This window comes from Homo sapiens, chromosome 13 (assembly GCF_000001405.40).
Source record: "Homo sapiens chromosome 13, GRCh38.p14 Primary Assembly".
NCBI classification, from domain to species: domain Eukaryota; kingdom Metazoa; phylum Chordata; class Mammalia; order Primates; family Hominidae; genus Homo; species Homo sapiens.
In genome coordinates this window covers 27,714,257-27,999,114 of record NC_000013.11, presented here as the reverse complement: position 1 = coordinate 27,999,114, position 284,858 = coordinate 27,714,257, and the positions used below count along the sequence as shown (strand labels likewise).

The 284,858-nt window shown below is 45.1% G+C and overlaps 4 protein-coding genes, 6 long non-coding RNA genes and 3 pseudogenes across 17 annotated transcripts, besides 17 other annotated features; 4 read left to right on the top strand and 9 right to left on the bottom strand.

Moving 5' to 3' along the window:
• Positions 1-9,329: 9,329 nt before the first annotated feature.
• Positions 9,330-18,960, bottom strand: LOC105370132 (uncharacterized). Of its 2 annotated transcripts, none has more exons than XR_941790.2 (4): positions 18,861-18,960; positions 17,932-18,053; positions 10,432-10,677; positions 9,330-9,704 (listed from the first exon to the last, which is right to left on the bottom strand). It is a non-coding gene; the product is annotated as an uncharacterized LOC105370132 (long non-coding RNA). The 2 variants fall into 2 exon arrangements; XR_941791.1 differs by lacking the exon at positions 9,330-9,704 and adding an exon at positions 14,715-14,763 and having other exon boundaries at positions 10,620-10,677.
• On the top strand, positions 9,531-9,819 carry RN7SL272P (RNA, 7SL, cytoplasmic 272, pseudogene; annotated as a pseudogene).
• URAD (ureidoimidazoline (2-oxo-4-hydroxy-4-carboxy-5-) decarboxylase) lies at positions 10,422-21,398 on the top strand. Of its 2 annotated transcripts, none has more exons than NM_001105577.2 (2): positions 10,422-10,652; positions 20,663-21,398. In NM_001105577.2, the coding sequence occupies exons 1-2, from the start codon at positions 10,478-10,480 to the stop codon at positions 21,007-21,009; spliced, it is 522 nt and encodes a 173-aa protein (NP_001099047.1). In that variant the 5' UTR covers positions 10,422-10,477; the 3' UTR covers positions 21,010-21,398. The 2 variants fall into 2 exon arrangements, 1 of the variants encoding a protein (NP_001099047.1); NR_197241.1 differs by lacking the exon at positions 10,422-10,652 and adding an exon at positions 20,451-20,510.
• Positions 19,953-20,486: an enhancer, noted in NCBI's record as "OCT4-NANOG-H3K4me1 hESC enhancer chr13:28552766-28553299 (GRCh37/hg19 assembly coordinates)". NCBI's record gives its function as "activates a minimal SCP1, AML or CMV promoter by ChIP-STARR-seq in primed H9 embryonic stem cells {active_cell/tissue: H9 hESC(primed)}" and the evidence as "EXISTENCE:reporter gene assay evidence [ECO:0000049][PMID:30033119]".
• Positions 26,503-27,149: an enhancer, noted in NCBI's record as "H3K4me1 hESC enhancer chr13:28546103-28546749 (GRCh37/hg19 assembly coordinates)". NCBI's record gives its function as "activates a minimal SCP1, AML or CMV promoter by ChIP-STARR-seq in naive and primed H9 embryonic stem cells {active_cell/tissue: H9 hESC(naive and primed)}" and the evidence as "EXISTENCE:reporter gene assay evidence [ECO:0000049][PMID:30033119]".
• Positions 27,150-27,797: an enhancer, noted in NCBI's record as "OCT4-NANOG-H3K4me1 hESC enhancer chr13:28545455-28546102 (GRCh37/hg19 assembly coordinates)". NCBI's record gives its function as "activates a minimal SCP1, AML or CMV promoter by ChIP-STARR-seq in primed H9 embryonic stem cells {active_cell/tissue: H9 hESC(primed)}" and the evidence as "EXISTENCE:reporter gene assay evidence [ECO:0000049][PMID:30033119]".
• Positions 29,800-38,197, top strand: CDX2 (caudal type homeobox 2). Of its 6 annotated transcripts, none has more exons than NM_001354700.2 (3): positions 29,800-30,649; positions 34,100-34,241; positions 35,746-38,197. In NM_001354700.2, exons 1-3 carry the CDS (start codon positions 30,109-30,111, stop codon positions 35,882-35,884), a joined length of 822 nt encoding a protein of 273 aa, NP_001341629.1. In that variant the 5' UTR covers positions 29,800-30,108; the 3' UTR covers positions 35,885-38,197. The 6 variants fall into 6 exon arrangements, with proteins under 6 accessions (NP_001341629.1, NP_001256.4, XP_011533178.1 ...); NM_001265.6 differs by having other exon boundaries at positions 34,100-34,245; XM_011534876.3 differs by having other exon boundaries at positions 34,076-34,241.
• Positions 29,874-30,565: an enhancer, noted in NCBI's record as "OCT4-NANOG-H3K27ac-H3K4me1 hESC enhancer chr13:28542687-28543378 (GRCh37/hg19 assembly coordinates)". NCBI's record gives its function as "activates a minimal SCP1, AML or CMV promoter by ChIP-STARR-seq in naive H9 embryonic stem cells {active_cell/tissue: H9 hESC(naive)}" and the evidence as "EXISTENCE:reporter gene assay evidence [ECO:0000049][PMID:30033119]".
• Positions 31,950-32,641: an enhancer, noted in NCBI's record as "NANOG-H3K4me1 hESC enhancer chr13:28540611-28541302 (GRCh37/hg19 assembly coordinates)". NCBI's record gives its function as "activates a minimal SCP1, AML or CMV promoter by ChIP-STARR-seq in naive H9 embryonic stem cells {active_cell/tissue: H9 hESC(naive)}" and the evidence as "EXISTENCE:reporter gene assay evidence [ECO:0000049][PMID:30033119]".
• Positions 32,642-33,333: an enhancer, noted in NCBI's record as "OCT4-NANOG-H3K4me1 hESC enhancer chr13:28539919-28540610 (GRCh37/hg19 assembly coordinates)". NCBI's record gives its function as "activates a minimal SCP1, AML or CMV promoter by ChIP-STARR-seq in naive and primed H9 embryonic stem cells {active_cell/tissue: H9 hESC(naive and primed)}" and the evidence as "EXISTENCE:reporter gene assay evidence [ECO:0000049][PMID:30033119]".
• Positions 38,198-43,751: 5,554 nt separating the features above from the next.
• Positions 43,752-45,589, bottom strand: LINC00543 (long intergenic non-protein coding RNA 543). Its single transcript, NR_135254.1, has one exon. It is a non-coding gene; the product is annotated as a long intergenic non-protein coding RNA 543 (long non-coding RNA).
• Positions 45,010-45,399: a silencer, noted in NCBI's record as "silent region_5205". NCBI's record gives its function as "represses an Ori minimal core promoter by ATAC-STARR-seq in GM12878 lymphoblastoid cells {active_cell/tissue: GM12878}" and the evidence as "EXISTENCE:reporter gene assay evidence [ECO:0000049][PMID:35858748]".
• ATP5F1EP2 (ATP synthase F1 subunit epsilon pseudogene 2) lies at positions 53,542-53,909 on the bottom strand (annotated as a pseudogene).
• On the bottom strand, positions 72,802-79,115 carry PDX1 (pancreatic and duodenal homeobox 1). The gene is made up of 2 exons (NM_000209.4): positions 78,571-79,115; positions 72,802-74,859 (listed from the first exon to the last, which is right to left on the bottom strand). Exons 1-2 carry the CDS (start codon positions 78,974-78,976, stop codon positions 74,414-74,416), a joined length of 852 nt encoding a protein of 283 aa, NP_000200.1. The 5' UTR covers positions 78,977-79,115; the 3' UTR covers positions 72,802-74,413.
• Positions 73,979-74,645: an enhancer, noted in NCBI's record as "H3K4me1 hESC enhancer chr13:28498607-28499273 (GRCh37/hg19 assembly coordinates)". NCBI's record gives its function as "activates a minimal SCP1, AML or CMV promoter by ChIP-STARR-seq in primed H9 embryonic stem cells {active_cell/tissue: H9 hESC(primed)}" and the evidence as "EXISTENCE:reporter gene assay evidence [ECO:0000049][PMID:30033119]".
• Positions 74,646-75,313: an enhancer, noted in NCBI's record as "H3K4me1 hESC enhancer chr13:28497939-28498606 (GRCh37/hg19 assembly coordinates)". NCBI's record gives its function as "activates a minimal SCP1, AML or CMV promoter by ChIP-STARR-seq in primed H9 embryonic stem cells {active_cell/tissue: H9 hESC(primed)}" and the evidence as "EXISTENCE:reporter gene assay evidence [ECO:0000049][PMID:30033119]".
• Positions 81,824-180,023, top strand: PLUT (PDX1 associated lncRNA, upregulator of transcription). Its single transcript, NR_047484.2, has 5 exons — positions 81,824-81,965; positions 150,579-151,107; positions 164,965-165,094; positions 176,284-176,360; positions 178,648-180,023. It is a non-coding gene; the product is annotated as a PDX1 associated lncRNA, upregulator of transcription (long non-coding RNA).
• On the bottom strand, positions 95,518-97,241 carry LOC105370130 (uncharacterized). The gene is made up of 3 exons (XR_941788.2): positions 97,189-97,241; positions 96,342-96,447; positions 95,518-95,600 (listed from the first exon to the last, which is right to left on the bottom strand). It is a non-coding gene; the product is annotated as an uncharacterized LOC105370130 (long non-coding RNA).
• On the bottom strand, positions 163,386-168,905 carry LOC124903139 (uncharacterized). Its single transcript, XR_007063734.1, has 2 exons — positions 168,713-168,905; positions 163,386-165,833 (listed from the first exon to the last, which is right to left on the bottom strand). It is a non-coding gene; the product is annotated as an uncharacterized LOC124903139 (long non-coding RNA).
• Positions 170,246-170,352, bottom strand: RNU6-73P (RNA, U6 small nuclear 73, pseudogene; annotated as a pseudogene).
• Positions 171,752-172,251: an enhancer, noted in NCBI's record as "H3K4me1 hESC enhancer chr13:28401001-28401500 (GRCh37/hg19 assembly coordinates)". NCBI's record gives its function as "activates a minimal SCP1, AML or CMV promoter by ChIP-STARR-seq in naive H9 embryonic stem cells {active_cell/tissue: H9 hESC(naive)}" and the evidence as "EXISTENCE:reporter gene assay evidence [ECO:0000049][PMID:30033119]".
• Positions 175,716-177,291: an enhancer, noted in NCBI's record as "VISTA enhancer hs532". NCBI's record gives its function as "enhancer in: hindbrain (rhombencephalon)[3/7] | midbrain (mesencephalon)[7/7] | forebrain[6/7]" and the evidence as "EXISTENCE:transgenic organism evidence [ECO:0001131][PMID:17130149]".
• Positions 201,409-202,091: an enhancer, noted in NCBI's record as "H3K4me1 hESC enhancer chr13:28371161-28371843 (GRCh37/hg19 assembly coordinates)". NCBI's record gives its function as "activates a minimal SCP1, AML or CMV promoter by ChIP-STARR-seq in primed H9 embryonic stem cells {active_cell/tissue: H9 hESC(primed)}" and the evidence as "EXISTENCE:reporter gene assay evidence [ECO:0000049][PMID:30033119]".
• Positions 203,491-204,293: an enhancer, noted in NCBI's record as "H3K4me1 hESC enhancer chr13:28368959-28369761 (GRCh37/hg19 assembly coordinates)". NCBI's record gives its function as "activates a minimal SCP1, AML or CMV promoter by ChIP-STARR-seq in naive H9 embryonic stem cells {active_cell/tissue: H9 hESC(naive)}" and the evidence as "EXISTENCE:reporter gene assay evidence [ECO:0000049][PMID:30033119]".
• Positions 204,347-206,632, bottom strand: GSX1 (GS homeobox 1). The gene is made up of 2 exons (NM_145657.3): positions 206,013-206,632; positions 204,347-205,549 (listed from the first exon to the last, which is right to left on the bottom strand). Exons 1-2 carry the CDS (start codon positions 206,422-206,424, stop codon positions 205,167-205,169), a joined length of 795 nt encoding a protein of 264 aa, NP_663632.1. The 5' UTR covers positions 206,425-206,632; the 3' UTR covers positions 204,347-205,166.
• Positions 205,902-206,705: an enhancer, noted in NCBI's record as "H3K27ac-H3K4me1 hESC enhancer chr13:28366547-28367350 (GRCh37/hg19 assembly coordinates)". NCBI's record gives its function as "activates a minimal SCP1, AML or CMV promoter by ChIP-STARR-seq in naive H9 embryonic stem cells {active_cell/tissue: H9 hESC(naive)}" and the evidence as "EXISTENCE:reporter gene assay evidence [ECO:0000049][PMID:30033119]".
• Positions 224,564-224,613: an enhancer, noted in NCBI's record as "active region_7509". NCBI's record gives its function as "activates an Ori minimal core promoter by ATAC-STARR-seq in GM12878 lymphoblastoid cells {active_cell/tissue: GM12878}" and the evidence as "EXISTENCE:reporter gene assay evidence [ECO:0000049][PMID:35858748]".
• Positions 253,118-254,673: an enhancer, noted in NCBI's record as "VISTA enhancer hs1568". NCBI's record gives its function as "enhancer in: hindbrain (rhombencephalon)[4/5] | forebrain[3/5]" and the evidence as "EXISTENCE:transgenic organism evidence [ECO:0001131][PMID:17130149]".
• On the bottom strand, positions 258,980-260,411 carry LOC105370129 (uncharacterized). The gene is made up of 2 exons (XR_941786.2): positions 260,348-260,411; positions 258,980-259,198 (listed from the first exon to the last, which is right to left on the bottom strand). It is a non-coding gene; the product is annotated as an uncharacterized LOC105370129 (long non-coding RNA).
• Positions 269,340-270,539: an enhancer, noted in NCBI's record as "MED14-independent group 3 enhancer chr13:28302713-28303912 (GRCh37/hg19 assembly coordinates)". NCBI's record gives its function as "activates an origin of replication core promoter dependent on BRD2, BRD4, P300/CBP and CDK7 cofactors, and independent of MED14, by STARR-seq in HCT116 cells {active_cell/tissue: HCT116}" and the evidence as "EXISTENCE:reporter gene assay evidence [ECO:0000049][PMID:35650434]".

Here is a 284,858-nt window from a genome sequence, read left to right as displayed (position 1 = left end):
TTATATATATTTATATGTATATACATATATATTTATATGTATATACATATATATTTATATGTATATACATATATATATGTATATACATATATTTATATGTATATAAATATATATTTATATGTATATAAATATATATTTATATGTATATACATATATTTATATGTATATAAATATATATTTATATGTATATAAATATATATTTATATGTATATAAATATATATAACATATATTTATATATAAATATATATATATTTTTATATATGTATATAAATATATATATTTATATGTATATAAATATATATAAATATATATAACATATATTTATGTATATATAACATATATTTATATATAAATATATATATTTATATATATATAACTGCACACACATAGTTACATATACACACACACACACATCTTTTTTATGTAAATGAAATCATACTGGCTATATTGTCAGACATGCCTTTTATTCTTTACAATGTGTCAATATTTGCCCAATATGTGTATCTGTGAAGGGCTTGTTATGTGCAGGGAACTAGATGTGTGTTATCTCATTTAATCTTCCTAACTACCTTATGAATTAGGTTCTAAACTTATACCAATTTTTTCTGAGGAAATTGAAACTTGAGCTAATAACTTGCTGTCTCCAGTCCCCTGTTAACACTTACCTTGAGATGACTGTTGGGTTCTACTATTATGTGATTTTCTGTATTTCCTTACTTTTCTTTCTTAGCTTTTTGTAATTCTCATTTTGTCTCTTTTTATCATATCTGTCTATTTTTTATTGTGGTAAAAAAACCCACATAAAATGTACAACCTCTTAAGGAGAAATGAAAATCAACTCTTATTAAACCAAATTCTTACCACAGATTCTATTTCAGTTTGGGTCAAGTTTTGTACCTGACATAACTACCTATTTTTAACACCGAGGAGGAATGCAACTTGCTGTTCCTACATAGGCTGTTGCTGCACAAGGGCAGCCCTTTCCACTAGGCCTTTGTAGTAATCTTGCCAGCAGCTGGCGCCCTAGCACTTCTTTAAAAAATTGATCTCAGGCCCTAGGCCTGACTTCGCGACTACGCCCTGCCTGCCCCTGGAAAGGCAGATTTTAAGTAGCAGAATGAAAGAAAAAGCCAATCCGCTGATTCGAAGGAAAACAACCCTCTATGCAGATAGCTTCAATTCATTTCTTCAGTATTCAGTTGGGTTTTAAAAGTTTTATTTTAAACTGACAAATAATAATTGTATCTACTTATGGGGTACAATGTGATGTTTCAATACATGTAAACATTGTGGGATGATGAAGTCAGGGTAATTAGTATATCCATCGCCTCAAATATTTATTTATTTATGATTATTATCATTTTTTGAGATGGAGTCTTGCTCTTTCGCCCAGGCTGGAGTGCAGTGGTGTGATCTCTGTTCACTGCAACCTCCGCCTCCTGGATTCAAGTGATTCTCATGGCCTCAGTCTCCCGAGTAGCTGGGATTACAGGTGTGTGCCACCACGCCCAGCTAATTTTTGTATTTTTAGTAGAGACGAGGTTTCACCATGCTGGCCAGGCTGCTCTCGAACTCCTGACCTCAGGTGATCTAATTGCCTCAGCCTTCCAAAGGGCTAGGATTACAGGTGTGAGCCACCACGCCCGGCCTCAAATATTTATTATTTATTTGTGGTGAGAACATTTAAAACCCTGTGTTTTCGCCATTTTGGAGTATACAATACATTCCTATTAACTACAGTCATTGTGTTGTACAATAGAACACCAGAGCTTATGCCTGCTGTCTAACGGAAACTTTGGACCCTTTGACAAACTTCTCCCCTCACCTCTCCCCCACATCTTGCCCGCCCCAGCCTCTGGTAACCAACATTTGACTCTACTTACATGCTTCAACTTTTTTAGATTCCACACCTAAGTGAGATCATACAATATTTGCCTGTCTCTGTCTGCCTTATTCCAATTAACACAATGTCCTCTAGATTCATCCATGTTATCATAAAGGACAGAATTTCCTGTTTTTTAAAGGCTGAGTAGACCGAGGCTGGTGGCTCATGCCTGTAATCCCAGCACTTTGGGAGGCCAAGGTGGGTGGATCACCTAAGGTCAGGAGTTTGAGACTAGCCAGGCCAACATGGCGAAATCCCATCTCTACTAAAAATACAAGAATTAGCTGGGTACAGTGGTGGGTGCCAGTAATCTCAGCTACTCTGGAGGCTGAGGCAGGAGGATTACTTGAACCTGGGAGGTGGAGGTTGCAATGAGAGGAGATCGTGCCATTGCACTCTAGCCTGGGCAACAAGAGCGAGACTCTGTCTCAGAAAAAAAATAAATAAATAAGGCTAAGTAGTTTCTATTGTGTATACATACTATATTTTAAAAATCCATTCATCTGTTGCTGGACACTGAGATTGTTTTTATATCTTGGCTATTGTGAATAGTGCTGCAATGAGCATGGTTGTGCAGACATCTCTTTCACATACTGATTCCAATTCTTTTGGACATATACCCAGTGGATTACTGGATCATATGGTGAGTCTATTCTTAGTTTTTTGAGGATCCTCCATACTGTCTTCCAAAATGGCTGTATTAATTTACATTCTCATCAACAGTGCATAACGGTTTCTGTCATCTTTTTATAATAGCCGATCTAACAGGTGTAAGGTGGTATTTCATTATGGTTTTAATTTGCATCTCTCTCTTTCTCTCTCTCTTCTTTCTTTTTTTTTTTTTAAGTGAAATTTTGTTCTTGTTGCCCAAGCTGGAGTGCAATGGTGCGATCTTGGCTCACTGCAACCTCTGCCTCCCGGGTTCAACCGATTCTCCTGCCTCAGCCCCCCAAGTAGCTGGGATTACAGGCGAGCACCACCAGCCTGGCTAATTTTTTGTGTTTTTAGTAGAAACAGGGTTTCACCATGTTAGCCAGGCTGGTCTCAAACTCCTGACCTCAGGGATCCACCTACCTCGGCCTCCCAAAGTGCTGGGATTACAGGCATGAGCCACCACACCCGGTCATCATCTCTCTTTTTTTTAATTTTTATTTTTTGAGACAGGGTCTCACTCTGTTGCCCAGGCTGGAGCACAGTGGTGAGATCTCAGCTTACTGCAGCCTCAACCTCCTGGGCTCAGGTAATTCTCCCACCTCAGCCTCCCAAGTACCTGGAACTACAGGCATGTGTCACCATGCCTGGCTAATTTTTTGTGTGTGTATTTTTATTAGAGATGGGGTTTCACATGTTCCCCAGGCTGGTCTTGAACTCCTGAACTCAAGCAATTTGCCTGCCTTGGCCTCCCAAAGTGCTGGGATTACAGGTGTGAGCCACCATGCCCAGCCTGCATTTATCCCTCTCTCTCTCTCTCTTTTTTTTTTTTAATACATTGTTGCTGGCTTGAACTGCATTTCTCTTATAATTAGTGATGTTGAACATTTTTTCATATATCTGTTGGTCATCTGTATGTTTTCTTTTGAGAGATGTCTATTCAAGCCCTTAGCACCCTCCCCCTTTTTTTTGAGACAGTCTTGCTCTGTCTCCCAGGCTGAAGTGTAGTGGCACCATCTCAGCTCACCACAACCTCTGCCTCCTAGGTTCAAGCGATTCTCCTGCCTCAGCCTCCTGAGTAGCTGGGATTACAGGCACGTGCCACCATGCACAGCTAATTTTTGTATTTTTAGTAAAGGCGGGGTTTTGCCATGTTGGCCAGGCTGGTCTTGAACTCCCGACCTCAAATGATCCACCCACCTCGGCTTCCCAAGGTGCTAGGATTACAGGCATGAGCCACTTGTGCCTGGCCCTTCATTTTCTCTTCTTTCATTCTCTTCAGCTTCTCATGAAAGACTTCCACAGTAACAGACTTAGCTGAACTCCTCTGCCACTCCCTTTATATTTTTTTGTCAAAAAGAAATGATCAACTGGGTGCGGTGGCTCACTCCTGTAATCCCAGCACATTGGGAAGTGGAGGCAGGCGGATCACTTGAGGTCAGAAGTTTGGTCTGGTCAACATGGCGAAACCCTGTCTCTATTAAAAATACACAATTTAGCCAGGTGTGGTGGTGCATGCCTGTAATCCTAGCTACTTGGGAGGCTAAGGCACAAGAATCGCTTGAACCTGGGAGGTGGAGGTTGCAGTGAGCCAAGATCACACCATTGCACTCCAGCCTGGGTGACAAGAGCAAGACTCCGTCTCCAAAAAAAAAAAAAAAAAAAAAATCTATCATTGTTTACATTTGATTCTGTCGATGCTGCGGTCACCATCAGCAACAGAAATAAAAAGTGGGAGGAGTTACCACCTAAAAAATACACATCTGTTTTTTAGCTCCTAGGGGGTCCAACATGTATTAAATTCCAAATTATCTTAATGAGAGACAAAAAGGCTTTGGTGAATTTTTTGTGGCAAAATAAACATAACATAAAATTCACCATCTTAACCACTTTTCAGTGCACAGTTTGGTGGTATTAAGGACATTCATGTTGTTGTGCAACCATCATTGCTATCCCGCTCCAGAACTTTTTCATCTTGGAAAACTAAAACCATGTGCCCATTAAACCCCTTCCCACTTCTCCCTTCCTCCAGCCCCTCACCACCGCCACCCACTGTCTCTCTGAATCTGACTACTCTAGGCACCTCTTGTAAGTGGAATCATGCAGTGTTTGTCTTTTTGTGACTGGCTTATTGCACCTGGCATAATGTCCTCCAGGTTTGCTTTGATGAACTCTTTTATTGGTAACATACTCTGTGCTAAAGGCCTCATACAGATTGTCCCATTTAACAAATCATGAGGTAGGAACTTGCTCTGTAGGAGTTTAACAGATGGTGAAACCAAGGCTTAAGGCGGTTAAATCACTTGTACATGGAGCCAGTACCTGCCGGGCATGACCTGGAACCCATGCCTGCCCAGCTCCTGGTGGTCACACGATGTGGCATCCCTTCGGGGCCCCTCCCACCTGTACTTCATCTTGCTTGGCTCAGTCACCCGGCCAGTGAAGGGGTCTGGTAATAGCAGAACAAATGAGTTCCAATTTCTAATTTGCCTCAAACTGAAGATGTATATACCTGGAAGTGATTTGTCTTTCTTGTATCTTATCCAAAAACTATTTCTACATAAGCTCCAATCATGAAAAGTGAATGGCTATAGTTGAGGAGAACAGATACAGATGTATGAAATGTTCTGTTTTGTTTTTTTGAGATGGGATGGGGGTTTCAATCTGTTGCCTGGTGTCGGGTGGTGCGATCATGATGCACTGCAGCGCTGACCTCCTGGGCTCAGGCAATCTTCCTGCCTCAGCCACCACATCTGGCTAATTTTTAAATTATTATTATTTTTTAATAGAGATGGAGTCTCTCCATGTTGCCCAGGCTGGTCTCAAACTCCTAGGCTCAAGCAATCCTCCCACTTCAAAGTGCTGGGATTACAGGCATGAACCACCACACCTGGCCACATGTTGTTTGTTTGTGTATATGTGGTGTTTTTGTGTTTGTTTGGTTGGTTTTTTTTTTTTTTTAGATGGAGTTTCACTCTGTTGCCCAGGCTGGAATGCAGTGGCGCGATCTCGGCTCACTGCAACCTCTGCCTCCCGGGTTTAAGTGATTCTCGTGCCTCAGCCTCCCAAGTAGCTGAGACGACAGGTGCCCACCACCACGCCTGGCTAATTTTTGTATTTTTAGCAGAGATGGGGTTTCACTATGTTGGCCAGGCTGGTCTCAAATTGCTGACCTCAGATGATCTACCCTCCTTGGTCTCCCAAAGTGCTGGGATTACAGGCATGAGCCACGGTGCCCAGCATTTTTTTTTTTTTTTTTGAAGCAGGGTCTTGTTCTTGTTCTGTTACCCACTTACCCACGCTGGAGTGCAGTGGTACGATCGTAACTCACCGTAAGCTTGAATTCCTGGGCCCAAGCCATCCTCTCACCTCAGCCTATAAAAATGCTGATATTACAGATGTAACCACTATGTCCAGCCTGAAATGTTTCAACTAAAAAATGAAATAAAAATTTGATTTTACCTATTTAAGAACTTTCTCTATGTGCTGCTAAAACAGTCTCTTAACAAAATTATAATAAGGTCAAATATATTCAGCAACCATAACATAAGACTCATATATTGTGTGGTTAAACAAAAATTATGAGGCCACATCAGTATATAATTTAGCTTAAAAAACAGTTTTATTGATATATAATTTACATAGCATACAATTGTACACTAAATTATAATGTACAATTTAATAAATTAGCTTTTTGGTTGGATGAAAATTGCTTTACTTCCTGACCACCTTACATTTCTTTGGTCGATTTGGCTGATGAGAACCAAACAGGAAAAGTTAAGCCCAGAGTACATTTGTGACATGGACTGTCAAATTCCACATTAATAATGCATTTGTTTGGTTTTTGTCAATGTTGCTTCTAAACCCATGACTATTTAATTTTGTAACCTTTTGTGTCTTAAAAGTTTCTATGTTAGTGAATCATTTGGAATTCCATTGTTTTGTGATAGATATAACAAAGTAAGAGGAGGTTAGGTGTCCAGTCTGGTGGAGTAGCATCAGGGGTGTAGCCATTCCCACTGCTTGTGCCAGCGTGTCCCTGAGCCAAAGGCGTTTCATCTCACAAATTCAGATGTCTCTCTCCTGCTGCAGACGAACTGAGCCCCCCAGCCCCAAGGTGCAGGCAGGAGCTCTCACAGCCCCAGAGACCCTCAGTGTGTGGAGGAAGTGGGAGGGTGGTTCATGCACAGGGGGTGAGCCTTCAGAAGTCAAAGAGTAGCGGCCCAGGGTCTCTTCATCCTCAGCACTGCTCTGCCTTCCCCTCCCACTCACCACGACCCCTGGGACGAGGGACACCTATGTGGCTGGAGGCCTGGGCAGAGCAGTGGTACGGGCCCCGACACAGATTCTACCTTCCCTGGTCCCACAGGCCAGCCCGCAAATTAACTGAGGCTGGAGGTGGCAGCAGAGGGAAAAAGAAAACAAACAGATACTGGGCTGTTGGACTATATCTGTGGCAAAGCATGCCTAGACAAGGAAAAGAGGATGTGACTCTGCTGGCAGAAGGGAAAAAAAGAAAATCCTGTGGCAGTCCAGCGGAGAGACTGCACACAGAAGATGTGTTAGCCAACACCTATGAAGCGCTCTGAGACAGGAACCGTCTGAGCACTTTGGTATATTAATTTGTTTAATCTTTGCAAAACTCCCTGAGGCAAATAGTATTTTTTCTTTTTCTTTTTCTTTTTTCTTTCTTTTCTTTTCTTTCTTTTTTTTTTTTGAGACAGAATCTTGTTCTATTGTCCAGGCTGGAGTGCAGTGGTGCAATCTCAGCTCACTGCAACCTCCGCCTTTTGGGTTCAAGTGATTCTCCTGCCTCAGCCTCCTGAGTAGCTGGGATTACAGGCACGCACCACCACTCCCGGCTAATTTTTGTATTTTTAGTAGAGACGGGGTTTCACCATGTTGGCCAGGCTGTTCTCGAACTCCTGACTTCAGGTGATCCACCCGCCTTGGCCTCCCAAAGTGCTGGGATTACAGGCGTGAGCCACTGCGCTTGGCCATAAATACTATTATTATCCTCATTTTACAGATGAGGAAACTTATATATAGAAAAGTTCGAGAACTTGTCACATGTCACACAATAGGTGGTGGAGCTGGGATCACAACCCAGGTGGTGGCTCCCGAGTCCAAGCTCACTATGCTGTGCTGCACGGCCAGAAACAGCATACACGCTGCGTGATTCCATATACATATACCTATACCTACACCTATACCTACACCTATACCTATACCTATACCTATACCTATACCTACACCTATACATATACATATACCTATACCTATACCTATATATATACATATACCTACACCTATACATATACATATACCTACACCTATACCTATACATATACATATACCTATACCTATACATATACATATACATATACCTATACATATACCTACACCTACACCTATACATATACATATACATATACCTATACCTATACCTATACCTATACATATACCTACACCTATACATATACATATACCTACACCTATACCTATACATATACCTATACCTATACATATACATATACATATACCTATACATATACCTACACCTACACCTATACATATACATATACCTATACCTATACCTATACCTATACATATACATATACATATACCTATACCTATACATATACCTACACCTATACCTATACCTATACATATACCTATACATATACCTATACCTATACATATACCTATACCTATACCTATACCTATACCTATACCTATACCTACACCTACACCTATACATATACCTATACCTATACCTATACCTACACCTACACCTACACCTACACCTACACCTATACCTATACCTATACCTATACCTATACCTATACATATACCTATACATATACGCACACAGAGGTATACACTGTAGAAGTGTTAACCCTTCTTTCCTTATATTTCAATAGAAGGCCAGTCATGCTGGAACTTCTGGCACCAGATTTATCCCCTTTGAAAAGCAAGTTTTAGCAGCTACTTTTTAAGAGATGAGGGCTCGGTTGGTTAGTCCTGACCCGATGGGCCAGGTAGTCAAGGAGAGGTGCCAGCTGGGGAAGAGTCTGTAGACTTAGGACGAAAATAATGGCTGCTGGTAGATCACATGGGTACGGTTGTTGTTTGCCTTTCACAGACCATAGGAGCACATGAGACTGGTTTATGAATCCTAATATGGTTGTTCTCTCATTGAATTTTTGTTTTTTGAGAGAAGGTCTCATTATGCTGCCCAGGCTGGCCTGGACCTTCTGGGCTCAAGCAATTCTCCTGCCTCGGCCTCCTGAGTAGCTGGGGCTACAGGCACATGCCACCTTACCTGGTTCATTGATTTTTTATTCAAATGAAAGCAAATGTGTAACTGGTATGGCTTTGGGAAATGTTTGCATTTGTAGTTCTAAAGGGAGATAGCAGTAATGTGTTTATTTGTCAATTCTGACCCCTTCTTTTCTTTGACTTTACCTGGCACATTATTTTGTTTTGTGTATACCTGGAAGACATTAGTACGTGAAATCTAATCTATGTGGTTAGCTAACTGGCCAACCAATTCATCCCATAGTGCTTCTTTCATGCCTACCGTAGGCACAGCTCTTGTCAGCCAGGATACAGAGGCAACAAGACACACTGGTCTCCAGGCTTCTGGAATATGTCCCGGCTGAGAACCGACATACAAGTAAATACATACAAGAAGCAACATAGACACAGATATTTTCAAGAAGAAAATAACTCCTAATGGGGTTTGAGAGACTATTGAGAATGGGGCAGAATTATTCCTTAGACATTTTGTCCTGCTTAATGAGCATTTATTAAGTACTTGTTGTGTTAAGCATCTGGCATACACAGACTGAGAAAAACATAGTACCTGTCCTTAACAGCAGCAATAACAATAGTTAGGAAATCAAGTTCCAAGTGGGTTGACCCGTGGACCTGGCTAAATTATCAGGGAAAATGTCCTGCGGTGATGATGACATTAAAGTGTTAATAACAGCCAGACGCGGCTGTAGTCCCAGCTACTCGGGAGGCTAAGGCAGGTGGATCACTGGAGTCCAGGAGTTCCGGGCTGTAGTGCGCTCTGCCGATCAGGTGACTGCACCAAGTTCGGCATCAATCTGATGTCCTCCAGGAAGACCGGAGCCACCAGATTGCCCAGGGAGCGGTGAACTGGCCCAGGTTGGAAAGAGAACAGGTCAAAACTCCACTGCTGATCAGTAGTGGGATTGTGCCTATGAATAGCCACTGCACTCCAGCTTGGACAACCTAGGCAGAACCTATCTCAAATAATAACAATATAATAATTACCTGTAATTCCAGCACTTTGCGAGGCCGAGGCAGGTGGATTACTTGAGGTCAGGAGTTCGAGACCAGCCTGGCCAACATGGTGAAACCCTGTTTCTACTAAAACAAACAAACAAACAAACAAACAAAACCAAAAACATAAACTTAGCTGGATGTGGTGGCAAATGCCTGTAATCCCAGCTACTCAGGAGGCTGAGATAGGCAAATCGCTGGAACCCAGGGGGTGGAGGTTGTAGTGAGCTGAGATTGCACCACTGTGCTCCAGCCTGGGTGACAGAGCTAGACACCAAAAAAAAAAAAAAAAAAAAAAAAGCCTAACAACATGAAAAACAAATCTGGCTCTAATGCTTAGAGTGAAATATGGCCCCTGCTGCCTTTGATTATGGGAATGGTTTGGTTGGAAACATTGACCATGCAGAGATCTCTGCTCCCTGGATTAGAACCTTAAGCCTGTGCTTGTTCATTACACAAGTATTCTGGATCTGCTTCTCCCAAAGGCATTTAAAACACGCGAAGGTGGTGTTGCGTAAACAGCAAGCTCTTGTGTTCAGCAGATATAACCGAGTGAGCCGAGACAGCGTCACTCACTCACCGAGAGGGGAGCTGGACGTCCCGCTGTCTCCAGTGGAATACAAGGAATGGACATTGAGAAGGTCAACTCCATGGACCTTGGAGAATTCGTGGATGTGTTTGGGAATGCCACTGAGAGATGTCCTCTGATTGCAGCTGCTGTTTGGTCCCAGCGGCCATTCTCTGATTTGGAAGATTTAGAGAAGCACTTTTTTGCCTTTATTGATGCCCTTGCACAGTCAGGTAAGGCTTCCGTATCAGACATTCTCTGCAAAGGGATTTCAAATATGCTTGTTAAAATATTTTTAGATACTGGCCAGGAATGGTGGCTCACACCTGTAATCCCAGCACTTTGGGAGGCTGAGATGGGAGGATCACTTGAGCCCAGGAATTTGAGACCAGTCTAGGCAACATGATGAGATCTGTTGCTACAAAAATTGCTTTTAGGCCGGGCGTGTTGGTGGCTCACGCCTGTAATCCCAGCACTTTGGGAGGCCGAGGTGGGTGGATCACAAGGTCAGGAGATCGAGACCATCCTGGCCAACATGGTGAAACCCCATCTCTACTAAAATACAAAAAATTAGCCAGGCGTGGTGGCACGTGCCTGTAGTTCCAGCTATTCGGGAGGCTGAGGCAGGAGAATCGCTTGAGCCTGGGAAGCGGAGATTGCAGTGAGCCAAAATTTCACCACTGCACTCCAGCCTGGTGGCAGAGCAAGACTATGTCTCAAAAAACAAAACAAAAAACAACAAAAAAAGTTGTTTTTAAAAATCTATCTATCTATCTATCTATCTATCTATCTATCTATCTATCATCTATCTATTTTAGTCTAATTCCTTATACTTGATGTGTTTATTGAGTTCTTTCCTTTGGAAGGTTCAGTAAGTTTCCTCAGGTCTAGTCCGTAAGAGTCAAGCACTTGTGTGGTTTAGGTCAGACATGGACTGGAAGAATGCGGTGGCTAAGGAAAGTGGCTGTTAAATATTAGAGCTTTGAGGTCACAAGGAGGAACCTAGCAAAAGACATCAGAGTGATTCGGAGGCTAAAGGCTAGGCTGAGGGCCCACCCTGTCTTAGCCACCCCATCTGGCTTGGGAATGTCCTGTATGTGACAGAGAGGACAGCTGGATACCAGACTATCTCCAGAGCCCAGGGGAAAGGGCAATCGGCTGACTTTTGTACCACAAAGGGCCAGTTTGGACTGGATGGCCGAGGAGAGTGAATTCATTCAGATCAGCAACTCCCTGAGGGATGGAGGGGAAGGAGGAGAATCTGAAGGCATCCCTCTGGAGGAAGGGAAAGAAGTTACTGATTTCTTCTGTGGAGAGAGAGAGAAAATGAGGCACTTCTTGGTGTGGGGTGAGGAGAAGAGGGGGTGACTCCGAATGACACACACAGCTTCACAGAGACCAGGCTGCCTCAGGGGCTGTCCTGGATGCTCTGTGGAGAAACCTGAAATGTACTGAAGGGGTGGCGAGGGGCAGAGAGGCCTCTGTGGACATCTGGGTGGGGAAGGAGAGCCCCTGCTCTCTTCACCAAAAAGGAGCCAACAGACGATGCCGCCTATCAGGATGGCCTTTGACAGCCAGATGGCTTCTGACCGTCATACAGACGTCTCCAAAATAAGGAGCTCCTTTTCATTCATTTGAGGCTTATCTAGGAAGAGCAGAGGATGTCATAAAATCAAATGGACAGGAATGTTGGGGCCATGTGGACACTCACCCACTTCTGGGGGCCTCTCCATAGCTGAGGACTTCAGCTCCTCCACTGGGCTTGGGGGTCATCACTGGAGCTTTCTGACCCTTGACTCACAGGGACAGCCCAGTCCCAGCCTGATGAGTGAAGGGACCACAGCCTCTCAGCTGAACTCCTGCAGGGCAGGCCGGAAGGAGCAGGAGGCCCCGGAGCCCACCCTCTCAATGTCTGACAGGAAAATAGAATAGAGGAGGCAAAATGACAGCCTCACTGGAAAGTAATTTCTTTACAGGAAAAAAAAAGAGAGGCATATCCTTTGATTGTCTTAATACCCAAAGGAGTGGTGAGGCTGAGGAGGGAGCGTGTTGAGAGAGAAAGCTAGGATCGCGTGAATAATTTAGATCTATTGTTCTTGGGTTTGGCCAGTTACTTAACACACGTTTTGGGGGCTTTCTTACTCTGTGTCTGGAACTTTGATAAAAACATAACAATTTCTCCATTTTCATCTTATTGCTCACCAACACTCCCCACAATCCAGCTGGCCAGAGGTTCTAGTTCCGGGTCAGTCCAGTCAGGGCCCTGAGCATAGTGGAGTGTGGGCAGCACTGGACGTGGGCAACCCCCGCTCCCGAGGCTTGTTTTGATGCCCCCGTGACTTGATGAAACCTCTGTCTCCTGGCTAGTGTCAGAATCCCAGATCACAGAGTGAACAGGATGTTGGGACTTAATCAAAGTTTGCTGAATGAATGCATGAAATCGTTTCCAAGGTGATACTGAAAAGTGGGAATTCTGGCATTACCCCCTTCCCCACACATTTTAACTGGGTGACTCAGTGGTAGGTCAGTGGACAAAATGGCTGGAGGGAGTTTGGGCCCCCTGGACGGTTGTTGGTGTCTGCAGTAGACACGGTTCTGGGGAGGAGCTCCCTGTGGTGGAGGCTGCTTCTCGGTTCTGCACTTGTCTGGGAGCAGCTGGGAGCCTCATTGCTGTCTGGCGGCAGCTCCTCATCTTAACATCTCAGTAACAGTAGACAAGTGATGTTATCAATGGTGACAATAACAACAACAAATAGCTAAAATGTATTGAACTTTTACTACTGGTGTGTTTCAGGCACTTTTCCAAAAACTTTGCACTTGCTAACTCATTCAATCCTCTAATATCCCTATAAAATGAGGAATAGTATTATTATTGCTCCCATTCTTACCGATGGGAAAACTGAGGCACACAGAGATTAAGTAACTTGAGCAAGGACACACTACTAGAAAGTGGCAGGACTGGAATTCTAATAACCCTGAGAGTCAACCCAACAGGTTTTGAAGGCTTTTTCCAGACAATGAGAAACAAAGTCTAGAAACAGTTTTTAGGGTTTTCATTCATTTATCCACTAATGTATTTGATTAAGATAAATGCTTGATGTCCTAGACCCCATGTTTTATTGTTTAAATAATCAAATAAAATGATCTACTTCGCAGCTTGGTGACTATAGTCAATAATAATCTATTGTATATTTGGAAATTGCCAAGAAAGTAGGCTTTTTTATTTTTTATTTTAATTGAGGTAGAGGCTCACTCTGTCACCCAAGCTAGAGTGCAGTGGCACCATCTTGGCTCACTGCATCCTCACCCTCCCGGGTTCAAGCGATTCTCCTGCCTTAGCCTCCCTCGTAGCTGGGATTACAGGCACCTGCCACCATGCCCAGCTAATTTTTCTATTTTTAGTAGAGATGGGGTTTCATCATGTTGGCCATGCTTGTCTCAAATTCCTGACCTCAAGTGATCCGCCCACCTTGGCCTCCCAAAGTGCTGGGGTTACAGACATGAGCCACCTTGCCCCACCTTCAAGAGAGTAGATTTTAAATGTTCTTACTACCAAAAAATGATAAATATGTGAGGTGATAGATATATTAAAAAGCTTGACTTCATCATTTCACAATGTATACATATATGGAAAGCATCAAGGTGCACACCATAAACATGTATAATTTTTATTTGTCAAAAAATCCAATAAAATTGCTTTTGTTTGTTTGTTTTTTTGAGATGGAGTCTTGCTCTGTCATCCAGGCTGGAGTGCAGTGGCACAATCTCAGCTCACTGCAACCTCCGCCTCCCGGGTTCAAGCGATTCTCCTGCCTCAGCCTCCGGAGTAGCCGGGATTACAGGCACACACCACCATGCCCGGCTAATTTTTGTATTTTTTAACTAGAGACGGGGTTTCACCGTGTTAGCCAGGATGGTCTCAATCTCCTGACCTTGTGATCCGCCCACCTCGGCCTCCCAAACTGCTGGGATTACTGGTGTGAGCCACCGCGCCCAGCCTTAAAATGGGATTTATTACAGTCTAGCTTTACCCTTTGAATAGTAAGAAGCAAACTGGGTGAAATAGATTATTTGAATCTAAAAAGAAGGTACCTTAGAGAGACGTTCAAGTTACAGTGGTCTACCTAGTCATGTATTTGTTTTGGTGACTGAAGAAAAACCTCCACCATTAACAGAAAACAAAACTGGGTTTCTAGACTAAGGGCGAGTCCATTTAGGTTCTGCTATGATGATTATTGGCCAGTAGGTGGCAGTCCAGGATTAATATTGAGCTCTAGTGCTATTGGGCAAAGTACCTTCTCCAGCCAATCAGTTCCCACAGATTAAAGATGAGGCAAAGGTTTTCTAGGAAAGAGAACGGACAATTAGTAAAGGGAAGAAAGTTGAAACTCACATGCACTAACTGAAGAAATTCAGGACGGATTTGTGTTATGAAATTAAAGAGCAATACAACTTTCATAAGAGTTAATTAACTGTGCATTTCCGCTGGCTATGGTGAATCACACCTGTAATCCCAGCACTTTGGGAGTCTGAGGTGGGAGGATCGCTTGAGCCCAGAAGGTTGAGGCTGCAGTGAGCCATGATTGCACCACTGCACACCAGCCTGGATGACAGAGCGAGAACCCTGTCACAAAAAAAACAAAGTGCATCTCTGTGTCTTTCAGAATTATAGTAATGCCACAATTTATTACTTTATGCTTACTAAACAACATTTTTGTTGAATGAATGGAGTTGGATACTAATAAGTTCCTTATAATACAGGCTATGAGGGTTTTGGATCAAGCTATTAAAATGTGTTTGTTTATTCAGAAAACAAAACAAAACAAAACAAAATGAAACACTCCTTACCAAAAGTGCTGTGTTGGTCAAAAAATATTCACTGAGTGCCCACTGTGCCCCAGGGATTGTTGTGGGCACTGGGAACGGGGTAGTGACCAAGACAAGTCCTTGCCTTAAATGAGCTTACATTCTAGTGAAGAGAGACAGGATTAACATTAAAAATACCATTATTTCAGGTTCTAGAAATTCCCAGAAAAAATATATGTAATATGGCAGAAAATATGTAATAAAGGTGGTCTTTCTTAGGAGGTTAATTTAAGTTTAAGACCAAAGGATGAGAAATAAGTAGCTGAAATCTAGGATGAGGCCACTCATAGAAAAGGAACCTGGCTGGGCGTGGTGGCTCATGCCTGTAATCCTAGCACTTTGGGAGGATGAGGCAGATGGATCACTTGAGGTCAGGAGTTCGAGACCAGCCTGGCCAACACGGTGAAACCCGGTCTCTACTAAAAATAGAAAATTAGCTGGGCATGGTAGCACGCACCAGTAATCCTAGCTACTCGGGAGGCTGAGGCAGGAGAATCACTTGAACCCGGAAGACGGAGGTTGCAGTGAGCCGAGATCGCACCACTGCACTCCAGCCTGGGTGACAGGATGGGACTCTGTCTCAAAAACAAAAACAAAAAAAAAGCAAAGGAACCTGAGACCAGGATGAACTCGACATTTTTGGGGCACAGAAAGATCAAGGTAGTTGGAAAATAGTAAGGAGTAGAGGGATGTGAGGAAGAGGCAGCAAGGGCCTGATCATGTAAAGCTGCTTAGGTCTAATAAGGAACTTGCTTCTCCATGTGCAATGGGTCACTGGGGTTTATGCTTTAGGATGGTGATGTGGGGGCTATGTCAGATGCAGGGGGCCAGGTCGAGGGGCCACTGCAGTAGTAAGAGTAAGAGTTGAGGTTGCTTGGACTGTGGTTGGCGCAGTAGAGATGGAGAGATGCGAATGGATTCTCAGAATAGGGCTTACAGTTAGAGTCAACAGGATTTTTTTAAATGGATTTGATGACAGAAGGCAGATCAGAAACAGAGCTGAATGGTCACTCCTAAGTTTTCAGTCTGAGCCACTGGGTGGGTGGTGGTACCATTTTCCGAGTTGAGGAAGACTTAGAGTTGAGAAGACAGGATGGAGGAAGGAGCTTGCTGAGTCTAAGATACCCAAAAATCATCCAGATGAAAATGCTGACTGCTCAGTTGCATCAAAACAGAGGAGCTTGGTGAAACACTGAGGGCTAAAGTATATCTTGCTGTCATCAAAGAATGGATGGCATTTCAAACCCTACGACTGGCTGAGGGCACTTAGTAAGTACATTGGTGTAAACAACAAAGGGATGAGATGTGGGTACTGAGTCCTGTGGTACTAGTGCTAGTGACCTATCTGGCAGAGCAAGATGAAAGTAGGCAAAGGATGTCTCTGAAGGTAAGTGGTAGTCATTTTTTTTGAGACAGAGTCTTGCTCTGTCACCCAAGTTGGAGTGCAGTGGCGCAATCTCAGCTCACTGTAACCTCCGCCTCCCGGGTTCAAGTAATTCTCCTGCCTTGAGTAGCTGGGATTATAGGCGCGTGCCACTATGCCCAGCTAATTTTTGTATTTTTAGTAGAGACGAGGTTTCACCACGTTGGTCAGGCTGGTCTCGAACTCCTGACCTGGTGATCCACCCGCCTCGGCCTCCCAAAGTGCTGGGATTACAGGCATGAGTCACTGTGCCCGGCCGTTTATAGTCATTTTTTAAGGAGAGAGGGCCAACCAGGTGACATGGTCTGGAGAGGTTGAGAAAGAAGAGGTCAGGCATTGGTCTTTGGGCTCAGGCAAGATGCCCTTAATGAGTGCAGATCAGTTGGTACAGTGGCTCGAAACGTGACAGAGTGAGCCTGGAAAGGGAGGTCAGGAAGTGGAGAGGCCAGGAGACAACTCTAAGGTCTTTTCTGTAAGGAGGAGCAGAGAAATAGGGAGAAACAAGAGAGCAACAGGGAATCAAGGGAGAACGTTAATATTGTTTATGGGATGAGGGATTCTAAGGCATGTTTGCACATTGATAAGGGTAAGTGGTGTGGGGATGGAGAAATAGATATTTGAAATTGCAGAAGCAAAGTCTTTGACAGGAAAGGAGAGCTAGCTTCAAGAACACAAATGGAGGGGTTGGCCTTCCATAGGAAGATTGTCCATCGTACCAGGGGTAAGAACATACCCAGATACCACTGGGTATGGACCAGGAGGCAGTTGGACTGTTACGGGATTCTGAGCTTCCATGGCCACAATTGCCTGCCCTGTTCCTCTCCCATAGAACAATGAGTGTCTGCTCTGTGCCAGGAATTCTTCTAGGTGTAAAGATTCAGGTCCTGTGGTCCCGGCAAATAACACACATCCACACCTACATCTCTAGACGTGACACACCAATGCTTAGGAGGTAAGTCCAGATTTTCAAGAAAGACTGAAGAACGGGCAGTACCTAGATTCCCTGAGAACCACGGGCTGTCTGACTGGCCTGCCTAGCGCCTGGGCTTCCAGGTGGGGAACACTGAGGACTGGAGGCAAGGAGATGGCACCTACTTGCCCAGTATCCAGCCTCCCACTGGGGCTTATGGGCACAGCTTAGGGATAGCATACTGGCGCTGGCAGGGAACTGGGTCCTTGCTGCAGGCCAGTGGACACATAGACACCATTCCCGATGTACTTACTCAAGGGTCCAGTGGTTTGGGGCAATGAAGATTGGATATCTGGCCAGGTGAGGTCAGGCTCTGTTTCTTCCGAGCTACCATCCTCTACCTGATTCCTCACACCTTTTTCTTGTTAGGCGCAGCTAAGAGACAGAGAGAGAGAGAGAGAGAGAGAGGAGAGAGAGAGAGAGAGAGAAGCGACTGAAACAGAGAGTAAATTCTAGTTTCTCCTTTTTAGTCTCTTTTCTTCTGCCCTTTGCTCTGCTAGTTTATCTGCGTCTTTTCTCTTCTCGCGCTGCAAGAGTGGAAAACTCGTGCTCAGTTCTAGGCAAACATTAACCCCGGGCGACGTTTCCAAGCGGGAGACAAACTCTAGAGAGTGAGAAGCGAGATGCGAGGGCACCAAGGGCAAGAAGGGGGCTCGGGGTACGCCACGTTGGCGGGACGCCGCCGCCGCCTCCCTCTGCTGCGCGGCCTGCGCGGGGAGCCTGGTGGGGGCGGCAAGACGACAGACCCCGCGCCCGGACCTCCCACCAGTGACCACCTCCCTCGCAGCTTGGGCTGATCCTCCAGACAGCATGCAACGGTGGGGAGGGAAGTCCCCTGACTGGGCGGGGGACCTAGCGGCTGCTCTGAAACTCCGAACACCTGAAGAGGAGGCGCGGAAGGTCCAGCCGCCCAAGACTCGCACTTTCCCCTCCTCCGCAGCCCGGGCAGGTTACCGTCCTGGGCCTGGGTGAGCGCGGAGGGGATCCGGGCGGGAGCTGAGCTCGGTTCCCCAGGCCTGACAAGTGGCCGCGTGGCACGACCAACCCCGGGCACAGGGCTGGGGCTGCTCCCCCAGGTGGGGAATTTAATTCTCACATTTTCGCACTACCCTGACGGAGCTGGACGCGGGAAGCGGGAAAGACCCGTTCCTGTTTGCAGTGCCCGAGGGGCAGGACACCTACCAGAAGGGCTCTATCACAGTGGTGTTAGGCCGGCTCGGTGGCTCACACCTGTAATCCCAGCACTTTAGGAGGCCGAGGCGGGAGGATCGCTTGAACCCAGGAGGCAGAGGTTGCAGTGAGCCAAGATCGCCCCACTGCACTCCATCCCGGGCGACAGAGCTGTCTTGAAAAAACACACAAAAAACAAAAAACAGTGGTGTTAGAGGGATGGGATTATAGGTGACATGACTTTCGTTTTGAACTTTCCTTAACCTTGCAGGGGCAGCCGTGCCCTGAAAACGCCTGTGATTTGGAGTAGAGGGTCCAGGCGCAGTGTGGTGAGTGACCCTAGGCAGGTCACTAGTTCTTTTTCAGCCTTCACTGAATCCTCTCTTACACGGGGATGTTACCCCCAGTTCTCCGTGTCTTTCAGGGAGAAATTAGTTCATGAGTTAGATGGTGCACTATCAATCATCCTTTTATTAGACAGAAACAATAAGTTTGAGGAAGAGGACGTCTACCTTACAGGGGGTTTAATTTTCAGCTTCTTTGAGATAAAATTCATTGAACGGTGTTTTACGTGCGCGCCTTTTCCAACAGACCCCACGCCTATTCCCAGCGCCAGAGGCGGACAACCGCTTTACTGAGATACAGAGACAGGTACTTCCTGAGGCACTTCAGTCCAGTTCCACTGGGTTTACTACAACTAATAATGACTGTTTCTGTTTACTAGGTATTAGGCGATGTGTTTTAAGTAAATGAATTGTCTCTAATCCTCACAACTCTAAAGCAAGTTAGGCGTCACCCGCATTTTACAAATCATAGCGCCCTGCTCACCATATCTGGAATCTTGCCTCGCCCCGAGGGTTCTAATTTTCACTTTAGAGAGCTGAGCAAGATGATTGCCCAGCGCTAACTCCGTGAAATCCCTGGGACTGAAAATCACAGGTAACTCGCCAGAGTTTTTCAATTTTAGGCCTAGGAGATTATGCAAAGATTTCCTTCAAGTAAACGCTGTTCTCTGGGGCCTCTGGGATCTACAGTCGGAGAAGGGGAATAAGTCCCGGGCCGGTGGGGGATGGGTGGGTGCAGTTTCCTAAATAGAGGAAAGCCACTTTCATTCAAAGGGCTGTGGAACTCTGGCTAGAGGTGGGTTTCTTTGCAGTTAATCATCTGCAAGGCTCTTTGGATGCCTGATTCCAGAAACCCAGAACTCACACTTAGGGTCACAAAATCCAGGGCATTTATTTGCCGAGCCCCATGGATGTTATCCCTATGGATGCACCCCGCCCCTGTCCGTTCTCCTTTGGAGCAGAACGAAACCCATTCCAGAGCTTTTGCAGGAAGTCTTCAGGCCCTTGCGTCCGGCCCCTTTAGACATCAAAGCCCCCCCTGAGAGCAAAGGACTTTGAAAGATAGGAAAAGCTCAGGATCCTTATCGCGTCTCTGCTCCCTCCCGACCTAGTCGTAAATTCCGAGCCTCAGCGGCCGCCCTCTCTCTCCTCCGCTCTTCTTGACCCAAGGTCTCAAAAGACAAACGTGTCACTTCCCGCCCCGCCCCTGGATCCTGGTCCCGACCGAATGTAGTGGGGACCGAGAAGCGCAAGGTCCAGGACTTGTTAGAGGGGCGCGCCAAGGGCGCCCCTGTTCCGCCAGGACATCACCGCCTGGGTACTCTACTTCACCCTCCCGCAGCCTTCTTTGGGGCCGGGCGGGGCGGGGCGGGGCAGGGGGGCCGGGCGCGGCCTACGCGCCCCCTCGAGTGCGCGGTGCGGGACGGGCGCGGTTGACGCGCTCCCGCCGGTGTCTGTGCTTCTCCGCAGGCCAGGAGGGCATCCTGCGCTGCCACCCGGACCTGGCGGGCAGCGAGCTGCAGCGGGGCACGCTCACGGCCGAGTCGCAGCGGGAACAGAGCGGCGCAGGCCTGAGGAGCCTGGGCGCGGACGAGCGGCTGCGGCTGGCCGAGCTCAACGCGCAGTACCGCGCGCGCTTCGGTTTCCCCTTCGTGCTCGCCGCGCGCTTCAGCGACCGGACGGCGGTGCCGCGCGAGCTGGCGCGCCGGCTGCTCTGCCCGTCCGCGCAGGAGCTGCGCACTGCTCTGGGCGAGGTGAAGAAGATCGGCAGCCTGCGCCTGGCCGACCTCCTCCGCGCAGACCCCGCCAAGCTGTAGCTGCCGCGCGGGCCAGGGACCCGGGACGCACAACCGGACGCGCGGGGGCCACGGCCCGGAGCTGTGCGTCCTGGGCGGGAGGCGGACTCGGGCCTGGAACAGCGTCCACACACGTGCACAAAGGAAGTGGAGAATTGAGGCAATCATACGAGTAATGAGTCCTTTTGTCCGCCCACCCACACGCGCACGCGTTGCCAAAATATCCATATTGTTTAGTGCTTTGCCCCGGATTTATCCAGCTCACTGCTTCAATTCTTCACTCCCTTTGCGGCCCCCGACACCACCGGCCTTTGTGGATTCCAAAGCGTTTATCCAGTTCTCCCCAACCCTCTCCTGCTAAGCCCGAACTGCAAAGCAAAACGGACGGAAAAGGAATCTTTTATGCCACAGCGGTTTGTCTGTTTTTCTCTTTTCCCACTTCATTTGCTGCGCCCGACCTTTACATGTGAGCGGAAGCGGTGTTCTCGCTCTTGGGCACTAGGGGAGCAGACTGGGAGCCAGGAAAGTCAAACGCTGGCCTCGGTCCGGCCTGGGGAGCCGGGGAAGCCGCAGGAAGGAGGCGGTGGGCCGGGAAGAGCCCTGCGAAGGGAAGAGCCAACCGAAGGGTTGGGAAGGCGCCCCGTGGGGACGGACGGAATAGTTGCAGCCATCGCTCCTAAAAGGCGGGAGGCGTCCAGCTAAAGATCTCTCCCGGAGGTCGGCTTTGGGGGGGTGGCTCGACTGCCCCGGGAAACCCATCAGTTATTAAAATAGTAACATTGAGCAGCGCTGGGTATTTGGACCCCAGAATGAAGCGAGATTGCAGTGTCGATTAAATGGAGGGAAGTGCCCATAGAAATCTTTGCTTGTCAGCCCTGGAGTTTCAGACCCCTATTAGGCTGGGCAGCTTCCTGTACCAGCAGCCAGACTGTCCACTGGGGGAAAGTACATTAGCATCCTGCGGAGGAGCCCACCACATTCTACCACCCGTCGACACCCCCCCGCCCCCCCCAACACAGGGAAGGTGTAAAGAGCCCCAACAAATACTACTTAGGCTTCTATTGGCAGAGGAGAAATGAAACACCCATGGTCTCCCCAACAAAGACAAGGTAATAGGCGAAGGCCAGAGGTGGCCCTTTTGAAGACAAGAGCTTCTATTAGTCACCAACTGTGTCCAGGGTTAGCAGCAGCAGCAGCAACAGCAGCAAGGAAACCTTTCCATAAAGAGCTGCGTGGCTGCACCCTTGGTTCTGGGGCTGATGTTCCATAGAAATAAATCATTCCTGAAGCACTAGGAATTTTAGGCAAGGAAGCCCTTTTCCCGTTCCCATCTCACAGTGTTTCCTGCTGTGGTAAGGCTGAAGGAAATAGAAGCTGGTAGTGGGGCAGGTGTTAGGAAAGCGGGCTGTGCTACCAGCGTCCCTAGGCTTGTGGCCAGACACCTTCTCTGGGTGTAGGAGCGCCGAGTGCACACCATGAAGAAAGTTCCGTGGCTCGCTCCTGTTCTTTGGGACCCTGCAACAATGGTGGGGTGCTGGGCCTGGGCCAGACACCTGCCTCTCTCTAGCCAGGGTAACCTGGGGGATTTCCTGACACACACAATAACTTGCTGCTTGGTAAAGAGGATTTTCTGACCCAGGACCCAAATACCAAGGCTGGGCCTAAGACTCAGAATAATCCACTGTGTTCGGGGCACCCAGTCCCAAGCCTGGGGGTAAACCCCACGCTTAGATAAACCAGGCCCCAAATGCAGCGTCTGTGCTCTTTATGTAAAAAAGCTCATGTGAGATGCACAGATCCCACCAGGGCTGGGTTCCCCGCAGTTTAGCAAGAGTGTAGATGAGCTCAGAATCTCCCAGACACGACCCCGGTGTCTCCAATTACATAGTTACATTTCAACAGTTCCAAGCTTGTCCGGAAAATGATTTTATTCCTGCGGGAAGGGGTGCAGATGGGGGCAGACGCTGAGTCTGTCCCTTTAGAAGGAGCTGGAGCTGAAGGGACAGAGAGCTGGCTGCGCGGCGCCTCTTCCGAAACACCTGAGCATAAGCAGCCGCAAGGGCGAGCGCAGGACGCGGGGCGTGGACGCCGGGCTGGGAAGAGCCCCGACCAAACCCGCGGGTGGCTCTGACTCTCCCCTTCGGGAGGAGCTCTGCGCAGAGGCCGTGGCTCGCGCGGGCAAGTCACCTGTGGCAGCCTGGCAGGGCAGTTCTCTCCGGCAAATAGCGACATGCTCTCGGTTTCTGTCGGCCTTGGCCTGGCAGAGCCGCTTTCCGCTTTCTGGCCTCTGGTGCGCCCGAGGCGGGAGAGGAGCCCCGGCCGCGTGGACCCTAGCTTGCGCGGCAATCATCGCGCCTTGACTCTAGGCCCGGCTGCTCAGGGAAGGACAGCCCAGGGCGCGCCCAGCGAGCTTCAGGGGGTACGGAAGTGGTTAGGGCAGATTTCAGGGTGAACAACTAATATTTTACTTACCAATTCGTTAAAAACAAAGAAAACAAAACCAATCGCGGTGGCAAGGCCAAGAAGAGTTGGAAGGCAAAGAGCTGATTTCAATTTCTGTAACCCGACGACCCTCCAGGCACAGGCCCTTACGAAGTGGGGGCAGCTTTGTGGATTTTCACTTCCCTTGGAAATGTCCAAGCCCCGGCAGGAGAACGCTCCCAGTAAAGAGACGGGAGAGCGCAGCTCCGGATGAGAACTCAGGAGCCGACCCGGGCTTGTCACTCACCTGTGTAACTTAACTGGGATACGGAATGGGGCCTCCTCTTTATTAACCCAGAAAGGTAGGCATTTTGGTCTGTGTGCCCAAAAGATGTCTACAGACACTAAAATTGGAAGGAAAGAAAGGGAAAAGGGCAACATAAATTCTATACATGATCTTTACCCATTTTAAATATGACACATTTCTAGAGATTAGCCACAGGATATCAGTTCTGACTGATTTTTTTTTTTTTTTGAAACGGAGTGTCACCCTGTCGCCCAGGCTAGAGTGCAATGGCGTGATCTCGGCTCACTGCAAACTCCGCCTCCCGGGTTCAAGCGATTCTCCTGCCTCAGCCTCCCAAGTAGCTGGGATTACAGGCGCGCGCTTCCACTCCCAGCTAATTTTGTATTTTTGGTAGAGACGGGGTTTCACCATGTTGGCCAGGCTGGTCTCGAACTCCTGACCTCGTGATCCACCCGCCTCAGCCTCCCAAAGTGCTGGGACTACAGGCGTGGGCCACGGCGCCCGGCCCAAGAGGAGTTATTCTAAGAAAGTATTTACTGTGAGACAAAAGTAGATGGATACCATCTTTGTCAACTGGAGAAAAATCTGGGATGGAATTTATGGAAAATTCATGCAATAAATGAATAAACCACAGTTATGGGGTGCCTGTGAAAGACATAGGACCTGGAGCATGGTCAGAATTGTAGCAATAGCAGAACCTGATTGTTCTGGTGCTATTTGGTGCAGGGGGTGGGAGTGGGAAAATGGGATTCTCTAATCGTGCTAGTTGGTTTTGTGTTTGGGGTGCCATGTTGCCAGGGTGGCACCAGCAGCTGTAGTAATAATAAACATCTATACAGATCGCTATGGGTTGCAAAGAATGCACATACTGTAGCTCATTTACTTTAAGGGACTTGAACAGCTAGCTGTGCAACTTGGGGAAAATCACCTAACCTCTCTGAGCCTTGGGTTCACCTTTGTAAAATGGAAAGGTTACACAGACTTTAAGACCCCTGACTCCCCTCCAGGGAATGTAGCTAGCCAATGGGACAGTAACTCAAGAGGAGCAGAACCTTTATTTAAGCTCCTTCCCTTAGCCACATGAAACTTACCCTGTAGGACTTCCTAGGAACATATTTTCATGTGGCAAACAAAGGTCATTCCAGGCACGAGACAATGGTGAGGGAACAAATGTTCATTGAAAGTTCTCCACGCCAAAGCCACGTGGTAACAGTTGGCTGGTGCTGCCCGGGGAGCCTGGGCTCCTAGCATCAAGAGGTTTCCTTTGGGGTGGAAGTTCTGGTTCCCAGTAGGGACACCAATCTTTGAGACCTCCAAGTCACTCCCTCTTGTGGATTTAAATCATCCTCTGTCCTCACCCACCACAAAGAATGTGTTATACAATGCCCAGTGTCCACAGGCCCTAGTTTCAGAAGAAAGGAAGAAAATGGGCAACGACTATTTATTTGCCTAACTTTTACCCAATGTACCAAACCAGATTTCTGTACCCAAATATTACCCTTTCTCCTGAGGCTCTTAATTTTCCTTGATCTCTTGGATGTGAGAATATATTTTGGATAGAGAAGCATAAAAAAAAAAAAAAAGTTGTTCCCTGCCTTGGATCAGAAATCTTGGTGGTCTCTTCACAACAAGAGTAAAACAGCTGGCTTTTCTTATCCCATTATCCTGCAGCCTGGTCCCTGAGTGGTAACATGTTAGCCCACAATGACCTCCCAATTAATTCAGAAACCTTTCCTCAGGTAGAGAGGGTCAGACACCCAGTTTGCTTGGGAAGAAAATATGCTTCACTCCACTGGGCAAGGAGACATCTGCTTCTGTGAATGAAGCCTGGGCGGCTGTAGGCAGCTGCGGCCCCTCCCTGCTGTTCAGGATGGACATGTTGGGATCCACTGTGGCCTGATGGGGCTGGACAGGTGGCGGACTCTCCGGAGGCCCTACAGAAAGGACGATGTCATTGATTTCCTTCCCAGAGATGTTAGCTGAGTGGGCTGTGGCAGGGCAAGGCAGGGTTGTTGGGGTCAAACCAACCATTATTGAGCCTTTCTTTGTGTGAGTAGATGGCTGATTGAGTGCAATGGCTGAAAGACTCCCTAAACTCCAAATTAAGTAGAGATTGAGCTGTTTTTCCACATCAGTATAGATGGCCAAGCTGAATAATTTTGAAAGCTGACATTCTCTTCCTTTTCACTCCTCCTTAATTATCCCTGGAATTCAGGTCAATGCAAGGTAAGAGTTTCCTGTGCAAGGTATAGAAGGACTATATTATTTGGATAGTTTTATTTTCCTTTTTTCAAATTAAAAAAATTTTTAGAGACAGGGTCTCCCTCTGTCACCCAGGCTACAGTGCAGTGGCACAACCATAACTCACTGTAACCTCGAACTCCTGGGTTCAAGCCATCCTCCAACCTCAGCCTCCCAAGAAGCTGAGGCTATAGGTGCATATCACCACACCCAGCTAATTTTTCAATTTTTTTTGTAGAGATAGGGTCTTGCTATCCTGGGCTCAGGTGATCCTCCTGCCTCAGCCTCCTAAAGTGCTGGGATTACAGGTGTGAGCCCCTGTGCCTGGCTGGACAATTTTCTTGATCTAAAAAAGATTCAGAAAGTCAACCTACATACTAAGGTGGATAGAGATGGCCTGCCCTAACTGGGTTATGTTAGCCAATGGGCTCCCCAGTTTCCAGGAGCCACAAATATCGGGCAGAGCATGGTCCCCTTAGTCAGAGCAAATATTAGGACCTTTGAACAGGGAGGGAGCTGTGTCAGTGATGTCTGGATTTCAGGAGTTTTTCATCTGCTTGGAGGGGCAGCCCGCCCTTCCAACAGCCTCCTGCTTCCCACCCCCTTTGTGGCCCCTGCCCTTGCCACCAGCCAGGATCCTGCATGCCTGGACCCTCTCTGAAGAATGTGGAATGGCCTCTACTCTGTCAGTAACAGAGGCATCCTTTTGATAACCTGATCGTGGCCACTCCTGCAGTTTTACTGTTGCTTCATTTACCAGGGTCTCTTTTTTTCCCCACCCTTTGCTGCCCTTAGATGTCAGCTCTAGCTCTGGCTCTGTGGGGTTGCAGTTTCAGCCCTAGGCCAACCGCAGGCCCAAGCTTCCCAAACAAGTTTGCCTCTCCCAGAGTGAGTTGCTACAGGCTTCTCTGGCCCAGCAGCAGGACTTACAGGGTAGAAGGGCCCTTCTGGCATCGAGGGTTAGGGATGACCATCCCTGTCCCTTCCTGGGGGCTTCTCAGTGCAGGCCAAAAGGCTCCTAAGAAAGACGCCAAGCACCTGGGGCCTAGGACTAAGAAAGCCCTGCATGGGGCCTTGATGTGGGTGGCTTCTGCCTCCTCCCAGGGACACAGGCCTGCACTTAGAAGCTGGAGAGGCTGCCCCTGAGCAGAGCGAATCTCCAGAGGCCAGTCATGGGGCACCAACCTGCTAGGGGCCAGGGCTGTCTAAATGCCAAGACAACCAGGCTCCTAGAGTTCTGTCAGCCACCTTCTACCCCTCTCTGACTGCTCCCACAACCCTGCCTTTTCAGGGACCCAGCTGGGCCCTCTCCTGGCTGAGAGCAACCAGGATGTATGGGGACGCTTACATTCTAAGAAGCTTGTCCGAGGACATCATTTACCAGCTCCTTTCCCCTCACCGAACAGGTCTAGACCCTGGGACCACAGCTGTGCCATGCCATTGCTAAGGAGACCCATTTTTTGCAATGAGGGAAACATTCGTGTTCACAATGATTTCCTTTCCATGGCTGGAGCACTCCAAGTGAGCCTCGGGCTTCCCTGTGGCTTGGCCTGCTCTGAGGCCTGGCTTGACCTGAGGGGCCAGAGCAGCCCTGGCCACTCCCAAAGCAGTTGGATGAGCAGGCCAGAGCCACGTCTTCAGGGCACAGCACAGAGACACAGCTGGAAAACAGGGACAATTAGCCAGCGGCCGGCAGCCTGGGCCATAAAAAAGCAGGAAGCGGCCACCGCAGGGCGGAGGGAATGGCTGTCCCTAATAAAGCGATTGTTCCAAAGAATGCCCGCATTCCGAAGACATAGGCTGGAGCCTCAGCCTCGGCTTCCAGAGCTCAGGCCTGGGAGCGGGGATGGTATGGGGGATGGAAAGGGGAATTGTGTCTCCAGGAAGAGGAGGAAGATGTTTGCTAGATCAAAAGTTCGAAGTGCCCACCACTTAACCTCCCACATTCCCACCCCATCAGGTCTGCGGACCTCCCCTACTGCCCTTCTCTCAATGATTCGGATTTTGTAACGGGGTTTGCAATTTGCTTCCGGTTGTATTTCTCAGGAAGTCCGATGACACTCGGCTGTCCAGGCCAGGCGCTGGAAGTCCCCCAGGAGGACCAGCTCGGTCTCCCACCTCTTGAGTGCACAGCTCCTTGGCCCCTGAGTACCCCACCACCCCCATTTCCAGCCTTCTTCCTTACAAACACGAAGGGTGGGAGGAACCAGAAAACAGGGGATCCCGCAGCCCTAGGCTAGTTCTGATCGCTTTCAGGTGTCTGCAGAGGCAAGTTGCTGGTTGTCACCTGTAAAATGGGGAGGATAAAAACACCTCCCAGATTTTGTTCTAGATCCTAGGGGGATGTGAGGCTCAAGGGAGATAAAGGACACTGGAGAGCACCCTAGAAATGACAGGATGAAGGCGATGGTGACAAATATCCGAGCGAAACGCTTGACAATGAGAACAGACAAGTGCAGGTCTCCAGGAGTGCCGCGAGCGCCCGCGGGTTCTGAGAGCGCTCAAAGCCGCCGAGTCAGGCTGCCCAGCCCGCCGGGCCTCGCCGCAGTGATCCTCATTCCCGAATCTGGCAGCGCTGTCAAAGGCTTGTATTAGGAGGTGAACGGCGGCCGCAGGCCCACTCCACGCGGTTGCTGAAACCGAGCTGGGCGCGCGCGGGGGCCGAATCTCGCCGCCTCCGCGCTCCTGTCGGGGCAGCTCCCGATCCCGGGCTGCGCGGCTTCGGTCCCCAAGACGGCCACTTCCAGCCCTAGGCCCCTTGGCCGCAGCGCTTCCCAAACCAAGAGAGATCCTTTCTCAACTCAGAGCTTTTCATTAGCAGTCGTTAATAATGGCCCTGAGTTGCCTTATCATCTCCTGGAAATGAGAAATAAATTTCTTCGGAGAACGTTTCCCTTTGTAAAGGACAGAGAGTTTTAAAGATACAGGTATGATGTAAGACACATAAATACCTAGGTAAGCATTAGCAGAAATTCTCTTTTCCTTATATTTAAGTATAATAAACATACAAGTGTAGCTCAATGAATTTTCACAAACTGACATTCTGTGTAACCAGCAGCCTAAGAAACTGCTTTACCAACGATCCCCTAGCTCGCCTCCAGTTATGCACGCCAATAACCACTAGCCTAACTTCTACCACATGCCCATTACTTCTGTAGTTTAAAACTTCTGATTCTTGAATGTAAACGTTTAACAATAAATCGCTTGAATTTAACTCAAATTTCAAATGTAAGATGAAGTCAGAGATGCAGCCTGAATCTAGGATCATAATTTGTCTTGTGCGGAGGGCGAGTAATTTCCTTGGGCAAGAAAATAACTGGAGGTGACAGTTGTTTGGGGCTGCAGTCGTCCGGGCCAGGAGCACAGGGCGGGAAGGAATGGCCCATCTCTTAGGGCTCTCTGCTTGTCACCTACCAGGTTGGTCAGAAACGTTCTCATCAAAGCAATGGTTCTCTTTTCTTTTCTCTTTGGGACAGAAGGAGTTTCTTGACCGCCCTCTTCCCTGCAAATGCATAAACAACCACTGCTCCTGTCTCCAAGCTCAGATTCCTACCAAGATAGCCTTTTCTCTTCCCCTCTCTTTTGTAAGTCTCTTGATTTCATTCTTTGAACCTGTGATTGGAGGTTAAAGTGCACCAGGTTGGAAGGAGGAAGCTCTTAACAATAAAGGTTTGAATATTTAGCTGTGTCAGGTCGCTGCCCTCTCACGAGCCTCCCTCCCCTTTATCTTTTAAAATGCAAATTATGTTTCGAGGGGTTGTGCGTAGAGTGCGCGCTGCGCCTCGACGTCTCCAACCATTGGTGTCTGTGTCATTACTAATAGAGTCTTGTAAACACTCGTTAATCACGGAAGGCCGCCGGCCTGGGGCTCCGCACGCCAGCCTGTGGCGGGTCTTCCCCGCCTCTGCAGCCTAGTGGGAAGGAGGTGGGAGGAAAGAAGGAAGAAAGGGAGGGAGGGAGGAGGCAGGCCAGAGGGAGGGACCGCCTCGGAGGCAGAAGAGCCGCGAGGAGCCAGCGGAGCACCGCGGGCTGGGGCGCAGCCACCCGCCGCTCCTCGAGTCCCCTCGCCCCTTTCCCTTCGTGCCCCCCGGCAGCCTCCAGCGTCGGTCCCCAGGCAGCATGGTGAGGTCTGCTCCCGGACCCTCGCCACCATGTACGTGAGCTACCTCCTGGACAAGGACGTGAGCATGTACCCTAGCTCCGTGCGCCACTCTGGCGGCCTCAACCTGGCGCCGCAGAACTTCGTCAGCCCCCCGCAGTACCCGGACTACGGCGGTTACCACGTGGCGGCCGCAGCTGCAGCGGCAGCGAACTTGGACAGCGCGCAGTCCCCGGGGCCATCCTGGCCGGCAGCGTATGGCGCCCCACTCCGGGAGGACTGGAATGGCTACGCGCCCGGAGGCGCCGCGGCCGCCGCCAACGCCGTGGCTCACGGCCTCAACGGTGGCTCCCCGGCCGCAGCCATGGGCTACAGCAGCCCCGCAGACTACCATCCGCACCACCACCCGCATCACCACCCGCACCACCCGGCCGCCGCGCCTTCCTGCGCTTCTGGGCTGCTGCAAACGCTCAACCCCGGCCCTCCTGGGCCCGCCGCCACCGCTGCCGCCGAGCAGCTGTCTCCCGGCGGCCAGCGGCGGAACCTGTGCGAGTGGATGCGGAAGCCGGCGCAGCAGTCCCTCGGCAGCCAAGGTAAGCAGAGGCTGCGCCCCTTCGGAGGGTGCTTGGGAAGGCGCGGGTCGAGCCAGTGGCTGCTGCGCGTCGCGCGTCCAGTGCGCACAGGGGCGTCCCGGGCTGTCTGGGAGCTCGGCGCCAGGAGGGGCACGGCCCGGAGACAAATTCGGGGGCCTCTGGCCCGTCGGGGCTTCTCTGACCTACTGAGCCTGGGAGTGAATATTCTGAGTCTCAACACCGTGTTCAGGCGTCCTCTTTCCAAGAGCTCCTCATTCGCAACCCCGGGACACCTTCGGGAAGCTCCGGGGAATGTCGGCGTGAGCACTGCTGGACGCCGGCAGAATCGCGTCCTCCGGCACTTGCTGCGGCATGCATTCCTTGCGTGGCTCCTGGCCGCCGAGGAGAGAGGGAGGCTCGAACCTTCTTGGGCTAGGTCTAGGCCATTTATCTCCGCTCTCTCTTTCCCCATCTGAGCCATCTAAGAAGAGAAGTGACCTGGGGGGGTCGGAGGATGGCTAGGCTGTGTGTGGGACCGGGTTTGGCCACTCGGGCCAATTCAAGGTACAGCGAGCAGGCAGACCAGGGAGAGCTGCTGTCGCTGGGAAGAAGGTGCTAGCCCCAGCTGCTAAGGCGACGGGGGCGCGCCCCGTCTCTGAACCTCTGACCTGTGAAGGGGTCATTTCAAGCAAAAGCTGGAAGGCTAGGGGCAAGAAGCCTAGGGGCAGGCGTCTGCGGAGAGAGCAGGGAGACGGGGAGGAAACCCTGGTGGGAATTAAGCCGCCGCTCCAGGTAGGGGTCATTTCTCCCAAAGCTTCCTTTCAAGGGTGTCAGGGATGTCTGTGAGTGTGTGTGTGCAACTGAAAAAGATCCTAGGTTTGCCGGACTGTGGGGCTCATTGACTCTGGGTCTGCCCCTTCTGGTGTTCGAGTGTGCCTAGAGGTGGCAAGGAAGTGCGGTGGGGAGAGTCCTAGTTGAGTGCCCCTTTTAAAGTCTTTCCCCAGCCCTCAGCGCTTCCGCTTTTCTTGCTTCGCTCCTTGATGCCCCAATTGGGCAGGCACGCTGGTTATGGGCACTTTGCAGAAGTTTATAGCCAATTACAACTGTATAAATCAAAGCGCCCTTTGGGGGCTGTCTCTGGGCATCGGTTTCTGCGTCACTGTGCACATGCTAGGGAGAGTCCTGGTGGGAATGCCGCCGACCGGGGAGAAGGCCACAGATCAGCCTCGGGTGAGCCTCAGAGCTTTGGCTTGGTCCCTTCTCCTAGAGGAGGCGCCTTTCTCCTAGCAGGGGCTCCCAGATCCTGGCTCCCAAAGACCCACTTTCTACAGCCCCTGTCTGGGGCGCGGTTGGCGGGGGTGGCGCACGCCCTAAGGAAGACCTTTGCGTGTCCCGGGAGAGCGGCCGCGGGGTGAGGGCCGGGAAGGGGGCGGGAGGGAAGCCGCCAGAGCCCAGGCCGCGGGGTCAGCAGATGAGAGGCCGCTGTGAAGTCCTGCGCCGAGGTGGCAAGGCCGCAGTCGGCGCCGGGTGCCCTTGTGATGTTAATGTGGGGTGGCCGCAGCCCGCGGGCCGGAGCCGGGCTCCTCTGCGGAGCGTCATCTGTCAAGGTGTGGGGGTGGAGGGGGGGACGCGGCCTGGCTTGCTTTGATATACACCTTCCCAGCCCTGCCATTGTCTCTTTTAGGGCCCGGAAAGAGGGTGGTGACTTTCGCAGTCAATAATGAATTCTGACAAGTCCCTCTCATCCCTCCCCTCCATAGCCCCGCTCCTAGGTTCCCAGGGGGTGTGGGGCGCCTCCAAGGCCCTTGGGGCATGGGTCGAAGAGCGCTCAGGGTCTGGTCATCGCGTTGCCCGGCACGTCCGGGACACTGAAGGGGCAGCACCCGAGCAAGGGTCGCTCCGAGACACTTCCAGGCGAGTCTCCCTCCCGGGGTGTTCGGCTGAGGGAACTGCCCTGCGCCTCAGCTCCGGAGGTGTCCTCTGTGGCTCCAGCCAGGCTCCGGTGCCAACCCCGCCTGATACTATCTGCGTGACCCGGTCTGATTCTCCATTTCCTCATCTGTAAAAAGGGGCGAGTACCAATGGCAGCCTGGAGTGGGTTTGAGGCGGTCACGCGTGTCCGAGCGTCCACCGCGGAGAAAGTCGCGTTAGTTCCCTTTACTTTCATAGCAGGCGCGGGGTCGGGGCCGCAGCCCCATTCAAATGCGCCTGCAGGGTCGTGTTTATGTTAATGCGCCTGGCGGGGAGGGGGATGAAAGCCGGGGCCGCCATTTGCTCAGTAGTGGTAATTCAAACAGAATGTGGTTGTTATTAAGGCATTGAAAGGGCTTTTCTTTGATAAGATCGCCTTGTCCTGCATTGTTTGCGGCTGTGTTGGCCTTTCAGCGGCTCGGGGGAGCTCCCTCTGATCAGGCCTGTATCTTCCCAGGACGCTTTTGTTGTGGTTTGCAAAGGGTTTTACCTGAACAAAGTCAGCCTGCGGGGCATTAAACACCTCCAGGCAACTCCCAGGCCCTTCAGATCTTTCTGTGGGATTGGGCACTGGGCGATTGAACCTGTTCAGCTGCAAGAAGACCCAAAAGTGGGACGGAGCCAGAGAGAACAGCTTCTGGCCAGGGCTCTGCCAAGGGCTGAGCCAAGACAGACCTGGTGGAGACGCCAGGCTCGGGCCTGCTCCAACATTGTGGACACTATTTGTCAAGGCCCTTCAGTAAAACAATCAATCTGGGATTTAATATGTTGACTCAATCCAATGAGCATAGATCACTGGTCAGGATAACTCTGGCCGGATTTGCAGCAGGAATAAATGGAGGATCAAAAAAGAAAAAGTACCAAACGCCAAACCTGGTCTGGGCAGGTATAAAGTGTCCCCAGCAGGAGGGGTTTTCTGCCTGTTCCCTCGGCCAGAGCCCAGCTCAGAATTCCACCTGATGGGCCTGGTGTGTCTGGGGGATGATTCTGGCGACTTGTCAGCTCCTGAGCCCCGCTTTCCACTTGTAGTAAAGCAAAGTAGTAACCCCCACACCCCCTCTACAACATGTGCCCACAATGACAGCTGTTTTCGGGGTGGGCTTCCATCTCTGGTAGGCCTGGAAATCTGGATGCTTCCAGGATCCCGGCCACTTCACCCTGCCCCCTTTCCCTTGGTGTCAAATATATGCCAGTACTGTATTTGGTTTACCGAAAGGGTGGTTACATTCTGCTGTCTTCTGTGTGAATGAGGTTTTCACTTTCCTTAATTTTTAAAAACCACTTAATACCAAGGTTAGTTTAGTTGCCTCCACTAGCCTCATACCCTCCCCCCACAGGACCCTCTGGGGGGTCTTGTCAGACTTGGCAGGAACCAGCCAAACCCGGGCCCCCCAGGGTGGTGGAGGAAGAGAAATGTCCCTGGGTTAGGGAGGTTTGTCATTACCCATGACTGATGGGCTGCCTTGCAGTTCTCAGCCCTCACTTCTCCTTCCTCCACAGTGAAAACCAGGACGAAAGACAAATATCGAGTGGTGTACACGGACCACCAGCGGCTGGAGCTGGAGAAGGAGTTTCACTACAGTCGCTACATCACCATCCGGAGGAAAGCCGAGCTAGCCGCCACGCTGGGGCTCTCTGAGAGGCAGGTGGGGACCGCCTAGCTCCCTCCGGGCGGGCCACTGCCTGGCAGAGGACCATGAGAGTTAGAAAATCTGGCTGCAGGGGCCATCTAAATCTGTGGAGAGACTGAAGCAGGAGGATGCAAGCATTCGTCTTTGGAGTCCTTTTTTTTTTTTTTTTTTTTTTTAAACAGAGATGGGGTCTTGCTTTGTGGCCCAGGCTGGAGTGTAGTGGCACAATCATAGCTCACTGCAGCCCTGACTTCCTGAGCTGAAGGGATCCTCCTGCCTCAGTCACCTGAGTAGCTTGGACTACAGGCTCGAGCCACCATGACTGGCTAATGTTTAAATTTTTTGCAGAGATGGTCTCACTGTCTTACCCAGGTTGGTCTCAAACTCCAAATGCTCCTCCTGTCTTGGACTCCTAAAGTGCTGAGATTACCGGTGTGAACCACCATGCCTGGCCTGGAGTACATGCCCCCCCACCCGCCACCGTCGAAACGCAGTTTCACTCTTGTTGTGCAGGCTGAAGTGCAATGGCGCGGTCTCAGCTCACTGCAACCTCTGCCTCCCGGGTTCAAGCGATTCTCCTGCTTCAGCCTCCCAAATAGCTGGGACTACAGGCATGTGCCACCACGCCCGGCTAATTTTGTATTTTTAGTAGAAATGCGGTTTCTCCATGTTAGTCAGGCTAGTCTCGAACTCCTGGCCTCAGGTGATCCACCCGCCTCGGCCTCCCAAAGTGCTGAGATTACAGGTGTGAGCCACTGTGCCTGGCCCTGGAGTACTTTTTTAAAAAGCCTCCTTCTACCTTTAGTCCTCTTTTTTTGATGTTGTTGATTTTTTCTGTCTCTCTCTTTTGAGGGATATAAGAAGTGTGAAAAACAGCCAAGGGTATTAGTTTAATCCAGAATTCCATTTGGGTCTATAAAGACATATTAAAGACCTATTCTCTTTGTTTCCAGCACTGTACCTAAGAAAATAAACTGAATAAAGTACTCAGTCTCTCACAAAAACTAGAGGGACAAGACTTGGTTCATGAACATTTTATATATATAGTCTAGAAAAACAGGCCAACTTCACAGCCAGGAAGCCACAAAATTAAATCTCATTTTCAGCTCTAAGGTGAGGAAAATTACGTTTTAGTTTAGCCTTGAGGGGCCAAAGGTTGCCATTTGAAGTATACCACCCAGCACTGGCCTCCCTTTGCTGTGTAGAAAGGGCCTTGCAGTTTCAGTTTTCCTTGGTTCTGAGACTTTAAACTTTTGCAGTAAATACGTAGATAAAAGTTGCTTTGAAAAGAAACTCAGGGAGCAAGGAAGGAGGAAGACTCTTCCCCATGAGGCTGAATTGGGCCTAAGAATGGATCCAGGGTTGGGCTGTTATGGGGATGCCCGAGGAAAGCTTCTAGAAGGACTTGGAGTTCTGTAGCTGGAGCAGAAGATGTTGATGATACTGCTGGGTACTGTTCCTCTTTTCCCTCACATCTTCACCACAATGTGCTTTTCTCCACCTTTCCATTTCTAGGTTAAAATCTGGTTTCAGAACCGCAGAGCAAAGGAGAGGAAAATCAACAAGAAGAAGTTGCAGCAGCAACAGCAGCAGCAGCCACCACAGCCGCCTCCGCCGCCACCACAGCCTCCCCAGCCTCAGCCAGGTCCTCTGAGAAGTGTCCCAGAGCCCTTGAGTCCGGTGTCTTCCCTGCAAGCCTCAGTGCCTGGCTCTGTCCCTGGGGTTCTGGGGCCAACTGGGGGGGTGCTAAACCCCACCGTCACCCAGTGACCCACCGGGTTCTGCAGCGGCAGAGCAATTCCAGGCTGAGCCATGAGGAGCGTGGACTCTGCTAGACTCCTCAGGAGAGACCCCTCCCCTCCCACCCACAGCCATAGACCTACAGACCTGGCTCTCAGAGGAAAAATGGGAGCCAGGAGTAAGACAAGTGGGATTTGGGGCCTCAAGAAATATACTCTCCCAGATTTTTACTTTTTCCCATCTGGCTTTTTCTGCCACTGAGGAGACAGAAAGCCTCCGCTGGGCTTCATTCCGGACTGGCAGAAGCATTGCCTGGACTGACCACACCAACCAGGCCTTCATCCTCCTCCCCAGCTCTTCTCTTCCTAGATCTGCAGGCTGCACCTCTGGCTAGAGCCGAGGGGAGAGAGGGACTCAAGGGAAAGGCAAGCTTGAGGCCAAGATGGCTGCTGCCTGCTCATGGCCCTCGGAGGTCCAGCTGGGCCTCCTGCCTCCGGGCAGGCAAGGTTTACACTGCGGAAGCCAAAGGCAGCTAAGATAGAAAGCTGGACTGACCAAAGACTGCAGAACCCCCAGGTGGCCTGCGTCTTTTTTCTCTTCCCTTCCCAGACCAGGAAAGGCTTGGCTGGTGTATGCACAGGGTGTGGTATGAGGGGGTGGTTATTGGACTCCAGGCCTGACCAGGGGGCCCGAACAGGGACTTGTTTAGAGAGCCTGTCACCAGAGCTTCTCTGGGCTGAATGTATGTCAGTGCTATAAATGCCAGAGCCAACCTGGACTTCCTGTCATTTTCACAATCTTGGGGCTGATGAAGAAGGGGGTGGGGGGAGTTTGTGTTGTTGTTGCTGCTGTTTGGGTTGTTGGTCTGTGTAACATCCAAGCCAGAGTTTTTAAAGCCTTCTGGATCCATGGGGGGAGAAGTGATATGGTGAAGGGAAGTGGGGAGTATTTGAACACAGTTGAATTTTTTCTAAAAAGAAAAAGAGATAAATGAGCTTTCCAGATTTCAGATTCTGTATTTATCTTCAGATTTTGTCTGCAACTATTTTTTATTTTTTAAAGAAATGAAATATCTTCTCTGCTTGCAAGCTGATTTGGAAAATTCAGAGAGGGAGTGGAGATTATCTGGACAGCCTCATTTTACCCCAGAGCATCAGAAGCCTGAAAGAGCAGGTTCTGAGACCTTCCCTGCCCCCAAGCCTGAGCCCAGCCTTGGAATGCGTGGCTCTCCTGGGGGTGCCTTTGGGCAAAATGCACATCTGAATGGCCAGGTGCTTCCCAGCAGTCAGAAATTATGGGGGGTGGGGGTGAGAGGGCCCCCTCATAGCATCTCACCAAATCCACATGGAGGCTTTTTGCAAACAGCAGGCAGTTCCCTTCTGCAGTGACTCCCTCCTAAGGACGCCCCACAACCCAGCTAGTTAAACGTGAGCATTAAATTTTTTTTAAAAAAAATCCCCCTAGTTTCCCAAGACAGCATTTCCATGAATTTAGTCTTCTGTAAATCACTGGGCATTTCCGTGAGCCCTTTCTGCCTCCACTCTCTTCTCTGTCTTTGCAGTTTCCTTATCCCCGACCGCGCCCCCCCTTCCAACCCAATCACCCCACAAACAAGATTTCTAGACCCAGTATAAAATGATCCTTTTAGTGACAGTTTCTTGTTATCTGGCCGATCCACTGGGGACCGGGCTGCAGCCTTTAAAATTTTTGATCCTGGAGGCCGCCGAGCTGAACTTTCCGGCAGGACCCGGGCGAGGGGGGCTTAGCCCTTCGTTTCGATCTTCCCACCAACATCCGAGAGCCTAATCAGCGCGCCCACGGAGGCGCCTTAAGGGCAGTTGGGGAAGATGAGCAGAGCCGGGAAACAGCAAGAGGTATAGACCCTCTGCAGCACCTCTCCAATTCCGCGGCCCTTCCGGGTGGCGTATACAGCTCCAGGATTGGGAAAGGGGCTCCGGTGGCCCGGCCCGCGGGCGCCTGGCCTCGAAGCCAGAGGGAGGAGTGCGGGGCGTGGGGTCGGGGGGTGCCGGGCAGAGGAGGAAGCCGTGTCCGGGTCCGCTGGGCGAGGGGTCCTGGGTCAGGGGTCCTGGGTCAGGGCCGGTCTGAGCCCCGGTGCCCCGCAGGTCTCCCCGCGCCCCGGCCGCGCCCACAGGCCCGCCCCCTAGCCGCCGGGGTTGCTATGCGTTGCCGTGAAACGCCTGTCAATAAACCCTGTTTGGACAGTGGAGCAAGAGCACATGGGTTGTTTGCTTAGTGGTTAGAGGTTCAAAAGTCGACATTGTCCCGCTGCAAGCGATTACAAGTTCTTCCCCTTCCCGGGGCTCGGTCCCCTTGCACGCGGGTACGGGGCCAGGGAAGGGAGCTCGGCTGCTCTCTGAGATGCAAGCACCCGGCTCGCTGCTGCGAGCGCCTGGCAAGCCTCCCGGGCCACGGAAAAAGGCGCAAAACCAAGACCCTCTCCGGCAAGTGAGGCCACCGCGCTTCTAACGCCAACTGTGTCACCCCCGAAGCAATACCTACGGAACAAGGGATGTGGCACGAGTAGGGAGCGCAGCTTGAGGAGTGTAGGGAGGCCTGCACAGGGGCGCCTGAGGTTGAGACCGGATGACCTCGCGGCTCCTGACGCCTCCAGCGCAGAGCTTGGGGTCCCGGCCTCCGAATCCCACGCCTCCACCGCGTCCAGTCGCCGGTTCAGGCGCCAGAGGGCGCGCGCGCTCTGGGAAGAGATGGGGCTTGGGCTCGTGAACCCGGAAAGGTTCCAGTTTTCACCCAGTTGGGAGGTGCAAGCGCCTCTGCCGACTCCGGCTGAGCCCAAACCCGGGCGCTGCAAGATTTTTCTACGTTGGTCGTGGGCCTGTTGAAACTAAGTTAAAACTAAGTCAGGCAGGAGAGATTCTTGGGTTTGTTGAATGTTTAAGAAAAACAAAATTGGGGGAGAGGGACTATACCATTCTAAAAGGGTCATTTTGCACACGATGTTTTCTTTCTAAAAATTACAGTAATGTGGGCACAGTATTAATATATGGTAATACTAGAAATTTAGGATAAATATGAGAATAAAACCTGTCAATATTGTGGAACAGAGGTTTAAAAAAGTGTCTATGGGCCGGGCCGGGCGCAGTGGCTCACGCCTGTAATCTCAGCACTTTGAGAGGCAGAGGCGGGCGAATCACTTGAGGTCAGGAGTTCGAAACCAGCCTAGCCAACATGGCGAAACCCCGTCTCCGCTAAAAATACAAAAATTAGCCGGGCGTCGTGGTGCGCTCCTGTAATCCCAGCTATCGGGAGGCTGAGGCAGGAGAATCACTTGAACCCGGGAGGCGGAGGTTGCAGTGAGCCGAGATCGAGCCACTACACTGCAGCCTGGGCGACAGAGAGAGACTCCGCCTCAAAAACAAACAAACAAAAAAGTATTTATGGAGAATGAACAGCCTGAGTCTTCTCCCCCACGCCCCGCCGTGAACAATTCGTGGCTTTATCATATTCATCCAATAAAGTTAACACGATGGACTGCCAATGAAAGCAACGAATATTTCATTGCAATGTGTTTCATTTCTTTCTAATAATATCCAGAAAGATGCCTACGTCAGTGAAGAAAATATTAAATAACAATCTAAAAACACACATAGCAATATTCTTGCTGTTGTTGTTCACAACCACTCGGAAAAAAAAAGAGGCAACAAGCAGAAATGAAAGAAGTCTCAGCTACAGAATGGCAAGAAAAGTTATTTTATTTATTTATTTTTTTCTGAGATGGAGTTTCACTCAGTCGCCCAAGCTGGAGTGCAGTGGCATGATCTCAGCTCACTGTGACCTCGCCTCCTGGGTTCAAGAGAGTCTCCTGTCTCAGCAGCAGGTGCACGCCACCATGCCCGGCTAATTTTGGGTCGAAAAGTTATAGATATATTTTAGGGCCACTCTTTGCACCTCGTTTTAGACAGGTTGCTATTTACTAGCCTACTGACCTTGGGAAGGCCCCAACCTCTGAGCTACCACTTCCTTATTTGTAACATGGGGATCCAATGGGGAGCCAATGTAGCATTGTATGCTTATGACCAGACCCCAGTCATGATATGAGCAGCTTCTTGTACTGTATTCTGCAAAGTGCTGGAGAGTCCTTACAAAGAGCTTTTGAGCAAGAAAATTTCTCAAATTATGATAGAATAACCCTTTCCCAGAATTTTTTTTCTAATGCATTCAGCTTTGCTTACTTTGTCAAAATTGCCTGAAGTCTGTGTTCCTTGATTACCACTTCCTAAGCATCTGCATAAAATCTTGAGTGGCAAGGCACTAAGTAGCATTTCAGATGTGGCGACAAGTTGCTGATCTGTATAGCTCACTTGCCCTTTCATTTACTAGAAGACATGTTCCCAACTAGAACATCTAGTTTCTAGCTGTACTTAGGAGAATAAAGATTAGTTGAGGATATAGTTGAGAACCTTCTAATAATCCATCAGCACACTCTTTTTTTTTTTTTAAGACGAATTTTTGCTCTTGTTGCCCAGGCTGGAGTGCAATGGCTTGATCTCGGCTCACTGCAACCTCCACCTCCCAGGTTCAAGCAATTCTCCTGCCTCAGCCTTCTGAGTAGCTGGGATTACAGGCGACCGCCACAATGCCCGGCTAATTTTTTTTTGTATATTTAGTAGAGACGGGGTTTCACCATGTTAACCAGGCTGGTCTTGAACTTCTGACCTCAGGTGATCTGCCCACCTCAGCCTCCCAAAGTGCTGGGATTACAGGTGTGAGCCACTGTGCCTGGCCATCAGCACACTCTTAACCCAAAAGGAGCAGACAGGCAGATACTCTAACTAGATGGCATTAAAAGTTTCTTTATTTTGAGATAATTTCTACCTCAACACCTCAATATTAATTCTGTACTCTTCAGGAGCCACCCCAAGAGTACAGATTTAATATGAGGTACAGGTTTAACATATTAAACCTGTACCTCAGGCTGCTGAGGATTAAATTCTCTAAGGCTGATTCATCCTTAGATGTTGTTTTAAGAAAAATGTTTTACTCTCATCTCCAGAATTCTCCCTTACAGTAAAATTATGGCAGCAGATCTTGCATTAAATTGGTTTTGTTCAGAGTATAACAAAAACATTCATATCTGAGTAATGTAGATTAATTTGTAAATATTTAACTTATCCTCTTAATCACACTTAGACTGCACAAATTTTCAACCCCACAACTCCTACATTCAGTCAGTTTTCCTTTGCCTTTTTCCTTTTGCCTCCTGCTCTTCTTGGAGTGGGTGCACTATGATTTTAACAAACCAAGCAGGTTTTAGAGATGTCTGTGGGGCTAGCTGTGTGACACTGGGCCAAAAGAATCACCTGCTGTCTTTTTTTTTTTTTTTTTTTGAGACAGAGTCTCGCTGTCACCCAGGCTGGAGCACAGTGGCGATCCCGGCTGACTGCAAGCTCCGCCTCCCGGGTTCAGGCCATTCTCCTGCCTCAGCCTCCTGAGTAGCTGGGACTGCAGGCACCCGCCACCATGCCCAGCTAATTTTTTGTATTTTTTAGTGGAGACGAGGTTCACGGTGTTAGCCAGGCTGGTCTCGATCTCCTGACCTCGTGATCCACCTGCCTCGGCCTCCCAAAGTGCTGGGATTACAGGCGTGAGCCACCGCGCCCGGCCTCATCTGCTGTCTTCTTTCTTTAGTTACAAATCAGAGGAATACATATATATAAATAAAGATAGAGATATTTTATATTTAGCTACAAATCAGAGGAATACTATATATAAATAAAGATAGACATATTTTATACATATTTACACATATATAGACATATATGTATAAAATATCATGACTTTCTAGAAGGTTATGACATTAGATTTAGAAAAAAAACCTCTCAAATTCCAGATAAAGAAGGTAGACTCTGTGAGTTCCGGAGATTATACCAACGTTTACCTTGACATTCTTCCTGGAGGAATCAGTCCAGAGAAGGTGGGGGCAGCACTTAGGTGACCTTTTGGCTCCTGCATCTTTAGTGCCCAAACATTACATTTGTTTTAACAACAGCTTTTCCCAATTGGAATTTGTCATTAACCACAGCAGATATAGATAATATCAACAAGGTTGCCAGAGCCCCAAAGTTAAATAACCAGTAAAGCAGGATCCTGGTGATTCTGTGCTAGAGATGTAATCCATAAACCACAACACAACCAGTTTTGATCCACGAAAAAGACTTCCCTGAGATGAAATGATTTTCAAACCATCCCCTCACACGCACATTTACTTAAAAATAATATTTATATCACGTACTGGGTTTATGTGTCCAGTATTTTATTGGTAAGTAAAAACCCTGGGCAGTTCATGCACTTTCATATTTGAGTTTTAAGTTCAAAACTAAAAAGGAATTTTTTCCTAATTGCTCATGTGTTATCTCAGAACTTTCAGGATTAACAGTCTGCTATCTCAAACTTAGTATCTGTAGTATGATGATAATAGGTTTTATGGAAGTGGTAGTTGATAAGTTCCTCTCCAACCTCAGGGAAGCAAACAAGGAAAAACAATGCAGAGCTAAAGTCATTGTAATACAAACTTATGATGGCTTGTTATGTGGCACTTAAATAATTTTAATTTATTGATAATTAGTAGAATCAAGAACAAGGATTATATACCTAAACCACAGATTAGGAGTTGTTAAAAATGACCAGGGCAGGCTCTGTTTCCTACTCACGAAATACACTTCGGGTATTGTTCTTTCACTCTGTATAGCTAATATTTAAAAAACAACAGCTACAGCAAAACTTAACAGAACTAGATTCTGTTTTCAGTCTTCACTCGGCCCTCTCTTTTCTTTTCTTTCATTTTTCTTTTCTTTTCTTTTTCTTTCATTTTTCTTTTCTTTTCTTTTTCTTTTTTCTTTTTTTTTTTTTAGATGGAGTCTCGCTCTGTCTCCAGGCTGGAGCGCAGTGATGCGATCTTGGCTCACTGCAATCTCCGCCTCCTAGGTTCAAGCGATTCTCCTGGCTCAGCCTCCTCAGTAGCTGGGATTACAGGCGCGCACCACCACACACAGCTAATTTTTGTATTTTTAGTAGAGACAGGGTTTCACCATGTCGGCCAGGCTGGTCTTGAACTCCTGACCTCATGATCCGCCTGCCTCGGCCTCCCAAAGTGCTGAGATTACAGTCGTGAGCCAACGTGCCCTGCCAGCCCTCTATTTTCTAGACAGAAGCAGCTCATGTCATGACTGGGGTCTAGTCATAAGCGTACAATGCTACATTGTCTTACATGACTTCACTGGATCCTCAGGTTACAGATGAGGAAGTGGTAGCTCAGAGGTTGGGGTCTTCCCAAGGTCAGTAAGCTGATAAGTAGTAACCTGTCTGTAAAACGAGGTGCAAAGAGTGGCCCTAAAAAACATATAACGTTTCTTGCCATTCTGTGGCTGAGGCTTCTTTTATTCCTACTTGTTGCTGCTTTTTTTTCTCAGTGGTTATGAACAACAACAGCAAGAATATTGCTATGTGTATTTCTTATTATGTGCATTGCCAGAAACAAATAGAAAAAAATACATAAATAAGTCAGAACCAGACATCACTGTCTAGTAACAACATAGAAATGTAGGAGAGTGCAGGAAGAACAAAAAGAAAGAATGCTTGTCTGGAATCCGCACATAAAAACTTAAAACATTATTTTTCCCTTGGACCACTTTGTTAAAAATAATGCGTATTTTAGAAATCCAGATTCTTGTATTTATTTTCATTCATTCCTATTATTTTCATCAAATCTATGAATTTTACGTAAACATCTTTACGCTTTTAGATCGCTGTTAGTGATATATTGTTATATACGTGGCACATTAGACAATGATTCAGATTCTGGTAACTGGAAAATGACAGTTCCTGGGCGTGATCACAAGTCTACAGAAAACCAACAATCGACATTTATTTCTCATTTCTACAGAGAAGTGAGAGTCTTGACATGCGTTAATACATCCAGTGTTATGATTGGTTCTCTTGGGTGGATATTTGTCCGGAATGGGAAACTAAAAAGCGATTCATCAAATGATCATGCCATGTGAAGCTGGTGGGTAAGTTTCTAGGAGGGCCTGGTATTACTGAGTAAAGCAGGGTGCTCCTTTTGTAAATCTATAGTCAGACAAAATAGACAAGAAACAAGCTCATTACCCCAACTTTTAGTTTATTCCCACCCACCCCCCACCCCCAACACTTCTACCTCAGAGAAACTATTGTCTAGATTTGAGTCTTTGAATGTTTTAGACAGAAAAATGGATGAAATTTGTTCTTTGCACATGCTCAAATGGGCCCGTTGTCTACAACACGCCTTGGGGAAGCGTTCGGCCTGGTATTCAAGTATCTCCGCGGATCTACCCCAGCCATTAGAGCAGATAGAGCTCAGGCAGCGCCGACCCGCCCCTTCCCCTGCGGCCGGCGCGGACCAGTCGCGTCCACTCCCGGCCGCCGCGGGGCCCGGGCTCCTTGACCGTCCTCCAAGGCCACTCGGAGCGCAGCTTCCCTGAGCCCAGAGCCTCCCCGCGCTCCCAGCGGGCGCCCGGGGGCTCGTGTCCCGCTGCTCTCGCCCAAGACGGCCGGTCTCGGCCTGCTGCCGGTCCTTGCTGGGTCTGCGCCGCTGCCCGGGATTCCCTGGAGAGATTCGCGGCGTCTCCCGAGAGGTGGCGCGCGGTGAGGGCAGGCGAGGTCCCGGCGCCGCGGCCTCCTGCCGGGTAGGAAGCCCGGGGAGCGCCTCTCCGCCGCCGCCCGTCGCCCCGGAAGTCGCGCCCTGAGATTCCGGGCACTTTCTTTTTCTTCTTTGGAATGGTGTGATGTCCGCGGTTGTTTTTGTCCTTATACCTGAAGACGCCAAGCTTTTCAAAAGGTGCGCGCAACTACGGCGCGGAGGTGCGGGGAACCTGGGCCGCAAGCGCCGAAGCCACTCGGTGAAGAAGGCCTGGAGCACTGGCCTTCGACCCGTCGTCGAAGACCTGGGCTGAGCGATGGTGGCACCAGGCCCAAGGGATTTGATTTTCAAAAGGCGGAACGGGAGCGCTGGTGTGTTCGGCCCGTCAAAGCTGCAGCCGCCCGCGGCCTCCGGCGTCTGGCCTGTCTCGCCTGCGCGAGGCCCCCGGCAGGCGGCGCTGCTGCTCCGGCTGAGCGGGCGGAACGGCCTGGACCCCGCGGCCTCTGTTCCCAGCTCTGCGGCCGATCTGAGAGCTGGGACTCCGGGCGGGGAGCGGGAGGCTGAGCAGGGGCAGCCGGAGCCGCCGCAGGAGGGGCTGAGGGGTGCCCCGCGGCCCCTTTCGGCCGCCTCGGTGGCTTTCCGGGCCTCCTGGCCAAGGGCGCTGGGCTGCGGGTGGGTCTCGGGGGGAGTCGCCTCGCATAGCAGGCGCGAGCTAATCTACTCCTTTCCACTCTCTCGGTGGCGCTGTGGCTCTTAAAACCCCCGCTCCTTCTCTTCACAGCCATCAGAAGGCGCGGCCTGCCACCTGGACAAACGCGGTCTCCCCCAGAGCCCGGTTGCGCCCCGAAGCCGGGTTCCGTCCCATCTCCGACAAAGACACTTCCTGATTTGCCCCTCGCCAGACTCCAGCAATTTTCTGGGTCCCCGGGAAGCTGATTTCGCCTCTGGGCTTCCATGATTAGTGGCAGCTGGAGCGCTGCTCCCCAACCTGGGCCCACTTTAGGGTGTGTGGGGCAGGGAGGAGGGTGGGGTCACTCTTAATCTCGTGTCACAGCTAAATAATTTACTCAAGGTCTTCTCTTCCTGCCAGTTCCCTTCCCTGTTCCACTGCCCTTGACTTCCTGCTTTGTGAAGCCCCGGGGAAAGGCCAACTCTTAATAAAAGTTAATATTAATAGAGGCCCCGTGCGCCGGGCTTCTCCAACACCTCATCTTCCCCTCTCACCTCCACCCACTCCACTCAAGCCCCTTTCCTCGGGGAATTCTTTCAAAACTGGAGATGGGACTTGTACTTTGGGGTATATTCAGGAAACAAGGACGCTTGGGCCACATTGTGTCTAAACCACATCCTCCTCCAGTTTCCATCAGCGCGGAGGGTGGCAAAGGTCGAGCGTGCACTCAGTAGCTGCCACACAGAAGCCGCGCTGGTTCCAAAGCAGTCCAGAGATAAGGGCGGGGGCCAGCCAGCAGGTTCTGCAGGAGAAATACCTGCTGGAAAGAACAGGTCGAGCGATTACCAGAGAGGCGGGGAACAAAATTTACCAGTGTTCAACAGATACTTTAAAAAAGGCAACAAACCAATATTGTACAAAGAATACGTAACAGTATCAAGGTCACTGTTCCCTGATGTGTGTGCGAATTCGAGCCTACTCATTTTCCCATAGCAAAGTCTAGTTTGGTTTGAGCTAAGGGCTTGGACAAACAATTCCTTCCAAGAAGGTTAAACAACGCAGAAATGTGAAAAGAAAAAAGTAACTTCTCCATCCTTTCAATTCCATCCCTCTATTAACAATGTTAACACTGTTGGATGTCATTTCGAGAATTTTTCTGTGCTTACACAAATACGTATTACATTTAAAATCTTGTTCTTTCTTTTCTGTCCTTTAAAAAAAACAAAAATGAAGTCACACTTTACTTTGTGACTTGCTTTTATCATTTAATAATATATCATGGATATTTCACCAGGTCATTACACATAAATCACATCAATTTTTAAAATGTCTATTGCATTATGTAAACAAAGATATAATTTTATCTATTTATTCAATCATTTCTTTTGAATATTTACTATGTTCTAAGTGCTGGGAAAACAGCAGTAATCATCACCATTAAAAATCCCTATTCTTGGGAAACTTAATTCTAGTGGGAAAAAATTTTAAATCAATTTATTTAACGATTTCCTTACAGATGAACATTTAAGTTGTTGTCATTGTTTTGCTATTACAAACCATACGAAGGTAAGCTTTTTACATATACCCTTTTGTAGTTTTGTATATTTAAAGGATAGATTTCTTAAATTTGAAATGGTAGGTCAAAAAAATGTACATTTTAAAACTCTAGTAAAGATAGCCATTGCTTTCCAAAAAACTTTAGCAAGTCACACAATTCACAGTCCCGTTGAGTGAGTTTCCCTTTCTTCATATCCTCTTTTACCCTAGACATTATCTCTTAAATTTTTGCCAATATGATGGACAGAAAATGGTAACCAATTTAATTTTTTATTCTGAAATTATTAAGCAGGTTGAGCATACTTCATGTTTATTGGGCATTCGCATTTTGTCTTCGATGATTTTTCTTTTCTAGTAAACAGAACCAAAAGAAATGGAGTGAGTATCCCAGCCTTCATGCTTGATTTTTAAACTTAAATTATTTTATTTAAGCTTTAAAACAACCAGCATTCATTTCTATGAGACAGATTCTAATCTAGGCCTTTCTGACATCAAACACTGTGTTATTTCAAACATTATTGAGTCTGCTCTCTGAATAGTGTAGACTTTGGGCCAGGCGCGGCCGCTCACGCCTGTAATCCCCGCACTTTGGGAGGCTGAGGCAGGAGAATCACTTGAACTCGGGAGGCAGAGGTTGCAGTGAGCTGAGATCACACCACTGTACTCTAGCCTGGGTGACACAGCAAAACTCCATCCAAAAAAAAAAAAAAAGTGCAGACTTTATAAGTATAAAGGAAGAGTGAGAAGTGACAAAGAAAACAGTAGATAGCAATTAAGGACATCCTATCTGAAATTTAAAAACAAATAACAGAACGATGAAAAGTATTTGCTACAAAAATGCCAGAAAATTGCTAACCTATAAAGAATCCAATACAAAATGAGAAGAAAACATAGACTTTTTTTTTTTTGAGACGGAGTCTCGCTCTGTCGCCCAGGCTGGAGTTCAGTGGCACGATCTCAGCTCACTGCAAGCTCTGCCTCCCGGGTTCATGCCATTCTCCTGCCTCAGCCTCCCGAGTAGCTGGGACTACAGGCGTCTGCCCACCATGCCCGCCTAATTTTTTGTATTTTTAGTAGGGGCGGGGTTTCACTGTGTTAGCCAGGATGGTCTCGATCTCCTGACCTCGTGATCCACCCATCTCAGCCTCCCAAAGTGCTGGGATTACAGGTGTGAGCCACCACGCCCGGCCGAAAACATAGACTTCTAAAGAAATATTGGCAAGGCCGGGTGCGGTGGCTTATGCCTGTAATCCCAGCACTTTGGGAGGCCAAGGCAGGTGGATCACAAGGTCAGGAGTTCGAGACCAGTCTGGCCAACATAGTGAAACACAAAAAAGTAGCCGGATGTGGTGGTGTACGCCTGTAATCCCAGCTACTCGGGAGGCTGAGGCAGGAGAATCACATGAACCTGGGAGGTGGAGGTTGTGGTGAGCTGAGATCACGCCATTGCATTCCAACCTGGGCAACAGTGCGAGACTCCGTCTCAAAAAAAAGGGCAAATAATAACCAAAACTAAAAAATCCAGTACTCAGTGCTGGTGAGGATATGATGAAACAGGCACCCCACAGGAATAATAAAATAATACATTAATATGTATTTCTAAATGGCAATCTGGCAATATAGTCACAAGTCATAAACTGCTCACACTCACTAAGTTCCATATGTAGAATCTAGTCTCAGGAAATACTAAAAAAATAGGGAGTTGGAAATAAGTATCCAACATTAAGGTTTTGGATCACAGTGAGGTATCATCTCACACTAATCAGAATGGCTATTATTAAAAAGTCAAAAAATAAGAGGTAGCGAGGTTGTGGAGTAAAGAGAATGTTTATACACTGCTGGTGGGAATGTTTAGTTCAGTCATTATGGAAAGCAGTTTGGAGATTTTCAAATAACTTAGAACTACCACCTGAATCAGCAATCCCATTACTGGGTATATACCCAGAGGAATATATCATTCCCCCCAAAACACAAATACACACGTATGTTTACTGCAGCACTATTCACAATGGCAAAGACATGGAATCAACCTAGATGTCCATCAATGGTAGACCGGATAAAAGAAATATGGTACATATACACCATGGAATACTACACAGCCATAAAAAGGAATGAAATCATGTACTTTGCAACAACACAGATACAGCCAGAGACCAGGAAAAGAAAACTAAATACTGCATGTTTTCACTTATAAGTGAAGCTAAACATTGAGTACACATGGCTGCAAAGAGTGGAACAATACACATCAGGGCTTACTTGAGGGTGGAGTGTGGGAGAAGGGCGAGGATCAAAAACTACCCACTGGGGCTAGGCTTGGTGGCTCATGCCTATAATCCCAGCACTTTGGGAGGCCGAGGTGGGTGGATCACTTGAGGTCAGGAGTTTGAGACCAGCCTGGCCAACATGGTGAAACCCCATCTCTACTAAAAATACAAAAATTAGTCAGGTATGGTGGTGCATACTTGTAATCCCAGCTACCCAGGAGGCTGAGGTATGAGAATCACTTGAACGGAGGTTGCGGTGAGCCAAGATCATCACTTTAGCCTGGGCGACAGAGCGAGATCCTGTCTCCAAAACAAAACAGAACCTATCCATTGGGTACTATGCTCACTGCTGCCTGGGTGATGAAATCATTTATACACCAAACCCCAGCAACATGTAATTTACCCATGTAGCAAACCTGAACATGTATCCCTTGAACCTAAAATAAAAGTTAAAAGAAGAAAAAAAAATTAAGGTTTTGGATAACTAACTTATGTTACATTCACTCAATAGAATATTACATAACCATTAAAGTTTCTGTTTTCAGAGTATGTAATGGCATGGGAATGCTTATTTTGGCTCATACATTTAAAAAGGCAAGATACAAAAGAATATATACAGTGTAGTATTTTGCAACTATGCAGTGATAGCAGGCTGAAAAAGGGCACCCCAAAAGATATCCATGTCCTAATTCCTAGAACTTATGAACATTACTTTGTATGAGAAACAAAATAAACAAGCAAGCAAACAAACAAAAAATCAAAATCCAACTCCAAAGAGTCTTTGCAGGTATGATCAAGGATTTTGAGGCCAGGTGTGGTGGCTCACACCTGTTATCTCAGCACTTTGGGAGGCCGAGGAGGGTGGATCGCTTGAACTCAAGAGTTTGAGACCAGCCTGGGCAACACGGTGAAACCCTGTCTCCATAAAAAATACAAAAAATTGCCAGGGATGGTGGTGGGCGCATGTAGTCCCAGCTACTTGGGAGGCTGCAGTGAAAGGATCATTTGAGCCTTGGACGCAGATGTTGTAGTGAGCCGAGATTATGCCATTGCACTCCAGCCTGGGTGACAGAGCAAGACTCTGTCTAGGAAAAAAAAAAAAAGGATATGGAGATGGAGAGGTTATCCTGGACTGTTCATGTGGGCCCTAAATGCCATTGCAAATGTCATAATAAGAGAGAAACAGAAGGCCGCTCATGCCTGTAATCCCAGCACTTTGGGAGGCTGAGGTGGGTGGATCGTCTGAGGTCAGGAGTTCCAGACCAGCCTGGCCAACATGGTGAAACCCCATTTCTACTAAAAATACAAAAATTAGCTGGGCATGATGGCTGCATCTATAGTCCCAGCTGCTTGGGAGGCTGAGATAGGAGAATCCCTGGAACCCAGGAGGTGGAGGTTTCAGTGAGCCGAGATCATGCCATTGCACTCCTAGTTGGGCAACAAGAGTGAAACTCCGTCTCAAAAAACAAACAAACAAACTATATATATATATATATATATATATATATATATATATATATATATAGGGAGAGAGAGAGAGAGAGAGAGAGAGAGAGAGAGAGAGAGAGAGAGAAACAGAAGAGATTCCCTGCAGCCTGTCTCATCTTATGCACACACACACACACACACACACACACACACAGAGACAGACATGCACACACACACTACATGAGAAAGCAATGTGAAGAAGGAACAGAGAGAAATTTGTAGATATTGGCTTCGACACAAGTCAATGTCAGCAACCACTAGAAGCTGGAAGAAGCAAGGAAGGGGTATTCCCTAACAGTCTCAAGGGGGGTGTGGCCCGGCTAACACCTTGATTTTGGCCCAGTGATAACAATTTTGGACTTCTGGCCTCCAGAACTGTAAGAGAATAAACTTCTGTTGTGTTAAACCACCAAGTTTGTGATAATTTGTTACAGCAGCCACAGGAAACTAATATAGCAGTATTCCTGTTATTACTGTCAAACAACAAACAACTTCAAACTTAATGTCACACAACAACCATCTCATTATGTTCATGGATTCTGTGCGACAAGAATTCAGATAGGGTATGTAAGAATGACTTGTCTCCATGCTACAGCGTCTGGAGCCTCAGTTAGGAAGAATTGAATGGCTGGGGCTGAAATCACCTAGAGGGTTCTTTACTGGTATCTGGGCTAAAACAAAGTTGAAATTTGAGCTTACTTTGGGTTGTTAACCAGAGTTCCTCCTCATTTGGCTTGGGCTTCCATAGGGTTGTGGCTTCTAACATTAGTGGTTCAGCGCTCCGAGAGTCAGTGTTCCCTGTAGGCAGGATGGAAGCTATATGTACTATTCTGACCTAGCTTCAGAAATCACATGGTGTCACTTCCACCACCACTTTCGGTTGGTTGAAGAAGTGACAGGCCCTCCCAGGTTTGAGAGGGGGAGACATAAAGCCACCACTCCATGGGAGGAATATAAAAAAATTTGCAGCTGTGTTTCAAACTTCCAGTTTGCCGCATGTGCACAAATTATTTACGTTCTTCCACATCCAAGCTCTTTCCTCCCAAAGTTTCATCTCATTAAAGCACCGGGCTTATGCTCAAGGTACAGGGTCTCATGATATAAATCAGGTCCAGGTGCAGATTAGGCTCCTTCAGTTAAGTTGCTTGAATATGGTCCTCTTGATCTGAAAACGTATGAAATAAGGTTTTCTGCCACTCTTCCCCCAAATAAGCCCAACACAAAGTGATATAGGTATAGGATAATGTGTATAAATACCCTTGTTCTAAAGTGTGGAAAATGGAAACAAGTAACAATCATTGGTTTATGTTAATTCTGAAACCTATCTGAGCATATGTTGCCCATGTATTGGTTAGGGCCCAGTCCTGCTTGTTGCAAAGTACTCTCCGGAAATTTTTCCTCTGCTTTGTAGGTCTTTATTCCCATTTTCTGAGTTATCCTTTCTTCTCCATAAAAAGTAGCCTGTGTCTGGCTGGGCACGGTGGCTTCCACCTGTAATCCCAGAACTTTGGGAGGCCGAGGCAGGTGGATCATGAGGTCAGGATTTCAAGGCCAGCCTGGCCAAGATGGTGAAACCCCATCTCTACTAAAAATACAAAAATTAGCCGGGCATGGTGGCGGGTGCCTGTAATCCCAGCTACTCAGGAGGCTGAGGCAGAGAATTGCTTGAACCTGGGAGACGGACATTGCAGTGAGCCGAGATTGTGCCACTGCACTCCAGCCTGGGTGACACAGCAAGACTCCATCTCAAAACAAACAAACAAACAAACAAACAAACAAACAAACAAAAAGTAGCCTGCGCAGTTTCAGCCTGCTTTCTGACTAGAAGTCTGGGGAGCCTTATTTTATTTTGTACTATCTGTTCCTTTTGAACAAAGCTAATATAATTCCTTTAACATCTTTGTGGGTTTCTTATGTATCAGTTTATAAACTCCATGCCATTAGATAAGGCTACACCCACAAATCTCTTTGTGATAAGCTCTTCTCTACCTTGAGCTCCCCATGAAGCTGTAGTGCAACAATGCCTGCAAGATTTTCAGAAGCCCTACTGTTAGACAGAGGCTGTTTGAAAGGCTTCCGTAGAATCCTTAGGAGGCCTTTTGTCTACTTGAAAGAGTCTACAAAGGACCACCTTATACCTTTCTTAGATCTCAACAAGGAGCTTTAAAGTCATATGTTTGTCTTCATTTTTATTATGAGAACACATTTTCTTGACTGTATCCTAGATTTGATCTTCCCTAGAGGTCTTTTCTTGCCTTGAGAATCTCCTGCTGGATAAATTCAGCTGAAAGCCCTCTATGTGTCCTCTTAATTTGACGTGAAAGCTGATCATCATATTTTTTTATTTCATCTTCATCATTTCAGATTTTACACAGGCAGCTATAAGAAGCTGGTGGCACCTTTAGTATCCTGCCCAGAAATCTCCTTGGCTGGACTACTTGAGCTTATTAAGTACGCTTCCGGTTTTCCGTATTATCTCAGATGACAGTGTTGCCAAATTTTCTGCCAATATATAATAAACATTTTATTTTCTCCAGCTTCAAATACTATTTTTTCTCACTTTATTCAAATACTCACCATCAGCTTACCCCAATGCCTATCTGGCTTCTTCCTGCCACTCAGTCCTCAAACTACATGTTTTAGTATTGGCTAATTAAATATGGTAGTCATGTTTTAGGTGTTTAAGGTGTTTAAGCAGTACCTTATTTCCAGGCACCAAACTCTGTTCCTACTATCCATTATTATTTAACAAACCACCTCAAATCACAACTATTTTAATACCTTCATGGCTTAAAATGACAAGGTTTATTCTCTTACAGTTCTGGAGGCCAGGAGTCTAAAATCAAGGTGTTGGCAGGGCTGGTTCCTTCTGGAGGTTTCTGGGAGAGAATCCATTTCCTTGCCTTGCACTTTCCAACCTTTTTTTTTTTTTTTTTTAACAGTGAACCATATTTCAATTTATTGACATTGTCAATTTATGAACAAGACAGGATTTTTTTTTCCCATGAAATGAGATCCTTTTCAATCTGCCATAACATGTGCCCATACATCTTCACCTTGGAAATGCAGCATTTCAAGCTTTAGTCAGGGTAGATTATTCCTTCTTTACTTTCACAATTTTTACGCTGTTGCCAGAAGTCTTTTTGGCATTTGCTTTGAATTCTGTCTTCAGTGCATCTCTCACTACTTTTGCACAGATCTGGGAGTATCGGATGTAGCTGAGTCCAGCCTGTCTCCAGTAGGCCACCATGCTGTAGCGAAAGCGGAGCGCGTCGGGCCAAATCGCCAAGACTCTGGCAATGTCCTTTTTTTTCTTTTTTTTTAGACGGAGTTTTACTCTTGTTGCCCAGGCTGAAGTGCAGTGATGTGATCTTGGCTCACTGCACCCTCCACCTCCCGGGTTCAAGCAATTCTCTTGCCTCAGTCTCCCAAGTAGCTGGGATTACAGACATGTGCCACCACACCCAGATAATTTTTTTTGTATTTTTAGAAGAGACAGGGTTTCACCATGTTGGCCTGGCTAGTCTTGAACTTCTGACCTCAGGTGATCCACCCACCTCGGCCTCCCAAAGTGCTGGGATTATAGGGGTGAGCCACCACGCCCGGCCACCCTTTCCAACTTCTAAAGGCTGCCTGCACACCCTGGCTCATGGCCTTCCCTCCCATCCATCACCGCAGTCTCTTGCTCCCATCGTCATCACATAGCCACATTCTGGGGTCAAATCTCCCTGTGTCATTTTAAGCCACGGCATTTGTGGTAATTTGACAGCAGCAATTCAAAAGGAACACAGGGATTAGGTGTGGGTGCCTTCTCTGTGCTCTTTCTTGCTTCTGCATCTCTGCCCCAGGTGTTCTCTGGGCCTGGAACTCCCTCTCCCAGCCACCTTCCTCCAGGCTGCCTACTGTACGAGAAACTCTGCTAAGACTCACTGAATCCTTCAGGCTTGATTTTTCTTTCCTCTGCGTTCCTTGAGAGGAATAAACCTGTGTTATATCACTTGTCTTGCTGTGTTATAATTTATCTTTTCTACCTGTCTAATTTTTACTTTTGATGAGAGACTTCTTGGGGGCTGGGATCCTATATTTTGCCTCTTTCTATCCCCCACCAAGCATGAGCACAGTGCTTGGTAAATAATAAGCAGCTCACACAAGTTAATGGAGTGAAAGCAAACAGAAAACCACAATAAGCAGTCACACCATATAAAGAATCCCTTAACAACGGTCACTTGCTCTGCAGTACCTGGTATTCCTCAGCCTGGTTCTGATGGTGTCCACACTCCACGCCCCAGGAAAACTCCCACTCCTTTCCCAGTCAGTCTGACCTTGAACGGTGAGGTCTGAGGGCCTGAAGGATCTGAAGTCAGACAGCCTTCCCAAGCCCTGTGCAGTTTGACCTCATGCCTTTATTTCTGGTTGCTGAGTCTCTATAGGTCAGCCAATGATTAATGAGGTGAAGAAGGGTTCACAGACTTCTAAGAGCCAGACCTACGTGTCACTTGATACACTTGTTGCACTTTCTGCAGAAAAAGTGTCAACAATGTAGTCGATGTTCTTTTAAATAATGGTTATTTTTCTCAATATAAATATTCAAATAATAAAAAAAATCATCTGTAATCCCTCTACTCAAAGTTAATCATTGGTAATATTTACAAAGTTTGCTTTTTATTTATTTATTTATTTTTGAGACGGAGTCTCACTCTGTCGCCCAGGCTGGAGTGCAGTAGCGCGATCTTTGCTCACTGCAAGCTCCGCCTCCCAGGTTCACGCCATTCTCCTGTCTCAGCCTCCCGAGTAGCTGGGACTATAGGTGCCCACCACCGTGCACGGCTAATTTTTTGTATTTTTTAGTAGAGACGGGGTTTCACCGTGTTTGCCTGGATGGTCTCGATCTCCTGACCTCGTGATCCACCCGCCTCGGCCTCCCAAAGTGCTGGGATTACAGGCGTGAGCCACCACGCCAGGCCACAAAGTTTATTTTTAATTTTAAAATCAATACATTCCCATTGTGAAAAATACAAACAATGCAGCACATAAAGTAAAATAAAAGGAACAGCCAGTCGGACTCCCCAGAGTTCACTACTACTATTAATGCTTGGTTGTAGCTTTGTCTAGTCTTTTTTTTTTTTTAAACTATAAGCAACTGTTTGAAAAAGCACCAAATCTCAACAATAGGAATGGAAACAAATAAAAAACATTCCACTAACCCTAGCAAGATCAACTAATTTCTTTTTTAAAAAAATCCTAGTGTTTGGTTTATGAGTGGCTAAATGGATTGTGTGGGAGATATGCTTAGCAAGGGGAACACACCCTATAATTACACAAATCCTGTCATAGATTTAGTACAGAGCAGACAGGGATAACTGTAGTGATGAGGACTCAGCACTTTATCAGCATTGTTTGGTTATTTACATAATGCCTGTATTTTGTAAATGGCAAAACTAATACAGCTGAAAATGAGATTGTGACAGCCTTTACAAGTTAATTGCTGGCCTAAGTAAAGAACACTGGACTCTCGAGTTCCTATTTCTGGTCTCTATTCCACTTTTTCTCATCACTGAGGATTGAGAGCTATGTGGTGCTTTAAGTAATAGCTGGGAAAATAAATAGTATGTGTGAATAGCAAGGGGAAGCCATAGAATTTACCTGTCAAGATGGCCTTAGTTGTGTCTATTCTCAAGCGTGTAGACTGTGTCTGAGTTCTTTTCTTTACATATGCTTTAGGAATGCTTTCTTGACTCAGCTACAGGGCTGACCTTGGAAAAGCAGCCTTATTATTTCCTGGAGAAACAACTTACATTTGCAAAACATGTTGAAAAGGTTAACATCTGAGATGGATTCTGTATTTGCCTATTTACTTTCATGAGAGAGTGAAAGACAAGGGCTCCACAGATAACACTGAGAATCTTACAAAATTCATACTTGTATCCCACTGCTCTCACAACTCAGCTCTACCCCTGGATTTTGCTTTTTGGAAATACCATTTATTCACCTTTGTCTTCCTAGCATCTAGGATAGGAGGGGACTATAATTGCATGCTACACTACCTGATGGATAACAAATTAATTTGTACATTCATCAATTCATTCAACAGGCCTATCAGACTTCCTACTTATCAGAGCTTGTGTTAGGGCTAGGGATTCAGAAATGCACTACATGCTGTTAATCGGCCCTTATCATCCATTTCTCACTCCATCTATATTCTCCCCTGTATAGAATTAACTGGAATGCTGAAAGCTATAGTTTCTGGAAGGTTTCTTTCTTTCTTTTCTTTTTTTGAGACAAGTTCTTCCTATGTTGCCCAGGCTGAAGTGTAGTGGTGTGATCATAGCTCACTATGGCCTCAAACTCCTGGATTCCAGTTATCCTCCTGCCTCAACCTCCTGAGTAGCTGGAACTACTGGTGTATGCTGCCAAGCCTGGCTTTTCCAGACCTTTTAGCACAAGACTTCTAGGTGCAATGAAGGTTCTGTCAATTAGATGAATTCATGAAATATCTGGAGGACAGAAAGAAGACAGAAGTCATTGTTCTTGTCATAGTGGCTGGCTGGTTCTGGCAGATGTATTTGCATGGCCAAATCCACATTCCACTGTCCGGACATCATTTTCTTGGATATAGGGCAGAGCTGTGGTAGTAGCAGCAGTTTTTAGACCTATGCATTACAACCATGGTGATATGACCTTGAAGCCAAAAGCCTCGTGCTGTGCCTTTCAATAATCTTGTGAATACCTAATCTCCTTTTGCTTGAAATGCCTTGAGTGGTTTCTGTTTTCTTTACTGAACTTTTTCTGATAAAATAAATAAAGATGCAATCACCACCCTTTAGAAACTTGCCATCTCTTAGGGGAGACAGACAATGCAACTTGAGTAAGAATATGATAGAGGTACAAAGGGACAAGGTGTTATGGGATTAAAGAGTAAGAACATAGAACAGGGAAGGGGCATTTCAATTATCTGTTACTGCATAGCAAACCACCTCCAAAACTTAGGGGTTAATTATCTCTCACATTTTGTAGATTAACTGGGTTCAGCTGGGCAGTTCCTTTGCTGGCTTCATATAATTGCAGTCAGATGATGGCTAGAGCTGGGATGAGATGCTGGGATGAGATGCTGGGATGCCTGGGCCTCTCTTCTCAGGTGTTCTCAGGGTTTCTTTTCTCCATGCAGTATCTTCCTGTGAGGACATCGTGATATAGTCTCTCCAGCGAGGCAGCTGGGTTTTTTTATTATTTTAACGTGGTGGTCCAGGATTCCCAAAGCACAAATGTGGAAGATATGAGGCCTTCTTTGATTTTAGGCTCAGGCTGGGCATAGTGACTCATGCCTGTAATGCCAGCACTTTGAAAGGCCAAGGCAGGTGGATTGCTTGAGCTCAGGAGTTTGAGACCAGTCTAGGCAACATAGTGAGAACCTGTCTCAACAAAAAAAGAAAAAAAAAAATTAGCTGGGCATGTTGGTGTGTGCCTGTGTTCCCAGCTACTTGGGAGGCTGACATAGGAGGATCACTTGAGCCAGGGAGGTCAAGGCTTCAGCGAACTGTGATTGCACCGCTGCACTCTAGCCTGGGCAACAGAATGAGACCTTGTGTCAAAAAAAGAAAAAAAAGATGTTAGGCCCGGAAGGGGCACAGCATCAGTTTTGCTGCAGTTTACTGGTTAAAGTGAGTCACAGGCTCAGCCCAGATTCATTGTGGGAGGGGAGGACATAAAGGTGTGGAAACCAAAAGGCACAATTTATTGGGGGCCATCTTAGAAGGTAGACACCACAGAGGGGTACTTGGGATGTTTGGGAAGTTTCACAGAGAACATGAAACTCATTGGTTCCATGGTTGTGTGCTCACAGACTTTACAGAGGACCCAGAGCCCAGTCCAGATCCTAGTACAGTTACTCAGTACATTTTATTATTATTATTTTTTTGTTACATAGATGAGAGGTTTCTATGTTGCCCAGGCTGGCCTGGAACGCCTAGCCTCGCCTCCTTATGCACCAGGACAACAGGCCTGAGCCACTGCGGCTCTCCACTCAGTACATTTTAAGAGAAGGCAAGACAGAAGAAAAAAAAGGCAGGCAGGCAAACATAGGAAGTATAAGCTGGTAGGCCCTTCCAGTCAGAGGCACTAAGGCAGGGGTGTCCAATCTTTTGACTTCCCTGGGCCCCATTGGAAGAAGAATAATTGTCCTGGGCCACACATAAAACACACTAACACTAATGAAGCTGATGAATTAAAAAAGAAAATTGCAAAAAAATCTCATAATGTTATAAGAAAGTTACGAATTTGTATTGGGCCACATCCAAAGCTGTCCTGGGCCACATGTGGCCACGGCCAGGGATTGGACAAGCTTGTACTAAGGCATCAGGGAGTGATTGCAAAATGCAGCTACCAGCCCCCAGGGCTGAGGCAACAAAATAAAGAGGTTGTAAATATGAAAATGTAGAAGCTTGAAGGAGGGGCTCCACAGAGCTGGGACTCACACCGCTGAGAAGGGGTTGCTGGCCAACTGGTGTTGATATCTTTGAGGTGGTGCCGATTCGGAAGAAACTGCAAACCAGAATAAACTGCTGCTAATGGAATAAATTGCCACTACCGGGAGAAACACGGCCTGGCTCGCAACTGAAGCGAACTGGAAGCAGAAAGGAAGAAGCAAGTTCTTCCACTGGCCTTGCACCTTGAAGCCTCCCTCCTGGCCCGTGCTGAGTAGCAGAGCCTGACCAATAGCCCGTTGCCAAAGGAGAATGTCATTTTCAGCGCCTCAGCCCACTTCCAGCATCACAAAGAGTGGAAGACTGACTCTGAGGCTGAGATTAAGAGTTTAACAATTAGGTTGGGCGCGGTGGCTCATGCCTGTAATCCAGCACTTTGGGAGGCCGAGGCGGGCAGATCACGAGGTCAGAAGATTGAGACCATCCTGGCTAACACGGTGAAACCCCATCTCTACTGAAAATACAGAAAATTAGCCTGGCGCAGTGGCGTGTGCCTGTAGTCCCAACTATTCGGGAGGCTGAGGCAGGAGAATCGCTTGAACCCGGGAGGCAGAGGCTGCAGTGAGCTGAGATTGCACCACTGCACTCCGGCCTAGGCGACAGTGAGATTCTGTCTCAAAAAAAAAAATAAATAAATAAATAAATAAAAGTTTAACAATTATATCTTGTTTGAAAAGCATTTAACATGAGTTTTACCCTGGCCCTCAGTCTCTCTCTCTCCTAGCTCAACTTTCTCTCTCCAAAATAGATGTGAGTTGGTTTCTAATAAAAGCACATGATGAATAGAGCGCTAAAAACAAAACAAAAAACCAAATGTTTAACACAGATAAAATGAAGATCACACCATTCCAAGCAGTGTTTTTAAAGCAGTGTTTTCAAAACTTTCTAACAAAGTTACAAAGTCAAAATATATTTTGTATTTTGATCTGTTAGGCATATGCATGTATAACTAAAAAAAGTTACATGAAGCAATCTTTATCCTCGCTGTGCATAATGCACTCTGATATTTTCTATTATATTTTATCTAACTTAAAAAAATCTGGTAATAACCCACTAAGTTGACTTCATTGACTAATCAGTTGCAACCTACTGTTCGAAAAACACTGACTTAGAGGAAGGGAAGATCCAATGTTTTATACATTTCATATAAATGTATAAATGTTATATGTTTTAATTCTATAAATACATGTATAGGGCTCTTTTTCATCTCAAAAAGTATCTTTCACATACCTTATTTAACCCTCATAACAGTCCTATGAGGTTGATATTTCTCCCAATTGACTAATAAGAAAAATAGACTGTCAAAGACACTAAGTCATTTGCCCTAGTTCAGAAGGGGCATAAATGGTCAATGCAGAACTGGAAGCCAATGTTTCTGATTGAAAATCTCGGCCTTCCTCAATAGCCTATGCTAGGATGAGACACATAGTTGAGTGTTAATTGAATACTAACTTTAGTTCAGAGTTGTCTGATAGAAAAGGCTAACACTGGATGTTGTATCATGTACATCGTTTGATGAAAGCACACAAGTTTGTCTGAACAAACTTCCTTCTAGAATTAAATTCCAGGACATGGGCTTCATATATGGCTGTTGTATAATAATGAGTATTGTTTTCATCTGTGGCTTTTCAGAAAACACCAGATTATTATAACAATTTTTTTTTTCTTTTAAGATGGAGTCCTGCTCTGTCACCCAGGCTGGAGTGTAATGGCGTGATCTCGGCTCATCGTAACCTCTGCCTTCTGGGTTCAAGTGATTCTCCCGCCTCAGCCTCCCAAGTAGTTGGGATTACAGGCATGTGCCACCACGCCCGGCTAATTTTGTATTTTTAGTAGAGATGGGGGTTCACCATGTTGGCCAGGCTGGCCTCGAATTTCTGACCTCAAGTGATCTGCCTGCTTTGGCCTCCCAAAGTGCTGGGATTACAGGCGTGAGCCGCCACGCCCTGCCTATTAGGACAATTTTTTATATAGATCCTTGGTAACTGTCATGGAGGCTGCTAGTTGTCCCCAGTATCCACTGGACACTTCCCTTTTTAGTGATGTACTTCCTCCCATTTTTCATTAGACAACTGGTTGTCCAGAATAAAGGCTACATTTTCCCACCTGCTGTGTAGCTAGATGCTTTCATGCAGCTAAGTTCTGTGAATGAGGTGTAAGCAGGCATCGTGTAACTCCAAAAGTGTCATTCAAGTAAAGGAAACTATATTCATTTTCAATTGCTGCAATTACGAATCACCACAAATGCAGCAGCTAAACACAACATGAAATTTATTTTTTTCGTTTTTATTTTATTATTATACTTTAAGTTCTAGGGTACATGTGCACAATATGCAGGTTTGTTACATAGGTATACATGTGCCATGTTGGTTTGCTGCACCCGTCAACTTGTCATTTACATTAGATACTTCTCCTAATGCTGTCCCTCCCCCAGCCCCCCCACCCCCCTACAGGCCCCAGTATGTGATGTTCCCCACACTGTGTCCAAGTGTTCTCATTCTTCAATTCCCACCTATGAGTGAGAACATATAGTGTTTGGTTTTCTGTCCTTGTGATAGTTTGCTGAGAATGATGGTTTCCAGTTTCATCCATGTCCCGGCAAAGGACATGAACTCATCCTTTTTTATGGCTGCATAGTATTCCATTGTGTATATGTGCCACATTTTCTTAATCCAGTCTATCATTGATGGACATTTGGGTTGGTTCCAAGTCTTTGCTATTGTGAATAGTGCTGCAATAAACATACGTGTACATGTGTCTTTATAGTAGCATTATTTATAATCCTCTGGGTATATACCCAGTAATACCCCAGTTGAGTCAAATGGTATTTCTAGTTCTAGATCCTTGAGGAATGGCCACACTGTCTTCCGCAATGGGTGAACTAATTTACAGTCCCACCAACAGTGTAAAAACGTTCCTATTTATCCACATCCTCTCCAGCATCTGTTGTTTCCTGACTTTTTAATGATCGCCATTCTAACTGGCGTGAGATGGTATCTCATTGTGGTTTTGGTTTGCATTTCTCTGATGACCAGTTATGATGAGCATTTTTTCAAGTGTGTGTTGGCTGCATAAATGTCTTCTTTTGAGAATTGTCTGTTCATATCCTTTGCCCACTTTTTGATGGGGTTGTTAGTTTTTTTCTTGTAAATTTGTTTAAGTCCTTTGTAGATTCTGGATATTAGCCCTTTGTCAGATAAGTAGATTGCAAAAATTTTCTCCCATTCTGTAGGTTGCCTTTTCACTCTGATGGTAGTTTCTTTTGCTGTGCAGAAGCTCTTTAGTTTAATTAGATCCCATTTGTCTATTTTGGGTTTTGTTGCCATTGCTTTTGGTGTTTTAGTCATGAAGTCCTTGTCATGCCTATGTCTTGAATGGTATTGCCTAGGTTTTCTTCTAGGGTTATTAAATTTATTATTTCACTGTTTCTGTCTGTCAAAGTCCCCCTTGGCTCAGCAGTTTCTCTGGTCCAGTGTTGGAGAGGCCACGTCCTTGTGGCTGCCCCCAGTTTCCTTGCTGTCTGTCGCCTGGGGGTGGTCGTTAGCCCTTACCAGCCTCTCTTGGGTCCTTGTCAATGGACTCCCTCATCTCAGAGGCAGCAATGGCTCAGTAAAGCCTCCTCATATTTGGAATCTCTTCAACTTTTCTTTCTGCTGTAGCTCTTGAATTCTAGCTAGAGAAAGTTATTTGCTTTCAAGGACTTGTATGATTAGATTGGGCCCACAAGGATAATCTAGAATAATCTGTTTATTTTAAGTACCTAATCTAATTATATCTCTAAAAATCCCTTTTGCCCTGTAAGGGAACATAGACACAGGTTTCAGGAATTGCAATGTAGACACCTTTCAACTTTTCAGGGACCATTATTCTGTCTACCATAGATGCATATCCTTCTGATTTGTCTCTTTTCCCCTGCTGCTGAGAAAGTAAGTGTATTGGCTGGAGTGCTCTAAGGGACTAGGGAGGTCCACAACACTTAGGGATGGCAGAATCAAATGTCAAAACCTCTTGGGTTCCACATATATATTTTTTATATACAATAAATATATATATATATAAAATAAAAATCTGGTAACAACCCACTAAATGGACTTTTTTTTTTTTTTTTGAGATGGAGTTGCCCAGGCTGGAGTGATCTTGGCTCACTGCAACCTTCACCTCCTGGTTTCAAGCGATTCTCCTGTCTCTGCCTCCTGAGTATCTGGGATTACAGGGGCGCGCCACTACGCCCGGGTAATTTTTTTCGTATTTTTTGTGGAGACGGGGTTTCACCATGTTGGCCAGGCTGGTCTCGAACTCCTGACCTTAAGTGCCTCGGCCTCCCAAAGTGCTGGGATTACAGGTGTGAACCACCGAGCCTGGCTAACTTGACTTTATTGACTAATCAGTTGCAACCTACTTTTTGAAAATATATAATATATATTATACATATAATATATATTATACATAATTATGTATAATATATATTATATGTATAATATATATTTATGTATAATATATATTTATGTGTAATATATATTTACATAATATTATATAATTACACATATATTATATGCATATATAATATATATAATTACATATAATATACATATATATAATATAATATACATATAATATATATAATTACATATATATTATACATATTTATGTATAATATATATTATACATATTTATGTATAATATATATTATACATAAATTATACATATAATATATATTATACTTATAATATATTATACATATAATATATAATATATAATATATGTATTATATATACATAAATATATTACACATATAATATATTATACATAATACATAATATATTATGTATTATATATAATACATAATATATAATATATTATACATAATATATAACATATTATGTATTATATATAATACATAATATATAACATATTATGTATTATATATAATACAAAATATATAACATATTATCTAGACCCCCCCTCAAAGAATAGGAGATTGTTCCAAGACCTTCTTAGTAAGTCATTTCCTTAGATGTTACTATATTGATTAGTATCAATATATATTATGTATAATAATATGTATTATATAAATATATTATACATAATACATTTATATATAAATATGTATTAATCATATCAATATGTATCTATATATTTTGTATAATATGTATTATATAAATATATATTATACATAATGCATTTATATATAAATATATATACATAAATATATATTACACATATAATATATATAATACATAATATATAACACATAATACATTATATATAATACATATATAATACATAATACATATAATATATAATACATAATATATTATATACAATACATAATATATAATATATTATATATAATATATATAATACACAATAGAATATTACATATTATATGTATTATGTATAATACATAGTAGGAATTTTTAGGGATCTCTAGCCCCTCCTCAAAGAATAGGAGACAGTTCCAAGACCTTCTTAATAAGTCATTTCCCTAGATGTTACTATATTGATTAGTATCAATATATATTACGTATAATAATATGTATTATATAAATATATATTATACATAATACATTTATATATAAATATGTATTAATCATGTCAATATGCATCAATATATATTATTTATAATAATATGTATTATATAAATATATATTATACATAATACATCTATATATAAATATGTATTAATACTAATCAATATAGTAACATCTAGGGAAATGACTTATTAAGAAGGTCTTAGAACAATCTCCTATTCTTTGAGCGGAGGCCTAGAGATCCTTAAAAAAATTCTAGTTTGTCAAGAGACTTTCTATCTTTGGTCATCAGACTATCCTTAAATTGGCTGAAATGCTTGTGCCTTACAAGTAAAGCTAGTTGCATGTGGGTATCAATGCTGTTTGACGTGTGACTTCAGTCAGTACAGCTGGCTTTTGCCTCTCTGCTTTATACAGTGGTAGCTTATTTTTGCTCCTACCTGGTCAACTTCAATGTGACTTTGCAGTCCAGAAATTCTCTTGTGAAGAGCCAGGACAAGACCTAGCTGTCCCCATCTGAGGGAGGACTCCAGGGCTCCAGGGAAAAGGGCATACATTCAATTGGTGTGGCAGTTGTTGCCTTCCCTGAGGTCCATTGAGCAAAGAGCTGTCTGTGATTTAGTAGGGCAAGAAAGACCTCAGCTTCTGGAAAAACCACATCCTTCTAAAGGGCTCCACTCAGCCAGGTGAGGTGGCACTCAGCCAGGTGAGGTGGCTGTCACCTGCAATCCCAGCCACAGGAGGCTAAGGCAAGGGGATTGCTCAAGCCCAGGAGTTTGAGACTAGCCTGGGTAACTTAGCAAGATCCCTATGTCTAAAAAAAAAATGTAAAAAGCTGGGCTTGGTGGTACTGGCCTGTAGTCTCAGCTACTTGTGGGGCTGAGGTGGGAAGATTGCTTTGAGCCCAGGGTTTGAGGCTACAGTGAGATGATAGGACCACACCACTGCACTCAAGCCTGGGCAACAGAGTGAGACCTTGTACCTAATAAATAAAAATAAAGGTTTCCACTCACCCAAGTATGTGCTCTTCACATACCTTATCTTACTTAACTCTCACAATAGTCACATGAGATGGGATTATCCCTAATTCACAGGGGAGTAGACAAGCTCAAATGGATCAAGTTATTTGCCCTAGTTCAGAAGGGCAGTAAATAGGGAACACAAAACCGGAAGCTAAACCCTGCCCAAGGTAGTGAAAAACAGCACTTTCAATTTGCACATTTGGCCAGGGATTGTTCCTTTTCTCCTCCACTGGACTGGAGGACAAAGGGTAGCATGAATAATGCCTTGTGCTTTATACAATCTCTGTTTGTGTTTCTGTGGAAAGGCCCAATCATCCACAGGAGAAATTATCCACTCTCCTGTCCTTCTGGCCTAGAAACGTAGTCTTTCAATATTAAATAAAAATAAACCACATGTTCATTGATTGCAATAAATCCAATTATATAATATTTTATATTTATTTATTTATGTATGTATTTATTATTTTTTGAGATGGAGTGTGGCTCTTGTTGCCCAGGCTGGAGTGCAGTGGTGCGATCTCGGCTCACTGCAACCTCTCCGGGTTCAAGCAATTCTCCTGCCTCAGCCTCCCTGCTAGCAGGGACTACAGGTGCTCGCCACCACGCCTGACTAATTTTTGTGTTTTTAGTGGAGACAGGGTTTCACCATGTTGCTCAGGCTGGTCCCAAACTCCTGACCTCAAGTGATCCGCCCACCTCGGCCTCCCAAAGTGCTGGGATTACAGGCATTAGCCACCCTGCTGGCCAATTGTTTATTTCTTAGAGATTATTTTGAACATTTAAAAATGCTTTATTTAGAGACAAGGTATTGCTCTGTCACCCAAGCTGGAGTGTATTGGCACAATCATAGCTCACTACAATCATAGTCCTAAACTCCTAGGCTCAAGCAATCCTCTCTCCTCAGCCTTTCAAAGTGCTAGGATTACAGGCATGAGCCACCTTGCCCAACTCTATTTTGTACTTTTGTTTTTGTTTTTTGAGACAGAATCTCAATCTGTGGCCCAGGCTGGAGTGCAGTGATGTGATCTTGGCTCACTGCAACCTCTGCCTCCCAGGTTCAAGTGATTCTCCTGCCTCAGCCTCCCAAGTAGCTGGGACTATAGGCACCTGCCACTAGGCCTGGCTAATTTTTGTATTTTTAGTAGAGACGGGGTTTCCGGGTTTCACCATATTGGCCAGGCTGGTCTCAAACTCCTGACCTTGTGATCCACCCACCTCGGCCTCCCAAAGTGCTGAGATTATAGGCATGAGCCACAGTGCCCGGCCTTATTTTGTACATTTTTTTTTGTTTGTTTCTAGAACTATGAAGTGGAAATAATTCCATGTAATATGTCGATTTCAAATCAGCAGTATTTCCAGACAGATTTAGAAGTGTGGGACTTCTGAATTTTCTAAGAGCATATGTAAATAAGAGAAATTACTTTCAAAATGTCATACCTTTTGGAAATCAGGCTCATTGAGAATTCTGAAAGAGGAGAGATAGAATTTATTCAATGATGTAAATAATTAGCAGCAAAAATATTGTTACACATAAATTTTTTTAAATTGACAAGTATTACTTGTACATATACATGGGGTACATAGTGATGTTTTACTCCATATTATGTGTGATGATCAGATCAGGTTCTTTACGCTTTTTAGATGTGTAATTATCATTAGAAGTGAGATTTCAGAGTATTCCACAATGTAGACAAGAATCTTGAATGCGTGCTGATGATATGGCATATATTTAAGGTTTCTATATGCTCTATGTTCAGGGAAGGACTCCAAGGTGTTCAACTTGAAGTTGAATGATAGAATACTGCTTAAAGTTAGAGCTATTTATGCTTTCAAAAGCCATGGGATCTCATTTACAGAGGAAATAATTTTAATGAAACATCAGGACTATGATTTTTTTTTTTTTTTTTGAGGCAGAGTTTCACTCTTGTAGCCCAGGCTGGAGTGCAATGGCACAATCTCGGCTCACTGAAACCTGTGCCTCCCAGGTTCAAGCGATTCTTCTGCCTCAGCCTCATGAGTAGCTGGGATTACATGCATGCACCACCACACCTGGCTAATTTTGTATTTTTAGTAGACACAGAGTTTCTCCGTGTTGGTCAGGTTGGTCTCGAACTCCCGACCTCAGGTGATCTGCCCGCCTTGGCCTCCCAAAGTGCTGGGATTACAGGCATGAGCCACCGCACCTGGAAGGAATATAATTTTATCATGTGCATTCCATCTTACAGATGTGTAAATATACCATACTTTAATATGGGAATCTGGCATTGACAGGTTATCACTAGGTAACCTATGAGCCTCATCCCTTTCAGCCAGCCACTTTCACTCTGAAATCACCTATTTTTAGCTGCTATTATCTGCAGACCTTGACCTCCCCTTCCTACCCAGTGTTTCCTGCCAGTCTCTTCCCACTGCTCAAGCTGACCATGGGAAGCAATTTCTTGATGGCTGGCTGCCAGATAAGAGGATGCATCATTCCCATTTCTTTTGCAAGGAGGCCTTCTGCTTCCTGCTGCCCTGCCTCAGTTTCCCATTAGGTTTATTGTTCCCACATCTAGCCTGTTAGAGCTGGGTTGGAGTAAAGCTTGATTCAATATCAACTCAGAATTTCCTTCTTCTGACATTTGTAACTACTTAATTTTCAGGAGGCTTTATAGGTAAATTTGTTGAAGTCATGAAATACCTTAGTTGTGAACTTCTTTTTTAGACAGAGAAGATTTTAAAGTTCCTTATGGTAGTACTTTAGCAATCTGTCAGCTTCTACCAAAGTTTCAACTTTGTGTTATTCTAAAGACAGCACTTCTTGCCTTCTAACGTTGTGCCAATTCAAAGAATTGAGACAGTAACCTGAGCGGACAGTTTTCATCATCAGCAATGCCATCAGACACCTGTGAGATGGCTGTGCTGTAATCCAAGCACTTTGGGAGGCCAAAGTGGGTGGATCACTTGAGGTCAGGAGTTCAAGACCAGCCTGGCCAATGTGTCAAAACCCCATCTGTACTAAAATACAAAAATTCACCAGGCATGGAGGCTGGTGCCTGTAATCCCAGCTACCCGGGGAGCTGAGGCAGGAGAATCACTTGAACCTGGGAGGTGGAGGTTGTAGTAACCCGAGATCGTGCCACTGCACTCCAGCCTGAGCGGCAGAGTAAGACTCCGTCGCAAAAATAAACAAGTAAATAAATACACACATAAAACAAAAAGTATATAGGAAGGTTTCCTTGGTCCCTAGACACAGCTGATCATTATCACTATGGCAACCCAATAAGACCACCCTAAACCCATGCACACAAACACACATAGGCACATAGGTTACACAGGCATCCTCAGAAACACAAAGATGGGGAGACTCACCCTCAGACACAAACCACACCTACAGAGAGAGAGAGAGAGAGCAGACAGAGAGAGAGAGAAAGAGAGAGAGAGAGAGAGAGAATGAGACAGAGAATGGGTGGTGGGGAGATGAAAATAGAACAGGTAGATTCACCAATTTGAAAAGGAAAGTACAATACTTAAATTTCAGTCAAACTTAAATGCATTGAACTGAACTGGTTGAAGGAGAGGATATGGAGAGGGTGGCAGTGCTAGACTAAGGAGGCCAAAATTAAGAAATGAAATGCCCTTGTTCAAAAGGAGCATTCATTTTGGGGAATCATAGTGACTTCTGTTTACTCTGGTAAATTCAGTCACTGATAATCAATTCAATCTCCATGACGGTATTGACCATCAAGTGGGAAGATGTGATTTGTCTTGTAAAAACTGTGAGTGCTTCCAGGGCAAGCACTGTGAGGCTTCCTGCGTGCCGCAGCAAAGCAGGAATCCAACATATGTTGCTGAATGCGTTCACGCCCCAGTACTGGAGCGAAGAGCAAGTTATTTATGGACATCATCCCTGTTAAAAACAATATGCATGACCCGAAATCATCACCAACTCTCAGATATTGTATGGTATGGATTTAGCTCTTCAAGGTGAGAACTTCTTCAGGTACTATGTTAGCCCACCTACAGGAAAAACTATATTGCGGAAGAAAATGAGAGGTGTTTTTGTTTGTTTCCCATGCACTATTTTTTGGCACTATGCGATCCGACACTACGAGTCCCCTACGCCGGCAGGAAACAGAGGGACCTGGAGGAAGTCCCATAGCTCAGGCCCCTCGGCACAAGCGTGCTCTCCCAGATACTCCACCAGGGTTCCCATTTTCAATGATTTCCACGTGATGGTGTAGGGTGAGAAACAAGTGCCGGATTTCCCGAATCGCGGGACTCAGCAGCTTCGACAGAGCCAGGAACACGATCCGAGAGATGGGGGCGCGCACGGAGCGCTCGGTAGGGTCGCCGCGCGTGATCCCCCCCGGATCCTGCGCATCGCTGGGCGGTGCTCGGTGAACTTACCTTACCTTGGGGTTGAAGATTCCAAGAGGAATGGAGGGCTTGTGGCTCCAGCTCGGACGGTCTCTGGGGCAAGGAGGTGCAGGAGGCTGCGCTGTTGGATTTCTCCTCGGGGTGAGCAGGGCCGGGCTGTCCTGCCGGCTCTGGAGCGCATATGCCGAGCCAGCGCGCACTTGGGTAGGGCTAACTGCGTTCAGCTTTGGCAGGAGCTCTGCTCTTCCTCTGCACCCAAGGCCACTTCCTCCGTTCCCCCACCCCAGACCTTTTGAAGGCCACTGGTGTCTGTCCATTATGAAAGGAGCGCGCCAAGCCCGAAGAACAGAGGAGAGCTGACAGCTCCCGGAGAAGTCAGGTACTGGGGTCAACCCTGGAGTTCTGGGACCAGATCACTTCCTTTGCAGAAAAGTCTTTCCCGAAGCCCAACTGGCTGCTTTTTTCGGCTTCCTTGGAGATCTCCTTACGGCCCCCTCACTCTGGAGAGCCCGGCACCGTGCACAGGCATGCAGTTCCGAGCGCCCTCGCCCCTCAGGGCCCACGATTCGCATCCACTGGCCAGTTGGCTGAGGGTGGCCGCTCAGAGTTTGAAGTACACATATCGGGCCCCACGCGAGTCTTCCTGTGGGGTCTGATCCAGGAGGTATCGGTCCAGCTGCCTAAGGGGTCGGGACGGAGCCCACCGTCCCGCCTCCGAGGCTTGGGTGGAGCCCAGAGGGGCGCTCCGCAGCATTCATTCCTTTCCCCATACTCTCCTCGAGGTCTCTCCGCCGAGCAGGACTTCGCTCTCCGCTGCCTCCCTGGGCCTCCCTGGAAGGTCGGTTTCTCCTGTTAACAACGCATCACCTCCGCCACCCCCACCAAGCGTACGGGAGACACCAGGTCCTGTCCTAAACTCTTCAAAGACATCATCATCTCCTTACCGCCTCCTTATGAGCCCACTGTATAGACAAGGAAATGGAGAGTTAAATGATGTAAGCAAAGCCACGAGTAGTAAGGAAGGACTGAATTCAAGCCCAAGGCGGCGCGACCTCCGGAGTCCGAGCTCTTCCCCGCGGGAGGCTCAGGCTCCGGTTGCCCGAGTCTCTGCCACCCAGAGAACTTCCAAGCAAAGCTCTGATCCCGGGCCCAACCCTGGTCAGTCGGAGGCCACACGCCTGCCCGAGTCATCCCGCGCCCTCGGCTGCCCGAAGACCAGTCTCAGGCAGCCTGTGCCTCTTCTCCTCTCCTTGGCGAACCCTCGGGTCTCGCGGAAAAGCAGCGGCTGGCCCAATTCGCAGAGCGAAGTCGGGGCCGGAGCCTTGGAGAGGGCGGCGGCTTCTGCGTGGGGTCCGAGGACAAGTTTCTGCGCCTCCACCAACTAACTGGTCGGCGGAGCTGCAGTTCTTTGCCTGGTGAAGTTTGCTGTGGAAAACCTAGGGAGTTTATTTATGAGGAAGGGCATCCTGAAACTAGGCAGTGTTCGGGAAAGATGAGTGGGTAGAGGAATAAAACTCATATCAACAGCGACAGTGTGGGGGTTTGCCAGAGGGGAGGGGCTGCCGGGGGACTGGTGGGGGACTTTAGAAACTCCACAACAGCAGCTCCCGATTGCCTCTGACGACGACGACGATGACAGCCTAAAACAATAGCTACTGTTTGTGGAGGGATTCCTAGATGCCGAATTAGCATTTTACAGGTATTTCTTGGTTTAAACCTCACAGCAACTCCATGAAGTAGTATTTGCCTCCACTTTCTGGATGAAGAAACTGAGTCACTGAGAGTTCGAATCATTTTATCAGGACTTCGGGCTGGGCCAATATTTGAGGGACCAAGGATGCGAGCGCAGATTTGCCCCACCCCAGAGCCCAGGCGGGTGTGGAGAACCGCAAGGAAAGAGCACTCTCAAGGATGCGCAAGTTCCCCTTTCTGATCCAAGGGACTTAATTTTATCCCGAGGGACTCGATATCTCTCTCCAGTAAAACAAAACAAAACAAAACGGCAACAACAAACAGCGTCTATCTTTGCAAAAAGTAAAAGAAAAGCAGCGACGCCTGGGAGTGAGGTACTGGTACTGAACACAGGGAGCGCCGGGGAGGGCCGTCGGGTGCACCACCGGGCTAAGGCGCCCATCTGAGAGCTTCCTGCAGGGAAGAGCAAAGTGGTCCTAGGGGTTGGAAGCCCTCTAAATCCGGGCATCTTTGCCTCTAACATAAGACACTTTTGGCCCTCGGCCTCCGGGGACAGAGACTCATCCAAAACAACGCTTCTTTTGGAAGGGTCACAGAAAACGGCCTCGCCTGCGTCCTCAGCTTTGGGAGGAAAGAGGAGACCTGACCATGGTGGGAGCCAGCGACGGGTCTCACCACCCGCAGCACTGAGGCGTCAGGTGGGCGGCGCTTGGCTCTGCCAGGAAGCAGTATTGGCCAGCAGTACTCCGAGCTGTCTCCCACGCTCTAGACTATATTACCCGAGAAAGTCATCATGAGAAGATATTCTTAAATTAAAAATAAAACAAAACTGGATATTCATCCCCTCACAGGGTGCTCCAACTCAAAACTCAAGTGCACTATTTCTTAATTACCTGATTTTTCCTGATTAGTACCGAAAAAAATAGACCCTGATCAGCCTGGCCATCATGGCGAAACCCTGTCTCTACTAAAAATACAAAAATTAGCCGGGCGTGGTGGTGTAAGCCTGTAATCCCAGCTACTCAGGAGGCTGAGGTAGGAGAATCCCTGAAAAAAAGAGGAACCCAGGAACGACAGAATGAGACCCTCTCAAACAAAAACAAAAACAAAACAAAACAAAACACGCTAATTTAATTTTAAAAGTGAATTCGAATCATCCCACTGCCAGAAAGGTTTGAAACAAAGTGAGGAGAATCAGTTTTCATCTCTTCCCATATTATCAGTATTTATTAAGCATTTCCCACAAACATAACCCGAGCACAAGGCCCAGACCTTGAAAAGAAGACAGACCTGGGATGCACAGACCTGTTTGTAAATAACTGTTAGGTAATTTTTAAAATGTTAAATAAGATAACTGGTTTTCCAAACCCTCCAATCACATACGTTTTCATAATTTCTAAAGATGTGAAGGTCATACTGGCTCGTGAATAGTTGTTGGTTTCCAAGGCGCACCAGGCCACTGTGCTTGTCTTCAGCACAGCCTCTACCTCGGAACAGGAATTACGTCCACATCCTAAATAGAAAGTTCCGAATATCTTTGGTTTAGTGGTCACCCAGGGGTCCATCTTTCTCCCTCACCCCCAGATCCAGGCCCGTCCCCCCTTGCCTTCCCTGCCAGCAGTGTGGAACTGGAGCACAGGGACTCTTGCACTGCTCCTAAGCCAGCCCTGCCGCTGCTCGCCCTGCCTTGCAAGATGTTCTCTTCCTCAGAAGAAAGGGGTGCAAGTTATAAGATGTGCAGTAGTGAAGTGTGCAGCTAGAGAAGAGGAAGAGGAGGGATGAGAAGGGGAGGTAGAAGGAGGAGGAGGAGAAAGAAAGAGGTCAGGAAGAAAGAGGAGGAGGAAGAGGAGGGAGAAGAAGAGGAGGAGGAGGAAGAGGACGGGGAAGAAGGGGAGCAAGAGGAGGGGGAGGAAAGGAGAGCACGTGGAAGAGGAGGAAGAGGAAGAGGAGGGAGAAGAAGAGGAGGAGGGAGAGGAGGGGGAAGAAGAGGAGGAGGGAGAGGAGGGGGAAGAAGAGGAGGAGGAGGAGAAAGAGGAGGGGGAGGAAAGGAGAGCAGGAGGAAGAGGAAGAGGAGGGAAAAGAGGAGGGGGAGGAAAGGAGAGCAGGAGGAAGAGGAAGAGGAGGGAAAAGAAGAGGAGGAGGAGGAAGGGGAGGGGGAAGAGGAGGAGGAGGAAGAGGAGGACTCACTGTATTCCACTGGCATCAATTTCACGGGATCTTTGAAAACTCAAACATTTCCTTTCAATTATTTCTAAACTTAAAGGGGTCGCCCGAGTAAGAATGGCTTTATGGCAGATTAAGGTACTCGGCCCAGCTTCCCCGCTGTGTGTGTTAGGGAGCCTTCCAATGTGTATGGTACAGTTTCCATTGTCTTTGAAGAGCCGGCTTCTCTAAACAGGTCCCAAGGTGGAGTGCTGTAGGAGGGCAGGGATGTGCGCAACAGCCACAAACAACGCCAATCCAGTATCACTAAAAGAGGGCCCCAATACTACAAAAACCAATGGCTCTTTTTCTTCCGGAAGGCCTGCCGGCATCTACCCGCGGGGCCCCAACTGGCACATGCGCCTGAGAGAGCGGGTTTTCCCCTTCGGTCTAAGGTGGGCCCCGCAATTGCCGCCCCATTCAACTGCCAGGGCGGGTGGTCCACGCCCGGGGTCCTCCTAGGCCCTCTGCTCCTCCTCGGCGAGTGGTTGAAGCCCCTCAGCCAGGAGCAGCTCCTGCCTCTCATCGTGGTTCCTGCGGCCGCCGAGGCGCGACGCTGGAGGGCTGTGGCGACGCGCTAAGGCCAGGCGGCAGGCGGCCCTCTCGGGCGGCAACGGGGGCAGCGGGCGGCACAGCACCTCCGGGGGGCGGCGGCGGCGGCAGCGCCAGAAGCTCCTCGCCGGAGGTCACGGCGCAGTCCTGCTCAGGCTCCGCGACCCCGCCACCCCCGACAGCTGTCCCGCCGCCGCGCTTCTTGTCCTCCTCCTTTTTCCACTTCATGCGGCGGTTTTGGAACCAGATCTTGATGTGTCTCTCGGTCAAGTTCAACATGACAGCCAGCTCCACCCGGCGCGGCCGTGAGATGTACTTGTTGAATAGGAACTCCTTCTCCAGCTCTAGCAGCTGTGCGCGCGTGTAGGCCGTGCGCGTCCGCTTGTTCTCCTCCGGCTCCGCAGCGTAGGCGCCGCCTGCGGGCGACACAGGGCGTGAGTGTGGCCCCCGGAGCCCCGCACAGCCCCCACCCACGCAGCCCAACCCCTTCAAGGGGGGCCAGGGAGCCCTAGCCCTACCAGCTGCTCCCGCCGGAGCCACCAAGCCCCAGCATCCCATTTCAGCGCCTAGTGTAGGCGCGCGAAGCTCTTCCCTAGTAACTCAAGCCCTTCCTAATAAAGATAGCCTTTTTATTGGAGACCAAACTCGAGTCAGCTCTCGCCGTGAGCCTAAGCTTGGCTCTGCCAATGAGTGGTCCTTGAATGCGCTCATATAATCGGTGTTAATCAACTGATTGATGTTGATTTAAATGTATATAATAGTTAAACCGGCTGGATCCTACAAAGGCAATAAAACGCCTTTAATCCAGGGCTAAAAAAAACCTCCTGATGGTGACCCACAAATGTGAGAAATACATTTCGGATCGTTGTGTAGTTCACACACGGACACTGCAGGTCAGTTATACTGACAAATCTTAAGGACATAAAACAAACGTTTACCACGTATGATGCTATCTACTTTTCTCTCCATTATCTGCTATTTCGTTTAAAAAATACTAATCTCAACCTAGTAAATTGATTTTATGACCTGCGAATGGGTGCAACCTGCAGTTTGAAAATCTTTGTGCTAATGGAGACTGTGACACATTTTGTTATATCTGACCATGTGTTTCCTCTCTCTATAGTTATATCGTAATTAGTCCCAACCTGAGAGCCAGCAAATTCTCCATAATTGTTTTAACTTCAGCCGGACTTCTGCCCGCGAAGTGAAGGAATATTGTTCTGGGGGTCACGTTGGCCAGGGCAGAACTCTGGCAGCTCCAGACTCTACGCCCTGGATCCCAAATGCCCTCAGAGGTGTTGAGGGGAGACACAGGGGCCCTAGCCCAGCTGCAGAACCGACAGCCCTACGGAGGAGGTGGTAGTGGTGCAGAAACAAGCCTCTCGTGTCTCCAAGAGGCAACAGGACGCCCTGGCCCAGGAGGTTGGAGACCCACATTCACTGTTTGCCGCTGCGCTCAGCCAGGTCCCAATCTTTTCTTTTCTGTGGAAAATACTGACTGCACCCAGGCTGTGGACGCTGGCGCGGGAAGTTCCACCAAAGTTCCGGGGAGAGGCTTGTCTTAGAGCAAAGGCAGGGGACATTTCTCCTGTGAATGTTGGCTAAGCCTTAAGGAATTGAAAGGCGAGTGTGTGTGTGTTGGGGGCGGGTTTAATTTCGCGATGGAACCCTACTGGGTTTCCCCCCAGGTCGAGAAGAGGCGCCAGAAGCTGAAGCAGAGGCTCAAACCCTAGTCCAGGGAGAGTTCTACTCCCTGGGGGCATCCCCGAATCTACCTGGCATCCCACGCCTGGGAGAGAAGCGAGACGGGCCTTCAATAAACATTTTGAAAGGCTCTCCAAAGTTTTTACATTAAACCGACATGTCTCTGGGTTCCTGCCTTAGGCTGCGGGCTTCGTATAGTCCCTGCGAGAGGGCTTCGTGAAGTCCCTGCGAGAGACTGCTCAGGGAGAGACTTCCTGGGGTGCACTATTCCCGGGGGACCTGTGCTCAGCGCGACGCGGCAGGGGTGGAGGTTGAGGATGGTGGGAAAAGGTCAAGGTCGCCAAGCCTGGGCCCTTCCCCAAGGCGCAGAGTGATGCAGTTTAGGTGCCAGCTGGACAGCGCTGCTGAAGCATTTGGGGGTCAATGTTTTTCAAAACCTCTGTTGTCATTAGCATTCAGATTCGTACTGCCAGTGAGAGCCCTTTTGTCACTTCGCTCTTCCCAGGGGCAGGTGGGTTTGCAATTTTTGAATTTCGGCTCCATCGAAGTTTCCCCTAGAGGAACGCGGGGATAGCAGCCGGCCCCGCAGACGGCTTCCAGGGGAAGAGAGGGGAGGTCGTCTCCTTCCCCGAGAGTCGAGCATGCAGCGGGTTAGAGGGCGCCAGCAAAGGCCTGGGGCCAACTCCAGCCCGAGAGTGTCGCCCTCCTTGGGTCCCCGAACCCTCGCCAAGGCTGCTGATTTGCCTTCTGGTTTTACTTTCTGGCTTCTTGGGTCAGCCTAAGCCCAAGTCCTCCAGAGCAGAGGTATCACCCCTTGGGTTGGGATAGGGAAGTTACTCCACCTCACAAATCCTCTTTCGGGACCCTGATGTCGCCCATTTCCTGAGGAAGGCCCAGGGTGGGAAAGCAGGAGCTCCGAGGGCCTAGGAGGCCAGAAGAGAGGTCTGGAGGGGAGGCAGCCCTGGAAGAAAACTGGGTGAGGACGAGGAGCCCCCCACCTTTGTTCGAGGGACTGTCCTCCCGCCTCCTAAGAACCCCGCATTTCCGGAGACTTCAAGGCCTTTGGCCCGGGCTGCGCGAGCTGGATAAATTTGCAGAGGCGCCGCGGCAGCTTCTGGCGCCCCTGTCAACTGGGTTTCGCTGGAGGTGGGGACGATTGCAGCGCAGTTCAGCCCTCGTCCTGCCTCAGGACCTTCGCCTTAGCAAGAAAGTGAACTAGGAAGAAGAGAGTCCCGTGGACCCCAGGCAAGCTGGGGTCCCCCTCCCTCTCCCGCACAAAGCCCCTCCTGGCTGCGCCTGGGGTCAGTGTCAGGCAGGGCTGGCCAGACCCCGCAGATGGGCGCTGAGGATTTTCGGGGTGGGCCGGGGGACGCCGGCTCGAGCTGCTTCCCCCTACTCCCGGCTGCCAGTTGAAAGGAAAAGGCAACTATTTGCGGTGCAGGTGTGACCAGAAGTGGCTGAGGCACGGCAGCGATGACAGTGAGTAGCGGCGACGACACAGGCCGCGCCGGAACTTGCCGCTCGCGCGGGGCCGCAAAGGACCCGGGGGCTACCCCGTGCCTCCGGCTCCCGGCTCCGGGAAAGACCTTCTGTTCTCTGCCGGCGCGGAGGGCCGCAGGAACCAGGCCTCTCGCCTCCCCACCAGCTAGGCAGGGAGCGCCCATCTCCTGAAAAATTACTTCCTGGGAAGCGGTGCGGGGAGACAGCTTCAATTGCTTTCGGTTGGTGAAAAACGAATTCGCTTCTCAGATTGCTCTCCTAGCTGCCAGGCTCTGACGTTGAGAGGCCGGCTTTCAGCCTCGCGGTGAGCCCCCGCCTTGCCCCAGCCCCTTCCTCTTTACTCCTATCCTGTTTCCACAACCAGGGCAGCCGGACACTGCTGGGTTGGGTGCAGTTTCCTTTCCCTCCCTGCCTTTCTGCACCTACCTGGCGCCCCTAGATGCCTGCCCTTCCTTAACGAAGCGCGGGAAGTGAGGGGCTCCGGGGCTCCGAAGGCGATCTGGGGCCTGGGTCCGAGGCACCCATGTCCCTACTCGGCTTCCTCGATGTGCACTACCAAGGAGTCCTGGGTTCCCGGATCCCCTGCTGGAGGAGGATCTGTAGTGTCCGAAGCCCTGAGCAGGACTCAGCCTCGGCTCTCTAAGGATGGCGCTGGGAGCGCGGGCTCCTGGGGCGAAGATGGGCTCAGCGAACAGGGAAGGAAGGAGTGTACACTCCCAGGAGAGCTGGGTGGGAAAGATGCTTCAAACTGGACTAGAGAAGCACTGCTGTGAGGGATGGGCTCGGTAGCTCCCTGATGTAGTTTAGTCCGACCCGGGATAATCCAAGGCGCCGGGAACAGAGAGAAGGCTCCTGGGAGCGCTTGGAGGTAAGGCGGCCGGGTGAGAACCGGAAAGGAGAAAGGGGTGGGGAGCCAGGCTTACCTGCCCACTGGCCTTTCCACGCGTGAGCTTTGGTAGACTTCATCCATGGGAAAGGCAGCTGGACGCGGTTGGGCTCCTCCAGGACGCCCGGCTCGGCTCCCTCCGGGAAGGGCCCGGCGGGCGGGTGGGGGAGCGCGAGCTGAGCCGGGAGGTGGTGGTGAAGGTGCGCCACCGCGGGGTCGTCGGCGAGGGGGGGCACCTCGTACGGGGAGATGTCCGGGGGGCTGCCCTGCTCCAGCGCGCCCAGGGCGCCAGGGAACGGGTGCGGCGGCGGCGGCGGGGGCTGGCGGCCCATGTACAGGCACGCAGGGGGGCTGGCGCTGAACTCCGGCGCCGGGCCTCGCTGGAACGCGCATGGGTCCTTGTAAAGCTGCGTGGCCGCGTAGTACTGCTCCTCGCCGTTCATGGCTGCGGCCCGGGATTGGGCACCGGGAGCCGGGAGCCGGGAGCCGGGAGTCGGGAGCTGGAGCCGGGGATTTGGCACTGTGTGGCGTTCCCACTCCCGGCGCCACCCCTGCTCGCTTTGACAGCTCCGCACTGATCTCAGAGGGAACCCACAGCCAGCGCGGACCGGCGGGCCGGCCGCCGCACCATAGGCTCCGCGGGGCCCCACGTGGTTCAGCCGGGGGCCGTGATTGGCCTGGCTGGCCGCACTAAGAGGCTAGGCCCAGGTACCCGCGAGCACCTGCTTTTGTTCCAATTTTCTCTCTCAGCTGAGTTTGCTGCACACTCCTGAACGGGCAGCTGGCGGTGCTCCCCAAAATGGGCGCTCACGAAAACATTAGAACCACTCATTTATAGAAACATTTTCACCGTGGCTTAAAAGTTTCTATTTTCCTATATTTTTCTATTTTCTATTTTCCTATATTTTTTCTATTATATTTGATAATGGACATAGTGTGTTTGTTAATTGATGTAGTTTACAAGGAGACATGTTGAGTTTTTAATTTTTTATTTAACTGTTGCGGAATACGATAAAAAAAAAGTTTGCAGACCCAGCTCTCTAGGTCAGAAGCATTTGATTCTATTTTATTTATGAAGTTTGTTCACAGCCACAAAGATGTCGGTTAAAAAACACACGAAACTCTGGCATTCGTTGTGTGTTTTTACTTGTGGATGTGCTGCAAGTACTTCTGGGGTGTAAACGGTAACTTCTGAAGCATTCACAGAGACTTTTTTAAATTCTTTTTTTTAAAAAATTGAAGGGTATTACAAATTTGGGTTTTGGAAAATTGGGGCCCATTTGGCCAGCCCGGAACGTAGCTTCCCAATACAGCGAGGGGGAAAGACGCGGCCTTCCTCTTGGGGCTGCGAAGCAGGGGCAGGTGTTGGCACGGGGGTTCCAGACCCTTGACGACTCTCTACGGGCCGGGACCCTGGCGGAGTTTGCCGGCAGAGAACACTCACTCTCTTCTGCTTGCAATTGAAATAAGGCAAGCAGGAGAGGGGGAAGTGGAGGAAGAGTTACATATTTAGAAAAAGAAATAAAAACGCTGCATTTTCCATGATAACATCTGTGCTTGGCTTCAAACCATTCAGTAACTTCTGGGCATTCTGGGGTCCTGACTTAAACAGGGCCACTTTTTCTGCACCCACTGACGCGGATGGATGACCTCCGGGTGGCGGTGACGTCCAACCCCCTGCCTGGGCATGATCCGCTAGGCCTGGCGGCCTGACCAGCCTCTGACTGGATACTCCCGAAATGAGGACGTTTCTCGAAACGCCACCGTGGGTTTTAGAAAAACTAGACAGCTTTGCAGAAACGTCTCAGCAAGAGAGAGCTTGAACCACAAAGAACCAAGCCAGAGAAAAATCACTGCTCCGCCTTTCCTAAACAACGCACCAACATCCAGACCTTTGAGAGTCAATCTTAATGTATTTCTTTCTTCCTACTGGAAATATTTGTGTTTTAAGTGCGGATTGAGTGCTCTATTCTGAGGACTCTTTATTTTTATTAAAAGACAAAAAAGCCAGTCGGGAATGTGGACTTCTCTGCAGATTCCTTCTCTTGCGGGAGGCCGGTATAGTCTCAGCATTTGCTTCGATGTGTGAGAACTCATGTGTGTGGCTTCCTGGCCTGTGGCCTCATGTGTGTGGCTCTGATGTGTGGCTCCCTGGCTTGTAGATGCCCTTGCTGTCACCGAAGACAGGCCAAGGGAAGCACGGCGGCGGGCGGGGAGAGTTTCGGTGATTTCTTCAGGGAAAAGTGCCACCTGCAGTTTTGGTGGGGGCAGAGAGTGAAAGGCCGTGGGGCCCGGGCACCTAATCTCTGTGCGCCCGCGTCAATGAGTCCATTGTCTGCGGCCGCGGAGAACTCTACCCTATCACCCTGGCCGCGAGTGACCACATCGATCAGGAGGGCAGGCTGGAGGGGGTTGCCTGGCCGCGGCGTGTTGACCCTTGGAGATAATCTGCCGAGTCGCCGAGGGTTGACTTGGCGACGCGGTTATGAGCGGACGGCAAGCTCCGCTCAGGACAAAGATCGGCCACTTTTCCCCTCCCCCTCCTTTTCCTCCCCCTTCCCCTCCTCCCTGGGCACCCCTACACCCACTCTGGACTCAGTCTGCGCCCCACTCTCCCTCCCCTGCTCCCTGCCTCGCCTGCCACCCCCGGAGTGTTTACTTTGCACTTCTCAACTAATTGCACATTTCTGTAAATTGGTCTCCATTTCGATGCTTCATTTGCTTCCATTTAATATTTTTGCTCGGCCCTGCAGAAAGAAAAGAGGCTCTCAGCAGAAAGCAAATCCGCCGGTTGCGGTCGCCGGCAAAAACCCGGGTACCCGCGGCTGTGGGGGAGGAGGAGGGGATCGCCGGGGGTATTCCATGGAGGCGCGTTCTCACTTTCACAATTAGCATTTTCTGCTGCCTGCGACCTATAGAAGGGACCCAGGGAGCAAAGGTCAAACAACCATTTATTATTGTTATTATTATTATTAGATGAAACAAAGTTATCTGGAATTTTATCACGTACAGCCGTATAAAAAACGCATCAAGCGGAACCCTCCGCTTAGTAAGGTCGTGTGTTGTACTTCCCCGTGGATCTAGCTCCTGGTATCGTAAAATCGCCGAGTCCATTACAGGCGAAATGCGTTTCCGCTCTGAATCCCCGCTGACGCCTGCGCCCCCTCCAAGCCGCCTCGCCCACAACAGGCCCGGCAGCGATACCGAGCCATTAGGCGAGCACCTTCCCGAGCCATTTAACAGCAGCTCTTATGGATAAATAAACAAAAAAGGCTGTAAACCAATTAAAGTGTGGACAGTGAAAAAGTCGTTTATTAGCTGGACGTCCTGATAGTCCTCGCTGATACTGGAGGTCCTTGCCGGCCCTCTTCCCCCTTTCCCTTCACAGAGACGCGGTTTACACCCGGGAGAACACAGGTTACCTTGTTCTTGGTAAGTGGCTAAGTCTTCCTCGGTGGTTTCAGAGGCATGCTAAGGGCTGAATTTGGCTTGGTGATAGGATTTTTAAGCCACTGCATCCCATTATAAATGAAAAAAACAGATGAATCCCACTTAACTCCAAGGTATACATCATGAATGCACGTGGAATTTATATTCATTTTATAATTAAATCTCTGTTGAAAATAAAAATTGTTTCTTGAGTTGGAAAATTCTGTAAAGCAAACGATGTGATGTGTGGAATGAGAATACTTCTATAATTGATTGCACTTTAGTTCATTAGCATTTCCTTCAATGAGCACTAATGCAGGCAGGTTTTCATTTTCCTAAGTCGAATCAATGTTTCCCTCCTGCTGGTTTATGAATACCCAGAATTGGCCGAGGGCGGTGGCTCACGCCTGTAATCCCAGCACTTTGGGAGGCTGAGACAGGCGGATCATGAGGTCAGGAGATCGAGACCATCCTGGCTAACATGATGAAACCCCGTCTCTACTAAACCTACAAAAAAATTTAGCCGGGCGTGGTGGCGGGCGCCTGTAGTTCCAGCTACTTGGGAGGCTGAGGAAGGAGAATGGCGTGAACCCAGGAGGCGGAGCTTGCAGTGATCCGAGATCGCGCCACTGCCCTCCAGCCTGGGAGACAGAGCGAGGCTCCGTCTCAAAAAATTAAAAATATATATATATATATAAATAAATACCCAGAATTTGGTATCCAGGTCTGAGAGGGGCCAGGGAAACCCAGCTTGGGTTGTGGGGATTGGAGAGAGGAAAGGACCTCAGACTTTGAATGAAGGGTTTTCCAATATTCCTAGGGCTAAGCAATCTAGTGAAAATAAGCAGAGAGCTGAAATTATTTTCCAGATGATTCAGTGATCCCTGAACTGTAAAGATAAAAGCAGCTTAAAAACCGAATTGAATTGGGTAATTGTCTTATTCCCTACCTTGTTAGCTCTCTCTGGTGTAAGAGGAGTAGAAGGGCAGGAGGGGGGACTCCGTGTGCCCCAGAACTGTCTGCTGCTTCCTCCAGCCACTGCTCAACGCTTCCTCCCTGGGAGTGGGGCCCCCAGGCACGAGCTCTTTCCACTTTTGGTTTAATCCTTCCGTGGTCCTCAGTTCACTCTGCTGATGAAAGGAAAAGTATGAAAGGACTTTCAGGCTCCAAAGGATCTGAGGTCAGCTGTTGCTCCCCACTCCTGGTGTTCCCGGTGGCTCACCCCCTACAGCTCTGGACTCACCCCTTTGGTTGTCTCATCTCTGGTTCTACCTTCCAGATGTGCAGTCTCCAGAAATCCCTGCTGCTTCCCTTCTGAGCTTAGTCCTAGGTAACCAGCTCCTTGCTTCCACACAGTTCCTTTTCTTTGCCTTCCACCTCCTCCTCCCACCACCATTTCCTATGACTAATCCTTTGTTCTCCTAGGAGCCTCTCCTTACCTCCAGGTTCCTGCTGCAGCCTAAAGAAGGCTTGACCCACACTACCCTCCAGCTTCCTTCCTCAACCATCCTACATTTCACATGGTTTATGCTTTGAAGGACCCAGATTTTCGGTAACATATACTGATCAAATGCCTGTAGATCTCTCACTGTGCACCTGCCTGCACACTCTTTGAGTAACCAAAACTCATTGGTAGAAATATGCGCTGGCTTTGGCGGGCCATAGAAAGGTCAGGAGCTGCATACACCTGTCCTCCACATCAGGCTCTGCCCTGCACAAGCTGTGTGTCCCTTGCCAAGTTACATGACTTCACTAAGCTTCCCTGCCCTTATTTGTAAAATGGAAATACTAGCACTGTTCCATAAGCTGGCCCCGTTGCACATAGTAATCGTAATGGCAAATGCATGGAGCCAGGCGTTGTTTAAATATTTTCCAATGTTAACCCCATGAGCCAATTACTGTTATCCCATTTTCCAGTGGAGGAAATTGAGGCCCAGTGATGGTAAGTTACTTGCCTAGAATTATATAGCTAGTAAGTGGCAGAGCCTAGATCCAAGCAGAGATGATGTGGCTTTTTTTTTTTTTTTTTTCCAGATAGAGTTTTGCTCTGTCGCCCAGGCCAGAGTGCCATGGCATGATCTTGGCTTACCGCAACCTCCACCTCCTGGGTTCAAGCGATACTCCAGCCTCAGACTCCCAAGTAGCTGGGATTACAGACATGTGCCACCATGCCTGGCTAATTTTGTATTTTTAGTAGAGACGGGTTTCACCATGTTGGTCAGGCTGGTCTCGAACTCCTGACCTCAGACTATCCACCCACCTTGGCCTCCCAAAGTACTGGGATTACAGGCCACCATGCCTGGTTTTTTGTTTTTTGTTTTTTTTTTTTGAGACTGAGTCTTGCTCTGTCGCCTAGGCTGGAGTGCAGTGGCATGATCTCGGCTCACCGCAACCTCTGCCTCTGGGGTTCAAGCGATTCTCCTGCCTTAGCCTCTCTAGTAGCTGGGATTACAGGCACGCACCACCATGCCCGGCTAATTTTTGTATTGTTAGTAGAGACAGGGTTTTTCCTGTTGGCCAGGCTGGTCTCGAAGTCCTGACTTCAAGTTATCTGCCCACCTCGGCCTCCCAAAGTGCTGGGATTACAAGCATGAGCCACCACACCTGGCCTTGATGTGGCCTTAAAATCCATTCTGTTGGCTGTGACACTGTACTATCTTACTATATAGTAGGCACTCAAAAAATATTTTTTATTGTTTTTGTGAGGATTTAATGAGACAAAACATCTAATGTTTTTGGCACTTTGAAAGCATTCAATAAATGGTCATCTCTTCCTTTCTCCCCCAGCATTGCTTTTAATGTGCATATAAACATTGAACTATTGGCTATTACTGCATCCAGAAGAATGACAGACTATCACCATGAGCTGATGTCTAAAGATATTTCCAGATGGGTAGACCTGGAAAGGTATATTCAGGAACACTGGGAGGAAGTACTTAGTAGGTATATTACTCAGTGTTTTAGGGGAATGTGCCCCCAGGTACAGTCCTGCTTAAAAGGGCTGGAGGAGGTGGATTGCTGGAGAACTCTCATGTCCGCCATCAGCACACCACAGAGAGACCCCACAGGTGTGGAGAAGGGGCAGGGCCTTCTTTTTCACAGCCAGGAAAGCCAAAATAAAGACTTGAGCAGGTGAACTAATCACAACTCAAAATGCCTTAGCTATCCCAGTAGGTGTGGAACCCAGCATCTAAGTAGTGTGTTCTGGCCAGAGAGCACCCCCACTAGCATTGTCTGTGGTTCTTGCTTTCGTGGGTTGGAGATGAAGCTGTCATCATAAACTCAGAGGAAACCTTAAAATGTCTAGGGAGGGAAAGGAGTCATTCTAGTCTCTAGGCCAGAGCAGAGCTGGAATCCTGCCCCATTCCTGCTTTTTCCACATCAGAAAAACGGTCATGGTCAACCCTGGTTGTCTTTGTGAGGGTGCAGGAACACTGCCGTCAAAGTGATTCCTCTGTGTGTCCCCCCAAATCAAATCCACGTTAAAATTAGAAATCGATGGGGTTAAGATGGGAGAGTCAATGCTAAACTCAGAGCAGCACAAGTGAAGCCTTCTCTTTTGACAGCCTAGGCTAGGTCCACAGCCTCTCTTGCAAAGATTAAAGTAAAAGGCTAACTGACTGTGGTCTCAACTTTATCATATTTGCCAATTAGGAATTCTTCCTGTGGTAGATATCTCTTAGGAGTGTATTGTTGTGAACAGAGACACAGTATTTGGATACATTTATTTTTTATATTTTCTCCAGTTACATATTGCAACACATTTACCTTCAGGCAAATCTCAGAAAAATACAAACTCTTACTAATCAATGAAGTAACATGGATTTATAGGGAAGTGTTCCTGGAAGTGTGACTCATGAACTGTGTATATCAAGAATCACTGGGATGCTTATAAAATGAAAATATCTGAGCCCAACCCCAGACCTTCTGAATAACGATATGGGGGTGAGTGAGACTGGGGAGTCTGCATTTTAAACATGTACACAGTCATTCTTTTTTTTGTTTTTTTTTTTGTTGTTGTTGTTGAGACAAAGTCTCACTCTGTTGCCTAAGCTGGGGTGCAGTGGCCCAATCTCGGCTCACTGCAACCTCCACCTGCTGGGTTCAAGCAATTCTCCTGCTTCAGCCTCCCAAGTAGCTGGGACTACAGGCACATGCCACCATGCCTGGCTAATTTTTTTGTATTTTTAGTAGAGATGGGGTTTCACTATGTTGGCCAGGCTGGTATTGAACTCCTGATCTCTTGATCTGTCCACGCTGGCCTCCCAAAGTGCTGAGATTATAGGCGTGAGCCACTGCGCCTGCCCACAGTCATTCTTATCAACATTATAAATTGAGAACAACAATAGACACCTCAAGCATAATTTATTTGTTATATAGAGATTTATATACTCTCTTAAAGAACTCATGAAGCATGCACTTTCAAATAAAAATATACCTGTGCATCATGAGGTTGTGGTGAGGTCGAAATGAAGAAATCTTAGAAAAATGCCTAAGTCAGTGCAGAAAGCAGAAGTTCAATAGATGTTATTTGAACCCCTATATGGACAAGATGCTTATCAATCCTCAACATTCTCATAGGTTTGCCTTTCTCTCTTAGACATCACCCATTTTAAAATTTATTTATCTTCTTAATTGAGACAGGGTTTCCCTCTGTCACCCAGGCTGGAGTGCAGTGGCACAATCTTACCTCACTACAGCCTCAACCTCCTGGGCTCAAACAATCTTTTCTCCTCGGCCTTTGGAGTAGCTGGGACTACAGGCATGCTCCACCATGCCCGGCTAACTTTTTCTTTTTTCTTTTTTTTTTGTAAAGGCAAGGTCTTGCTATGTTGTCCGGGCTGGTCTTGAACTCCTGGCCTCAAGCGATCCTCCCACCTAGGCCTCCTAAAGTGCTAGGATTACAGGCATAAGCCACCTTGTTCAGCATCCATTCTTTGTGACTAAGTATTAAGGGAGGATCAGCATGATCTTACTTTGCTACTGTGTTTACTTGGACTGAGCTCTTTAGAAAGAGTGGGACTCTCCTTGAGATGTTAATGTGGCTCTGACATGGGCTCTGTGAACCTGAGCTGAGCATTTCCAGTCACAGTAGCTACCACATAAGAACAAATAAAGGGAGGTAATAAAACCAAAGCAAATTGATTCATCTCCAGGCAGTACCATTAACTTGTGTCTTAATGCAATGCTCTGTCTACACTGAACATGACCAAATAGCTTCCTTTAAAGGTAAATGAATTTTATATAATTTGCAGCTAATTCCATTTAATTCTGCCCACATGAGCATGTGATAAGGGAATGTTAAACTGGTTAACAACACCAGGCTAAAAGGGGCGTTCAGGAGGAGCCAATATTTGATTTCCAAGTGCTGTGGCTCAACTCTGAGAAATCCAGATTACTGAGTGTGTTGGTTTCTTGGTTATTTGCTTTCTGTTCTCCTAGCTCCTGAGTAAAGGGCAGCGAGAAAACACTAGGATCCCATCTGTCACAATGAGGCCAGTTACAACAATAGCAACTACTCTTTTTTTTTTTTTTTTAATAAAAATCACTCCTGGTCTGACAAACTCCCTTTGGACTGCAGGGAATCAGGAAGAGTAAAAATACTAGAATCAATAACAACTTTGTTATCTAGTAACTTAAACAACCCTTGCCTGCTGGGATGGTAGAACAGGCTTTCTTATCTTGGAAACAGGAAAACTTTCTGGATAGTAAATTATTTTTCACCAAATGTTTCTAACTGCATTAGGTTCCTAGAGAAAGTGCCTAAGGTAGGAACCATGCAAAATTGTAATCACTTAGACATGTTATTTTAAAACATGGGAAAGAATTAGGTCTTGAAACCTAATACATATTGTTTCCTCTTTCTCTTCAATAGAATGTCAGCTGGGCACGGTGGCTCACGCCTGTAATCCCAGCACTTTGGGAGGCTGAGGTGGGTGGATCACTTGAAATCAGGAGTTTGAGACCAGCCTGGCCAACATGGTGAAACCCCATCTCTACTAAAAATACAAAAATTAGCTGAGCCTGGTTGCGTGCGCCTGTAATCCTGGCTACTGGGGAGGCTGAGGCAGGAGAATCTCTTGAACCTGGAAGGTGGAGGTTGCAGTGAGCCAAGATCACGCCACTGCACTCCAGCCTGGGTGATAGAGTGAGACCCTGTCTCAAAAAAAAAAAAAAAAAAAAGTCAACAGTTGTATAATTATTTGAATACTGAAAACTTTGATTGGGAAGTTCTTATTAAATGTCTGGATCATCTGCTCAACTTGATCTTCCTTCTTGTATCAGCGCTTGCCCCATGCTGTGCTCTCCTGAGAGCCTTCATCATTTGCATTGGAGTCTTGAGACTCAGGAAAGCTCTCTACTGAACAATCTACCTAAAAAGCAGCAGGGAGTGGGCCTAGTTTGATTTGGGTGTTGCACACTTATTTCTTTGCATGTAAGTAGTGATGATTCAGTTCAAGAGCTACGAAATATGCTTTATTTTGAAGAGAGCCATCTTTCCTATAGTGCAGCTGCATGCAACAGCAACTAACTACATTATGCACACACCCACCAAAGAGATTATTGTGACCCGATTCATTTAGATAATTGAAGGGAAAGTAGAGGCTGAGAAGCTTTAAGGATCAAGTTTGTCTTTACTGCTCCAATTTGCCCCCATGGTTGTCAACTGTTTGCTGAGCTTTCAGTACAAACCCTATCATTTTGTCGGAGGTGTTTGAACAAGAGCAACTCCATCTTCAATAGCGCCTGGGTAAAATGAGGCTGAGACTTACTGGGCTGAAGTCCCAAGAGGTTAAGGCATTCTTAGTCACAGGATGAGATAGGAGGTCGGCACAAGATACAGGTTATAAAGACCTTGCTGATAAAATAGGTTGCAGGAAAGAAGCCGGCCAAACCCCACAAAAGCCAAGATGGTGACAGGAGTGACCTCTGGTCATCCTCACTGCTACACTCCCACCAGCGCCATGACAGTTTACAAATGCCATGACAACAATAGGAAGTTACTCTATATGACCCAAAAAGGGGAGGCATGAGTAATCCACCCCTTGTTAGCATATAATCAAGAAATAATCATAAAAATGCAACCTGCAGCCCTCAGGGCTGCTCTGTCTATGGAGTAGCCATTCTTTTATTCCTTTACTTTTCTAATAAACTTGCTTTCACTTTACTCTATGGGCTCACCCTGAATTCTTTCTTGGGAGAGATCCAAGAACCTTCTCTCGGGGCTGTATCGGGACCCATTTCCAGTAACAATTTCACATTAACACATAAGAGATGTGTCTTTAAAGTCAGCACAGGCAGCTGTGTATAATATCAACAATATCTTCCACATATACAAAATTAAATAGTATTATCTTTGTTTCCCAGATTTTATGGCCAGCCTATATATGTAAACTGACCTAATTTCTATTGGTTTTTCTTGGGAAAGAAGCATACGTGGAACTAAAATTCAACTTAGGGGAAGAAAATTTTTTTTTCTTTTTCTACCAGCGGTGTATTGTAAAACACAATCAATCAGTGTCGCCTACTTCATTTGCAAAGCAATTTGTTAGACTCTGCCAACATGGTCACAGTCAAACCTTGAAGTTTCTAAAAGTTAGAGATTGCCATGAATCCAGATAAACAGCAGTGTTTTCTTACCTTCCCAGCAAATTGTGACAGGTGATAACAAAAAGGCAAACAAAAGTTGCTAACCCCTAGCCTGGTGTAATCTGTCTCCTGCCCTGTAATTACACAGAATTGGGATTTTTCTCAAGAAAGTAGAGTGACGTTATTTACCTTTTTGTATTTATATGACTGGTAGCCAAATTTAAATATAGTAGCTAGAGAAATTCAGTAAGGAAAAGTACTGGGAAACATTAGAATTTTCCCCTCTTCCCCTGCTGTGTTTCCTTATGAACCTCTTCCCTGCAAGCCCCAGGTCATTTTTTAAGAGAAAACTGATCTTATGCCATCTACTATTTATAATAGTCTAGGATTTTGGTTTTGATTATTGCTTGATATGAGGAGAGAAAATAACTGGAGATGTTTTCTGTATATTTCAGCTGAAAAAATAATTTAACAAAGTTGATGGTGTTTCAAGAGAGTTTTTTTCAGTATGTTGGGTGAAGAGCCCTGGAGAGGTCTTGAAAACTAGACAGCCACATGGCCTGACCTGTTCCTCATTCTCATGTAATTCAAACTCCGTTTTTCTACAAAGACATACTCAAAAAGAATCAGTTTTGTTCAACTTCTAAGAAAATCAGTAATTAGAGCGATAGAAATAACTAGCACCTTAGCACCAAATTTTGCCTGAAACTCTTACATCTGTCCAGTTCCTAGGTGTTTCACAAATTTTATATCCTTTCTCTTGCTCTCTCCATCCATACGGAGCCTTGCAGCCCACCTTCAGTTTACGGCAAGGAGTCATTATAGTTCTTCGTCATTTGGTGCCCTGCAGAAACACGTTCTTTTCCAACAGATGAGCAAAGGTACGGCTGACTCTCCATATCCCCAGGGGATTGGTTCCAGGACCCCGTCCCACTCCCCCAAAACACCAAAATCCGAGCAGTCGCAGGTTGAAAACGTGAGCTTGGCTCTCTGTATCCTCTGCTTCCGCATCCTCGGATCCAGCCAACTGCAGATTGAAAATAATATGATTGGTTGGATCCCCCCAATGCAGAACCTGCGGATACGGAAGATCAACTGTACTAAAGTCACAGTTATGACTTCGTTGTTTTAGGTAAGTAGCCCTTTGAGATTATAGTGAATGCTATGAATCATTTCTCCAGAAAAACACACACGTGTCTAAGTACACAATATTCTGCATGAGATTTTGGGGAATTCATAACCCCCACCTTCCCTTCCACAGTCCGTCTATCACCTGGAACCAGTCTGTGCCCAGCTTGTACTTTTCATCTCTACTTGTGAATTTTTGGTTGCTGCTACTGTGCACTCCCTGGAACTTTATAACAGTTGCTCCCTTGTAAATATTCACAAGGATCGTTTGTTTATTGGACTGGGGATATTTGTGCTGTACACAGGGGACTTATATGTTGGATAATTGTCGCTCAGTTTTCTTACTGTAATCACCTGCTCCACAAGGGTAATAAACATACTGAAGGTCAAATAGTGAGTTTGGAAGATATGAAATAATAATTCTAAGATTAATTAGAAATTCATAGGCTTACAGATGCTTTGAACTGTGACATTGATCTGTTGCCATAAGTGGTAGTTTGGCTTAAGATTGTTTTTTCCTTCCTTCCCTTGTCTAAATATCTACTCTGTGCCAGGCACTGTTGCCAGGCTTTGGAGATTTAGGAGAATCAGACATGATTTTTACCCTAGGGGCCTTAGATTCTTGTAGTGGGAAGAAAACAAGCAAACACACACACACAGACATACCCCACACAAAGCACACCACACATGCACCATACACATACAACACACACACATCACACAGACACCACACACACAACACACACACAGCACAGCACACACCACACACACCACACACAGCACACACACAACACACACACAAAACACACAGCACACACAACGCATATACAACACACATCACACACCGCACCAAACACACACCACACACATACACACACCATACACACACACCACACACACCACACAAAACACACACACATCACATACCACACACAACACACAACACACATGCATGAACATACACACACAGTAAAAAAACTCTAGATGCCCCCAAAGTGTGGCCCTTCCACCTCTGACTGGAAGCTGGTGAACACGTTACTCACACAGAGGCAGTCTGTCTCCCTTGCGGCCCAGGTTCCAGTTATTTCCTGAAAGCAGTGAGGGTATGCTAGGGCTTCATCACACACTCATAGTTTGACTTTGGACTTTTAGCTGACCTGTGTTTCCAATTTCGCATCTGCTGAATGTCAGCGTGGTAAGTGGTTAAAAGGATGGTCTCTGAAGCTGGCCTGTTCTGGCTTGAATCTTGGCATCACCATTTATTAGTTGTGTAGCCTTGGGGAAGTTTCCTTAACAAAGTTGTTAGACTTTGTTTGGCCTTGGGGAAGTTTCCTGATCTCTTTGTGCTTCAGTTTCCCCCTCTGTAAAGTGGGGATAAAGAAAAGTCTTCCAGCCGGGTGTCAAGGCTCTTGCCTGTAATCCCAGCATTTTGGGAGGCAAAGGTGGGAGGATCCCTTGACCCTTGAGAGTTCAAGACCAGCCTGGGCAACATAGCAAGGCCTCTGTCTCTATTAAAAAAAAAAGATTCGGCCGGGCACAGTGGCTTACGCCTGTAATCCCAGCACTTTGGGAGGCCGAGGCGGGCGGATCACAAGGTAAGGAGATCGAGACCATCCTGGCTAACACGGTGAAACCCCGTCTCTACTAAAAATACAAAAATTAGCCGGGCTGGCGGCAGGCGCCTGTAGTCCCAGCTACTCGGGAGGCTGAGGCAGGAGAATGGCGTGAACCCGGGAGGCAGAGGTTGCAGTGATCCGAGATCACGCCACTGCACTCCAGCCTGGGTGACAGACTGAGACTCCATCTCAAAAAAAAATTCGCCAAAAAAAAAAATTTGCTTGATTCATTGGTTTGCGCCTGTGGTCCTAGTTACTTGGGAGGCTAAGGCAGGAGAATCCCTTGAGCCCAGGAGGTGGAGGCTGCCATGAACTGTAATCGTACCACTGTATTCCAGCCTGGATGAGAGAACAAGACCTCGTCTCAAAAAACAAATGCAGAAATGTCTTCCACATAGAGCTGTACTCCATGAGTTAATATGCGAAAAGCACTTTGAAAAGAACATGTCTAGCACCATGCCAAACTCTTCATTTATTCACATTGGACAAATCTTTGTGTAACACCTATTCTGTGCTAGGGATAGGGGATGCCACGGTAAACAGGTCACTTCTGTTTTAAAGACACATCTCGTCTAGTGAGAGAGTCAGACAACTGGAGAGGAAACTTAATGCAACAAGCTGGTCTCTGTGGCAGAGGTAATGTAGGCTATCATGGGAACACCGTGGCAAGGGTGCACCCCGTAATACGGGAGTGCTTTCCTTCCTGCTTCATTAATTCCCCAGCCTTCAGCTCCTTTAGGATTTTCCTCAGAGAGGTGTTTTTTTTTTAAACAACTTAAAAAAATTTAATGTGGTTAAAAAAACAAACTTTATCATTCTAACCATTTCTAAGTGTGTAGTTCAGCAGTATTAAGTGTATTCACATTGTTGTGTAACCAGTCTCCAGAACTCTTTTCCTCTTGTAAAACCGAAACTCTGTACTCATTAAACTACAGCTCCCATTCTCCCTTCCCCCAGTCTCCTGGCAACTACCTCACAGGGTTTTATAACTTTCACACATGTTCTTCATCACATTAATTTCTCTCATGGGTTCCGCCTGGCTGGAGACTTCCCTCTGGAATAATCTGCCTTTTCCCTTCCTGTGGTTACTGCTATTTTCTGGAATCCTATGAAATCATGAATTTTGTATCTTCTAGAAAATAAACTGCAGTAAATTGAGCAGTGTTCTAGGAACAGGCATGTCGATCCCAGGGCTGATGGCGTTGGCTGAGTGCTCACTGCTTGCCAATCCCTGTGCTCTGCTACGAGGAGGACACTAAGGGGCTGGAAGGCATCAAGAAAGGCTGTGTTTCATGTAAGTTACAAGAAAATGAGAGTGAGGAAGCACACATATACACGTACACACGTCTTAGAAATATTCATATCAGTACCCAACTTGTGCACATGAAGTGCGTCTAAGAGGAGAAGGCAATGCTTTACGAATAGGAATGTGGCTTTAGGAATAGGAATATGGCAACATGAACTATTAACCAGCACATGAGAGAATAAGGTTGTTAGACCAGTTCAGAGGCTGTTAGCATAACTGAGGTATGAAAACATGTAGTCTAGACTCATCATGGAAATGGAGAAAAAGGGAAAAATCCAGGATTTAGTAGGAAGAGACTAAAGGACTTGGCGACCAGTTGAATAGGAAGCAGAGGAAAAGATGTAGATGAGAACCAGTGTTACTTGATAGCTGACTTTGTGCTGGGCCCCGCTCTGGTCCATCAGCCCTTAGGATCTCACTGATATTCTGTAGCATTCTTCTGAGTTAGGGACTATCAACCCCATTTTCCTATTGAAGAAGCGGAGGTTCAGAAAGGTTGATTAGCTTGGCCAAAGTCATCTGATGAGTAGTTGGTTGAGTCATATATTACCCAGAATCTGTCTGACCCCAGGACACATGCTCTTTTATTACTTAAGTGGCTTCAAGGTTGCTAGCCTGGAAGACTGATATGTGGACAGTAGAGGCATGTTGATAGAGGGGGCCAGTTGTCAGGGGAGGGTCATGGTTAGTCCTATTGAACATGCTGAGTTTGCAACGCAGGTGAACAGTGTAAATCCAAGAGGCTCACGGGCATTTGGAAATGAAGGACTGGGGGAGAGAACACAGGGCAGGGCATGTAGACAGCTAAGTGTTCATTCTGTTATTGAAAGACTAAGTGCAAAAAGAAAAGAGAGTGTGGTGGTTAATACTGAGTGTCAACTTGATTGGATTGAAGGATGCAAAGTATTGATCCTGGGTGTGTCTGTGAGGGTGTTGCCAAAGGAGATTAACATTTGAGTCAGTGGGCTGGGAAAGGCAGACTCAACCTCAATCTAGGTGGGCACCATCTAATCAGCTGCCAGCACGACCAGGATATAAAGTAGGCAGAAAAATTTGAAAAGACTAGACTGGCTTAGCCTCCTAGTCTACATCTTTCTCCTGTGCTGGATGCTTCCTGCCCTCGAACATCAAACTCCAAGTTCTTCAGCTTTGGGACTTGGACTGGCTTCCTTGCTTCTCAGCTTGCAGATGGTATATTGTGGGACCTTGTGATCGTGTGAGTTAATACTCCCTAATAAACTCCCCTTTATATCTATCTATCTATCATCTATCTATCTATCTATCTATCTATCTATCTATCTATCTATCATCTATACATCATATTATTTCTATTCCTCTAGAGAATCCTGACTAATACAGAGAGTGATGTGTAAATTCTTGAGGATATACTCACCTAGGGGGCAGAAAGGAGAAAGAGGACTCTGTAAAGTCAGTAAAGGACAGTTCACAGGACTGTCATTTGGTAGGAAAACAGTACATCTGCTTCAGTATGAAAAAAATGTGGCTGTAGGGCTCCAGGTTCCAGATTGTCAGCTATGACTCAGAAAAGTCATTTAAGAGTTCTGAGTAGAAGCCAGGTTGAGGCAGGAGGATCACTGGAGCCCAGCAGTTCAAGGCCAGCCCTGAGCAACATGGCGAGACTCCGTCTCTATTTTTAAAAAGAGTTCTGAGTAGAGCAGTACACGTATCTAATCTCAGTGCAGGTACCACTGTTCACCTCATGTCCTCGACCTCTGTCTTATACTCACATCCTTTAGGTTCTCATTTCCTGCCCATGTTTCCGCTTAAGTAGCTCTCGAACCAGCCCTCCCTTAATGCCCTGGGCCACTGCATTAGTGCAGACTGGGTCTCATCTGGGCTGTTGTGACAGGTGTCCATCAGGCCGCCCGGCTGCCTGCTTCTACTTACCTTAGCACTTGTACTTTTTCACCATTTTTCTTACAACATGTTCTCAATGTAATGATGTTCTCAATCTAAAAATTGATTTTCTTCTACTACCTGGAGAGTAAAGTCAAACTCTTAGCAAAGCTCATCGAGTCCTTCAAGTTTGGGCAGCAGCTCAGCCCTCAGGTGGCTCTTTCCACAGATTCTCTGCTCCCCCAAGCATCACATACTCCAATCAAACAGCCATTCTCGGCATCTCCCAGGGCAGCCTGTCCCCTCAGAAGCCCCTGCCGCTGCCTGGATTAGCATGTTTGATCCTGGCAAACTTCTGTTTGTCCTTCAAAGGCCAAGAAAAGAGCAAATGGGAATGGAGCAGAAAATATTACCCGGTTCAGATTCAGAGCCAAGAAAGAGACACTCATAATCCAGGCAGTTATGATTATTGGAAGATAAATACATAAGAGGAGCCACTTTTTAAAAAACATTCTCTGGCTGGGTGCAGTGGCTCATGCCTGTAATCCCAGCACTGTGGGAGGCCAAGGTGGGCGGATCACCTGAGGTTGGGAGTTCGAGACCAGCCTGACCAACATGGAGAAACCCCATCTCTACTGAAAATACAAAATTAGCCAGGCATGGTGGTGCATGCCTGTAATTCCAGCTACTTGGGAGGCTGAGGCAGGAGAATCACTTGAACCTGGGAGGCCGAGATCATGCCATTGCACTCCAGCCTGGGCAACAAGAGTGAAACTGTCTCAAAAAAAAAAAAAAGTTCTCTTTTGATTTCTCAGTTTGTATTCACTGCTGAGAAGCTGATGTCCACAGAAGAGTTTTCCCCTGTTTCCATTGTCCTCTCACCTGAGAAAAAAAACTTCCTGCTGTCATATCAGTTGTCATCCTTATCCATTGCTCAGGACTTTGTCCACATGATGACATTCTCTGAATAGGACAGCATTCTTAAGGCCTGCATGGTGGATAGGAAGAAGGTTGCCATTCAGTTGTATCCTAGAGTGCAGGATGGGTGGTTAAGATAGGTCCCCAGAAGGCCAGCACACATGGCATGGCGCTGAGATTGAACTCGAAAAATCTGAGAACACTGTGAAAAGCAGAAATGGCCCATCACACTAAGAACCAGAAGATCTGCATTTCAACATTGGCTCTGCTAATTAGTCACTGTGATCAAAAGAGAAGGTGATTTAAAGGTGAGAGTTTGTGTAACATCTTGGACATATAATCCAGCAGCAATTTCTCATGTGGCATCTGGTGAAAGACTCTCCTGACTCCTGAAGAAATGACTTGAAACTCAAGAACCTGTGACCTTAATGAAGAATTAGTTAAGACTGTTGCCCATGGAGATGTTGCTAAGGTGAGAGACTTTGCCAAAAAGAGGGCATGTGGCTGGAGCTATGCTTCCAACTTTAAGCAAGAGGAAGAGTGGGATGGATGCAGGGTGAGATGTCATCAGCCTACCACACTCACACTGGTGAGGAGTGGCTGGGTAAGAGGCAGTGAGGACCGGGAGAAAGAGAGCAAAGAGAGCACGGGTTACAGTGACCTGGGGCCTCTGTCTTGTCTAGGAAATCTCCTTGATTCTTGCAAATGGAGCTAAGTCCCTTCAGCACCATCAGCTGTAGATCCCATCAATTTATAAGCTATGCCTAAAATAAATAAGTAAATAACCAACTATATAAATAAAATGCCACACCTTTGCAATTATGTTTCCTCAGTGCTCAGCACATAGCACGTGCTCAATGTTTGTTGATTCTCCTTCCCGCTTTCTCTTTCTTTCTTTTTATTTCTTTTTCTTTCTTTCTTTCTTCTTTCTTTCTCTTTCTTTCTTCCTCTTTCTTTCTTTCTCTCTTTCTATCTCTTTCTTTCTTTCTTTCTCTCTTTCTTTCTTTGTTTCTTTGTTTCTTTCTTATATTCATAACTTCTGTGTGTCATTCACTATTGTGTAAGTACTGGGGATTTGAAGATGAATTAGACACAGTCACTGTTATTGGTTGTTTTACTGTTTTGAAAAATTATTGTAAAAATGTGATTTATGTACTCATTGCTACTTCCCCCACACATTTTATCCCCTGGGGCAAAACAAGTGCTAGGCTCTGAGGATTGAAAGGGATTTGAAGATCCAAGGTTTAACGGGGGTGAGGAGGCAGGGTGGGGAAAGAAGAGAGAGAAGCAGGAAATAGCTTTTCCAGGGATTGATTTTTAACACCCCCAACCCACATCAATAGATCCTTCAGAGAGCTGGTTAATTATCAATTTTTGTGAGAAAGCAAAGCTGCTTTATTTTTTTAAAGTACTTTGAGCACAAAGCACAGATTATACATGATTTGCCTTCAGTTCACGGAAACATTTGCATTTTGCTGAATCAAATGATTCATCCAGGTCTTCTGCAAGCTCTGTGTGCCCTAATGGTGCAACTGATTTTTTCTTTTATCTTTATCATCTTTTTTGCTTTGTTTCTCTTCCCTCTTTTGTTTTTTATTGGCCTTATTTAAAATTGATGAATATTTCTGTATTTTCCATTTCCCTTCTATGTAGAATTAGAAACTAAAGACTAAACAGCTGCTCTTTTAGTAGTTTCCCTAAATTTCTTTCTTTTCTTTTTCTTTCTTTTTTGAGACAGAGTTTCACTCTGTGGCCCAGGCTGGAGTGCATAAGCCAAGTGCGATCTTGGCTCACTGCAACCTCTGCCTCCTGGGTCCATGCTATTCTCCTGCCTCAGCCTCCCGAGAAGCTGGGACTACAGGCGTGCACCACCATGCCCAGCTAGTTTTTGTATTTTTAGTAGAGATGGGGTTTCACCGTATTGACCTGGCTGGTCTCGAACTCCTGACCTCAAGTGATCTGCCCACCTGGGCCTCCCAAAGTGCTGGGATTACAGGTGTGAACCACCATGCCCAGCCCCTAAATTTCTTTTAGCATCCATTATGATTACAAAGTTTCTAATGGAGTCTAAAGTTACCCAAGACTGCTTCTCTTTCTAGAACAAGACGGGAGTGGTATTACACCTTGCTCATTGAACCAATCACTCTGTTCTTTGCAATTTTTATCTAGAGATTGAGTATCATCTTTTTTAAATCCCAGAATTAGGTTTTTTGATGGTTGATAAATGTTTTGTTGAATATACCAACACATCTTAGTGGTTTCCCATCTCACTCTCTTGCTTTTCTACCCTCCTCTCTGGGGTTACTGTTCTTCAGATGTTCTTTTAATAGTTGTGTGTTGGCCAGGCGCGGTGGCTCACGCCTGTAATCCCAGCACTTTGGGAGGCCAAGGCGGGTGGATCACAAGGGGTTAGGAGTTCAATACCAACCTGGCCAAGATGGTGAAACCCTGTCTCTACTAAAAATACAAAAAAAAAAGAATTAGCTGGGCGTGGTGGCAGGTGCCTGCAATCCCAGCTATTCAGGAGGCTGAGGCAGAGAATTGCTTGAACCCAAGAGGTGGAGGTTGCAGTGAGCCGAGGTTACACCACTGCACTCCAGCCTGGGCGACAGAGTGAGACTCCATCTCAAAAAAAAAGAATAGTTGTGTGTTGGTGTGTAAATGCCCTTAGTCTCTGTAGATGTCAACGTGTTTTGATTTTTCCTTCACAGAATAATGGTCATTGTGCTGGATAGTCTCTGCATGCCTTTCCATATCTGCTTTTCAGCCTTCTCTTTTCTGTCCTGTGCTCTGGGAGGCTGCCTTCATGTCTTGCATTGACAGCCTCTTTCACTTTCTCCTTTACAGTAGGATTTAGTCAATGAGAGGCACCACAAGGAGATCAGATTTGCAGTTGAGATGGTATGGCACACTCATTCCTCTCTGCTCCTCCCCTCTAAGCAGAACTATAAACTCTAGAAACCATATAAGAGACACAAAGGACACCTATGAAAGGTGGAAAGAATACAGACTTGTTGGAGACCCCAGGACAGGAGGAACAGCATAATGGCAGGGCATCTTATGGCTACCCAGCAGAGAGAAAAATGTGACCCAGGCCCTGGAGTTTCCTGACCATTGTTTAGCAACAGAAGGCAGCCCAGGCAGCCTCATTCCTGTGCTGGATCAAGTGGGAGACCCACTGACAACACAAGGTGAGCCCAGAGGCATTAGCAAGTGGGGTAAATCAGAAAATCTACTGACAATAAGTGGCCAGGGGACATGCTCTTCCTTGCTAGGCCAGAGACTCTCCTCACCCACTGAGAGACAGCAGGAGGCAGGACATCTCTGGCCAGGAAAATCTCATCGCAACAAGCAGGCAGCTTGGGAAGGCTTATCATTCCTCTGGGCCTGAGACTTCCCTCCTCAAGGTGGAGGTACCAGGTGGCCCAGTCTAGGGAAGTACCTTCCACCCTTTTAGGCAGCACATACAGAGACAAGCAGAAGTTCTTGTAGCACTAGAATAAACCAAATAGATCAAAGTAACACTGTAAAAGCTCGAAAAATTAATTTGTCCTTGGAACCAAAACCCATAAAAGTAGGTCAGAATCTGTGTGCTAAATCTAAACAGGGTGACTGATTGCTAAAATAAGAGATTTATTATTAATTAATAAATGATAACAATTTGTTAATAAGACCCAGAGATTTATAATATAGATATCAAATGTTAAGGATATATATATATCCTCATGTCTGTATCAGAAGGGATATAATTTTAAAACCACCCATCACGCTAAGAACCAGAAAATCACAACTTGAATGAAAACAGACAATCAACTGGCACCAACACTGAGATGAATCAGATGCTGGAATTATAATATCTGTAAGAATTGTAAAGCAGCAATCATAAAACATTCAACAACGAATTACAGATTCTTTTAAAACAACTGAAAAAACAAAAATTTCATCAAAGAAGTAATTGAAAAAGAACAAACTGGTAATTATATAACTAAAAAACAAAATAATTGAGATAAAAATCTTACTCATTTAACTCAATAGTAGAAGACAGATGACAGAGGATAGAAGGAGTAGAGGACAGACCAATAGAGTTTACATAATCTGAGCAGCAGAGAGAAGAGACTGAAAAGAATGGGTAGAACTTCCAAGACCTGTGAGGCAATAATAAAAGATCCAACACTGGAATCATCAGAATCCCAGAAAGAAAGGAGAAAGAAAGTGGGGCTGAAAGCGTGGAGCTTGAAGAAATAATGGCTGAAAACTTCCTAAATTTGGTGAAATACATAAACCTACAGATTCAAGAAGCCAATTGAACCTCAAATAGAATAAAGTCCCTGCCAAGACACATCATAATCAAACGTCTGAAAACTAAAGACAAAAGCATCTTAAAACCAAAGGAACAAAATGAAAAAAGACATTAATTATAGGAAAGCACCCATTTGGATTTCTCATATGGAACAATGGAGACCAGAAGGAAGTGGTACCACATTTTTCAAGTAAGTGCTGAAAGCAGAGGATCATCAGCCACGAATCCTGCGTCTGGTGAAACTACACTTCAGGAATGAAGAGGAAATAAATGCATTCGCAGATAAAGGAAAACTAGAAGAATGAGCAGATCTACCTTAAAAGAATGGCTGAAGGAAGTTCTCAAGCAGAAAGAAAATAATAAAAGAAGGAATCTTGGAATATTAGGAAGGAAGAAGGAACAATAGAGGAAAAATATGGATTCATCCAATTGACTATTCTTCTCAGGAATTTCTGTTTATTTGTTTATTTTTTTGAGACAGTGTCTCACTCAGTCACTCAGGCTGGAGTGCAGTGGTGCAATCGTAGCTCATTCCAGCCTCAAACTCCTGGGCTCAAGCGATCCTCTTGTCTCAGGCTCCTGAGTAACTAGGGCTACAGCTGTGTTCCACCACACCCAGTTAACTTTTCATTTTTTGTAGAGATAGGCTCTCCCTATATTGCCCAGACTATTCTCGAATTCTTGGGCTCAAGTGATCCTCTTGCCTTGGCCTCCCAAAGTGCTGGGATTGCAGGTGTGAGGCACTGTGCCTGAATCTTCTTCTCAGGAAATTTATAAATCATATTTGATGCTTGAAACAGAAACATAACACTGTCTGGTACTAGAGACAATAATATTTAAGAGTGTGGAAGGGAAAGGAACTTAAATGGAAGAGTGGTTTTCATACCTCACTCCAAATGATAGAACAGCAGCCCCAGCTACTTGGCAGGCTGAAGCGAGATCACTTGACCCCAGGAGTTTGAGGCTGCAGTGAGCTACGATTGCACCACTGCACTCCAGCCTGGGTGACAGAGTGAGACACTGTCTCAAAAAAATAAACCAATAAACAGAAATTCCTGAGAAGAACAGTCAATTGTATGTATCCATATTTTTGCTCTGTTGTTCCTTCTTCCTTCTTAACACTCCAAGATTCCTTCTTTTATTATTTTTTTTCTGCTTGAGAACTTCCTTTAGCCATTCTTTTAGGATAGATCTGCTAGTTCTTCTAGCTTTCCTTCATTTGCTAATGCATTTATTTCCTTTTCATTCCTGAAGGGTAATTTCACCAGACAGAGGATTCATGGCTGATGAGCCTCTGCTGTCTGCACTTGAAAAATGTGGTGCCACTTCCTTCTGGCCTCCATTGTTTCAGACAAGAAATCCAAATTGGAGTTTTCCATAGGTAATGTGTCTTTTTCTTCCTTTGTCTGGTTTCAAGATTTTTTTTTTTAATTTTACTTTTCAGAAGTTTGATTATGATGTCCCTTGGCCAGGACATCTTTAGATTTATCCTATTTAAGTTTCAATTGGCTTCTTGAATCTGTAGGTTTATGTCTTTCACCAAATTTGGGAAGTTTTCAAACACAGCTTGATAACATAGACATCATAGTGAGATCCTGTTCTAAAAAAATAAAATAAAATAAAACCAGGAATGATGTCACACACCTGTAGTTCCAGCTACTCAGCAGGCTGAGGCAGAAGGACCACTTGAGCCCAGGAGTTGGAGGCTACAGTGAGGTATGATTGTGTTACTGTACTTTAGCCTGATGGCAGAGTGAGACCCTATCTTAAAAACAAAAAACAACAACAGAAAAGTAAAATACTGATACCAGTGGAGAGTGATGACTCACATATGTATATTGTAATACCCAAAGCAACTAATAAGAAAACTATAAGAGAGATATACTAAGAAATGCTGTAAATAGAATCCTAAAGATGGAATATGAAAAAAATCTTCAAGTAACCTGTAGAACAAAAAAAAAAAAAAAAAAAGAAAAAGGAAAACAACAGAAAATAAAATAAAATAGGAAAATAGGCCGGGCATGGTGGCTGACACCTGTAATCTCACTGTTTTGGGAGGCTAGGCATGAGGATGGCTTGAGGCCAGGAGGTCAAGGTTACAGTGCACTATGATCATGCTGCTACACTCCAGCCTGAATGACAGAGTGAGAAAAACAAACAAATAAAATGGCAAACTTAAGTGCTAATATATTAATAGTTACTTTAAATGTAAATTGTTAAAATTCATCAACTAAAAGGTATAGATGGGCAGAGTGAATTTAAAAAATCACTAAACTATATGTTGTTTACAAGAAACTAGCTGAAAATTCAGCAGCACAGGTAAGTTAAAAGTAAAAGGTAAAAAAAGATACGATGCACACGTTAATAAAAAAAGAAAAGAAGATATAGCTCTATCAATATCAGATAAAGTAGACTTCATAATAAACTACTAGAGACAAACAAGGATATGACATAATGAAAAAGGATCAATACACTAAGAAGAGACAACAATCCTGAATTACACGCAGCAAACAACAGAGCCTCAAAATACAAGAAGCAAAAACTGAGAGAGCCTAAAGGAGCAACAGACAAATCCACAATTATAGTTGGGGATAGTAACACCCTACTTTCAATAGCTGTCAAAACTACCGGATGGAAAATCAGCAAGGTATAAAAGATAAAATATGGGCTGGGCACGGAGGCTCACTCCTGTAATCCCAGCACTTTGGGAGGCTGAGGCGGGTGGATCACCTGAGGTCAGGAGTTCAAGACCAGCTTGGCCAACATGGTGATCAACCCTGTCTCTACTGAAAATACAAAAATTAGCCGTGCATGGTGGCGGGAGCCTGTAATCCCAGCTAGTTGGAAGGCTGAGATAGGAGAATCGCTTGAACCCGGGAGGTGAAGGTTGCAGTGAGCTGAAATCACGCCATGGCACTCCAGCCTGGGCAACAAGAGTGAAACTCCATCAAAGAAAAAAAAGATAAAATATGAACAACACAGTAAACGGGTTATCCACTGTATAATTCCATTTGTATAATATTTTTAAAATAACAAAGTTATAGAAATGAGATTAGTGGTTTCCAGGGTTTAGGAGGGTGAGAGGGGTGAGATGCAGGGGAATGTGGTTGTAAAAAGGCAGCAAGATGAATCCTTGTGGTGTTGGAACTGTTCTGTACCTTGACTGTGGTATTGGATACACAAAGCTATGTGATAAAATTACACAGACATAAATACACAAGCGCACACACACATACACACACACGACAAATGAGAAACATAACCAGAAGAATTTGAACAAATTTAAATTCTACTGTGAAATTAAAAGTTTAAATTTGAAAAGGCAATCAGATTGAGAGATTGAATAGAGGATACTTATTTTTCCTTGCTTTGTCTCAGTGGATTGCTGAATCCCTCTAAATGGTTATACTTCTTTTCCTGGAGTTGACTCTCTCTTGTAGTTTTTATTTGGGTTCTTTTTTTTTTTTTTTGATGAAGTCTCGCTTTTGTCGCCAGGCTGGAGTGCAGTGGCATGATCTCGGCTCACTGCAACCTCTGCTTCCTGGGTTCAAGTGATTCTCCTGCCTCGGCCTCCCAAAGTGCTGGGATTACAGGCGTGAGCCACTGTGCCCAGCCTTTTTGGGTTCTCTTTAAGCCTAGAATTGTTATAGCTTCTCATTATAGCTAACTTTGCACTGCTGTATCGTCCCTTGTTGTACATCTTTAGTTAAATTTATTCTCAGTTGATTTATTGATGTTTGTTGCTATTGCAAATTGCATCTTTTTAAAAATCCATTTTGATTGCTGTTACTGGCTCTTGTACCTCTCTATTTTATGGTGCTGTGGATGTAATAAATGCTTGATACATTTTTGTTTATTCAAAAATTTATTTCTAGAATTTTTGAACAGTATTAGAAACCATTTACTAATCAAAGTGCTTTAAGAAAGTGAATGAGAGTGGATAAATTTTTAAATTCTGGCTATAATGTGGGAATTAGATTCATATACAAAGTTAATGATATTTCTTTGTGCTGATTCTTAGCACAATAGAGAAGAAAAGAAGAATAAATCTTTTCTTTTCTATCTAGAAATAAAATAGGGTCACTGTATGACATGGCTCATCATTATATTTGCTCAGAGAAACTACAGGTCAAAGTTTACCTCCCAGAATAGTGTCTCAAGACTCATTGTTAAGACACACTGGTGTGGCTGGGCATGGTGGCTCACATCTATAATCCCAGCACTTTGGGAAGCCAAGGTAGGATGATTGATTGAGACCAGGAGTTTGAGACCAGTCTGGGCAACATAGCCAGACCCCATATCTACAAAAAATTTTTTTAAAAAATCCAGGTGTGGTGGTGCATGCCTGTGGTTCCAACTTTACAGCAGGCTAATGTCGGAGGATCACTTGAGTTCAGGAGTTTGAGGTTGTAGTAAGCTGTGATCATACCACTGAACTCCAGCGTGGGTGACAGAGTGAGACCCTGTCTCAAAAAAAGACACATTGATGGGTCTCAATTTTCTTATAAAGTCACTCTCACTTTCTTGATTTTTAGTGTGCCTTAACAATGAGAAAATTCTTTTGCCTTAAATTGCACGTAACACTGCATGTTCTCAAGGGATGCATATTCTCATTGTGTCATGTATATGAATATTATAAGTCTTGTGTGTCACGGGATGGGGGGGAGAATATTCTGTGCAAAGAGTAACCAAAAGAGAATAAGGGAGTCTATATCAAAATCAGGCAAAATAGACTGTAAGTCAAAAAGTTATAAGAGAAAATGAAGACATAAAAGTTTCCATACAGCAGGAAGGTATAACAATTATAAAAATTTATGTACCTAATAACAGACCATCAAAATATATGGAGCAAAAATTAACAGACTTGGAGGGAGAAATAGACAGTTCTACAATAATGGAGACTTCCATGCCATACTCTCAGTAGTGAATAGGACAATTAGGCAGAAGATAAGTGAGAAAATAGCGGACTTGAATAGCACAATAAACCAAGTAGATTTAGCAGATATACAGGACACTCAATCAACAACAGAATATAAATTCTTCCCAAGTGCACATTGAACACTCTCTAGAACAGACCATAGGGTAGGCTACAAATTGAATCTCAATAGATTTTAAAGGACATATGTCATGCAAAATATCTTCTCTGACCACAATAGGATGAAGTCAGAAATCAATAACAGTAGAAAAACAGAAAAATTCACAAACCTGTGGAAATAAAGCAACATACTCTTAAACGTCAATGAATTAAAGAAGAAATCACAAGGGAAACTAGAAAACACTTAGAGATGAATGAAAAATGAAAACACAACATAGCAAAAATTTATAGGATAAAGTGAAAGCACTGCTAAAGGGAAATCTATAGCTGTAAATATTTACATTAAAAAAGAAGGAAGATCTCAAATAAGCAATGTAACATTAGAAAAAGAACAAAGTAAACCTAAAGCTAGCAGAATGAAGGAACTAATAAAGATAGAGATAAATAAAACAATTAACAGAAAAATAACAGATAAAATCAAGAAAACCAAGGGTTGGCTCTTTAAAAAGTCAACAAAATTGACAAACCTTTAGCTAGACCAACCAAGAAGAAAGAGAGAATAGTCAAAATTACTGGAATCAGAAATGAAAATGAGGATATTACTACTGATTTTACAGAAATAAAAAGGATTGTAGGAGAACAACTGTATACCAAGAAATTAGATAACCTGAATGAAATGGACAAATTCCTAGAAAAACACAACCTACCAAGGCTAAATTAGGAAGAAAGTCTGGATAGACCTCTAATTAGTAAGGAGATTAAATCAATAATTAGAAATTTACCAAAAAAAGAAAAGTCCTGAACCAGATAGCTTCGCTGGTGGATTCTACCAAATATTAAAAAAAAAAAAATCCTTCTCAAACTCTTCCAAAAAGTTGAAGAGAAGGGGACACTTCCTATTTCATTCTGTTAGGCCAGCAAGACCCTGATACTGAAGCCAGCAAATCCACTACAAGAAAAGAAATCTATGGACGAATAACTCTTATGAATGTTGATGTTAAAATCCTCAAAAAATACTGGCAAACTGAATTCAGCAACATATTAAAATACTTATATACCATGTGGAATTTTTGGAATGCAAGGATGGCTCATTTCATTAATCTGAAAATTAATCAGTGTAAAACACCGCAGTAACAGAATAAAGAGAAAAAAATCCTACGATAATCTCAATCAACGTGGAAAATGTATTTAAAAATTCAACAGACTTTCATGATAAACACACTATAAAAACCAGGAATAGAAGGAAACTTCAATATAATAAAGGCCATATTGAAAAAAAAAACCTCACAGCTAATATCATACTCAATGGTGAAAGACTGAGTGCTTTTCCCTTAAAATCAGTAATGAGGCAAATATGCCTGCTTTTGCCACTTCTATTCAACATAATATTGGAAGTTCTAGCCAGAACAATTAGTCAAGAAAAAGAAAGAAAAGCCATCCATTGAAAAGTAACAAGTAAGATTACCTTTGTTCAGATAGATAGGTCGATGACATGATCTTATATGTCATTCCTCAAAAACACTTTCTGAGCTAATAAATGAATCCAGCAACATTGCAGGATGCAAAACCAACACCGAAGAAAGAAGTTTCATTTCTAGGCACTAACAATGAACAATCCAAAAAGGAAATTAAGAAAATAATTCTATTTACAATAGCATGAAAAGAATAAAATATTTAGGAATAAACTTAAGGGGCAAAAGACTTGTAAACTGAAAACTACAAAACATTGCTGAAAAAAATTAAAGAACATAAATAAATTGAAAGACATCCTATATTCATAGATTGGAAAACTTACTATTATTAAGACAGCAACATGACATAAAAGCGATATACAGATTCAACACAATCCCTGTCAAAATCCCAAGGAAGATTTTTGCAGGAATATAAAAAGCCATCCTAACATTCATATGGAATATCAAGGGACCCAAATAGCCAAATTAATCTGGAAAAAGAACAAATTTGGAGGACTCATTCTTCCTCATTTAAAAACTTACTATAAAGCAACAGTTATCAAAACAGTGTAGAACTGGAATAAAGACAGATATATATACCAATAAAATAGAATAGAGAACCCAGAAATAAGCCCTTGAATATACAGTAAATGATTTTTGATGAGAGTGCCAAGATTATTCAGTGGGAAAAGGACAGCCTTTTCAACAAACGGTGCTGGGAAAACTGGATATTCATGTTCAAAAGAATGAAGTTAGGTTTTTACCTTATATCATATAAAAATTAACTCAAAAAGAATCTAAGACACAAACAAAAGACTAAATAAACTAAAGAGCTAAAATTGTAAAACTCTTAGAAGAAAACATAAAGGGAAATCTTAATAATATTAGATGTGATAATGATTTCTTGAATATGACACACAAAGAATAGGCAAAAAAAAGAAAAAAATAGATGAATGTGACTTCATCAAAACTGAAAACTTCTGTGCATCAAAGGACACTATCAAGAGAGTTAAAAGTCAACCAATAGAATGGGAGGACATATTTTAAAGCATATAGTAAGGAATTAATATTCATAATATGTGAAGAACTGCAACTCAACAACAAAAAAACCATGCAACTCCTTTCAAAAATGGGCAAAGGACTTGAATAGACATTTCTCTTAAAAAGATATACAAATGACTAACAAACACATGAAAAGATGTTCAGCATCATTAGTCATAGGGAAATAAGGGTCCAAACCATATTGAGATACCACTTCACACCCAGTAAGATGACTATTATATATACATGGTAAATGGAAAATAACAAATGTTGGCGAAGATGTGAAAAAATTAGAAAATTTTTGCGTTAAGGGTGAGGATGTAAAGTGGTGCAGCCTTTATGGAAAACAGTTTGGTGGTTTTTTAAAAAGCAAAACGTGGAGTTACCATATGATCCAGCAATTCCACTTATAGGTATACACCCAAAGGAATTGAAAGTGGGAACTTGAACAGATACTTGTACACCAATGTTCATTGTACCATTATTCACAATAGCCAAAAGGTGAAAATAACCAAAATATCCACCAACAGATAAGTGGATAAACAAAATGTGCTGTGTGCATGCAATGGAATATTATTCAGCTACAAAAGTGAATGTAATTCTAACACATGCTATAACATGGATGAACCTTGAAGACTTTATGCTAAATCAAATAAACCAGACACAAAAGGACAAATATTGTATGATTCAATTTATATGTGGTACTTAGAATAGGCAAATTCATAGAGACACAGAATGTAAATTAGAGGTTACAAGGGGGAGACTGGAGACGGGAAGTTATTGCTTAATGGTTACAGAATTTCTGTTTGGGGTAATAAAGTTTTGAGAATAGATAGTGATGATGGTAAAAAAAAAAAAGAATTCAATTGTAGAAATATATGCTCAATTTTGGTGTACATTTATTTGAATGAAGGAAAATAATTCTTAATTCAGAAAACTACTTAGGTCTCCCTTTATATTTTAACACTTGTTTGTTATGTCAGGGTTCTTATTGTTAGAAATAGTAACAAACTCTAGCTGATTTAAATAGAAATAAAAATAAATTTTATTTAGTTGATCTATGGGGGCTTAAGAAAACCTCAAGAAGAGCTAAGATATTTGGTTCAAAGGTCATCCATCTAGCAAGGAAAAAGTAGCCCAAATCTCTTGGTCTGGTGAGAAAAATGTTGGCCCTGTAAATACTAGGTGTTGCTCTTTGTACCCCTGAAGCCATTGTCATGGGACCAGAGCGCTAACATTACCACCTCTCACACAATAGTTTGGGGAACTTTGATCTTGTAGCAGCCTCACTGATACGAGAAAGATTTTCCTCTCATTCCCACTAGGCAGTAGTCTCTAATTCAAAATCTTCAGTGAGTGTATTTGATGGATGAAGTCAGAGCACAAACTCGTGCTCCAGCTGCAAAGGAGGGTGGAAAATAAAAACGTCGTATTGTCAGCTTTGCCTTCCACCAGAACTAGGAGAACAGATATTTCCATCATAGGAGAGGAATTCGGATACTAGATTTCTATAAAAGATGATAAATGTCCACCATAATTTTATTATTTACTGCTATGTTTTTACTTTTTGGTGGGGGGGGGGATGTTACTAAAGCTTTCAAGTTCTAAAAACAGACATTAAAATTTTAGTATAAATCTAGTTTACAAAATTATATACCTCTTGCATTACTGTTTTTTTCTTCATATAGATCTATAATCCCTTATCTGAGGCCAGATACAATTTGAAATTAAGAAACTTTTGGTTTTCAAAATTGAGAATAAGAGATAAGATCTATAATATGGTAGTAAAGTTTCACAATTCTTGTCTGAAACTCTTTGGCTTTTGTGGTTTTTTGTTGTTGTTGCTGCTGTTGTTGTTTTTTGTTTGTTTGTTTGTTTTTTCTCTGTTGCCCAGGCTGGAGTGTCACTGCAACCTCCACTTCCTGGGTTCAAGCTATTCTCCTGCCTTGGGCCCTCGAGTAGCTGGGATTACAGGTGTGTGCTACCACACCCGGCTAATTTTTGTGTTTTCACTAGAGACGGGGTTTCAACATGTTGGCCAGGCTGGTCTTGAACTCCTGACCCCAGGTGATCCACCCACCTCAGCCTCCCAAAGTACTGGGATTATAGGTGTGAGCCACCACACCCAGCTGGCTTTTCATTTTAAAGTGTTTCAAATTTTGGAATTGCTGGTAAAGGGGTCAAACACTTGCACATTTAGTTGTTAGTTGCATATAGCTTTCTGTTTTTATATTTTTTTATCATTAAATATTCCTTCTTTGATGTATTTAATGGTTTAAAACTCCAATTCCATTTTACCTGATATTGATATTGCTACTTTTGGCTTTTTTAAAAAGCATAGACTCACAGGAAGTTGCAAAAGTAACACATCGAATCTTATGAACGCTTCATTCACCTTCCGTCCCCCAAAGATGAAATCTTATGTAACTGTAGTACAATATCAAAACCAGGAAAGTGACATTGGTACCACTTTACTGCTAACTTAACTACAGATGTTATTCAGATTTTGCCAGTATTTACTTGCATTTGTGTGCATGGGTAGTACTATGCAATGTAACCCACATGCAAATTCATTTAATCACCACCACAATCAAGATGCAGAACTGTTCCATCACTACAAAGGAACTCTCTTCTGCTATACTTTGTGTTTTCTTTTTTGACTTTCATTTTAGAATAGGGGGTACATATGCAGGTTTGTTACAAAGGTATATTGTATGATGGTGAGGTTTGGGGTATGACTGACCCATCACCCAGATAGTGAACATAGTAGCTGATAGTTTTCCAGTCTTCCCTCTCTTTCATCCCTACCCCATTTTGGAGTCCAGTGTGTATTGTTCCCATCTTTATGCCTATATGTACCCCATGTTAGTGCCCACATTTTTTTGTTTTTTTTGAGACAAGGTCTCGTTCTGTCGCCCAGGCTGGAGTGCAGTGTTGTGATCCTGGCTCACTACAACCTCGACCTCCCAGGCTCAAGCGATCTTCCCACCTTAGCCTCCCAAGTAGCTAGAACTACATGTGTAGGCCACCATGCCTGGCTTATTTTTTGTATTTTTCGTAGAGACGGGGGTCCCCCCATGTTGCCCAGGCTAGTCTTGAACTACTGGACTTAAATGATCTGCCCACCTCGGCCTCCCAAAATGCTGGGATTACAGGCATGAGCCACCGCATCCTGCCCCTTCCACTTATAAGTGAGAACATGCAGTATTTGGTTTTCTGCTTCTGTTACCCCAGTTTACTTAGGCTAATGGCCTCCAGCTGCATCCATGTTGCTGCAAAGGACATGATTTTGTTCTTTTTTATGACTGCATAATATTCAACGGTGTATATGTCACATTTTCTTTATCTAATCCACCATTGATGGGCACCTGGGTTGATTCTATGTTTTTACTACTATGAATTTCTGCTATCCTTTCACAATCTCACCCATATCTCTGTCCCTGGCAGCCACTAATTTGTTCTCATCTTTATACTTTTGCCATTTTGAGAATGTAAACTGAAGTCACACAGCATGTAACCTTTAGAGACTGACTTTCTTTAGTAAGTGTAATGCTCTTGTGGTTTATCTAAGTTGTTGCAGGTAGCAGCAACTTTTTGTTGATGGGTAGGTATTGCATTGTATAGCTGTATCAGAGTTTCCTTAGCCATTCATTCATTGAAGGACATTTGTGTTGTTTCTAGCTTTTCGCTATTATGAAAAAAGCTGTAATAAACACTCCGGTACAGGTTTTTGTGTGAGCATATGATGCCATTATTTTCTGGGATAATTGCCCAAGAATGCAGTTGGTGAGCCATGTGGTAATTATATATTTAATTTTATAAGAAATTTCCGAACTATCTTCCAGAGTGCCTGTACAATTTTACATCCCCACCAGCAATATATGAAAGATCCAGTTTTTCTGTATCCTTGCTAGCTATTTTAATAAGTGTGTAGTTAGTCATGTCTCATTGTGGTTTTGCATTTTCCTTATGGCTGATGCTAAAAAACGTATTTTTTTCTTTCTGTTCTTTTTTTTTTTTTTTTTTCTAGACAGAGTCTTGCTCTGACACCCAGGCTAGAGAGCAGTGGCGCAATCTCGGCTCACTGCCGCCTCTGCCTCCCAGGTTCAAATGATTCTTGTGCCTCAGCCTTGCAAGTAGCTAGGGACTACGGGCATGCTCCACCATGCCCAGCTAATTTTTGTATTTTTAGTAGAGATGGGGCTTCACCATATTGGCCAGGCTGATCTCGAAGTCCTGGCTTCAAGTGATCTGGCCCCCTAGACTTACCAAAGTGCTAGGGCTGCAGGTGTGAGCCACCGCGCCGGCCCCTAAAAATATATTTTCATTTGCTTTTGCCATGCATATCTCCTTTTTGGTGAAATGTCTGTTTATGGTTTTGCCTACTACTGGTTTTCTAATTGGATTTTTAAGAAAACTGTCAAGTTTCGTGAGTTCTTTACATATTCTAGATTCAAGTCTTCTATTGCATACGTGGTTTACAAATATTTTCTCCCATGTGACATGTCTTTTCATCCTCTTTAAAATATGTGTATGTACACACACAAACACACACACACACACACACACACACACAGAGATAGAGTTTGGCTCTTTGTCTCCACCTAAATCTCATCTCTAATTGTAATCCCCACGTGTTGAGTGAGAGAGGTGATTGGATCATGGGGCTCGTTCCCCCTACACTGTTCTCATGATAGTGAGTGAGTTCTCACGAGATCTGGTGGTTTTATAAGGCAGTTTGCCCTGCCCTTGCTTCCTCTCTCTTGCCTGCTGATGTGTAAGGCATACCTGCTTCCCTTCCACCCTGATTGTAAGTTTCCTGAGGCCTCCCATCCATGCAGAACTGTGAGTCAATTAAACCTCTTTTCTTTATAAATTACCCAGTCTCAGGTATGTCTTTACAGCAGAGTGAAAACGGACTAATACAATATATATATATTTTTAATGGAATATATTTTATTTTTTAAAGAAATATATTTTTTCTTTTAAAATAAATATATATTTATTTTTCTTTCAGAAAATAGCTCTGTTACCCAGGCTGGAGTGTAATGGCATGATCATGGCTCACCATAGCCTCTAACTCCTGGGATAATGGGTTCCTCTCGCCTCAGCCTCCTGAGTAGCTAAGACCACAGGCATGTACCACCATGCCTAACTAATTTATTTTTTTTAAAATTAGTTAACTATTTAACTTTTTGTTTTCTAGAGACGAGGTCTCACTATATTGCCCAGGCTGGTCTCAAACTCCTGAGCTCAAGCCATCCTCCCACCTTGGCTTCTCAAAGTGCTGGGATTATAATTAATTATTTTAGACATGAAGTCTCACTATGTGGCCCAGGCTGATCTTGAACCCCTGAGCTCAAACAATCCTCCCACTTCAGCCTCCTGAGTAACTGAGATTACAGGCACAAGCCACTGTGCCCAGCTCTTTTCATCTTTTTAATAGGATCTTTCACAGAGCAAAAGTTTTACACTCTGATTAGGTTGAATTTATCAGGTTTTTTTCTATTGTGGATCATGGCTTTTGGTATGAAGTCTGAGAACTCTTTGTCAAGCCCTTAGTTCCAACGATTTTCTCTAACATTTTGTTTTAAAAATTTTGTAGTTTTACATTTAAATCTACAATGCATTTTGAGTTGTTTCTGTATAAGGTGTGAGATTTTGGTAAAGTTTCATTTTTTTCCTTATGGATGTCTAATTGCTTCAGTGCCATTTGTTGAAAGACTGTCCTTTTTCCATTTAATTATTTTTGCACCTTTGCAAAAAAAAATCATTGGGGCATCTTTGTGTGGACCTATTTCTGGGTTCTTTATCCTATCCCATTGATCTTTGTGTCTTTTTCTACCAATAACACACACTCTTGGTTCATGCAGCAATAGAGTAGGTCTTAAAAATCAAGTAGAGTGATTCCTCTCCCTTAATTCTTTATTTTCAAAATTGTTTTAGCTATTTTAGTTCTTTTTCATTTCCATATAAATTTTAGAATAAGCTTGTCCATTCCTACAAAAATATGTAATGGCATATTGATAATAAATGTGTTAAATCTATAGACTGATACGGGGAGAACTGACATCTTTGTTATGTTGAGTCTTCTAATCCATGGACACAATGTGTCTCTGTCTCTATTTACGTAGGCCTTCTTTGATTTCTTTCATCGGCATTTTTTACTCCTTTGCCTTTTAAAAAGTTTACCTTTGTCTATGTTTTTGTTCATCCTTCAATTTTCAGCCATCCTTCCAACTTCGTATAAAGTATATTTCTTATAAATAAGATGTAACTGAGTCTTTCTTTTCTTCTTTCTCAACTGACCCTCCTTGTCTTTCACTCCCTACCTTCTACTTTACTTTTTCACTTTCTTATTTTACTTTTTGTTTTTTTAATTTTTGCTGATTGATCCAGTTATTATTATTATTGTTATTAAATAGAGACAGGGTCTTGCTCTGTCATCCAGGCTAGACTGCAGTGGTGTGATCGTAGCTCACTGCAGCTCCAAACTCCTGGGCTCAAACAATCCTCTCGCCTCAGCCTCCCAAGTAGCTGGGACTATAGGCATATGCCACCATGCCCAGCTATTTTTTTAATTTTAATTTTTGTGGAGGTAGGGTCTTGTTATGTAGCCCTGGCTGGTCTTGAACACCTGGGTTCAAGGGATCCTCCTGCCTTGGCCTCCAAAAATACTGGGATTACAGACATGAGCTACCATGCCCAGCCCATGACCCAGTTATTTTCTATTCTCTTCTCTCTCTCATGTTCATTTGGAAATTTGGCTATACTTTTCCATTGCACGTTCCTATTGCTAATCATCATTCTTGAATACACGCTGCTATGCTCATATCCAAGATGATGTGCCAGCCACTATTATTTCTTCAAATGCTCTGTTTCCCCAGTGTTCTCATCTTCCACAAGAAGGACATTTAATGTCCTTGCTCCTTTATATTATGCCCATCCAATTTCCAATGCCTAGATTTGCTAAGATGAATAGTACTTCTAGTTCCAGACTATTATTAGATTCTCTCTGGCAGTATTTCTCATACTTAAAGGATCCTTAGTGTTCATAGTATGTATTCCCAGCCAGTCTATCATCATTGATTTAGATTACCCATACATATTGCAAAGTTCTTCACCTACCACTGACTTCTTTTCTGTTTCCTTCCTTTACAAAATTTCTTTTCCTTCTCCTTGCCCCAACTCCTCTCCTTCTTTTTAAGAGTACTTTCTGGAAACTTTTCCTTAGGTGGGTTATGTGGATGATGATCACTGAATCCTTGCGTCCTAGAAAATATCTTTCTTTTACCTGAAGAAGTGGATATTATCTTGACATGTTGTAGATCCTTGAGCCCTTTTCTCTTAGTAATTTGTAACCATTATTCCATCAGTCCATTGATTTCTGGTGCTGCATATGAGAAGTCCAGTGATTTTTTTTTCTGGATCTTGGGTTTTTGGTCTAGAAGCATGCAAAATCTATTTTTAACCTTAGAATTTTTAGATTTTACCATGATATGCCTAGGTATGTGTCTTTTTATTACCTCTCCTATACTGCATAACTAAAGGCCACAAACAAGCAAACATTTCCTTGATCATCTTGTTATTACTCCTTCTTCTATCAGTTACTTTTTTCCCTTCTAGCATTCATATTACTTGCTTATTGGGTCTCCAGGATCTGTCTTTATGTATCTTTTTTCATTTACATATTTCTTCTCTTTGTATTTTTGTTCTAGGTTTTGAAATTATTTCTTCTGCTTGGTTTTCAATACCGCAATTTAAAAAATCTCTATAGTGGCAAATCTGTCATTTAACGTGTCCATATAATTTTTATATTTGCAAATAATTTTTGAAAAATTTCTAGAGAGTAGGTTTTATGATGTAACTAAATGTCTTTAAGTGTTCATTAAGATAACATTAGTTACTGTAGTAGATAACTCTTAATTCTCATTGCCTATGGCAGAGAGAAGGGTCTGTTCCATATCGTCATTTAGGGACCCAGGCTGACAGAAACTCTGGCATCTTTAATATTTAGTTTAAAAGATAGCTGGAGACATTATGAAAAAAAAAAAACACCTGAAGCCAGGTGAGTAAATTTTAGGAATAATTGTTATTGGAAGAGAAGTAGAAGTGAAGATGTGTACCACAAAACATGGAGATAATGTCAAATAAATCCTTGCCTGGCTCTTCTACCTTCAAATGGTGTCTATGAATCCAGGTTCCCATCTGACTCAGAGGTAGACAAAGTCTTGCTTCCACTAGATGTTTCCCAAAACTCCCTATCTGTCCTTTTTCTTTTCCTACATTCTTCTACTGTGGACTACAGTATAGCATGGTGGTTAAGAGCTTGTGCTCTGGAGTGAAGACAGACCTAAGTTTAAATCCAGGCTCTGCCACTAACTAGTTTTGGGTTTTCTAACTGGTCATTTAACTTTGTAAGCCTTGTTTTCTTTAACTGCAAAATGGGGTAAAAATAATTGTGCCTACCTCATAGAATTTATTTTAGGATTAAATACAATTATGCAATTACCATACTTTAGCATAATGCTTAACTTGAATAAGCGGTCAATATATGTTAGCTACCATTAATTATTATGAGCAGCCAGTTGCCTGAAGGCTTGAATTATATTTTTTCTGCTGATAACTCCCAACCAATGTCCCCCGCTCTAACTGCTCTCCTGAGATGCCATATAACATTTTCCATATCCACCGGGACACTACTACTTGAATATTCTGTCAGAATTTAAAGTCTTCCACTGACTACCTCGAACTCGCCTTTTTAGTCTTAGCTCCCAGTCTGTTCCTGTGAACACACTCTGGCCAGCGTGGACACTGCTGACCACCTCCCCTTTGTTCCTTCCACCAGGAATCTTCTCTTGCCCGTTTCTGGTTATCCAGATTTATCTCATTCTTTTAAAACAGCTCAAATGCCACTTTTTCCTGTCTTCCTTAATAAAGGAGAACTCTCTTAACTCTTAATTCTTGTAAAAGCCTGTTTTATTCTTCTTGCTACTCACAGTGCAACTCATGACCATTAGCTCCCTCTGTCAGTCAGGACCCTCTCTGCTGCAAGAGACAGGATCTCAATGCAAATTAGCAGAGGGGAAGGTGTGGGCTCAGAGAACCTGGAACATGGAGGAAACGTCAGGTACAACTGGATCCAAAGCCTCAGACCAGGTTATCAGGGCATGCAGCCTTTACATCTAACTTTTGCTCCCTTTTGTGAGTTGGCTTAATTGCTACCTAATGCTAACTTGTTTCCTCTATGGAGGGAAAGTGGGCCTTACTTTGCCCAGTGCCATCTTTACAGCTTGTGCCTCAAGTGCAAGAGAAACATCCTGTCTACCTCTAGCAGAAAAGTCCCTGGGGAGAATGCTGATTGCCTGGCTTTGGTGGTGTACCATTCCTGTATTATTTAGGGGCCAGTGAGATGGAAGGGTCTGATTTTCCAAGTCTGTGTCCTGTGCCAATCCCCAGATGAACATGGGAAGGGCAGGCTTGCTGGAAGGATTAGAGGACCAACTAGTACAGTTCACTAGCCTCCTGCACTGTGATATTCCTGGAAGCTAGGAACTATGCTTTATCAGACAGCCCTGAGAACAATGTTTAGGAGAATGCTTAGTAAATTTTTACTGGATACATTTTACTAAATAAATAAATTATCCTATCACTGCATCTGGAGGTTCAGTTGGCTGTTTTTGGAACACAGTAGTCAAACTTTGGAAGAGAATTTAAAGTTCTTCGACATATGCATTATTCATTGGTGGATAGCGTTGATGCATAAAACCTAAAGATAATAACAAAGCCTTTAAAGGCAACCATCAAAAACTCTTTTTACTTATTTGCAAATAGAAAAATTAACTTGTTCTCACTTTTAGGTAAAATTTCCTTGTTTAGAAAAATTTGTACACTGAGAGAAACTTAGTTGTATCCAGATCAGGGATAAGAATGTAAAAAAAAGGATTCAGTTATGATGATATTTGTACTACTAATTTTACTACAACAACGTGCCCTGAAAATGTAAATATGTCCTTCCAGAGGGAGGCGTGGTATGAAATGGGGGCATCAGCTGCTTTTCTTGGAGCACACTCTTTGACGGAGAGGATTAATGATTAAGAAGTAGTAAACTTGCATGACAACTGCGGATTCGGGAAGCATGAAGGGTCGAGATGGTGAATGCAAGGGCAGGAGGTATGCCCAGGAAAAGGGTAATGTGAGGAGAAAATAGGGAAGCTGCCAAGTGTAGGTTCAGGTGGCCACAGGGAGCCAAGGGGGAGCATTTCACTTCCCAATGATCTAAAGAAATAACTTGGAACTGAGGATGGATAAGGGTGACCTAGAAAGTAGAGAACTGGAGTAGGTCATCAAGATACTGATTGTGCTAATGCCACAGTAACTTGCTCATTAGTTATTTAATTCCTTCTTTCCTTCACCCAGCAAGCACTTATTGAGTGCCTGTTATGTGCTGCGTGCTGAAGACACACATACATACACTTTTTTTTTTTTTCAGAATCATTTGAGGATAAGTTACAGGTATCATGGCCCTTTACCCTGAACTACTAACTACTAAATATAAGCTACTAAATAATAACTACTTCAGTTTGTATTTCTTAAGAATAGGAATATGCTTTTACGTAGCCACAGTGCAGTTATCAACTTAACTTTACTGATACAATATTTTAATCTACTGCTCATGTTCCAATTTGGTCAGCTGAATGAATAATGCTTTTGATAGATTTCCTCTCTCCAGTATGGGATCCAATCTAAGGTTAGGTCTCTGTCTCTTTAGCCTCCTTTAATCTGAAACATTCCCATAGCCTTTATTTGTCTTTCACTACATTGGGACTTGTAAAGAGTATGATCCTCCTCTCCCATTTTCCTAATAGAACATTCTTCATTTTGCATTTGTCTGATGTTTCCTGTGACCTTCTCAGGGTGTTACCTCTGGAGAGTCATGGTGTCCACCTATCCCTCATTAGTATTGTTCATTTCTATCCTCTGATGAAGGTGTTACCAGATTTATTCACTGCAACTAATAAGCTGTCTATGCGGAGACAAGTCAAAACTGTGCTTTCATCAAAATTTCCCTCTGGGTTTGGCATCCACTGATGATTCTTTTTTAAAAATTTTATTTTTAATTGTGGTAAAATACACATAACATAAAATTTACCATCTTAATCATTTTTAAGTGGACAGTTCAGTGATATGAACTACATTCACGTTGTTGTACAATTATTACCACCATCCATATTCAGACCTCTTCATCTTGCAAAACTGAAACTCTATACCCATTAAACAATCACTTCTCATTTCTCCTGCCTTCCCAGATATTGGTAACTGCCATTCTACTTTTCATCTCTATGAATTTGACTGCTGTAGCTACCCAATATAAGTGGAATCATAAGGATTTGTCTTTTTTTTTTTTTTTTTTGAGACAAGGTCTCGCTTTGTCACCAAGGCTAGAGTGCGGTGGTGTGATCTGGGCCCACTGCAGACCTGACCTCCCAAGTCTCAGGAGATCCTCCCACCTTAGCCTCCTGAGTAGCTGGGACCAGGCGTGTGCCACCACTCAAGCTAATTTTGTATTTTCTTCAGCTAATTTTTGTATTTTTTATTTCATCATGTTGCCCAGGCTGGTCTCGAACTTCTGAGCTCAAGCAATCCTTCTGCCTTTGCCTCCCAAGTCCTGGGATTACAGGCATGAGCCACCATGCCCAGCGGTGTTTGTCTTTTTGTGACTGACTTATTTCACTTAGCATCGTGTCCTCCATCTTCATGCATATTGTAGCACATGACCGAACTTCCTTCCTTTTTCTAAGACTGAAAACTACTGTGTTGTATTATGTACTACATTGGTTTATTTGTTTGTCCACTGATGATTCTTGGCTGATTGGATCTTTACCCTTGTGGTTGCAAAATGGTGATTTTACAACTTTGGAACACTCCAGTCTTCACATTTACCAGTTGGCCCTCAACATTCCCCTGTAATCAAGAGCCTTCCTTCCTTCCATTTATTAATCGATGGCTCATGAAATCATGTTATGGCTGATGAATTTCCATTTTTGATGTTCACATTTGTGTAAGAAATTGCTAATTTTGGTGATCAAAATTGTGCCAAATTTGGCCGGTAGGAGTCCCTTAAATCTTGCTTACATGGCATGCAACCATTGTTTTAAAAAAGTACTTCTTTACTTTCTGGAATAACACGATATTCTAGACTCATCTTACATCTATCTTGTCAAGCCCTGGAATTAGCCATTTTTCCAAGATGTCCTAGTTCGTTTTAGTGTAAAATGGTAAAGAAACCAAGTTATGGGTGCTAGGGTGCTATTACTACTGGGGTGTCTTTGCTTCTTAGCACTTTCAGCAGACAGACCTGGGAGATATAGACAGGTAGTTACATATGTACATACACATACGTATAAATACATGCACCCACGTGCACATGCATACATAAACACGTGCACATAATCATGCATACACGTATTTTAGAGAAAGTGAGTTCACATAATATCATTAATTCACACAGGATTATTTCTAGGCTTCTCATATTCCAGAGTGTATGTCCCCTCTTCTACTGTGAGAACTGGCTCCAACAACAGTAATACTTTTACTTATTTGCTTGATCCTATAATCTATCTAAAATACTTTCACAGTTGTTTTGCCCATACTATTGTCAGACATAAACTTGCTAAAAAGAGTTCAGGATTTGTTTGAATAGGATTTGTTTGTTTTTCATCCTCCCCTGCACCCCATACACTTACTCTGTTACAAATCAAGGGTAGATGGTCAAATACTATGTTTATAGATTACTTGCATTAACTCCTCCCTCCCCCCTTTAGTGTTGCTATGGTATTCCTTTGACTAATTATTAGGTTCATTTGTTTGTTGGCTTTCAGCTTTAACTTTTTATTTCCTGTAAAGAGGCATTCCTATAGATTTACTTTTACTTTTGAATAATAATAAATTCTCATTGATTTAATTTTGCTTTTGAATGCGTAGAAAATTAACATGCTTTCAAAGCCAAAACTATACAAATAATTATATTTAGAGAATTATCATTCTCTCTTGCATCCTTTCCACCCCTTTGGGTAATTGACTTCACTGTTTTTTTATCCTGTGTTTCTTTTTGTAATGATAAGCAGATACATGTATATTTTCTAATTTTTCCTTCTTTCTTACAGAAAAAGTAGCATACTATATATGCTTTTTTCTACTTTATTTTATTTTTTTTTTGCTTAATAACATTTTCTGGAAGTCACTCCATGTGAGTTCATAGAGATATTCCTCATTCTTTTAAAACTTCGAGCTTACAGATTCTTTCCTTGGCATGTCCAGTCTATTAATGAGCCCATCCAAGGCGTTCTTCATTTCTGTTTATGTATTTGATTTCTAGCGTTTCCTTTTGATTCTTACATAAGATTTCCAACTCTTTACTTACATTACCCAACTGTTCTTGCATGTTGCTTATTTTTTCCATTAGAGTCTTAAGCATATTAATCATAATTATCTTAAATTACTGGTCTAATAATTTCAAAAATCTCTGCTATATCTGAATCTGATTCTGATGCTTGCTTTGTCTTTTCAGACTGTAATTTTTGCCTTTTAGCATGCCTTGTAATTTTTTGCTGCAAGTTGGTCACGATGTATTGAGTAAAAGCAGCTGAGGTAAATGAATATTTTATTTTATTTTATTTTATTTTATTATTTATTTTTTTTGAGACAGAGTCTCACTCTTGTTGCCCAGGCCAGAGAGCAATGGCGCAATCTTGGCTCACTGCAACCTCCGCCTCCTGGGTTCAAGTGATTCTCCTGCTCCAGCCTCCTGAGTAGCTGGGATTACAGGCACCCACCACCATGCCCAGCTAATATTTTGTATTTTTAGTAGAGACGGGGTTTCGCTATGTTGGCCAGGCTGGTCTCGAACTCCTGACCTCAGGTGATCCACCTGCCTCAGCCTCCCAAAGTGCTGGGATTACAGGCGGGAGCCACCACACCTGGCAAATGAACCTTTTAGAGTGAGGTTTTATGTTGATCTGTGCTTACTCCTTGCTGTGATTGTGGTGTCCAAGGCTAAAATTTCCTCTAATGTCTTTGTTTTTGTCTTCTCTGTTGTCTTTGGGTTTCCCTAGAGAGTTCTTCTTAAATAGGTTCTGAAGTTTGCAGTTCTTTCAGCTGTAATCTCCTGCTATTACACAGAAGTCCTACTGATGTAGTTGTAAGGTGTTGGGAGAGTAAAGCCATTATATACAGTCCTGTGATCAGGTCTTGGTCTCTTAGCGGCCTGTGTTCCTGTGCTGTGACCTTCACAAGGGCTTCTCAGTGCCCCTGCTTAGGCAAGACAAGAAAGCTACAGGGGGCTGGAGCTTGGCATTTCTCTTTCTCCAGGTGTGTTAGGCTCTGATAAAACCCAAGTAGGTTAGACTCTGGTAAAACATTTTCTCTTGAGGCAGACCATTGTTAAGGAGAACAGAGTGCTCTAGGCTTATTTCAAAATGGTTCTTTTCCCCTTTCCCGCTGAAAACCTTGTGGGACCCCTGAAGGCACAACACAGGACAGTATGGGGGCACCCCTGAACCTGGGCTTTCAGGAGTTTTATCTCTCAAGCTAGTTCTTGCTCAGTCTCCAGCAATTAGTCCTTTACCCCGTAAGTGTTGCTACCAGCTCCAGCTGCAGCTTCTGCTCCCTGTAAGGTATGGTTTTCTGTGTCTTCCTGTCTGCCTCTCTAGTTTTCAGGGTAGCAGTTTGTCCTGGGACCTCAACTGTCTGAAGAATTTAAGAAGAGTTGTTGGTTTTCCGTTTACTCAGCAACTTTCTTTTCTTTTCTTTTCTTTTTCTTGTTTTGAGATTGGGAGTGATGAGTTCTAAGCTCTTTACATGTCAGACTGGAAGCTGGGTGTCAGTGCCATTGATTTTTGCATGTTAATTTTATATCCTGCTATCTTATGAAATTCTTTTAATGTTTGGATTGTTTTATTATTGATTTTCTAGGGTTTTCCAGGTTTGCTATTATGTCATCAGCAAATAGAGAGAGTTTTAATTTTATTTTTTTCCCTTTTATGTTTAATTGTTTTCTCTACTCTAATTGTATTGAGTAGTACCTACAGAACAATGTTAAACCGTTGTGGAGACAGTGAACATTTTGCTTTGCTTCTGACATTAATAGGAATAGCTCTTGGGTTTCCCTATTAAATAAGATGTTGACTTTAGGATTGAATTTTGTGTATTTTGACACGCGTTTTCAAATGTGGTTTTAATTGTTTTTTACTATGGCAAGGTCAATAGATCAGGAGAAGACTGCCATTAAAAAGACAGTGTGGACCAGACACAGTGGCTCACACCTGTAATCCCAGAGATTTGGGAGGCAGAGGTGGGAGGATTACTTGAGGTGAGGAAGTCAAGACCAGTTTGGGCAAAATAGTTAGACTATGGTGCTTTAAAAAAAAAAAAATTAGCTAGGTGTGCCTGTGGTCCTAGCTACTCAGGAAGCTGAGGGGGGAGGATCGATTGAGTTCACCACTCCATTCCAGCCTGGGAGACCCTGTCTTTTAAAATAAATAAATAAATAATAAGAAAAGAAAAGAAAAAAATTATATCCATAGATTGCAAAAGGATGGGGTACACTATACCACACGGGAAAACACCAAGCCCAGACAGGAGGCAGCAGGGGAGGAGGAACTGTGGGCTGGAACCTTTATTGTGGTTTCTATGAGAAGGAATGGACAAGGCAGGGCAAACAGGCTGAGGCTCAGGATTGGCTGGTTTGAATAATTGTACCCTGAGGCATAAGGGCTGCCCCTAATTGTCTGGTACTTGGCCCTGGGGTGATTAGGGCAGGTGGATGGTGGCCCAGAATGTGAAAGCCTGATAAAGGAGGAGGTCTTGCAGGTGAATTGTTAGCTATGTCTAAGAATTAGCTCACCGTGGAATGGGTAGTGCCTCCAGGGTCAGCAAAGCTCCAGATGTCAAAGCATGAAAATAAAGCAAATAAAAATGATGAGTTCATGTCCTTTGTAGGGACATGGATGAAGCTGGAAACCATCATTCTCAGCAAACTATCGCAAGGACAAAAAACCAAACACCGCATGTTCTCACTCATAGGTGGGAATTGAACAATGAGAACACATGGACACAGGAAGGGGAACATCACACACTGGGGACTGTTGTGGGGTGTGGGGAGCGGGGAGGGATAGCATTAGGAGATATACCTAATGCTAAATGACGAGTTAATGGGTGCATTATGTATACATGGCACATGTATACATATGTAACAAACCTGCACGTTGTGCACATGTACCCTAAAACTTAAAGTATAATAATAATAAAATAAAAAAGAAAATAAAAATAAAAAAAAGAAAAGAAAGCAAATAGAAAGGAATGGTTAATGTAGCAGGTTAAGGAAACATTATTCCTTTTCTGTTTTCTCAAGAAGTTTTATGAATGGGTGTTGAATTGTATCAAAGTTTTTTCAGCATTTATTGAGATAATCAAATGCTCTATCTTCCTAGATCTATTAGTAAATATTATGAATTAGATTAAAATATTTTCTTTCTTTCTTTTTTTTTTTTAAAATTTGAGATAGAGTCTTGCTCTGTCACCCAGGCTGGAGTGCAGTGGCATGATCTTGGCTCACTGCAACCTCCACCTCCCGGGTTCAAGCAATTCTCCTGTCTCAGCCTCCCGAGTAGCTGGGACTACAGGTGCACGCCACCACACCCACCTAATTTTTGTATTTTTAGTAGAGACGGGGTTTCACCATATTGGTCAGGCTGGTCTCGAACTCCTGACCTCAAGAAATCCACCCGCCTCAGCCTCCCAAAGTGCTGGGATTACAGGCATGAGCCACCACACCCAGCTGATTAAAATATTTTCTAATATTGACCCATTTTCTGTTTCATGGAATAAATTTGGTCATACGGTATTAATTATTTTAATATGTCCAGACCCACTTTTTATATCAATGTTTTGCAAGGCCCGCTTTACTATTGTGAAATTATATTTACAGACAATATTATCTACCTGTATCTCAATAATAATACCATCAAAATATATTGCACTAAATTTAAGAGGGAGGATAAAGAGAAACTAATTTGTTATGAACTGACATGTAATTTTATAAATGTTTTTATAAACATTCTGTAAATGCTTGAGCATGCCTACACTAGAAGATTCCATTTTTTAAGCCAGATTCTTGCACTTGTTCTTAGAATTATTATGAATGGGACAGCTACAAAAACAGATGGGTAATGATGTGTTGTATTGGCAATGTCAATGGCGTAAATATGTCACCATCGGTGACATTGTTTTCCAAACTGTTGAACAATTCTTGTTAATATCCAAACAAATCAAAGTGCAATTTTTGCCTTAATTTACACTATAGTTGCATGCCTAGAAATCTCAGTGTATATCAAATTGATGCAAAAATGTGTACATGTCTGGAGGAAAGAATTAGGTTCTAAACAGAGAAAACTGTGAATATTTTCCACTCACATAAATGTTCAGTATGACATTCATCATAATGCAAGACTGTCTTATGATTTATAAGACATCTGGCATCCCTGGCACTCCCCCACCAAATGCCAGTAGTAGCCCCCTCACCAATTACTTCAATCACCAAACATGCCTTCACCTTGCAGACAATCACTCAACTAGATCACCTCTGTTGGCTCAGTCAGTGGTATTTCAGTTCTGCAAATACAGTTTGTGTCAGGGACATGTCTTTTATGCAGATGACTGAAAAATAGCTGAAACTTATGGACAAATGTTCATCTTCACAGGTAGTAAAAAAAGTAAATAAAAACAAAAACATACTATTTCCCTCAAACCAATTAATTATTGATCTACAAAAGTAACACTGGATAGTGCAAGGTATGAAATGGGCACTCTCACTTATTTTAATTGTGATTTAAATTTTAAAACAACTTGGCAAAAGTTATTCAATGCATCCATAGTCTTAAACTAAGTTATTCCATTTCTTGGGGTCTTTCCTAAAAAGACAATTTAACAAATACAGAAACTTATGCCCAAAATACCATTACCAACAATAAATGGTTAGGAATATAATTTTAAAAATTATCCCACATACGACTATTTAAAAAATCTAGGGGCCGGGCGCAGTGGCTCACGCCTGTAATCCCAGCACTTTGGGAGGCCAAGGCGGGCGGATCACGAGGTCAGGAGATCGAGACCATCCTGGCTAACACGGTGAAACCCCGTCTCTACTAAAAATACAAAAAATTAGCCTGGCGTGGTGGCGGGCGCCTGTAGTCCCAGCTACTCGGGAGGCTGAGGCAGGAGAATGGCGTGAACCTGGGAGGCGGAGCTTGCAGTGAGCCGAGATCGCGCCACTGCACTCCAGCCTGGGCGACAGAGCGAGACTCCGTCTCAAAAAAAAAAAAAAAAAAAAAAAAAAAAAATCTAGGGATAATTTTTACAAGAAGTATGCAGGACCTGTAGGAAAAAAAACTAAAAAACTCTTGAAGAACTTTAAAAAAGATTTGAGGCCAGGCATAGTGTCTCCTGCCTGTGATCCCAGCACTTTGGAAGGCTGAGGTGAATGGATCGCTTGAGCTTAGGAGTTTGAGACCAGCCTGGGCAACATGGAGAAACCCTGTCTCTACAAAAAAATACAAAAATTAACCAGGCATGGTGCCTGTAGTCCCAACTACTCGAGAGGCTGAGGTGGGAGGATTGCTTGAGCCCAGGAGGTCGAGGCTGCAGTGAGCCATGATCGTGCCACTGTACTCCAGCCTGGGCGACAGAGTGAGACCTTGTATCAAAAAAAAAAAAAAAAAAAAAATTTGAATAAAAGTTTCTGGCTATGGGGAAACTCAATATTGTAAAGCTGTCAAATTTTCCCAAGTTAATATGCATATATAATGACACTTCATTTAAAATTCCAACAGAATACTTTTTTTTAGAGAACATTATTGTATGTTTCTAAAATTTATCTAGATAAATACATGGATTAGAATATTTTTAAAGTTTTTGAAAAAAATTTAACCAGGGGAAATTTGCCCTAATAGATGGTAAAACTTGTCATATATTTACAATCAAACAGTATGATTCCAGGGCCAGAATAGACAAACAAATAAGTGGAATAAAATAGATATCCATATACAAATCTAAGTATGTTGTATTTACTATATGATGAAGATGACACTTTAATTGGGTTGAGCGACTAATAAATGGTGTTAAGTGGGTAAGCATTTGGTAAGAAAATAAAAATGTAGATTACTGCCTCATTCCTTGTACCAAATAAACTCCAGGTGTATTAAATATTTTAAAAGAAGTAATTTTAAACTAGAAACAAATATAGATAAACATAGTATTGAGGTAGAGAATTCCTTCCTAAGCATGATATCACAAGTAGAAATCATAAAAAAACAACTATCTAAAAACTGAAAACTTCCAATACATTGAAAACCTCAAAAATCTCGACACATAAGACAAAGAATTAATGCCTTTAAAATACAAAGAGTTCTTACAAATAAAGAAAAAGACAAAAATGCTAGTAGAAAAAAGTTTAAAAATTGAATAGAAAATTTATAAAAGGAGTAATATAAACTATCATCAAGCATATGAAAGATGATAACTCTAACTCATAAGGTAGACAATAGGGAAGGCCGAGCATGGTGGCTCACACCTGTGATCCCAGGACTTTGGGAAGCTGAGGCAGGAGGATCACTTGAGGGCAGGAGTTTGAGACCAGCCTGGAGCCTGCTGCCTAGACTGGTCTCAACCCTCTCTTTACAAAAAAATTTTTTAATTAACCAGGTGCATGTGTCTGTAAGTCCTAGCTACTTAGGAGGCTGAGGCAGGAGGATTGATTAAGCCCAGGATTTCAAGACTGTAGTAAGCTATGATCATGCCACTGCACTGCAGCCTGGACAACAGTGACACCTTGTCTGTTAAAAAAGAAAGAAAGAAAGAAAGAAAATAGAGAAAAACTCCAGATAATAAGCTTTGTGTATCATTTTGGCAAATATTTAAATGATTCTTTTTTTTTTTGAGACGGAGTTTCGCTCTTGTTGCCTAGGCTGGAGTGCAGTGGCGCGATCTCAGCTCACGGCAACCTCCACCTCCTGGGATCAAGCGATTCTCCTGCCTCAGCCTCCCGAGTAGCTGGGATTAGAGTCATGTGCCACCACGCCCAGCTAATTTTGTATGTTTAGTAGAGACAGAGTTTCTCCATGTTATGCTGGTCTTGAACTCCCAACCTCAGGTGATCCGCCCGCCTTGGCCTCCCAAAGTGCTGGGATTACAGGCGTGAGCCACCACTCCCGGCCTAAATGATTCTTAATATCTAGTTTGTTGGAGATGTGTAGAAGTGGAAATTTTTATATTTTATTGGTGGGTTTGTAAACTGATTGAACCTTCCTGTAGGTTAATTTGACAACTGATGGCAAAGCCTTAAAAGTCTGTATATTCATACTCAAAATTAAAAATTTGGTTTAGAAAGATTTTTTTGTAATATGAGAAATAATTTTGTTAAAATGTCAGGTGAAAAAAATTATATATTATGAAGGGCTTGGTACGGTGGTTCATGCCTGTAATTCCAGCTCTTTGGGAGGCCAAGAGGAGAGGATTGGTTGAGGTCAGGAGTTTGAGACCAGCCTGGGCAACAAAGCAAGACCCCATCTCTTTAAAAAAAAGAGTTATATATAAAGAGGTTTAAAATTCAGGTTTAAAAAAATGTAGGGAAAAATTTTAGATTGAAGTATAGCACAATGTTAATAGCAATTATCCTTGGATGGTTGCATTATGGCTTTCTCATTCTCCTTTCTAAATTTTATAGTGCTGTACAAGTATCTTTATAACTAAAAAATAAAACTCATTATGTTTTAATAGATGCTGCTTAATGTAAGGGGGCAATTAATAAATGTTTGTTAAATCAAATTGTTCCCTGACTACCAAGCCTACCCACTTTTTAAAAAACATTTAGAATTCTCTCCTTCCGGAAGGGATTTAAAAACTGGTTCACTTAACACTTAATCCCTGGGTACATAGGAGTTGAGTAATTCATTAATTACCTAGGCTTTGGACTTCCCAGGAACAGAGAGAGAATTTAGACATCCAGGCAGCCTCCATGTTCTCTTGGCACCAAAGTCAAGTTTAAAAACTTCGTATATCTGCAGATATTTCTAAACCACCTGTACTTAGGTTCCATAGTTTAGAAGATATGTAGGTATTTTTCTTACATTAAAGTATAAGGAATTTTTATACTTAGATTATTTTAAGTCTGTGCACGGTTTTATTGTAATTTCACAAGATGCCAATTTACACAAAGCTTTTTCTAATGAACACGTTAACGTCTAAAATTAACTATGGAAAGGGTTACTGACCCCACACAACGGTATAAATTAAACTCTGGTCCCTAAAACTTTCAGAAAAGTACTTGTCAAAAAGGAACTTCTCATGAGCAGCTAGATTTTCTCACAGGGGCTCCTTGGGCAGTACATCTTTTTCCAGGTACCTAGGTAAGTATTTCATTTAGTAAGGTTGGTTTTGTGATCTAAATACCCCTGTGTCTTGAGTTTCTTTTCTCAACTATCTGGAGATTTTTCTTTCTTCAGCTCATAAACAAAACATGGCGCCACCTACTAGCGTTCTCTAGTATTACATTTCACCCAATTTTTTGAGTTTTTTTAATTTACCAAACACACACTTTTTGAACTCCAATTGAATCTAGCATTAACGTTAGAACTCTGAAGATAAGGCAATAGTCCCTGCCATGAGCAAATTTTTAGTCTAGCTAAGAAGACAGACGTTACCAAAGCGTATTTGTGGCGTGTGGTGCTGGAGGAACGTGTAGTGAGAATATCTTAGCCCTGGTATTCCCCGTGGACATTAGGGAGACCAGACTCCAGACCAGAGGACTAATTAGGAGGCTGCTGATAAAATAGCCTCAACAATCCAAACACAAAATTTCCTTTTTAAATTCAAAAGTAGTATTAATTGTTTAGTCATTAAATAGTTGGAGAAAAACTACCATATTTGACATTTGTTACCTGTCTTCAGCTCAACTGGAGATATCATATCAAACTATTCATTTGAACAAATATTCACAGTTGAGAGTCCAAAGATTGTCGCACATTATGAGGTCATCTTATTGGTGGCTGCTGCCAAAGGTTTTTAGCTTCCTAATATAACCCCTTATGAGTAAACTTAAATTCACTCTTGATTTCTACTTTTTTCTTGTTTCTGACAACTATAAGAGGATCTTGTTGCACTTTTTTCACAGGTCAGCAGAAGACTCAAGGGGGATGGATCACAAATTAAGTACCAGTGATTACAGTCGAAAGGCTGAGCGGTCAGTTATAAATGGGATCATCTGGATTTTGCATTAAGTGTCCGTTTCATTTTTTCATCTCTCCTCTACAGGTCTGACCAGATCGTTAGCCCATTCACACTTTCAGAAGCCTTAAACCTTCTCAGTCCAAAGGATAGACTCTAAGATTTCTTTCTCTCATTCAGAGTTGTTGAAAAGATGTAAATAGGTAAATTTCCCAGGAGAAACTTTTTTTAGAAGAAACCTATTTAACCATCACCTTTGATGCTTCTTATCAATCTTTTAATCATTTTTAGTTAAAGGGTCCAGGGGTGTAGGCTATGTTCCTGATTTATGCTGCATTATATTTTTGAGGTACATTCCTATTGCTATAGATACTGTTTATTCATTTTAACTGCTGTATTGTGTTCTGTTGTGTGACAGCACCATAACTTATTTTTTTGTTGTTAAATATTTACCCTAGCTGTTGTTAAGAACCACGTTGCTTGGTGGATTATTGCTTTTATAATATAAGTTATCCTTATATTCCTATTAATGCAGTATAAGTTAGTAGCTAAGAATCTTGATGGTGGAGCTAAGACTGTCTGGGTTTGCATCCCACCTGTGAATCTTCAGAGTTGGATCTTGGATCCTGGAATTTGGAGAGTTACTTAACTTACCAATATCTTAGTTTACTTACTCCTGCATAGATATTAATAGTACCTACCCAGTCATTTCTCTCAGTGCTTTGAAGGTATTACCTCATTACCTTCTGGCATTTACTGTTCTGATAAGAAGCCTATTGAAATTCCTTGGTAGATAATATATCTTTTTTCCTATCATGGTTTTGAGGATTGTACCTTTATCCTTAATGTTCTCAAGTTTCACTATAAGTCTTTGGGTGTGCAATTTATTATTATTTTTTCCTGCTTAGTACACAACATGTATGAGAATGTGTTTCTTTAATTCTGAAAAACTATCTGTGATTATTTCTTTAAATGTTTCTCCTCTGTCATGCCCTCCCTTATTTTATTTTGGAACTCCTGTTAGACAATTTTTGGAACATCTCAATCGTACTTCTAAGCCTTTTTAGTTTTCATTGATTTTTTAATTGCCTCTCTGTATTGCATTCCGAGTGAATTTCTCACTTTTATTTTCAATTCAGCAACTTTGTCTTTGACTATGTCAGGTCTAGAGCTTATTCCATTTGTTACACATTTTATTTCTATGGTATTTTTTATTTCTAAAATTTTTAATGACTTCTTTTAAAATACCATCTATTTTTGTTTTATTTCTGGTAGTTTTTCATTTTTAATTGAAGTTGTATCTTCATTTTCCTCTAAAAATCTAAACATATTTATATGTGTTTTTGTCAGGCTATTCTATAATATTAATTTTATATGGAGTAATTTTTTTTTTTGAGACAGTCTTACTCTGTCACCCAGGCTGGAGTGCAATGGTGCAATCTTGGCTCACCACAACCTCCACCTCCCAGGTTCAAGCGAGTCTCCTGCCTCAGCCTCCCGAGTAGCTGGGATTACAGGCGCACACCACCACACCCGGCTAATTTTTGTGTTTTTAGTAGAGACGGAGTTTCACCATGTTAGTCAGGCTGGTCTCGAACTCCTGACCTCGTGATCCGCCCACCTTGGCCTCCCAAAGTGCTGGAATTACAGGCAGGAGCCACAGTGCCTGGCCTGGAATAATTTTTTATTCTGATTTTGTTTGTTGCTTTTCTTTTTCTTTATTTTTAATGACAAGTTTTTCAGGGATTGATTGATCAATTATTTGTTTATTTGAACTGGTGAGAATAAACCTATTAGAAAATAAAAGTTGTGCTGGGCTCTGTGGCTCACATCTATAATCCCAGCACTTTGGTAGACTGAGGGGGGAGGATCACTTGAACCCAGAAGTTAGAAACCAGCCTGGGCAACATAGCAGACCTCATATCTGGATGTGGTGGTGCCTGTAGTCCTAGCTACTCAGGAAGCTGAGGCGGGAGGATCCCTTAAGCCCAGAAATTTGAGGCCGCCATGAACTATGATGGTGCTACTGCACTCCAGCCCGGGCAACAGAACCCCGTCTCAAAAAAAAAAAAAAAATTAATTAAATAAATAAAAGAAAGGTTGTTGGAGAATGACACTAATTTAAAAAGGATAGAATATGATTGCTTTAAGCCCACAGATTTATTTCATGTTTTGATATGAAACAGTTTAATATGAAAAAGCAAACAATGCATTGTGCCTATGAATATTCACAGGATATTTAATGGGCCAGGAATGAGAGGAGGCAGGGAGGGAGGCCTGGAGCAGTGCATTAGGTATTAGTGAGTACTGTACTATGGCAGTCTGACATTACTGTTGCATTTTCTTATTACAAATCCATTATTGTCTCTTGGATTAAGTGAAAATTAATGACTTTTTCCTTCTATAGACACCTTCTGTGTGCTGCCGGGACTCAATATTTGGATGTCTTCATTTCATTTTTAACATTTTAGAACCATTTTGACCTTCCACCATCAAATGAATATGCTTATGTTCCTCATTCATGGTTTGGCATCTTTCCTCTTTTCATCTTTCCTTGTTTTCAGTTTTTACTTTTCTCCAAGTTATAATGCACACAAGAATAAACCAACTCCACAATTTTGTTGAGAAACAACAGTCCTGTGCCCCCGCCTTTTTCCCTTTTCCTCAGTGGCAACCACTTCACCTCCTAGATAATTATTTTGGTATTTATGTCCAGGTCTGTAAATAATATAATTGAATGGTTACTTCTTGATTTTTTTTTTTCAGTTTCAGCATTCTCTGTTGGTTCTCCACCGTGATAAATAATAATAGCAATCAGTTACATAACACCCAGCATGTGCTAGGCACTCTATCGGGTACTGCCCACATATTAATTTATTTAATGGCCATAACAGCTCTGAGAGGTGGATATTATTATTATTATTATTATTATTATTATTATTATTATTTTGAGAAGAAGTCTCGCTCTGTCACCCAGGCTGGAGTGCAATGGCATGATCTCGGCTTACTGCAACCTCCAACTCCTGGGTTCAAGCAATTCTCCTGCCTCAGTCTTCCGAATAGCTGGGACTACAGGTACCTGTCATCGTGCCCAGCTAATTTTTGTATTTTTAGTAGAGATGGGGTTTCACCATATTGGTCAGGCTGGTCTCAAACTCCTGACCTCAGGTGATCCGCCTGCCTCGGCCTCCCAAAATGCTGGGATTACAGCTGTGAGCCACCGCGCCTTGCCGCTGGGAATTATTATTAACACCATTTTACAAATGAGGAAACTGAGGAGCAGAGGGATTTGGTAATGTGCTCAAGATCATGCATGTGAAGTGGCTGAGTTGGGATTGAGACCCAGGTGTTTAGCTCCACAGCTTATGTTCTCAACTACTATGCTACTCTGTCTCCGGAGTAAGGATTCAGCTTTCTTTCCTTCCCCTTCCATCCCCTCATTCTTCAAATATAGTTATAGTGCAATTTTGCTTACATCAATATTCAGCATTTACGTATGAATCAGAGCCTCACTGTGACTTGCAGACCCAGAGCCTGAAGGAGAGTCATCTCCTTGCTTATGTGTCTATAGATTAGACACATAAGAAGGATACAAATGCATAACATGTATGTCTTTGAGGGCTTGTGGTTGTTCTTTATGCAGCAAAAGCTCGCTGAGACGTGTCTGAAAAGGCTTTATTCTACCTCCACACTTTATTAATAATTTGGCTGGGTATAATAGTCTAGGTAGGGAGTAAATTTCAGAATTTAAAAAACATTGCTTCATTGTCTTCAATCAATATTTGAGAAACCTAAGGCCATTCTGATCTCTAATCCTTTAGTTTTGATATAATTTTTTTTTCTCTCTGTGGGATGTTCCTTTATCCTCATGATAATGTATCTTGGTGTGAATCTATTTTCAACTATTGTTGTCTCATGTATCCAACAAGCATTTTCAGTCGGGAAACTCATGTAGTTCTGGGAAATTCTCTTGGATTATTTTATTATTATATATTTTTCCCTCTGTCTCCTTCTCACTCACCTCATCCACCAGAAAGTACATTATTAAGGTGTGGTACCTCCTGGTCTGGTTATCTAATTAAAAAAAAAAAAACTATTTCTTTGCCTGATTTCTATATCTTTAATTTTTTGGTCTTTTTTGAGGAAAGAGTTCCTTAGCTTTGTATCCATTTCTTCTATGAATTTTTCATTTCTGTTGTCGTATTTTTTAAAAATTTTCTTTTTGTTCTCTGTTTTTTTCTTTAGAATTGGCATTCTCAAGGTCAGGTGTGGTGGCTCACACCTGTAGTCCCAGCGCTTTGGAAGGCCCAGGTGGGAGGATCACTTGAGGCCAAGAGTTTGACACCAAGTCTGGGCAACATAGCCAGACCCCATCTCTAAAAAAAATTTTTTTTTTAAGTTAACTGGGCATGGTGGTACACACCTGGTGTCCTAGTCTGAGCTACTTGGGAGTCTGAGGCAAGAGGATTGCTTGATCCTCAGAGGTGAAGGCTACAGTGAGCTGTGATTGGGCCACTGCACTCCAGCCTGGGTGACAGAGTGAAACTGTATGTCTTAAACAAGCAAAGAAACAAACCAAAAAACTAAAGAGGGAGAGAAATAGCATTATCCTCATCTCTTCTTATTTCTTGGGTGCAATATCTTTTATTTTTCCAGGAAAACTCATGGTAGAATTTTAAAACTCCTCCTGCATAAACCCTGTTTCCTCTAAGTTGATTTTTTTCTTCTTTATTTATTTTGGTCTATATACTTCAGGTTAGAAGATTTCCTCAGGTGAATGGCAATTTGACTGCCTATATTGAAGAATGAAAAGCTAATAGCTGATGGGAAGCTTCAAGCAATTAGGTAGAGTGGATTCGCCTTAAGATCATCTGGCTGGGCCACTTTTTTGTGGATTATTTGGTGTCAATATCTTTAGAGTTTTCTTCTTGAAATGGACATGGACATTTTCTCCAGGGAAAGTGTTCCAATCTCCTCCTGGCATCTCAGCATGCAGTAGGCACTTATTTATTTAATCTACCTCTTTTCAATACAATATCCGCATCCTCAATCCTGCCTAATATGTTTCAGTCCAAGATAGTCTGTTTCACTTTCTCCAGAGAACAAACCTTAAGTTTTTGACTGGGATGTTGGGAGGGCTGTTGAATAGCTTTGTAAAGTAAGGAAGAGCATTTTGGTGACAGGTTTCTTTTTTAACACACTTTCAACAGTCTACTCTATTTGAGGTATTCACCTATGTGCACCCTGCACTTCTCAGGTTATAGAAGTAGCCAATTTCTGAGCCTTTTTGCAATGTGTGATTTAAATCATGGTAGTTTCTGGATTTCCTCACTATTGGCTCAGGCCTTGGTCTTATTTTTTAAGTCTCTGAGTCCTTTCTCATTCTGCCTTAGAAATGCTGAAATTTTGTTCCTTGTCATTTCTCCCATTTTCTTCATCCTTATGGATTTACGAGTTCATAAAATATTATCTTAATGATGTTTAGAAGGAGGAGAAGCTGGGGTTAGACTCCGTCCTCTATCTTGAACCTTAAACTCTTGGCTGCTTTCTGGGCATTAGATTTCATCATGCAGTTTGATTTTTATTTTTCAGATGCACTTGGAATAAAAAGGTTTTTTGTTTCCCTTTTATTCTTTTTCTTTCTTTTTTCTCCATTTCTTTCTTTCCCCTCCCTCCCACCCTTCCTTCCTTCCTTCCTTCCTTTCTTTGAGATGGGTTTTGCCATGTTGCACAACAGGTTGGTCTCGAACTCCTGGGCTCAAGTGCTCAAGTGATCCTCTTGATTCAGCCTCCCAAAGTGCTGGAATTACAGGCATGAGCCACTGCACCTGGACTTTTATTCTTATTTCTTAGAGCAGTTGCTTTAGAACCCAGCCACCATGCTGTGAGGAAGTCACTTCACCAAAAGGCCCACATGTAAATGAGCCAACCTGAAAATGCCTCCTCTAGCCCCACTGAGTCACCTCAGCTGACACCACGAGGCATCCCCATTGAACCTTGTCAAATTGCAGACTCATGAATAAAGAATATGAGTATTATTTTAAGCCACAGTGGTTTGAGGTGGGTGCTACACAGCAATAACTGACTGAAACATCATTCCCTGCCTGGAATTTTTGTGACTGCCTTTCTCTGACCCTCTGGGCCCACAACCCAGGGGTAGCCTCTCTAATACTCTTTGCATAGATCCAGCAAGCGATTTGGCTCAGCTGCTGAAACAGGCTGGATCTGTCTCCCTCCTTTCCAAAGCCTGCACTTCTCCAAAAGCAGCGTCATCTCAGGCAACATTTGGTAGCAGCAGGGGCTCCAGCCCACTCCTGTTTTTATGAACTAATACTTGCCCCAGTCCTCCATTTTATGTACCACATGTTATTTAATTTTTTTTATTTTTTATGGATACATAATAGTTCTACATATTTATGGGGTACATGTGAAACTTTGATACAAGCATATAATGTGTAATGATATCCATCACCTCAAGCATTATCATTTCTTTGTGTTAGGAACATTCCAATTCCATCTTTCAGTTATTTTGAAATATGCAATAAGGCCATGCATGGTGGCTCACGCCTGTAATCCAAGCACTTTGGGAAGCTGAGGCGGGCAGATTGAGCTCAGGGGTTTGAGACCAGCCTGGGGAACACGGCAAAACCCCATCTCTACAAAAAATACAAAAATTAGCCAGGTGTGGTGGCATGTGCCTGTTGTCCCAGCTACTTGGGAAGCTGAGGAGGGAGAATTGCATCAGTCTCCCTTGCCAGCTTGCTTCTAGCTGGGTTTGGCCAGTGGGAGACAACAGCAGACATTCACAGGGCAGGAAGAAAGAAAGCTGGGGAGTTTCTTCCCTCTCCCTCACTGATTTGGGTTGCAATTGTTAGTGGATTCATCCCTCTACAGCTACTACTGCATGATAACTCATTCTGCAAAACTGGAGCTCTCTCTGAATTCTGGTGACACCGTTTCTTCCTCTTCAAGCTAATTAATATTATAGAATAGCCTGACAAAAACATATATAAATGTTTAGATTTTTAGAGGAAAATGAAGATATAACTTCAATTAAAAATGAAGAACTACCAGAAATAAAACAAAAATAGATAGTATTTTAAAAGAAGCCTCTCCAGGAATGGCGCTTACATCTTCACTCTCTTTCTCTCCATTGGCTCAGCCTCCTGTCCTGAGAAGGAACTTTCCCTGGAGAGGCTTGGTTTGAGGAGCTCAGAGGTTCCGAGCCTTGGGCAGAGGGAAGCGTGATTTCTGCTCTGACACTAGGGGGAAAGAGGGGCCGTAGGTGTGGCCATGAAGAGGATGGAGGATGTTGCCCCCAGATGAAGTAAAGATATTACTTCCTTAAAAACCAAACCCAGGACTTCATGTCAAGATGGACAGTTGGATCATACTCCAAACAAAAACAAAAACAAAAACAAAAACAAAAAAAACCCCTCTGCTCCAAACACACAACAATATGCGTAAGAGGTAAGAAGAAAAAAATCAAGTCAGCTGGGCTTATTATCAAGGTAAACATCTCCTTTCATTAGAATTTCCCAGTAACAGGTGGAAATGGAGGTGAAAGGGGGGGAATAGTACAAATAAGGGAGATTAGTTGAAAGTCTGCTTAAGAAAATCTAATCCCTCCAGTCCTCCTGCGTTTGACTTGCAAAGTGGGGAGGGTAACCAGAGCTGCTGGGTTCCAGCTCGGAAGCAGGACAGCAGCAGGAATTCCAGCACTGCGAGATAACAAGGGCCTTAAACGTGGTACATTGTCAAGTGAAACAAGACAGACATAGAAAGACAAATATCGCATCATCCCACTTATGTGGGAGCTAAAAATGTGGCTGTCATAAAGATAGAGAGTAGTGGTGGTTACCAGGGGTGCAGGGAAGGACAGTGGGGAGGGGGTGCTCAGAGGAGTTGGCTAATGGGTACAAACATACAATTAGATTGAAGGAATAAGATCTAATGTTTGGTAGCACAATAAGGTGACTATAGTTAGCAATACTTTATTGTATATTTCTTTTCTTTCTTTCTTTTTTTTTTTGAGGCAGGGTCTTGCGCTGTTGCCCAGGCTGGAGGGCAGTAGCAACACTGTCATTGAAGTCAGCAGCACTGAGTGGGGTGTAGAAGGCTGGAGAGCTGATCTGGGGGATGGCAAGTGGAGGACAGCCAGCAGGGTATCTGACCCGGGTTTGGCCAAGCGTGGTCTCTATCGTCTTTTCCACCATGATCTCTATCCTCCTTTCCAGCATTATTTGTTAAGTGTTGGGCATATGATCTAAACTGGTCTAAATAGAATCCTCCCTGTGTCTTTTCCTATAGATCAGGATTTCTGGGATCAGGTGGTTTAAGAAGCCAGGGAACAGCTTGGTCACAAGTGGCTAGAGCTTGTATGTAAATTAAGACAAGCAGAGGCAAGCTGAGCTGAAAGGACAAGGAGAAGCAGAATTGTTGTAAGAGAGCATATCATTCTCTCTCTCGCTCTTTATACGTTTGTACTGAACTTGTTACTTGCACAGCCAAAGAGAATCCGTTTTCAGATCACTTTCTCTCTGAACCAAGCAAATGCTGATCTCATAGAGAGTTTTTGTTAAGCTTGGATTTTGGGGGTTAGCTGAGTGAGTTGTTGCTGATTTTCTGAAGAGGGGAGTGGCACTGAAGTCTCTGGTCACTGAATGATAATGGTGGCTTTAAAACTGCTTGTGTGGCTTCTTCATGGCTTGGGACTAGGGCTAAAGAACAATCTCTCTTTTTCAATCTTGAATTTTTCCCCTCAGAATTCTGATGATGTTTTTTTGAATCTGCAGATTTGACCATATCTGTGCCATCCCTTTGATTTCACAATAACATATTCTAATAAACTCATCTCCCCGTTTTACTTCTTTAAAGTAGATTTAGTTTGGTTTTTGCCCCCCTTAAACATTTTTCTCATTATTTTTTGTAGAGACAGCAGGAGTCTCACTATGTTGCCCACACTTGTCTTGAACTCCCAGCCTCAAGGGATCCTCCCACCTCAGCCTCCCAAAGTACTGGGATTACAGGTGGGAGCCAGTGCACCTGGCCAGTTTCTGTCCTTCTCATCTGAAAGATGAGTCTATCATCCATTCTGTGCCTTCAAATGCACCTTCTGAAATGATGACCCCAAATCTACATTTTCAATACCACAGCATCTCTTGAGAACTTGACACATCTTCAATTTCTTGCTGAAATCTCCATTTAACTATTTCTGGCATTTCTACCTCAACAACCCAAGGTTGAATGTATTTTCCTTCCCCCAAACCCTCTTCTTCCTGTAGTCTGTATTTTGGTGAATCCAGTCACCCAGCCTAGCAACACAGACTCATCCTTCACATCTGTCTGTCCGTCCCCTCCCTGCCTGCCCCTGTCAATCACTGAATCCTATTGATGTTATTTGACTTCTTAAAAACTTTAAACGTTTTTAGTGGATAGAGAATATATTCATATAGTTCAAATTCAAAAGGGCAAAGAATGGAAAATTTTTCTTTCTGCCTCTATTGGCTATCCATCTAGATCCCCATCCAGGAGGTGACCAATGTGATCAGTTTCTTGCATAGTGGATGCACTTACATTTCCTAACTAATTGCCAATGATGGACAAGGCCTATAGGTTTTGTTTTGTTTTGAGAAAGAGTCTTGCTCTGTCATTTGGGCTGGCATGCAGTGATGCGGTCTCAGCTCACCACAACTTTTGCCTCCCGGGCTCAAGCAGTCCTCCCACCTCAGCCTCCCAAGTAGCTGAGACTACAGGCAAAGCTAACTTTTTTCTACTTTTTACTACAAGCCCAGATAACTTTTTTCTTTTGTTTGTTTGTTTTTTTTTTTTTTCAGAGATGGGATCTTTCTATATTTTCCAGGCTAGTCTCAAACTCCTGGCCTCAAGTGATCCTCCCATTTTGGCCTTCCAAAGTGCTAGGATTACAGCACTTTGGAAGGCCTATGGGTTTTGCTCTGGTGGGCTGGGTGGTGCTGAATCTGCCTCTGGTAATGTAACTGCCCGTGATCATGCAAGTAGTAAGAGTCAGAGCCGAATCCAGGTCCATCCCAGGGCCATTGCCAGCCCTGAGGAAGAACCTGAGGGGTTAGCAGTCAGGTGAGGTGCAAAGAGCCCATGTCCTAACCCAGAGTGAGGGTCGTCCCCATCCTGGGTGGGGCTTAGGCCCTTCCAGGCAAAAATCACTTTGGAACGAGATTTACCTTGGACCCCTGGGTGTCTTCTGAAGGAGTGGAAGCCTGTTGGCCTTATCTGATGCTGAGAACTGAGTGAAATGCTGCAGTTTGAATTAGGGCCCGGGGCTATGTTTGAAATGTGTGTGAGTAGGTGGCTGGCTTTGAGCAACAGGCTTTGAAAAGGCTCCATCCCTCAATGTGTCTGGTCATACCAACCAGGTTTAAGCTGCCAGACTCCTGCTTTCCTGACAATGCCCGAAAACAGTCAGCCCGCACCAGCTGAGCCTTTTACTCAGGAGAAAGAGAGGGCCATTGCCTCTCTGTAGGACAGCCTGAGGCAACAGGTACACACAGCCGGGGTGGATGGCAGGGCAGTGCCTTCTCTGACCTGACCCTCCTCCCTGGCCAGCAGTTGTGGAACTCTGGTAGAGAGAAATAATCTCTCTTTACGTCCCTCTTTGCCTTTCATTCCCATTTTTCTCTTTCTCCTGGGTCTAGGGAAGAACGAGAAGGTGCACTAAAGCATGTTGTGTCCCTGCTGCAAAATCCACTTATCACTCAAACCAGTCCCCCATCAGATTAGTACAGGAGAGTACCGTGCATTCATCTCATTTCCTACTGTGCATCAGAACCCGGTGGGCATCCTCTCAGTCCTCTCTCTGGAAAACCAATGGCTGGATCCATTTTCTGGCCTGATTACTTGGAGCCAGTTATAGAAGCTGAGGCTCCTAGGACCCTAGCCATTGAGGAGGCTTCCAGCAGCAAAGCTCGGGAACCGATCACGAGCCAGACATCTGCCTGGGCACTGAGGAGTTGCAGGGAAGTAACAAGACACAGCCGGGGAATCTGCAGGCAGCAGGAGAGCAAGCAGCTGCTCCGTATGCTACCAGCGTGCTCCTACAGACAGGTGCAGCTGGTGGGGGAGCCAGCAGGCTGCTCAGCCAAGCCTGGGCCTCACCAGGGTGCTCCAATCAAAGCCAGGGAGGGTGTCTATGAGTTGGCAATGATACAGGATGGGGCCAGAGAAGAGCTGGGAAAGGAAGTGCTGGGAAGGGAAGGGCGTGGTCCTCTTAAATAATAATAAGGGGGAAGGGCGTGGTCCCTGGCAAGCTCCACCCCCCCCGCCCCCAGCCAGGCTCCTTCAACCGCACCCCCTAACCCCGCCAGCCTGTGACCATGGACCTAGGTGAGGACAGGCATTTTTTATTTTATTTTAGTTTTTGAGACGGAGTCTCACTCTGTCACCCAGACTGGAATGCAGTGGCACAATCTCAGCTCACTGCAACCTTCGTCCCCTGGGTTCAAGCGATTCTCCTGCCTTAGCCTCCCTAGTAGCTGGGATTACAGGCGCCTGCCACCGTGCCTGGCTAATTTTTGTATTTTTAGTAGAGACGGAGTTTCACCGTCTTGGCCAGGCTGGTCTTGAACTCCTGATCTCGTGATCCACCCACCTTGGCCTCCCAAAGTGCTGGGATTACAGGCGTGAGCCACCGCGCCTAGCCAAGGACAGGCATTTTTGTTTTCCTGCCCAAATGTTGCTTTTCCCAAGACCACCGTAGCCTGCCACACCCCCATCCTGTGCCTGTAAAAACCCTGAGCGGCAGACACACAGGCAGCTGGTCTTCCAAAGAAGCACATCAGCGGAGGAGCACACGGGTGGCTGGACGTCGACAGGGGAGGAGGAGAGGACCGTCGGTAAGCTGAGCACGCTGGCAGGCCACCGACCCGCAGAAGTCCGTAGAGTTTGGCTGAGGCAGTCGGAGGAGAGTCCAGGCTGCCGAGTGGCCCGACTCCAGGGAAAACCTTCCCACTCCATCCCCTTCTGGCTCCCCCATCTGCTGAGAGCTATCTCCACTCAATAACACCTTGCACTCATTCTCCAAGCCCACGTGTGATCCGATTCTTCCCGTACACCAGGGCAAGAACCTGGGATACAGAAAGCCCTCTGTCCTTGTGACGAGGTAGAGAGTCTGACTGAGCTGGTTAACACAAGCTGCCTATAGAGCACCCGGTAGCACACGCCCACTGGGGCTTCAGGAGCTGTAAACATCCACCCCTAGACACTGCCGTGGGGTCGGAGTCCCACAGCCTGCCCGTCTATGCTCCCCTGGAGGTTTGAGCAGCGGGGCACTGAAGAAGCGAGCCACTCCCCCATCGCACGCCGTGCGAGGGGGACAAGGGAATTTTTGCCATGGCAGCGAGACAAAGGTAGGGAGACGCGGGTGGGAGGCAAGAGCCCATCTTCCTAAGGGCCACCTGCGCCATGTCCCTACACCCTGCTCTGCAGGGATCAGGCTGCACAGAGCTGCAGGAGCAGTACCTGCTGACGCTGGCTCACTCTCTGCTCTATTTTTCTACTTTCCTCTTAGTGGAGTTCGCTGGTCTCTGGACCAAGGCACAAGGCCTCTCTGTGTACTCAAATGGTGGCTTAGATCTGATGATGAAATAGTTGGAGACACTTTGTTATTATTATTATTACCATAGTTTTAGCCTAAAGGTAGGGGTTAAGGGGTGGAAAGAGGCTTATAGTTTTCATTAGATATTTCCAACATATTTAGTCAATGTTCCTCTTGTGTAGATGTGGCTTTTGATAGAGATTAGTGGTGAATAAGTTTTTATTTTGGTAGTAGTTAAAGCTTTTATGAGACCATCGACTTTCCTCCCTCTGTTCCTTTATAAAGGGTAATATCAAAATGAATAACCAATAGCTCCTTTCCTCAAAGGAGCTGTGGATTCAGGAGAGGAAACAAGAGGGAATGCAGATGACTGGAAGGTGGGGTTCCCAGGAGGGAGTCAGCAGCCTCAAAGTTCCAATCTAGAACATGGGTCGATGGTTATAAGGGCCTGTCTCTTCCAAACGAAAGATGCAGGTGCATGTCTGACTGTAGAAGAGGGTTGCTCTATCAAGGCTGTCTTGGAAAATCTGGGACAAGTGGAGACCGTCGTTATGGTACCACTAGAAACCCATTTCTAGCCAGTTGATGGAGGTGGGCAGTCTCTTTTGTATGTGTAAAGCGCTGTGGGTGGCAGGGGCTGGGAACCTGCCCCCCACACCACTTTACAGCCACAAAAGAGGGTGAGTGAGGCAGCTCTGGAGCGAGGCTGCCTGGCTTTAAATCCTGACTCAGACACTTAGCTGTGTGATCTGGTGTAAGTTACTTAACATCTCTGGGCCTTAGTTTTCTCTTTTATAAAAAACGGTCATGAGGGTTTGTGAAGATTAAATGAGATAACACTGAGTAAGCACTTAAAATGTAATGTTTCATCATTATTAATATAGTCTTTATTTTCTCTGATGATTGGCCATGTACATAAATGTGAGCCAGACATACATTAAGTGGAAGCTAATTTTCACTCATGTTGACAAAAAATAAAAGAAGCAAAAAATAAAGCAAAGTTCCCCCAGAGTCAAGAAGTTAGGAAAAACTGGGGACAAGATAAGATGTTCAAGTGGCCATTAAACTTACAAAAAGATGCTTAACATCAATAACCTTTAGAGAAACACAAATCAAAACCAGGATGTTATACCAGTACACACCTATCAGAATGGCACCAGGAGGAAGACAGACCATACTGAGTGCCGATGAGATGGGATATGCATTGATAGAACCACTTTGAAAACCCTTTGGCAATGCCCTCTGAGGCTAAACATGCACACCCTATGACTCAGCACTTCACTCTTGGGTCCAGTTCATCAAAAGACACACACTAGATTGTCCTTAGCTGTACCATTTGTGATAGACCCAATCTGGAAACTACCCAAATATCCAAAAACAGCTGAAGGGAAAAATAAATCCTGTTTTATTCAGACAAGTGGATACTCTCCTCATTGTGGATGGATGACTAACTCAGCTACCTGCAAAAATGTGGATGAACCTCACAAAGACGGTGTAGAGCAAAGGAAGGCAGAGACAAACTTATAAAGTTCAAAAACAGGCAAAGGTGTTTTATATTATTCCAAAGTAGGATCGCGGCTATATTTGGTGGGGAAAGGGTGTGGTGGTTAAAACAGAGCCTGGGACGGCTTCTGGGGCGTGTTCTGCTTCTCCATCTGGTCGCTGGTTACCTGGGTATGGACGTCTGTCTGCTGGTGAGTGGTGCCCTTCTCAGCGTATATGCTAGGCTTGAATAAAACATTGAAACCACGTGTGCCCTGTTATCCCCAGGCCTGAAACAGTTCCCTCACACACAGTTTCATCCTGGGCTCTGGAAACAACAGCCATTCCTTCCCTGCTCTGCAAAGAGTGCATCTTAGGCTCAGCCCAGGGAATGAGGCCTCTTGGGGCACTGGTTTCTGTGGCTGGCGATTGGAATGATGGCCTCATTCACCATGGAATCCTTAATGGCCAGCCAGAAGCTGGGCACAGAGTGATGCTCACTGAATCACTGTGGAAGGAAAGGAGGGAGGGAGGGAAAGGGTGTTGAGTTGCAGCGGGGGAGTGGAACGCAGATTCTCCTGCTCGCACTGGCCTTGGGGTTTGGTCCAGCCAAAGCAGCGGTCTCTGGGCATCTACATGACGCACATCAGTCAGTGGGGGTTGCCATGCACAGGGCTGTCGTGTAGGCAAATGTGCAGTGTGTCTGTTTGTCCTGTATGAGACCTAAAATGTCATTCGTTTAACTCATTCACGAAGCCTCAGTTCAATCCTCACTTTGTGCCAAAAAGGCACAACCATTGGCCTTGAGAGGTGTGCAAAGTTGTGGCGGGGGGCTTCATTTTCCTTGAGGGGTCTGCAGGGTGGTGGGGTGCTTCTCTGCCCTTGAGGAGTCTGCAGGGGAGTGGTGGACTTCATTTTCCTTGGGGGGTCTGCAGTGGTGCTGGAGGGGCACAGCAAGGTTGCATTCCCGCCTACGTGACCACCTGCCAGCGCACGCCCTTCTCCTCCCGCTGGCTGGAAGGGAGGCCCTGCTGAGGAAAGGTCACTCTGCCGGCAGAGGCAGGTGTGGTGATGGGAGGGGGCAGATGAAAGGAGGGTGTGGACGGAGGGAGGTCCAGGGTCCTTCCTAAGGTGAGTACGTGAAGAAATATGCAGGACTTAATTGGAAAGAAAATGAAGGAGGGAAAAGCCACCTATGGTTGTTTTCGCTGATGCACAGAACAGGCGATTGCCATGGGGAAAGCCAGCCTTTAATTCATCATTTCCTTCAGCTGCCACCTCAGCCCCCTACCTCCCAGCTTTTCCCTTGTATCTGTGTTTTTTCTTATATGCGCCTGGTTGCACTCTTTTTTTCTTTACAGGCGTGTACACCCTCTTGTGTCCTAGGGAAACTGGTTCGGTAGCCTCGGATATCAAGAGCATCAGGCTAGTCTGACAAGGCAGAAGAAATGGTGATCCTATAGAGTGTGGCTTAAGGGACGCGGGAAAGTCCTTACCACAAACAGAGCAGGTCCGTGGTATGCCCGGAAAGGCTACCTGCCGTTCCTGACCTGCTCGGTTGTGTTAGAAATTGTTCTGTCCCTCCTGTTTTCTGTGTCAGTGCCCCTTTGGAAAGGATTGTGACTGGAGGTGAGAGTGACTATCAGAACTCTGCAGGTGGAGATGTGGACAGTGAGAACATCCCTCTGGGATCCCAAGACTTGGGAAAGTGTGTGTAACCCAGTGGTGGGAAGAGCAGAGGCTGAGACCCGGTGTTGCTTAGCTTGATACTTCAGGTGAATGTCACAGGCCATGGCAGTGGTCTCAAAGTGTGGTCGCTAGACCAGCAGCACCAGCATCACCTTGGAGCTTCTTGGAAATGCAAATTCCAGGCTCCAGCGCAGACCTGTGGAATCAGAACATCGTGGTGGGTTTAGTAATCCATGTTTGAACAAGCTCCCCAGGCAATTCAGGTACCTGTCAAAGTTTGAAAAGCTCTAAAGGAAGGGCCATTTTCTGAACCAACTCTCCTTCACCACCAATGTTCTCTCTCCTTGGAAGAGAGACCAAAGCAGTGGTGTTGGATTGAAGCTCATGAACTCAGGACGTTTCCTGGGGCTCTTTGCCACTGGCCCCATCTAAGGAAGCCCGGGTCAGCCTGTCACTGTAAGAGCCCAGGTTCTGAAAACACGCTGAATTTGGTTTGTCATCCTGGCTCTGCCACGTCCTGGATGTGGGAACCTGGACAAGTTACTTAACCTCTCTGGCCCTCAGTTTTTCCACCTGTAACATGGGGCTCAGAATAGAGCTGACCTCACCAGGGTGTCACAGAGGTCCTAGTCCCATACACATAGTGGGTGCTCAGTAGATGGATCTGTTATTTATCGTTCATGCAATTTCATCTAAAGTTGAAGAAATTACTAGATCTCAAGGAAATCGGCCTATAAGCCTGCCATGGTGGAAGGGGGTTGAGGGACCAAACAGCAGTGCTGACTGTGCGTCTTCCAGCTCCAAGACAGCAGGTGCTACTACTCCCGATGGCTCTGAACACTGTGGAAAGAAAAGCAAATATTAAACTATCTTATAAACAAGGCCAGGAGGTTTGAAGGCTAGTGAATTGCTTCTGCCCGTCTGCCAGGGATATGATGCAGCAGAAGGAACGGTGGGCACTCGGTCCCCCGGCCCCCTGTCTGGTGGGCCAGCAGCCCACACTTGTTCACTGAATGAAGAAACACACCTGGCTGGCAAGCGTACAAACAGAGCTTCCTCCCTCCCCCGATTCCCTACCCTCAGAATGATTTACGGTCATTCAGTTTCCATTAATAAAACTGACAGTATTCCAACTGATAAATATTGATATATGCGAAATTCATCAGCCGCAGGATAAAAGCCACTGGCCCCGTGGCGACATCTGGCCGCCTTGGGCAGACGTCATCCGCTCGCCCTTCACCCTATGGAACGCTGACTGCTCTTAGGTATAATAAAGTGTGTTTAAGGTCCACAGGATGATGACAATAGGGTTAAACTTAGCTGATTCCACAGCTGAGGGAGATCCCGCTAGAGACATTTTGGATCACACTTGTGAAGACGTCCTCTGCAGTGAGGTCCTTGCACAGCAGCATGGGATGGGAACAATAACAGGATAACAGATGACAGGCAGTCATTTGTAGACAGTCTGCAAAAGGGGTGGCTGAGATCTCTTCACAGAACACTGTCTGTGACGACAGTTCAGGGAGGGAACAGGGCATTGCCTTTTATCTGCAGATTTCAAAGTTCTTGACGTGAGTCAGTCTTTCCCAATACCTTGTAGAAGGCAAGAGTCCCCATTACTCCAGACAGGAAGCCTGAAGGGCACGTTGGGCAATGGCACCATGAGTCCCAGAGGGACTGACCAAGGCTAACCTGTCCCCAAGCGTGTGTCTTGGCTGCCCTGTGTCTGGGCCAGCCGCTGGCATGGGGCAGGGAGCACCAGGGAGGAAATAGGGCCTGGCAGCAACCAAGCACACAGTTCTCTGCACTCTGGTTCCCAAATTTGGGAACTGCACCTGAATCACTCATCAAGTATGTTAAAGATTAAGATTTCTGGTTCAACTGGTTTCTCTCTTCATAATTTTGGTTCAGTAGGTCTGGGTTAAAGTGGGGACTAGAATTTAACAAATTCCACAGGTGACCATGCTACACAACCAAATTTGGCTCTTAAGGGTCAACAAATAAGGGACTCTGGAAGGAAACGGGATTGAGGGGGCTGGGGCCTTTGCAGAACCTGAATCCCACCTGCCACCAGCACACATGGTCCCGGACAGCTCCACTCCACTCTGGCTGAGGATGGTCACAATTGTTCCTGCTTCCCTCAGCACAGTGGTTGGCAAGCTTTTTGGGGTCTTATGCTCCTTTGAGATGCTGATTTAAAAGAACCTCCCTGCAAAACATTCACATGCCTACACAATTTATTTATTTTTATTTTTAAATGTTATTTCAATAGTTTTTGAGGAACAGGTGGTTTTGGGTTACATGGATAAGTTCTTTAGTGGTGATCTCAGAGATGTTGGTGCACTTGTCACCTGAACAGTGTACACTGTACCCAATATGCAGTCTTTTATCCTCCCCACCTCCTCCCCCGAGTCCCCAAAGTCCATTATATTATTCTTATGCCTTTGTGTCCTCATAGCTTAGCTCCCACTTATAAGTGAGAACATACGATATTTGGTTTTCCATTCCTGGGTTACTTCACTTAGAATAATGGCCTCCAGCTCCATCCAAGTTGCTGCAAAGGCCTCTATTTCATTCCGTTTTATGGCTGAGTAGTATTCCATCGTGTATATACACCACATTTTCTTTATTCACTCATGGGCATTTAGGCTGATTCCATATTTTTGCAATTGCGAATTGTACTGCCATAAACGTGTGTGCAGGTGTCTTTTTCATATAATGACTTCTTTTCCTTTGGGTAGATACCCAGTAGTGGGATTGCTGAATCAAATGGTAGATCTACTTTGAGTTCTTTAAGGAATCTCCATACTATTTTCCATAGTGGTTGTGCTGGTTTACACTCTCACCAGCAGTGTAAAAGTGTTCCCTTTTCACCACATCAACACCAACATCTATTGTTTTTTGAATTTGAAATTATGGCCATTCTTGCAGGAGTAAGATGGTATCACATTGTGGTTTTGATTTGCATTTCCTTGATGATTACCGATGTTGAGCATTTTTTCATGTTTCTTGGCCATTTGTATATCTTCTTTTGAGAATTGCCTATTCATGTTGTTTGTCCACTTTTTGATGGGATTATTTGTTTTTTCTTGCTGATTTGTTTGAGTTCCTTGTAGACCCTGGATATTAGTCCTTTGTCAGATGCATAGTTTGCAAATATTTTCTCCCACTCTGTGGGTTGTCTGTTAACTCTGCTAATTATTTCCTTTGCTGTGCAGAAGCTTTTTAGCTTAATTAGGTCCTATTTATTTATTTTTGTTTTTGTTGCGTTTGCTTTTGGGTTCTTAGTCATAAATTCTTTGCTTAAGCCAATGTCTTCAGGATTTTTTCTGATATTATCTTCTATAACGTTTATGGTTTCAGGTCTTAGATTTAAGTCTTTGATCCATCTTGATTTGATTTTTGCATAAGGTGAGAAGTGAGGATCCAGTTTAATTTTCCTACATGTGGCTTGCAAGTTATCCCAGCACCATTTATTGAATACAGAGTTCTTTCCCCACTTTATGCTTTTGTATGCTTTGTCAAAGATCAGTTGGCTTGTAAGTATTTGGCTTTATTTCTGGGATCTCTATTCTGTTCCATTGGTCTATGTGCCTATTTTTATACCAGTACCATGCTGTTTTGGTAACTACAGTCTTATAGTATAGTTTGAAGTTGGGCAATGTGATGCCTCCAGATTTGTTCTTTTTGCTTAGGTGCCTACACAATTTAGGCTGAGACTTCAGAAGTGTTGTGGGAGGCAGACTGAGCAGTGGGGAAAGAGGTTCAAGAACTTAGCCAAAAATGAATGGAAACTGAAAAAAAATTTTTTTAAGTAGGTCTCTTTTCATCCTACTATCACTAGTGTTTCTCAAAGGCTGCATGGCCATTTCCAATTTTTGAGTTCCCTAGTATATTAAAGAACTAAGAAATGTGGGCCAGGTGCAGCGGCTCACACCTATAATCCCAGCATGTTGGGAGGCCAAGCTGGGAGGATCACTTAAACCTAGGAGTTCGAGATCATCCTGGGAAACATAGTGAGACCCCATCACTACAAAAAATAAAGAAAATTAGCCAGGTGTCATGGTATGTGCCTGTGATCCCAGCTACATGGGAGGTTGAGGTGAGAGGATCACCTGGACCCAGGAGGTTGAGGCTGCAGTAAGCCATGTTTGTGCCACTACACTCCAGCCTGGGTGACAGAGCAAGACCCTGTCTCAAAACAGATAAAAAAAAAAAAAGAAAGAAATTATATTGATAGGGTTTGGATATTTTTAATTGGCACTTGCCATCCTCTTCCATCTCCTTCTAGTATTACCTTTCTGCATCACGGGGCTGGAAAGTGAAAAACCTTACTTTCTATGCTTCCTTCCAGCTGGACCTTCCACAAGTGTTTGCACATGACCTGGAAGACAGTCAGAGGCAGAAGTCCCTGCAAATGCTCCTGGCTACTTCCTGCAGGCAGCTCATGCTGCTGCAGCAGAAGACTTTCCTATGTCTAGCTGCCAGTATTCTGGGTGCTGGGGGCATCCTGTTCCTAGGATCACAGCCATGGTGGTATGTTCTAGAACTCAGAAATTTACCAAATCACTGGATGGACCAGAGGAGTGAGCTCCAGGTTGGGTTTCCAGAAGGGACTCCCAGAACTCTTCCACCATACAGGCCTCTCAGGGAGCTGCTCCCTCTGCCATGGTCAGTGAGAGGGGGAAGCAGGAGCCGCCATTGGGGTTGTTGAGTTCGTGGCTGCAACCCAGGGATGAGGAAGCTGCTGCTACACACCCATGAAGCTGATGCCTGGACATAAATCCCTACTGATAAGTGTTTACGACATTTCCAGCGTGGTGCCGACACTGCATGGAAATGCTGCATGGAAAGTCCTTATACATCTATCTTTGTGCATTTATGTGAGTATATCTGCAGGTATTGAACTGCTGGGTCAAAGGGTATGTATACCTTGATAAATATTGCTAAGTTACTCTCCAAAATTTTTTTAGAGACACTATGTTGTCCAGCCTGAACAAGTGACCCTCCTGCCTCAGCCTCCCAAGTAGCTGGGGCTACAGGTGCAGGCCACCGTCAAAAGTGTTTTAATTCACACTACCACCAACACCTGACCTCACCTCTACTAACACAGAGTATAACCCAGGTATGGATTTTAAAATACCCACTAGATGGTAAAATAACAACTAGCCAGGTATGAGTACCGAAGACCAGAGACAACAGAAGCCCATCAGCAAGAGAGACACACACCCCACCCATCCAGCAGACACCTGTTGGATGAATGCTTATATGTTGAATATCAGCTGTAGCATAAGCAGTGTTTTTAATCTTTGGCAATATGAGAGGCTCATTGTTGTTTCTTTTATGTACATTTATGTTTCTTTGAGTATTAATGATGTTGAGAAACTTTGCTTGTGACACTTTTAAATCTCTCTTCTGAATCTTGAATTTTAAAAAGTTACACGAACTATTCTAGAGTTTAGTTTCAATGCAATGCTTTAAGAGATTACTATGGTTCAAGGCTTCTGCTGGGTTCTGGAGATACAACAATTAAATAGATTTCTCACTTACTCTTGAGTGTATGGCACTGCAGGAAAAGAGAGGCATACATACACACATACACACACACGGAAGTTCATTTCAAAGCAAGGAGCACCAGGATTTCCAGGAGGAATTGAAATCATTGAATACTTTTTTAATAATACATGGGGGAAAGTAGAATGAACAGAGTTATCAAAGAGGAAAGCCAATTTGTAAAGCCTATAACTTAAAAAATAGTGGAGAAAATTGTTCCCGGGCTGTACAGAAATGCCTTATTTATTCCAACTGATATGTTTTGGTGAGCACGATGTGCAGGGCAGTTAACTGTTGCTGTGTGATTTCTTCTTTTTCCATGATAAATTTAGTGCTAGAAAGTGTCCCTTATGAAGAGACTGAATAGACACAAGAAAGGCTCCTTCCTCCTCCCCACAATGGTGGTGTCAGTGAAGGACTGTTAAAATAGAGATTTAAATAAGATTAAGAGTCCTATACCATAGTACCCTAAATGTCCGGGATATAGTTGAAAATTACTCATCATACTAGGGACTGGGAAACTAAGATCCAATATTAACTTGAATGAGAAAACAAGATCAACAAACACCATTAGGTACATGACACAGATATTGGAATTACCTAACAAGGACTTTAAAACAGATATTATTTTTTAAAATATATCAATGGACAATTTTTTTTTTTTTTAAGGGAGACTTCTTGCTCTGTCACCCAGGCTGGAGTGCAATGGTGCAATCTCTGCTCACTGCATCCTCCGCCTTCCGGATTTAAGCGATTCTCCTGCCTCAGCCTCCGAGTAGCTGGGGTTACAGGCGCCCACCACCATGCCTGGCTAACTCTTTTGCATTTTTAGTAGAAACAGGGTTTCACCATGTTGGTCAAGCTGGTTTCGAACTCCTGATCTCCAGTGATCTACCCGCCTCCGCCTCCCAAAGTGCTAGGATTACAGGCGTGATCCACTGCGCCCGGCCCCTCAGTGGACAATTTTGATCAAACTTAAAATAAATAAAAGAACAGAAAGTCTTAGCAAAGAAATAGAAAGTATAAATAAGAACCAAATATAAGAAAGACATGTAAGAAAGACCTTTTATTAGGGGAAAACTTTTGGGGTAAGAAAAAAATCCTTCTGCTGGCTTCCTGTTTTTAAAAGTCTTTGCGGAACTATACAATCTCCTTAGCTAACCACAGCTTCATGAGGCTTACCTTCAGAAAACTTGCTCTGCTGAATCCAAATCCCTGCTGTCCTGGCATTCAAGCACTGAGACAGAGGCCGTGATGTGTGCATTAACAGTAGCCAGGCAGCTTGGAGGCCGATGCTAGGACTCATCATTTTGAGATGCAGAGCCAGTACACAGGGCCACCAGGGGTCAGACACTGGCTTGTCCATTGTGGCCACCTGCCCTGGACAAGGTAGGGCACTCAGGACTAGTGTGCTAAAGGGCCTTCATGCCCCCTTTCAGGCATAGTATTGTGGGAGGCCTCCTTCCTATGAATGATTGCTAATAATACAAAAGTCTTTCAATATCTTAACCATTGGAACAGCCATTCTGGTATGCCTTGGCTGAATATCAGACTTGCCTGAAAGAAAGGTTAAAGATTTTGGTCTTGATTCTAAGAGCAATGGGAGCCACTGAAAGGTAGTGAGCAGGGAAGTGACATGAGTAAATTTGCATTTCAGAGGTCACTGAGGCGGTGGGGAGGAGAAGGAGTGATCAGAATGGACATGGTCAACCATGAGGAGTCCTAGTCCAGGCAGGAGCAGATGGTTCAGACCATGGACCCTGGTGACTGTTTGGGATGCAGAGAATCAACAAAGTCAATGGTGTTGCATTGGAGGTGGTGGAAGGAGACGATGACCTCAGGGTTTCTGGCTTTCCCATTGCGGTTGATAGAGAGAAGTTAAATCAACTGAAAAAAGGAACAATGGAGGAGAACTGGGTTTGGTGGGGAGAAGATCATATGGACAATTTTGGAGATGTTGAGCTTAAAAGGACTTTGGACATTGAAGAGATGTTAAGTACACAGCAGTAGGTCTACTTATCATAGGTTTGGAGCTCAGAAGAGCATTCTGGGCTAGAGTTGTGAACTGATGAGATGTCAATAATCAAGTCAAAAATGAAGAGGTGGACAGGATGAGATCAAGTATGGAGATGGTGGAGTGAGAAGATGAGAGAGACTCCAGGCCTGAAGAACTCCAAAAGTCAGTGGCTGAGCAAAAACAGGGGCAGATATGGAACATTTTTCCTGTATTTCCTCTTAGGAATTGAAATTTTAAAACATTACAAATACCACAAACATAAAATCCAGAAATTAGCATAATATTTTCATTAATTATTTACCTTAAACACTTCTATAATACTTTTCCCAGTAATTCTGGCTGCATGATCTTATTTTTTTTCTTTTCTTTTCTTTTTTTTTTTTTTTGAGACGGAGTCTCACTCTGTTGCCCAGGCTGGAGTGCAGTGGCGCTATCTTGGCTCACTGCAAGCTCTGCCTCCTGGGTTCACACCTTTCTCCTGCCTCAGCCTCCTCCCAAGTAGCTGGGACTACAGGCGCCCGCCACCACGCCTGGCTACTTTTTTGTATTTTTAGTAGGGACGGGGTTTCACCGTGTTAGCCAGGATGGTCTCGATCTCCTGACCTCGTGATCCGCCTGCCTCGGCCTCCCCAAGTGCTGGGATTGGGTGCATGATCTTTATTTTGTCCAATTTATTGAGGCATAACTTATGTGCAATAAACTGCCTGTATTTAAAATAAGCAGTTTGATAAATGTTGGCAGATGTGAACATGAAATCACTGTCGCAATGAATATTCAGAATATTTCCATCAGTCCCAAAGCTTCCCTGCACTCCTGTGCAGTCTCTTTCTACCCTTGACCACGTATCTAGAGTTTTACACAAATGGAACCACACAGTGTGTACTTATTTTTGTCTGGCTTTTTTTCCCTCAGCATAATGATTTTGAGATGCATCCATATTATCATGCATGTCAATAAGTCACTCCTTTTTATTACTGATTAGTATTCCACTGTATGGAAACACCACATTTTGTTCAAGCACTCACTTGTTCATAGACATTTGGGTTGTTTCCAATTTTGTGCTACTATGAGCATTTTTATCATGAGTGAGTGTTGAATTTTCTCATATGCTTTTTCTGCAGTTATTGAAATAACCACATTGTTTTTCTATTTTATTAACATCCTGAATTACAGTGGTTAATTTTCTAATATTGAACCAACTTTGAATTCCTGGAATAAACTTTACTTTGTCTTGGTACATTCGATGTAATTCTAGTTGTAATTATAGCTACAGTTGTAGATAGATCAAGAGTTGGATTTGATTTGCTATGCCCACTAGCAGTCACTTCCCATTCCCCTCTTCTCCAAGTCCCTGGCAACCATGAATCCACTTTCTATCTCTGATTGACCTATTCTGGGCATTTTAATAAATGGAATCATAGATATGTGGCCTTTTCTGTCTGACCTTTTTTATTTATCATGCCTTACAACATGATATAAAAGGTTTGCCCATGTTGTAGCATATCAGTACTTCATTCCTCTTTATGGCCAAATAATATTCCATCATGAGGATATGCCACATTTTATCTTTCTATTCATCAGTTAATGGATATTTGGGTTGTTTCCACTTTTCAGCTACTATGAAAAATGCTGCTATGAACACTTTGTACAAATTTTGTGAGGAGGCCAGGTATAGTGGCTCATGCCTGTAATTCCAGCACTTTGGGAGGCTGAGATGGGAGGATTGCTTAAGCCTGGCGGTCTGAGACCAGACTGGGCAACATAGTGAAACCCCATCTCTACAAAAAATTTAAAAATGGCTGAGAGCAGTGGCTCATGCCTGTAATCCCATCACTTTGGGAGGCCAAGGTGGGTGGATCACCTGAGGTCAGGAGTTAGAGACCAGCCCGGCCAACATGGTGAAATCCCATCTCTACTAAAAATACAAAAATTAGCTGGGCCTGGGGGCACATGCCTGTAGTCCCAGCTACTCAGGAGGCTAAGGCAGGAGAATTGCTTGAACCCAGGAGGTGGAGGTTGCAATGAGCTGAGATCGTGCCACTGCACTCCAACCTGGGCAACAGACTGAGATTTCATCTCAAAAATAAATAAATAAATAAAATTAGCCGGGTGTGTTGCCACTTGCCTATGGTCACAGCTACTTGGGAGGCTGAGGCAGGAGGCTTGCTGGAGCCCAGGAGATCGAGGATGCAGTGAGCCATGACTGTGCCACTGCACCCCAGGCTGGGTGAGAAAGTGAGACCCTGCCTCAAAGAAAAAAAGAAAAGAAAAAACAAACACAGTTGGTTTTCATGAGGATATGTATTTTCAATTCTCTTGGAAGTAGAATTGAAGTAGCTCTACTTCCTTGGAAGTAGAGCTGCTGGGTCATATGGTAATTCTGTGTTTAATTTTTTGAAGACATTTCAAACTGTTGTCCAGGGCAGCAGCACCATCTTATAATCCTACCAGCAATGTGTGAGGGTTCCAATCGCTCTACATCCTTGCTAACTCTGTTAGGATGTGACTTTCTGATTGCAGCTTTCTTAGTGGGTGTGACGTGGTATCTCATTGCAGTTGGTTTGCATTTCCCTAATGACTCATGATGTTGAACATCTCTTCAGGAGCTTATTGCTCATTTGTATATCTTTCTCAAACTTTTGTCCATTTTAAAACTAAAATGTCTTTTTATTGTTGCCTTGTAAGAGTTCTTTATATATTATGGATACAAGTCTCTTATCAGATGTATGATTTGCAAATCTTTTCTCCCATTCTGTGGGTTGTCTTTTCACTTTGTTGATGGTATCCTTTGAAGCACAAAAGTTTAAAACTTTGATGAATTCCAATATATCTATTTTTTCTTTTGTCACTTTTGTGTCATATCTAAGAAGCCATTGCCTAAGGACCCAAGGATTTACTCCTATATTTTCTTTTAGGCATTTTATGGATTTACCTTGAAGACACTGCTCCATTTTGGCTTATGTTTTGTATATGGTGTGAGGCAGTGGCTCAGCTTCTTTCTCTTGCATGTGGATATCCAGTTGTCCCAGCACAGCTAATTGAAAAGACATTTTTCTCATTAAATTGTCTTGGCACTCTTGTCAAACTTCATTCTCTTTGCTAATTTTCTCAGTTCTGTGTTCTTTTTCTGCTCTTATCTTTATTATTCCCTTTCTTCTAGTTACTTTGGGCTCACTTTGCTCTTCTTTTTCTAGTTTCTTATTGTGGACTCTTAAGTCTCTGTTTTTGTACACCCTCCCACCACCTGACCCAGTATAAGCACTTAAAGGTATAACTTTCTCTCTAACCACTGTTTGCTTACATTCCACAAATTTTTACCTTTTTCATTATCATTTAGTTCCAAGTATTTTCTAATTGCCGTCATGATTTCTTCTTTGACCTATTGATTCTCTAGAAGTGAATTGTTTCATTTCCAAATATTTGGTGTCTACTTATCTTATTGTTTTTAATTTCTATGTAATTCTGTTTTAATCAGAGAATAGGCTCTATAAAATATAAATCCTCTTCAATTTATTGAACCTTGTTTTATGGTCCAGCATATGGTCTATTTTGGTCAACAAACCACATGTGCTTGAAGAGAATGTGTATTCTGCAGTTGTAACTGGTAGATATAGATTCTATAAATAGCAATTATATAAAAGTGGTTAATAGTGTTGTTCAGTCCATCTATCTTTTTCTTGATTTTTTTCTAGCAGCCCTATCCTAAGATATTCATATTCATATTCATCTATGATTGTGGATTATTTCTGTCAATTTTTTCCTCAGGGATATTTAAGCTCTGTTACAAGACACACACCCTCATAGGATTCTTTGTCTTCTTAGTATATTAATGCCTTTATCCTTATAAAAGATCCTTCTTTGGTAATTTTTTTTCTCAAAGTCCATTTTGTCTGATAACTAGATAGTGTGGGGTGGGGGAAAGGGAGAGGGTCAACAGAGCACCCTTCATCCCCACTGAGCGTAGAACCAACTGAGAGGTAAACCTAGCTGTGGGCAGATGGAGATTAAATGTCAGCGTTCGTGCTGATGAAGCCAATCAGAGGCTGTGGCCCTAGATTTGTGTCCAGATGGGCCTGTTAATACTTCCCTCAAAATTAGGTGGCCTTGCACATCCGGTCACTGGCCCAGATGGACAATAGTCAGCCTTTTCCTTTCACCCTCATCCAGGGCAGACAGCAGAAGGCAGAGGGCAGGTAGGTGGATGGACTTCTGAGGCAGAGTGAGGGGCCCAGAGGAGCCTGCCCAATTCTTCCTCTAAAGACCACCAGTAAGTGAAATGAAGAGGCCAGGGGCTGAGGGAATATTCTAGAGAGGGTTTCCACATAGAAACAAGGAGAATGTGCCCCTTCTAAAAGGTCTCTACAGCTATGAGAGCATGTGAGCTTACCCAAGAAGAGTGAAGGGTGAGGAAGGAGAGGACCTGGACCGAGCACTGGGGGCCACCAGCATTCAGAGGCTGGGCTGCGGAGGAAGGTCCCCTGAAGGATATGGAGAAGGGGTCCCCAGGGATGTCATGGAAGCAAAGGAAGGCATTTCAAGGCGGCATTGCCAGCTGCCAAGAGGCTGAGAAAGTTGAGATCCCCTCATGAAAGCCCAGGCTTGTCCACTGGGGTAGAATTTTGGCAAAGAATCTTTCAAGCCACACACTGAGCACACTTCTGACTTCCCCAATTATGGTAGAAAGGAGAATTATTTACCCTGACCTGGGAGGAAGATTTATAGGTTTATAGGCCCTTAAAGTCACAGTACTCAGACTCTGTTTTCCTAATGGTGAATGGCAAAGAAAACAGCGTTCAAAAATAAACGCCGGTAAACGTGGAAGGCTAGACTCCTTCCTGTGGCTTATTTTAACTTTCATATAAGAAAACATAATCGTTGATTACCTTGGCAATATACCATGCCTTATCAAAGGGCTTTAAAGCACTCTCATTAATCCTTTCAATATACTTGGATAAGAGGTGAAAACAAATATGTGTATTTTGGCCTCATCCTAGAGAAAAAGGAGAGAGTTGGAGAGAAGTCGAGGGCTTTTCTCCCAAAATCCTGGGGGATGACGTGGCATCAGCCGTGGCCTATAGTGCACAGGCCAGAAACTGCCCCCTGCAGCTAAAGCACTGGAACAGAAACGAAGAAGATTCATGACTCAGCTGAAGAGAAGTGAAAAGGTGAGCAATTATATAATGAACAGAATATGCGTCATAGAGTCCTCAAATAACAAACTCACATTTCAAACTCTTTCAGGGCAGAAATAATATTTTACCATTCTTTTCATTGTTGACAGTCCCTAGTACAGGCTAAGACCTCAGCAAATATTTCCTTCCTGGCTGATGACACAGGTTGTCTCTCTGTGTGTATGGGAAGAGTATAGAGGGATGTGAATCTTATTCAGTATATAGAATAAGTAGTTTTCTAAGATTTTGTCCATGGAAGTGATGCAATCAGCTCAAATTTGACCAAAATGGTCTAGGCCCGCTGTGGGTTTTCGGAAGGAAACCTAGTAGAAATGAGTGAGATGAGCTTAAAGTATAAAGGAGCTGAGAGCAAACAAAATAAAAGGCTGGAGTCTGTTTACTGCAAAATTGTCTGTTTTTGCATGAAAGTGTATTTTGGGGCACCCATTTGTGCACTCACCCAACAAATATTTATTGAGCACCTATTATTATATGTCATCGTGCTGGGTGCTTGGCAGTTACAAAGATAAATGAGATGGATTTTCTACCTTGAATATGTCATGGTCAAATGAGGATACCCTGTAGATGTTCTTGACCAAATCATACTTTTTTATTTTATTTTATTTTATTTTATTTTATTTTATTTTATTTTATTTTATTTTATTTTTGAGGAGTCTCACTCTGTCACCCAGGCGGGAGTGCAGTGGCGCAATCTCGGCTCACTGCAAGCTCCGCCTCCCGGGTTCATGCCATTCTCCTGCCTCAGCCTCCCAAGTAGCTGGGACTACAGGCGCCCTCCACCACACCCGGCTCATTTTTTTGTATTTTTAGTAGAGACGGGGTTTCACCGTGTTATCCAGGATGGTCTCGATCTCCTGACCTTGTGATCCGCCTGCCTCGGCCTCTCAAAGTGCTGGGATTACAGGCGTGAGCCACTGCACCCAGCCTTTCTTGACCAAATCATACTTTGGATGTTGGATGGAAGCAAATCAAAATGCTATAGCAACCTAGCAAGGTTTTTTGTAGACATAGACAAACTTATGCTAAAATGAATATGGAAAGGCTCAGGATCTAGAATAGCTGAAATAATCTTGTAAGAGAAGGAGAAAGGTAGGCTGAGCACAGTAGCTCACACTGTAATCCCAGCACCTTGGGAGGCCAAGATGGGAGGATTGCTTGAGGCCAGGAGTTCAAGACCAGCCTGGGTAATATAGGGAGACCTCATCTCTACCAAAAAAAAATTTTTTAATTAGCTAGGTGCGGTGGCAGGCTTGTGTAGTCGCAGCTACCTGGGAGGTTGGGGTTGGAGGATTGCTTGAGTCCAGGAGTTCAAGACTGCAGTGAGCTATGATTGCACAATTGTACTCCAGCCTGGGTGACAGAGCAACATGCCTCATTTTAGAGCTGCAATAGTCGAGACAGCGTGTTATTGCTGAGGGATAGACCCCTAGATTCATGGAAGAGAACAAAGAACCAATAAATAGATGCACACAATATAACCAATTTTTGAAAAGGTGCAGAAGCAATTCAATGAAGGAGAGACAGCTGTCTTGGTCTGTTTTATGTTGCTATGACAGAATGCTACAGACTGGGTAATTTATAATCAACGGAGATTTATTTGGCTCACGGTTATGGAGGCTGGGAAGTCCGGGATTGAGGGGCCACATTTGGTGTGGTCCTTCTTGCTGCATCATCACGTAGGCAGAAGGCATCACATGGCAAGGGAGAGACAGTGACAGGGGGCCCAACTCGCTTTTATGACAAACCTATTCTGGCGATAATGACATTAATCCATTCATGAAGGCAGAGCCCTGATGTCTAAAGAGCTCCTATTAGACCCCACCTCCCAGCACTGTTGCATTGGGGATTACGTTTCCAACAGACAAACTTCAGGGGACACATTCCAACCATAGCAATAGGCTTTTCAGCAATGATGCTAAAGCAATTAGACATCCACAGGCAAAAAGAAAACAGGAAAAAAGAAGAACCTTGACCCAAGTCTCATATCTTATACAAAAATTAGCTAAAAATGGAGCACAGTGTGCATTGGAAAAGGTAAATCTAGAAAACTTGTAAAAGAAAAACATTAGAGAAAGTTTTTGAGACCTAGGTCTAGGCAAAGAGTTATTATACTCAATTCCAAAAGTGTGATCCATAAAGGAAAAATTGGTAAATTGGATCTCATAAAAATTAAAACCTTTTGCTTTATGAAAGACCCTATTAAGAGGATGCAAAGACAAGCTACAGATTGGGAAAAATATTTGTAAACCAAATATCTGACAAAGGACTCTCATCTGGAATACATCATGAACTCTGCAAACCCCACAGTTAAAAAAAATCCATTTAGACCATAGGCAAAAGAAAGGAATAGGCGTTTCACTGAAGAAGATATAGAGATGGTAAATAAGTACATGAAAAGATGTTCAGTACCATTGGCCATTGGGGAAATGTAAAGTCACAACGACATACCGTTACATATCTGTCAGAATAGATAACATAAATGTCTGTCTATCCCCACCAAATGGTGATGAGGAGAAAGTGGGCCTCTTACCATTGCTGGTGGGAATGTAAAATGATCCTACCACTCTGGAAAATGGTTTGGCAGTTTCTTAAACAAATTAAACATGCCTCTACCACACAATGCAGCAACTCTACTCCTGGGCATTTATCCCAGAGAAATGAAAAACATATGTTCACACAAAAATCTGTACCTGAGGTTTTATTTGTTATAACTGGAAACAACTCAGGTGTCCTTCAATAGGTGAGTGGGTAAACAAACTGTGGTACATCCATGCCATGGAATGGTGCTCAGTAATAAAGAGGAACAAACTGCTGATACATGCAACAACTTGGATGAAGCTTAAGGAAATTATGCTAAATTTAAAAAATAAAAAATTATGCTAAATGATAAAAGCTAATCTCAAAAGGTTGCATACTGCATAGTTCCACTTATATAACATTCTTTTTTGGTATATTAATTAATATTTAATGTGTCATAAACTGAAACAGAGCTATTTAAAACTATTTAATTCATTTGAAAACAGCAACATAGCCAATGCAAACTAATACAAATAGCATATTTTTATGAAAACAACTGTATTTTCTAAAACAAAGAAAAATTAGTGAGAAAAGTGGAATTGTTTTGCATTTTTCAGATCTCTAATATCTGGCTTAATGGAAGACAGCTGATTCTCATATCTGCTTCTGCATTCTATCTCTTACTATATGTTAGTTTAGTTGAAGTATCTGAAGACAATTCAGCCCCACTTAGATGTGTAGTTAAAAAAGAGAAGAGTATTTTAATGGTCTTTTCAAATATGTATAGATATTCCTTTTTAATACTACACCAAAACTTGACAGGTGACGAGAGTTTTTAGAGATTAGTTGCAATATGAAATCTAAAAGTCTATTAGTGAACCTTTCTTACTCTGTTATACTAAAATCCATTATCTATCTTGAAGTTTTCAGGGAGCTTTTATTCACACTTTTGTTTGAAAGACCATTCAGAGACTGCACAAAGAAATGATTAGAGGCAGGGAAGAGGCTTCCCCAGAAGAAGTAAGGTGAAGTACGATAGCAGGAATAGGCCGGGTACGGTGGCTCACGCCTGTAATCCCAGCACTTTGGCAGGCTGAGGCGGGCGGATCACGTGGTCAGGAGATCGAGACCATCCTGGCTAACAAGATGAAACCCCATCTCTACTAAAAATACAAAAAATTAGCCGGGTGTGGTGGCACGTGCCTGTAGTCCCAGCTACTTGGGAGGCTGAGGCAGGAGAATCGCTTGAACCTGGCAGGGGGAGGTTGCAGTAAGCCGAGATCGTGACACTGTACTCCAGCCTGGGTGACAGAGTGAGACTCCATCTCCAAAAAAAAAAAAAAAAAAAAAAAAAAATCAAGAATATATGGTAGAATAGTAGAATACACGGCCTTGCCTCATTGCTGCCTATATGGCATTCTTGAAATGATAAAGTAACAGAGAACACATTAGTGGTCACAAGACTTAGGGACAAGATGCGGGAGAAAGGTGAGAGGTGGGTGTGGCTATAAAAGGGCATCAGGGAGATCTTTATGGTGATTGAACTGTCCTGTATGTGAAATGCATCAACGCTGATATCCTAGTTGTGATATTACACTACAGTTTTGCAAAATGTTACCAATGGGGGAAACTGGGTGAAGGGTACAGTGGGTCTTTCTGTATTATTCCTCACAACTGCCTGTGAGTCTGTAATTAACTCAGCATAAAGCATGTAATTTAAAAAATTTAGTAGATTAAATAGGTTGTATCTATTTACATAAAATATGAAATATACACAGCAAAAACAGATGCAGCCGAGAGGAAAGAATGAGAAACTCAGTCTGGAGTCAGGGAGGGACCCTCAAGGGAAGCAACGTTTGAACTGCACTTTGCAGAGCTCTTAGAAGGTACTATTTGCAGATAAGCTCTTTTATTATCATTTTCTCAGAAGGTAGGTGGTTAATAACTCATGTTCCATTTGTTGGGCTAAGATACAGAATTATAATGATAGCAAACACATCGAGCCTTTCCCATGGTTCAGACACTGTTCCAAGTGCTTTGCATATATTCATTCATTCATTCCTCAAAGTAACACTGTGATTATCTATCTATCTATCTATCTATCTATCTATCTATCTATCTATTCGTCCATCTATCATCCATCCATCCATCCGTCTATCTATCCATCTATCCATCCACTTATCCATCCACCTATTCATCTATCTGTCTATCTATCTGTAATTGGTTTTACAGTTAACTTTTTTATAGGTAGAAGGAGTACACTCTAAAATAATAATAAAAAGTATAGTATAGCAAATTCATAAGCCAGTAACATAGCTGTTTGTTATAATGATCAGGTATTATGCACTGTACATAATAGTATGTGCTACACTTTTACATGACTGGCAGCATAGTAGGCTTCTTTATACCAGCATCACCACACACACATGCTAGGGATGCATTGCGCTATGACACTATGAAGTTACTAGGTGATAGAAATCTTCAGTTCCATTATAATCTTATGAGACCACTACCATATTTGCAGTCCCTTGTTGACCTCAATGTTGTTATGCTGAGTATGACTCAGTCAGCGCTCTGTAGCCATATCCAGGAGTTCCTCCACCATGGATTCAACCAACCTCAGATTGAAAATATTTTAAAAGAAATTGTGTCTGTACTGAACATGTACAGACTTTTTTCTTGTCATTATTCCCTAAACGATACAGTATAATAGCTATTTTCATAGCATTTACATTGTATTAGGTATTATAAGTAATCTAGAGATGATTTGAAGTACATGGGAGGGCCGGGCATAGTAGCTCATGCCTGTAATCCCAGCACTTTGGGAGGCCGAGGGGGGTGGATCATGAGGTCAGGAGATGGAGACCAGTCTGGCCAACATGGTGAAACCCTGTCTCTACTAAAAATACAAAAATTAGCAGGGTATGGTGGCATGCGCCTGAAGTCCCAGCTACTCAGGAGGCTGAGGCAGGAGAATCGCTTGAACCCAGGAGGCGGAGCTTGCAGTGAGCAGAGATCACACCACTGCACTCCAGCCTGGGCGACAAAAGCAAAACTCCATCTCAAACAAACAAACAAACAAACAAACAAAAAAACAAGTACATGGGAGGATGTTTGTAGGTTATATGCAAATTCTATGCCATTTCACAGCAGGGACTTGAGCATCCATGGATTTTGGAATCCGAAGGAGGTCCCGGAACCAATCCCTTTAGATACTGAGGGACGACTGTACATGCATGTGTATATATGAGACAACTCACTGGGGCACAAAGAGATAAGCAGCTTGCCCAAGGTCACACAGCTGTAAGTGAAGCTGCAATTTGATCTGCTTGTTTGGCTCCAGAAATCCAGGCTTTAAGTACCGTGCCGTACTGCTCATTTTCTCTTGTCCCAGATTGTAGCCTTCACTTCGCACTTTCAAGGCACAGAAGAACTTTTTCTCTTTTCTTTCTTCTTTTTAGTGTGAGCACCTACTATGAGTAAAACCTGGGCTGGTGGCTGGAGAAACATGAAGATGAGTAAGAGCCAATTCCTGTTCTTGGGGATTTAATAATATATTCAAGGGAAAAGACACAAAATAACCATTTCCAGGTAAACTCTGGTGGGGAGGGTGGGAGGAGAACCGTGGTTTGCTTTTGTGCCCAACACTTCACATTCCTTACCTCTTTCTCCCCACCGAGACCTTGAGGAGCAGCCTGAGCCAGAGGACCAGCATCCTCATCTTCTCTCCACCTCTTACTAGGGGGGTGGCTTTGGGCCAGTTTCTTACATTCTTTGGGCCACTTTAGTTTCCTTATTGAAAAATGGGGATAATAATAGTGGCTACATCTCAGTGTGATTCTGAGGAAACCAGAATTGTACATGCAGAGCACATGCACAGAACAGTGCCTGGCACAGTCAGTAATTGATCAATGTGCGCTATTGTTGTTGTGTATATTAGTTCTCCCCTGATACAGATGAGAGCTATCTCTAACTCAGAGACTTGCCACATCATTAAATTAGGAGTGAGAACTGAGCCTGGATAAGGAAGAGGAACAGGAATTCAACACAGTGAACACAGCAGGAAAGGCTTGTGCGAAGGCTCTGGGCTGGAGATGTGTAAAGCATGTCTGGAGATGGGGAAGGTCCATTGGGCCAGGAAACCACAGGCTCTGCTCTCCTGGAGCAGGTGAGGAGTGCAGCAGGCCTCAGGGTGAAAGGAAGAGGGAGAGGAGTGGCCGCGCTGTGGAAGACTTTTCGGGCGGGTGTTCATCCTGCATGTACAGGGAACCAGGAGATATTCTGAGCAGAGTGCCATCAGCCCATTCCTGTCTGGGGAGGATGATGCAACCTGTGAGAGGAGGGAGGGAGAGAGACGGAAGGTGAGGGTGGGGACCGAGCAGAAGAAATGTGGGTAACTCATACATTTGGTTGGTAGGAATGGGTTTCCAATGCCTCAGATGGGAATATGAACCTGAAATGTGTCCTGGTGACTCATGGCATCTTCCTAGATTAAAAACAAACTTTCAGAGACCACGGCTTCTGCTACAGTGTTCACCCCCTCACTGCTTAGGCCTGTGAAATGGTGATGACCCTGGATATAAGGACAAAACAGAGGAGACGAGTTCGAAGGCACTGGGAAGCCAGAGGCTGTGCTTTGAGCATTTTCCAAAGGAGAAGGGATCAGAGGGGGCTTTATCTATCACAAAAGACTTGATGCTTAGGAAGGGAACTTAAGAACCTTCAATGAGACACTATGCCTCTTTCTTTTAGAATTTTGTTTTTAATTGTGGTAACACATGCATATCACAAAGTTTACCAACTTAACCATTTGATGGACAGTTCAGTGGCATTAGGTACATTGTTGTGCAACCATCACCACCATCATCTCCAGAACTCTTTTCATCTTGCAAAACTGAAACTCCGCACCCATTAAACAGCAGCCTCATCCCCGCCACCTCCTCCAGCCCCTGGAAACCATCATTCTCCTTTTGTCTTAATGAATTTGACTGCTCTAGGTATCTCATGAGTGGAATAATACCATATTTGTCCCTTTGTGACTGGCTTATTTCACTTAGCATGATGTCTTTAAAGTCCATCCATGTTGTAGCAGGTGGTACGCATTCCTTTAATTTTAAGGCTGAATAATATGTCATTGTATGTGTATACCACATTTTGTTTATCCATTCATTCACTGATGGACATTTGGGTTATGTCCACCTTTGACTATTGTGAATAATGCTGCTATGAACACATACAAACATCTCTGCAAGTCCTTGCTTCCAATTCTTTTGCGTATATACCCTGAAGTGAAATTTCGGGATCGTATTGTAATTCTGTTTAATTTTTTAAGAAACTGTCATTCTGTTTTCCATAGCAGCTACACCATTTTACATTCCCACCAATAGTGTGCTCCAATTTCTCCACATCCTTGCCAATATAGACTTTTCTCTTTGGGCTAGCATTAAGCTATATGACCAGAACATAACAAGTAGCTGAAGAACCCATCCACCATTTACGTTTATCATTATTTTTTCCTCTGGATGAATTAAGTTAGAAAGAAAGGAGATATTGCTTTAGCTACTAGAGTTTAGCACTTAAACACTTCTTCATGAAATCCAGTTACTCTCAATCAGAGTAAAATAAAACCATGAGGGTTATTTTGAGCCAATCTTCAGGGTTTGAGGTAATGATAGTAATATTCTAAGAGTTCACATTTATATAGGACGTGTTTGTGCTTGGCACTGACCAATCACTTTCTATATATGACCTCATTGAATCCTCCCAACACCCTTAGGAGACAAGCACTATGATCACCTCCACCTGAAGATGAGAGAATTGGGGCCTAGTAAGGTTGTGGCTTGTGTAAAGATGCAGAAAGTTTGCAAGGCAGTGTCCAAGCCCAGCCTACACCATCACACTGCATTCCTACAAAAAGCCACACCCATCAATAGGTGGACATTACCTGTGCAAAAGATGTACGGACAAGAATATTTAATGCAAATGTGTTATAAAAGTTTAACATTGGGCCGGGTGTGGTGGCTCACTCCTGTAATCCCAGCACTTTGGGAGGCCGAGGCGGGCAGATCACCTGAGGTCAGGAGTTCTAGACCAGCCTGGCCAACATGGTGAAACCGCGTCTCTGTTTAAAATACAAAAATTAGCCGGGTGTGATGGAAGGTATCTGTAATGCCGGCTATTCAGGAGGCTGAGGCGGGAGAATTGCTTGAACCTGGGAGGCAGAGCTTGCAGTGAACTGAGATCATGCCACTGCACTCCAGCCTGGGTGACAGAGCCAGACTCCATCTCAAAAAAAAAAAAAAAAAAAAGTTGAACATTGGAAAAAGCTTATATGCCCATCAATAAGGGTTTGATTAAACTAATGAAGGTGCACCCATTGAAGGGAATAGTTATGCATCTGTTAGAAATTATGATGTAGATATATATTAGTTGACATGGAAAAGTGTTCAAGCTATATTGATGATCAAAAAAAAAAAGTAGTTGCAAAGCAATAAGGATGGTGTAATCCAGTGTTAGTAAACTGATATAAATTTGTATTGATACAAGTTTTGATATATAAGTTTAAAAGGCTGGAAAATTATAGAGCAAAAATATTAACAATGATCGCCTTGATGTGGGAGGATTTCTGGCAATTAAAATAATGGCATCTTCTCAATTTTCCTTACAATGTTTATATAATAGAGAATAGAATGAAAGCTTAACAACACACACCACCAACCTTTCACTAAAAGTTTCCCTTGTGCCCCAGACTGGAAATCAGCCCCACTGCATTCAAAGGTGCTGTGACTTTGGACAAGTTCCTTCTCCTCTTTGGGCCTCCTTTTTAATCTAATAATAAAAAGGCGGTTTAATTTCAAAAGTTTCTTCCAGCTCTAACGCTCCTTGATTGAATGACTCCCAATCCCGGCGGAGGTTCTTTAAAAAACGGCCTACTGGGATTTACATGTGGGTAAATGGTCTCTTCAGCCCGTTTTCTTTGATCTAAGTTAGTGCATTGCACCAGTGTTGTGTCAAATCATCCTGGGAAAAAGTAGCTTTTCCCAGAAAGACAAATTTTAACCAAAGTAGCTTTTCCCAGAAAGACAAAATTTAACCTAAGACATTAAAAAAACCAACCAAACAAACAAAAAGCACTACACACTGAACGGACTCCACAAGCCAAGCAGAAAAACAAAAAACAACGAACCACATCCCCCTTCCCACCCTTACCCCAGACTCTTAGCTTCTTTCTGAATATCGCATGTCACCTGTACACCTGAATAGTCATAGTAGCTGGCATTTATTTTTACGGATGTCCATAGAGTCACTTATAGCATTTTCTCCCACAGAAGCACAGCGAAATCACAGCCGAGCAGAGGAGGGCAAGGGAGAGGGCCGCCCCAGTCTGAGAGCTGCAGGGTCTGGCTGGAACTGCTCCCGGCCAGCGGACTTCACCCGGGCGCGGGGGCCGCACCTGCCGGGCGCGGCCTGCTCTATGGCGCCCTCTGCTGTTAGTCCGCCCCAGGCTCCGCGCCGGCCTCTCCTGGGTCCGTGGGGCCTGCGGGCTGCGGGGATCACCGAGACCCACATTCCCGTGGCCAGCAGCCTTTCGCTCTGCTCAGAGGAGAGGCAGAAGGGCATATTGCTGTTTCCCAGTCGCTTTTTACACCTGCCTTCTTCGGATAAACCCAAAAATCTTCCTTCAGAGAAGACGGCCCGTATTTCCCGTTATTTGGGGGTGGAGGTGGGGCTAAGGGCGTCATAGGGAGAGCCTTACTTTCAACATTCTGCATTATGAAACCAAGGGAGACTTTTTTTCCCAACAAGTGTGAACATTTTTTTTCAAGAGAATTAAATCGTTTATTGATTACACATGATAATGGATGACACACAAGCTTCATTCCCATCTCTAATTTTATCTGGTACCGTTATTCAATTTAGATATATTGCATAGGATGTGCCAACAATCACTTTTATCACCAATAATTCCACGATTTTGCTTGAGTAATCCCTTTTAATGGTGAACTTCAGGTCACAACAGTAACTATCAGTTCAACTACACCAAGGTTTCTGAAGACAATGGCTTCTCCGCCCAAGCAGGTTGCATATAAATTCCAAATAGAACCTGGCATCACCCTGAAGGAATTCTAACTTCACACTGTTGGGAAAATTTACCGAGATGGCTTCAGAGTAGACTAACTTTACACAGCACATTTTTTAAAAAAGACATTTATTCAGCGTCACGATCAGACTATTACATTTAGCAATCAACAGCATGGGTGAAAAAAAAATCTACATTAAAACCCTTTGTTGGAATGCTTTACACTTTCCACAGAACAGAAACTAAAATAACCTCTTATACAATTAGTCACAAATACAGTCCTCAAGTTTTTTGCCCATACACGAGTATTTGTCTAAAACATGACTTGTTTGTAGCAGCTAGGCCTTGCCACCACTGTGCTTGGCTGAGTTCACAAACCTCTTGTAACCTGTAGCTTCCTTGTCACTTCTCTGGCTCTCCCTTCCTGCTAAGCTTTGTTTACTAATTAAAATCTTCTGCCAAAGCCATAGCTGCTGCTGCTACTGGATCCACCATAGCCACCTTGGTTTCGTGGTTTGGCAAAGTATTGGCCTCCACCACCACAGGGGCCAGAGCTTCTGCCTCCAAAATTTCCTCCCTTCATGGGTCCAAAATTTGAAGACTGATTATTGTAATTGCCAAAATCATTGTAGCTTCCACTACCTCCAAAATTGCTTCCACTAAAAAATATGGAACGCTTCACGAATTTGCATGTCATCCTTGCACAGGGGCCATGCTAATCTTCTCTGTATTGTTTCAGTTTTAGTATATGTGCTGCCAAAGCTAGCACAAGTGTGAACATTGACTATGCTTCTCACATATCTTTACAGCCCCACTCTAAGGGGACTCTGTCTTGGAGAACCAACTGTTCTAGAATTTTCTAACCTGCCTCCTGCAGCCCCTCTCCCCATTTCTTCTCCTAGGGAGTCTTCCAGATGGTGCAGTTCACCTAGGAACTGCATGTCTGCTTGCTGAGGGTGTGGCAGGAGTCAAGTCACTAAACCTTTATGAGTGAATACTGTCAACCTTATACAGCCCATTCATTTCTTCACCAATTCCATCCATGTCAACTCAACAACTACTCCAGCTGACCCTGGAGCTTGGTACTGGGGATACATCTCATACAAAAGGATGCTTTCCTTCCTGTCCCAAAATGTATCAGCCCCCGAGGGATCATACACAATAGATACACAAATGGTTGCATGTAAATGCAAAGAACATGTTGCAATGAGAAAGAATAATATAGGTTGTGAGCTCACAGGAGGAACATTAAAGCTGAGCCTGCAGGATAAATAAGAATAAACCAGTGAAAAACGCTGAACCATGACTCTGAGATGGGAAGGTGGCATAAATTCCAGGAGAGGCATGTGGCTGGATCATCAGGAATGGGGAGAGCAGAAACCCCAAAGAAGGTTGGAGAATTAGGCAGAGGGCGGATTAGGTGAACCCTGGAGGGCCAAGCTAATAATTTTGAGTCAAATTACAGAGTGCAGTGGAGAGCCCCTGAATTTATTTTTAGTAATTGACATGATCTGAGGTGGGGTTTGCAAGGATCCTTCTGGCTGGTGTGACAGGAGGGAGGCAGGGTGAGGGTAGGAGCCTTGGAGCTGAAGATAGATGGGAAATTGGTTCCTGGTGGTAGCAGTCCAAGTGGCAGGAAGTCGCCAGCCGCAGAGCATGCTTTGAAGGCAGAGTGGAGGACAGGCTGGCATGTTGCCTGTGGGGCTAAGGAGGAGAGAAGTGTTATGGATAGCTTCTCCATCTCCATCCCTGACAGGCAGAACTCAGGGAAGAGCAGTTTCAGGGAGTAGCATTAACTTGCATATAAAATTATGGAGGTGAAATTAGCCTGCCAGGGCCTGCCTGAATCGGAAGCTCTGTCATAAGTGGACTGTTGATCCGTGGACACAGAAACGTTGCTGTCTAGGGAGACGCATCTGATGCCAACTGGTGTATTCATAGCACTTGATGAGGGTGTTTATTGAGTAGTACTGTTTTGATGTTTGGGATATTTAAAAAAAGAAAATTGAGAAGTGTGTTTTCATGTGACGACTTTGCATTTTAATTTTATTTTTAAATGTAAAGATTAAGGAAAACATGCATCTAACTCTGGTAGAAGAACTAAAGTGAAAATGGAACCTAGGAATGGGATAGTGGGTGGAGGAGGGAGGAGGCTTGTCCAAGCCAAGTCAGGAATTGGGCCAGATTCATTACAGTAGCCTTTGGAAATCGTAATCAAGTGACAGTCTCTCACGCTTTGGCATCAATACAGCACTACTAGGGCCATGAAGTAAGAGTAAACACCGGATGCATATGAGTCATGGCAGCTTGCACTAATCTTTGAGCAGTAATTGAGATGATCTCAATAAAGTGAGAAGACCGTAATGTAATATAACCGAGATGCCTATAATAATCGCCATGCCACCATGACAGCATCCAGTCAGCTGAGGTCGGCGACAAACAGAATCAGCCGGAGCTAAGGGGGGCAGGGGCTCAGGCCCACCTGCAGCCCACCCATCAGCACCCCTGTGTGGCAGAAGCTCTGGGGAGAGCCTTTGTCCTTTGCTAGCTCCTGGGATTTTAGGTAGGTGGGGGAGCAGGAAGGGAAGAAAGAGCAGGGACTGCTGAGTTCCAAATAAGTTCCAGGTCCCCATGGGAGCAGAGCTGCTCTTGGATGCCTGTGCGAGGTTCTCCCGGCTTTGGGGGAGCCTCCGGAGCTCCTTGGGGAGGGTCCTCCCGACTTGGGAAGGCTTCCTAGCTATGGCGGCCACGCACAGGCAGGGGGCGCTGCGACTTCACAGTTTCAAAGCCGGACTCCTATTCAGCGAACGCCTTGGTGAGTTTCCTGAGTTCTCCGAGGAGACGCTGGGAGCCTGCACACCCAGGGTGTAACTGCCAACGCCTGCAGAGAGGGAACCTCCTCGTGCCGTCCGTGGAGCCCAGAGCTGGGCTTTCCTCGGCCCACTCACCCCTGCCTGGCACTCTGTCCTAAAGCTTCCCCTCAAGGAGACAAAGACATTGACACTTTATTTTATCCTGAGCTCCTGGCTCATTGATCTCATGCTGCAAACCAAGCAAGTGGACGCGCTCCCCCTAACGGCTCTGCTCTTTAGTCATCCTTTCCTAACAAAGTGAATGGCTGGGGCTGGCTCCATCAAAACCTGCAGTAGGAAGTACCTGATTTGAGCAACTATTCATGGTAGAAGGGTGTGCAGAATGCCTTGAGCTAAGAAGGGGAACTTTCAAACAGCAGGCGTTTAACAGTTTTCCCGTCTGGAGCCAGCTGCCACCCAACCCCAATCCCACAAAGCAGCTGAAGCTCAGAGGCACGTTTCTTTTGCAGCATGGAATCGGGGCGGGTGAAGGTGGGACCTGGGTATGTGTGCATAGCAGGGGCATTTCTAAGGAACTCACGACACTGGGGATTGGTTTTTCCTTCCTGCTAAGACTGGGCTGGCACTGAGGGCCACTTCCATCGTGACCCTGCTGCTGGTGCCCTCCTTCACTCTTCCTGTGAGTCTCATTCTCTAGGCAAAGGGGACTGTACTTAGAGAGGAGTGAGTTACCCAGGAGCTCACCAATCTCTCTTCCTTCCTCCTCCTTTCTCTCCTGGGCAGGGTGTGGTGGGCATTGGGGTTAAGAACTATTCCTACAGAAGCTCCAGGTTAGCCTTTCCCATGGTGGCATCAACCTGGAGTCCCCGCCAGCCCAGGCATAGGATGTCCATTGATCCCAGTGCCAGCGGGCCCTTGCCTCCCTGGAAACTCACTGGCCTCCTAAGACAGCCCAGACAATCTGTGCCATGGAAGGCCACAGGTGCTGTATTCCATGAGGCTGGCAACAATAATCCCAAATGGTACCAGGTGACCTTTGCCTCATGGCCTAGGGAGGCTTTTACTGCTGCACTTGAGACCAGGCTTGGGGAGTGAGTGAGGAGAGGTGGCCTGAGGCTGGGATGCCCTTACCTCTCCATCTAATTGAGAACGCTGAATGGCTTTCTCTTTTTTTCTCCCTTCTCCTTCAATAGAGTCCAACAATTTAGCAAGCTCACCAAGCTGTGTCCTGCTTCATGACTAATTCACATATTTAAATGGGATCGGTCAAAGCAGAACTATTTGATGCCAGCCAAGCGCATTTATCAGGTCAAACTGCTCACAAAGGCTAGAGGCCAGCGTGGGTATGTGGGTGTGTATGGAGTGAATGTGTGGGATCTTTATTTATTTTTAGTCTCAGATTTCAAAAGCAAGGGACCACATCAGAAGCTGCCATTGCTCCCGGGTCCCTCCCAGAGCCTGGCTTGCTCCTGGCCCTGCCTCCCTGTCCTGAACCTCTCCCCCTCCCCCAGCCCTGAGCTGTGTGTCTCTGATGGGGCTTCAGAGAATGAATCTACTCAATTACAGCCCTTTTCACGTGACTGAGCAGTTTCAAAGATGCCACTTTTTATTATTTGGTGACCCCTGACATTGCAGGTGCAGATTTAATGGTGGAAAAGTTGAAATTAGCCAAAATGAACTTTTCCCTCCAATCCCAGCATGGAGAGACGTTCCAGGCTGTTCTAGCTGGAACTGCCATTACTTTGCTGAGTATGTAAGTTATCAAAGTGTTAGGTTTAGCTTAGGGCCAACTGCAGCCCCCATACCCACACCCACCCCAGCTGGATGGGTTCCAGGGCCAGGGGAGGAAAGAGTTAAACAGGCGTAGTGGCTATAATCCCCTTTAACAAAGGAAACTCAGTCTCCTATTTCCCTTTTGGGGTGTCCTCTGCATCAATCCTACAGTGAATGTGTGGCATTGGTCCCCAAGGGTAGCGTCAGGTTCAAGTAAAATGAGCAAACCAAAGTTCATGGCTTCCAGGCTGATAAATGTTGCCGCTACAAGGTCATGATTGATCAGCACACACTGTCGAGATGGATTTCGTGACTGGATGGCTCTCCACAATCAACACCCCTAGCCAGTGACCCATGCGTGTCCACATTTGGGTTTTGTCAGTCGAGCCGCCTCTGCTCTCCCAGCTCAGCCTTTTCAAGCCAACCCATGGCTGGCTTCTCTGGTTCTATTCTGCATCTTTCACTGGAGTCCAGGGAAATAAAGGGCATCTTTTTGTATACATCAAAATGAAGAGTAAACAGTTTTGCATCACCGGGCCTGGGTACCTTTGATGCTGGATTACATTTATGAGCTAAGACATGGCATACTTCAAAGGAAGCCATTCATTCAAGCGACAAGCCAGAGGCTGTGCAAAGACATAGGTCCCTTTCATAAATTACTTGCTTTTTATTTACCAGAAACTCCGGGTATCAGTTCAGTTGCACCTCAGTTGCCTATGCACAAAAAAAAAGCACTGTGGTAACTCAGGAAAAAAAAATGCAGGGTGGAGGAGTGTGATAGAAAGGACCATTAATAGGAAGCAGGCTCTGGGATATCTGTCTTGTAGCTGTGGCGGCTGCCAGAAGCTGAAATCAAACAAAGAATAAAAATCCAGAAGCCTTCCTTTCCCCTCACTTTTTTTGGGGGAAGAGTTGGACGGGGTTGGGGGATAAAAAGAAAAGGAGAGAATCCCTAAGGGTAAACCAGTTGAATGAATATAAATGTCTGAGATTCCCAGGGCTTGGGGGTGGGCACTGGTATGGGGGTGTCCCGTACAGCAGCCCTATGAGACTGGGGGAAGAGGTGGTAAAAATATCCAGATTCCATAGATGAAGCACAATGTAGAAATGTGGGTGTGTCTCCCTTCACTTCTCAAAATCCCTGTGAGTACTTTACTTTTTAAAATTAGGGGCCAGAAAGAGAAAGACTCAGGACTTAATGAACCTCATCAGAGGGGAGTCTCTGCTGTCCTGGAAAAAGCCAGACCCACTGGAGGTCTTGTTTGTTTGCCTGTGTTATGTGGGCTCTCTCTGAGCCACCGAGCTAATGGGAACTGAGGGCAGGAGCAGGGCAGCAGCAAGCACTTTTGGGTTTTGGAGACTAATCACCCCTCCCCATCTCCCCAGGCCCCAGTTGCCCCAGAATCTCCAATGGGCCTTGAGGCAGAGAGTCGGACAAAGCCACTTCTATACGTGCCCCTTTTAAAGCCTTGATCCAGAGGGGACTGGGGGGAGGAGGGGATTTTTTCCAAAACAAAACAAAAAAAGTCGGTGGCTTTCTGCTTTGGAGAGGCCAAACAGGTCCTTTAAAAAGAAAAAAAAAAAAAAACTATATCTCTGAAAAAGTGCAAAGAAATTCTGTTTCCCCGCCAGGGCCAAGGGCTGAGTTTGTGAGTTGCTTGTTTTTCTCTGTCTATTTTCAAGTATTTGGGAGGAGAAGTGTGTGCAGGGCGAAGGCGGCCACGCGAGCCCGGAGCAGCTTTCATTGAGAAGCCACGTGTCCGTCTCCAAAGGACCCTCCAACTTAACCAGCGTCATTGTCCATTTAACCCACATCGGCAGCGTCCTCCCCCATAAAAGGATTTGCAATTTCAAGATATTCTAGCGTAAATGTTTCTGACAGTTCCCCCGCTCTCTGGGCATGAGCGGGGTTATTTATTTCAGCTGTGCCAAATGGGTCACCTTGGAGAGATGTCTGTGCGCAAAGAGCTTCTGCGCGCATTCAGCCTGAATTTTTTCCAACTTTCCTTGACGGGGAAACCAGCTGCTGGTTTGTGAAAAGACGGCTTATTAATTGTTCTTTGTCATGCAGAATTGCTTGATTTCTAAAGAAACTTACAAAGGGTCTTTTTCAGGATTCAAGTATTTTGTTTCGTGCGCATTTCCAACCCATCAAATCAGCTGCAGGCACCGCACCGTCTAACAGACCCAGGTACTAACTGCAGCTTGCTGCCTTTGTGTCCCTTTAATGCTCTTGTAAATCGAGCAGACTGATTTGTTACAAGCTGCTCTTTTAATCTGATAGATAAGAGACAAGTCTAAGAAAAGTCTTAAACGAAAAATTAGTTGGAATAAAGACAAGGGTGAGTCTGGTAGATGGGGGCTTGTTGACACAAGCCGCCCTCTCTGTTCGGATGGGGCACGCACCAGACTGCCAAGGTCACTTCAAGAATTAGCTTTTCTTTTCTTAAAAAGGACACTGTAGCCTTTTTTGCTTCCATGAATGATCGCCACAAAATTAAGAATAAATAAATTGAGCATTTTGAGCTCCGGGCTTGGAGGTAGCCCAGGGCGTAAACGCTGCGCTATTGAAAGGGGAAAGAAAGCTTTGCAAAGACGCACCGGGGAAAATGGAGCACTATGGCGCAATTAACAAAATGGTCTAATCTGAAATCTTAACAAATGCAAATATAGGAGTTTTGTAAAAATGTTTAACTGCACAATTAAAGCAGAGTTTACAAGTGCGACTTCTCAGCCTGATTACATAATAACTCAAATAATTTGTTAAATATAGTGAGCTGTATAGAAACTCTGAATGTGCTTCGGTGCCAATAAACTGCCTGGAGTGTGAATAACCTTTAAATCCTGCTTTAATACTTTAAATCAATTTGGGGAGCAGAACTCTTTTCAGGGCGCCAGCTTTAATGGGGTATTTAGGCGCATTTATCCAAAACAAACTTTATGTTTTGGTCCTGGGAGAAACACTCACTTGCCTTTGAGCAAATAATTGCAAGATGCTGATACCAGAAATACTCCACCAGACCGTTTCGCGCTCTGGTTTGACGGCATTTCCAGTGCCAGGCGAAACCGAACAAGAACTTTGGGCTTTTTCTCCTCAGAGTTGCTGGGTGTTTTAACAGCTTAGAGGTTTGCACAACAAAGCCTGGCGTGTGAGGAAAGCCCTCCTCTGGGAAGGGTACAGGCAACTCTTTGCTGCAAGTCTGGCTCTGCATCCTCTGGGAAAGCAGCTTTTTCTGGCCAGTAACAATGGGGTTTTTCCTGAGCCCCTGATGCGCTCTAGAAAAAGGGGGCCTCCCTGCGCAAACACCACATCTCTTTGAGGTGCGCATTCAGCTTTTATGCTCCCCGGGCAACGGGTGATTGCTTTTTTCCACCCCAAATTCTCAGTTTGGAAAGCCTGAGTCCTGGCCCAGAATGAAACATTTGAAGGGGTCCCTGCGCAAGGATAAAGTAGTTGGAATGTCTTTTTTTTTAATTTTTCTTTTTCTTTTAGTGCGGCCACCCCTCTCGCCTATCTTGCGTAAAGTTCCTGGAAGCAGGGGCGCTGGCGCTAGAGAATCGCAGCGGCTGCTTTTGCAAAGCCACTCGTCCCGTTCACTTCTAGCCGTTTCCAGCCTCAGGCTGGGTTTCCCCCCATCCAAGCCTCCCTGTTGGCCCAGTTTTCCAGCCTGGGCTGGGGCGCAGTGGGGCGCGATGGGGGCAGTTACCAGGCAGAGGATACAGACGGCGCCCCCAGCACCCAGCGCCCCATGGCGCAGAGGAGATCATGGGGACAATCTCTGGGGGTGTTAAAGGAGCCACCTGGCTTTGCGCATTTGACTGAAAACAAAAGGCCCATGGGGTGACTGGGTTTTTGTTCTGAGGTTTGTTTTCTCTCAGCCAGTTCTCTCGTGGGAGAGGGAGGCGCACTTAGCTAGTCTTTTCGGTTCAGACTTCTTTCCTTAAAGGTACACTACTCCCAAACGCACCTGCCCACGACCTTCTCCCGGGAGACTGTTTTATTCCCACGTGAACCCCCCTGAGGCTTTCCTGCAAAACCAGAAAAGTGGGTGGCTGAAGGTGCGCTCCTGGGAGGAGGGGGTGACAAGCCTGCTGTGAGCGTGTGCTTTTGGAAGCGAAAGTCTCCTGCGACCCTCCAGTAAAGCGGGGACCAAGAGTAACTGGCTCTGATGGGCCCAGGTTCCCCAGGCCAGCTGCGCGCAAAGGCGACGCAATTACTTGGCTAGAAGCGCATTCCAGGTGGAGACCAGGGTGCCCCCTCCACAGTACATGCGCAATGCGCTTGTGCGCCCGAATGCGCGGGCAGGAATGGGCTGCCTTTCCGGCCCTCTCTGCCTGGGGCCGTGGGTGGGAGGGGAGAGGGGCCGAAGCAGAGTTTGGAAACGGACAGTTCCTTCTCTCCACGGGTTCCAACACAACTTTTTTTGTTTGTTTGTTTTGTTTTGTTTTGTTTTTTGCTTTTTTTTTTGCCTCTCCAGGTGTTCCTGCTGGAAGAAACTGTCTTTAAGTTTCCCAGAATTGAAGGGGCTTTTCTCGCTTGCTCACGCCCACTCTTTTGAAACCCTAATGGCTGAAGAGCATCATCAAGAGAAGGGGAAGATGAAGCTGACTCCCTGCACCTGCTTCCTCCCCATTCTGTTGGCTCGGGTCGGTGTGGGCTTTTAGCCTCTCTGAATGTGGAGGTTCCCAGGGATACGGGGAACCACAAAGGTCCATATTCTCAAATGCAGCACTTCTTAACCAAGGCATGGCTTTTTCTAGGTGGTCGGAGGCCAAATACTCTGCTGCTGGCCATCCCAACCAGTAGGCACAGGGAAATGCCAGAAAAGAAGCAGCTGGGGCTTCTCTTGCTGAGGAAGAGGGTGAAATGAACCTTGCTTGCCGCAGCCAGTTTCTGACCCTGCTGCAGAGATGACGGATGAGATTCCAGCTGTGATGGAGATGTGGTCCTGGGAGGCCATTCTAGGCACTGCTCTTCAAAGAGGTTGTCTCCATCCTGGGATAGAAGTTCATAAGGGGAAATGTACAAACACAGTTTTCCTGCCACCTCCAAGCTGCTTGGGGCCGGACTGGATGCCCTGCCGGCCCCTCACTCTTCTTACCTTTGAACATCGACCCTGGCCAGGCATTTGTTTAGGCAGGTTTTCTAATTTAACTTTTACAACAACCTGTGAAATGGCTACGATTAACCCGCTTTCATGGCTGAGCACCTGGCTGGGAGATGTAAGGTACTTGCCCAAGGAAACCAATCAATTATCAACCTGAATTTGCCTGACTTCCCACTCATGCTTTGGTTGCAGTTCCAGAGTCTGCTACAGGATCTCCCATACAGAGTGGCCTGAAGGCACTGGTTTCCCTTGGGAAACAGCGAACTCATGTCCCTGGACTTCTCCCCTGTGGCCTCCCTCCCTGCTTCCCTGGGACTGTTAGTACCTTCTCCTATGTTTCATGTTGACCATACAGCTTTGCCTTTTTCCAGTCTAGGTTTATGCCAGACATTGTGTCTGTTATTTTCCCTTTTTAAAGTGATATCTGGGCTGAGTGCAATGGCTCATGCCTGTAATCCCAGTACTTTGGGAGGCCAAGGCAGGCGGATCACCTGAGGTCAGGAGTTCGAGACCAGCCTGACCAACATGGAGAAATCCCATGTCTACTAAAAAGACAAAATTAGCTGGGCATGGTGGCAGATGCCTGTAATCCCAGCTATTCAGGAGGCTGAGGCAGAAGAATCGCTTGAACCTGCGAGGCAGAAATTGTGGTGAGCAGAGATCACGCCATTGCACTCCAGCCTGGGCAACAAGAGTGAAACTCTGTCTCAAAAATAAATAAATAAATAAAATAAGTGATATCTGTGATATCTGGCCATATCGCATCAATTTTCACTTGAGGACCCACCCCTGCCCAATCTCGGTCTCCTGGATCCCAGAGGGGTTGGTGACCTGGGGTCAGGCTCAATGAGGTACTGCTCCTCTCTGCCACTTTGTTCAGCTTGGGGGTAACATGTAACAAAGCAGAACCGATAAAGTACATTTTTACTGGGGCTAGTTTTTCCTCATGTTAGAGTTGTTAAGCTAATAAGAAGTAATCCCAGAAAGCCTGGTGGTCTTCCTTTACTACCAGTTGTAGGAACCTAATTACAAGCTCCATGAGGACCACGCATTTTTTTTTTTGTCTTGTTCAATGTACCCCCAGGGTACTCTGTTTACTGGTTACTGCATCCCCAGAGCCTGACAGTGAAACAACTCAGAGAAAAACAAGCTAAGAGATATCAGTGTCTGACATCATCATTGGAGCAGCTGGATACAGCTATGCCTGAAGTCGTTAAATTCGTTTTTATGCTTAAGTCTGTATTGGTCTTCTGCCACTTGTAACCCAAAGAGTCATGACCAACACAAGCAAGTGTTGACTCAAGTTTCTTGAGAACTTTCCTGCAAGAGCAATCACAGATAAACAGTGACCTTGGGGGCCACAGTGGTCTCCCCAGGGCCTTAACATGCCACCTTTCTTTTCTAAGATTTCTTAAGCTCTGTGGCTTACAAACCCCTTGATAGCAGTAATGTGATTTTCTCTGTGTTATTTAAGTGTTCCATAGCTGCTGGGCATGGTGGGTCACACCTGAAATCCCAGAGTTTTGAGAGGCCAAGGCAGGTGGATTACTCGAGGTCGGGAGTTCAAAACCAGCCTGGCCAACATGGTGAAACCCTGTCTCTATTAAAAATACAAAAAAAAAAAAAAAAAAAAAAAGCCAGGCATAGTGGCAGGTGCCTGTAATCCCAGTGACTCAGGAGGCTGAGGCAAGAGAATTGTTTGAGCCTGGGAGGTGGAGGTTGCAGTGAGCTGAGATTGCACCATTGCACTCCAGCCTGGACAACAGAGTGAGACTCTGTCTCAAAAATAAATAAATAAATAAATAAATAAATAAATAAATAAATATATAAATAAAATGCTCCATAGCTTTTCAGACAGGACTGGCTTCACAGTGGAAGCCTCAGGAGATACTGGGCAATCGCTGCACTGGGAGGCCAGGGTGCAGGGCTGCTTCTTCCTTTCTGTGAACTGAGAACTATACTGTCTGGTGCTTAGCGTGGTTCCTGGAGTATGCTATGTGTTTAGTAAATACTTGTTGATGGAATGAACAATGTAAAGTGCACAGATCCCTTCCAGATCTCCTGAGAAAAGCAATGCTGGAAAGTATCTGTATCCCTGTAAGCCTCTCCTCTCTCTTCTTTCGTCTCATCTCTCCTTTTAGCATGACGTTTCCCCCGATCCTCTTTGTCCGGCTTCCTTGGGGTTCAGTGGCTGTGTGGCCCAGGTGTGAATGCCTTTGTTCTAGGGGTATCACATAGGCCTTTTGACCTGTCTGTCTGCTCCAGGCTGGGAGTCTCCTGAAGTCTCCCTCTCAGTATCTTATTCAGATCTGACTCTCCAGCATCTTGGGGAATAGCTGCCTAACAGAACACTCAGAACAAATGCTCTATGCCTGAATGAGTGGTGGTTTCCTAACTCCAGCCTCCTGCTGCTCCATCCCAACCCCTTGCTTCTGTGAGAGGGTCCCTCTTCTGGAGAGATGAAGGTGAAGTCTGCTCTGATCTCACAGAGCAGTCCCCGGCCCTCTCCACCCAGCTGTCTGCCCCTCCTGTCAATATTACCAACTTTCCTCTCAGAGTTCTCCCTGCCATCCCACCCACCATGGCCAATAAAGCCGAGCATTGGTCCCTGCTAAGTCACAGCTAGGATACTCCCCTCCCACAGGAGGGAATACCTATTATTGTGGCACTGGACTGTCCCTGGCCCAGCTGGTTGAAATGTTTGCTCCAGCTCCATGGGCTGGCCTGGGGGGTGTTTTTTAAATTGTGGACAAAGCTGTCTTTTTTTTTTTCTTTTTTGAGACACGGTCTCGCTCTGTTGCCCAGACTGGAGTGCAGTCACACTATCACGGTTCACTATAGTCTCTACCTCCTGGGCTCAAGTGATCCTCCCACCTCAGCCTCCCAAGTAGTTGGGACTACAGGCTCATGCCACCACGCCTAGCTAATTTTAAAATTTTTTTGGTAAAGCCGGTCACTTTGTTGCCCAGGCTGGACAAAGCTGTCCTTAAGAAGAGATGGCACAGGGATTGCAAGTGAAGAAGTGAGGTTTCAGCCACACCCATCTATGCACTGGGAGGGAGCCCTTGGCCAAATCATGTCACCTCTCTGGGCTTCTGCTTCCCCAGCTGGAAAACGACCAGGGCTTGGGAGAAGAGATGAGCTCAAGGGCATTTTCCAACAACAAAGTCCTCCAACCTTTTTCCAGTTTTCTGAAGAAGGGATGACTTTCATGTGCTTAAGGGTACAGGAGGTGGGTGGGAGAAGCTGCATCACACAGGAATGCCCAGGAAGGCTCAGCCTGGTCCTACCATCTTACTGAGGAGTTCTCAGAGTGATTCTTGGGGCAGGTCCAAGCAAGCACCAGACCTGGATGGTTCTTACTCCAAAATGGATCTCAAAGTCCACCCACTTCACATTGCCACAGCTCAGACCACTACGTTTTGAAGCTGAGTGACTGCAACTGCTTACTAACTCATTCATTCACTTCTGCATTAATGCATTGCACTTCTGCTTGTCTCAGGGCAGTGCACTGCGCATACACAGTGTTCGGGACAGGTCTCCTGCCTTCACCAAGCAACGGTCTAATGTCAGTGAAGGACACAGACAAATATCCAATTAATCTTGTGAAAAGGACAAAAGAGAATGTAATGTAAAAACAAAGAATGAGGCAGCAAAGAGCTATTTAGGTGGGTGAGGAGAAAACATATCAGCTGAGATTCGAAGAATAAGAAGAAAGTGACCAGGAGGAAAGCCTGGAAGGGTGTTACAGGCAGAGGGAACAACATGTGCGAGGCCCCTGAGGTGGGAAAGAGAGAGACCAGCCTGGCTGAATGAAGCAGAGTGAGGGAAGGAGGGAAGGCGGGAGCATGGAAGTGATGGGCCTTAGTCAGCAGGTGGGCAAGGAAGACTTGAAGGCCACAGCAAGGGGTTTAAAGTTCAGCTACGATAAAAATTCTGGTAAGGGTTTGTTTTTTGTCTTTTTAAGACAGAGTCTTGCCCTGTTGCCTAGGCTGCAGGCTGGAGTGCAGTGGCACAAGCTCAGCTCATTGCAACCTCCACCTCCCAGGTTCAAGTGATTCTTGTGTCTCAGCCTCCCAGGTAGCTGGGATTACAGGCATGGGCCACCATGCCTGGCTAATTTTTGTATTTTTAGTAGAGACGGGGTTTCACAATGTTGGCTAGCCTGGTCTCAAACTCCTGACCTCAAGTGATCCATCCACCTTGGCCTCCCAAAGTGCTGGGATTACAGGCGTGAGCCACCGTGCTCAGCCTGGTAAGGGTTTTAAGCAAGGCAGAATCTGAATGAGAAGTATATTCTGGATCACACTGGCTTGAGGGCATGGGAGTGGGGAGACAGGTGAAGAGGCTGGATGAGCCAGGAGAGAGGGCAGTGGCTGTGAAGAGAGGGGGTGAAGAATAGATCCAGTGCCTTTTTAGGAGGTGAAATTGGTGGCCTTGAGGATGGGGAGTGAGGGGGCTGGGAAGACTGACTCCCACTCTCTGGCTGAAGAGACAGGTGAAGAGGTGGTGGCAGGAATCCGCCTGGTGTGGGTTCCCAGGGCTCAGGGAAAGGAGAGGCCCGCGGGAGCCTGAGCCAGCCCCTCTCCACTCTAGCCATAGAGGCTTTCCTCAGACCCCACCTTCTCTATGAGGCTTCCCGTGACAGCCTTGTTTAATGCTGCAGCAACCACTCCACAACACTTTTTCTCCCTTAGGAGTCTATAATTCCCCACACTCCCATAGCATTCACCACCATCTATAATAAATAAGTGATAAGTAACTGCTACATTTTTTTTAGACAGGCTCTTGCTCTGTCACTCAGGCTGGAGTGCAGTGGTGCAGTCATATCTCACTGCAGCCTTGACCTCCCAGGCTCAAGTGATCCTCTCGCCTCAGCCTCCCCAGTAGCTGGGACCGCAGGTGCGCACCACCAGGCCCGGCTAATTTTTTTTTTTTTTTCCTGTAGAGATGGGGTCTGTTGCCCAGGCTGGTCTTGAACTCTTGGGTTCAAGGTATCTCTTATCTCAGCCTTCCAAAGTGCTGGGATTACAGGCGTGAGCCACTGGCCCAGCAGACTTTTGCATTTTTAGGTGTGTTCTTTATTGCCTGTCTCCCTGTACCAGAAGAAGAGCTCTAGGAGGGCAGGGCTTTGGCCTGTCTTACCCCCTGTTCTAGCTCCAGCACCAACAGCAATGCCTGGCACCTCATTGGCCATCAGAGATGTGCTGAATGAATGAATGAATGACTCTCACTTTGGGAGTCCTTAGCACGTGGTAGTGTTGAAAGCCAGGGACTTTGAAGAAAGGAGTAGAAGAGTCCAGGACCAGGAAAAAGGGTAAGTACAGGAGAGCCAGTGAAAGAAGGGAGGGAGATCCCGGAAGGCAGTGGACACCGGGAGCAGATGTCCTCATGGAGGCTCAGAAAGGGGAGGTAAGAACGGCTCTGCCCCGCAAGCTGCTATCCAGCTAGAGTGGTATTTCCATGGCTGTCTGGTCATGTCATTTGCCAGCCTGACACCCTGTGTGGCTTCTCATGGAACTCAGAGGATGCCTGACTCCTCCTGTGACATTCGTTCTTACCTTTCTGGCCTTGGTTCTTCAAGCTTCCCTCACCCTGCCCGCTGCACCCTGGGCCACCAGGGAATTTTCAGCCCTCCCTCATGCTGAACTAATTGTGACTTCCTGAAAGTGCCAACCTCTCCTCTGGACATTTCAAATACTTTTTTTGTCTTCCTAGACACCTTCATCCTGTCTATCCAAAACTCTTCCCCAGCTGGACTCCTAATCCTTCTCCAGCACTCAACTGAGACTTCCTGCAGCCGAGCGAGCCCGTGAGCTAGGCCGGGGCTACAGACTCCGCCTGTGCATGTGTGTGTGTGTGTGTCAGGGGCAGGAGGGTGGCGGGGGCGGTGCACACTCCCTACTCATCCCCCGTCATAGCACTTTGCAAAATAAGTTTTATTAACTGTTAGCAACGTACTGGGCATTATTCTAAGAGTTTCCTTATATTACCTCTTTAATGATCCCTATAGCATCTGGAATGCTGTGACACTACATTCCCCGCTTTACAGATAAAGTAACTCAAGGCAAAGAGAAGTTACACGGCTGGTGAAGGTCACCCAGCAAGCAGGTGGAAGAGACTGTGTTGTGCCCTGGAGGTCGGACTCTCTGAGTCCACTCTCTGAAGCCTTAGGTAGGCTTGCCTCTCATTGCCTGCTTATTTTCTCTAACGAAGTGTTTCTTCACGGAAAGTAATTTTCCTCTCTCAGGGCCATTTGGCACTAGTGAGTGGAGGCCAAGGATGCCACTAAGCATCCTACACAGGACATCCCCTACCATAGAGAATTGGCCCCAAGTGTGGACAGTGCCAGGGTTGAGAAACCCTGCTCCACCTGGACTGCGACCCATGAGCGTTTCCTCCTCCCACATTCTCTGCAGAGTCTAAACATTGAAGTGCTCCGGCTCCCATGGCCTTCTCCTCTCCTCTATCTCATTCAGGCCAGGATTTCCAGACTGGCTCTTCTGTTGACTCTCAACTTGATATCTCACATTCCCAAGGATGATCTATTGACCTCCACAATATGTCTGAGTCTGCTGCCCCTTGTCACCTGCACACCAGGCTGAGCAAATCCCAGCATCTCATTCTGGATCACGGAGACAACCTTTCGGCTCTGTCCCACTCACGCTCCCTGCTACCATTCATGGTTCACCCTACGGCTAGAACCATCTGTCCAAAGCATGATCCCAAGAGCATCTGTCCCCTGCTGAAACCCTCCAATAGCTACTGATCCTGCAGGCGTGACCTCCAGCCCCTCCAGCCTTCGAGGCCCTGCCTAGGTCTGCAGTCACCCTGGCTCATGCTCCCTCTTGGGCACTGTCCTCCTTTCTGCTTTTGTAGTCCCAGGGCTCTTTGTGCTTGCTCTTTCCCATGGCCCTGTCCTTCCCATCATTTTGGTTAATCTCAAGTATCCTCTCAGCCTTGCCAGGTTGACCCGTCCAGCGCCCTGTCTCCCCTTCCCTCTAGGGTTCATCTACAGCAAAACGATCTGCCATTTCCATGTTCTGCAGCTGTCGCTTCTCCCTGGAGCATAGCAGCTTGAGACCAGGCTGCCTCTCCTGTTTCTGCTAAGGTCCTGCCTGGCACGTAGCAAATTCTCAGAAATACTTTTAGGAACATAACTGAACTGGAAATTGTGGCAAGAGAAGTCTGTCCTTGTGAACCGCCAGGCTCCTTCTCTTACCTGCTTCTTCTCATGAAGAACTCTTCTCTCCTTTTTTGTTCTTATTTTCTTTCATTTCTTCCAACAAAGCTATGAATGCCCACATCAGTTGCCTGTTCAACATCTCACCTGGGTGTCTTAAGAGCATCTTCAACATGGCCAAATGGAACCCTGGAATGATACTCTATTCTTCTCCATCCCTACCTCTCCCCACCAGGCTTTTCCGCCTGAGTAGATGACAAGACCATTAACCTGGCCCTCAAGCCAAACGCGTACTAGATTCCCAGGACTCTGCTCCTGTCCTGACATCCAATCCATCAGCAAGTAGTGACTTCGGCCTCAAAATATATCCGATCACTACCCACAGCTACCACCCTAGTGCAGGCCACCACGAGCTCTGGATCACCACTGTCACACCCTACCTGGCTAGTGCAGGCCGCCATGAGCTCTGCCCTGGACCACCCTCGTCATGCCCTACGTGGCTTCCTGCTCCTGGTCTGCTTGCTCTGTACCCTGTCCTCCTTAGAGCAGCCTGGGCAATTGTTTAAAACACCAATCAGGCAGGGCACAGTGGCCTGTGCCTGTAATCCCAACATTTTGAGAGGCCGAGGTGGGCAGATCACCTGAGGTCAGGAATTCAAGACCAGCCTGGCCAACATGGCGAAACCCTGTCTCTGCTAAAAACACAAAAATTAGCTGGGTGTGGCGGTGCATGCCTGTAGTCCCAGCTACTTGGGAGGCTGAGGCAGGAGAATCGCTTGAACCCAGGAGGTGGAGGTGGCAGTGACCTGAGATCGTGCCATTGCACTCCAGCCTGAGTGACACAGTAAGACTCCGACTAAAAAAAAAAAAAAAAAAAAAGCACCAATCAGATTATTCTCTCCTGTCTGTTAATTAGCCAATGGATAGTATTTATTTAAGAGTCATATAGTAGCCCTCTTGGTGATCAGATCGGCAGGTCATAAGAAGGGTAAGTAGCATACAATAAACCATTTTGAGAGAGAGAAAGAGAGACCGTATTCACCTAACCTTTATGACAGCATATTATCATTGTTCTATTTTATTATCCATTATTGTTGTTAATCTCTTGCTGTGCCTAGTTTGTCAACTAAACCTTTGTCATAGGTATGTATGTACAGGAAAAATGCATACTATATATGGGGTCCAGTACTATCTGCAGTTTTAGACATCCTTGGGATCTTGGAACGCATCCCTTGAGGATAAGGAGTGATTACTGTACTGTATATAAAATACCCATTTCCTTTCTTCCTGTCACATGCCATGGCTGCCTATCATTAGCTTGTTCATTTATGTGGTTACTTGCTTTTGAGGTCTTTTGCCCCCACTGGTATGAAAGCAGTGACCTTGTCTATTCTGTTCACTGTAGTATGCCTAGAACCACTGGCCTAGTGCATGGAAGGAGCTCAATAAACCATGTTGGGTGAGTGAATGTGAATTAAGAAGGTTTTAGGGTTGAGGCACTGCCCCTGGCAGTATTGTTTGCCTATTTATTTATTTATTTATTTAGGAGGCAGGGTCTTTCTCTGTTGTCCAGGCAAAATGTGCAGTGGCACAATCATAGCTCACTGTAGCCCCGACCTCTTTGGGCTCAAGCAATCCTCCCACCTCAGCCTCCTAAGAAGCTAGGACTACAAGCACACACCACCATGCCTAGCTAATTTTTTTAAAAAACATTTTTTGTAGAGATGGGGTCTCACTATGTTGCCCAGGCTGGTCTCAAACTCCTGGACTCCAATGATCCTCTCACCTTAACCTCCCAATGCATTGGCATTGGGATTACAGGTGGGAGCCACCATGCCTGGCCTTATTTACCTTTTAAAATAGGGACTTTTGAGGACGTTTTTGCTTAAGGAGACTGAAGCTATTAAAAATCTCCAAAGGTCCAGGGCCTTAACTGTTTACAAGGCACTTGCCCATATGGTGACTCATTCATTCATTCAATAAATACTCATCACATTTCTGCTATGTGCCAGTCACTTGCTGATGGGGTGGTATTTGGGGTGAGTCCTTGCAGCTCATCACCACAGACCCAGGGGCCATTGCTTGGCTTCTCCAGAGCTGGCTCTCAAGGCCTGTTGCTGAGGTGGAATGCAGTACCAGGCTCAGAATATTTGTGTCCTGACAGCTACTCTGGTCTGTGTGCCCCGAGGTAAGTTGTTTCCACCTCTCTGCACTAAAGCTCATGTGGAAAACAGAGATCATAATACTAAAGAACTTGCAGGATCAAGGCTCTCCTTCAACCCTTCCCTCCTTCCACGTCCACCATGTGTGCTTCCAGCTCTCCTGAGTTCTCTTGACTGAAACTTGAGGCACTCAGCCTCCTGCAGCCAAGCCCATCTGGATTCCCTCAGAAGAACTTTCACCAGGGAGATTCAGGAAACTGCCTTCCTGCTGGTCGCCGCTTGTCCAGTCAGCGTTTTTCCAGTAACTCTTCAATGAAGGCTGCTCAGGCTAAGGCGTTGTCATGTAGAGATGTTTGCATTTTATGGGGGTCAGGGCTTTCATGGAAAGAGTGGACCTTGTATGAAGGATCCTGGCTCTGCAGCAGGGAAACGAGAGGGAAGTTTCTTGGCAGGGTGAAGGAGACCTTCGCTCAGATCACTGCAGTCAGGAGTTGGTTCTTGAGCCAGGTGTGTACCTGCAGGACCTCTGAGGCCAGTGCGGGGGATTGTGTGCTGCCTCTGAAGGACGCCGCCATGGAGCTGGCTCCCTGACCACTCTCGTTCCCTCACATGGCTCTTCCACACTGCAGCCAGTGAGTCCTTCAAACACAACCTGATGGTGCCAACCCCCTGCTGAGAACTCTGCAGTGAGTTCCATTGCCCTTAAAACAAAAACCACTATGCTCACTCTCATCAGCCAGGCTCAGCACCCCCTCTCCAGCCCTGCGTTTCCAGGAACTGCCCCCGCTCCTCACACTCCGGTTCCTGGGCCTTCTTTCAGTGCCTAGAGCATCCTGTGCTTTCTCACTGCAGGTCCTTTGCATGGGCTGGACTTCCCATCACTTCCTTCCCCACCTTGTCTGTGCCTCCTCAACTCCTCCACACCTGAAGATCTCAAGTCCCCCACAAGCCCTGTTAGGTTTCCTTCTTCTGCTCTCCTCATCTCACTGTGGCTTCTCCTCCAGCGTGTGGTGATTTGCTCAGTCTTTCTCCTTCATATTCTCAGGAGTGTCAGCCTCATAAATCCATAGTTCTGCTCACCATCACCTGATACATGGACAAGTTGGTGCTCAACGAATTAATATTGAATGAGCAATGCTTGCATCAGCAGGGAGGGGAGGTCTGAGTCAGCTGGGATGTTCCAGAAAGGATCAGGGGCTCAGTGGCTTTTTTGTTTTAATGGTAGACTAGAGTTTTATTACTACTCAAATCAGTCTCCCCAAGAATCAGGGATCAGAATATTTAAGGATAATTTGGTAGGTACAGGCTAGTGAGTGGGGAGTGCTGATTGGTCAGGTTGGAGATGAAATCATAGGGAATTGAAGCTTGTCCTCTTGCGCTGAGTCAGTTTCAGAGCCCAGGGGCAGAGGCTGAAACCACAGTGGTCTGTCCAGCAAAAGGTGGAGCCACGGAGGGAACTCAATCACTGCTGGAGATGCTGCCTGAAGGATCTGGGACTGTTCACATTACCTCTGCTTGGCTGAGCCTGGGCCTGCCTAGAGAAGCCAGACCTGCTCACAGCCCCAGAGAGGCAACTGTGTGCTGTCCTTCAATGCTGAAGCAGCCATCACAGTTCCCGTATCTGACAGAGGAGCTGACCCTGTGCGTAGGCTGTCTTTCTGCACGAACAGCAGATCTGAACACGTAATGGGCATATGCGTTTGCTTGGGCTGCCACAGTAGAAGTACCACAGGCTGGATAGTAAACAATAGAAATGTGTTTTCTCACAGTTCTGCAGGCTAGATGTCCAAGATCGAGGGGCTGGTAGCTTTGGTTTCTTCTGCAGCCTCTCTCCTTGCCTTGTAGAGGGCCAACTTCCCGGTGTGTCCCCACAGGGCCTCTCCTCTCTGTGTCTCTTTCTGTCCTAACCTCCTTTTCTCATAGTGATATCAGTCAGTTTGGATTAGGGCCCACCCTAATGGCCTCATTTCAACTTTGTCACCTCTTTAAAAGGTCCTATCTTCAAATACAGTCACATACTTAGGTACTGGGGGTCAGGGCTTCAACATATGAATTTGGGCGGGGGACAGAATTCAGCCCATAACAATAGGTTATGCCAGGATGCATGCCATGATTTGACCCCACATGGAGACATATGATTTGTCTTCACAACAGGAGACATAGAGAATATAAGGCAGACACGACAAACCTTGATTATTTTTTAATGAGACTATGTACAACATTTGCAGCTCCACAACCAAACTTCTACCCCCAAAAGTACCACATGCAGGGCCAGGGAGCATGTCGCCGATCTTACTCCCATCCCTGCTCCCTCATCAGTTCAGGTTACATCTCCCTCCTGGTGCAGAGGTGGAAGCCATCTTCCACCTCTGTGCCTATCCCAGCTTCCTCGGGGCAGGGGGACAGGTAGGTTACCTGTCAGGCAGAAGCCTTTGCATTCTGTTCATTCAGCTCAAACTGCCCCTTCTTGGAAGGGGACTGACATGTGGCTGTGGGAAAGCTGATCTCCTTTTCTGTAAAAGGAAACTTTGGGGCTGGCTTCTCAGACAATGGGCTCTTCAGAGAAGTGGGTTTTTTAGGGAAGGGTTTGCAAAAGGCATCAGGGTTAGTTTGAAGACAAAGGGGAAGTGTCTCTGTAAAGGGGGTGCAGTGGAGCTGTGGAGAGGTGACCCTTAAGGAGCTGGGAGAGGAGCCAGATCCCTATGGTGAGCTGGAGGGTGTGAGAGTTGCAGTGGCATGGTCTGTAAGCCGGAGGCAGAGGGAAGAGAGAGCACGCACTAAGAAAAACAATGCAAAGATTCTGTGCTCTTATTGAATTCATCTTGCTCCAGGTGAGAAGGAGAACATGAACCTAGGCACAGCCGGTGCTTGATGAGTGCCCACTGTGTGCCAGGCCCTGGGGACATGAAGATGAGGAAGACTCTGTCTCCTGCCTTGAGGAGAACCACTTAGCTAGAAGGGACAGATGGGCACACAGAGTGCCGTTCACTGTGGTCAGAGTGCCCAGCAAAGTGCCCAGCGTGGAAACCGTGCCCACGTACTCATGAGTCAAGGAGGAAGTGCTGTCCACAGCAGATGGGGTGGAGGGCCTTAACTCCACCTGGACAGGTCGGGAGGGCTTCCCAGAGGAAGCTGAGGAGGAGGTGGCCAGGCTGGGGGTGGAGGAACAGAGCATCCGGGCAGAGGGAGAGCATTCGGGAAGGCAGGAAGCAGCCAGAGGGCATGGGCACATCCAGGATTGGAACCCTGGCCTCTGCTGCGTTCTAATTGTGGCTGACATCTTTCTTCAGCCTTCTGTTTGTGCTTCAGGCCCCATGCGTTCCAGACCTAACTGGGCATGCCTGCTTGGATGGCCCTTTATAGTGTGCACAACCCTGTCAGGCATCCAAAAACCATGTGACTGGGAGTTTGGTATTAAGCTGTATTATTGAGTTCACAAACTCAACTTTCAGAAATCTAACCAAACAAGGGATTTGCAAAACAGTTTCAAACAGAGCAGAGCCAACTACATTTCCCATGACAATCAGCTTGTTTACCACCCCAAGGTACACTCTAGCCACTGTTGACACGCTCATTTGCATGCTAATACCCAGAATGCCTTTCCAGCCCTACTGCGCTTCTATCCTGCCAGTGAGCTGAAAGGTTTATTTACACATACAATGCATGACAACTTCATTTTCTGAAGCATCTTTCATACAAACCGTATCCCCAAAATGCCTTAAGTTGGTGAAAATTTCAAAATCCTTTTACCCTTCTTTCTGGGCTGAAGTGGAGTTAACTTATGCATGCCCAAATTAACATTTTAATTAAAAGATACTTGAGCGAAATGAGATTTTGGTTATTCAGCCATGTGTCATATTATGCTTGGTGTATTAAGCCAAGTTTATGAAGAGAAACTACACGGCCACAGATAGATCAGGCAACACAGAGAGCTCCACGTGTACATCGGACTGAGCTAGGATCAACAGAGGAACGTTAATGGATGACTTTCCTACAGCTGGAGTTCCCTGGCACTGTGACCTGTGAGATCACACTTATCTAGGGGCATTGGGCATAATGGCACAGGTGGTAAAAACACAAACACCTACCAGCAATTTTTCAATTTTAAGAGTACAGCAGCCAGGACGGGTGGCTCACGCCTGTAAGCCCACATCTTGGGAGGCCAAGACAGGAGGATCCTTTGAGCCCAGGAATTCAAGACCAGCCTGGACAATATAGCAAGACGCCCATCTCTACAAACAATAAAAAAGTTAGCTGGGCATGGTGGCATGCAAGTGTAGTCCCAGCTACTCAGGAGGCTGAGGTGGGAGGATTACTTGAGCCCAGGAGGTTGAGGCTGCAGTGAGCTGTGATTGCACCACTGCACTCCAGCCTGGGTGACAGAGCAAGATCCTGTCTCAAAAACAAAAACAAAAAGTGTAGCAGGAAAAAAAAGATGAAGTGAAATGGTAATCCTGCAAGTTTTCAGGAGCAGGTGTGCTAGATTTTGATAGTAGTTCAATATTGGTAAAAGGATTTTCCTGCCTTTTTTGTCCCAGAGGAAAGCAGTATAAGAGACCTTCAGGAAAGTCATGTTTGAAGATGTTATATAGGAATAGCCAGATTTTATGTTAAATGCATCTTTGAAAGTGGTTTGGTGTCTTCTTTTTTAAATCAGTGGTGCAGCTACTAGGCTTGGATATTGGGGATGGTAGAGAGAGGACCATGAAGTCTGAGGCCTCTTGATTATGCGAAATGCAATGGGTAGTCAGATGGTTACCCTGTGGAAAACAAATTAACAGCCTCATAACTGGCTCATAGAGAAGAGGCAACATTTTGAACAAGTTAGAAATGCGAACTCCAGAGTCAGACTCCTGGGCTGGATTTCCAGGGTCTCCACATGCTATCAGCATGACATTTGGGAGTCATTTTACCTCTCTGTGCCTCAGTTTCTTCATCTGGGCAATGAGGATTACAATAATTCCTACTTCATGGGGCTTTCATGAGGATTAAGAGGGTTAACAGGTGTCTGGTAGTGCTGGCTGCTATTGTTATTAATACACTACAATAGCCCATCACATGCTTTGGTTTTGAAGACCCTTTACACTCTTAAAAAATATTGAGGGCACCAGGCCACCAAAGGGTTTTTGTTTATGTGAGCTATCTCTATTAAAATTGACTGTATTTGGGCTGGGCGCTGTGGCTCATGTCTGTAATCCCAGCACTTTGGGAGACCAAGGCGGGTGGATCACCTGAGGTCAGGAGTTCGAGACCAGCCTGGACAACATGGTGAAACCCCATCTTTACTAAAAATACAAAAATTAGCCGGGCTTGGTGGCACACACCTGTAATCCCAGCTACTCAGGAGGCTGAAGCAGGAGAATCGCTTGAACTCAGGAGGCGGAGGTTGCAGCAAGCTGAGATTGCACCATTGCACTCCAGCCTGGGACAGAGCAGGACTCCGTCTCAAAATAAATAAAAATAAAAATAAAATGGACTGTATTTGAAATTAAAACACAAAATTTAAAAATATTTATAGATTTATTTTAAACAACATAATAAACATTCCTTTTTCACTTAAATAGCATATTTGTATAAAATAACTATAATTTCCAAAACAAAAAAAATTAGTGAGAAGAGTAGCATTGCTTTATATTTTTGCAAACTTCTAATATCTGGCTTAATAGAAGATAGCTGAGTTCTAAGATCACCTGAGGGATGTTAACGGGCATTCAGTTTTTTTGCAATGTGTTGTTTTCCTTGAACTATATGAAGAAAATCAGCCTCATACAGATAATTGGCTTAAAAAGTGGAGGGCATTTTAAGCCTGGGCAACATAGCAAGACTTCATCTATGAAAAAAAAATTTTTTTAATTAGCTGGGCATGGTAGTACATGCCTGTAGTCCTAGCTAGTTGGGAGACTGAAGCAGGCGAATCACTTGAGCCCAGGAGTCCGGGACTGCAGTGAGCTATGCTGGCATCACACTCCAGCCTGGGCAACAGAGTCTTGAACTCCTGGTCTCAAGTGTTTCATGCACCTTGGCCTCCCAAAGTGCTGGTATTACAGGTAAAAGCCAGTGCACCCAGCCAGGAGGAGTATTTTAATAGCCTTTTAATATAATTGTGGATATTTTTCTTGGTATTACATCAAAACTTGAATTTCTTAAAAGTTATGATGTGGAATCTGGAATCTTATAAATTTTTTGTTTGCACTCTGTTACATGAAAATCTGCTGATCTATCTTGATGTTTGAATGGATCCTTTACTTGAGCAGCATTTTGTAACATCATTCCTTGGTCATCTAGAAATACTGGTTCACTGAGTTAATAAAGAGCACCCGTATGTTGGCACATTTCATTATATAATGTATTTTTGAATCATATTTGTTAATGTCTCCACCAATCTCATCAGAAAAGTCTTCAAGTATTGAGAACCTGTCAAGTTCACAGTGATGAATGTAAGTATTCCAGCATTCCAATTTTTGAATGAAACCTCAAATTTTATCATTGACAGCAAATACTTCAGTTGTTTTTCTTAAAGTAACAGGCTCACTTCATTTTCAAGAAAATATCTGCCCAATACCCAAGTCTGAATAACCAGTTTTTCTGTCAGTCCTTCTTTCAAGTAAAATGGTTTTCCACGAAAAAAGCAGCCAGTTCAGCTTGCTATTCAATTATGTGTGTGTTTTTCAAGAGGCAACTTAATTTATTTTTTTGGTGTACTTTTGTTTGCAACAGATGAAAACTTACCATTTTGTCACATGGAATATTAAAAAGCCATGTCTTCAAAGTTGAGCTTTAATGAAATTATCATGTTAACCTCTTTGTAAATAAGATTCTTGGGTGCAGTTGGATTTCTTTTTCACCCTGGGTGTGTGGGGGCCAAGAACACAGTGATCACTAGCATAGCTCTTTCCCCACTGCCTGGATTTGTCTAAGGCACCAGCGGTTTTGCCCATAACTCCTTTTGTGCCATCAGGGCAAATATCAACCCAGTGAAAAAGACAGATAACGTCTTAGTAGTAGTATGAAAATAGCTTTGACCTTTTGGACCCCCAAGGGAACCTGAGGGCCCACAATGTATACTTTTGAACCACTGTACTATAACATGAAGCAGTGGTTGGTACCCAGAATAGATGTCTTAGTTTTGTCTGCTCAGCATCCATTTTGTTCCTTCCAGTCACCCCAACCCCCTATTTCCTGTGTTCTAGTGGAGCCTCCAGTGGAACTTCCCCCAGAGTGCCACCCCTGGCCACAGCCACAGGATGGCATGGAACCAGGCAGAGCCAATCTGTGGTTAGAATGGTCACCTCCGGGGTTGCCACCTGGACAACGCCTGCCACTACTCTGGGGCTGCTGCCACAGGCCACTTGCTATCACTAGAGAACTTTGGGAGAGAGAGAGAAAAATACTTTTGCTCTTTTGTTGGGGCCATTTTGCTGGGATGACCTAAGTCTGAAGCTGGTTGTTGCCATGCTGACCTTGTCCTCCTACCCTTTGTCCACCACCCCTCTATGGTCCCACCTTGTCCACAGGATGAGAGAATCAAACCAACACATGGAAAGAAGCAAAGCCAGTGGATGAGGAGGGCCAGACACCTCAGCACATCATTTAAGTCCCCGGAGCTCCTGAGGACAGCTTCACTCCTGAACTTAAATGGTTCTGTGAGCCCGTAGATACCTTTTAGCTTAACGTAGGTTCCAACACTTGCACTAAAAGAGTTGTGATTAGAATTATCCAGCACTCTTAGGACATTCTTAACTGCCACAGAGAGTCTTATGAAGAAGTTCAGGGAGCATCTCTTCCCTGGTGAGTAAGAGCAAAGTAGCACAGACTGAGCTGATCTAGAAATGTGTGCACGGGGTGGACAACCATCTCAAAGGGGCATGGCGTGGACATGGCTCCTCCTGCAGATGTGTAGAGTGGGAGGAAGCACCATTTCTCCTGCCCCCAGGAAGCCCAGTGCTGCTCCAGGGTGAGGCCAGTTCATGATCCAGCTGTGACCCATGTTATCACCACTGGGTGATGAACTCTGAAACCATCCACCCAAGTGTCTTAGTCTGCTTTCTGCTGCTATAACTAAATACGTAGGACTGAATAATTTATAAAGAAAATAAATGTGTCTCTTATAGTTCTGGCTGGAGTGCAATGGTGCGATCTTGGCTCACTGCAACCTCTGCCTCCCAGGTTCTCTCCTGCCTCAGCCTCCCAAGTAGCTGGGATTATAGGCATGTGCCACCACCCCCAGTTAATTTTGTATTTTTAGTAGAGACAGGGTTTCACTACATTGGTCAGGCTGGTCTCGAACTCCTGACCTCAGGTGATCCACCCACCTCGGCCTCCCAAAGTGCTGGGATTATAGGCGTGAGCCACCAGGCCAGGCCAACTTGGCTTTTTATAACAGATCTACTCCCATGATGATCCATTAGTTCATTAACCCATGAATAGATTAATCCATGGACCCAATCACCTGTTAAAGACCTCACCTCCCAATACTGATACATTGGGGATTAAGTTACAACATGAGTTTCAGAGGAGACAAATATTCAAACCATAAAACCAAGTCTAAATGCCCCAGTGTGTCCAAAAGGAATGCATGGGCAACAGCCTAAAGAGCCAAGGAAGGCCGGGCACGGTGGCTCACGCCAGTAATACCAGCAGTTTGGGAAGCTGAGGCGGGTGGATCACCTGAGGTCAGGAGTTCGAGACCAACCTGGCCAACATGATGAAACCCCATCTCTACAAAAATACAAAAATTAGCCGGGTGTGGTGGCAGACACCTGTAATCCCAGCTACTTGGGAGGCTGAGGCAGGAGAATCGCTTGAACCTGGGAGGCAGAGGTTGCAGTGAGCTGAGATCACATCATTGCACTTCAGCCTAGGTGAAAAAAGTGAGACTCCAGCTCAAAAAAAAAAAAAAAAAAAAAAGAGCCAAGGAATACCAAAGTACAGGGGATTCCATGTTCCATGTAAGTAATACTGATCACCTGGTCAGAACTGATGCTTGGTTCTAGGGAAGGAGCCATCATACTTCTCCATGCTCTGTTCACAATCCTGTGCAGGTTCTAAACAGCTCATTTATGTTATGAATTATTGCATCACTCAGAATTCTCAACTGCAGGCAACAGAGATGAATTCTGGCTACTTAAGCAGAAAAGGTATTGAAGGGAAGGTCATCTGATAATTCACAGAATCAATGGTAAAGCTGGAGAAAATGGCCTGGCTACCAGGCAGGGAGGGAGGAGATAGCCAAGACCCCATCCATGTACAGTCCAGCTAGAGGCCATCTCTGGGGTTCCCATCCTGGACAATCCCTTCCACACTGTCATGGGTCATTTGCCATTATGTGGAAGCTCTAAACTTCATGGCCATAGGAAATCATCCCTAACTGACATGCATCTCTGCATTACTCTCCTCTAGATTCATATTTCTAGGGGAAATGTCCAGTTAGTTGGGCCCAGGTCCTGTGCCCATGTCTGAGCTGTTAGGGGGACAGGTAGTAAGTTTCTAATCTCCATTGGATGTTGAAGAGGAACGCAGGAACCTGCCCATGGAGAACTCCCACGGTGTACAAGTGCCTGCCTCAGTGGGTGCCTGTTCTTTTCCAGAACTGACCTTAATTTGCATTTGACAAAAAAAAAATCTAGATTCTGTCACCAAAAGGAAGGGGAATGAATGCTGGTCAGAAGAAAACAAAAACAGAAACAAACACCAAATGCCTGTTACACCCCTTAACTTTGGAGAAGGGGAATCAGAGGTCCAGGAAGATTAGATGATTTGTCCAAAGTTACAGAACCAGTTAGTGGCACAATCCAGGATGGATGTCAGATTCTTGACTACCAGCCCAAAACTCTTTCCTCTACAATCTTCCATATTCTTACAGTAGCCTACAGAGGTCCAGAGAGCTCTCACCTAGGTCAGAACTTGTATCAGTCTGCGTGGGTGCCATGACAAAATACCACAGGCTAGGGGCTTCAGCAGCAGGTATTTATTGTCTCACGGTTCTGGAGGCTGGAAGTCCAAGATCATGGCGTAGACAGATTTTGTTTCTTTTGAGGCCTCTCTTCTTGACTTGCAGATGGCCGTCTTCTCCCCGTGTCTTCACATGGCATTTTTCAGGTGTGTCTGGGTCCTAAACTCTTCTTCTTATAAAGACACCATCATATTGGATTAAGGCCCACTCATATGACCTCATTTTACCTTAATTACCTCTTTAAAGACCCTATCTCTAAATATGGTTATATTGTGAGGTACTGGAGACTTCAATATGTGAATTTTGAGAGAATTCAATTTAGCCCATAACAGAGCTACTTTAGAAATTCACATCATTATGGAATCAGGGATAAGACATCTGCTTCTTTCTGACACTTCTCTGTGAACAGTGAACCAATGGGGGTGGCCCCTGGACTGACACTGCATCCTGGGATCCAACAGCCTGAAAGCCAACTGGATTAGGAGTGGGGCCTCCTCCTTGCATGGCTCCCCTGAGGGAGCCCTGGCTTGCCCCAGACTCATGCCCACTCTGACCAGTGCCCCCTGGACTAGGTGGTGCAGGGCAGACTCTTGAATGCCACACCTTCCTTACCCACTACTGCCCGAAATGGATACCAAGTCAAATGTCTCCCAAACATACCAAGGGAGGCACTTCCTCCCTTGAGCCACTCACAGATAAAACCCTGGAAGCCAGGCTGGGAGGTGTCAGGTTCAGGGCCCTGGAATTTCCTTGGTGGTTTCAAAGGAACTTTCTAGCACTAGTGCTTGGATTCATAGTGACAGCATGATCACTAAACCAGGCTGTTTAACTTGAGTGAAATCTCATTCTCCTCCTAGACTCGCCAACTTTTTTTTCCCACCTTCCCCTTGTTTCAGTCTCTCCAACATGTGCACACACATAAACATACACACACACATTCCTATTAGTATAACAGACTCACCTGTGGATGATTACATGCAAGGTTGGGGAAAGGCTGGATTCATGAGTTTTTGCCTCATTGGAATTGGTTTATTCCTTACTTTGTGGGTAAAGCTGGGTTCTGAAGAAGTCTAGTAAACACAGTGGCTCAGCCTTCCAATTTAGGGGTGGGGAACCAATGGCCTCACTGCACTGATTGGTGCAGTAAGACTTCCAGAGCCCTCCCCGCCACCACCACCCTTCTCTTGCCCTTGCATCTCTTCCATGTACCTGGTCCTCTGTCCTCATCACCCCCCTACTCTTGCCATTCCAGGGCCTTTTCTCAGAAAAAGTGAATGACTGTCAGTGCTCAGTGGTTACTGTTTGCAAGGCTACTTGTGTTTGCATCAAATGAGAGGCTTTAATCAAAAAGAATTGAAGTTCAGTTTCAGACATGTAGGCATTAACAAAACAATGTCTTCAAGAGAGAAGGTGTTAACAAATGCCTATATGTGCTTCAAGAAGAACCCTAATTGTGGTGGCGAGTGTATGTGTGTGTGTGTGGGGGGGGGGGGTGGGGAGAGAGAGAGAGAGAGAGAGACTTGAGAGATGCCACCTCAGCCTCCTAAAATTTTTCCTCCAAAGGTTGGCCTTGTGGGTACTCATGGACCTGACTGCAGAGGGAGCCTATTGTCTACAGGGCCATGAAATATATGGATAGGATATTCTTGGAAAGACTCTAGAAGCCCTGTAAATTCTGTTCAGCCAGCAGGCCTCTGACTGCCCTAGGCTTTCAACCTGTATGTCTTAGGCTGTGCAGACTAGCTGCATGCCCCCACTATGCAGAAAAGGCCTTCAGCTTTGCTATTTCCACCAGCTGCCCTTCCCGCACTTTCTCTTTCTGCTTTCTGCTGTCGCACTACATTGCAGAGCACAGTCTAGTACCTCACATGCAGAAGGTACAGGTATCCAATGAAAGGATAGCTGGAGGAAAGGAAGAAAGGTGTTCTCAGAGCCAGGCCACAAAATCCTGGCCACCGTGGACTTCTGCAGAAATGATACGGGTTGAAATCAGTTGTTTTCAGCTTGAAGTGATATTTCCTCCCCAGACTTTTGGCAATGTCTGGAGACATTTTTGGTTGTCACAACTGGGAGAAGGTGCTACTGGCATCTAGTTAGTAGAGGCTAGGTGTGCTGCTAGCTTCCATGGAATGCAGAGGACAGCCCCACACAACAGAGAATCATTCAAAATGTCAATAGAGTGGAGGTTGAGGAACTGGTTTAAATGAAGGTGAAAAGGACATCCCTGTTTGGACTTAAGCGATTCCAGCACCTGGTGCTTGGCAGAGGGGAGCATTCCTTATTTTCCACTAACTCCACAGAGTCCAGGAAATGTTTGCACCTGCATGTGTTCCCAACCCCTCCCTCAGCTGTAGATTTGGATCTAAGTCTGAGTGTGAGTGGTCACTTTTCAGCACTCATTAAATAATTCAGCATCTACTATGCGCCAGGCGCAGCTGTAGACACTGCAAATAACAACGGCAACGCCACCAACAACAATATTAGTTAACATTTATTGAAACATGGCAGACATTCTGCTTAGCATTTTATGGGAATTCTATCCATTAATATTGCACATCAACCCAGCAGAGGAACTGTTAACATAATCCCCACTTACAGAGGAAGAAACTGAAGTTTAGGAAGGACCAGTGGCTTTGCCCAAGATTAGGAAATGGTGGACACGGATTGCAAAGCCAGGCTTTTGCAGGGCCCACGCTCCTAGCCACTACACTGCACAGAGAAATGGACACTGTCCCTGAAATAAACTCAGGGACCTGTACGCAAATTACCAGGTTAAAAGGCAATTTCCAGAAAATATCATCCTGATAATTCAGTTTGGTTCTAATTTCACAATTCGCCTTGTGAGCCCCAAATTCCAGCTCAGAGCAGTGTGGTTTAATGGCTGGATTGGGTCTCCTCAGAGGAGGAGCCGGTAGTTCCAGGCCGCAATCACGCCCTTCCCTGGCGGTCAACCCAGGCGGCAGAGGAGAGGCTTTGACACGAGCGGAGGCCTCCCGGCCAGCTCAGCACAAGACGCAAACTGTTTCTGCATTCAGGTCAGAGGTTGCAGGGTGAGGAGTGTTTGAGCGAAAGTGTGCTGGGACTTGAACGCAGTCTCTGCTGGCGGCGGGATGCTTGAGAGCTCTGGTGCGCCGCAGCCGCCTCCAGGTCCCCAGCGCTGCGCTCCCGTCACCACCTTGGCAACAACTGGGATCGCCACAAGGAGGCTTGCTTTTTTCCTCCCGCTGCTCGCTAAGGCAGACTAGAAAGCTGAAAGCTTGGTCTTCCGGAAATGAATCCCTGGGAAGCCGAGAGGAGGAAACGTGCACTCCTGGGAAAACTGGCCCCACGCGGACCTGGCTCACAGCTGTGGATCTGCGGACTCTGGGGAGAAGCTGGGAACAGGAGGGACTCCTAGGCGGGAGAGGAGGGGGAGCTGGAGAAGAGGCGAGTGCGGGGAGAGCCGGGTGTGTGTGTTCATCCTTTCTATGTCTCCCACCGCCGTTTCCATCCCCTCCAAACTTGGTTCCCTGGCAGGCTCGAAAGTGCATTTCTGATCAAGATGCCTGACACTGAGTGCTGGCGAAGGCCTTTCCCAGGTGCACAAGACCACCCCCTCCTGTAATCCAGGAGAGGTGCTAGTTCTAAGCCGGTCCTTCAGACCCACAACGAACTCGTTGCCAGAAAATCGTGCTGCCGCCCGCCCCCAAATCCCAGCCAAACGGAGGCTGGGCCGGTCCTGCTGGAGCTAAGAGTGCACAACTGCACTCACCCTGGGGCCCTAGAGCAACATGCAAACGAGCAAAACTCAGCAAGCATCAGCCTCATCACTGATAGTAAAACAGTTGTGATTCTATTCACTGGTATGCACTAAAGCACCTTGGCTTCGTTCAGATTGGCCGTAGATTGGCACAATGTCGCCTCCTGGGATGGTGGAGAATTGGTCCCCGTCTAAAGTGAGGTTCAGACTGATGGAGATCCTCATCAGTCTAGAGCACAACTCAGATGCCTAGCTCCAGGAAGAACCGGCAAGAGTTTCTCCATGGGGAGCTAGATCGTGCCTGCCCTTGTTCCAGGGGAACTGGAGAGAGACCCTCCCACCCCCATCCTCAGCTTGATTTGAAGGAAAAGATGGAAGATTTTAGAACTAAGCCCCACAAGCTCCTGGTTCCGGGGCCTTGTAGTCTGGGTCTTCGATTAGCGGCTTCCCAGGTTCTCAGGCTTTTGGCCTCCGACTAGGAGTTACACCATCGGCTCCGCTGGTTCTTAGGCCGGTTAGACTGGGACTAAAATCACACCATTGGCTTTCCTAGTTCTCCTGCTTGCAGATGGCATATCACAGTAGTTCCTGGTCTCCAGAATAAACCTCCTCACATAACTACATACAGCCTATTTGCTCTTTTCTCTGGAGAACCCTGACTAATACAAGATCAAAAGTAGGTTTGTGGTTGCCTAGGGCTGGGATATAGTGAGAATTGGCAGAGACTATCAATGGGCATGATGGGGTTTCTCTTTGGGATGACAAAAATGTTTTTAAATAAGATTGTGTCGATGGTTGCACAATTCTGTGAATATACTAAAAGTTGTGGAATTGCACACTTTGAATGAATGAACTGGATGCTAATGTGAATAGCTCAATAAAGCCGTTTTGTGGGGGGGAGGAAATGAGCTTCAAAAATGTTAAGCAACCTCAGGTGGACCGTCTTTCCTGCTGGAAAAGACGCATTTGCTTTGCCTAGACACGGGGAGTTCAGCGCTCCCCAGGGTGTGTATGTGTGTGTGTGTCTGTGTGTGTGTGTAGGGGTCTGGCAGGAAAAGAAGGTCTATCAGGTTTCCTGGACACAGAATGGGAGCGGCGAGAACGCGGATATTAGCTTCCCAGGTCTGACTGCAGAAATACTGACTGCAGAAATACTCCTCCCGCAGCTGTGCGCTCTCCGTTTCTGCAGAACCTCACGCACTTCCTTCTCCTCATCCATCTTAGAGAGTAAAAAAACCCGCATATGTCCTCAAAGGGAGCTGGGGTGTGGATTCTAAGTCGTAGGGGGATATAGGATTTTAACGAGAATTGGTGAGAACATGAGGTCCCAGAGCCACTGGCTCCAGCTATGCAGAGTCCCTCTCGGGGACTCCCTGGGGCAGGATCACTTCGGATTCTCGGATTCCTTGCCCGGAATGTTCCGCGACCAGGGACTCGGCTAAGGGAATTTGCCTTAAAACAAAGAGAGGAGGGCCCTCTGAGAGAAGTCTGCACCATCCCGCAGAATGGAAATTTGTCCCTAACGAATCGTTATCAATCCAAGCGCAGTGAAGGACGGATTTCTTGTGCTTATGGAGGGAGTGGTTTCTGCCCTCCCGGCTGTTGGCCAGGACAGCGAAATGGTGAGGGATGGAGGTGGGGCTGGATCCCAGGTGAGAAGGAGGCGCTGCAGGGGTTGGGACCCATGGTGCAGTCCAAGGAGAGCGCTCTCCTTCCCTTCCGGCTTAGCTCTCTGAGCTCCGCGACGCTTGTGCGCCACGCCGGAGCGGGACAATCGTTAGCGCGCACCTGGCTGGCATGCAAGGCGGGCTCTCAGCGGAGCTGAGGGTTCCGAGAGGCACTGGCTGAGCTGTAAGGCGAGGAGCCGGCTCGGACCCTGCAACTGGATCCCCAACCCTTCCCAGAAGGGAGGCCCAATCCGGGTTGGCGCCTGTCTACTCCAGAGCGAAGGCCTCTGGGCTCAGAGCCACGGGCATTTCTAAGAAAAAAAAAAGTTTATTTAAAATTTTGTACATAAATAAATAAATAAATATCTTCTGGCATTGCAGAGGCCGTACAATTACACAGCTAGGCTGGGGCGGGCCAGAGTCTGGAGGGGGAAGAGTGGGGTCGCCAGCGGCGCAGAGCGGGGTCCTATGTTTAGAGGAAGGAAGAGCGTGTTGGAAACAGAGCAAATCTGTTTCCCCAATATGGATACTACGGGCGAAATTTATCATCTGTGAGAGGAGCCGTGGGGACTGAGGACAGCAAGGCCAGATCAAGGGACAAATGGACTGACTGAAGGAGGAGGCTCCCTGAGGAGGGGAAGGGAAAAGGAGAAGGAAAAAAAAAGTGGGGGTTCATAAATGTGTGTGTTGGCGGGCGGGGGCCGAGTGAATAAATGATCACAGGAAAGAGGTGGGGAGGGACAAAAAGACATTTTAAAAAGAGAAGCGAACGAGCATCCAAGGCCGCCGACCTTGACCGAGAGCGGAGGAGAGTAGAGTAAGCGAGGAAGCCCAAGCCAGCCCAGAGAGGGCGGGCTAGGAGGCGCCGGCTGCCAGCAAGGCGCTGCGCCAAGCAGGCTTGCGGGCGGGGGCCGCGGTGCTGCACTGCCCAGGAGGACTCGAGCGCTTACAGTGTTCACAGCTTGGAGTTGGCTTTGGACACGAGCGAGCCCTGGGGCGGGGACGCCATGGTCCAGTCTCTGCCAAGCTCTCAGCCCTGCCCAGGCCCGGGACCTCTGCAAAGCAGTGCCAAATCCATGCCAGGCAGTGGTTTGGCTGCGGGTGCCTGGGAATCAGCGCTGAGTCCCAGGACTAGTCTCCGAGGCGCAGGGAGGTCTTGGGGTGGGCGACCTAGGGAGACACGCGCCTAGGGAGTGACCGTAAGATCCCGGTCGTCCTTCCCTGAGGAGGACGGAGACATGGGCAATTCGTCGTCATCCTCGGAGCACTTGGCTGAGGAGAGCGATGCGCACTTGCAGCCTTGCGGTGCGCTCCCGCCACCACCGGCACCCCCGCCGCCGCCGCCACGATGGTTGCTGCCCTTGCCCTCCTTCTTGTGCTTCACTCGGCGGTTCTGAAACCAGATCTTCACCTGCTTCTCGGACAGATTCAGGTAGGTCGCGATCTCGATGCGACGTAGGCGGGACAGGTACATATTAGAAGCGAACTCGCGCTCCAGCTCTAGCAGCTGCGTGCTGGTGAAAGCCGTGCGCATCCTCTTGCTGCTGGGCAGCTGGTTAGAGCTGCTGTCTGGAGGTGGCAGAGCAGAGAAGGAAGCGATCAGACCTCTGTGCTGTGGACCCAATCCCTTGGTAGGCGGTCGCCAGAATCCTACGACTTTGACCTCTTACCCATCTCTTCGCCCCAACACAATCCACAGCAGAGCTACAGTGAGCGCTCCTTGTCCAGCTCCGAGATCCTGATTCTCCCGGAGTCATGCAGCCCTGGAACCCCTTCCCCTTCATGGAGAGCCTTGGATCCCAGCCCTCACTTACCCCGGCCCACACTCCAGGACCTGGACGTCTGCCCTCATCCGCCTCCTGGCGTTGTGTCCCGGCCCTCTATCCTCACTCCACCCCAAGCGCCCCCCTTAGTCCCCGACATGACCCTCACCGCCCCCAGAAAGCCCAGGGTCCCTCTTCCTCCATCTCTGGCTCTCCATCCTGCTTCGGATCACCTCTGCCCGGTCCCTCTGCGCGGCGGCCCCGCTTACCCACAGAGATGCAGTGGAACTGCCTGGGGTCAGGCAGCGGGTAGGAGGTCTGGTAGAGCGCGGCGGCAGCAGCAGCGGCGGCCGGGCCGTGAGCGACCCCGGGCGACACAGCAGAGTGCTGGCGGCCCAGGGGCGCGTGGCAGTACTGCGAGCCGAAGGGTGGGAAGGAAGCCTTGAGTAGAGGCAGCGCGGGCGGCCCGGGGGGCCCATGCAGCTGCGAGGCGGTGACGCAGAGCGGGCACACGCACAGCAGCCCAGCCTTGCGCGCGTGGCAGGCGCCAGGCGAGAGACCGTGCAGCGCGTGCGGCGGGGGCACAGCGTAGGGGAAGAGCGGCGGCGGGCTGCCCTCGGGCGCCTTCTTCTCGCCCGCCTCGCGCAGCACTAGCGAGTCCACCAGGAAGGAGCGCGGCATGGCCCCGGCGCGCGGTCGCCCCGCAGCCAGCCCGCCCTCTGCGCCCACCGCACCTTTCGGCTCTCCACGCGCTTTCCCTGGCCGCGGTATCCCGCAGCTGCCTCTGCCCAGGAGGCTGAACGCGCGGCTGAGACCTAGGCTGAAACAGTAGCCTCTGCTGCCGTGGGCACCGCCCAAAGAGCGCGGGGTGCTGGCCAGCGCTAGTGGTGCTGAAAGGCGCCGGCGGCGCGGCTTAAATAGGACTATTGCCATGTGATGGACTACGCCAGGAGCGGCCGGGGCCTCTCAATAGGGTTTTTGTGCCTTTTCTCTTGGCATTCACTCTGCACGCTTCCTCATTATTTCACTTGTTAACTAAATGAACTGCATAATGTACTCTATTCTTGTCAACCCCACCCACGCCGTAACAGGCGCCCTCGCCCCCTCCTCTCCCTTTTGCGGGTTTATTTTCTCATTCTCCCGCGATTTAATATTCTTTCCTTTCTCTTTATTTCTTACTCCCCTTTGGCTTTGCATTGGCCATCAGCCCGTTCACCTTACTGATTTTGCACCCCCGCGGCCTCTCTTCTACAGATCCCCATGGGCGCACACCCTCATATCCTCTGTCCACTTGGTCCTGGTCCCCTTCTTTCTATTATCGCCCTTACACCCCAAAAGTATGCTGTCTCCAGTCAGCCCTGTCAGCTCAGTGCCGTGCACCCCCGAACCTCCCTCCAGCCGGTCTCAGATTTTCCACCTGTGGAATCGCTTCTCTCTCTGCGTCGGAAGAAGGAGGACCGGGTTCCCGCGTGAAGGAGGCGTCTGTGGGGAGGGAGGAGAAGGGCTCATTATTCCTTATCCAGCCCTAGACCCATCGCTGTCCCTCGGTTTTCTCTAAGTTTCTCAAATAGTCTTAATTTTGGTGCTGCCTACGACGCCCAGTCTTTGTTCGGTAGATGCTGGCCAACCAGCCCTTTCCTTCAAATGACAGGGCCGTGGATGTAAAAGAGGAAAAACAGTCTCTGAGCGTTACGAACAGAGACAGGGAATGGGGAATGAAAGCCGAGATGGCGCAGATCTAGATCTCGCACCCCAGCACATGTGGCGAGTGCGGACTGTCTGCCCGCGCATCTTGCCCACACCCTGTCTACTGGAGCACACTTCCAGCAGTGCGCTGGGAAACCGCTGCCATCTCTTAGTTTGGAACGGCGCGAAGGGCGGTTGTATTCCTGGCATCGGCTGCCTTTGCCCACCCTGACCCGCCTCCGCTCTCCCCAAGACCCGGCTTCTTCTTCCTGCCGCGTCACTCTTCTTTCTGGTCACACAATGGTTAAACAACTTCAAACGCTCAGAGCTGTGTACACAGCTCCAGCTTTTTAAATCGTTCTCGGGCTCAAAGCTGTTTCGCCCAGGAGCTTTTTCCATACAATGGGAAATCAGCATAAACATTTCTAATTTACAGCCCGGGACTTTTCACAGGAGACGTTTACTTTCGATTTTATTGGAACCAAATCGCTGCAGTCACCTGCTCTGAGCCCTGAATGGAATTGTGAGAAATGGAGGGGGAAGCTTAGGGGTCTGGGGAAGCAGTGCGCAGGAATAAGATTGCCCAAACCCGAAGCATCTGCATGGGCTTTTATCCTTGGCAACATCTTTGCAATAACAACAGCAACAGATTATAACTGATTAAAAAGCAAAGATAATTTGTTTTGCGAGATAATAACTGCTTCTGTAAAAGGGAATAGGACAATGGGAGAAGTAACCTGCATGGAGGGCATGGCATCTAGCAGGAGTAAGGGTTCAATGTTTTCTTGGTTGCTTGGCATGGAGTGGGGGGCAAGGCTGCCCTCTGAGACAGAGTCTCAGCGCCAAGGCTCCCCCACTCTAGGGTGGTGCCTGCAAACCAGCCGGAACGCATCAATGCAGCCTAATTCCCGTTCTAATTGCTCTCTGGGAAATTTGAGCTGGGCTGGGTCGCTGAGAGGAAGCGAAGAGCGAGACCCGGGCGGGGAGAGGGGCTTTCCGCTGGGCAGAGGCAGGCTGGAGGGGCGCAAGGGCGGGCGGGGCCCAGGGGTGCAAGGGGCGGGCACTGCACCCGGAGCTGGGAGCCCGCGAGTGGCCAGCGTGGAGCTCCACTGGCAGCCGCCCCGCGTGCCCGGGGAGGAAGGGGTTAAGAGCCCCTGAATGCGAGCAAGGCCAAAGCTACTGGGAAAGAATATGGGGGTGGGGGTGGGGGTGGGGGGAATAACCAGGTTTTTTTTTTTTTCCTCTCTCCAGCCTCTGGACCTTATTGAATGTCATTGAAGAAAGTTTTGAATGCCAGATAAAGAGAGGCGAATTAAAGTGTGTGACAGCGAAGGATAAGCAAACACAAAGAGAACTCTGTCACACTTTGGGGCAAAATCCGTGGGCTTTTTACCAAGTCTCTTCGCTATGATTGAATTAAGTAATAGGAAAACATTTTCTTTCAGTTTAGAGCCATTAGACAAAAACTTCAAAGCGAATAACACTTTTTAATGTGCGGCCCCACAATGGATCGGGTTTTGTGCTGAAATGTTTAAATGGTTTGTTGTGCAACTCGGCGCGGGAGAGACCCGGGCCGGAGCAAAATAGCATCCCTGAGAGAACCAAGGCGCACTTAATCTGTGGTCTCTCAGCCCGGCGGGCCGCGGCCGGAGAGGGGGCTCCCTGCTTGGCGGTCCAGGGCCGCCAGCGCGCCCAGGAGCCTGGCCATTTCCGCAGAGAAAGCTCCGTGCCTCTGAGAGACCCGAGCCTTGGGCAGGTGCTAGCGCGGGCAGCCGGGAGGTCCGGGCCGCCCCGCCAACCCGGCCTCCCCACCCAGCCAACCCGGCCTCCCCACCCCGCGGCCTCTGCCCGCCGCCTGGTTTCCGGGGGCCGCTACCCGGGCTCTCTCGGGCGGCCGCGCCACTTTCCTGTTTAAAGCGCCTCCCAGGGCTTGCTTTAGCCGAGTTTGAACTTTAGTCACCCGAGCAAAAGTCCCCCAGAGCGGGGCGGGGTGGGAGGCGGCTGCCGGATTAGCCTGACAGCCCCAGGAGGGGCCCGGGAGCCCCTGGGCCTGGCGGGTCGGCTCTGCTGCCGGAGCCGGTTTTCAAGTGTCCATCAGGGACAGTTCAACATTGAAAGAATTTCTGTTGTCCCGGGCTTTCCTTCTTTCATTCTGTCTCCTTTCCTGTGGGTAGAAAGAACACACGATTTTTCTCCCGGAATTGCAGCTCTAAGATACTTGCCGCAAAAACTGCTCAAATTGGAGGGTGGGGAGGGTGGCAGTGGTGGTGCCTTGTTCCCTTCTTTCATGTTTTTCTTCAAATGTCACTTTCCTTCTCAGGGAGGCCAACGACCTTATTTAAAATAGCCCCTCACTTCCGCCACACTCCGTGTTTGGTTCCTTGCTACATAAGCACCTTCTAACTTCCTGTGTTTTTTGATCATTTGTTTTATTATCTCCTACTCCCGAAATTTATGCTCTATGAAGAGCAAGGTTTTTGTCCATCTTATCCATTGCTGCATCCCAACTTAGAAAAGCTCCTGGCACATAGCAGGTGGCTCGTATATATTTGGAGAATGAATGAGTGGATAAAAGACAGTTGAGCAAGGAGGTCGACTGGGAGGACCTTCTGGTGTGCCTGCTGGAGACACCTAAAACTCAGGAGCATGGCATGGGGCCACCCACCCAGGAAGCCCTGGAGGGCAGGGCTGTCTGAATCTCCCCCAGCCCACTTCCTAGGCCTGGGTTATCAGAGGAGTTTAATGTGTTTGTTGAGTGAATGGCAGATGGGTAAGCTAATCTGTGTATCCCCAGCCCTCCACTGGTGGTCCTCAAGCTCCTTCAGAAACAAGATGGTCCCATTGAAGGCAGTTCCAGTGTCCTGCTCTGCAGGAGTTGGATGAACGCTGCAGGAGCTGGATGAACCCACTGATAGCTCAAGGCTAGGGCTTGTCATCCAGATCTTTTCATGGTGTGTAAGAGGGGTTGGTTGGAAAGGGACCAGATGTGGTATATGCTCTGGGATGATCAGTGACCATTTTTGCTCTTTCTGGCTGAAGGCAATGGAGTGGGAATTCTCATTGTAAAGGAAGAGACTGCTCCCCTGACCAGACCAGGAGGGACTCAGACAACTCCCTCGGGAGAGAGCAAGTTGTTCAATTGAGCAGAGGGGCAGGGAAATGCTATGAGGAGCTGAGAGCCAGGCATGGGAGTGGCAAAGGGAGGGGTGAGGAGTGGTGGCCAGACATGGGTGTGGATCAGAAGGGGAGGCCAGGCCAAGTCATGAAGGGCCATGCTAACTGGTTTGGATTTGAGCCTGTTCTGAGATTTTTCAGCAAGGAGAGTGACAGAGCTAGATATATTTTTTTTAACTTATTTGTTTTGTTTTGTTTTGTTTTGTTTTTTGAGAAAGGGTCTCACTCTGTCACCCAGACTGGAGTGCAGTGGCATGATCTTGGCTCACTGCAACCTCTGCCACCCAGGCTCAAGTGATTCTCCTGCCTCAGCCTCCCAAGTAGCTGGGCTTACAGGTACACACCACTACCACCCAGCTGATTTTTGTATTTTTAGTAGAGACGGGGTTTCACCATGTTGGCCTGGCTGATCTTGAACTCCTGACCTCAAGTGATCCACTCACATTGGCCTCCCAAAGTGCTGGAATTACAGGCATGAGCCACCGCGCCCAGCCCAGGAGTCAGATTTGAACTTAAGAAATGTAACTGGAGGCAGCAGGAAGTTCTATGGGTGGGGACACAGTGAAGCCAGAGCAGGGTCCAGCAGAGTCAGCTTGCATATGAATATTATTGAAGAAACAAAAGTAGAGAAACATACAATGAGAAGATTATATGAGTTCAAGTGATGGATGACGACTATCTGAACAGATGCAAGGCAGCAGGACCAGAAAAAGGAAATATTTGAGAGAGCTTAAAGATGAATGAGTAGGATCAATTAGGGGTGTGTGTGTGTGTGTGTGTGTGTGTGTGTGTGTGTGTGTCAAAGAGCAGGGCATGAAACAGAGAGGGATCAAACACACACGTGATAACCTGGTTGTTTGTTTAGGGGAATGGATGGGTAGAGATATCAAAGGCAGAGATAGGGAAGTCAAGAGTGAGACACACTTTTGCTTGTTGGGGGTGCAACATTAAGTCGTATTTTGGATGTGTTGCATTTTAATCCTTAACCTTTGGAGCATTCTGTGGATGTCCCATCAGTACATGTAAATGTGAGTCTAGAGCTGAGCAGAGAGATTAGAGATGGAGACAGGCATCTAGAATCGAGATATGCAAAAATGGTAGGTTTAGGCCGGGCGTGGTGTCTCACGCCTGTAATCCCAGCACTTTGGGAAGCTGAGGTGGGTGGATCATGAGTCCAGGAGTTCGAGACCAGCCTGGCCAACATGGTGAAATCCTGTCTCTACTAAAAATACAAAAAAATTAGCCGGGGATAGTGGAGGGTGCCTGTAATCCCAGCTACTTGGGAGGCTGAAGCAGGAGAATCACTTGAACCCGGGAGGCGGAGGTTACAGTGAGCCGAGATCTTGCCACTGCACTCCAGCCTGGGTGACAGAGGGAGACTCCATCTCAAAAAAAAAAAAAAAAAAAAAAAGTTAGCTTTAGTCTTGGAAAAATGGGAGCAAGGAGGAAGCATAGAGAAAACAAAAACAAAAAACCCAGAGGGTCATAGATGCATTCCCTAGGAAACTCCCTTATTTAAGAAGGCAGGTGAAGGGAGGACTCTCTGAAAGACAAGATAGCCAGAGGAAAAAGAGAAGTGAACAAGATAGGAGAAAATAGAAAATAAGGAGCTATACCAAGGCAATCTACCCAGGCAGAGCTGGCAAATTTAGCAAATAAAATACAGGATACACAGTTCAATCTTGATTTCAGATACACAATGGAAAAATTCTTTTTAGTATTATTAGGTCCCAAATATTGGGTAAATGTATAGAATACACTTATACTAAACAATTATTTGTTGTTTATCTGAAATTCAAATATCTTCTGTTTTATCTGGCAACTCTACACTCAGGTTACTATGACACAACTTACACTGACTGGGCATTTCAGCTTATTGCCCCATCTAGAGATGAAGAAACTGAGGCTCGGGGAGAAAGAGTGACTTATCCAAGATCATACAGCTGGTAAGGGCCTAAGTGGAATAGACCAGGTTTTCTGAACACAAGTTGGGGTCCTTTCTTCTAAAAGTGTGTCCAAGGGTCCACGTGATGACGACATTTGATTGGGGCCAAAAGCTCAGCACTGGAAGTAGAACAGAAACCAACATGGCCCCAGGAAGATGGTTATTCACAGGCTACTCCCGTAGAAGGCAGCATTGTTAGGTAGGATTATTATTAAAGGACCCATCTCTAAGGGATTAAGCCAAAGGAGGAGGGGGAGTAGAGTTTGCCTCAGATCATATGCCTTTTATTTGTCCTCTTCTGCCTCTGGACTTTTTCTTTTCTTCTCTTTTTTCTTTTTCTTTTCTTTTCTTTCTTTTTTTTTTTTTTTTTGAGACAGAGTCTTGCTCTGTCACCCAGTCTGGAGTGCAGTGCATTGATGCGATCTTGGCTCACTGCAACCTCCACCTCCCAGGTTCAAGTGATTCTCCTGCCTCAGCCTCCTGAGTTGCTGGGATTACAGGCATCCACCACAACACCTGGCTTATTTTTTTATTTATTATTATTATTTTTTAATAGAGATGGGGTTTCTCCTTGTTGGCCAGGCTGGTCTAGAACTCCTGACTTCAGGTAATCCACTCACCTTGGCTTCCCAAAGTGCTGGGATTACAGGTGTGAGCCACCACACCCAGCTTCTGCCTCTAGACTTCTAAGTCAGTTGCAAGGAGCGCGGGAAGGTACTGGAAAAGATGAATCATTTAAAAATATTTTCTTCTAGTTTAAAAAAATAATTTGACAGAAGTTTTAAATTGAAAGAAACACATAAAATTTACCATCTTTATTTTTAAGTATATAGCTCAATAGTGCTAATTACATTTACATTGTTGTGCAATAGATCTCCAGAACTTAATCGTGCAAACCAAAACTTTGCATTCATTAAACAACAACTCCTCATTTCCTCCTCTCCTCCCAGCCCCTGGTAGCCACAATTCTATTTCCTTTCTCTATAAATTTGTCTACTCTAGATACCTCACATAAGTAGAAAGAGGAGCCATTTTTAAGCTGGGACCATAAAACTGGATCCTCACCTAGAGGCATTAAAAGAGTAGAGTTTCAAAGAGTAAAGTCCTTCCCTGCCTGGGAAGGACTGACATTTTTTAACTGACATAATATGGTCCTAGGAGACCATATCACCTAAGGGAACTGTGGCTGTGTTTATAGGCAGCTGGTAACTTAAATCGTTCAATTTTTTAAAATGCGGTTTTGCTGTTCACCTCGAAGGCTACAACAGAAATGTGCAAAAAAATTTCCAAAAAGATGAGCAGTATTCTAGAGGTGGCTGAAAGAAAGATTGTCGAAACCTCCCAATCCTGGATCTCTTTTATGATTTTTAGGGGGGAGGAATTTATGTGGTTCATCATTGCTAACCACAGGTCATTGCTCACATGGTGGCTCAAATAATTTGGAGAGACTCTTTGGATTCCTGGATCTCTAATTTTTAGAGAATAGGTCATTTTCTGTTTTCCTATTTAATTTTCTTTATCACCAGTGGAAGAGGTTGCTAGTAGTCTACCCAGTATCTGTTCTCCCCTTCTTCATTAGTAACAGAACCCCAGTTTTATTTAGGGCAATAGCGTGTACCAAATATCTGAGCCCTCCTTGTAACAAATGATGGCTAATGAGTTGGAAGCAGAAAGCTTAGTGGCGAGGAGATACTTTGGGGAAAGCCTCAGCAGCTGTCAGGCACTGTTTCCGTTCTTTTCCTCTTCCTTTCCTCTTGTTGCATGGATGGTGAATTTTTTTAGCAACCATCTTGGTCCAGGAGATGACTTAAAGATAGAAGCTTTGTACTGGGAATAATGGAGGAGAAAGATGAGAAGAAGCAGAGTCCCTGAGAGATCAAGGAGCTGCCTACCTATTTTATGTGAGCAAAAGGTAAACATCTTTTTTATTATTATTTAAGTTTTCTATTACATCTGCATCTAAGCATAACTAATATGGTCCCCAACCCCCGATCCAATCAGATGATAAGCATCAAGCCAAATGAAGGAATCAATGTAATTATGGCATAGTTGCTGGGATACCCTCTTGTTGCCTTCCAACTGGATTGCAAGCCCTTAAGGGAAGGGATTAAGGCTATTTACAGAGGTGTCACCAACCTTTATCATAGCACTTGGCACAATGTATATATTTAATAAATGTTTAATGTTAGTGCTGATGGCAATAGAGGAATCTCGTCTCTTGCACTTATTCAATGATCATAGTTGCATCTTGATGAGCATCGTAAGATTTCATAAGTGCTCAGCTCTTTAGTTTTCTTACAGTAAAATTGGAATGATACTTCACCTATCTTGAAAAGATTAGAGATAATATATGTGTAACCTGAATGTAAGTACCAGGTTTCTCATTCATTGGGTTTAGGTAGAAGCAGTTAATAACAACCTAGAGTTTCTATATGGAGCTTGCTGGACCTCTGGCCTTACTTGCAAAATTCCTCCCATTCCCATATGGTTTCCTGGGTGTCCTTCATGAGATGCCTTACAAGTATCCACAGGCCAGTCTGTCGGCTGGCACCACCCTGACAAAAACCACATTATCTCCTTCCAGGGAGGTTTCCCCTGAGTCCGTGAGCTGAGCCTGAGATAGACATACTGCCTCCTTCTACATCTTGCTCCAGGGACCACTGTTTACTCCGTATGCATTCGTAGAATGCTGAGATGCTGCCCAAGACCGAGTGTGGCCTCAGTAAATTTTAGCTGTATGTTTTCTTTCCTGGGTGACAGGATGCAGAAACATTGGTGAGGCCTTCTCTGGACATAGAAGTTTCAGCCTAAGTTATTCACCCCCAGCCATTTCCTTTTCTCTTCCACCTTGAAAGTACTGGAAGCAAAGATAATTTCTGCAGGGATGAAGGAGTTCTACTCAGGGACCTGGAAGATGAGTATGAAATATCTTACTAAGAATCTCCATGCAACAAATTTGCAGATTTAAAAAAGAAGAAAACATGGTGGATTAGAGACTGACAGAACCAGTCTCACCTAAAGTAGTTATCCGTTGATGAATGAACCCCTCGCCTTTAAGTCCACCTTTCGAAACAGTTCCTGTTTCCCCCTTAGAAGTGAGTGACAGTGACACTTGAGTCAGGAGGCTGGATGTGATGGTCTGTGGCCTCAGGCGGGATTCCCATCAGGAAGCCTGATGTTGAGACCTCTCAGTGTAAATGTTCCCTGTCTTCTCTGCCTTTTCTTTCTCTGCCAGCAGGAGCCTGAAGCTCAGGGCTCAGCCAGGTGGCAGCATAAAGCAATAAACCCACAGAGAGTGGTGCTGTCCTGTGGCTGCTCCGTTCCCTCCACACACACTCCTCTTTGCCCATTTTTATCAGAGCAGGCCCAGGCCACATCCCCTCCTCTAGTCTTGACCTTTCGGAAAGCCTTGGCTCCAAATCACCAAAGAAAGCAAAGATAAGCCACTGGAAGGGAAGGAGCTGAGGACTTGTTGAAGGCAGAAATTCTGTGGTACATCATACAGAGCAGAGTAGAGAGGACTGGTTTAAAAGGTCCTGGGGATTTATCTGACCATCGCCTTCACCTCCACCCCCACCTTTAAGGAACACAGCCAAGCTCCCATTTTATTCAGCAAAGTACTTGGATTTGCAATTTCTCAGAGCCACAGTGACCAGTGCTGGCTGTACCCTCACTACATTTTCAGAAGAAAGGAAGGGAGGGGTTTGCAGAGAAGGCTGCTGACAAAATGCCTTGATTCTTACAGCAGCTGCTCCAGGATTTTCTTGGCCATGCCTACAACCCTGGCAGGGAGCTGAGTATTTCTACTCCTAGTTGGCACAGACAGGCTGATGCATTACCAATGGATTCTGGGGCCATGTTGTCTTGCAGTTATGTGCAATTCCAAAGGATAATATCTTCACCACTTGACTAGTGTTCCTCATTCTCAAAAACCCTGGTAATTCCAACAAAGAACATTGAGTCTGTCACCGTTACTTGAGTAATTGTAACTGCACAGATCTCTGTGTCATTTTGGAGTACTAAACTAATATCTCTAGTACAGCAGGCCTTGTAAGAAGGAAAGAAAATAGAACAGGTGAGATCCACTGATGATTGTTTGTCAGCAGATCCGCTCTGAGGAGGCTCCACGCCTCAGGGAGAAGTCCCGCTTCTAGCTCACAATGTAGAGTTAATGAATAAACTGAATTCCTATGAACAGCCACTTTTCTTTACTTCTCCAGCTATTAAGTGAGGACTAACATCATGGGACAGTTCACATCGGCTGCAGCCTGAGGGCTAAGCTTAGCTGGCTCAATCCTGGGACAGCAAGAAGATAGCATTTCTACCTTGCCTAGTTTGTACAGCAGACACAAACACTTTCTTAAGCTTTCATTACTCATTAAGGATCAAAGCATCGGGAACAGCCTCTGAGATCTCTCCAATTTATTGTCCTTGGGGACCTCTTGAACAAGTCTCCTGACTGTGCTAGGAATTCCCTTCCCACAGATGCACTCTGGCAGTGACTCTATTTGTAAAGTAAGTGGCCCTGTAGGGGCAGACACTGTCTTATCCTCCTCCCCCGCTACTGCAACCTAAGGCCTCATTAATGGGGCAGGCTCTAAGATTACCCATTCCAACTTTTCAGCATCTTTTTCCTAATTTCTTGTTTCTGTGATGGGTGCAAAGATTTGTACCACACTTAGGGCTCTCAGAGGCTGAGTCCCATGGGAAGTAGCTTTGTCAAGCTGGCTTCAGAGGAAGGGGTTGGCCTGTCGATTTGTTTAACACAAACACTTCGGGAAGACAATGGTGGGAACTGATACTCTCCTGTGAATATTTCTTTTGGTGGCAATTGGTTTGTGGGAGGAAAATTTGAAAATATTTAAAAATCAAGTCAAGTAGATTACTTAGCAAAAACTGTCCCAAACTATAATATCTCACCAATAAAATACAGATTTTATATTTCTAGCCAGTAGTTCATTTTATTGTCCTTTTAAAAATTATTTTTTATTTTTAAAAATTCTTTGTTAATAAAATAAATTTCTTACAGAGATGGAGTCTCACCACTTTGCCTAGGCTAGTCTCAAAATCCTGGGCTCAAGCAATCCTCCCACCTTTGCCTCCCAGAGTGCTAGGATTAAGGCATGAACCACCACACTTGGCCTCATTTTATTGTTAAAATATGATGTCTTTCTATTTTGTGACAGAGTCTGAATGGGGTGCTTTCTTTGGAGTTTCTCAATTCTCTGTTGAGAGAGATTTATAGAATAGCATTCAGCTGAATTCAATCAACTGACTTGAACGTAATACTTATATGTCAAGCATGTATCCTAATTTATTTTATTTTCACAGTCAACAAAATGAATTACAATTTAGGAATTTAAAATATGTATTTCTTGTTATATATTACAGTTTGGGACAGTTTTTGGTTAGTAATCTTTTCAACCAGGAATTCATATACTTAAGAAATATTTGAAAGAGGTATTGTTATTATTTTTATTTTACAGATGTGGCAACTGAGACAGAGAGAAGAGCCCAGCCAGGTAGGCACAGGCTCAGCTAGAATCTTAGATGATAGTGGTTGTTGCTACTAAGATGACGGGAAGAATGAGTAATGGGTGAAATCAGATATTTCTGCCACTCTTCTTCTAACTCATCCAATAAATTTTTATTGAATTTCTGCTTTGAGCAGGATAGCATAATTGTTAAAGAGAGGGTCTCTGAAGAAATCCGGGCTCTGAATTGGGCAAGTTGTTTAACTTCTCTGAGCTTCTGTTGCTGTGTCTATAAAATATGAAGCATAATGGTGCCTGCTTCATAGAATTGTTGGGAGACCGAAATGAATTATAAGAGCATTTAGGACTGTGTCTGTCACATAGTAAGTGTTCATTAAATGTTAGCTATTATTGTATGCACATATCATATGGGTGATTTTATGCAAGCCCCAGGGCCCAGCCACTGGCATTGCATAGGAAAGGCAAGGTCCCATGCCAGGGCCTTAGTTGAACTCCCAAACAGTACAGTGCAAGACAGACGGGAGGGGAATTCAGAAGGCATTTCTGAGAGATGCAATTCAAGAAGTTACTATATAGGACTGGGGATGTACATTTTGGCTCATTATTATGGGGCAGAACTGCATGGAGGGTCCCAGATGCACTAAACAAAAGTTCACTGGGAGTAGTCCTGTTAGCCAGAGCCCCCATTCCAGAAAGGGCCCAGGGACCATAGCTTAGGCTAAAGACATAGACCTTTTCCTTCCTTTCCATCCTGGTTAGATGCTGTGGAAGGTATGAGAATAGCTTTGGTACTGTGTAACTTTCCACTGGGATCAGGCTTCTCTCTGGTCCAGCAAAGGATGTGACCAGCCCATGTAAGAGCAGCTAAGAAACTCCACTGTGTCTCAGAGAAATGAGAGGAAAATGTGAATCAAACAAAAAAAAAAGCTCTGGTTGAGAATTCTGGGGTTCTAGAAGTGAGGACATCTGCTTCTCCCTTTAATAAATATGGTAAATAGAGACCCCAAGAGCTATTTCTTTGGAGAACATGTGGTAATTTGGTGGGAAAAGAATGAAAAAAATGATGATTTTCTTCTCATTCCTACTTCTCTTTTTCCTGATTTATTCTGCCATCTTTACTCTCTTTCCCTTTTGCTATCTCCTCCTCCTCCTCATTATCATCACCATCATTATTGTCATCTTCACCAACATCAGAAATTTATAATGGAAGATATTGGAGCTTTGGAGGAAGATGGTGTTTAGCCTCTATCTAAATTTGTCAGTAGGGAAGCAGAAACTCTGGGTGGGTCAGCTGACTCTAGGCTGGGCCTTCAGGAAGTTTGGTAACACCTAACTAGCCTACCACAATCAAGAAAGTGGAGAGTTGGAACAGTTGAGCTCAAAATCAAAGTCATAGCTGTGCTGTGGAATTAGGAATTTAAGTTTCTATAATTTCCTGTGACATGATGAAGCTGGTAATTGACCTCTGAAATGTGGCTGTAGAAAACCTAAAATCACCATGACCATCCTTGCTAGAAGCAACAGCTGGCCACAGGAAGATGACCTTGTTGGGAGACAGTTTTCCATGGGTCTTTTGTGTTTCTGCACAGCTTGCAAAGGCCCTGGCTGCTTTTGTTCTGAACTATGTTTTCAAAGATGCCTGTGTACCAAAGAGCCTTGGCTATAGAGACAGCCACAGTGTATCCCTTCAGAACAAAAGGCAGGTACACCCACTGTTCATTTAAAAATATTTGTTTTTTCTAAGCTCTGGGTTCCTCTTTTTTAATGTAACCCACTGTGTGCAGGTCTCAGCTGGCCATCTTCACATTGCCCTGTGGCATCTGGGCCTTGAGGGACCAGCGAAAGAAAATGCTGATGTTGCCATTGCTGTCAGTAATAAAGTCCTTTGTCTCTAACCCAGGAATCTTGTGTCTTCTACCAGTATCTATTATGCTGTGGCCAAGTAATTGTTAGTTTGCATATAGAGTAAAACCTCAGACCATTCGCAGTTCTTGACGTATCTTCCCTCACTTCTGTCTTTCAGATATTGTACAAGTACATCTAACTGTTGGAACCTTATGTATAATCTGAACTTTAGTTGCAAGGGAGTCTGAGACTTGTAGGTTTAACTTTCCATCCTCTGTAGTACAGAAAAGCACCATCCCCACCATACTCCCTTTAGGGGCTTGCTATCTAGCTGAGATTTACAACAATGGCTACCATTTATTGGGCTCCCACATTACCTGAGAACTGTGGTAATTGGGTTACATACATTATTGTGAATGCTGACAATAGCTCTACAAGATAGACATTATTTCACTCATTTCACTCATGAAGAAGCATCCACGGAGATTTAGTGACTGCCCAGAACCATGTAGTTCTGTTTCTGAGCCACATTCACACTTTTGGGTCTGCCTGGCTCCACTGCCTGGCTCTGTCTGCTCCTGGATGCTGCCGTGGCAGTGTAGCACAGAGAATGACACATCTTGGTGAATGTTTTATTTACAGGAGCATCAGAGAGGAGCTCTCGCAGCCTCAGGACAGAGAGGAATGCTTCTGAGGAGGGAGGCTTGATGGTCCTTCAGGAAGGGCAGAGCTTGGGCTCCGGGATGCAATGCATGGGTAAGGCGGGGAAGAGAAAGAAGCTAGAAAGGACGATGTGAGAAGATGCGCCCAAGTCTGTGTTGGGGATAGAACAGGAATTTTGTGGGAACAGAGAGATAGCATAGGAAGAGTGGGCGGAGAGCCCTTATAAGGACCTGGTGTAAAGGCGGTTGAATTTCAGAATAAGGCTTGCTCCTACAGATAGCACTGGGAATACCAAATCCATGACACAGCCCCACCACCTTCTTTTTCCCACTGACTTGTTTTCCAACCTAGATGACTCCCAGAAAAAAGAGCAGCTCACCATTTCTCTAGCCAGGAAACTCAGAAGGGGAAATGGCTGCTGGTTCAGTCACTCATGGAGCCAGGGAGACAGCCTCTTCTCCCGGTTCTCCAGCAGGACCAGCAGAGGAAAGGCGTTAGCATAAAATGGAGAGAGAGCATGGAATATACCTCACATTAGCAGACAATATTGCCTTGATTGCAGACAACACACATGAATTGAATTGATAAAGGAATCTTCCCATCAAAGCCAGAAATGAGTGGAAATTAACTTTAACAAAGTAAGCAACTGTGCTCAAGAGACAGACAGAAGAAACCCATTGCATACTTGGTGCGTGTCAGAGACGTAGAGGAGCAAAGTGTTCAGGCCCATCAGCGAGCGCAAGAGTGATTAATAAACACTTATGCGGACATTCATCTGACAGGCGACTGACAAAGCCCCACAATGATGGGGGAGAAGGGGCATTTCTTCTTGATAGATGTATCTGAAATGCTCATTTACTCCTTTTTGATAGATTTAAATGTCCAGGTATTCTCTCACCATAGAAAATGATTCAGAAATAGTGCTGGGTTAAAAATAAGGGATAGAGATTTAACTCCATCCATGTGGAAGGAAATGTATTCGTCCTAGTCATCAACACATAGATTGAAATGTGCTGGAGTTTCCGGAGGTTTGGGGGGAAGGGTACTTATTCTCTTTAAAGCATAAAGTGAGATAGATGAGTACAAAATCATTCTGCCTAAGATTTTGTAAATAGCATTAGTGACTGAATACAAGTATTTTTCTCTTGGTCTGAAACAGTTTAAAAATTATCTGTTCGAAACCAGTTCTCAAAGGGCAGACTTAAATTTGGTGCTTCATCCTCTAGATTTCTGTCACATGCCACCCTTGCTGGAAGGGGGTCAGGTAAAGGGAATTGAGGCTGGGGGTCAAACCAGCCAACAGTGGTGTCTGCCATGTGTACTGACAGCAATGACCGCACAACAGAGAATGAGGGGGCCACTTCTGGAATGGAAACTGTGATCAAGAATGATGGGAATTGTAGGATGCTGAAACCCTGCAACCTACAGGCTCACCCTTTCTTTTAATACTTGATTGAAATGGTTTGCCTGTTCACCCCATCCCAGGAAATGTGGGAAGTTCAGTGCCCTCCAAGATATCTGGGGAACGCTGCACCTGCTTCTGCTTCCACCAAAGTCCTCTTCTCCCCACAAAATGTCCCCCATGCTCAATTCTGTCCCTCCTCCTTTATTCTCCCAAAACATCATCAACACAAGTCATAGCATGATGTTTTCATTGCAACTCAATCACAGTGACCAACTCATCAAAAACCAGGAGTCCACATAGCTCTTTCATTCATTTTAGTTAACCAGTGTTTACTTTAATCAACTTACCAGCTAAAGAATGAAACACTCTTTAGGATAAAATCTTGCTCACAGTGGTGAGTTGAATTTTTAAAGAACCTTTCCTGAGGGACAATTTGCCTTTTTTCATCTATAATCTAATTCTCAAGGGCTTTTCAGAGCAGAGTCTTCTTTTTCACCTTGAGATCATTTTTTTTTTCCTTTTCCTATAGAGGTTTGTAGCCTAGTGTTTCTGATTGTGAACTAAATACGTAAGTGAGCACTAATTAGCCTCGCACATTCCACCCAGCCATTCTAAGACTCAGCAGTCATATTTCCTAAGAAAAAAAAGTCAACATTTTATTTTGCCATCCATCACAAAATATGAAAAAGAACCATCTCCATTTTCTTTAGTAACAGCTAAGGGCAAAGACCACAAATTAACCTCCCTCCATTAGGCACAATCAATAGAGATATGGAGTTTTTCCCCCTAGTCTAGACTTCTATTTGGGAATGAAATGTTAGAATAAGCCACATTTCCTGCAAAGGCCGCCGGACAAAGGGACCTGCTGATTGCAGTCCATGTGACTCCGGGAAACGCCGAGCCTGGAGCTCAGGTTTTCGACTCTGGCATGGCAGGAGGCAGTGATGGATGGAGCTCCAGTTTGAAGGTCTGAGCTGCGATGAATGAGGCAGGCCTGCTGCGCCTGCCAGGGGCTAAGTATTCTCAACAGTCACTTCACAGCTCGCTGGAAAACCCGGCACTGTTTCTATGATGGGCAGAACTGGAAGCTGCCGCTGACACACCCTTTTGGTGAGCACAGGTCATGGGTCAGAGCTGGCTGCACGGGCTGAGCCAGGCAGTCAGAGGGACTTTCAGAGTCAGGCTGAGCTTGCTCTGGGCTCGGATGTTTCCTGCTTAGGGTACTGGGGGAAAAGTCACTGGAAGAAGATGCTGATGCTGTCCCCTCAGGGCTCTGACGGGGAAGGCGGATCCTGTACAATGGAGCTGGAAAAACCACAGTTGTGAAAAATGTAAAACGGTGAGGGGTGGCCTGATTCATCCCCACGTGTACTCAGGACCACAGAAATCACCTCAGACTGAAAGAGCCCATCAGGGTTTAAACGCTCACTTGCCCACCCTTGTTATTGATGTTAGAGGGCCCTCTGATGCTGGAAGGAGGCCCAAGTCACCCCAGAACTGGGCCATCACAGAGTGGGGAAGGGCCTGACTACCATGGCAGGCTTGGCATGTTACTCACATTTAAATCCATGTTTAAATGTGAAAATTGCCCCTTGCAGAGTGCTGCAGCTTAACTGTGTCCACTAAAGCTCAGGTGCTGGAAACTTGATCCCCAGTGTGGTGATATTGGGAGGTGAGGCGAGGTCTCTAAAGGGAAGTGTTTGGGTCATGGGGACACCATCCTCATTAATGAATTAATGTCATTCTTGCAGGAGTGGGTTTGTTATAAAAGGGTGAGTTTGGCCTCCGCTAGTCTCTCTCTCCCTTATGGGATGCCTTCCATCATGTTATGATGCATCAGGAAGGCACTCGCCAGATGCCAGCCCCACAATCTTGAGACTTCCCAGTCTCTAGAACCATAAGCCAATAAATTCCCCTTCATTATTAATTATCCAGTCTGTGGTACTCTGTCATAGCAGCACAGAACAGACTATGACCCAGAGGGAGGCAGCATTGTCCCCACTTTATGGATGAGAGCACAGAGGCTCAGTGAGTTCTCTTGCACACAGCCACAGTGCTAGGAAATGGCAAAACTGGGATTTGAACACAGGTCTCTCTTGCTCCAAATATCCTACAAAGGGCTTCCCCCATGAGACACTAGGAATGTAGGGGGAGTGGTTCTAGATCCACAATGGAAGTGGTGAAGGGATTTGGTAAGGCTTTTGAATGAAAATAAAGCTGCTTCCCTTTTGTGGAGGCACCTCCAAGGCGGTGGGGAACTCATCTTGGGCAGCTGGAAATACAGCCCTGAATGCTTTCACTTCCACATCCACTGGTGCAGCTATGGTTTCCACTGAGCCCCTTAAAAGAGAAAACTTGAAGTTGCAAGCATGAAGCTAGCCTTGGGGACCAAAAAGTTCCTCCACTCTAGGCCAGACCATCTAAGTCCAGATCATCCGAGGCCTAGTTATCTGGCATGGGGTGGGGATGGGGTGTCCTTCAGAAGCAAGGGCCATGAAGAGGCAGCTGTTTCCTCCAAGGGACTGCCAGGTGCAGGTGCTTGAGACTCACTGGGAAGAGGTGGGGCTGGAGGGACCGTGGTACTAGCAGGGGAGCTAGAGCTGGGAGGCTTAGATTCACACACAACTGCCTTCATCATTCATTCACTCACTCACCAGCCAGCCACTTGGCATTGTGCTAGAAGCCGAGGTAAGGCAGAGTTGAGTAGGACACCATCTCTGCCGACATGGAGGCTTGCATGCGTGTAAGAAAGAAAGGCAGACAGTCCTCACATGGGACTGTGGGGGCCAAAAGAGGATGTGAGAAGCTTCTTGGGGGAGGTGATTCTTGAGCTAAGACTCAAGCAATGAGAAGGTGTTTGGGTGGACGATGCGAAAGGCATCTCGGGCTGAGGGGCGGGCTGTGATCGAGGCATGGAGCAGAAACAGCCTGCACTTTGGGAAAGATGGCTGGATCTGTGTTTTCCCAGCCACTTATGCATGTGTGGCCCTGAGCAATTTCTCTGAGCCTTGGTTTCCTTATCTTCAAGATGGGCATCTTATACTCCTCTGATTGGACTGTTGGGAGGACTCCCCAGGACAAAATAGAAAAACTCCTGGATTGGAACCCTGGCATCAGCAGCATGAGGTCAGCACCTGCTCCCTTCCAGCACCTCAGGACTGGCCAGGCCCCAAGGCCCCACAACGCTGGTGCCCCTCCTCCATTTAGTCACAGTACAGTGGCTGTGACGTGACACAGGGACCACTGTGCACGTGTTGGCTGGTGATTTAGAACTGGGCTGCTCTTCTGTTCCCTTCCTTTCCCTTCCCAGTTTTGCCACTTCCTGCCCTTTCTCCTTGTTTGCAGAATCTGGCCCTCTGTCCCTGGCCCAGTTTTCCAGCCTCAGTTCTCTCCTCTGCAAATGAGCTCCTCCAGGGCTATTGTGGCACTCACAAGTCACACTAGGTGACTTCTAGCAGTCACCTGTTTCTGCAGGTGAAAGCTCTTTGTTCACTGCAAATCACCGGAGAAAATCTCTCGAGGCCTGTACTGTCCCATGAGAACATCCAGGTTGCAGGTGGCGTGGGGTTGCAGGGGTGGTGGTTTAGGAGAAGGTGAAAGGGCTGCAGGTCTGAGGGAGGGAGAGACTGGAAGTGGAAACGTAGTGGTTGGCCACTTGTGTATTTGTGGATCTTGATGTGTGAAGGGTGACTGGAAAGCTGCTTTGCTGTGTTCCTGGCCATCTTCCTTTGTTCTGTCCTTGGGTTGGGTGGAATCAGTGATCATCACTTTGCTTGTTGGAAGCATTGTTATCCTCAGGTCTCGGTGCCCCACGGGTGCCCCAGACGCTCAAGCTAAATGAAGCCCAAGGAAGCCTTGCCTGAATACAAAATTCTGTCTGAAGGAAATCTTGGAGATAATGTGTTTACAGGAGTGTCTGTGGGTGGCGGACAGAAGCAAGTAAGCTCCCGCATCAGCTGGGGGTGCAGCGCGGAGCCGTTGACAGAGCTGGGTCCCTTGGTGCACCCGCAGCAACCACATGTGTCTGTAGTTTGTTCTGAGGGGCTGCCAAGCCTTTGGGGCTGACCCAGTGATGCTCTCACACCCTTCTCATAGGCCGCCTGGGGTGAGCAGCTGCTCTGCTGTGGTGAAGAAACCTGGGGTTACAGTTGTTCAGATATGTGGTCAGGAGCATGTCCTGACACTTATTACCAGTGTGACCTTGAGCAAGTCGTTTATCTTCCCTAAGCCTAAAGCAAAGCTAAAAATACTTACCAGCCTTTCACATGGGGTTGTTACAAAACTCAGATGAAAGGACGTGAAAATGCTTAGTAAGCAGAGTCTCTGAACCACTGTGTAGTTCCAGGATTATTATTTGTTCCATGAGGGACTGACTGTTCATAATTCATGACAGGACCCCCGATGAGGAAGCCTGAGGGCTGGGCCTGGAAAGACCCTCAGTAGCTGCACCAGTGCTCAGAGAGGACCCTGTCTGGGTTCAACAGATACACTTTGCCCTGGTCGGTGACCCCTGCACCAGGTCGGTGACGTCCTGAGACGTGCAGGCAAATCCATTTTAGGGTGGCCAGCAGCCCAGTCACCATGGCCAAGGGCTCTGGGGGACCTTTTGGGCTGGAACCAATGGCTAGTGGTCTTTAAAGGGTCCAGGTTTGTGACGGGAGTGGAACAAGCTCACAGATGGGAAGGCTGACCAACTTCTACAAGGCAATCGCCACCAAAGTGAGTCTACCCGTGACCAGGATGTAGCTGGTCTTCTGCTTTGAAGAATCAGAAATTTTATTTTCCTTCAGAGTTAATCAAACCTAGGGGCGTTCTGACTCATCTTAACAAGATCACGACAGGCTGATGCATAAAACTAGCTAATTTACAATGAGAAGGTAGTGGTCCAGTTGACCAGATAAACACACATGGTTTCACATTAGATAAGCTATGCAAAAAGCAGATTTGTCAGAATTATCAGTATTCCAATTAGAAAGTTATTTAGCAAGCTTGGGATAGGAGCACAGGAAGTTGGTTAGATGGGTTAACAATGGTAGTAGGCTAAGATGGACAGAGACAAACTTTTTGCTAGGAGATAACCTTACTACAAGGCCATGGCTGGATCAAGTTCTTGATCAAATTGCGCTATTCCTAGACAGAGATTGGATGGGCACTGCCAGCATTTGTCTTGGGACTTTTCTTTCTCTGACCTTTTATTGTAAACCCACATGTCTTCTCATTGGCCTTTTCTTTCTTAAGTTAAAATTCACATTAATCAGGTTGGCATGGGTTCTGCAGGCCTGGGATCCACTGAGGTTTCCAGGTCTCTATCTGCATCTACCATGTGTGAATTGCATAGCTTACCCCTCTGGTGATTTTATTCTTTTTTTCCAAACACCTTGGAAAGAGAGGCCAGTGGATACTAAGTTGGGTAGGTGGAAATGTGATGATTCCAAGCAGCCCATCAGATCTGGAGCAAGATTCCCCCACCGGCAGCTGAAGACACTGGGGGAGGACTAAGACCCCTGACAAGAGCTGATTAATTGGGAGGTAAGCCACAGACGGCTTCCAGTACCAGCAGAGCTATCTGACTATACCCAGGAAAGCAAGGTGGAAACCTGGCCCCAGGGACTGAGCTGGCCAAGGTGTGAGGTGGGAGGAGACGCGCAGATTAACAGGGTCTTGGGTCCTCCTCATCTCCCCAGGGCTCATCAGTTACAGAGAGGGCAGCAAAGACAACTCCAGATGCCATGTGCCGTTGGGGAGTGGGAGAGGCGGACCCAGAATGTGGCTGGGCCTGAGACTTACAAGAATATTGGGCAATACTCTCAACCAGGTGGCACCAAGATCGGAAGAAGAAAGGATGTTTGGAAAGTGGGTGATGTTGGTAAACGTAGGGAGAACCAATGCTGATCTTGTCCATCAAATAAAAATTCTCTGAGGTTTTTGGGAAGCCATTTGCCAGGTCAAAGTGAGTTAGGACTGGCCCTGTGATTCTCTCCTCCCTGACTCCTGGTCTCATCTCTCGGGGGTGGAGCAGCTCGTGTTTGGACATGCCTGTACAGTCTTTCCCTAGTCCATGAGCAAAGATTCTGTGAGAGGGGTAGGTAAGTGCTTACAAGCACAGCCTTGAAGAGAGACAGACATTGTTTGAATCGCAGCTCTGCCACCTACTGGCTGTGGGACATTGAGCAAATCAGTTAACCTCTCTCCAAGCCACCTCAGTTTCATGGTTGGTAAAATGGGAGGAATCATTTTCACCTCACCTGTTTGTTCTGAGAATTAGATGCCAGTGGCTGGCATGAACAAGCTCTCAATCAATATCTATTGACTGATAAAATGAGATGATGCTTATAAGATTCTTGGGCCACAACTGACAGATAGTAAATGCTCCATAGATGTCTGAAAATAATAAGTGGTATTCATGGTATCATTTGCAGGATGGCAGAGCTCAGGGCCAGCCTGGTGGGCCACTCGAGCTCCAACACACAGTCATGGAGAGGAGAGTGCCACATCTTCTAGTCCCTGGCCACATGGCCACAGTTTAAAAGTTTAATCCATATAAACGGGGAGCAATTTTCCATTTTGATGGTTTGTTTAAAGCGCTCCTGGTCAGGAACCTGCACCCACCCAGGGAGCTGACCCAGGTTCAGCCCCCCTTGAATGGGTGTGGGGGTCCAAGTGAGACGAATGCCCCTGACTCACTTTCCCACTCAGTCTGGCAGCTCCTGGCATCTGAACTCGCTCCCTGACAGATGGGGTAGGAAAGGGGTTCCACATAGCATGTTCCTGTGGCTAAAATGGTAGAATCCTAAGCCCTTCTCTCAGAGCTGCACTGCCTTGAGAGCTTCCATAAAATAGGTATTTCGTATTCCAATCAGATGTCATCTCTATTAGGAACCCACCTGCAGTGATCACACACAAGAGTTCTCAGCATGAAATGGAAGGCCCCTTGCCTTGTGGTTCACTCTACACAGGTCCCCCACCCACCACCTTCAAAACTGGGGGCGTCTCAGTTCTGCCCCAACAAGTCCAAAGTCCCCAACACATCTTTGGATGGCCTTTGGTCTGAGAACAGATGGGGACAGATGCCAGCTTGGGATCTGCAGGATCTGTGAGGCAGGGAGAAAGGGCATCTGGCCGTTCTAGCCTCTGTTGAGCCAGCCCCACTGTGTGAAGTTAGTTTTCTTCATAAAGGAGCCACAAGGTTGAAGCAAGGGCCATTGTCTACAAAAAATTAGTACCTAAAGGCTACTTTTTTCTGTTCATATCATAGTGCTAGTCCTTTGGTAAATTCAGAACTTGTTGGTCTCACTTCCTCGTTGTTACACAGTGAGGAGAATTTGGGATATGATTCCCTGTTGGAAAAGGACCTGCCGATAGCATTTTAGACTCTAAATTTCAGAGAACCCGTATTTGACATCAACTGTCCAAAGGAAACAACAGGTATCATTAAGGGAAAGCTCAAGCAGGATTTTTTTTTTCTGACCCACCCCCACTTTCCAGCCTCTGACTTGATGAGTGTGGCTGAGAATAGTTTCGAAATAATCATCAGAAGAGTCAACTAGGGGATGCCAGGCAGGTCTAAGATCAAGATTACCTTGAAATGTTCAGTCAACAGAGATGGTTTCAGCCTCTGACTACCTTTGAGGGTGAGACCCCTAAAATGATTCCATCATGATGGTTTCTTCAACTGCTCTGTTGGTAGAGTCATTCCTTGCTGCACAAGAAATCACATTTCCCAGACTTACCCTTGCAAAAGAGGCTGGAAGGAGCTCCTCACTCTCTCTCTTGGACTTTGGTGCCAGATCATTATTAAATTGCCTTCATGACCCACCTCACCACCACTTACACACTCAATGAGTGTCTACTAGACAGGGGCTTTTGTAATCCTCACAACAACCTCATCACATTAGTGCTGTTCTTCACATTATGCAGATAAGGAGGCTGAGGGCTAGAAACTTCTCATCACTCACCTAAGACCCCCTGATTGGACCTTATGCTGCTGGAAGGGGACAGGATATGGACTCTTCTCTCCACCCTTTCTACCCCCTGGTTCTTCTTACTTTTTCTGTCAAAATAGGCATCTTGTACCTACTAAGTGTCAGATACTGTCCTAAGCCCTAAGGATTCAAAGACGAATAAATGAATCTCTGTCCTTAAGCTGGTACATTATTCCTTCTATAATACCTCATCCCAATGGAAAGTGATGGATGTTAGACTACATATGTACTTGGTGCTTCTTACTCTTTCTTTCAAAAATAGGCATCATGTACCTACTAGATATCAGGTACTGACATCTAAGCCCTGAAAGTCACAAATGAATAAGACATCTGTGCATGGTGGCTCACACCTGTAATCCCAGCATTTTGGAAGGCTGAGGTGCAAGGTTCACTTGAGGCCAGGAGTTCAAGACCAGCCTGGACAACATAGTGAGACCCCCATCTCTGCCCCCTCAAAATGAATAAGACCATCTCTGTCCTTAAGCAGCTACATAATTCCTCAGGCATCACCCAGTGGAAAGTGGTAGATGTTAGAATACATATGTACTTCGTGCTTCACAGGAGATATGACAAACTGAGCCTTTTAAAAATATTTTTAAATTGCTGGAAGTATTAAATAGAGCAGAAAAATAAAAAATAATAGAGTAGATATAAATATAGATATAAAAAATAATAGAGTAGATAAAGAGTAGAAAAATTAAAAAATATAGAGTAGAAAAAAGTAGGCTAGGAAATTGCAATATATAAATAAGGAAAAAGACAAATTATCCACATTTTTTCTTCAAATATTTTCAAACAAGTGGAATTACACTATAAGGATATTTTTGTTTTCTTTCATTGTCTTAATTATTTTAATAATAGATTCATAAATACATTCTTATTAGAAAAATTCAAATAATACAGTAAAGTTACAGTTAATTTGCCCACCACTCCCAATCCCCAGTTTCATTCTTAAAGGAAACTCCCATTAAAAATATTGTTTCCAGGCCGGGCATGGTGGCTCACACCTGTAATCCCAGCACTTTAAGAGGCCGAGGTGGGCGGACCACCTGAGGTTGGGAGTTCAAGACCAGCCTGACCAACATGGAGAAACCCCGTCTCTAATAAAAATACAAAATTGGCTGGGCGTCGTGGCACATGCCTGTAATCCCAGCTACTTGGGAAGCTGAGGCGGAAGAATCGCTTGGACCTGGGAGGCAGAGATTGCGGTGAGCCGAGATGGCGCCATTGCATCCCAGTCTGGGCAACAAGAGCAAAACTCCTTCTCAAACAAAAACAAAAACAAAAAACCCTATATATATATATATATATATATATAGAGAGAGAGAGAGAGAGAGAGAGAGAGAGTTTGTATCTTTCTAGCCCTTGTGCGCATACACACACACACGCTTTTATAACCTTTTTTTAAGAGTTTGTTCCATATAATTAAATATACTTCTACAACATCACTTTAATGTCTGGTTAATATTCCATTGTATAGATGTACCATAAATGATTTAACCAATTCCCTGTCTTTTGGCATATAGATTTGCTATGGTTTGAATGTTTGTGTTCCCCAAAATACATATGTTGGAATCATAGCCCCCAAAATGATGTACTAGAAGGTGGAGCCTTTTGAAAATTTATTAGATCATGAAAGCAGAGACCTCACAAATGAGATTAGAGCCTTATAAATTAAGCCCAAGGGAGCTCATTCACCCCTTCCACCATGTGAGGACACAGCAAGAAGGTGTCGTCTATGAATCAGAAAACGGCCTTCACCAGACACAGAATCTCTTAGTGCCCGGATCTGGGACTTCCCAGCCTCCATAATTGTGAGAAATAAATTGTACTGTCTATAAACTACCCAGTTTATCATATTTTGTTATAGCAGCCTGAACAGACAGGACTGTCCACTGTAATAGTAAAAAATAGTATTTTTACTATTACAAACATGGCTTCAATGAACCACCTTGGCTCTAACTCTTGGAATTTATAATGATTTTTTTAAGAATAATATTCATAGAAATGGAATTTCTAGGTGAATGCATACATACATTTTGAGTCATTTAATATGTATTCCTTTTCAGAAGCTTATAGTGATTTAATTCCCACCAGCTCTGTATGCTTGCCTGTTTGCTTAATCTGTCCTGATATTTATACTGTTTAACAGCTAAAGAGTGTATCTTACTATTGTCAGGTATTGAATTTCTTTGTTTTGTTTTGTTTTGCTTTTTGAGACAGGGTCTCACTCTGTTGCCCAAATGTGAGTGCAGTGGCATGATCATGGCTCACCGCAGCCTCCAGTGACCTCCCAGGCTCAAGTGATCCCATCTCAGCTCCCCCAGTCACTGGGACTACAGGAAATGCCACTACACTTGGCTAATTTGTAAAATTTTTTTGTAGAGATGGAGTCTCTCACTATGTTGCCCAGGCTCTCAAACTCCTGGGCTTAAGAGATCCTCCCACCTCAGCCTCCCAAAGTACTGGGATTACAGATGTGTGCCACCATGCCCAGCCTGGATTTCTTTGACTACTACAGTGATTGAATATTTTTGTGTGTTTATTGGTAATTATTTTTCTTCTTTACTTATTACAGATATTAATCCTTTAGATTTGAAAGAGTGTTAATTTTATTGCAAGTGTTCTTTACTACTATCATTTGCACTAAAACCTTTTATAAAAAAATTATAGGCCAGGTGCAGCGGCTTACACCTGTAATCCCAGCACTTTGGGAGGCTAAGGCTGGTGGATCACGAGGTCAGGAGTTTGAGACCAGCCTGGCCAACATAGTGAAACCTTGTCTGTACTAAAAATAGAAAAATTAGCCAGGTGTGGTGGCATGTGCCTGTAGTCCCAGCTAGTCGAGAGGCTGAGGCAGGAGAATCGCTTGAACCTGGGAGGCAGAGGTTGCAGTGAGCCAAGACTGCACCATTGCACTTCAGTATGGGTGACAGAGCGAGACTCTTGGTCTCAAAAACAAAAAACATAAGAAACAAAAGACAAATGTAAAACACAGTGAAAATCCCCTGCATGGAAGGATTAATTGTAATGTTCTTTTCCCCTCCTTTTCCCCTTTCTTTCCTTCCTGTTAGTCATAGTAAATTTAGTATAACATATCAAAGTTATGCTTTGAAAAGTGGTCAGTTTTAGCAGATTCAGAATGAAGACCAGAACAACTTTTGAGATGGCAGAATTTGGATGGGCAGAGAAGTGGTAGGGATCAGGGGAACTTGTGTGGAGGAGGTCAGAGGTAGGGGGTTCAAGGAGAGGAGGGACTGCCAAACGTCCATTTGCAATAAGCTGTATGTATAGCCTGAAGGGAAGCCCGGGATATGTTTGGCGCCATCCTCTGGATGTCACGTGTGTTTTGATTGGTTAATGGCAACCTTATTTTCTTCCTAATGGCTTGTGCCTTTGTGCCCCTCCAGACATGATAGTTACAGTCCCAATCCCACTTCCTAGAGAAAAGCGCCGTTAATGGTTGTGGTGGGTTGAACGATGACCCCGCAAAGATGTCCATGTCCTAATTCCTGCGAATATGTTACCTTAACGTGGTAAAAGGGACACTGCGGATATGATCGAGTTGAGAATCTTATGATGGGGAGATTGTTCTGGATTATTCAGGCGGATTCAATGTAATTGCAAGGGTCCTTATGAGAAAGCAGCAGGTGGGTCAGGGTCGGTAGCAGGAGAAGCAACCAAGGAAGCAAAAAAGTTGGAATAGTGGGAAGAAGGATCCAAGGAATGCAGGGGCCTCTAAAAGCTGGAAAAAGCGAGGAAATGGATTTTCCCCAGAGCCTCCAGGAGGAACCAGCCATGCTGACGCCTTGAATTTTTTTTTTTTTTTTTTTCTGAGACAGGGTCTCACGCCGACACCCAGGCTGGAGTCCAGTGGCACGATCTCAGCTCACTGCAACCTCTGCCTCTCGGGTTCCAGGGATTCTCATACCGCAGCCTCCCGATTAGCTGGGATTACAGGCACCCACCACCACGCCCGGCTAATTTTTACACTTTAAGTAGAGACGGAGTTTCACCATGTTGGACAGGCTGGTCTTGAACTCCTGATCTCAAGTGATCCACCCGCCTTAGCCTCCCAAAGTGTTGGGATTACAGGCATGAGCCACCAGCCCAGCCGACACCTTGACTTCTGACCTCCAGACCTGAAAGAGAGTAGATGTGTGTTGTTTTAAGTGACTGAGTTTGTAGTAATTTGTTACAGCAGTAACAGGAAACTAATACAATGGTCGATATCTATTCAATCTTTTTTTTCCTTTTTTTGCTTTCTACATATGTAACTAAACGTGAATGTGTCTGTATATCTCCATCTTAGACACCTTTCTATATCTGTGCATATAAATTTACCTAACTTTAGAAACAGTGTGGATTCCCATTATCTAATTAGAACATAACATTTATTCAGCTGGTTCCCTCCGGAAGAATTTCTAGGTTGTTTTAAGGTGTTTTTTGTTTTTCTTTTTTACCATCACCACCACCAACAGTCCTACTGCTAAAATCCATGTACACATATCCGTGCGCTAACTAGTTTGTGTATTTCTGTAGAATAATTTAATAGAAAGTGAACTGCTGAGTCACGTATTTTAAACTGCAAAAGAAGACATAAAGATTTGTAATTTGTGTCTTCTTTCTTTCTGATCAATCTGGCAGAGGTTTATCAATTTCACTGATCTAAAAAATTTCTGGTAGATGGGCATGGTGGCTCACACCTGTAATCCTAGCACTTTGGGAGGCTGAGGCAGGTGCATCACTTGAGGTCAGGAGTTTGAGACCAGCCTGGCCAACATGGTGAAACCCTCTCTCTACTCAAAATAACAAAAATTAGCTGGGCATGGTGGCCCATGTCTGTAGCCCCAGGTACTCGGGAGGCTGAGGCAGGAGAATCTCTCGAACCCTCCCGGGAGGCGGAGGTTGCAGTGAGCTGAGATCATATCACTGCACTCCAGCCTGGGTGACAGAGTAAGACTCCATCTCAAATAAATAAATAAATAAAATAAAAATAAAAAAATTCTGGTTTTAGTTATTTGCTCTATTGTTTTTATGTCTTCTTACTGACTTCCATTCTTTATTATTTCCTTTATTCTGCTTACTTTAGATTTATGTTTTCCTCTTTTTTCTAATTTCTTAAAATGAAAGCCAAGGTCATTGCTTTAACACCTGTCTTCTTTTCTAACGTAAGTGTTTAATGTTACATATTTCCACTTAAGTACTACTTTAGCAGTATCTAACAAATTCTTTTATGTTGCACTTTCACTTTTATTCAGTTAAAAAATGCATTCTAATTTCTTTGACCCATGTTGTTTAGAAGTATGTTATTTAGTTTCCAAATATTTGGGAATTCTGCAGATATATTTCTATTATTGATTTCTACTTTATTTCCATTGTGGTCAGAGAACATACTTTGTTTGACTTGAATCCTTTAAGTTTATTGAGACTGTTTAGTTCCCAAGAATTTGATCTTGGTCAGTGTTCTGAAAGCACTTTAAAAGGATGTTTATTCTGCTGTTGTTTGATGGAGTATTATATAAACGCCAATTAAGTCAAGTTGGTTTATAGTGCTATACAAGTCTTCTACAACTCAACTGTTTTTCTGTGTACTTGTTCTATCAATTATTGAAACAAGGATAATAAAATCTCTAAGTGTGAACTTTTCTATTCCTTTTTATAATTCTATTAGTTTTATATTCATATTTTTCAAAATCTATTATTAGATGTACACATTTTTGACTCCTATGTCATTACATAATTACCCTCTTTATTCTAGTTCTGAAATAGTCTTTTTGATGAAATATACTTTGTTTGACATTAATGTAGCAACTCCAGCATTCCTTTGATTGATATTAGCCTGATACATATTTTCATCTTTACACTTATATGTTATAAACTTCACACTATGTTACTACCTTTGTTTAAAACAGTAGGATGTCTTTTAAGAATATTTAAATAAGAAAAAAGAGTCTTTATAGTTATGTACCGTTTCTGATGTTTTTCATTACTTTAGATAAACTTATATTTCTTTTCGGTATCATTTTCCTTCTGTTTTAAGAACTTTCAGCATTCTTGTAGTGTGGATTGCTGTCAGCTTTTATATCTCTGAAAAAACCTTAATTCATATTGTTATTTTTTCATATTTTCCAATCTGTGGGAATAAGTACCATCCGCACCCCTATGTAGAAACTGAACACTGTTCCCTTCCATCCTTTAAAAAGTTCTTGGCCGGGCACGGTGGCTCACGCCTGTAATTCCAGCACTTTGGGAGGCCAAGGGGGGCAGATCACGAGGTCCGGAGATCTAGACCATCCTGGCTACCACGGTGAAACCCCGTCTCTACTAAAAATACAAAAACTTAGCCGGGCGTGGTGGCGGGCGCCTGTAGTCTCAGCTACTCAGGAGGCTGAGGCAGGAGAATGGCGTGAACCCGGGAGACGGGGCTTGCAGTAAGCCAAGATGGCGCCACTGCACTCCAGCCTGGGCGACAGAGTGAGACTCCGTCTCAAAAAAAAAAAAAAAAAAAAGAAAAAGAAAAAGAAAAAAGTTCTTTCCCTGACCTCCTGCAGTTTCCCTACATGCATGAGTGGATCAGTATTCTCCTGAATACTCAAAGGGGATTTCTGATTTCTTTCTGTATGCAGTTTTCTCCTCTCCAGTACTCTGTTCTGTGAACTCCAGCTACCTTGGTCTCCCCAGATTTTCAGCTGTATCCTCTCAGCTCAGGAAGTCCCTAAGGCCCACCTGAGTTCCCCTTTCCTATGCCATGGCCTCAAAACTCTTTCATTGTAATAATTTGGGGGCAAGACCGGGCACGGTGGCTCACGCTTGTAACCCCAACACTTTGGGAGGCTGAGGAGGGCAGATCACTTGAGGCCAAGAGTTCAAGACCAGCCTGGCCAACATGGTGAAACCCCGTCTGTACTAAAAATACAAAAAAATTAGCGGAGCATAGTGGCAGGCGCCTGTAATCCCAGCTACTTGGCAGGCTGAGGTACAAGAATTGCTTGAAAGCAGGAGGTGGAGGTTGCAGTAAACCAAGGTGGTGCCACTGCACTCCAGTCTGGGAGACAGAGTGAGACTCTGTCTCAAAAAGAAAAATAATAATAATCTGGGGGGAATCATAGGACTCACATAATTTTTTTTCTGTCTCTCATGGATCACTGCCCTTCATTGCCCAGTTTCCAGTATCTTGAAAACCATTGTTTCAAATATTTTGTTTTTTCTTTTTTTTTAGAGGAGGGGAGACTGTTTCAGATGGGAAAGTAAATTTGTTCTGTTCCTCCATCTTGGCTGAAAGCAGAAGTTCCCAAATCAATATTTATGATAAAATGAATCCAACAAATAGAAGCACACAATAATGTAAGTGTCCTTTTCTAGCCACCGTATTAGTTCTTTTTTTTTTTATTTTTGGAGACGGTGTCTTGCTCTGTCTCCCAGGCTGGAGTGCAGTGGCGTGATCTCGGCTCACTGCAAGCTCCGCCTCCCGGAATATTAGTTCTTTACCAATTACAACTCTATTCAGATTTTTATACTTTTTACAAGGTCAAAATCTGAGTTTATTTTTATGCTATTTTAAAAGGATTAACTAGGGTATCGTAATTTAGACACACAAAAAGTGTCAATTATATCAATCTTGATTCATTTAGTTTTAAAATGTATTTATTTAACAAATAAATGGGAGTAGGGAGGGAAGTGGAGATGGTGGGGAGATAGGAGGCACTTCACAGTATTCACAGAGAGGACTCTCATGGTGCCTCCTCAGAGGGCAAAAATGGGCTCACATAACTGTTGAGCTTATCAGTTTTGCAACCTTAGTGTGTCAAGTCAGAGAATATTTTAACCAAGTCATTGCCGTTTTCATTCTGGTTTAGTAGTATCCATTTGTCTTCCTGGCAAGGAAGGCAATCCTTAAACATCCTTCAACACCCAGCTTACTGCTAAAAGAAAACATGATAGGTAAATAGGTCCGTGATCTTGCTAATGGAGGTCTAAGTGGGGCAAGAGAGGCAGAAGCATTCTATTAGAAGAGTGACAGCTGATTTCACAAATGTTTAAAACGCCTGTATATGAAAGGCATCTCGGCAAGGCGTGGTGGCTCACGAGTGTAATCCCAGCACTTTGGGAGTCCTAGGCGGGCAGATCACGAGGTCAGGAGTTCGAGACCAGCCTGGCCAATATTGTGAAACCCCCATCTCTACTAAAAATACAAAAATTAGCTGCGCGTTGTGGCGCGTGCCTGTAGTCCCAGCTACTCAGGAGGCTGAGGCAGGAGAATCTCTTGAACCCGGGAGATGGAGGTTGCAGTGAGCCAAGATCACGCCACTGCATTCCAGCCTGGGCAACAGAGTGAGACCCTGTCTCAAAAAAAAAAAAAGAAAAAAGAAAAAGAAAAAGAAAAAAAAGAAAGGGAGGGAGGTGAGATTCCAAATCAAACACCTCTCCTATGAACTGTGTTGTATTATTTGAAGACAACATCATAACAGCTGTTTCAAGATTCCCCTAATACTGATTTATCTGATGCCTAACTTCCGATTTATCTTTGACTTGGAGCCAGTACTATTTCCAGACATATTTTTAAAAAATCGTTTGTCAGCCAGGAGCAGTGTCTCATGCTTGTAATCCCAGTACTTTGGGAGGCCGAGGCAGGTGGATCCCTTGAGCCCAGGAGTTCAAGACCAGCCATTGCAACATGGTGAGACCTCATCTCTACAAAAAGCACAAAAATTAGTCAGGTGTGGTGGCATGCTCCTGTAGTCGCAGCTACCCGGGAGGCTGAGGTAGGAGGATCGCTTGAGCCTGGGAGGTGAAGGTTGCCGTGAGCTGAGATTGCACCACAGCACACCAGCCTGGGTGACAGAGTGTGAGACTCTATCTGAAAAAAAGAAAATGGTTTGTCACATATCATTTGATATGTGCTCCCGCTGGCCCTCCATGTGAAAGCCCCCCTCTAGTGATACTCTGTAGGAACAACTCCCACAGAATTCACGGTGTGGATCGAGGCAGTAGCATTACTTGACAAGAGTTGTTAAGTCTCACTTATGGCTTCTTTGGAACATTTGAGCAAAAGCCTCTGACAATGATGGAAGGGATAGTCTTCATTGTGGTCATGAAAATAAATTTAAAGAAGAATGGCTGGCCGGGTGCGGTGGCTCACGCCTGTAATCCCAGCACTTTGGGAGGCCGAGGCAGGCGGATCACGAGGTCAGGAGATCAAGATCTTCCTGGCTAACATGGTGAAACCCCATCTCTACTAAAAAAAATACAAAAAATTAGCCGGGCATGGTTGCGGGCGCCTGCAGTCCCAGCTACTCGGGAGGCTGAAGCAGGAGAATGGCATGAACCCGGGAGGCAGAGCTTGCGGTGAGCCGAGATGACGCCACCGCACTTCAGCCTGGGTGACAGAGCGAGACTCCATCTCAAAAAAAAAAAAAAAAAAAAGAAGAAGAATGAATTCTGAATTTAGTGTTTTAGTTTCCCAAATTCTAGTCATACCCTTGAGTGATGTTTTGAAATATTATGTTTAGGTTTGTATAAACATGTATTCCATTACCCCAGATCCAGGGGAATAAAATACTCAAATTGTCTTAGAAGGATAATCTCTGTTGACTTGACAAGTTTTAAAAGGACATTTCTACCAGGCCATCTAATTTTTCATGCTGCATTAAAATCTATTTATGGGGTCATTGAATCATGGACTGTGACGGTTGGCAGGAATTTTAGGGGTCCTGGAGATTGCTTTGTGGCAAATCCCTGAGATGTATTTTCTCATTGAGCCCTCATAGCAAGAAGAGGGAACTATTAGCACTTCCATTTTACAAATGCTGAAAATTAAGCACAGAGAAAATGTAAGTGCTATTTGCTAGCTAGTTAATGTCATGTCTTCACATTCCTACTCTCCCACCCTGAGAACCTCATGCCTGTAAAACACTGAAACTTTCTCAAGCTCCTCCCTTGCTGTTAAATAATCTTACTTGTTTTAGGCTTCTTCTCATACACTCTGGTTCTTCTTATTTTTATTCTGTATCTTTAGGATTTTCTGCATTTCTCCATAGTTTGTTTTATCTAAAACCCCAGACAAAGACAGTGACTACTCTTCTAAAGGCCTGGTAGGTTCTAGAAAGTGATACCTAGGTTTACATATCTGAGTGACTTGCTTGATTTTAGGTTGGGGTTACCATTCAGATACTTTGGAAAATAAAATTGACTGAACATTTACTCTAATTCCAGTCTCTGCCAAAAATCCCTCTAAAAAGACAACAAAGGATTTTTTCCATAAGGATGGGGAGTGTGGAAGAGGAGACGAAACAACAAAATTTGGGGAAGTACAAGTCAGGAGGATTTAGCAAGGATTTAGTTAGAGGTGACTTAGCAAATGAAGGAAGCTGAATCTCAAGCTGCTAATAGGGGAAGCCAAGAAATAGCCCATTTGACATAGTTGAATCCCCAAATCTCAGGAACCAGGGGGGCCAGGTATGCCTTCAAGTGAGAGTGAAGGGGGAGCTAAACGAAGAAGGATTTGCTGAAAGCTGTCTGCAAAGCACCTGATTCCCTTTATTATCTATGAGTTAGGGACTTCCTCTCCCCAAACCTAGCAGAGGCTAGAGGCCTGTTATCTGGAACCTGTGTAGATGGAGGACAATATGTCCACCCAAAGTCATGGGTACTAACCTGAAACCAGATGAAACGTTAGAATACATGTAACCAGGATTTGACCTTCCAAAAGAATATTTAAAGGATCTTTTTAGGCCGGGCGAGGTGGCTCCTGCCTGTAATCCCAGCACTTTGGGAGGTTGAGGCTGGCAGATCACTTGAGGTCAGGAGTTCAAGATCAGCATGGCCAACATGGTGAAACCCAGTCTCTACTAAAAATACAAAAATGAGCTGAGCGTGGTGGTGTGCACCTGTAGTCCCAGCTACTTGGGAGGCTGAGGAGGTAGAATCACTTGATCTGGGAGGTGGAGGTTGCAGTGAGCAGAGATCACACCATTGCAGTCGGCTCATCCTATCACCCAGGCTGGAGTGAATTGGTGCGATCTCAGCTCCCTGTAACCTCTGCTTCCTGGGCTCAAGCAATCCTTCTGCCTCAACCTCCTGAGTAGCTGGGACTACAGGTGTCACCACTCCTGGCTAATTTGTATTTTTTGTAGAGATGAGGTTTCACCATGTAGCCCAGGTTGGTCTTGAACTCCTGACCTCAATTGATCTGCCCGCCTTGGCCTCCCAAAGTGTTGGGATTATAGGTATGAGCCACTGCACCCAGCCTGAAGGGTGTTATCTAGGGAATCTGACCAGTACAAGAGACCTAAAGGTGCTGACAGAACAGCCCAACATGGGAAACTCAGACCTGACAACCTTCAACTTTATGCTCAGAGATGCTAACTGGCTACTGTTAAATATACGCAAATAAGCAAACTATCACAGTGCTGAGGAAAGGCATCTAAATGAAAGATAGAGACCACAACACACAGACAGAAAAGAAAAATGAAAGACCAAACCTTGGAGATACAGGAACTGTGTAGGAGCCAAAAACTTCAAAAATACAATTAATGCTCTCAGAGACACTGTAGGAAATACTGTAAACATGAAACAAGACCAGAAAAAACATTTCCAACCTAGAATTCTATGCCCAAACAAGCTCTCAATCAAGCGTGAGTGCAGAATAAAGGCATTTTCCGATATTCCAGATCTCAGAATTTTTCCATCTTATGCATCCTTCCTTGGGCAACGAGGAGAATGTGCTCCACCAAAATAAGAGAGTAAGCCAAGTAAAATGAACATAATGGGATACAGGAAAAGAACACATAACATTAAAAAAAGTGAAAGAAAGGGGCTGGGTTCAGTGGCTCACACCTGTAACCCCAGAGCTTTGGGAGGCTGAGATGTTAGCAGTTCAAGGCCAACCTGGGCAACATAGAGAGACCCTGTCTCTACGTGTGTGTGTGCGTGTGTGTGTGTGTGTGTGTGTGTGTGTGTGTAGCTGGGCATGGTGGTGCATACTTGTAGTCCCAGCTACTCCAGAGGCTGAGGTGGGAGGATCACTTGAACCCAGGAGCTTGAGGCTGTAGTGAGCTATGAACACATCACTGCACTCCAGCCTGGATGACAGAGCAAGGCCCTGTGTCAAAAAAAAAAAAAAAGGAGAGAAAGAAAGAAAGAAAAGAAAAAGGGGAAGGGACTCAGGGAAATGATAAAAAGAAAGGTCTCAGGATGACAGCTGTGCACCAGGCCTGCAGAGCAGCCACTTCATGTTGCAGCAGGGCAGATCTAGCAGGGTTTTTCAAGATGAAATTTGCAAGCCACTTTGACAACTGAACATCTTGAGAATAGATTTAGGCCTGGCACGGTGGCTCACGCCTGTAATCCCAGCACTTTGGGAGGCAGAGGCTGGTGGATCACCTGAGGTCAGGAGCTCGAGACCACCCTGACCAACATGGAAAAACCCCATCTCTACTAAAAATACAAAATTAGCCGGGTGTGGGGGCACATGCCTGTAATCCCAGCAACTCGGGAGGCTGAGGCAGGAGAATCGCTTGAACCTGGGAGACGGAGGTTGTGGTGAGCTGAGATCACACCATTGCACTCCAACCTGGGCAACAAGATCAAAGCTCCACCTCAAAAAAAAAAAAAAAAAAGAATGTAGTCTGCACAATGGCAGAGATTAATATGTCTTTTTCACAGTTGAATCCTATACCTAACAGAGTACCTAACACTCTGTAGGTGATCAATAAAGTTTGTTGAATGAATCACTGAACCTGGGCAGTCTGAGAGAGGAGTATGTTCTTCATGTAACTGTGTCTTTATCACCATATTATAGGCTGCCCTCAACTCCTGCAAAAATGCGATGTTTTGAAAATAGAAAGGATGGAACCAGGGGCTGGATCTGTGCTACACATGGAAAAGTGACTCAAAGGCAACATTCCTTTCAGGGAACTATTACCTTTTTTTCAAATATGTTAGTCTCTATTTTTTTTTTGTCTCCATGAACCCTGCTTGAGCATTTGTATTGTTATTATAGTTTATAGTTAAAAATGACACTCAAGAAACTAGCAAATAGCTTGTGTTCTATTTAGAAAAGACTTCGGCTGGGCGCAGTGGCTCACACCTGTAATCCCAGCACTTTGGGAGGCCGAGGCAGGCGGATCATGAGGTCAGGAGATCAAGACCATCCTGGCTAACATGGTGAAACCCCATCTTACTAAAAATAGAAAAAATTAGCTGGGCGTGGTGGCGGGTGCCTGTAGTCCCAGCTGCTTGGGAGACTGAGGCAGGAGAATGGCGTGAACCTGAGAGGCGGAGCTTGCAGCGAGCCAAGATCATGCCACTGCACTCCAGCCTGGGCGACAGAGCGATACTCGTCTCAAAAAAAAAAGAAAAGACTTCATATACCAAAATGTAGGTTTATAAAATACATAAATATAGGCAAGGCTATGGGCACCCTAAAAGATCCTGAACTTATGAAAGAAATCATGTGTGAATTCTGATAAAAAGTCAACCCCATGGCATACTTAATGTATTTTTCAATTTGCAAGATCTTGATGTGCAATCACTTGAGGATATCTAAAGTGAGGTTTATGTAAGGTGGTATATACTTGCATAAAAATTTTACTGTGACCATGAGTGAGCAAGCCCGGGACCTTTATTATCACCCTTATTTCAGCATCTCTTATTATACATCACTGATAATTGTCATCTTAACTTTGAGCAGTATCCCTTAGTTTAAAGAAAGAGAGAGAGAAAAAAAAAGAAGAGTTAGGCTCCAGTCGACTTTTTCCAGGCCAGAGTTTATTATTTGCATGAAAATCCCTTAATGTTGGCCAAGAGTTCTCAAAGGCAACTGTCAGGCTGCTGACACCATCAAAGGAATGATTCCCTGAAAAAAGCCAAAGCATGAGGGATTTCTTCACAGGTCCTTCTCTGGTTGGGTTCCAGTGGCCAAGCAGAGGAGAATCTGGATTGGATAACCAATCTCATCTGTCCAGCATCTTGAAAGGGCAGAAACTTTTCTAACCTACCACTGTATCAGATCTGCTGGCCCAGAACCATCCACCATGCCCCAGTCTATAATTTGACAGCACATGGCAGCAAGACCCCTGGTCTGGGTGATGTTAGAAACAAAATGCTTCTTCCTCGGTGCCACAGAGAAATAGCACTTAAACATAAATTTAATTTTCTCAGCAAGGCAATTTTTACTTCTATGGAAGGGTGCGACTTGCAGACGGAGTAATGGCAAGAGCACACCTGGACAAGGGAGGGGAAGGGTTTCTTATTCCTGATGCAGGTAGCCCCTTCTGCTGTGTCGTTCCCCTATTGGCTAGGGTTGGACTGCACAGTCTAAGCTAATTCCAACTGGCTATTTTAAAGAGAGTAGGGATACGAGCTGGAGTGGTGGGGTGGGTAGGATGGTGGGAAGGGCAGTTACAGAACAGGTGACTCAGAATGATCCGGGTCAGAGCAGGTGACCAGGGGTGATTCAGGTCAAAGCAGGTGACCAGGAGAACAGATGTGAACTACTGATTAGAACTGGTGGGAAAGTTGTTTACTGAAACTAGAGGCAAGGGGGCGAAGAGAACCAGGAAGTTAAACTTTAAAATGGAGAATCAAAGAATAAGAGAGCTGAACATACTGACATACTGATTCTTTGAAGAGAAACTTGGAGTTCAGTATGTCTAAGTGATCATGGAAGAGAACAAACTTACTGGCCTGGGTTGGGGAAAGGGGTGCAAATGTTGTTCTTTCACTTTGAAGGACAACGCACATTTGGAGTGTTTTCTCATTGCAATCACCCCATTTACTGCACATTTACTAACTGTGAAACACTATGTTAAGTGTTTAATCTTTACATCAATGCTGTTGAGGAAATATCACTTCCCCTACTTTACAGATAAGATACGTTAAACTCAGAGACTCACTGGTCTTCTCCAAATCTCCACCCAGTGGTATCATGTGCAAGCCAATCTGAGAGCCCTTGAAACGCACTTGCTCCAGTGATTTACTACCAGGACCTACCACATGAGTCAGGCCTCTGACCCCATGACTTTGAGAGAATTATGCAGTGTGATGGTTCATTTTATGTGTCAATGTGGCTGAGCTAAGGGACACCCAGATAGCTGGTAAAATGTTATTTCTTTTCTTTTTTTTTTTTTTAAGATGGAATCTCACTCTGTCACCCAGGCTGGAGTGCAGTGGCATAATATTGGCTCACTGCAACCTCTGCCTCCCGGGTTCAAGCGATTCTCCTGCCTCAGCCTCCCGAGTAGCTGGGATTGCAGGCACCCACCACCACACCTGGCTAATTTTTGTATATTTAGTAGAGATGGGGTTTCACCATTTTGGCTAGGCTGGTCTTGAACTCCTGACCTCGTGATCCACCCACCTCGGCCTCCCAAAGTGCTGGAATTACAGGCGTGAGACACCATGCCCGGCTAAAATGTTATTTCTGTGTGTGTCTGTGAGGGTGTTTCCTGAAAAGATTAGTAGACTGACTAAAGAAGATCTCCCTTCACCAATGTGGTGGGCATCATCCAATCCGTTGAGGGCCCGAGTAGAAAAAAAAGGTGGAAGAAGGGGGAATTTCCTCTCTCTTCTTGAGCTGGGACTTCCCTCTTCTCCTGCCTTTAGATATTGGTTCTTGGTTCTCGGACCTTTGGGCTCCGGAACTTGGACTGAATTATGCAACTGGCTTTCCTGGGTGTCCAGGGTGTAGATGGCAGAGGTAGGACTTCTTGGCCAATTGCCACAATAATTCTCTTCACATATATATGCATATATATTCCATTGGTTCTGTTTCTCAAGATGACCCTGACCAATATACTTAGCCTTTCTGTTCATCTGTTGCTCTCTGATGCAAGATAATAACATCATGGCTCTTCTGTGGCTGTTTGCAAAGTTGGCAATGACTCAGGTGGCAGAGCAGCAGAAACTTCTGGGAGTGGGGGGAGCAGGTCACCTCTAAGCAGGGATGGGCCTTGGCACTTTTGCCTTTGTGGACCTTTTCCTTCATAAAAATTTTTTAAAATGTGTTTTATGATGGTGTTGGTATAAAGATGAATATATTAATATTTATGAAAACATTTTCTTTGACCCCAAAGAAAGTTAATTAAAGGAATTAAAACACTTCGTGGGGGGGGGGTCTCTAAAGGTATGGTGGGCCCTAGGCACTGTGCCCACTGCGCCTAACAGAGAGGTTGGCCCTGCCTGCGAAGTCACTCTAAGACCGTGCTCTCCTTCCCACTACATATACTGCAACATAGCAGTTAGGAGTTGGGAGTTAGACAGATCTGGATTTGAATCTTGGCTCTGCTAAACTAGCTGTGGTATCTTGGGTAAGTTGCTTAACTTCTGAGTCTAACGTAGCTTATCTGTAGAGCAGGGAAAGTGATATTCCTCAACAGGATTGATGTAAAGATTAAACACTGAACATAGTGTTTCTCAGTAAATGTGCAGTAAGTGGAGTGAAGCAATGAGAAAACACTCCAAATGTGCCTTGTTCTTCAAAGCGAAATTCATCTGAATTCTTTCTGTTCCCTATGCCCAAAGCCTGGAGTTCTGGAAGTGGAGCTGAATCTACAGTTCAGAGTTAAGGGGCTATAGCAAAATCTAGTAAGACGTAGAAGGCAGGGAGCAGGAAGATTATTACAAAAATTGGAGTAGATCTCATTTTTCATCTTGCTAAGTGCCACCTAAGAAGTGGCCTAAATGCAGCTGCACTGGTTATTTGGGGGACTTTCTGTCTGTTCAGGCGAGGAAAGAGTGAAGCAAGATGGACACAGTCCCCTTTCAGTTCAGCTCTAGATTTAGAGGGATAAAGTGCTTTACCCAAGACAGGGCTCAGCAACGCATTAGGCAACTGATGATGAAAATAACAACTCAACCAATGAACTCACTATAAATGGTAAAAAGATCTGATCTTTGGTATGACAGGTTCCAAGTTGCTTATGTGGTAAACAAAACAAATCTCTTCTTCCCAAGCTTGAAATGCATGCAAATGAAGATTCAGTAGGGTGCATAAAATCCTCTTTTAAAATGCAAATCTCCAAGGGATATTTATGGGGCTATCAATCATTCACACCTTAGAGTGAATTAGTTTAGTGAGCCTGATTTCTTCTCAGCACTTAACTGAGATTTACATTGCTGATGAACAGGAGGTTTGATGGCGTGAGGAAAAAGAGAGGAGAGTATTTCTTGGGTCCTGTTGAAGGACAAGTTTGGAGTTTCGATGCCTTGGGGAGCTTCCAGTGGCTAGATGTGAAGAGGGCATAGGAACCCTGGAGGAGAGGTTGGTATGGGGTGGAGGACAGGTCATGATGAGAAAGGAGCCTCGAGAGAGATGGGGAAACTTTCTAATCTGAATTTTTTTTAAATGGTGAAATCAGCATCCTTAGGTGTTTTATGAAAGAATAAATTGTCATCCTCTTGGATGCAACCTCCACCTCAACCTCTGCTCTGAAAATCCTTTGCACATGGTCTGGCAGATGTCAGGAAGCAAGCTTTTTTCTCATCTCACCAACAAATTATATTTGGTAGTTTGAAAATATGCTTTTTGATTGCTTGGTAGAATTTGAACTTGGCCTGCATGGAAAATCTGTACTTTCATGATAATCCCCCTAGAGAAACACATCTTTTGGTGTTTACTTATTTAATTACAGAGAGCATTCATTTTATATGGTTATTTATCTTGATAAAAAAAAATTCATCCACAGCTTGATAACCCAGCTTGAAAGGGAATCCTCACTGGCCCAGTGAAGTGAGACTGTAAGAAACTCCCTGGGGAATTGATATGATTCTAGCCCAGAAGCTGTGTTGTTTCCGAAAATCATTAGGATAAATTGTTACTCCCACTTCCCAAGGGTGAGCAGGGTCAGTCCCTAACCTAGTTAGGTTGATGATGAAAGCACTACTGCAGTTGGAGGAAAGGCACCTTTTAAATTATGATTTAAAGAGCACAGCTGCATGTCACTAGGCATTTTCTCTCTCTCTCTCTCTCTCTCTCTCTCTCTCTCTCTCTCTCTCTCTCTCGCTTGTTTGGTCTCTAACTCAAGAGACATTTGTTAAGCTTCCTGATGTAGTAGTGCCTAAACCTGGCTGATGATCCTGATGAAGCAGTCCAAAGTCTTCCCTAGCCCTAATATTTATGCATTGCTATCTTCTTTTTGTCACTGCAATTATACTGTATTTCTGCTATCTGGTCCCAGGACAGCTAAGACAATGAACTACAGCTGCAAATATTTAAGGTCTCCTCTCTGAGTTTTTTTTTCCATTAGAATCTAAACCAGCCATTTCCATAAGCTGTAAATCCCTTAAGCAAGCACCTGAATAGCATTATAGATAAAAATAAAACAACCCATTTCTTGCTCTTTCCATGAGATTGTGTGTTAGGGATATGAAGACTCAATTGTGCTTGGAGTATTTTTATCCAGATAAAAGGATAGTAATGTTTATGATTTTGACCCATTTTATTTTATTTATTTATTTATTTTTGAGACAGAGTTTCACTCTTGTTGCCCAGGCTTGAGTGCAATGGCGTGATCTCAGCTCACCGCAACCTCTGCCCCCCGGGTCCTGGTTCAAGCAGTTCTCCTGCCTCAGCCTCCTGAGTAGCTGGGATTACAGGCACGCGCCACCACACCCAGCTAATTTTTGTATTTTTTTTTTTAGTAGAGACGGGGTTTCACCATGTTGGCCAGGCTGGTCTCGATCTCTTGACCTCGTGATCCGCCCGCCTCAGCCTCCCAAAGTGCTGGGATTACAGGTGTGAGCCACCGCGCCCGGCAATTTTGACCCATTTTAAATTTACTTGGCTTGGCTGGGCAGCGGACTCATCCTGGTATATGGTGGGAGGGTGGGAACTTTAAAGTCAGAGGACCTGGGTTTGAATCCCAGCTCTGCCACTTAATAGCCAGAGCCACCGAGAGTAGTTCCTTTCAATCTAGTTTTTTTTTTTTTTAACCTGTAACAGAGAAACAGCAAACATAATATCCAGCTCCCAGAGATAAATCACACAATGCACCTTTGAAGGCACTCAAGGATGCTAGGTTCCTACCTTTGCTCAGATGTTGTTGGGTAAAAGCTTCTTTGTCCTTATAAAGGCCTGAGAGGGGTAGCAAGCTTTAAAAGAAAATTTGAAAAAAATCTCTTTACCAGGTACAAAGGAAATATAAATTCAAGAAGCTCCAAATTGCTGCAGAACTCATATATGTATAGTCTCATTTGGATTAAAAATCTTGAGGGAAAAATCATACTTTCTGCTTGATCCTGGACTTAAAGAGAACGCTACACCAGTGTTTCTCAAACTTTAATGTGCATACAAACCACCTCTTAATCATGTTAAAATGCAGGTTAGTATTGGGGAGGGGCCCAAGATTCTGCTTTTCTAACAAGCTCCTAGATAATGTTGGTTGATGCTGTTGATCTGTGGGCCACACTTGGAAAAGCAAGGTAGACCATGGACTGATGGATGCTTTATCCAGTAATGATATCCTCCACTTGTTTAATACCCAAGACAGTTGCAAAGTGTTTCATACGGTGCCTGGCATACTGTAGGGTGTCAGTATGCCAGGCAGCCTGTCACAATTTTGGCTTTATTATTTAATACACTATTGCTTCATATGATCAAAACTGGGGCAAAGCTGATTTTCCTCTTCAAGGACATGGTAAGAGATGGCTCTCACTGATCTGCTATGGGGAGAGTGACTGCTTCACAGCCAGCCTGCACTGCCAGGTGATCATCTGCCCCAGGTTTTCATAGTAAGGGGAGGGCAGGATGTAGCTGACTTGTGGCCTGGCCAGCTGGGTTCTTGGGACAACTCGGCTTGCAGGGAAGGTCAGAAAAGCCAAGGCCCAGCTTTGAGGGTAACTCCGAAGCCTCAGCTCAGACCATGTCTTCAGTGGGGTGCAGCAACACTCCATGGAAATGGAGAAAGGCATTGAAGGGCATTTATTCTTTCTTCTACTCATTTCACCTTCCGCTTTCTGGCTGCACAGACATAATTGTCAGGCAGCACAAACAGCCTGTGGCAAGCAACATCAAATAATTATAGTCAGAGGGTTGCTGAGTGTCCTGTGTGTAGCTCCCATGGTCTGTGGTTTGATTTATGTGAGGGGCATGATCTTTGGATTGGAAATGGGAAATGTGTGGCACGTGGTGTGCTGTGGAGACAGTACAGCATATTGGGAAGAGCATGGGCTCTGGGGTCAGTTAGACCTTCTTCTAACCCCAGTTCTGTGGTCTCAAGCAACACAGTTGTTCTCCAAGCTTCAGTTTCCTGGTCACTGAAATGGGGCTGTCTATATAAGACTAGCTGGGTTGTTATTGAGAGGTGACAGCGTGCTGGCAGTCCTCACAGCCCTCGCTCGCTCTCGGCGCCTCCTCTGCGTGGGCTCCCACTTTGGCGGCACTTGAGGAGCCCTCCAGCCCACCGCTGCGCTGTGGGAGCCCCTTTCTGGGCTGGCCAAGGCCGGAGCCCACTCCCTCAGCTTGCAGGGAGGTGTGGAGGGAGAGGCGCCAGCGGGAACCAGGGCTGTGTGCGGCGCTTGCGGGCCAGCTGGAGTTCCGGGTGGGCATGGGCTTGGCGGGCCCCGCACTCAGAGCAGCCGGCCAGCCCTGCTGGCCCCGGGCAATGAGGGACTTAGCACCCGGGCCAGCAGCTGTGGAGGGGGTACTGGGTCCCCCAGCAGTGCCAGCCCACGGGCGCTGCACTCGATTTCTCACCGGGCCTTAGCTGCCTTCCCGCGGGGCAGGGCTCTGGACCTGCAGCCCGCCATGCCTGAGCCTCCCACCCGCTCCATGGGCTCTTGTGCGGCCCGAGCCTCCCCGACGAGCGCCACCCCCTGCTCCACGGTGCCCAGTCCCATCGACCACCCAAGGGCTGAGGATTGCGGGTGCACAGCCCTGGGACTGGCAGGCAGCTCCACCTGCAGCCCCGGCGCGGGATCCAATGGGTGAAGCCAGCCGGGCTCCTGAGTCTGGTGGGGACGTGGAGAGTCTTTATGTCTAGCTCAGGGATTGTAAATACACCAATCAGCACTCTGTATCTAACTTAAGGTTTGTAAACACACCAATCAGCACCCTGTGTCTAGCTCAGGGTTTGTGAGTGCACCAATCGACACTCTGTATCTAGCTGCTCTGGTGGGGCCTTGGAGAACCTTTATGTCTAGCTCAGGGATTGTAAATACACCAATCAGCACTCTGTATCTAGCTCAAAGTTTGTAAACACACCAATCAGCACCCTGTGTTTAGCTCAAGGTTTGTGAGTGCACCAATGGACACTCTGTATCTAGCTGCTCTGGTGGGGCCTTGGAGAACCTTTATGTCTAGCTCAGGGATTGTAAACACACCAGTCAGCATCCTGTGTCTAGCTCAGGGTTTGTGAGTGCACCAATCGACGCTCTGTATTTAGCTGCTCTGGTGGGGCCTTGGAGAACCTTTGTGTGGATACTCTGTATCTAACTAATCTGATGGGGACGTGGAGAACCTTTGTGTCTAGCTCAGGGATTGTAAACGCACCAATCAGCACCCTGTCAAAACAGACCACTAGGCTCTACCAGTCAGCAGGATGTGGGTGGGGCCAGATAAGAGAATAAAAGCAGGCTGCCTGAACCAGCAGTGGCAACACACTCGGGTCTCCTTCCATACTGTGGAAGCTTTGTTCTTTCGCTCTCTGCAATAAATCTTGCTATTGCTCACTCTTTGGGTCCACACTGCTTTTATGAGCTGTAACACTCACCGCGAAGGTCTGCATCTTCACTCCTCAAGCACAGGGAGACCATGAGCCCGCCGGGAGGAAGGAACAACTCCAGACGCGCTGCCTTAAGAGCTGTAACACTCATGGCGAAGGTCTTTAGCTTCACTCCTGAGCCAGCGAGACCACGAACTCACCAAAGGAAGAAACTCCAAACACATCTGAACATCAGAAGGAAACAAACTCCAGATGCGCCACCTTAAGAGCTGTAACACTCACCGCGAGGGTCCGCAGCTTCATTCTTGAAGTCAGTGAGACCAAGAACCCACCAATTTTGGACACATTATGACAAATGAGGGAGATGGCTCATTGTAAGATGGCACCATTATAACATGGTACCTTTAATGTTATAGGTACTGGCTAGTTTCTTTCTGGAAGGCGGCATCCACTCAGACAAACAGCCAGGCAAGCTCACTTGGATTACCTACCCCTATCATAATTTTTGCAATCACACATCAGACACAGGGTTAACCCTTAGACCAAGAGTCCTGCATTGCAGGCCATGAGAAGATGGCCTGGATACCTTGGGCTAGCCCTCTTCTCTTACCAAGATCACACCCTGTGCTCTTTTTTGCTCCTGTAGAGTTATAAGCCTTCTGGGATGTGCTGTTCATTTGTAGCTAAGCACGCTGAGCAAGCTGACGATCCTCCACACTGTGCCTATGGATGGTCGGTCACTCTCAGCCTTTGATGCGCCCACCCCTTCCTGTTGGCCAACCAAAGAGAAAACAAAATCTTTTTATCAACAGCCAGGAAAATCTGAGCCAAACCACAAAGTGGCCAACCTACTGAATTAGGCCCTGAGCAGAAACCAGCCCTAAAAGAAAACCTAGTATAGAAAATGATTTTAACAAAAATGTTAACTATTATCATCCTTAGCACAGATCCTATGGGCAAACGGTTAAGATAGTTTTGCAGATTGGTAAACCTTTATAACAGGCCCAACGCTGTTTACTGGTTTAAAAAATGTCTTCTGAATGGCTGAAGATCTCAGGCATGCATTTTGAAGGATAGCAACCCTTTTCCCACATGCGAATCCATGCATACCCTGTTGGCTAAATACTAACCAGGACCTATCAAAAGCATCCAGCTTTACTTGCATATTAAAAAGTCACTCATCGGCTGGGCGCGGTGGCTCACGCCTGTAATCCTAGCACTTTGGGAGGCTGAGGCGGGCGGATCACGAGGTCAGGAGATCGAGACCGTCCTGGCTAACACGGTGAAACCCCGTCTCTACTAAAAATACAAAAAAAATTAGCCGGGCATGGTGACGGGCACCTGTAGTCCCAGCTACTCAGGAGGCTGAGGCAGGAGAATGGCGTGAACCCGGAAGGCAGAGCTTGCAGTGAGCCGAGATCGCGCCAGTGAACTCCAACCTGGGCGACAGGGCGAGACTCTGTCTCAAAAAAAAAAAAAAAAAAAAAAGTCACTCATCAACCAGTTTATTCATTAAGTTTGATTTCGAAGCTCTCTTCCCAGCTGTAATCCCAAGTGGGTCAGAGAGATTGAATTTTGATCATGATGTTTCCTTTTGGGGGCAACCAGAGAATCACAAATAGTAGTGACTTCCTCCTCTTGAATTTTGTCTCCTTTCCCCTCATTCTCAATTTCCAAAGATAAATACCTCTTCTCTCCCATGAAGCATTCTGTTAGATGAAAATGAGAGAAGAGCCGCACAGTCCTGGGACCTCCCAGCCTCAATCGCGAGCAAAATCATTCCCCAGCCTGCAAACAGGCCCTGGTGCAAAGCCACAAAGCAGTGAGGACCCCAACAGCAAATCAAGGCTACCGTGATGCTATATGTTCATGCATGGTTAATGGAGGCAGATACGGGAAACTGCCCTTTAAATGCGTTATAAAGAAGGAAAATCAATCCAGGGGGAACAGCCATTGGTGGGGCTGTGTGCCTGGCCAGAGGTCTCTGAGAAGCCAGTACCCAGGTGAGAAAGCTTGGCAGGGCCCCATGAGCTGTGGCAGGTTTCACTGTACCTACAGATCTCAGAATCATCCAGGCCAAAATCCTTCTCCCAGACCCTCGCTTTCCCACATCTGTTAAGAACTTGACTTTAGGAATTCCTCCCACGCTCACCCCTACCTCTTCCTGCACTGAGTGTCCCTGTGCATTTTGAGGCTGGGGGAGCAGGATGGAAGGATACAAACTTGTGAAATAAACATTTTTGAGAAACCTCCAGATTGTTTCAGAATCAGCAGGACACATGAGCCAGCCACAATAGGTTCACTTTCATGTGGATGCTGGAGCAGGCAAGACTTCCAAGTAAAAACTCTGAATGTGAATTTAGCTAGTTTTGGATAAAGACGCCTTTCAGCGTCAATAAACACCATGAATGCAGCCGCGGTGGAGTTACAACTTAATGAGATGAGGGGAAGTGCACCGGGTCAGGCCTCATCTCCCAGCCTCTGTCATGCTAATCAGCTGGGCAGCCGGCAGCTGAAAAACTGCTGGAATTTTTATTTGCATTTCATTTACTTGGAAGGAAATTGACCCAGATGGTCCACAAAGGCCCTAGAAGGCTGGCAAGCAGTGTAGAGCTGCACACTTCTCAGAGGGCCTGCACTTGTCTGCCCATCCCTCTTTGAGCCTAGGGCATAAAGGATTAAAACAGCGTAAGGGAATTGATTTCATGATTTTTAGATAATTTCCCCAAGATTTCAGAAAGGACCTCAAAAACTAATTTAATCAGCCAGGAGCTCAATAGTAATTAAGGGGAAGAAAAGCTGAGATAATGAAAGAGGTGGTGAGGATTTTTGCTGTTGCTGGTGGGAACCTTTCTTAATTGGGAAAATCTAAAAACTAAATGATGTTAGTGGAGACCAGCCTAGGCATGGGGAGCCAGCAGCCGGCACCACCATCAGCTGATGATGGATTGCCCACGCGGTTCCTCCTCTCCAACGGGCCAGAATGATTGGCCACAGAGGTGCCCTACTTGGCATTTCCATGGGTAGTTGCCTGAATCTGGCAGGTTTGGACTTGTTGGGGAGTACAGGCTTCGTTTCTACACAGTCCTTTCCAGTGAAGGGCTCATTCTTATCCAGGTGGTCATCACCCTTGGATGGCATAGGATTTGGGAGTGCAGGCTCTGGGGTCATGAAAGGGAGGGCGTATTAGGCTGTTCTCGAATGGCTATAAAGAAATACCTGAGACTGGCTAATTTATAAAGAAAAGGGGTTTAATTGGCCCACAGTTCTGCAGGCTGTACAGGAAGCATAATGCTGGCCATCCGCTAGGCTTCTGGGGAGGCCTCAGAAAACTTACAATCATGGCAGAAGGTGAAGGGGAAACAGGCACATCTTACATGGCTGGAGAAGGGGAAGAGAGAGATGGCAAAGGTGCCACACACTTTTAAACAACTAGATCTCGTGAGAACTCTATCATAAGAATATATGAATTGGGAAATTCATATGAATTTCCCATGAAAGGGGGAAATCCGCCCCCACGATCCAGTCACCTCCCACCAGGCCCCACCTCTAACACTGGGGATTACAATTCCACATGAGATTTGGGCAGGGAGACAGATCCAAACTGTATCAGAGGGTAAAGATGAATGTTGAAAATGGGGGCATGGAGCATTCAGGGACACACTCTGTTGAAAGGGAGCCTGACCAATGATTAAACTAATTCCACTTGGGGCCATCTGAGTTCCCCAAGAAGGGGCTGTACATCAGGGAGCACCAGGACAGTGACGGTGCAATGAACTTAAAGTCTGTGTCCACCGAAATTCATGTGTTGAAATCCTAATATCCAAGATGATGGTATTAGAAGGTGGGGCCTTTGGGAGGTGATTAGGTTATGAGGGTGGAACTCTCATGAATGAGATTAGTGCCCTTAGAAAAGGGACTGCAGAGAGCTCCTTCATGCTCTTTCTGCCATGTGAAGACCCAGCAAGAAGACAGCCATCTGCAACCTGCAAGAGAGCCCTCACCAGAACTCGAGCATCCTGACACCCTGATCTTGTACATCCAGGCTCCGGAATTGTGTGCAAATAAATTTCTGTCATGTATCATCTATCCAGCATGGATATGGTTATAGCAGCTGGACTGGACTAAGACAGATGGTGAGAGGGAGCCTGGTTAGGTGCCTGTCCCAGCAAGAGTAGTGTTTCAAAGTGCTATAGTGGGGACAGGCTTTGCATCAGAGACCTTTCTTTCTCAGGAACTTTGGCTCAAAAGCAGAGAGAGCTGACAGGATGAGTACCCTAGGGCAGTTGTTCTCAACCAGAGAACAACTAGAGGCTAGGGATGCTGTTAAACATCCTATACTGCACAGGACAACACCTCATCACCACAAAGAGTTATCAGGTTCAAAATGCCAATAGTGCTGAGGATGGGACACTCTGGTCTAAGGAGAGTCTTTCCTGCTCTTGCAAGAGCTGTTGGCATTGGTTATAGAGGTGGCCGGGTGGCTGTGCTAGCAGAGGAGGCTGACAAAGATGCAGTGTTTGCACTGGTCAAAGGGTTGGCCAAGGTGATGGGTTGGCTCCTGAAGGCAGAGGAGCACATCCCACAGCCAAGCTGTGAAGCATACAGACTTTGCCGACAATGGCCTAGAACTTGTATCCCATGCTCTTCAGTCAATAGTTGAGAAATTATTTAACCTGTTTGAGCATCAGTTTTCTCTTCTATAAAATGGGAATAACACTTCCTTCCTCTCAGGGCTGTTGTGTGGAGAAAATGACATAATGCATGGTGGAGTGTTCAACACAGGGCATCTCTGCCTCCACTAGACTCCTCAGCAGGGTTTCCTGCAGGAAGCAACGCTGGGCGATACAGTGGCGGGAGTGGGAGCAGAGTCAGTGGGTGTAGGGGATGGGGCTAATGAAGGCCTGATGGGGAGAGGCTTGAGATGCATTCCTTTCCTTGGTCAGGAGAGGACTCAGTCATTGCCCAAAAAGGACCAATGGATTACAGTTGAGTGGGACATCAAGGTGGGCCAGGGTCTTCCTGTGAATAGGGACTCATTCAGATATCAGCTCAGGAGGAAGAAGGCACTGTTGATGGTACGTTCCAATCTGCTCAGAATCTCTCTTCTCCCAAGAAAAACTGAGTTACCTTTTTGAGCTTCCCCGCAACTTCCCTTGGATTGGCCCCACACTCACCCAAGTGAGCCACCAAGACAGTGTCATAAGGAGAGTCAAGACATATCCTAGCCCAGGCCTGCAGGTGATGCAGCTGGAGCGCCATCTTGAAGCGAGAATTGTAGGAATTCCCTCTGGAACTTCTGGGAGAACCCATTGTTCAGTCCTAGATGTATCAGACAGAAAGTCCAGGATGTGCAAACATGTGTGGTCCAAGTGTTTCAGGTGGTGAACTGTGGAAACGTCCCATAGAAGATGTTAGATGTTTTCAAAAGGACCCTGTAGACCAGCATCTTCACATATCTAACTTTTCTAAAGAAAGTGGGGTTTTTTTTCAAATAAGAAGATAGGGTCTACTCGGACAGGCTGATAATGGTTGTTGGCAGGCTCCGCCCGGCTTCTGGAGCTCTGGCAGAGGCCTTTAGAATTGGGGGGGAAGGGCCAGCCATTTGTCAGTGGTCCCCAGCTCTTGGTGGAAGCCACTGTGATCAAAACATGTGGTTCTTTTCCAGAGGTGCAAGGCCAGCTCCCAGAGAGGAGGATTTGAACTATGGCTAAAATACATGTCTGCCTCAGTGAATGTTACAAAGTCCCAAGTCAGATCAACAACTCCAACAAAGTATTTGGTAACACAGAGAGAAGCAGGAACTTTGATGTTGTCATTATGAAAATGCATCCAAAGACTTCAGAAAAAACTGTGGCATGCATGAAGGAGCTGCTGAAGTCAATGGAGGAAGATGTAGAAAGAAGTGAGCCTGACAACAAAGGCCCGGATGGAGCATGTGACAGCAGGTGGCATTTACAGGAAAGGCTGTCGGGGATTGAACTGCATGAGAGACCAGGGAGACTGCTTGAATTCTTGCTGTTAATAAAGCCAATTCTGGAGAAGGAGGAGGAGGAAAAGAAACCAAAACATTTCTATAGGCTTGTAGAAAAACAGAAGGCTGCTGCTGAGTTAGCAACTAGATCCCTAGATCTGGCCTTGGTGGCAGATGCCACCACACTGAGGCAACATCTACGGGCCTTAAGTGATTGACAGTGGCCAAGCCCCATCCCCAAAACTGTGTGTCTCTCAGTGAAAGCTGCAGGGCCCAGCAAAACATGTTTGTCCAGTTCTCTACTTTGTACCAGAAGTTGGGCCGGGTCTCCAGGGAACCATGGCTGGTCCTGCAAAACCAACTGCTTGCATAAGGAAAGATAAGAAATGACCCTTGGTCTTTCATACAAGGCACCCTTGTCCTTGAAAGTATAGATACCACTTAGAAGGGCAGTCTGATTCCTCTTCCCTAGGAGTAGTCAGGGTCCCAGACCAATGCGGACATCGACGTAGAAGGATAAGCATACTTTGTGGTCGTAAGAGATGAGAATCAGGTTATTAAAATAGGATCAAGTCTTTCTGTGGTTACCACTTGTTCTACCTGTAAGTTCAAGACCTGGCAAGGCCAGTCCCCCGGAGCATGGGTCTCACAGGTTTTTTTGTTTTGTTTTTTGTTTTTTTGAGATGGAGTCTTGCTCTATTGCCCAGGCTGGAGTGCTGGAGTGCAGTGGCATGATCTCGGCTCACTGCAACCTCCATCTCCTGGATTCCAGCGATTCTCCTGTCTCAACCTCCTGAATAGCTGGATTACAGGCACACACCACCATGCCTGGCTAATTTTTGTATTTTTAGTAGAGACGGGGTTTCACCATGTTGCCCAGGCTTGTCTCGAATTCCTGACCTCAGGTGATCCGCCCACCTTGGCCTCCCAAAGTGCTGGGATTACAGGTGTGAGTCGCTGTGCTTGGCCAAGGGCCTCACATGCTCTGCAGTAAGCAGGGTATGTGCTGTGCCAGGAGAACTCCTTGAGGAGGCTGTGTAAGGGATGGATGAAGTGGCACAGCTGCAGTGGCGTGTCATGATCTGGCAGAGATGATGCTGGTGGTGGCCTCACAAGGACTGGCCCTAGCCTCTTCCAAGTTCTGTCCCTTTCTTGCAAACCAGCTAGCCTTCTAACAATCAAATGGGGATGCCTTATGCTTCTCTTATGGTACTTACAGAAAATGTCTAGAAAGATCCAAATGTGCATACACTTCCACATTTAGCTGGACTAAGACTGAGTAGGACACAGTGCTACAGGAGGTGTGTGTCCTGGATTACTTACTTACAGGGGTTTCATGTTTCAGAGGGTTAAACATACTGCATATTACCTGATAGCAATAGTTGACAGAAATAAAGAAAACAAATCAAGTTTTTCTGCTGTTTTTATCAGCTAAGAAGGACAGCCCAATCATCCTAGGTTGGGGGTGCATTTTGAAGTGTAATGGAGATGGCATTTGGAGACATGGAAGCACTAGAGGTTCTTGTGTACTTTTGTCAAGATGTGGGATGAGCAGCAGATGCGGCTAAGGTCCTAGACCTACTTACTGGAGGGAGCCCCACACAGCCAGTGATGCTCCGCTGATCTGTAACACAAAAAAATAAAGAATCAAGGATCATAGGAGGGAAGAATCAAAGATCTTGAAAAAAGAATAATAGACATATTTTGAATTTCTCCCAAATGTTCTTTTAGCACTTTAATTTGTGTTATACCTATTATTACCCATAAAACAAAAGAATTTTTCCCATAACCAATTATTATGAATGTTTCCTATACCATTTAACCAATAAAACTAATCTGGTTGGTTGGAGCCTCTCATGAGGTCATCAATAGGGGCTATTGGTCCTCTTAATTCGTATTGTCAGCTTGGAGGTTTTGGTTTACTTGTATGCATTGGCACCTAACCGACATATATCACTTAACTTTTGTGGCCAGACCCTTTTTTTCTCATGTATCAAACAAGGTTGCATGGCACAACACATGTATTGTTCTGAAGATATTACAAAAAGGATATGGAAGAAAGAAGGAGAATGGTGTAGTGGAAAGCAATGATTTCAGAGTCAGAACTGAACCTAATATATATAGTTGACCCTTGAACAACACAGGAGTTAGGAGTGCTCACGCCCCCATGCAGCAGAAAATTCATGTATAATTTTAAAAAATTGACAATTAGTAGTTTCACATATTCATGAGATATATAGTGATGTTTCTGTGCATATAATGTGTGGTGATCAGATCAGGGTAATTAGCATATTCATCATTTCCAACATTTATTATTTCTTTGTGTTAGGAACATTCAATATCCTCCTTCTAGCTACTTGAAACTATACAATATATTATTGTTAACTATAGACTCCCTACAGTGCTATAGAACACTAGAAGTTATTCTTCCTATCTAGCTGTAATTTTGTATCTTTTAACACATCTCTTCCCACCCTTCCCTTCCCCCAACCGTTCCCAGCCTCTGGTATCTTAAGACCATTTTACTTTTTACTTCTCTAAGATCAACTTTTAAAGTTGCTATATATGAGTGAGAACATGTGGTGTTTAACTTTTGACTCCCCCAGAGCTTTACCAATAGCCTACTGTTGACGGGAAGCCCTACCAACAGCCCACAGAGTTGATTAACACTTTTTTTTGTATGTTTTAAGTATTATATGCTATATTCTTTTAATAAGGTAGCTAGATAAAAGAAAATATTAAGACAATCATAAGAAAGAGAAAATATATTTACCATTTATTAAGCGGAAGATCATCACAAAGTCCTCATTCTCATCATCTTCATGTTGAATAAGCTGAGGAGGAGGAAGAGGAGGGGTTAGTCTTGCTCTCTCAGGAGTGGCATAGGCCAAAGAGGTGGAGGAGGTGGAAGGGGAGGCAGGAGAGGCTGGCACACTTGATGTAATTCTTACTGAAAAAAATCTGAATATAATTGGACCCATGCAGTTCAAATCCATGTTGTTCAAGGGTCAACTGTATTAGAAAGGAGAAGAAAACTTATTATGTGTAGGTAATGTAATTTCCACTTAGAAAATGCAAGAACTGAAAAACCATCAAAATTTATAAAATAATTTACCTAGGTGGCAGGATATAAGATAAATATAAAAAAAAGAATAGCATTTTTATACCAAGAAATAATCAATTAGAGGATACAATGAGAACCAAATCTCTTTATGTTAGAAACAACCTCTTCCCCAACACACACACACACACACATACACACACACACACACACAACACAGAACCTACGAATAATTTAATGAGAAATATGAAGGATTTATACAGAAAATAATAAATTATAAATCTTTATTGAGAGATACAAATACTGATATGAGCAAACAGTAAGACATGGTGTCACTGAATAGGAAAAAATACAAGCAATTCTTTTCAAATTATGAATGTATAGGTTGAGTGTTATCTATACATTCTAAAACATGCTGAGATTACTTTTTCTTTAGAACTGAAAAAAAAAGGCAGATCAAAGCAGAATACTTCCATATATTGGAATGAATGTCCTTGACTGATCCAGGCAGCAGCAGAGCATGGAAAGGCATGATTCCTAAATTTTTATCTCTAGCCTGGACTTCTCCCTTGTACTCCAGACTCATACATAAAACTGCCTAGTGATATTTCTACCTAGATGCATAATAAACATCTCAAATTTGATTCGCCCCAAACCAAGTTCCAAATCCCTCTCACTACCCACCGAAAAACTTGCATCTGAGTTTTCTCTCTATGAAATAACAACTCCTTCTTTTCTAGTTTTTTCTTGGAGTTATCTCTAAGTCATCATTAACTCCTCTCTTTGATGCTCCACATCTAATTTATCAGTGAATCCTATTGGCCCTACCCTCAGATTATAGCCAGAATCTAACCTCCTTTTACTTCTTTCTCTGCCTTCTCCCTGCCCAATCTGTCATTAAAACTTTCCTGGACTTTTTTTTTCAGTTGCTTTGTTTACTCTTTTATCCTTAGAGTCTAAAATACTACCTGACACATGGTAGGCACTTACTATATATTGATTGAATGAATGAATCAATTGTACCAGGCACTTTGTGAATCTTTTTATTCTGTAAATTCATGTCCATCAATTCCAGGAAATTTTGTTACAATATTTCATTGATTATTTCCTCCCCTGTATTATCTCTGCTCTCTTTTTCTGGAACTCCTATTATTCAGGAGTTGAGCAACCTGGAGTTGTACTCTACTTCTATTTTCAATATCTTTTATCTTTTTTTTCTACTTTTTGAACTATTTCCTCAGCTCAATCTTGCAGCCATTTATTGAAGTTTTCATTTCTGCTATCATGTTTTTAATTTCCAGGAGCTCTTTTTTGTTCCTTTCATTTGTTCCCTTAGTGTCTGTGCTTGTTTTATTGATATAAGGTCTTTGCTCACCTTTCTAAGAATGTTAATGATAATGTTTTTGCTTTGTTATTTTTTTTTAAGGAATCCTCTCACTTCTTGATTTCTGTTTTATGCCAGGTGACTTTCCTGTTTGTTTGAGTTCTCAGCTATCTATTAACCTTTGATGTCTGTTAATGATTTAGAGTTCTTTTAAAGCTTGTTGTCCTTCCCAGGCCTTGAGGGGTCTTGAGGAACATCCAATGTCCCTATCTTTGTTTTATCCTCTTCGGCTTTAAGGTTTCTTAGTCTCCTGCTTGGGGGGCAAGGATCTGGCTGCTGGTGTTCTGGGAACTGGATGGGAGAAAACAACTGGTGAGGGTGAAGTTGGGAGGGGAGCAGGGGCAGTTTCAGCTCCTGCTCCACTAGCACTAACCACCTAATCCTCCTGTTCTCAGAATGGCACTGTCATATGTCCTCATTGCCAGAGGTCCTCTGAAGAGAGCAAACCTCCAGTCTTCTTTCCTCATAGAGGAGGGCAGATGCCCAGTGGAGTGGAATGGGTGTGTGTGCCGGTCTTGGGGTAGAACTTCTTCTCAGATGGTTTCAGCTGTCCTTCTTGTTTTAGTTCTTCTCCTTTACCCCTGGTTTCAGAGACACCTGGTGCTCCCAGTCCTTGTGCCTTTTGAGGGTTTTGTGACAGAAATTGAGCTGGATTTGGGATTCAGCTTGCTTAGTTTTACAACATTTGTTACTATTTGTCTCTTGGATTTACAATTCTAAATATTGCTTTTGTTCCTCTCCTGTTCTCCTGGATTAGAAAAAAATCTCTTTCCTTTGGTTTTAGTGGTGTTTCTAGAGGGACTAAATTGGATGCATGTGTTAAATCTATCATAATAACCTAGAGCTCCCTGCTTTGTCTTTTTCATACGATGATCATAATTTGACACCATATTATTTGTTTATTAAAAGTTTCCCCCATTGGAATGGTAACTCTTCAAAGACAAAGACCTGAACTGTCATGTTTATTACTATATTGCTCATAACCTAATACACACTGGGTACTCAGAAAATATATTGGATAATGAAGGACCAAAAGGGACAAAGGCCAGACAAACTTTCTCATATACAACTTGAGCACATCAGGTAAAAAGTTCTTAGGGTTTCTAGGTCCTCAATATGAGTGCAATGGTTTATGGCAGCCAGAGCAATGAACATAACAAAAAACTGATGTTGGCCTGCAATGTCGGAACCAGAGCGTATTAGGTTTCTAGAGCTGCCACACCAAAGTACCACAGAGTGAGTGGCTTAAACCACAGAAATTAATTTTCTCACACTTCTGGAGGTCAGAAGTCCTACATCAAGGTGTTGGCAGAATTGGTGTCTTCTGAGGCATCTCTCTTTGACTTACATGGTCATCTTCTTCCTGTGTCTTCACACAGTTTTCCCTCTGTGCATGTGTGTCCAAATTTCCTCTTCTTTGTTATTTTTTATTTACTTATTTATTTTTTGAGACAGAGTCTAGCTCTGTCACCCAGGCTGGAGTGAAATGGCACTATCTCAGCTCACTGTAACCTCTGCCTCCCGGGTTCAAGCGACTCTCCTGCCTCAGCCTCCCGAGTAGCTGGGATTACAAGCAGCTGCCCCCACGCCTGGCTAATATTTGTATTTTTAGTAGAGAGGGGGTTTCACCATGTTGGCCTGGCTGGTCTCGAACTCCTGACCTCAGGTGATCTGCCCGTCTCGGCCTCCCAAAGTGCTGGGATTACAGGCATGAGCTACCGTGCCTAGCCCATTTCCTCTTTTTTTTTTTTTTTTTTTTTTTTTGAGACGGAGTCTCGCTCTGTCACCCAGGCTGGAGTGCAGTGGCATGATCTTGGCTCACTGCAAGCTCCGCCTCCTGGGTCCATGCCATTCTCCTGCCTCAGCCTCCTGAGTAGCTGGGACTACAGGCGCCCGCCACCACGCCCAGCTAATTTTTTGTATTTTTAGTAGAGATGGGGTTTCACCATGTTAGCCAGGATGGTCTCGATCTCCTGACCTCGTGATCCGCCAGCCTCGGCCTCCCAGAGTGCTGGGATTACAGGCGTGAGCCACTGCACCTGGCCCCATTTCCTCTTCTTATAAGGACACCTGTCATATTGAATCAGTGCCCACCCTAATGACCTAATTTTAACTTAATCACGTCTTTAAAGATTCTATCTACAAATATACTCACATTTGAAGGCAATTATTCTGGGGGTAGGACTTCAGCATCTGAATTTGGAGGGAACACATTTCAGCCTGTAACATTTTACCCCCAAATTCATGTCCTTTTCACATTCAGAATACACCCATCCCATCCCAAGAGCCTCAAAAGTCAACTCATTCCCGCACCAACTCTAAGTTCAAAATCTCATCTAAACATCATCTAAAGCAGATATGGGGCCAGGCACAGTGGCTGACGCCTGTAATCCCAGCAGTTTGGGAGGCTGGGGCGGGCGGATCACCTGAGGTCAGGGGTTTGAGACCAGCCTGCCCAACATGGCAAAACCCTGTCTCTACTAAAAATACAAAAAATTAGCTGGGCCTGGTGGTGGGCACCTGTAATCCTAGCTACTTGGGAGGCTGAGGCAGGAGAATCGCTTGAACCTGGGAGGTAGAGGTTTCAGTGAGCTGAGATAGTGTCATTGCACTCCAGCCTGGGCGACAAGAGTGAAATTCTGTCTCCAAAAAAAAGCAGATATGGGTGAGGTATGATTCATCTGAGTAAAATTGTTCTCCAGCTGTGAACCTGTGAAACTAGACAAGTTGTTTGCTTTCAAAATATAATAGTGGGATAGGTTTAGGATAGGCGTGTCCATTCCAAAGGGAAGAAATCAGAAAAAAAGAGGGAGTTATGAGGCCCAAACAAATCTAAAATCTAGCAGAACAAATTTCATTTGATTTTTTTTTTTTTTTTTTTTTTGAGACAGAGTCTCACTCAGTCATCCCAGCTTGAGTGCAGTAGTGTCATCATAGCTCACTGCAAACTTGAACTCTCCTGGGCTCAGGTGGTCCTCCCACTTCAGCCTCCCGAGTAGTTGGGACTACAGGCATGAGCCACCACACCCCACTAATTTTTTTTTTATTGTTTGTAGAGACAGGGTCTTGCTATGTTGCCCAGGTTGGTCTCAAATTCCTGGGCTCAAGCAATCCTCCCACCTTGGCCTCCCAAAGTGTTGGGATTACAGGCATGAGCCACTGCACCCGGCAGCAAATTCCATTAAATTTTAAGGTTTGAGAATAATTCTCTTTGGCTGATGCTCTGTCCTCTGGGCCAGCCAGGGTGGCCCTACCCTCAGGGCCCACCAAAATGGAGGTCTCAATCTCTTGGTCCTGAGTGGCGACTCCAACCTCTAGAACTGAAGAGGAATCATCCCGGCCCTTGGGCTTCTTGAATTAATAATTTTTTTAATTGTAACAAATCTAAAGATTCTCTTAACATTTTAGTTCACCCAAGGAAGGAAAGAATGGCCTTTTTAACATAAGGCCATATGCCTTCTACGGGGGCAATAAACTAAAACTCAAAGTTCACTGAGTTCTAGTTTCTCCATCCCCAAAACTTAGATACTGAACTCAAATCTCTATTCCATGAAAAATTATGTTCTGTGAAAAAAAATAGAAAGAAAAGCAGTAACTTCTTAGAATGTTAATTATCAAAGATAACAACAATGTAGGTTTTGTCTTAGCAGGGGTAAAAGGGACCACAATCCCTAGGTCAGCAGAGAGGGGACACAGGGCAAGGGGACATGGGATGGGACCTATGATCACACCCATCCTGGCTCACCTTACCACTTCTCATCCCAGCCTTGGGGAGCACACCCTGGGAACACCATCTAGCAAGAGTATAATATGTTTGTATGATTTCTGTGAGGGTGAGGATAGAGGCAATCGTTCACTTTCTTGGTCTACCTTCTAGACTTGTCCTATTTAAATCTTTCCTGGCTGGGTGCAGCAGTTCATGCCTATAATCCTAGCACTTTGGGAGGCTGAGGTGGGAGGATCATTTGAGCTCAGGAGTTCGAGACCAGTCTGGGCAACACAGCAAGACTCCGTGTCTACAAAAAATACAAAATATGAAATAAAAATCAGCCAGGCATGGTGGTGCATCACTGTAGTCCCAGCTACTCAGGAGGCTAAGATAGGAGGATCGCTTGACCCCAGGAGTTCAAGGCTGCAGTGAGCTGTGATGGCGCCACTGCACTCCAGCCTGGGTGACATAGTGAGACTCTGTCTCTGTAAATAAATAAAATAAATCTTTCTCAAGAACTGTGTTTTTATTCTATTTTAAAAGATAGCCTTAGGTCAATACCATTCAGGACATAGGCATGGGCAAGGACTTCATGACTAAAACACCAAAAGCAATGGCAACAAAAGCCAAAATAGACAAATGGGATCTAATTAAACTAAAGAGCTTCTGCAGAGCAAAAGAAACTACCATCAGAGTGAAAAGGCAACCTACAGAATGGGAGAAAATTTTTGCAATCTACCCATCTGACAAAGGGCTAGTATCCAGAATCTACAAAGAACATAAACAAATTTACAAGAAAAAAACAAACAACCCCATCAAAAAGTGGGCAAAGGATATGAACAGACACTTCTCAAAAGAAGACATTTATGCAGCCAACAGACACATGAAAAAATGCTCACCATCACTGGTCATCAGAGAAATGCAAATCAAAACCACAATGAAATACCATCTCACGCCAGTTAGAATGGTGATCATTAAAAAGTCAGGAAACGACAGATGCTGGAGAGGATGTGGAGAAATAGGAACACTTTTTTTACACTGTTGGGAGTATAAATTAGTTCAACCATTGTGGAAGACAGTGTGGCAATTCCTCAAGGATCTAGAACTAGAAATACCATTAGACCCAGCAATTGCATTACTGGGTATATACCCAAAGGATTATAAATCATGCTACTATAAAGACACATGCACACATATGTTTATTGCAGCACTATTCACAACAGCAAAGACTTGGAACCCAAATGTCCCTCAGTGATAGACTGGATTAAGAAAATGTGGCACATATACACCATGGAATACTATGCAGCCATAAAAAGGATGAATTCATGTCCTTTGCAGGGACATGGATGAAGCTGGAAATCATCATTCTCAGCAAACTATCACAAGGATAGAAAACCAAACGCCACATGTTCTCACTCGTAGGTGGGAATTGAACAATGAGAACACGTGGACACAGGGGAGGGAACATCACACACCGGGGCCTTTCTGGCGCTGGGGGAGGGATAGCATTAGGAGAAATACCTAATGTAAATGACAAGTTGATGGGTGCAGCAAACCAACATGACACATGTATACCTATGTAACAAACCTGCCCATTGTGCACATGTACCCTAGAACTTAAAGTACAATTAAAAAAAAAAAAGAAAAAACAACAAAAAAAGATAGCCTTAGGAAAATATCTTGTATCTCATAGCAGTAATCCCCAATAAGCACATATCAATACTTAATTTCATGTGTGCTTTTATATCACTCAGGATCTGGTCATTGGAAGGAACTTACATAAAGTTCTCCTCAGTGTGTGGACTTTGTGATCACACAGATCCAGGTTCTATTCTGCTATCTATTTGCTGTGTGAACTTGGGAAGTTCCTTGATCTTTGAGTTTCAATTTCCTCATTTATAAAATGAGTATAGCAATCTTACCCTCAACAATTGTGCTATATTATTATATTGTAATAGTAGCTAGCAACAATTAGAAATGAACTTTCCTGGCAGAGAGATATTTATTCATGACTTTCAAGAACTCTGTCCCTGGAGTTTTTAGAGTTCTACACATATATTTGCTCGATGGGCTTTCTGCATCTTCTCAGTTCAATATAGAGTCACAAAGTGTTCACTGGATTCTGCCTTTCTCGGGCACTTCATATCTACTGGGTTCAGGCTCCTCAACCACATCTCGCTAGGCCTGGCATCTCCCCGACTGGCTGATGGTGTTGATAGAATTATTTTTAAAAAGTCATCAGAACTGTGGTATCTAGTAAGTGTTAAGTGGTATCAATAGTTTGATTTTTGCTCCTTCTGCATTGAAGTGGATGGATGGTTTTCCTATTCTTTTTTTTAGGCAGAGTCTCACTCTGTTGCCCAGGCTAGAGTGCAATGGCACGATCTCGGCTCACTGCAACCTCTGCCTCCCGGGTTCAAGCAATTCTCCTGCCTCAGCCTCCCAAGTAGCTGGGATTACAGGTGCCCACTACCATGCCCAGCTAATTTTTGTATTTTTTTAGTAGAGACAGAGTTTCACCATGTTTCCCAGGCTGGTCTCGCACTCCTGGCCTCAAGAGATCCACCTGCCTCGGCCTCTCAAAGTGCTGGCAGTTTTCCATTTCTTTTTAACTGGACAAAATGGAAATGGGAGAATGCTTAAGAGTAAAAGTGAGAGAGAGGAACAGCAGGCTGAAGTTGTCTTCTGGTTGAAGGGCACTTTTTTGGGTTTTTATTGATAATTTCTCCTCCTTACTTGCCCCCACACTTCACACACTTTAAATGAGAACTGTTTGTGACTACTTTTGCCATAAAAACACTCATGAGAAAAAGACAGGGCTTTGAAATGCCGCCATTCCTCAATGTGTCCAGAAGAAAACTTAAGCTCACCTCAAGTCCAAAGGTGCATACTGACTGAAAAAACGACAATTCACGATCAGGAAGTTCTGAGCAAGGACAGAGAGCCCAGCTTAGGGCAACAGGACCAGCCTCAGCTGTAGCTTTGTCAAGCTGCTGAAGAAGGTGAGCAAAACCACTTCCTTGGGAAGAAAATCAAATTCAAGATAACAGACTTCCTTCAACTTTAGCGTTGTTTCATCCTTGCATAAAATTAAGAACAAACCCAAACTTTTCTCCAAAAATACGATGTAAGCAAAAATGCTGTGGGGCAGCAAGCCAGACTTCAAACAGCCCTAAAACGTCCTTTGCCTACACACCAGATAGTTCAAGGAAGCCGAAAAGTGCCCACGGGAAGATTTTGTATGGGAACTTTAACTTCCCATTCCGTTTGACTTTTGGTCTTTAAAATACAGGTCAAATCAATGAATTTAATGGAGGCCGGTTAACACAATGGCTTTGCCTTGCATTTTGACCCACATAAAGGGGAGGCAGTCCGGGGCACAAAGCTTCAGCAGAACTTTAAGTGGTTAGTACACAAACGTGACAGAACGTTTAGAATCTCAGGGACTTGCGAGACCTATTGACAAGCAGTTAAAAGTATTTGAAATAGCTGCATGAATGAACTTTGATAAGGTAGCACTATTGTCTTCCATTGTCTCTTTCTCTTCATACGAAAACTCCCCCAAAAGAACAAGAGTCAATGAATGTGAAATGTAGTGTCAGTTTTACTGGACTCTGGACGCCTTTGAGCACTGCGACTTTTTGTGGCGAGTTCATGCTACTTAAAAGTATTCTTCCCTCTGAGTTTCAACTCTTGCAAATGGTGACTTCTTAGTTCACTGCCCACCCAAGTCTTTTCCAACTGCTTTCACACCGTGAATAGCTCTTTAAGTTAAAAGCAGTGAAGATTAATTTCAGTATTTTTGCTTCTTCTTGACACTTGGGTTTTTCAAGACAGATGCCTGGTCACTCGGCCCTAAGCTCAGTGGAGGGGGTGAGGGGTGGAACAGAGCGGGAAGGAGGCCTGTCCTTCTGCAACCTAAAGATGCCAAGAGCATGGGCAGGCAGCTCCATTCCAGAAATCTGCTGAATCACCTTCCGACTTGGGAGAGAGGAGGAAACAAACAAAATCTGACTAAGTAACACATTTTAAAGAAATGTGGGGGCAAGAGAATAGGGTGGGGGAAGGGGTGTCAGCCCCAAATAACTCCTTATGAATTGCTGCGAGCCAGTGTCTCCATTCCAGGAAAGGCCTGTCTCCAAGGGTCATCTCTACCTGTCTTTACATATATTTTTTTCATCAGCAAACATCCATTTTTCCAAGCTGTGTCTAAAATATGAGTTCCCGGGGAGGCTCCTCCATTGTTTGAAAACATCCTCTCCCGTCCGTAAGTTGCGAGGAAACAGTGGTGGGACACAGAAAGTCCACAAAGGCCCTGTCTAAAGAGCCATGTGTTGGTTTCACAGGGTTTCATAGTTCTAAGATTTGCTAAATATGCTTTGGGGGGTTTTCTCAGTAAATCTCTATAGATAGATTTTATTGTATTTTACCCTTTTGTCTGTTTTTTGTGTGTGTGTCTGAAATTTCTCCCTTATTCATTGACCAGTAACTTTCTGTCACCCATCTTTGACTTTTCTCCTTACATCTGCATTTAAGCTGTCATTTACTTCTGCCATTCCCTCCTCTCAATATCTGACAGCCAAAGCCTCCATGCGCTTTTATCCCTTTGTGTTTGCATTATGACATAACCTGTGCAAAGTGGCCCAGCTCCCCAATTCTTGTATGTAAAATTTGCAACATTTTTTGAGACGGGTCAGTGCCCATTTTTGGGATCCTTTTCTTTATCTGAGTACCGTGTTAAAACTTTTTGCAGATGTGGCCTATTCAGGAGCAGGCTGCGGCTGCATGCAGAGATGGGGAAAAGAAGAAAAGGCCTTCCTATTTTGTGATTGCCATAGTAACTCAAACATTGCCAGTGTGTTCGCTGGTCCGGTCAGCCACAGCCCGGGAGCTTGATTTCCTGTGCAATCAAGCCCTCTACTGGAGATCATGGCTTGTGTGACACGGGGCTACACAGAGGACAGTGTGCTTGTTAGGCCTGAAATTAAGCATTTCACTTTAAAATAATACCCATTTGTATCCATTTTGTTCAACATAACAACAGCTGCTGTCCCTGGAATGACAGACTTGCCTTTTAAACCAAAGCTTCATATGACATTTATGAATGAGGCCAGTTCCATTCATTTGCGGTTTGAATTCACAGTAGTTATTTTTGCTGTTTTTTTCCCTTCCCCGGCATATGGGTGAAATTCAACATTATTCAAGTAATTATATACACAGTTCATGAGGAGGAAAAAGCCTGCTTTCTTTGTGTCATCTCTTTTAAACTAGTTAGTAGGCTTTAGTTCTTTTTTCTTAAGAAGGCAAAATATAGAAGACGAATTGATGTTAACTTTAAACATGCTGATTACCTCAAAATAGTGACAGAACACAAGAAGAGGCAATGTTGTCGCCGGGTTTTGTTGATTCATTTTTTTTTTTTTTTTTTTGGATAAACAACAAAAAGCATCAATCCAAGCCGCTCACTGGGAAAGCAGCAGTGAAATTCTGGGCAGAACCCTCCTGCTAAAGTCTTTAAAATGACAGCTCTGCGTTCTTGTTTTGCCTGCCAAGTGCCAGGGCCCAGAAAGGTGAACAAGACTGCAGGGCATTGCCCAGGTGAAGATGCCTGATTCGGGACAAAAGACAAAATGGCAGGCCTTTCAGGATACGCTGCAGTTTTACAATATTGAGAGTACTTAAAAAATTGACGTTTAGTCACCACGTTAACCCATAGATGCAGTGCAGTGGGGACGCATGACTAACATCCCTATGAAGGAGCAGCACCATTGATGCATTGATGGTGCTTTTCCTCCTGCTCCTGCTCCTCCCTCTCCTCCTCCTTGGTCATCGTCCTCCTCCTCCTCCTTACCATCATCTCCATCATCATCATCAGATTCCCTAAACTCTGGCAGAAGATACCCTTCTACACACTTTTTTATATCATATCTCTAAAAGCCTTCTATCCCAGCTTGAGAATTAGAGAAGTAACAGGAAATTAAACTATTTGCACCTAATTCTCAATTTGTAAATTTACTTCAGCTAACATGAATTTCACTCTATGAATTCAATGTCCCTTCAACATACTCCCCTAACCTGAAAATAAAAAGGACCTAAAAGGATGATTTTCATAATCTGTAAATTTCAGTTTCTCTCAACATGTAAAAACATGCTTATAAAATTAAAACATTTGTCTTGAGTCACAAAGTTAGGACAAGTTATTCTAGCCTCCCTTCGTAGCCCCAGTTTGTAGAAAACAGGGTTGAAAAGCAGCATTAGTAGGACCAATTGCAATGGAAATGATCTTCCTCTGGAATCCATGGCATTTGTTTTCTCACTCTTTTGAAGTTATCTATTTTATAGAAAAATGATGATAGCAACACAAGCTATAATTTTAGGAAGGCAAATTTATGTTCCTAAATTCACATAATGGTTTCGATTTGTGTAAGAAATGGATAAGGTATATTATATAGCTAAGCAACAATGAATGATGAAGATTCCACTCATCAGAGAAAGTGTGTGTGTGTGTGTGTGTGTGTGTGTGTGAGTATATACACATACAATGTATCTAGACTACAGTAAGTCAGGGATAAAGTCTACAGTAGAAACTATTCTATATCTTTTTTTTTTTTTTTGAGACGGAGTCTCACTCTGTCTCCCAGGCTGGAGTGCAGCAGCACGATCTTGGCTCACTGCAAGCTCTGCCTCCTGGGTTCACGCCATCCTCTTGCCTCAGCCTCCCGAGTAGCTGGGACTACAGGCACCCGCCACCATGCCCAGCTAGTTTTTTGTATTTTTAGTAGAGATGGGGTTTCACTTTGTTAGCCAGGATGGTCTCAATCTCCTGACCTCTGATCCGCCTGCCACAGCCTCCCAAAGTGCTGGGATTACAGACGTGAGCCACCGTGCCCGGCTGAAACTATTCTATATCTTAAGTGCTTAGAAATGAGTTTGGCACAAGGTAAGTATCATAAAGTGCAAGTTATTTTGCATTATTCTGGTAATTTTATCTATTAATATATTCAAAATTCATATGATGCCAAAATGGGATGGGTAACACTAATAAAAGTAAACTTTCCAACAACTTATTTGCTTAAGAACCAATGGGACTCTTAAATTAGTTTTTCACTATGCACACATAACAGCTATTACTTTATTCATTCATTCATTCATTCATTTATTCATTTATCCATTCACTTATCAGAAATATAAAGACTGTTTCAGTGTAGCACAGTGCTGGGCACTGGGGCCAAAAGATAAAAAATAGCCCAGAGATTCCCAGAGCAGGCACTGCCATGGGGAGACAACAAAATGAGACCTGCCCCAGCGACAGGGCACCAGCCAGAATAGAGTGTGGTCAAGATAGACAGAGTGCCTGAGTGAGGAGAGGAAGAACCTTACTCAGCTAAAACTGGAGGAGGATGCCATGTGGAATTTGGATCGTTGAAGAGGAAGAGAGGACAGGAATGAAAGAAGGAAGTACTCCAGGTGGTTGAAAGCAAGTTGCAAAAGCATAAAGCAAAGATTTGCTGCATTCCTATTAGAAGCAAGTTACTTTGTTAATAGAATAAAAAAATTAATCAGTCTCTGCCCTTAAATGACTCCCAATCCACCATTATATGTCTAATAAGGAAAAAAATCCATTTCAAACCAAGTAGAAACTCTCTTTGGTTTTTCTACAGCCTGGCTTACCTGCACTCATTGACACGATTGAGGATGAACTATGATCAGTCCTAACTATGGCCTCTCTTTTGCTCTCCGCAACTTGAAAACATGCCATGGGCCCTCTGAGATGTCCAGTCTGTGTGGTGTGTGTGTCCTCTGTGGTATAAAGGCCTCGTTCTGATGAGGCCTTAGGGAAGAGCCTTGGGAAGGACTATACTTCTGACACACTGGCGAAGCCTCAGGAACGCATTGGGAATATTGCCAAGGCCGGCAGCCAGGCAAGAGGGAAGACCAGCTCACAGTGTGGAGCTGGAGTGTTTTTCTTTTTCCTGATGCAGACTTGCCTCTCAGTTAGTGCTTCCCTCTCTCATAGATCCTATCCTCCCATGCCCCCACCTTTCCACCCCCACCCACACCCTACATTTCTCTACTCAGAACCTCCTCAGTAAGTATATAGCGGCCATAAGTAATATTATTCCCAACTTGTGAATGTGTTGTTTTGTTAGTTTAAGTTCACTTGGTTAGCCCAGCTATATCAGCCCTACTCTGCAGGACTCTAGCAGACGATATCACTTCTACACACTCTTCATATCGTGGCACCAAAAGCCCTCTATCCCAGCTTGAGCACTGGGGAAGCAATAAGGGATCCACCTATTTGAGCCTAATTCTCATTTGTAAATTCACTTCAACTAACAAGAATTTGACTCTGTGAATTCAATGCCACTTAACTAGTCCTATTCTGTGCTCAGGATGGGTTGAGATTATGGGATGGAGGGCTAGACAGGAGCTCGAAGAAGTGTAGAAATGGACTCTGTAATCAATTTTCACACTTCCTTTCATAGCGCTTATGGGCATTGTAACTTAAATAACAGCTTGGGTCATTACTTGTGTAATCTCCATTTCTCTCACTAGAAGGTAAGCTTGGTGAGGGAACGCTGCCTGGCCTATTCTCTGCTGTGTAGCCAGGGCTGAGCAAATGACAAGAAGACAGTGGTCACTCAAAAACTAGTTGTTGAATGGATGAGTGTGTGCATCTGGCAACAACCACTGTTGCAAACTCGCTGGGATCCTTCCAGCAGCCACACGGCCACCTCTTATCCCCAGTGAGATTGTCTGTGGACATAACAGATGTGCACCCACGTATTTCTAGTGCCACCTGCTATAATAGAAAGGTATTGTCTAATATCTCTCCATTTCCTGCTGGAATCAGAAAAATACATGGTTTTCCCTACTCTTCAAACTTTCTCTAGTCCTTTGCTCTTCTGTTCCCAACTGTCCTATACTCTGACAGGTCAGTGGCTGTGACATATAAGATCAGAAGATTCTATACATTTTGAAAATTCTTACTCATCTACATTATGTTGAGAACAGTGATTTTCAACTCTGGAAGCACATAAACATCACCTGGCAGAGTCTCCACCAACTCCTGATACTCAGTTGCACTCTAGGCCAATGAAATCAGAAGCTCCAGAAGCTGGGCCCAGGACACAATATTTTTTAATCCTCTGCAGATGATTCCAACATATAGCAAATGTTGAGAACCCCGTCTAGCAGACAGTCATAACCTCTTCCTCCTGGAGGGCCATAAGGAGGGAAATGCTCCAAATTCGTTTTCATATTCGCGGATGATTCTTAGATGTTCCTAGGTTCCTGTTCTGAGCTTGACCCACAGATCACAGCCTTTACACACTCGTGGGAACCTGGCGGTCACAGGTGGCAGGCAGGGACCAGAGATCCCAAAATAAAAAGGTGCTCAATCTCATAGCAATCAGAGAAATGCAAATTAAAGCAATAATAAGATTCTAGTTTTTGCCCATTTGCTTATCAAAAATGACTGATACCATACAGGGCTGGTAGCAGTGAAGGAATGAGTATTCTCTACAGGATCAGACTATAAGTTACTATATCCTTTTTGAAAAGTAAGCTGCCAATATTTGTTAAATATTTATTAAAGTTTAAAATGGGTCTGACTTCTGAAACAGAAATCCCATTTCTAGAAATATGTGTGTCAGAAATAAATGTATAGAGTGCATCATGGCTTGTGATAGCCAAAAGGGAATCCAATGTGAGTCAGTTACCAATGGGATATTTACAGTTCATTCATATTATGTGATATTTTGCTGCTATTAAGAAGAATGAAGGAAACACTTGTATATGAATCGACCTTGAGGGATATTCATATTATACATTGTTTAAGTGAAAAACTGAAATTACAGAATTATAGATAGGATTCCATTCATCTAAGAATAATGAACAAGTCTATCTCCAGGTGTATGTGTTTGTATAGAAAAATATGGAAGAATATGCTCCAAGTTGGTGATAGTGATTAAAAGGGGGTAGGGTAAGATTATTAATTCCACTTTAGCACTTCTATGCACTGTTTGAATCGTGACAGTGAGCATCTATCACTCATGTAATTTCAGATTGCTGAAATAAATGGACTGGGCGTGGTGGCTCATGTCTGTAATCCCAGCACTTTAGGAGGTTGAGGCAGGCAGATCACTTGAGGCCAGGAATTCAAGACCAGCCTGGACAACATAGCTAGACAAAAAATAAAAAATTAGCTGGGTGTGGTGGTGCATACCTGTAGTTCCGGTTACTCTGGGGCTGATACAGGAGAATGACTTGAGCCCAGGAGTTTGAGGCTACCATGAGCAATGATTGCACTACTGCACTCCAGCCTGGGTGACAGTGAGACCCTGACTCTTTAAAAAAAAGAAAGAAGAAATGTTGAGAGACATTCAAGAAGATCCAAGTAAATAAATAGACTACGCCATGAAAACAATCATTCCCAAGCATGTACAACTGCCAAACCCAGAGCTAAGCACCAAGTGGGAAGAGGCACAGGGTAGAAAGAGAAGACGTAGCTCTTAAGAGTTTTAGAGTTTTATGTGGTTCTTAGCCTCCTCTTATGGAAAGTGGAGGTAATAATATCATGGACCCCAAGGAGGTGTTGTAAGGCTAAAAGGAGATGATGCATGCAAAGCAGAGATTCACAGCAGTCGCTTCATGAATGTGGACTGTGGTGGTAATAGTGAGGATGACCTTCTATATAGTCAAGCCAATTCAGAAGTACACATTGATTAGGCTTCCATTTTCATCTAGGAATAACAAACCACCCTGACTACAGGGTGTATTTGTTTACATGGTCAATATGGAAGAATATACTCAAAATTAGGAATAGTGGTTAAAAGGGGGAAGGATTTAGGGTTTTACTGGGTTTAGAGTTCTAAAATTCTGTGATTGGAAGCCTTCAGTGAGTTGGGAGTTCATTTGGTTTGTGCTTTCTCTCCCCACAATTTCCCAAAAGAGCTGTGAAATGGGCCTTTTCTCCCTGGTGTAGATTAGCTGTGGGAAGCAAATGATTATACCTTGTAAAGCCTAAAGCCATTTCTTTAGGAGCTAGACGTTTCCAGGAACATGGTGGGGGGAGAAGCAAATGAAAGAAGGTGATGGAAAAGTTATCTGTGGGGCTGGGGGTATAGCCAGAGAGGCAATAAGACAAGCAGCCCCAGGAGAAAGACCATCTCAAGACCGGGACACACAGGCGCAGACCTGCTGGATCTCCACTGAGCAGAGGCAGCTGTGTTTGTAACCCAACTCACCTGGACTTCCCAGGCTGTGGGTACTCATGAGGTCACTGTAAGAGGAAACAGTGTGCAAAAGGTCATTGCACTACCTGTAGACAAGGGGGCTGGGCATCAAGGGTGGGAGAGTCTCACCTGGGCTCACATTCAAGTCTGTTCTTTCTGGGGCCACCCTCACTCCCACATCCCAGCTGTCTCTCCTGAAGAGCTCCTGGAATGGGCTGCAGGCTGCTCACCAGGTATGGCGAATCCCCACCATGCTGCATATGCCTTGGTATCCTCACCAATGCAATGAACTGTTAGGTAGCAGGGCTGCATGGTCATGGTCAAGGCAGGCAGGGCCTTAGCAGAGGGCAGGGATTTTCAACACAGGACTCCACAGACGGGCCTCAGGGCCCATCACAGTTTGAAGGACTCTTTGCTGAGGGAAGGGAGCAGGGAGAGCCCCAGTGTCTGATGCAACAGAAAAGCTCTGCTTTCACTCATGTTAGGTCAGGATCCATATTCGACTTCCTTCATGCAAAGGCTTCCTCTGCTAAGCACAAGTTTGCAATCCTGTGGTACCTACTTGACTTAACTGGAGGAAAGTTCAGACACTGACTTACTGTGGCTTTAGGGGAAGGCCCTGCAACTTCCCAGATCTTTCTCACGGAGGGCCGAAGGCCTAACCTGTTACCAACAGGAACAATTAATTCTTTTAGTGATCAATACTACAGGCATGCTTCTTTGTACGCTCTGCCTTCTCTTTAAACAATTATTTATTTTTTTAAAATTGGGGTAAAATAGACATAAAATTTACCATTTCACCATTTTTAAATGTACAGTTTTGTGGCACTGAGTGCATTCACATCGTTTTACTACCATCACCACCATGCATCTCTGGAACTCTTTTCAATTTGCAAAACTGAAACTCTGCACCCATTAAACAATAACTGCCCATTCTCCTCTGCTCCCAGCCCCTGGCAACCATCATTCTGTTTTCTGTCTCTATGAAGTTGACTGCTCTAGGTACCACATAAAAGTGGAATTATATGGTATTGGTCCTTTTGTGACTGGCTTATTTTACTGAACCTAATGTATTCAAAGTTCATCCACGTCATATCATCTGTTAGAATTTGTTTCCCTCTTGAGGCTAATATTCCATTGTATGCATATGCCGTGTTTTGTTATTCATTCCTCTGTTGATGGACACTGGGGTTTCTTCACCTCTTGGCTATTGTGATAGTGCTGCAAGGTACATGGGTATTCATCTGCTTACTTTTTTTTTTTTTTTTTTTTTGAGATGGAGTCTCGCTCTGTCTCCCAGGCTGGAGTGCAGTGGTGTGATCTTGGCTCACTGCAACCTACGCCTGCCGGGTTCAAGCGATTCCCCTGTCTCAGCCTCCCCAGTAGCTGGGATTACAGGCATGCACCACCCTACCCAGCTGATTTTGGTATTTTTAGTAGAGACGGGGGTTTGCCATGTTGGCCAGGCTGGTCTCAAGTTCCTGACTTCAGGTGATCCACCAGCCTCGGCCTCCAAAAGTGCTGGGATTACAGGCATGACCACCGCGCCCGGCCCATCTGCTTACTTTTAAAGCAGATTTCTATAACCACTTGTGGCCCCATTCCCCACCCCTAGCATGTTACCAACAGGAACACTTAACTTCTTTTAGTGATCAATACTACAGGCAGTCTTTTTCTGCCAATCTAATCTACCTTCCCGCAATGTGGACTTCCTCTTCCAAATCTGACTTTCACAGCTCTTATGGTCTGAGCTATCCCCAGCCTGGCACAGGAGGAGGACCTCAAGGGGCCTATGAAGTTCCTCCGCAGGTTCTCTCCAGCAGGCCCCTTGCCACCTCCTCCTCCCCTGCCTTGGCTACCATATCGTCAGATCCCCTGGCCACCACATATCGTCCCTGTTCCCTGCCAGCCGGGGACTGCTCAGTGCAGAAAGGTAGCAGCATTTTCCCAGGCTAATTTACTAACCCAGATGAAAAGAACCCATAGAATTCACAGGCAGAAACAGATTATTTTTAAAAAATATAACCCTAAAACTATCACAGCTAGATGAGGAGATGGGAGGGAGTCCACCCCCAACTCTTCTCCTTTTTTCTTTTTTTCCTTTTTTTTTTTTTGCTTCTGCAAAAGCCACAAAAGGGTTAAATACTTTGCCACGAGGTGGGATAAACTTCTCAAATCTGCGGTCCCTTGATTGTCTGACACCCGCACTGTGTGGGATGCCCCAGCTCCTTTGTTGGTTATAATGGCACATCTTCATTATTGTTCTAATACTCCTTTAAAAAAAACACCCTAATCTTTCTCTGGTGCCAATGACGGCCCCAATGCGGGGATGTTTTATTTCTTTCCCCTCTGTCCTTCCCTGAACCCCCTATTGTTGCCATAGTCACGATGGGGTGATAGTGCCGGGGCAGGGCGGTTTCTGTACTGTACCGCCCCGAGCTTATTGTTTAAATCTGTATTATTCCACTGTTCTGAAGATTTACATTTTTAATGGCTCATTTATGTAATCCCATAAATAAAGTAGCAAAAAAAGCATCCCACACAAATGATTGAATCGGAGTTTGAAAAAGGCCCCTGAAGCAGGTCACTGAGGGTCTCAGCTGCGGGGCCTTGATTGGTGTGGCCGGTGTTAGCCAGGGTGGCAGTGGGCTTAAGACCACCCAGTCAGCGCCCAAATGGGGCATTACCAAGGAATAGCGGGATGGTGCTGGAGTTCAATCTCCCCTATTTATCAGAGAACACAGTTCTACTGCAAAATCCATTTTAGTCTGAGACTCATTTACCTTATTGCTTTGACAGCTGCACCTCTCTCTGGCAGAGAAGTTTCTACGATTAGCTTTTTCCCTCCTAGCAGCTGATGTGTGTTTTCCCTGCCCCTCCTTTCTTCTTCTTCTCAACCAATATATTCCTGGGGCTGCTAAATGTTTCTCTAAAGAGCCTGTGAGTTCAAGCACCTGCCTCAAGAATGTATTTGCCACACTGAACAGAGATATAGTTGGAACAATTCACTGCTAGGCTTCCCTCCACCAGTTTCTTCATCCTCCCTCCCCCGATGAAAAGCCTTAGTGAACCTTAGCTCCTTTGAGAAAGTTTGTGCTAATTAAGCACAGATGAAGAAAATGGCCAAAACATAACTGAGTCGGCGTGTCTAATACTCTTTCCCAGGTCTCTGCCCAGCTTCAGTGCAGACCTATAAATCCTTGTTCTCGACAGACTGCTTGGTTCTGGGTTGCTTGTTTAACAGTCACTGGAAACATTTTTGCTTTAGAATATTATAGCAAAGTGTGACCATGGGATTGGAGTCCTCTGTCTGTATCTGTCTTGCCTCTCTGTGTCTTTGCAGTGGCCCCTGTGTGTAATTGTCAGTCAGAAACACACAGTTGGTAGTTTGCAAGTGATCTGGGACCAAAGCCATAGGAAAACAGAGGAATTGTAAAGTGCTCTAAATGCACATAAATGTCATGCTGTATCCAAATACAGTCAAAATTAAATTGATTAAAACAGTAGTCTCAAAGCAAGAGAGTCATCAAATCTCAATTTTCTTATTTTCTCACCATGGAAAATGACTTTTAAACTTTGCAAGGATTTTAATCCGTAATCCCTACCTCAGGGGGCTTATTCTCATAAAGAGAAATGTGTTTTTTTCTCTTACATCTTCTTAGATGGGAAAGTACTGTGTAAGTCAAAGAAGCAATCATAGGATTGGTTGTCCATTTTTCCCAAGAAGGCCAGGGAGGCTGGGTGGCAGAAGCCCCATAATGGGAGTCAGATACCAGGACTTGGGTCTGGTGAGTGCAGGCTTGCTGGGGAGCCTGAGGCAAGCCCCCTGTTCTCCAGAATGCAGGTCCTGAGAAGTCGGCAGGAATTTCTCTCTGTCCACTGCCATATTCCCACTACCTGGAACGATGCCTCACATGTGACAAATGACACACGACATATGACAGTGGTATTGACTGCCAGACTGAGGGAAGACTCTATCTGAGCCTCACCCTAGTCTTTTGTGAAGCCTGTCTCTGAGTGTGGTCATGAAAACCTAAGGAGGCCGGATGCGGTGGCTCACGCCTGTAATCCCAGCACTTTGGGAGGCTGAGGTGGGTGGATCACCTGAGGTCAGGAGTTTGAGACCAGCCTGACCAACATGGTGAAACTCCATCTGTACTAAAAATATAAAAAATTAGCTGGGCATGGTGGTGCACGCCTGTAGTCCCAGCTACTCGGGAGGTACAGGCAGGAGAATCACTTGAACTGGGGAGGCAGAGGTTGCAGTGAGCTGAGATCATGCCACTGCAGTCCATCCTGGGCGACAGAGCAAAACTCCGTCTCAGAAAACAAAAAAAGAAAAGAAAACCTAAGGAATTTCTCTATGTGAATGCCCCTTCGAGAGCATCAAGAGAATACCTAAATGTGAGTTATTATTCACAGTGATGAGCACCTCAGGAGAGGGGACAGAAGCTAATCTTTTCATTAGACTTTCCATCTTCTACAATATTTCCCTTGGGAGTCTTTAAGCCTCACTAATGGGGTTATGATCATTCCATAAAAGACAGAAGGAAATTCCACACTGTTCTGCTTCCATATTCAAAGGTGATGCTATTTTTTTAAGCCTCATTATTGGAGACGAATTCACCCTGAACCATCTACAAGTTCTGATTGGTCCTCTTTGTGATCATGACCCAATAGGGAGCTGAGGTCATTTGTGGCTTAAAGAAGAGTTTCAGGCAAAGACATGGAGGTGTGTCATTTAAAAATGTATTATTTATAGGGATTGAATTCATGGTCATGATCTTTTTACAGTGAGTTCTGATTAGTCAAGCTAAAATACCTAACTAGTTCATAAAAAATTAGCATTAATACACTTGAATTTAATAGATTGGAAAAATGGTTAGTCTGAGGAAAACCACACTTCATTTCTCTACACTCACACAGAACCCTGCTGACACCAGATGTGGGACATTTTCCCCATACCCCAAGCAATTCTCCAGCAGACACCAACTGGGCATACTATAATTCAATTCAATTCTGACTCTGCCTACCTGGAAGTAGCATTAGATCCCACAGGTTAAAGGGCTCAGTCCTACAAGACTGTCCTCCCTTCAGATGCCAACTGCAAGTCCCAGACTGGGCTTGTGCTGCTGACAGACTGGCTATAAGTTGGGGTGCCCAGGACACCTTCCGCAGGTTCAGTTAATTTGCTAGGAGGGCTCACAGCACTGAGGGAAACACATTAACTGATTGATTATAAAGGACTTTAAAAAGAATACAGGTGAAAAGCCACATGGAAGAGATGCTCAGGGAAAGGATGTGGGAAGGGCACAAAACTTCCAGGCCTTCTCCAGGTGCACGACCTTCCTGGCACCTCCAAGCATTCACGTATCTGGAAGTTCATTAAACCTTATTGTTCAAAAAATTTTATAGGACTTAAGCTCCAGCTGCCCTCCACCACTTTCCACCACTTTGGTGGGTGTGGCTGGAAGTTCCAGCCCTCTAATCACTTGATCTTTTCAGTGACCAGCTCAATTCTGAGGCTACCTAGGGACCGCAGCCTAACTCACCTCATTAGCATAAGCTCAGGTGTGATCCAAAGCAGGGTTATCATGAATAACAGAAGACATCCAAGTCACTCAGGAAATTCTTAGTTTTAGGAGCTCTGTGCCACGAACCAGGGACAAAACCCAAAATATATTGCTTATTGTATCAGGGATAAATTGCGAAGGCTGCCACATAAACCTGGACACAGACGAAAGACACCTCCTCACCAGGCCACCAGAGCCTGGGGCTTTATGACTCAGTTTCCCTTACTAGATCAATGGCATTAATCCCATCATGCCTCACTTTTCTTCCCATTTCCAAGCCACCCAGGCCATTCATCACCATAGGGATTCTTGTCGCCATAGGGTCCTATAATCACCTAATGCTGTGGCTTTCAAACTCTTCTCACTCCAACCCACAATAAGAAATGGATTTTATGTCTATATCCAGTACACACACACACACACACACACACACACACACACACACTAAACAAAAAATAATTTTACAAAACAATTTTATCTAAACCTCATCCAATATTATGCTCTTATATTTTCTGTTCTTTTATATACATTCTCTTTTAGTTTTTTTAAAGCTCAGTCATGTCCCACGAAAGTGATTCATAACCTACTAAGTTGGCTTCTTACTGTAACTGAAGCCTTACCTTTCTCCTGTGGACACCAATTTCACCCTGTTTCTCTTGGATGCAGACTTTCTTCTCACACTCACAGTATATCTCACATTCCTTGTGACCTGCTTGACTCTTGCCTCCATCTTCCTTCCAACTCCCAGCTCCTTTGACATGCATACCAGCAGCTTTGTCATCAGCCACCCCTCCTTCTCCTTGTCATCTACTAATATCCCCATTCCTGCCCCTTATTTCTTGAAGATTATGGCCTTTGAGACATGCTTTTCTCTCCATAGGTACTACTGCATCATGCTGAGAAACTCCAGCATCTATGTCGATGATACATACAACGCATTGACTTCTCCTTGTTGTCTTCACTTCCCAGGATCTCTCCTCATCTTCACCAAGAACTGCACCACCTGCTAAATCATACTTCCCACTCACGGCTCCTCTCCCCTTCAGCAGGTCACTTACTCCAGTACCCTCCACCCCAACATTTTCAACCCAAGCAAGACCTCCAACTTATTGACTTTAATGCTCTCCATCAATCATTTTCACTGGGTCCTTCTCCAGGGTAGAGTCTATGCTTTATTTTATTTATTTACTTTCTTCTGAGACAAGGTCTTGCTCTGTCTCTTGAGCTGGAGTGCAATGGTGTGATCATGGCTTACTACAGCCTTGAACTCCCAGGCTCAAGTGATCCTCCTACCTCAGCCTCCCGAGTAGGTGTGACTACAGATGCATGCAACCATGCCTGGCTAATTTTTAAATTTTTTGCAGAAATGGGGTTTGGCCATGTTTCCCTGGGCTCAAGCCATTCTTCCACCTTGGCCTCCCAAAGTGCTGGGATTACAGGTGTGAGCCACTAAGCCCAGCTGAGTCTATGCTTTAGACCCTTGTCCTCCCTACCCCTCCATTATAACTGCCTGCAGGGAAAAGCAAACTGGTGAGATACAGCTTTCTGCCTTCTGTGGACTGGCGCCTGAGCAGCTGAATGTGACCAAGAGGGCACATGCCGTGCAGACAGTTCTCACTTTGGCAAGTGGCACTGCCCAGCCATCTCATCCCTTGTCTTTATCAACTTAGATTTCTGCTGCCTAAGGTGGCGGTTTCACACATTCTTTCTTCAGTCTCAGACTTCCGAGTCCTACACACACATCAACCCTGATATTGATCTAGCTCCATATTTCATTGAAGAATGAAAGCAGATGATACATACCTCATCTTCCTATCTTCAAATCTTTCAGCATGCCCTACCTGTGTCCACATATGTTGCCTTTCCTCTCTTTCCAAAGGCTGTCCCAGAATCCCACTCTCTCTCATCTTTTTAGGGACTTGGCTCTGAAACTCCCGTCTTCTTCTCTTGCATTATCAATTTCTGCTTCTCTGAGGGTCTGTTTTAGCCCACATATATGCTGTTATAGTGCTCACCTGAAAAAATAAACTTTGAGTCATCTGACTCCACGCTTCCTTCAGCTATCACTCAGTATTTTGGTTTTCTTTTATAGCAAATCTCAGGTTTCCTGTTTTACTGTCCTTACACCTTATCTCCTACTTTCTCTTTCAACAACTCCAGCCAGGCTTTCGTCTTCACCTCGCCACAGATACCACTCTCATCAAGGTTATCAGTGCCCTCCATCTTGCCCAAATCAAAGGTCTATTCTCTATCCTCTACAAAACCAGTTTGGCACACAGTAGGCATTCAATCAATATTTGTTGGCTGGGCATAGTAGCTC

What these genes read in the sequence shown, in the direction of transcription:
- URAD (NM_001105577.2), top strand. Translation starts at nt 10,478, where the DNA reads ATGGACATTGAGAAGGTCAACTCCATGGACCTTGGAGAATTCGTGGAT. An exon ending in TGATGCCCTTGCACAGTCAG is followed by an intron (nt 10,653 to 20,662) that starts GTAAGGCTTCCG and finishes GCTTCTCCGCAG; the next exon opens with GCCAGGAGGGCATCCTGCGC.
- CDX2 (XM_011534875.3), top strand. Translation starts at nt 30,109, where the DNA reads ATGTACGTGAGCTACCTCCTGGACAAGGACGTGAGCATGTACCCTAGC. An exon ending in GCAGTCCCTCGGCAGCCAAG is followed by an intron (nt 30,650 to 34,075) that starts GTAAGCAGAGGC and finishes TGCAGTTCTCAG; the next exon opens with CCCTCACTTCTCCTTCCTCC. An exon ending in TGGGGCTCTCTGAGAGGCAG is followed by an intron (nt 34,246 to 35,745) that starts GTGGGGACCGCC and finishes TTCCATTTCTAG; the next exon opens with GTTAAAATCTGGTTTCAGAA.
- PDX1 (NM_000209.4), bottom strand. Translation starts at nt 78,976, where the DNA reads ATGAACGGCGAGGAGCAGTACTACGCGGCCACGCAGCTTTACAAGGAC. An exon ending in GTGGAAAGGCCAGTGGGCAG is followed by an intron (nt 74,860 to 78,570) that starts GTAAGCCTGGCT and finishes TGTCGCCCGCAG; the next exon opens with GCGGCGCCTACGCTGCGGAG.
- GSX1 (NM_145657.3), bottom strand. Translation starts at nt 206,424, where the DNA reads ATGCCGCGCTCCTTCCTGGTGGACTCGCTAGTGCTGCGCGAGGCGGGC. An exon ending in GTTCCACTGCATCTCTGTGG is followed by an intron (nt 205,550 to 206,012) that starts GTAAGCGGGGCC and finishes TGCCACCTCCAG; the next exon opens with ACAGCAGCTCTAACCAGCTG.